General features: G+C 45.5%; 10 protein-coding genes and 1 long non-coding RNA gene across 22 annotated transcripts; 8 read left to right on the plus strand and 3 right to left on the minus strand.

Annotated features, from left to right (window-relative positions):
* Window positions 1–963: 963 nt before the first annotated feature.
* On the minus strand, window positions 964–4600 carry LOC139829245 (uncharacterized). The gene is made up of 2 exons (XR_011741655.1): window positions 3115–4600; window positions 964–2066 (listed from the first exon to the last, which is right to left on the minus strand). It is a non-coding gene; the product is annotated as an uncharacterized lncRNA (long non-coding RNA).
* A 22-nt stretch (window positions 4601–4622) lies between these two features.
* Window positions 4623–106660, plus strand: PHACTR3 (phosphatase and actin regulator 3). Of its 2 annotated transcripts, none has more exons than XM_065850230.2 (13): window positions 4623–5055; window positions 56611–56772; window positions 57657–57734; window positions 62285–62467; window positions 67090–67293; window positions 71148–71412; window positions 72405–72652; window positions 77648–77801; window positions 97449–97504; window positions 101686–101747; window positions 102600–102740; window positions 104023–104099; window positions 106066–106660. In XM_065850230.2, the coding sequence occupies exons 1-13, from the start codon at window positions 4947–4949 to the stop codon at window positions 106079–106081; spliced, it is 1755 nt and encodes a 584-aa protein (XP_065706302.2). In that variant the 5' UTR covers window positions 4623–4946; the 3' UTR covers window positions 106082–106660. The 2 variants fall into 2 exon arrangements, with proteins under 2 accessions (XP_065706302.2, XP_065706304.2); XM_065850232.2 differs by having other exon boundaries at window positions 71151–71412.
* Window positions 106661–108793: 2133 nt separating this feature from the next.
* Window positions 108794–136932, minus strand: SYCP2 (synaptonemal complex protein 2). 5 transcript variants are annotated; one of them, XM_071815779.1, is made up of 42 exons: window positions 136800–136932; window positions 134191–134287; window positions 133606–133630; window positions 132606–132691; window positions 131715–131803; window positions 131142–131176; window positions 130406–130548; window positions 130272–130324; window positions 129226–129271; window positions 128930–129025; window positions 128436–128496; window positions 127767–127915; window positions 126336–126410; window positions 125716–125868; window positions 125176–125275; window positions 123854–123972; window positions 123017–123112; window positions 122816–122888; window positions 122652–122709; window positions 122108–122229; window positions 121688–121785; window positions 121048–121166; window positions 120282–120312; window positions 119604–119668; window positions 119439–119496; window positions 118691–118746; window positions 118125–118173; window positions 117830–118004; window positions 117371–117441; window positions 116434–116655; window positions 115741–115921; window positions 115063–115307; window positions 114774–114944; window positions 113909–113999; window positions 113247–113408; window positions 112802–112929; window positions 112034–112128; window positions 111853–111952; window positions 111101–111159; window positions 110680–110758; window positions 110427–110483; window positions 108794–109397 (listed from the first exon to the last, which is right to left on the minus strand). In XM_071815779.1, the coding sequence occupies exons 2-42, from the start codon at window positions 134197–134199 to the stop codon at window positions 109323–109325; spliced, it is 3975 nt and encodes a 1324-aa protein (XP_071671880.1). In that variant the 5' UTR covers window positions 134200–134287; window positions 136800–136932; the 3' UTR covers window positions 108794–109322. The 5 variants fall into 5 exon arrangements, 4 of the variants coding, with proteins under 4 accessions (XP_071671880.1, XP_065705871.2, XP_071671878.1 ...); XM_065849799.2 differs by lacking the exon at window positions 136800–136932 and having other exon boundaries at window positions 134191–136398; XM_071815777.1 differs by lacking the exon at window positions 136800–136932 and having other exon boundaries at window positions 110427–110499; window positions 134191–136398.
* Window positions 136933–141774: 4842 nt separating this feature from the next.
* Window positions 141775–144392, minus strand: PPP1R3D (protein phosphatase 1 regulatory subunit 3D). The gene has a single exon (XM_065850225.2). It carries the CDS (start codon window positions 144388–144390, stop codon window positions 143467–143469), a length of 924 nt encoding a protein of 307 aa, XP_065706297.2. The 5' UTR covers window positions 144391–144392; the 3' UTR covers window positions 141775–143466.
* A 1013-nt stretch (window positions 144393–145405) lies between these two features.
* On the plus strand, window positions 145406–153858 carry FAM217B (family with sequence similarity 217 member B). 3 transcript variants are annotated; one of them, XM_065850173.2, is made up of 5 exons: window positions 145406–145459; window positions 146692–146896; window positions 148036–148147; window positions 148241–148326; window positions 148719–153858. In XM_065850173.2, exons 2-5 carry the CDS (start codon window positions 146802–146804, stop codon window positions 149908–149910), a joined length of 1485 nt encoding a protein of 494 aa, XP_065706245.2. In that variant the 5' UTR covers window positions 145406–145459; window positions 146692–146801; the 3' UTR covers window positions 149911–153858. The 3 variants fall into 3 exon arrangements, with proteins under 3 accessions (XP_065706245.2, XP_065706247.2, XP_071671609.1); XM_065850175.2 differs by having other exon boundaries at window positions 145441–145463; window positions 146692–146891; XM_071815508.1 differs by having other exon boundaries at window positions 145442–145463.
* Window positions 153859–179832: 25974 nt separating this feature from the next.
* Window positions 179833–191000, plus strand: LOC136108072 (centrosome-associated protein CEP250-like). Of its 4 annotated transcripts, none has more exons than XM_071815518.1 (19): window positions 179835–179996; window positions 180752–180808; window positions 181527–181609; window positions 182189–182354; window positions 182605–182711; window positions 183409–183516; window positions 184104–184200; window positions 184669–184767; window positions 184923–185101; window positions 185545–185727; window positions 186282–186426; window positions 186707–186853; window positions 187040–187270; window positions 188000–188193; window positions 188743–188870; window positions 189073–189242; window positions 190136–190291; window positions 190693–190800; window positions 190888–191000. In XM_071815518.1, the coding sequence occupies exons 1-19, from the start codon at window positions 179898–179900 to the stop codon at window positions 190927–190929; spliced, it is 2499 nt and encodes an 832-aa protein (XP_071671619.1). In that variant the 5' UTR covers window positions 179835–179897; the 3' UTR covers window positions 190930–191000. The 4 variants fall into 4 exon arrangements, with proteins under 4 accessions (XP_071671620.1, XP_071671622.1, XP_071671619.1 ...); XM_071815520.1 differs by lacking the exon at window positions 179835–179996 and adding an exon at window positions 180200–180590; XM_071815519.1 differs by lacking the exon at window positions 183409–183516 and having other exon boundaries at window positions 179833–179996.
* A 1311-nt stretch (window positions 191001–192311) lies between these two features.
* On the plus strand, window positions 192312–202487 carry LOC136108083 (matrix metalloproteinase-24-like). The gene is made up of 4 exons (XM_071815489.1): window positions 192312–192894; window positions 195467–195615; window positions 201648–201764; window positions 202337–202487. The coding sequence occupies exons 1-4, from the start codon at window positions 192796–192798 to the stop codon at window positions 202485–202487; spliced, it is 516 nt and encodes a 171-aa protein (XP_071671590.1). The 5' UTR covers window positions 192312–192795.
* An 8-nt stretch (window positions 202488–202495) lies between these two features.
* Window positions 202496–207409, plus strand: LOC139829183 (microtubule-associated protein 1 light chain 3 alpha-like). The gene is made up of 3 exons (XM_071815490.1): window positions 202496–202640; window positions 205626–205732; window positions 206217–207409. The coding sequence occupies exons 1-3, from the start codon at window positions 202638–202640 to the stop codon at window positions 206377–206379; spliced, it is 273 nt and encodes a 90-aa protein (XP_071671591.1). The 5' UTR covers window positions 202496–202637; the 3' UTR covers window positions 206380–207409.
* Window positions 207410–223348: 15939 nt separating this feature from the next.
* Window positions 223349–230809, plus strand: LOC136108418 (centrosome-associated protein CEP250-like). 2 transcript variants are annotated; one of them, XM_071815591.1, is made up of 13 exons: window positions 223349–223462; window positions 224218–224274; window positions 224993–225075; window positions 225655–225820; window positions 226071–226177; window positions 226875–226982; window positions 227573–227669; window positions 228138–228236; window positions 228393–228571; window positions 229018–229200; window positions 229755–229899; window positions 230180–230326; window positions 230513–230809. In XM_071815591.1, exons 1-13 carry the CDS (start codon window positions 223364–223366, stop codon window positions 230792–230794), a joined length of 1752 nt encoding a protein of 583 aa, XP_071671692.1. In that variant the 5' UTR covers window positions 223349–223363; the 3' UTR covers window positions 230795–230809. The 2 variants fall into 2 exon arrangements, with proteins under 2 accessions (XP_071671692.1, XP_071671693.1); XM_071815592.1 differs by lacking the exon at window positions 223349–223462 and adding an exon at window positions 223595–224056.
* Window positions 230810–230895: 86 nt separating this feature from the next.
* Window positions 230896–234464, plus strand: LOC139829189 (uncharacterized). The gene is made up of 7 exons (XM_071815530.1): window positions 230896–230964; window positions 231326–231666; window positions 232216–232343; window positions 232546–232715; window positions 233609–233764; window positions 234166–234273; window positions 234361–234464. Exons 1-7 carry the CDS (start codon window positions 230896–230898, stop codon window positions 234400–234402), a joined length of 1014 nt encoding a protein of 337 aa, XP_071671631.1. The 3' UTR covers window positions 234403–234464.
* Window positions 234465–235411: 947 nt separating this feature from the next.
* On the plus strand, window positions 235412–245700 carry LOC136108410 (uncharacterized). The gene is made up of 7 exons (XM_071815531.1): window positions 235412–235517; window positions 235824–236386; window positions 238311–238459; window positions 241011–241127; window positions 241700–242004; window positions 244990–245096; window positions 245581–245700. Exons 1-6 carry the CDS (start codon window positions 235412–235414, stop codon window positions 245007–245009), a joined length of 1260 nt encoding a protein of 419 aa, XP_071671632.1. The 3' UTR covers window positions 245010–245096; window positions 245581–245700.
* Window positions 245701–252220: the final 6520 nt, after the last annotated feature.

Here is a 252220-nt window from a genome sequence, read left to right on the forward strand (position 1 = left end):
TCTCCCATATTTCTTCTTTGCTGGACACACAAAGCGAGGAAGGTGACCAGCGAGCTGTTCACAGCGCCTTCCTGACACGTTCACTAGTACTGCCAAGCCTGGACTGCAGCCTATGGGGCAGGTTAAGGCTGTTTCAAACCCTTCACTAGCATGTGGTGGCTATTTTTAGTGTGAAGAAAAGCCCTAGATTGTTACAAAATTCAGTTAAGACAGAAATTAAATATTCATCTGTGGATTGCTGCCAAGCAAAAGACTAAACATTAAATAAAACCACTGTTTCCAGCTACTCAGAAATCATCAAGAAAGCAGCCTTCCCTCCCTGCCTTGTTAAATCAGGAGGGGAAAAAAAAAGTCTTTATACGGTTGATATGATCAAAGTATTAACTAACAATATTTATACAGTGTTACATGGGCCTAATTATATATATATTTTTTAATATAAAATGACGTTCCCGAGTTAGAGTTAAACTACAGGCTCAAGTACCTGCCAAGCTGAGATAAACCCTGGTTAAACCCGTCAGAGTTGAACACGGGCCAGGACTGGGATCCTTCCCTCAGTCTCCACCCAACGGGGCGGTGAACCCCACAGAAAGCACCAGCCCTCGGGTGGGGTGCGTTAAATCCTGGTGAAAGCTTTCAAGGGCAGGCAGGGAAGAGATCCCATTCGCCGGGTGGGTACCTCTGAAGGAGCTTCCTCTCAACACCAAACTCCGGGCAGGGTGTGAGGGAGCGCGGCTCCGAGAAGACCTTCCTCCGTGGGAAAGCGTTTTATCAGGAAATGACCCGTGTGTGGGAAAGGAGCCTGCAGGAAAGGGGATGCTGAGGGTGAAGTCAGCAGAAAATTCCCCTCCCAGGTGAGCTGGGACCGCACCTGTGAGGAGATCCCAAGTTCTGAAGATTCAGGTTGGATTACACCGATTGAAATGCAGATCAGGCACGACTGGGTGTTTTCTCACTCATAAATACGTCAAGGGACAGTTTAATGATTCAAAGTAGAATTTCCTAACACCAATGGTAAACTTTTTGTAAGATCTTACATTGCATTTTTTATGCATTGCATTTTTGTTTACATCAAACACTAATTTCTTTAAGTTATTTCTATTATCTCGAAGTCTGGAACCTCTGCAGCTTCTGTCATAAATGTAACAAGAAAAGCTTCGCTGGCTTTCCCCACATTAATTAGTAGAGCTTGCAGGGTTTCAGTTACACTGGATGTGACTTTCAGACCTTCCACATCTGCAGTTTTTCATAGGTTTGGATGTCTGAGATCGTGGAAAACTGTGAGGATAAAAGTGAGAAAAATAATGCACTTTCATGCCTTCTTAAGAACACCGCACCTATAAAAAGGAGAAAGATCTATATACAAGAATATTCATTCCCCAAAAAGTAATGCAGAAAGGAGGAAGATTGGGAGCTGCTATGGAAAAGGGGAGCAAAAAAATGGAGAGGAAAATCAGATTCACCCCTCCAGAGTTCAAATTGGCACAAACAATTCTCACATGGCACATCACCTCTAGCCTCGTGGTTTGACGGCACTGCAGGAGTCCTCCACTGTCTTCTACACACAGCCGCCTTTACAAGCTGCATAATTTGAAATAAGAGACAGAAGAGTAGATGTTCACCCTCTCATGTCATCGCACTGCTACCTAGAAGGACTCAGGTGAGCAGAGCTGTTTTCAAGGAGGCAGGTGGCTGAGCTGCCTTCTTTTACATTTTCCCTGCCTCTTCCTTTCCTGTTCCTTCACTTATAAAACGACAGAGCGAGCACTGAAGCTGTGAGAGAAAGCAAATATGGAAATCAGATGGGTGATTCCTGGACAGCTCTTGAACATCAGAGATGTTAAATGTGAATGTGTACATGAAGCCTGATGCTTATTCATTTTTTACTCTCCTTGCACAGTAGCAACTGCATCATCATGTGCTGGAAAAGACATCTTTCAAGTCTTTGTGCTTACAAAGTTGTGACTGCTGGATGATACTTATATCTCTTCTTGGTGACATGCATTTCTCTTCTTGACAAAGAAAGGCTCGAAATAGACACTATGTCCTCTTTACCAGGAAAGTATCTAAGAGAAAAAAATAGAAACGGCAAATAGAGACAAGAGCCTTTTGAGCATGGGAATGCTCATTTTTATTGTTACTGTAAGCATACTGAGCTCCAACAAGCTGGCATAAAATCTGAAAAACTAGGTTAAGACTCACAAGCAACAAAACAAATGCTTTCTGTTGCTGCATCTAAGAAAACTGCTCTGAGCAAGGCTGTTTGTCCCTTGGTCATCAAAACAATTTGAACATGAAAGCTGATATTGTCAATCCAAATGAACTCAATTTCCTTAATAACGGCACAGAAAGAAAGATGGGAGTTATGCTCAGAGATCACATGTAGATTAATGAAAATAAGGTGGTTTGATATTCTGCTGATTCGAGAAAAGCAGCGCTGGCATGACTCAACTCCTTTCTCCTCAGAGATTCATTCCTTTCTAACACAAGTCAGGATTTCTCTTTATATAACTAGACCATGAAACAGGAGTTCAGCTGTCTATCAGACAGAAAGCAAATTAATCAAATCATGCATACCATTCATAAAATTGCATTTAAAAAAATTTATCAAAGGCAGGTATATCAAATTGACATGCACTGGCTTGGTTGTGGGATAGTCATCAAGCTAAATAAATTTTATTTTCTCTTTTGTGTTCCTTGTGTGGATATTTCATTTTAAGAAGTATTTTCCTGCAATTGAATTGATGGCAGTTGCAGAAACGTCTGCCACTAAGGTAGAAAAATCTCATAATAACTTTTCATCATAAATATCAAAGGCTAGAAATCCTCCGAGAGAGAAATAAACATCAGGTCATTGTACTTGCTGGGAAAATGTTGCAAACTCATTTACCACAAGACTGCTATAGCGAGAAAATAAACTAAATAAAAGGAGAATCATGTTTCTGCTAATAGCCATTCTGATCCTGCAAGTGTTTTTGTTTGTGACATTTATAGAATTGTATCAAGTAGTAAAAAAGAACTTCAGGACAATTTTTCAGGTGCTCAGTACCCACAGCTAGAACCAGGCTTCGTTTTACTCCAATTTCAGAGGGGTTTGCAAATCAGCATACTTACAATACAAATAGTGCATGCCTCCATCACCTTCTATTGAGTTCTGTGACAATGCTCCATTCCTTTTGGCATTGATCCTGCAACAGGAAGAAAAGACTTTGCCTCACATTTATTTTCTCCTGTCCCCAGAAGGAATGCAGATCCTGCTTAAGTATGAAGAATTTTGTTATCAAGCCCTGCATTAAATGCAGGCCCACAGCCCCCCCCCTTTTTTTGTTTAAGTCAGGAAGTTGACCAAACCTGAGGGAATACATAGACCAAAGGTGACTCCCAAATGAGATGTGTGCAGGTGCTTAAGAAAAAAAGGCAAGTACACTCTTCTGTGTGATAGATGTGATAAATTTGGGTTAAAACCCTCCAAATTACTACAATGACACAAGCCCATGGAACGACTTTGTCTGCTCCTGCTTTCAGAAACAGCTAAGACACACTCGCTTAAGATATGCAAAATATTTGCTGTACATTTCGGTAAAGACAAGTATGTACACGAACCAATGACTGCATTAATGGGAAATTTTCTGACACAAAGTTTCATCTCTACTCAGTCAGCTTCACCTATAACCATTGCTCTGGAGTCAACCCAAGAAATCTACTTATAGATATGTGTATTCCTCAGTGCTGGTTCCATGCAAAGATAAAAGTAGCATTTCAGTCACGCTCATCAACACTACCCTACTGTAATGAAGGAGGAGAGAACCCCCATGGTCCCAACAAGCACTGATTGAGTGGTCTGTAGGACTTTACTAGGTGAGCGATCAAAAAGCATCTCTGGTTTTTACAGGTCACAACTCCAAGCAGATCCCACCCAGAGCTCGGGGTACACACCGAGGCAAGGCAGGGAGATAAGGAAAAGACAAGGAAAAAATCCATTAAAACTGTTATTCCCTTTAAACAGATTCTCAGACTATTTAGTCTGAGTCGAACTACCCTGTTCCTCGGGGTCACCGTGAGACACCTCCTTAGTCACGACAATAGCCCCAGCCTAAGGGGCGACACGGGCGCGTCCCCCACACCCCGGCTGGCCCAGAGAACTGGAGGGGCGCGGAGCGGACAGCCGCGACCCCACCGCATCCCGCCGGGGAGGAACCGGCGCCTTCTGACGCGAGGGGAAACGAACCCCCCCGGGACACCCTGCTCCAGCCCCGGGTGGAGACCAGCAGCGGACACCGAGCACCACGACCACGACGGGTGCCCCATGCCAGGGCGTCGCGTCGCACCTCTCCCCCCGGTAGGCGAAGCGCCCCCGTGGCCGAGCCGGGCGGGGTCCCCGCTGCGCATCTCGGAGGCGGGGCGACCCCTCCCCACGTCCTCGGGTCACGTGCTCCCGGTTGGGGCGGGACCCCGAGGCTGCGCGCACCTGCGGCGCCCCCGCCTTTGTGCGGTGCAGGTGCGGCGCCTGCCCCCCCCCGCCGTGACGTCACGCGGCCGCTCGCGGGGCACCATGGGAGAATCCCAATGTTTTCCAACGGATGCGCTCAGCAGCGCGGCGGCTTGAGGCGACTCCGGGAGCGACGCTCGGGGGGACCTCCCGGGAGGGGGCGTCCCGATAGGGGTTGGCGGCGGGGGCCTGGGCCGGTGCCCCGGCTCTTCCCCAGCACTCCAGGCAGCATGGCCCGCTCCCCTGAGGCCCCCGAAGCTGCTCCCTGAGTGCCCGGTGCCGGCGGAGCGCCCCGCCGCAGCCTGCCCACGGCGCCGGGGAAGATGCTGCCGCGGCTGGTCCTGCCCGGCTGACGTCCCGCCGCCGCCGCACCCCCGTCCCCATTGTCCCCTGGCCGCCTCCGGCTCCATGAGCGCCTCCTCCTCCCCCCGCCTCTGAGCTTCCCGCCCTCCACCTCATGGCTGCATCGGAAGAAGGGACCGGCTGCTTTCTCCCGCGAGGCAGGTCGCAGAGTGACCCCAGCATCCTCACTGACCCCGCGGGCCCCGGCGCCGGGGAGCACCCAGGTAACGGCTCCGCTCTCCCCGGCAGAGCTCGGGGGGCGGGCAGGGGCGCGCCGGGCTCATCCGCCAATTTGCAGCACGCCTGTCCACCCCGGCCGGGCAGGGAATTGGGAGCATATTTTCTGCAGTAAGTGCTGAAATGATGCAGAGGCTTAGCTCCAAACAGGATTACAGCCGAGCTCTCCCCGCGGCTTTGCCATCGCAGCGTCCGTCAGCCCAGCCAGCGGCGGGGGCGCGGCCGGCGCTGGGCGGGAGGGGTGCGCTGGGCTCCCCGGGCCGCGCTCCGCGGGGCAGCGGGTGGCGCCGCGGCCGGGGGTCCCACCGAGCTCACGGATTGCTCTGGTGGGGCGGGGGAAATCAGGTCTAATAAAGCAGGCTGTTTGCATGGGATCACCATGGAGACAAGGGGAAGCAGTCATAATTAAACGCTTTCTCCCCACAAGAAGGTAATTTTCACTTCACAGGGAGAAGCGTAATCTCTCTATGAAGTGTAGGCACAGAGGATGGTGCTGGAGGGGGAGCGGGGGGCACAGCTGAAACACAAGCATATAAATAGAATATTGTGATTAGGTTTGGTTTTTTTTTTTTGTAACAATGGCTAATGATGTGTTCAGCTTAACTTCGCTTTGAGGAACAATTCTAAATGTCTGTTAGTGGTGACTCAGTAATTTCAGATTGTCATAATCTAAGCAATGATGACCCCTTTAGCAAAAAACGAGAAACACTTTGATGTGATGGGATTGCACAGAAAGACACAATGACAAGCTGGAAGCAAAGGTTAAGAGCCAGTTCACTCTCAGTCTGTCTGAATAGATGGTCATACAAGAACTGGGAGGCTTCTTTATGAGAAAAGGACTAATGAAAACAGTGTAAGAAAATTAATGGGGTGTTGATCATCACTGCCCATTACACTGAATTCTAAACCTAGAAATGGGTTTGGACCAGGCACTGTCACCCAGGAAGAGGCAGTATCTGGATACAATTTTGGATTGAACTTTAGTTCCGGCCTTTTTCAGATTACTGAGTAAATAAAATATTCCATGCTTTTTCATACACCTGCTCTATTACTTCCTTCTGAGCCAGTGAGGATATTAAAATTTGTAACTATATTAAGATCTTCTATGTATTTTTCTTATCAAGCAATTCTGAGCACCTTGCTCTGGACTGAAATACAAATTAAACTGAGGCAAACAGTAGATGATTTATCTCTGATGCCCAACTGCTCCGATACCCTAAGTGAAGGGAACAAAGGACTCTTCTAAGATGAACTGCTCGACTCACTCCCAAAGGGGCAATCTTGGCTGAAAGAGGAATGTATGTATCTGCCATTTGATTTCTGGAAGCAGAAGTGACTAATGGAAGGAAGGCATATGCAATCTCAGTTTTAATTCCTCTATATTATTTCCTGCTAATTAATTATTTTGACCTTTGTGAAATATACAACAAAGAAAGCAGACAACATGTCTGACATAAAGACAAAGATAAAAACATTATTATGCTTTTTCTAAGGACAAAGAGCTATCCATACTAAATAGCATTTTTTTCCCCAATACAGACTTCGTCAGATAAGACAGTGTCCCATTGCACGGCAGAAGCTATACTAATATGCAAGAAAAGATACCTTTTGTAGTATTGTTTATCCATAGAATATGTGGAGAGAAACAAAAGGTGATAGAAACGTATGTTTTTAGTAGTAAAGTTAGCACATTTGGTAAGCTCTTCAGGTTTTGAGTTTGTTTATCAAAGAGTATTGAACATCTGTATGGTTCAAAATGATAATAAAGTGAACATAAAGGACTTAAATAATATTTTATCCTACAGTGTTTTAGGTAATCACTTACTATGAGCAATTTCATACAATTGGCTACTCAAAAAACTCATATACAAATTATACTATTGTAAGAATTACATATGCTAGATAACATAATTGTGATTTATCTTTACTATTCTGGTAAATAATTTTATCATTATAATACCGACATAACCATCTATGGACTCTAAGCCAAATGAAAGACTTAGGAGTGCTAAATGATACACATGAAGTTTGTGTTTACATCACAGCCCTGCTCACAGACAAACCATCTAGAGAAGTAAGTTTGAACATATAGGAACTGAAAAACTAAATTAATTTTCATTAATATTTTAGTAATGTATTTAAGTTATACAGACAAATAAACCAATAACAAAATATGGATATAATTGAAGGATCACTACAGAAACATTCCTATGTTTACATGGCATTTGTATGACACTATATTCCTACTGGAGATGCACCCTTGTTTTGCAATATTTCTTGAATGCATGATGTGGTCAAGGATTGTTCTGCACCAATTCATTTGGTTATGTCTACTATTCGGAAGCATATTGAGGTAGAAAATGTGGTAGCAGATGAAGCCAGACTATATTCTAAAGATTTTTCTGGTGTTCATGTGGGTTTGTTTAAAGACATAATTTATATTCCTCCTCTTGACCTATACAATTACAGTATTTTATTTTTAGCTGAGCTTTATACAAGATATTTCAGTGACATAGCTGAGAAAGTAGAGGTGGCAGCATGTAGCTTTTCATGTATTTACGTAAGAAAATCCTCTGATGCAATGCTTCATTTTCCTTTTTCTCTTGGAACACCGGCGTAACGGTAGCATTGATTGTACACAGCAGGGCTACCGGACTTGCTGGCTGTCTTGCACAAGTTCAGAATCTTCTATCCCTGGACTATGTGATGTCTTTTTAGCTGATACTGAGCAATGTAAACATGAGATTCAAGGAACTCGGGATGAACAGACTGTGGATGGCAAGTGCTAGTTCACCTTCCTAGTGCTTTCATTTGCAATGTTCTTGAGGTCAAATCTCAAAGAAAGTTTCCCATGTGAGAAGAAAACTGGAGTCTGGTTTTAGTGCTGTTTGGGGTTTTTTGTTTGCTTGTTTGGGGTTTTTTCGTTGTGTTGTTTTTGTGGGTTTTGTTTGTTTGTTTGTTTTTAAGAGGAGTCCCTCTTCTTCCAGCAAGAGCACGGAAACACACGTAACTGGATGGATCAAATAGCCTTAGATGTTGATTTTTGAGAACGCTGACTGATGCCAGCAGAAGCTTCAATGACTCCAAGCCTTGGACAATCAGGGCTTCATGATAAAGATTCTTATCTAGCTTTTCTTCACAAAGAATTCACTGTAGAGATGAAAAGCTATTTTATAACCTTGATTTACTAGAACAGATATAATCTTTACAAACTACAGTGAATTTTATGACATGTAAAAAACTTCAAAAATTAACACATGCCACTATGTTTTTAGTAAAATTATTGCAGTAAATAAGTAAGGTATTCAGTAGACTAGACTAGAGGCATTTATTAGCTATTTATTCTAAAACAGGGAGAGAAATTCACTGATTTAGATCCTTCACATGCAGCTTTAAACAGCAGCTTCTCAAAGTGATCACTTAAGATGTCACAGTCATGGTCTGAGAAGACAATATGGCCTTCAGTTATCTACGTAGGCTCTGCTGGCAACCAGATAATTTCCTCCAGCGTTTAAATGGTGCATATGGTTCCTATTGGTAGAGAATACTGGAAATAGTATAAGGAAGATAAGAAGGAATTAATGTTTCTTTGGTTTAATTGAATCAGTTATTTTGTCCTTTAAGATAAATTAATGCATTTAAGCCTCTGATTAAAGAGAACAATTTTGTGACCACTGAGCAATATTTGGTGAGAATTTGTATAGTATGGCATACACTGGACTTCATATTTCAGTCTTTATTTAGCACACCCACTCTGAGTGAGCAAGCGTTGAGGAGGAATACGTCCTGAGTTTGAGAAACACAAATCAAAATACTTGTCTTGCTTAACTACAGACTGTCTCTAGACTGTGCTGTCATTAAGAAAGTGAATATAATTTTTCTTATTGTGCCAAGACTTAACACCAGATTCACAGGAGAAGGATCACAATTCGCACAACTGTCATTTGGAAATCCTCATAAGAAAGAATTCTAAAACCAGTAGAATCCTTCCCTGCGTCCATTAAGGTGGCTGTTCAATGTCCCATTGTTTTTGCTGAGTTTGGGAGAAGGCCAGAATGTCTAATTGTGTCAGATTTTGTGCATAAAGACACAACTGAATTGATTGTAGATCTGGGGTTATCTCTGAGCTGAAAAATTATTGTAGAAAATATCATATCCTGCCATAACATCAAGAGGAATTTTCTGAGGCAATTAAGAAAATTTAAAAATGCTATAATACTAGTTAAATTCTAATTTGAAAAATTAAAATGTGATGGAAGTTTATTTAGATGGCAAAAGACAGTGATCACTTAAAAAAACCATAATGCGAAGAGAGATTTCATTAGTTCCAGAGATCACAGGTTTTTTTCCTTTCGCCTTTCTCTTTCCCTTCCTCCATCCTTCCAGGTAAGGATCAAGAGAGAAACAAGAGCCTAAAGGGGGCAGGGATATGAAATTCAGAACAGATTTCAACATCATCATCTATTTCAGAGACAGTTGGAGGAAACCAAAATATTGCTTTCATTAAATCCTTCCAGCAGTCACAGGGCATAGAAGAGATTGACAATCTTATTTGATTTGTAGTCATAAAAGACAGGGCTCCACAGACTGCAGAAGAGCGCACCATGTCAAAACTCTCTATTACTTGAAGAGATATAGACAACCATGACAAGGTGTGAAAATGTCACACCCCCCTTACTTTTGGGATAATCCATTTTAACTTGTGTAAGTGTACATTGGTGCCATCACGTTTTGCTCTCTATGCTACTACTTTTCCTCTCCGGCACCGTGAAATTAAGGAACGCTTTTTCGGGGTTGGCACTACTGAGTTCTTCAGTGGGCATTGCCCGTGGTCCAGCATTGCTTCCTTCTCCTCCAGTTTATTTTCTGGGATTCAAGAGAGAGCTTGGTGTAGTCACGTTTTAATGCTACTTTTGCAAGAGTTAAATGAGATCAGTTAATAAGTATGCTGTTTATCCTGAGGATTGTTTTTAGGTTTTTCCAAGGTTTTACTGTTCCCAGTGCTTGGAGACTCATATGTAGCCAAATACTAGAGTTCTGTAAATGAAATAGAGACCTTTAATGGAGGAAAAAAAATAAAGAAGTGGTCTATAGTTCTCTTCTCTCCTAAATCCCAAGTTGGCAGGTAGTTGCTGAAAAGATACTTAAAACCATTTAAACCTCTTTGCCCAAGAACTGGAAATACTGATTATACAATATCATAACCAAGACTAGATTTAAGAGAGTGAGGTCATCACATCAGAAATACCCAGTGTTGTTTTATGAACTTTTTTTTGCATCTATAGTTACTTCTGTATCCTTGAGGAATAACTGAGGATCTTGTTTTCCTGCAAGCTTTACAATAATTTTCTTCTGAGCAGAAAGACTGGACAAAATCTCACTTAGAAACACAGAAGCTTTAGAGAATGTCAGACAGTGCAAGTGTGCGCTCGGCTCCACATCAGGGAGACCCAACGTGCTGCTCTTCTGATATTCCAGATGCTTGTTGGTACTATTGTTCTCAGCACTACTAGTGAACCCCTTGGGATGTGTGAAGGGCTGGGTCTGAAGTTGAATGTCAGAGTTCAAGCAGGTGGTCTATCACATGTCAGTGGAAAGCTTTTTCATTAGTTATCTGATCTAACAGTTGCTATTATCCCTTGTTGAATCAGAATTAACTTATTAGTTCTAGAATATCTTGAATATGATATCTCTCCTAGTTCCTGGGAATCCTCTCTCATGCACCCGAAAGAACCCAGTTATGTGCACAAAAGATCTTTCTTCGCACTTAGGTTGGTTGCAGCAACTATACTCCAGCATTGAAAGCAGCAGGGGTGACATTGCACCTTTTAGTACTTCTCCTTCCTGTTTGCAATTAATTTACCTTCTAATGACCTTTTTTTGATATGAAGTAGAGGTAGTTGGGAACTTGACAGAGAAAAGTTAAATCAGAAAATATGTATTTGTCCACACCTTGCCGCCCAGCTTTGGGCAGGTGTATGTACACCAGTTTCAGTAAGGTCAGAATTTAAAGAGATCAGTAAACAAGCATCCTGCTCCTAAGTGAGGCAGAATGGGCACTTGAACAGAATGGAAATGGTTCAGTCTAGCAGATAGTCTATGGAGGACTGAAACCCTGTCTTATCTTTCTCTCTTTAGTGATACAGGCTTTGCTTTAAAACAAAAGTAAACTCCCAGTTTGATGACATATGCTAAGTACCAGTACTCAGACTTAATTTGCACACATAACTATTTGTGCACGCAATTAATTGCTTCTCTGTGCAAATAAGATAAACTCATATGTCTGTCAAATAATAAAAAAACTTCACACTTTAGCTATGAATGAAGATGGTTTTAGATTATTCAGCCAATTAGTGTTTGCACCACACTTCGAAAATGTAATGAGTTACATAATGCTAGGAGTTATGTTTATCTGGAAACTTAACTATTTACTTTAGTGAGTAGTAAAGTAGCAGTATTGATCTTCCACAGTCTTCAGTTTTGGAACTGTGTTTTGAGACTGCCTAATTTGTGTTGTAATGAATGGGCTAAACCATTTATTTATTTATAACACTATGGCATATTTAAAACCAATATTGTGGCCTTGTATTTTTAAAATTTAATATGTAGAATTAATTACCCTGGGTTCTCTAAGCAGGTCAGATCTATAAGTCCCAAAGAGTAAGTAAAGCTAAATATGATACCTTCATTTTGCTTCTTAATGTGGCTAGAGTTTGGATGCTAGTACAATGGATTCTTTGTGCCCATTAAATCCCCTGCTTTTGTTTGAAATCTAAGTTGATTTACGGTCTAATGTATACACAATTTATCCATACCCTAGAGGGCACATATAACTACTTGATGCAGGTCAATAGCTTCATGCTCGAGTCTGCATAAATATTTCAGTAAGATGATCTTAATCAAAGGGTATCTTCTTATGGCAAGGGGGTTGGAACTAAATGATCTTTAAGGTCCCCTCCAACCCAAGGCAAGCCAAGCCATGCCATTCTATGATTCTGTGATTATCTTGCTCTCTGTAGTAAGTCACATCCTGTAATCACGTCTGGTTCATGCATGCAGACCTGTGGTTATAACTCAAGAAAGACATGTCCTTATGCATAAAGCACTTAACGATTGTTGCGTAGAGATAGTTCATGTGTTAACTTCCTTATTCTGATTTTTTTCTAACATTCTCAAACTGTTCTGTTGCTGCATAACCAGCAACTGGGCATGGATCACTGCATTACATCAAAGCGGTGAAACCTTCAGCCTTTCGTGAGGGCTGCTCCATCCCTTGGGCTGTCTTCCCCAGGCCTTGCCCAAATTGATGGATTCTGAACGTCTGTCACATTGCATTCTGTTGCTCACAGAAGTCTGCATCTTACCTCTTAGCAAAACAGCCTGCATCAAGGGTTTTTGTTTGTTTGTTTGTAATCGTTACAAGAACACAAGAAATGCTCTGCTGGGTCAGAACTGTGCTCTATCCAGCCTAGGACTGTGCTCTTGACAGGCAGTAGAAGTTGCTGCTTAGGGAGAGTGTGCTTGCCCGGGCTTGAAGCCTGAGACAGGCTGGAAGTAAAGGGTGGCTGAATGAGCACGCGTGAATGCAAAATCAAATACTGAGGGTCAATCTTCTGTGTCTGAATTTAAATAACATACAAGAGTTGATGCTTTGGGCAAGTTAGCTCATCATCTAGAACCAGCCCTGCGTTCTTGGGGGAACTCAGACAAGACATGAGTAAATGGTGTCCAAAGGTTTCTTGGCTCCTGCAAATACTTTTTAATTCTTTCATCATGAGTGATACGAATTTGTGTGGAATATTTAGATAGAGTAAACATTCTCAACGAAAAGCTTAGCTAATATTCTACAGAAGGATTATACACTTTTCCCTATTTCCAGGTGTAAGAGATGTGATGAGATTGCTTTGCAAGAAGTCACTGTCTAAGCCAGAATATCTCAGCCTCCAGAGTTCAAGTGCTTTCAATTTTATGTGTGATGGGCAGAGCCAGGGAAGACAACAGCAAGTTTATGGCTGAAGCCTGGAAAGTTTCTCACACAGTATTTGGTGTCACGAGATTGTTTCAGCTGGATTTGGGAACTGTGGTGAGGAAACAGAGAAAAGAAATAGTTAAAAGATTTGTTCTCCGCCAGTACACACGATGGTCAGATTTATGATGGGCACTGCTGAACACCCACTTGAGGGCTCAGTGAATTGCTGTAAGCAGTGCAATGACTTGTTCCCTGCATTTTGAATGAGCATGGCAGGGTGAGACAAGTGGATTGAGAACCTTAAATCTTGACCATCCCAAATTGGTTCAGAAGCAGAGAGAAAATGACAGTACAAGCGAAGAACACATTGACTCAACAGTGTGCCAGTCACCTCTAATGATGGCTCAGAGCAAGGGGAGATTTCATGAACTACTGTAGAAAAGGGGAGAAAAGTTGTGCAGGCTTTCAGTGGCAGGCCCTGGAAATCAGCTGTTGAGGTTGTCTGACAAATTCAGTTCTGTTTGCTTACCTCCTCTCCAGCTGCCTAAACCGCCAGCCCCTTTTGGACTGCTCAAAATGCATGACAGTGTATATAACCCTGACTTAATTGGGTTTCTCTGAAGTTTATGCTTTGCAGACGGGACTTCTATAATTTTGTAAGCTCTGCATTTATGATAGAAGAAAAAAATTGATTTTTTTTTTTTCTTTTTTAATTATAGCAGCTATGCAGGTTGGGTAGCAGATTCCTGGGATTGCAGAGGTTTCCAGGAGAAAAGCATCCTATTTCTAGATAGACCAGTTCTGCTTAACTTCAGCTAAAATGTTTATTCCATAACAGTTGCTCATTTCACTTTGCTCTATATTACAATGCCTAGAAGCAGAGAGTAAGTATCCTATCAGAATACTAACTATGCAGAGAAAGCTCTAGAACAAAGCAAACGAAGCCTAGTCTTTCACTCATACAAATTCTCCACAGGTTCACCATGAGGTTTAAACACCTAGTTTCTTGCTTAACTCAAGAAAATTAATGGAAAAATCAGAACTGAGATAAACTACATATATCACTTCAGATTTAACGTATGAGATACCTAACTCCAGAGAACCTCGCAACTGTAATACTTCTTGCAAGTGAGCAGCGGAAGTGAACTTACTGTCACCTGGGAATCCTGCACATTTAGGAACAGAAGAGAGGTCCTGAAGAACATACTATTTTACTGTAAACTCCTGATATTAATTCAGAATTGAATGGTGTGACACAAAAAAATACATCCTCACTAAACCCTTGACTCTGCTAGATATGCAATGGGAGCAAATACCAGCCATTGCCTGAGGGCAGTTTACTCGAACCCTTACAATAGTGGTTAACAGATGATATGATCAGATGCGCATTTTCTTAAGGCAAACATAGGGTATGTGAACAACAGCTGTCAAGATAGATAGCAAATAGACTTAATATTGTAGTGTACTCTTTCTGCTGTGATTCAAACAGAAGAATAAACTGAAAGGAAACCAAATAAGAGAGATCATTTTAACAAGTGAAAGTACAAAGAAACATCCTCCAAAAATTCAGAATATAGTGCACAGATGAAAACATTTTAAAAAGGGGCCTTAACTTGCAATAGAATTGTATCCTGGATCTCTCTTCTTTAGTCCAACAATGTAACTTCGAAGACAACAGAGGCTGATTGGGAAAGCTGACATTCCTCCTGTCTCACCGAGCTGGTGCTTTCCTATATTCTCTTGTTCTCTTGTGAAAGGCCAGAGCTTGCTGCAAGTTTGGTGGTTTTGTTTTTTTCTAAGTCTGTTTCTGTACAGCTTTTTCACATTTTTGCCTTCTAGTCTGAGCCTGTTCCGTTAGCTGGCACTTCTGTTCCACCTTAGCAAATGCAGGAGCCCCCTGCTCCAGATGCCTTTCTCCCAAATTATTCTTCTGAAAATAGAATGGGGTTTACTACTGTATCAACAGAGAAGCCAACAAAGCCTGCTTTCCTATCGTTTCAGCATTTTCAGTCCTCAGTTGGATCTTAAATTGTCTAAAATCTCATTTATGACTTATGACTTCAGACTGGATCCTCAGTTGCCTAATGAAGTGTCAGTTGGACTGAAACCCATTCCCTTAGGGCACTCATAGCGTCTCTCCTGTGTGGTGGGAAAGCAAAACTGACCTCACACTGAGGCTTTTCCTACAGGTAATAAAGGTCACTAGTGTCTTATTTCATGACCTATATCCTTTGTTGAAGGTTACCACTAAGCTCCAAAATTATTGCGGGTGACATGACAAGTGATTAAATAACCCTTGTTTCTGAAAGGAGAACCTGGGAGCAAAAAATAGAATAAAGCGTTTTCAGTAACTTGCTGTTCCATTTATATTTTCCTCACTCTTGCTCTTATACGACTACTTCTAGGATGTGTTAGGCTTTATTCCAACACATCGAAGGTCTCTGGTTCTACCAACCTCTTTGAAAAAACCTGTGCTATGACCTGGGGCATTACTCATCTATCTTATTTGGGAGATGTTTTATATAATCAGCTCTCTTGGGTCCTGCACCTGCAGAAAATTCATTCCACTTCCCATCCTGGAATTTAATGTTTATATATTCCTCTATTTCTTTGTCTGTTGAGCATTTTAGACATATTTTGCAGTAGCTCATTAAAAAACAGCAAGAACAAAAAAGCCCCAATAACACCCCCAACACAAACAACAGACGTGCTGCCAAGAGCTTATTCATTTTGACATCATGGTTTGTTTGGCTGCCTCAATGAAGTGATTTTAAAAGCGTTAAGTTACTGAATGTGATCTTCACAGCTTAGAGATCACGAAAATATCAGCAGAGAAATACACCCTAAATTTTTGAATAGGTGTGGGATGATGTTTTCACTCTATCCGAAAGGACAGATCTCTCAGAAGGAGGATACACCTTTATATAGATATTTTATTTTCTTCCCTACCCCCCTCCCTTTCCCCACCACCCTCCACATCCTATTAAAAGGAAAGGAAGTCTACTTCTGGTGGGTTTGATTAATTAGTTTTTAACTCAAATTCCCTTCTCACCTTCCCTCAAGAAATTCCCCTGCAATTTGCCATCCCAGCACTGCAGAAATCTTTTTTAGATCTTGGTAACTGAAGCAAAGTTGTCCGGGAACAAAATCTACTTTTGAACGAATGAATCTAAGTGTATGCATCCAAGTAGAAAAAAAGCCGAAGTAGGTACTCTAGATCTTCAAAACCGACTTTCATTTAAAGTAGTTTCTCGAAGAAAGAGGAGAACATCAGGTATTACATCAATTACACCAATTTTTAAATAAATATCAGGAAACTTTTTTCTTCTGCTTTATGTTAATGGTCTGATTTTTAACCTGATAGTGTCTGTTAAAATGAAATCATAAAGACTTAGAAATATCTTTTCTGACAGAAAGAGATGAGTCTAAGCATATCAGAGCCAACAGGAACACAGGCAGTTTAGGGATTTTGTTGTTGTTATAGATCATAATATTCTCATAATACAAGAGAGATTAGAAAAATATGACATAGTCTTATTTTGTCTGACATTGTAAAGAAAGAAAGACTTAAAGGATTAGTCTTGGTAACTTAACTGTTCCTTTGCAACATACTGTGATATAATAGAAAATAATGCAGTGCATATCCTGAACATGAAAGAGAGCCTCTGGTCAGAATCTCGTTAATGCCAGAAATGATTTAAAGCCAGCTAGCAGTCCCAGTTTTCTGTCCCAGAAATGACAACACAAGATGGGACACCTCGTATTCTAATGCTGCATAAGAGCGTATCATGCACATGATTAAGATGTCATTGAACATGACTAATTCCTCAAGATTCACTTCTCTTCATTGTTAGAAAACTGAGGACAGCACAAGAAAGCAGGAGTAGGTTTTAGATGGAAGCTGCTACTTCGATGGGGAATGGAACTCTTAACTCCTTCATTTTCCAACGCCTGTGGGAGGGATGGGCTAAGGAGACAAAGTGAACTGGTTTTCAAGCTAAGCACCTAATTTACACATTCTTTGGACACAAAGCTTCACTCACTGTGCTAACAAATCACCATAATGAAGCGTTTGCACACCCACACACATTTATACACATGCTGTTGCTCAGCTTGCACCTGCAGCGATGGTGAATAGATGTGTAATTGCATATGTAAGTTGTTGAAAGAACAGCTACTAGGCAAGGTCTATATAGATATAGTAAGTGGCTGCTTTTTATCTGCACATTGCTGTGGTTGGCAACTTTTTGGAAGCTGTTTTGCCACATAAATCCTGTTCTTGTATTATACTACTCTCAAAGACTTTTCCAAGGAGCCTGCATCAGCTCTACAGGTGTTGGTATTGGGTCATGAAAATGTTGGGTAATGGCTCCATGAGCTCGTGGCTCCCGCAGAATCAGAGCTGTGGGTCTCCCAGCTCCTGTCTGACTCCAACAAGCTCAGAGCAAGGACAGGTGCTTGAGGGCCAAGATTCAAAAGGTTCAAGCATGCTCAGGTCTTACAGCTAAAGAAAGTTGTATAGAAGAGGTCAAAAACTGGTACTAGGAGGTTCCCCTGAGAATAATGAATACTGTGTGCTGAAATCTGCAAAAATTGTCCTGTATGTGTTGTTAATGGCAGCACTGTATTCCCCGACTTACGGCTTCCAAGTCAAATCTTATGGTCCTTTGATGCCACAAATCAATAAACCCATCCCAGATGGGCCACTAAGATGCCAAAGTTGTACCACTTCATTAAAACACCCAGATCACGTCCCAAACTTTAAAATAATGACTATTATTCTGAAATCTTTTAATTATACCTTCTCAAAACATTTTTCCCTTCATTTCCCACACAACATACATCTGTGCACAAAACAAAATTAATGGTAACTCAAATATTTTATGTCCTCCAGAAATAGCGCTGAGGTTCCTTTGTGGACATTTTACCATTGCAATGAGCCTGACTGACCCGGTGCTCCCACTCTCATCTTGTCGTTTGGAGAGCTTTCAGAAGGTCTGACTTCAAAGCAACTGTTCTGAAATAGTCTGTCTGGAGTGGTTTTAAGTAGTTGCTTTATTTCTTTGTTGTTCTACCTGTAGCACACTCTGCTTTCTGAGATGTGAAGAAGGCTTCATCTATTCCATTGCCATCTGCTAGAGGTGACAACCTTGTTATTTAGGATTATTTCTCATGACAGATGGGTTATTTTCAGCAATTGTTTTCCATAGATGTACATAGTATCATTTTCATAAATTGTCAGCAGCTCTGGGATCACAGGTATCACTGCGTATTTGTTGCACCTTATCCATTTATCTGCAAATCAGCAAATTCAAAGTGGCTCCAACATCCAATTCCAGTAACAGTGGTTTCAATAGTAGTTATATTCTTCTTTTTGGAGTTTGTCTGAAATTTAACAGTTCTGACTATATGTTTTTAACAGGCATTTCATGTCTGCATTTGATACCACTGCCCCTCTGTTTGTTTGACTGGGGATAACAGGAACTCACAGTTGCACCCCGCAGCCAGTGCATTGCTGCAAAACTATTTGCACTATTTAAATGCACGGACACTAAACTGTGATTCTCTCTCAGGTCTTGTGCTATCACATAAAACACATCAATTGAAAATTCATTTGATATTCATAATCGCTGTTTAATTATAGTATCTCCTAAGGCAGCTATTTTATATACGTGCAAATAGTAGCACAGAACAAGTATATGGTTTTCTCTAACAAGCAAGCTATTCTGATCACTCTGTCCTAATGACATAATTGCATTCTCTATGGTCTCTCCTCAGCAATAGTTCTGGTAATTACAATCTACGTGTGGTCCAGGTCCTAATGGGAGAGGATGGGGTTTGGGGTTTTGTTGATGTTGCTGCTTGAATCTGAATTTTTAAACCTACAGCTACAGCTGGGTTTTTCTGCACTGCAGCTATGGCCAAGCACTAGGACACGGGAGGGTAGCCATCAGGTTTTATTATTTTTTTAGTTTTTACCATTGTTGCTGAAAAAATAATAATTGCAGCCTTTTAGGGGGGTGAAGGGGAGCAGGTTGGGAAAAGGAGAGGTAAAGAGGGGATGGGAGCTGTAACCTGTTTACCTCTAAATTTTGATGTGTTTTTCTCTCAATATATTAGTTAGGTGGAAAGCACAACCCAAAGCGTAGCCCTGAGTAAACTTAGGAGAAGCTACCTTAGACTACCAACTTTGGCTCTAAAATCAATATAAAAGAGGTTGCTCAAACTTCAGTTATATTTAGGACTGAATTTGGGCCGATGAAGTACTACTGTCAGAACAGATTCTCTAAAAGCATTTAAAATGCAGGTGCAAGAATGAAGCCATGTGGCCATCATAAGAGGTGAGAACAAAGGTTTTAGATTCAAGAGGATTTAGCTGTGGAACAGTCTTGTAGAACTGCTTGGGCAAATCTAGTCTGATGTTCCTTCAGAAATATTACAGAACTATCCTCATGTTCCATTTTTTCCACCAAAAAGTCCATTTACAACTGTAACACTTGATTCTATTGTCAGAATATTCTTGTCCTCTCCTCCTGAAAAGGACTCCAGAAAACCCAATCCCAACCAAAGAGAAGAGAACCCAACCCCCCAAAAAAGAGAAGAGCCAGTCGATTATGTCTGTCAAGTAACGAGCTTATTGCTAATGGTCTTATGTAGAAAGTGCTAAAATACTTGAATCATAGACAGTGTAAAAAGAGTATATAAAGCTGTAACAGAACAGCCAGGGTTTGAAGGGGCCTGAATAACCCATCCTGATGGTATGACCTGGTGGGAACGACTGGAAGGACAATTTCACTGCTGTTGCGTGTGGAATTCTTGTTGTGTAAACAGCAGAACCTCAGTTCTTCTACAAATACTGTAGTCACTTCAGGAAATGATATAGTTTGCAATTTTTTAGTTAATGATATGCACTTTGTTTGTTATACAATAAGAGATTTAATGACATGGCTTGGGGATTGTAACAGAATTTTTCAGCTATTCATAATTTTGTAGCTGATTTAACCATTCACCTAGAATTGTGATGCAAAGCAAGGAATTGCACATGTTAATGGCAATTACAATAACTAACAGGCAAAATTAAATGGTTTGCATATGCACTCATGGGATTTTTGTGCATACAAATGATTTGTATATTTTGGCATCTGATATTACAAATTTTCTTCATTGTATGTAAAAGAACTCTCTTTTCTATGTTGTTGCCATGCCTGTTTCATTTTGCACAATATATTATACTAAGCATTCAAAGCATTTAAGCACACAATTACCACTGATACATATTTCAATCAAATGATTGTAATCAACTGACTACTTAACCAGATTGCATGAATAATTTTTTGTTAAATCACAGATTCTTATGTGTTTGTCTAGTTCTTTGGTAAATGACTGTCTTATTTACTAGAAATACACACATTTTAGAAACATGGTTTTGTAACTGAGCTTCGAAAAATCCCTTTGTATGTCTGTGGGGCCTTTCTTGAGAATCTACCTGTGGAAGAACAGTTTGGTACAGTAAGGGGATCCAATCCAAACAGATTGTTCTTTGTACATCTTCACTTTTAGAAAATTATGCTGAGAGTAGCCTTGGGGTATCTGCATAGCCCATTTCACCATGATATAGAAAAAAAATAAATGGGAAAGAATTCGCTAAGTTCAGAGAACCGGCTTACATAGAAGGACAATGCAGAAAGTTTTAGCTGTGTCAGTTGTATGGTTTGGCAGTTTTCTAATGCAGCTAGACTTTTTTCAGGGAGCAGAATGACTCACTGCAGAAGAGACAGAGCTAATGATGGTTAAAGGGTTCTAATGAGGCCTTTTGTGTACAAACAAAGTACAAATCCATTATATTCTGCTTTCATTTTATTAATTAGTCATTCATTACCCAGTGCACTATCAATTAAGCCTCTCTGAAGAAGTTCTTAGTATCCTCCTTTTCCTTTTATTAATAATAAATATGTCAGTGTTTGATTAAATGCATGAATTGTTAGAACAGGTTTAGAGGATACAACATAGTCTACCTCTTCGCAGGGTGACCCAATGACACAATTAAAGCGCGCTTCAGCAGACAGCCCGGGTACCATAGTGTGCATCCTCGGTGGTCTCGTCCAAACTCATGATGGTTATGGTTCAATCTAAAAACCAGTCTCCAGTAGCGTGTCAATATTATACCCTCCAGGAGTGTCTTCAATATGTGGATGTCTCAGAACACACTGACTCAACTGTGCTGGAATGAAGCATGTGGTAAACTCCAGCTACAATCCATGTCTATTAAAAATCACAGATTCTTATTCCAGAGCCTTCATAAAGAGATAGAACATTTAAATTCTCACAAGCAAGGTACCAATTTGCTGCATTTGTCTGGGAACATGCTCAAATGGTTCAATCTATTCTAAACTGGCTAATTTCTCCTAAAATTTATAGTGGTCTCTCCCATTAAAAAAAATTAGGCAACATCTGTACAAAGCAAGGTTTGAATAACCAAGCATATGTTTTGCATGCATGCAAATAAACTTAATTAAGAATTGCACAGAGTGAACTGACATAAGGTATTGGACTAGAACTGAGCAATACTGCTTGTATTTGGCTGCTGAACTCATACAATACACATTCTGAACACTGCAGAAATAATCAGGCAAGTGCAAGTTGATGTTAGTGTTGGGAAAGCTGCAATATAATCAAAGGGAATATGCAGATAGAAAGTAAAAAGGTGCAAATATATATTACTTATCAGGAATTATTTCCTTAGCTATAATGGATACCATTGAATTTTAACTAAAATGTAAGGACTGTAAATACAAATTTGGGTCACTCTAGAACCTTAATTACTAACTACTAATCTTCTTAAATTTCTTGCCTTGTGAGCCATTCAAAAAACCCCAAACTTTTACCTCCTGTTCCACAGATGACCCGTAATAACTTTCAGATTGCATTTTATTTGTCAACATTTTATGTTAACTTGAAACATCAACAAGTTATATCCTTCTAAAAAATACAGAAATAGCTAAAAATAAGAATTAGAGAGAAAGCTCTCCCTTTTATAGTCACAGTTTGAATTTCATGCATAGCAGTAGCTTTAAGGCATTGAAGCTATTAGATCGTTTTTAGTTCTACCTGTTATGTTAGCTGTTTTAGAAGGGAGAAAAACCTACTCAAATATATTTAAAGATGAAAGAAAAACATGAAACACAGCATTCTAAATGTATGCCAGCATCTGCATCAATGACATTCACGAGGCAACTGCATTCTAAAACAATCACACGGAGCCTGAATGCACAACCTGAACCGTTACAGCAAACCCTGCCAGAGTTAACGTCTGCCATGGTTTAATCTCCTTTGCAGCACTGGAAGATGGCAATCAGACCTCCCAGCCACAGAGCTTCCTCCTTAGTTCACGCCAGTTTTCACCAGTTGTAACAGACAGTTTGGTGCAAAGGGTGGCAGAAAGTTATCAGAAGGGGAAGCCACTTAGTTACATGTGGTACAACTGGTACCAAACAGGCTTGACCACCCGTGGTTCCCAGCGGGCTGGATTTTCAGCTGTGGAAAGTGGGTGTCTGCAGAGGAATCGGGAGAGTTAACTCAGGCTGAGGAACTGGCGTGTTCTCTTTTCTTATCTTTCACTTTCTCCCACATACACCTCCATTATCTTCAAAACGTTTTAAGTATTCACACTGGGCAGAGGAGAAGAAGAGAAGCAAGGTAGCGTTTTATCAGAGTAATTGCCTTATTCTCTGTTTTAATTGAGATGATAGACCTATGTACCCTCACATTTAGGAAAGCAATCTTGAATTGCTGTTGAAGAACCAGACTGGAAAAGTCATCCAAATATGTATAATGAAACATAATCTGCATGGGGTGCATAACAACCTCTAGTCTATTGCCTTTGCAGAGGGCCTTTAACCCTTGGAATACAGTTTTCAATATTGTGTCCACACCTGAGTTCGCAAGTGTTGCGATGCCTGCTGCACTTGGTGGGGGAGTCTGGGATAACAGGACATCTTCCCACAAGTAATGCTTGTGAGGACAAGCTCCTGGGCAACGGGCAATACCCACATCAAATGACAAAGTTGTGTAGCTGCTTATTTCCTTCCCATATACTAGAGGCAAATGTTTACCTAATGAAGATTTATTTTTTAGGTCTCTAACAGTACCAGTTGTGCAGATCTTTCTATTATGTGTGTGCTTCTATTTATTTCAAAGAGATTCGGGGTGCTCAGTGTTTTGCAGGGTTTCAAACACAGTGTATAAGAGGAATGTGGAATTCAGACTTTGCAAACCATTCCTGCACAGAGTCCTTTGAGATTCAATGGGAGATGGTCTTAAAAATAACCATTGCATATTAACTTTCTACTAGAATGACTGCTAGTGATCTAATCTGCTATTCAATTTTTTTCTAATGCTTTTATAACCTGTGGCTATATGGGTTGTACATATTTTATAAACACTAACTAATATATTTAGCCAAAGGTATTTTTGCTTCAAGAAGCTCCCATAGCATTTCGATTGGTCTTTTCCACTGATCTGTTACAACCTCTGCATTGACTTAATGCACTAATTATGTCTTCCTGAGATACTTCCTTTACCTAAGTCATACGTTTGGGAAAAAAGAAACTAAAATGTACAGGGACTCTAGTGAAGATCAAAAGAATCTGTATCTTAAATTTCATCTTTCATTACTGCCGTGCAAGTGAGAACAGAAAAATATTTTTGCCTGTCCTCTGCATCATGTGATTTTAGACACAAAGACCTTCATTCTGTAGATGCAGTAGAAGGACGTTAAAACGGATTTCATGTTAAAAACTACCCTTCTCTCTATTTTTTATACAAGAACATCTGTGTTTTTATGAACAGAAGTCACATGTTGCTGAAGTAAAAGCTGAAAAGATCTTTTAGTTTCCATTGAAGAAAACAGTTGAACCTCCATGTACTTCAAAGAATCCCTATATGTACCTCCTGGCCGTTTTAATGGTACTCTCTAGTAAATCTGAAGACTAGAAGATCAGTTGTCATGGGAACTGGCAACAGATGACTCAAGAAAACAAAATTAAATGTTGGCTTGATGTCAACAGCTAATCTAGTGCCCTGCCAACTGAAATCACAGTTAACACGAACCATACTTAACAAGCTGTGATTTGAACAGAGTTGCAGCCAAAGATAGAGTTTCTTGCCCCATGATCTGGAGAACATTTTAAAAATTAAAGCTAATGAAGAGACCCAACAAAGTTTGGAGCAGTGAAACTTGAAAAAAAACTCATTTCTCATTGTTGAGTTACAACCTTAAAAGCTATAGGTCAGAGTTTCTTCTTTGATCACAAATCATGATATGAAATTAATTACCATTTCAAGATCTATCTTTGCATTTTCAGACTCCACAAGATTGATTTGTGCTAGGACACAGTCCAAAAATTGTTTCAAATCGTGGTTTTACCGCATCTGTTATCTAGAAAATCCAATTCTTATGCTATAAGTTATTTTGCAAAGGAACATCCTTAAGCATATAATTTTAAGACTTGAAATTTAAATAAATACATTTTTGTCCAAAGAATCATATCTAGCTTCTTTTGTTCATCATCAGTAGACTTCAAGGCCTAAAGGGCTACATTAAGAACTATAATTCAGAGAATATGTAAAAATTGTCTTTTATGTACAGTGATGGAAAATACAGTCTCAGTTAAGAACAATCTACTAATACTTGGCTTCTCCTAGTGACTGTTAAATTAGCCCATATGGAGTGTAATAGAAAATAGAACAGCCTTGAAATAACAAGACTGTGTTTAGAGCTTGTTTACATAAACACAGACTATGAAAATCTATGCAGTTTAACTTATGAAAGTACAGTGGATTAATTAACTATTAAAATCTATGTGGACACTCATGTTGAGAATTAAAGTGAGCTCAATTTAATTTAGCTTTATTCTTCTCCGAAGTAAACGAACCCAAATTGAATTAAGTTTACTTTAATTCTGGGGGAGAGTATTCATGCAAATTTAGTGTGGTTTAATTAAGCTACTTGAAGCACACATAGTTAGATAATTTGGATTAGATTTTGTAAGCATTGCCATGTAAAAAAGTCCTTAGATTCACTTAAAGGACAAATTTTAGGCTAAAATATCTTTGTGTGCAGTATTGTATCAGTCTGGTTACTTGAGTAAACATACAGTGATTGATTTTTCTCCTTGTTTTGGGATTTTCCATATGCATTATTGCCATGTTCTCTCTAGTAATACTACATATTCCGGCCTACTGCATTGGGAACATTTTCTAACCTTACTGCAGCTTTGTTCATTTTGGGTTGTGTACCAGAATTGTCTACCACACAACACAATCTACACAGCCACTCTGAAGTCTTAGAAGTTTTATACTGTCAGTGTAGCTTTGTTATCACTGGTGGATTGCAAAGGTCTTGTGCAGAACCTATGACAATTCTTTCTCTAAAAATTAAAGCACTCTTTGGCTTGATACATAACAAAACCAGTAAGACTTCATTTGCCTTTTACACGTATAAAATACACAGAGGCTTTTTGAGTTAGCATTTCACATGCATCTAGATCAGTTTAAGGTGAGGAGCAGATCCATCTCAATCTACCCGATGTATCTCCGTGTTTCAAGTCCACACTCAGAGGAAATATAAGTCAGTTAAACCTAAACAAAAGGAATCTCTAGGTTTGTGGAAGACTACATACATCTGTTAAGGGAGTGAAAATTTATGTCTGTCTCAGTCTGCATAGGAGGGGAGCATACATGCAATCTGCTACCTTCTTTCTTCTCTGAAGATGAAGCTGAGGAGTAGACAAGGAGAAGTGGAAAGAGAAATAAGCTCTTGTTGTAACAATGCAATGCCCTGGTTAATGAGCACATCTGAGACATTGCAGACATGCTGCAGACTGTTTCTGAAAAAGTTGATTTGTGGCTGGCCTATCTTGAAGCAAAGAGGGAGTTGTGCTACAATATGTCTTCTGAGATTGTGCAATTTATGATCATTGCTCAAGACTGTGCCTAAAGGCATGATTTAGCCCATATCTGGTACACAGGCAATTCAAAGAAAAATAGTTGCAAGTGCAGTGAGCAATTCATCTGGCTTTTCTTCCACCACACATATAGGTAGCTGCATTGTGCGTTACTAATAATAAATAATGTTACAAATTGTCACATCTAACCATTGGCATTATATTCCACATAGAGTGTTCTATAAAGAATATAGTTAATGGATTAAATTTAAGGTTTAGATCGTGTGGGTTTGTTTGTTTTTGTAAAATCTTCTCTAATGGGATCACCTATTTCCAACAAATGTTTTATTAATTCCAGATTGCTCTATATTTTTCATGAGAGTTGTGACTTTTTAATGAATCGGGGTGAGTGTCCATAGGTTGTGTGGTCCTGAGCTGACCTTGGTGCTGAATATTGAGGTGGACTCCTCTGGTCCACACCGCTAGATCAGCAGTACTGCCAGTGCTGGACATGGCTGTATGTTTATGAGGCCATATGTCATGTTGGTATATCTTACTCTTATTAGCTGAATAATGTAGAGCCAATCTCACATTTTTATAGCAATTTTTGGGGCAGCCTGATGAAGAGAGGCCCAAAGTAGTAGTCCCTGAAAGTATTATTAAAGAAAAATTTAACAATTCATGAGATGCTGATTTAGATCTATGTATATGCATAAATATATTGGCCAGCTTTAGTTCTCAGAGCAATGAAAATATGGTTTCAAGGCTACGGCCTGTGCAACTCACAGTAGGCTTATATTCAGTTGTTAATGATTTATCTTGTATAGAGAGTACAGAATTCCCGGTTTTCAGAACTAACTGCAAACAAAACACATACTGTTACACAGTGTGCAAATTGCCTTCTCATTGATTATTCTCTTGGGAGATCATGGTAATTTCAAAAAACCCCTTGTGATTGCAGAAACATGTACAGCACAATTATATTTCTTTATTCTGCCAAATACCTGAAGATGAGCACTTATTCCTGTGGAAAGCAGTGTCAGTGAAATCAAAAATGCTACATTAGATCTTTTACTTCTTTTGGAGTAGTACTTGTGTGTAATCAGTTTAGAGTCACGCTATCCAACTTTCATTGATAGAGTAATGCTTTGCTGTGTAGATAATCACAAAAATGGTCAACAGAAATATGTATGACTTAGTGATGTGAGTGAGACTGGCAGAATCTGCCCTTTGCATTAATTGCACCCAATTCTCACAGTCAGAATAGCTGTATAAATTGTCACAGTACCTTATAAACTGTATCAATGAAGGCTTTACCTATTGATAATATTTCGTCCACTGTCTTCATTTACAGGATTATAATGAGTATTGATAGAAAGCTCTTGAGTTCTGACATCAGTGCAGTTGGAATACTGCATTTATCATTCTTCACCTATGCTGTTAAGACCAGGCTTAATTATTTTAATAATAGCTCAGCATTATACTGAGGGGCTTCTGTTTGAAAAACTAACCATGAAATGGAGCTAGCAATGGTTAAAATAATCATTTGAGACCTATGTAAAACAGATATGGTACCATTGGTTACACTATGAGGCTATAGGGTCTTGACTCTGCTGGGAATAAGCAGCTACCTATTCCTGACCTCTCAACACGAGGCACCGAATCTTCTCTTCCCTCTTACACTTACAGGCTAACAAAGAGAGTAGCTAAACAAAATCACACATAGAAGATATAAATATAAAGAGAAAGCATATTTAAATTCTCAGCCTTTCACCATTTTGCTGTTTCCCCCTTACAGTAGTTTCTGAGCATGGACAGGATTTTATACAATGCAGTTGCATAAACATCTTTCAATGAACCATTAAATTACTTACACATACAACAAATTTTTATGACAGATGATAAAAATAAAAAATGACAAAAGGCCTTATTGAGAAAACAAAAGGAACTAGTTGCCACATTTAAAAACCAAAAAAATCCTATTTAAAGCTGATCAAGAGACACAGGGATCATGGGATACTTTTAGGACATTTTAAAGATCCTTCCAGGAATATACTGGAATATCTGGTCTCTCTTTTTCTATTAACTATAACATTAATTCCAAATCAGAAAAGTATCCATATAGGGTTTTGTATGCCAAGTTTGTGCTACGCCAACTGCTCAAGTCATTACCCAGTAGCTTTGACAATTTAATCTATTTTTAAACAAACTTCACAATAAAATATTGCAAGATAGGATGTTGCCCAGCCTCAATGAAAGGGGCCACCATTTAGTAGCAGCAAAGAATATCTTATCTTTTAGCCTTAATCCAAAGAAGATCTGTGATCTCGTAAATAAATGTCTTCTAACACAGAAATACATTGACAGCTGAAATGTAGAATATTATGTCCAAAACTATTACCACATGCACACAGTTTTACATAAAAAAATTAGGATTCTTTACAAAATTCACATACTTGAAGAACGTTTGCTAAGAAAAGCTTAAAAAAATCCCTCTTAGTTTTCCAGTACATGGAGAACGGCAAAATATATGAAAATAATTCAGATTCTTAAAGAGATATTTTAAAAGGCATGCATTTGCTGTAGAGATCATTTATTCCTGCAGTGTAAGTTGCCAGAGGTGCTTCATGTATGGAAGTGTAAATGTGAGAGTTCTGAGTCTCATGCAAAAAAGGCAAGATTAATGTCTTGGTCCTGTTAAGGAGCAAAACTTGTATTTTATTTATGGCAATGGAAAATCTGAATCTGAAGCTAAGACATCCCAAGATTTTGGGAAATTTTGCCCATCAGCAAGAGTAGAAAACATCAGCTTTATCAATATGTTCATTCATTCGTTAGCTCAGCCCTGTATCAGAAGTTTCAGCTTGCCTTGGTCTCTGCGGTCAGGTCAGGAGCCCTCCCACACCACCCTTGGTTGACAACCAGTGCCAATGATTCATATGAACTTCCAAACGAGAAAACATCTGTTTCATTTTTCAGCAAAGCACTTACGATGCTTTTGCCAGATTTTCAAACCTGTGTGCCTAAATTTTAAGTATTTAGATGCTTAGTAAACATGGTTTTAAAACTCGAAGTAGTTTGTGCATAAGGCATCTTCTTGACAGATGAATCCTATTAACCTTGTTAAGACTATGTACGTAGTCTTAAGCACATCTGGGAACTTTGCTGGGTCAGAGTCTTTAAATTTTAATAGAGATTTTGCTTAATATTTTTGATTTACATTTGAAAGCTAGGCCTTTGGTTGTCATAGCTTCTTCCAGCACTTCAGTAAGTAGAAGGGATTAATTCTGCCTGCAGAATGGTGACATAATCATTGTCTTTATTATTTTATTTTTTTTTCTTTAATTAACTAAGGACTTCAACACAAGCAAGGAGGCACACTTTCGGGTATGAGGATGTTTGTCTTTTTCCTTGTTTGACTTTATTTTACACTTTTCCTTACTTAACCTTATTTACCTGCCCAATTTTAGCATTCCTCCATTCAGGAATCACTCAGGGAAAGGCTAGTTTTGCCAGCAATAAGGTGAAGAGACTTACGAGATGACTCAACATCTTTCTTTCCCTTATGCTACAACACAGAAAGATCATAGGACTCTGAAGCCTAAGTCTGAGAGATTAGAATAGAAAGAACTTAACTGAATAACAATTGGATTAATGGCCAGATATTGATTGATGGGCCAGGATAATGCTCACTAGCAAACTTCTGCTAAATACTAAAAAGACCTGGGACTGCAGTCTCCTTAACTTCTTACTGCATTTGCTTCTCTAAGACCTTTAATCTTTAGTCACATTACTGATGTAATTACATAAAAACAATCAGGAAATCCAGATTTATCAAAAAGAAAAGTTCTCAAATTTCTGGGCTGGCTTCCCCTCTAGAGAGTACCAGATACTTCTGAAATGCAAAAATTATAAGCAGAAAATGTAAAGAAGTCCTTAACTAGAATGTATATTTATATATCTATATATGTCTATATGTAGTATATATAAGTATACAAAATTATTGACCTAAGTTATGCCATTGACATTAATTAAAAGGTTCCTAATGAGGTTAATAGTTATTGAAACAGTACTGCATTCAACTTGTTCCTTGAAGTATCCCTCAGGGAATAAGTAACAGGCTGTCCACTGATGTCTTGTTTATGACTGAAAGTCTATGCCTCTCTTTTACAGATGTTCACTGAAATAAAAGAAATCAATTTTATATTATCCATATGATTAGTGCACTTCTTTCAGAACACACAATTTACCTGAGTCGCAATGCATCAGTCAGTCACTGACTAAACTGTTCTGGAAAATAAATGTGGGTGGTTGTAGAAGATGCATAAGAAGACTCAAAAAGAGAAAAACCTATTAGTATATATTTTGCAGGGCAAAAAGTAAAGGACTGCGTTTTAGTGTAACTTCCTAAGACTTTCTTGAAAATTCATTTAGATTTTCTGCCTGGGTTTTGGAAGTTCACCAGCCATTTTGAGAACAAGGGGTATGCTCAGTGCTCTGAAGTACAACTGTTTGCTAGAGCACTATTTCAAGAATTGCGTGACTTAGTATCTACAGAAATAGACAGTGCTTTGTTTATTTAAGAATATTTTCCTTCAGAACTGAAAAATCAGGACTTTCGGACATGGGTTTAGTGTCCAACATTTCCATCTACTAACAGATGTAAAAGTATACTGCTTGTTAGTAGGAGCAAGATATTTCTGAGCAGTCAACAAAGAGCTGAAGCAGCTGCAGAATGAGATTTCAACAAAGAACTGTGAAGTGTGATTATATCCGAGAGCTGACAAGAGTTCCTGTAGCTCTGCTTTTGGCCAGTTCTGCACATAACACCCTGCTAGCAAGGATCTTCTCAAACAAGAGCTGCTTTTCACTTTGATCTTATTTTCTGCATCATCGGCATAGAATACTGGCACGGAATAGTCATTGTGGTTTTAAGTCTGCTTTTGCCTTCATGCAAGGAAGACAGTGCTTTTAAATTTAGATGGTAATAATACGTTCCCAGTGACAAAGTAATGTACAAAACCATTCCGAGATACAGCTCGCTTGAAGCTGAGAGCAATGCAGCTGTTCACTGAGAGTCTTCTCTCATTTCTTATAAATCTAGAGCATCTGCCTTTCCAAAACACTTCAATGTTAAGTCTCCCTAATGAAGGCATTTAGGATTGAAGGAAGGAAAGACTGTTTTCCTGCTTTCTGGGAAGTACAGTTAAGACTGGGTGGGGAATAATACGGAATTTAAATATTCTAAAAAATATAGTGAGGGAAAAGCCCAAAATGGGCTTTTGCTACTGTAATTTAAGCTGGAATCTTTTCAAACAGTGCTGAAGCAGTCTGCTGACAGTGCTGTAAGACAAAATTGCTCTGGGAGGAAGGAATCACAGGTTTGATGTGGTAGCTGACTGAAGTTACAGCGGGGTTAGAGGCACTTTAACGACCAAAACATCTCCACTGTGTTTGTTTCTGGTGTTAAACCAAGTCTAGAGGTCTGCTCTAGCATTTCCAATGAAAAATCCATATTGGTTAAACAGTGACTTCCAGCTTCTTCTACAGGAGAGAAAAAGAGAAACTTTTGCAACAAAGAGAAGTTGATTTGCAGATTTTCATCTGGTTCTTCATTTAGAAAACTGAGCCCCATTCTGAGCATTATGTGGGCTTTCACAGTTGCATGCAGTATACTATTAATGATCCAGGAGCCTGTCAGTGAAGACATGATTTTCATGGTTAAAATAGGAAATGCATTCATCTGTTTTACATAATACAAACAGAACTGGATAGAGCTCAAAGGGTCCATCCTTGTATTCCTATGCAACTCAAAACTGAAAAAGTGAAGCAGTTTCAAGGGAGAACAGTAAGAGAGGGGGAAAGGAAATAACTGTTTTCTTCCTTGGATTGGGCTGCTGCATTCTGTGTGCTCCGAGCAACAGCAGCGCTCAGAGGTAAGTAGCAAGGAATAGAAGAAATGCATAAAAAACTGGATAAATATCTACTTCCTGCTACTGATGCCTTATCGTGTTAAACTCATCTCTCATACTGACTTGGAGTTTTAACAGAGGTGAGTGGACATTATGTACCCTAAAGCTTTGGGTATTTTTTTAATATTTCTGAGGTTCTATCTGGAGAGTATGCAGCTAGCTTTTAACATGAAGGAATTAGGACTTCTATGGTGTTTTGCTTGTGATCCAGTATGCAAGAATGTGCTATCTCTCTGATCCTTAGGAATATAGAAAAAAAAATCCATTGGCTATCTTTTAGCTGAAAAAGCAGGATTGTTCCTTCATACTTTGTGTTCTGAAAATCATACATTTCATAACCACAAATGTATTCCTCCAAAACTAGGAATCACTCGTGGTGCTGGCAGATTAATTGCATAACTGTTACATGTGCTTCATTTCAATAGTGATATAGGTATTTTTCAATATGGAGATGCATTTATGTCTACAGTTCTGTTGCAGAGAGGCTGCGGTGGGGAGTGAAGGGGGAGTTTTCCCCACTGCAAGTGTCAGGACGTTTTTTAGTTCAGACATGTATTGGATAGCTGGTATCTTTCCTCTTGGCACTGAGGAGAAAAAGAGCTTCTCTAAAAAAATCCAACAGTGTAAGAAAGTCTGTTTCTATGAAATCTTTAAATCTGGTCAGGTAGTCTAACAGATGTCCAGCATGCCTATGATTGCATTGTGCTGTATAGTTTGAAGATGCAGAATGGTTTTATGCTACCTATTGCTTAAAACACTAATCTATATTCTTTTTCAACCTACAATTGAAAAAGTCAGTTCAAAAGACACATATTATTTTGTAAAAGATGAAGTTTTTCAATAATGTATAAAACAACATCTAGTGAAGCATTCAGGATGAGATCTTTCTATATATTAATTTGGATGTGCATTATTATTAAAATAAAGTGCTTGGTAAAATTAAATTCACATACTTAAAAAAAAAAAGAAGTCATCAATTCCCTTCCTCTCTCACTCGTCCTACACATTATTCATCTGATATGTAAAAAGCTGTTCTGTGGCTTCTACACAAAAGCAAAGAGGAAAGAACACCAAAGATGTTTTAGTTAAATAACAGTTATTCTTCAGGACCCTTTTAAAGCACAAAACAAAATGTTCTCCAGATACTGAGAAAGCATCACATACGTAGTTTCAGATAATTACATGTTATAACCGGAAAGCCACTATGTTAAGAGTACATTTTAAAGATTTTAAAGGCAAGCACTAAAAACATAGGAAATGCCAGAATTATGGTTGCCTATGCAACCTTCCTTTGGTTCCTTGTGCATATGCATTATGATGCAGCCTTTAAGTGCATAATCACACACATTTTTCTCTAGTAATTTATGAAGGCAGAAGCATTAATATATTCAGAAGCTCTTTTGTAGTGCCTATCACTCTAGTACCTGCTCCACAAAAGCCCCAAGTAGTGTGGGGTCAGCGTGTCCACCTTATGTAGTTGAGGAGTGTGCAGAGCATCAGGGAGAGATTCCAAAATACTAATTTAGACTGCGTTAACTGGAGATGTGTATACTATGATTTTCCAGAACCATTAGATAAAGCAGCATCTTATATGCTTAGAGAATAATGTTTACTAAATTCTGTTGTGGATTCTTAGCTCCCTGAAGATTTGCATGTCAACCATCGTTTCAAGATGAACACCCTGTTTAAATGCCTTATTCTTTTCCCCCATGAATGGTCTGGCAGGGGCAGCAGAGAGAACCCAGCTCTCCAGGGCCTCTCCATCCACCTTTTCCCACAGTTCCCTGCCCATTCACAACTTCCGCATCGAAGCCATCGTACCGTTTCTCAGTGAATGACTGGAGAACAGTGCATTAAGATTACATAGCCAAGAGCATGCATGTTCGAGTTCTAGTAAAGACACTGAAATATAAAGCAGCCCCAGATCCTCTGCCCCACAGACCAACATCGCTGTTTGATCAACAGGACTTCAGCCAGTACCTCTGTGCAGAGAATAACAGAGTAACTGAGCTGAACCAACAGACAGGAATGAAGACGAAACCTTTACTAGCACCAATCAGACATTTTCCAACAGTAAAACTGGTCCGAAATCTTGGATTCCGTTTGAGGCTCTAGATGACAGCATGCCTCAAGTTTAACTTCTTTCTTTCCCTTTAAATCTCTTCAGCTCAGTTTTGTCTCTATTGAAATTTTGGCTCTGGATCTTTCTCTCTCCTATTTTTAATCCTACGATTCATCATTCCCAGGCATAATTTTTCTTCTCTTCAGTCTAAGCCTGGGACAGAGTTTTAGGACAGGTGCTTTGAAGGCAAAACCAGTTAGGTAGTTATTCTGCCTTTAATTATTTGTTTCCATTCCCACATGTAGTTCATCATCCTGCCCTTCATTTTTGCCCACTGAATGGTTTCTGCAGCAATGTTGTGACGTATAGTACTGAAATAACCCAGCTTAAGCACACCTGTTAAAAAAATAAGTTAAATTACACATTAAAGGGCTAAGGAGACTTTAAGTGGCTCTCGGAGGTAACATCTTTTTAAAATAAACCTAGATATAATATTTTAATCTCCCTTTAAATGAGCAATATGATTTTTGCCATTGGATTTATAGTGTTAGTAATAGATAGAACCTATAACATGTAATTCCTAGTAGCACCAGTCCTCATACTTGTAATAATCTGTAGTGGCTATGATTTACACATTAAATGATGTACACAAGAGCATGCTATGAATGCTATATTTTTATTATTGGTGGATGTCAAATGTGATTAACTTACGGATCTCAAATGCATGGAAATATGTAGTCCACCACCCCCCTGATTCTGATGGAAAACCAGCATTATTTTGCTATTATAAAGCAAACTCGGGTTAACAGAATATGATTTATGTCGTTTTTGGAGAACTGAAAAAAAGTTGATTCACAGTAGAGTTCATCTGGGCAGCATCGCGGTATTTCCTTCAGCTTGGTCTTGTCACAGGGACAGCTGCCCAGTTCAGCTTCAGACCCGTGTGACTGGAACGGTTTTCCTGACTCTCATTGTGGTGTTAGAGGTGAACAAATCCCAGCTGAGAGCGTGTAGAATATTTCCAATTGCCAGTATTTTCCTGTTCTGTGATTTTTGACCTAAACACTTAACAGGCTCTTGTGATAAATAGAGAATGGAGTACAAAGCTGTTTGGAGGAAGAAATCTACTAACCTGGGGAAATAGAAATGTTCTTCTTAATGAATGGACATCATCTGCAATCTGATTAAGCACATAAGTTATGAAAATCCCAAAGGCCCTTGTGGTGAACCGAATTAGATTGCTGTTTGATTTGCAGCAGTCACTTCACCTTATTATTGCAGTTTGCATTTTCTATTTCTAATACCCAAAAGCAGTGTCTATGAGAGGTACCTTTGCAATGGTATGACATTTTCCATCCTTTTTTGCACTTCAGAATAAAGAAATACTTTTCACTAAAGAGGCTGGTAAACAATCTAATAGTGAAAATACTTCAACAGAATTAGATGACTGACTGATCTGATTTAGACAACAGTTCCTACTGGGACCTGGGAAAATGTTCTCATTGTTTCCACGAACTGAAAATGAAGGTTCTATTCTAACATAAAAATTTTGAAAAATTTGGATTTTTTTATGGCACAGAAAATTCTATTTCTAATGTTTATGAACGCACTTTCACTTGAAGTGTAGTTTACAACAATAATTTTTGAATTCTAAGGGGCAAGCTGAAAAAAAATACTCCTCCTTTGGCATGATCGTAGAGCCCATCACTGTAGATAAGCCTGAGCTGTATACGAATAGGGACTGGTTTGCCATGAGTGGTGATCACACAATAATCATGTTGTGACAGAGATCTAAAACAAGAATGAAGATGTCAGAGCTACCTAGTAGCAAATGTAAATTTAATCTGAAGATAAAAGCATATCAAATATACCCAAGTGGCTTATTGCCAGAGATACTAATTAGGAAGAACTGTGTTATGCACACAGCCATTTGTTCCAAATGGCTCTTCAGGGACCAGGTTAAGGAGGCGTTTCTCCTTTGTGGTTTGTTCTGTTTACAGAGGTTGTTAATATTTGCATAACCATATCAGTGAAAAAAACCTCTCGAGTGAGTGAAGTAGGCTTCAGTGTGATCCTGGAAATTGTAGTTTTCAATGAAAAAACTTGCGTGATTTCAGGAGCTGAAATTTTAAGGAAAAGCTGTAAATTACAGACAAGTACCAATAGTAGATTGAGATTTCAACTCCCCTCATATAGCCTGGATCACTACCTCTTCAGGACAAGACGTAAGGATAAATCATTTTGGACACAGTAAATTGCTGCTTCATCAAACAGCTGATCTTGGAACCCACAAGAAAACATACCATTCTGAATTTCATATCAAGTGGTGCTCAGGACTCAGTTCAAAAGGTTTTAAGTGGGTAACAGCCAAAAGATAGCTGGGGAATAGGAGGCCCAGAGCATCCAGCCTATGGGTACTTAATTTCTAGAAAAGAGACTACATAAAAATGAGATGACTAGGGAACAAAAGGAAACTCCAAAATAGTCCAAAAAGCAAGATGCCTACAAGATGCCTTTGAATTGATAAAAACACGCTGTGTTTGAAACTCAGCTGAAATATATGCCCATCACTCAGGATAAAGCTGTCCTAAAGGACCCTGAATGGCAATGGGAAAGCTAAGGAGATACTGTAGGGGAAAGCCTGGCATTCAAAAATTAAAGTTTGCCCAGATGAGGAGAACAGGATCACCTCAGAAACTCTGTGTGCCTCTCTCATTTTCCCCTCACTAGCACTGCATGGCTCTAAAGCCATCAGATTTCTCTTTGCTGAACAGCTCCTGTCACAGGGAAGGCATCCGACTGCCAGGAATGTCCTCTCTATTAAACAGACATCCATCCATTTTCTTAAGAAGCCAATGGACACTGCAAACCGCAGTCATACCTTTCACAGTAAATTAAATAACTTGTATTCCTTTTACTCAGAGAGGATAAATGAAGCCCGGAGAGAGGAAATAGGTTGCTCAAGGCCACCTGGCAAGTCAGCACCAGGACTGCACTAAAAAAGAAAACAAAGTCTAGAGTACTGCCAGGTTGGGGATGTCCTGGCCCATGAACACAGACAGGCTTTATGAAAAGTGAGGTAGGAAATGGAAATAGTGTCTAACTTAGGGATCATTGCCTGAAAAAAACCCCACACTGAAGCACAAATACAATAAAACTTAGGATAGACTGCTGAGCTGGCAACATTGGGTATGTTAGAAGAATAATTAATCTTTCCTGATAAGGATTTACAGAAATACAAGTGAGCTGCCCCTTAGCAACATTTCTTCCTGATCTAACCACCAAAGCTGGTTCTGCTGTGAACTGATCTCAGTCCTAGCAACACCATAATTATTTTCACCAAGCATTTAGCAACTGTGTTGCCACGTGTCATTACAAGTAAATGATGTGTCTGTGAGGTAGCATGTAAGCGAAGAGTGAAGGAGGAGCTGTTAGAACCATTTCACCTGGTCAGCAGGTGACCCATCTGGGGCAAGGGCGCTGGAAGGGACTTGAGCACATGACCTATGGGGAGAGGCTGAGGGAGCTGGGCTTGTTCAGTCTGGACAAGAGGAGGCTTAGAGGTGACCTCATCGCTCTCTATAACGACCTGAAGGGAAGTTATAGTCAGGTGGGAACTGGTCTCTTCTCCCAGGCAGTCAGCAATAGGACAAGGGGACATGGGCTTAAACTCTGCCAGGGGAAGTTTAGGCTGGATATTAGGAAGAAGTTCTTTACGCAGAGAGTGATCAGGCATTGGAATGGCTGCCCAGGGCGGTGCTGGACTCACCGTCCCTGGAGGTTTTTAAACTGAGATTGGACATGGCTCTTAGTGCCATGATCTAGTAAATGGGCTGAAGTTGGACCAAGGGTTGGACTTGATGATCTCTGAGGCCTTTTCCAACGTAGCCAATTCTGTGATTCTGTGATTCTGTGAAGGTGTCACTGGGGACTGTCACCAACAGAGCAGTTGCCAGCCCAGGATTTGCTGGAAAGATAATTAACTTTGTCCGAGTGCTTTTGCTCACTTTCTTTACCCATCAAAGCTGGCTGTAGCACACTTGCTTTTGTATATCCAGCTCTAGATTTCCAGAGAAGCTGTGCAAGCAGATGCCTCAGTCTGGTTTATATGTACAGCTGTGAATCTGCCCCATGGGCACAGTTAGGACAATTATGCGTGCAAGCTGGATAATGAAAAAAACCCCCAAATATCTAATTAGACATGAATTTGCTATTATGCAGCTAGTAGAACTGTATGAGTTTATAAATAGTGTGCATAGATCTCCCTTGCTGGATGACACAGGATTACTGCTGTGCAATTTTGGAAACCTTTGAAACCTTTGCAAAATCAGGCATCATCAGGCAAGTGTAGAAAGAGATGACAAAGAGAGGAGGAGCCCAAGTAGAGGTAGTTGTGATAGAAACATGAGACTGGTCTTAGTAACAGCTGAATTTTAACTTGCAAATGCAGAACTGCAAATGGGCTCTCCCATTACTAAATACGTCGTATCACAATCCTTTCTTCAGCCACACTGCCTTCAAAGGTGTTTCAGTTTTAATCGATTGTCCGACATTTAAAAATACAAGTGTGGAGAGAGTTGCCAGTACATTTAGACTGGGAAGTTTCATTTTGGTCATCTCTGGCTTCCTCTTAAAACATTTAATAGCATCTTCATTCCTCTTGGCTTCTATGAAGTGGGGATTTTAATTTATTTATGCTGATGAGGAACTTTTCAACATCCTCTTCCCCTCTTGCCACCATTACAGAGAAGAGGGCAGGGATTTGTAAAAGGAACTGCTTTTTATCTAGAACATGCAAAATTAAAAATATACTGGAAAATGCAGTGTAATTCAGGCTCACAGAACTCTAGAGACCTAGTTAAAGAATACCTGTAATGCAATTAATTTTTCATGCTCCACATAAGTGGAGGAACATATTTCAGAGAATACGTAGGCCTACAATATAAAATCAATTTCAAAAGTGAATTTCCCCAGCCCTTCCCTGTTCTTTAATTCTTTCTACAGAAAGCTCCCTTCCTCCCCAGCAAATCCTGAGAAGTCATGTAACTTAAATTAAAACATGGGGTTTTAAGCCTTTATGACTCACTTTACCAAGCTCTTCTGAATAACCATGTAGGCCAGAAAATTAATTAATTTCTATTGTCTATTTTCAAAATCTATTAATACCATTTTTTTTTTTTTAGAAGAAATAAGCTGTCACTCACAAAGAAAAAAAACAAACTACAAGACCCTAATGTTCTTTTTGCAAAACTAAATTTTTCCCTAAAAGTAAATGTCAGTCTATTGCAAGATTATCCAGGCATGATCACCAGGCACCACACGACCCGAGCAGCACTTGGGAAGATGAACAAATATACTTGAGTATCAGAAACTTGAAGAATGCAAATTTTTGATTTTTGTTTTTGGAGAATAAGCCTTGAAAATTTGACCCACATGCATCCTAATGTTTCAAAAACCAGTCAGCCAAGGAGAACCAAGAATTTTGTCCCTTTTCCTTGCCCCTGCATGGGAGAGAGGGGAGTGCAATTTTCAAGACAATATTACAATTCAGACACTTAGCAATAATGATACAGGCCAGGGACTTTTTCTCTCCCTATGTCAGCAAGCCGAAAGTCTTCTCCCTCATTTTCAGAAAAACAGGACTGGGTGTATTTGAGCGGCACGGGCACAGTGCCCTGCGCAGACGGTACCCGGCGGGTTCCACCTGCGCTGCCGCTGGGAGTCACCTGTGAACTGCTGCTCAAAGCAGAGAAAGCCAGCAGGATCCTCTCAGCTCTCCCATTACCCCACATAACAACAACTTTTCCCATTTTATCTTATTCCTCTCAGGAAGATAGAAGGTGGGTGATAATTCCCTTTCAATACAACATTTAACAGTCATCGGGAAGGTGGTAAATGTTATACTCCAGAGAGATTAACACAGTGAAACCCAATTACAATGAATAAAATCAGAGGCCAGCCACAATGATCTGCAAATCCAGATACCCTTGGAGCAGTGTGAACGCTGACAGTTTTGAAAAAGTATTTAAAAAATTTCTATTTGAAGGAAATGTTCAGCATTTCACACTTTGATAAACTGAAGGAAGCTGAAACAAGTAGTTTCACAGCAAAAGTATTAATTAGAGGGGTTTTTTGCGATGGAGGGTAGGTGAGATGAGATAGACCACGTGTCACGTATTTCCACTGAAGACAGCAAGGCAGCACCATATTTGGCTTCAACATAAATTCCCCTATAGCTGTGCATGCTAGTAGGGCTTGATTTTATTAAATGTCATGCTAGAAACTATTACTTCGCTGTGTTTGTATAAAGTAACTACTAGTACCATCCCATCTGTGCCTCAACCCTCATTAGCCCCTTCTTGTATTTTATCCAAAGATTAATCTATTTTGAGAAAAATCGTGGCAAGAAATTATGCTTGAATAGCAAGGCCTCATTCTGCAAATTGTGAGAACTGTGAAGTTGTCCTTCTGTTTGCACTGAATCCAAGGCCACAATGTCAAAGAGACGATTGAATGAGTCTGCAAAAAGCATATAGTAACAATCATTGGTTTTGCTTGTGTAACCAAGTGGTTACACGTACATACAACTGGCCAAGAATATAGCCAGTATATGGTTCGTACATATAGCAGTGGCATCTATATATCAAATTAGGTCTAAATATGCACATACTTCATTCACAGCTGCGTCCTAAAATCACTGACAGTATTTTTCTGTGACTGTCAGTGCATTTTACACACCATTCAAGCCTGTTTAAAAAAACACAGGCATATTATCCATTTGTGGATCTTCAGCTTGCACTCACTCCAGATAATACTGACCTCACAGCTTCTGAATTCTCTCATGTTCATAGCAAGATAAGATACATCATCCCACTGGGCAACTCTGGAGCTTCCTCAGCCCATGAGTGCAGTCAGAATTTGCTGGGCTGCAGGATTTAGCTAAAGAGCTGAAAGGCAAAGTGGTGGACCAATATTCAGAGGTGAAGATTGTCTTTCCAGCACTTATTATACCTGAGACAGGTCACACTACTTTGCTCCTTTTAAAGCACTTGGGTACAGAAAAGTATTACATAAGACTCAGCTGTTATATTAACATAACAAATGGAAAACATGATACTAATACATGATACTAAGCTATTTTGTATGGAGTTTTTAATAACTTTTTAATGACCATAGAGTATCCATGTTAATTTGTAGAACAAGATATTGAGAACCACTCTACTAAAGAGTTCGGATGTTTCAAGTGGCTTTACAATTGCCCTGGTAAAATGTACTGAATGGCAAAGTGCATCATCGAGGAAGAGAGTTGTTTTGCTTCTAAAATGGTCAAAATATAAGTTAAACCTGCCTCTAGGCAGGCTAAGTGTACCCTGCAGTGACCTTGGAACATTTTCAACAAATAAGAAAAGTTTGCAATTTCAAACAGGAACATTTGGGTTTCTTTTTTTTTTTTTTTCAGCTGGTTTTGCCAGTTTGGGCTTTGTTGATACTCCCTGTCAAAGCTTTGCACTTTTAATGTTGACTAAATGCTAAGTAGCACTAAGACACTTCTAACTAGTACCTTACCTTGCTTTATTTGAAAGTCATCATACATGTGAATCGGATGAATTAGGTGTATTATTGAGAACGGGTCAGAAACAGCATGGCTGAGCTGGTCAGACTTTGCAGTGGGTTTTGCTAGGGCACGCCTGCCAGGTAGCTGAATTGGATTTACAAGATCTCTGATGCTGACTACGCCACCCTAAAATCAACCTTCCATACCTTCTCTCCCTCTGACCTATATGGGAAGTATCTATTTAACAATCAAATTCATATTACCAGCAGACTCCTTGACTTTTAGATTTTTTAATACGTAATTATGTAATATAAAGTATAATATTGCATGCATACATGTGTACTGTGTAGATACACATGTAGACACAGACACGCTAGAGAACATCTACTGAATTTGGGGAGGGTGGATCATGCCTGTATTTGTAGTGCATAATCAAAAAGCCCAAAGCCAAAACCAAAGAAAAGCAAACATAAGGAAAAGAGCGGTCTAGCTTGCTCTGCAAATGGAATTGTTTGGCATCACCCTGCTGCCTCGCTGGATGCAGCTGCACAGCACAGGCTCAAACCTTGCAAAATACTCTCCCTGCTGTTCGTGTTGCATGCAGCTGCCATTGGAAGTTGAGGTCACTGAGCAGGAGTGATCTGGAGTGAGTCTCGAGCCACCGTGTGATGTCTCGTTTTGCTTCTTGCCACCCAGACCTCTGGGCTGGGGCGGGAGGCAGAGACGTTCCGCGAGTTTCACATCAGCTTCTGGCACAGACAGGCTCTGCCATCGTGTGAGAGGCTGATGTTAACACCAGATCTGTGCATGACTGTTTTTAACAGCAGCACAGGTTTAATCCAGATCAGGCATGGGCAAACGATCATATTGCTGTCAAATCAGCCAGAGCTGTGATACAGTTTATGCCAGTTCTGTGCTTTTGTGCCAGATTGATGCCAACTGTGGGAAGACAGACAATGCTTGATACAACAAAAAGTGCAAGTGGCGCAGACAAATGATACCTGATCCAGCAAAAACCTCACAGGAATAAATTTGACTGATCAACATTTTTTGAACATATTTGAGATGGCAGAATGAATTTCTGCAGGATCTACACTTTACATCATTTGGACCGTGACAGCTTTGATCTGATGCCAAATGTCCTGAAACTAGATTTACTGGATACCAGCCCAAGACTTTGTAATCTAAGGCCTATTTGTTCATGTCTGTATCTTCCAAGGGTTTATCTACCTTGTGGAAGAAAATTTGTGTTAGGGAATCTGAGCTGCTGTACGTGATTCAGTGCCATTCATAGATCATGGAAATATAAAGGTCCTCCCACCCAGCACCCAGCTAACTGGTAGTGCCTCTTGGATCCCCATTTTAGAGCTCATTCCTGTACAAATGCTGCAGTGATATTTAAGCACCCTGGCTTGTTTGGGTTACTCAGAGATCTCTAGTACAACGCTCCACTGTACATTTTACAAATATCTCATTTCCATTTCCTTATAAAACAAAAGAAAGAACAAAATCATAAGATATTTTATATTCAGCTTTAAGTGTTCTGTTCTAGTTTTAGTGGTTTTATTGTGAATCGCATGCTTTGGGTAACATACCCGTATGTTTTTGCAAACATGAGCTCCGAGTGATCCCACCAGGAATACACAAGACACGTAACTCTCATAACTTCAGAGTGAATGGCCAGGACGGCACCTGGGCTGTGTGGTCGGTGTGTGAAAAAAATCACTGAGTGCCAGCACATGTCAAAGAAGTAAAGCCGAATGGATCAAGTGCCTAGAAGCAGGATATGAGCTACTTGGTATAAAATGTCCTCTTTAGACTCCTAGGGAGGTATTCTGTTTGCTGATTTGTTGTGACAGGTATTCTTAGTCCTGTGCCCACGCAAAATGTCACCACAGCGAGTATCAATTTCTAACCTCTGCAGGAGGATCACGGGGACAGACGAACACCTGCTCTGCTAATCATGGGCCATTTTGGTCAGGGTCAGGTTTTGCAGGTCAGCAGTGTGGGAAGTTATGCTGCTTCATTAGCTGCACCTATTTCTGTGCATGGAGAAAAATCTGTGTTTTTCAGTGCTGTTGATCCAATACCCTCACATTCTCTTCCCTCAGCGCTAAGGGACATGCTGTGTGGGCTTCCAGCGTGCATGCAGCCACCACATGCAACTGCGTGGAGAAAGGGTGTCCTGTCCATCATTCTGCCTTATTTCCAAAGAAATGTATTTCTTTCAGAGTCACTATCTGAACTCATCACCCAAAGGCTATACCAATAGGCAGATGTCAGAATCATATTTTTTTTGTTCTTTCAAGCTTTTGCCCAGTAGTTTTAAATAGAAGAATAAGTTTTCCACAGAGAAAGAATCTTCTATTAATAGCATTAGATCATTTCAGCACTTGAAAGGAAGAAATTAGTTGAGCTTTTTAATTTTTTTAATCCATTTTAAAATATCATAAGATCTTTCACTGTGCAGGCAAGAGCATCCGCCTTCCGAGTTTTAATTACTGGAGAAAAAAATTTTTGCTTTTTCTCTGAGTTCAGAAAACAAAAATAGTGAATGGGACTATGTGAAACGGCTTAAAATAAACATCTTCAAACAATCTGGTCCTCTGTGTCAGTTCTTTCTCATAGTTTGATAATTTCACCTCAGCTGTTGAAACAGACTTACACAGATTGCATCGGAGGCCTGAAGATGATTGAAAGGACTTCTGCTTATCCAGTGCAGCGAATTGCCAGGAGGAGGTGATGTTCTGAAGGGCAGTCTCAGCAGATTTCCTCACTATATTTACTCATAACGGACGAAGTTTGGCCAGTTAAACTTCTGTGATCTCACAGTCTAAGATCTCTCCTCATTCATTTAAGTAAAAGAGAGGAAAACAAGCCATAGGCTTTTCTGTGTTTTCCAAATAAACTTTGTTATCCTCTTATGTAAAACACTAAGAGGATATTCCAAGTGGCAAGGAGCTTTCTACACATCTCCACTTAAAAGCAAAAACATAAAACATGTTTTGTTCTGCAGTCGCAGAAATTTCAGTCATTTATTGTAATGAATGGGCAATGTCAAAGGAGCAGATGGTATTTTTAGCTCTGCTTCATTACCCAGTGTGGTAAACCTATCCTGAGCACTTGTAACACCTAAAAGCTTTCTCTGAGAAGAAAAGCTTTTCCTGCATAGTCTTGATTAAAGCCAGACTGTTATTGTCCAGAGGACCAGCAAACTGTACTGAGAGGGAGAGGTGGCTGCCTGCAGCTTACACAGTTAAATCTGTGCAAGTGGTGAAACGACAGCAAAAACCAGAGTTGGGTGCAAAATGTGTGTAGAGAAGAGGACGGGCAGCCCACTGAGAAAGGGAATGGTCTCTGATGTAATTTCAGTGTCACAAACGCCTTGTCTGATCTTATGTTCAGGAATTTAGGACTGAAGCTCTGTATTTGAGGCAAATAAGCTCAATCGAACATGACTGAAACAGGGCAGTATAAGGCACAATGATACATGCCTATAAATGCGATAGAGCTGACAGGCAGATTTGGTACCAATACCCTCTGCTAATGTGTTTCACAACAGATTTTTAACTGTTAGGTTTGCGGTATGAATCCATTTGACTTGCCGATGACTTTGGCTTATGCTTGACTCAGTTGGCCTTCCTTTCTTTTTCCTCTTACTGCACAAGATCCTTGACCTGGTTTGATATGCTCTGCTCAGTCTAGACATGAGCCAAAGTAGGAGGGACCTGGCTTATTCTAAAAAAAAAGTTACAGGATTTCAGAATGAAGAATGGTTTTCTGCCATGATCCTCCTCTTTTGTTTCTAAATATAATACTATAGGTAGTTTCAAACAGAGATTTAGTCTGGATATAACTTGCACTAGAGAGGAAGGAGCAGGCAATGATGAACATGTTAGCTTGGAACAGAATGGATCAGCCTAGCAAACACTGAACACCCTTGCAGTTCTCAGAAAAGCCTCTGGACTTAGGAGTTTCTGGGAACATCACAGGATCACATCCAAATTATGCCTAGACCAGTGAAATTCAATACCGTCATTACACAAAACAATCCACAAAGTCAACAGCAGTCTGAAACCTCTGCAAATACTGAATGGCATCAATTCCAAGACAGAGTGATATGGAAACGTTTAAATATCTTAGTGTTCGTTACGCTCATAAGTGATCAGTTTTGCAGCTAAGATATTGGCACTTCCGCTATTAGATCCCATGTAGGTTTCTGGCACGAAGCTTTCAGGAGATTTTTGTGGCTTTTCAGTGGTAATACCCCCAAACACACATAGGCTTCCTCAGGAGGAAGCAGTTATTATGATATTGGGGGGGTCTGGTTTCCAGCTCTCCATGACTCATGCAAGCAGCTGAGAACACAGTTATAATATGAAAGCTGAAAAGAAACTGAGAAGCGGGAATACTTATTCCACTTTTCTTTCTCTTGGAAGAACTAAAAAATACATAAATTTAGGTCAGACGGGGTAAAAATATTCCATGTTGGTTTCTCTTCCGTGCTATTTGGGCTTTGTGAGACTCATAAAAACAGGCCCAGGATATGGTTGAAACAAGCAAGACTATTATTTACTTGTTTAATAAAAACCTCATGCATTGAAATAGAAATTCAGTTCATTTTCTATGGTAGTTTTAAAACTAAATTTTTGTTACAGATCTGGTTATGCATTTTGCCTTTTTTTTTCTTTTTTTAAGACTTTTTTAAAGAATGAAACAAGGATAAAGTCCAAATATTCTTGGTGATGAAGGGCAAATGTTAGAAACACATTCATTAGATGATTCTTTCTCAAAAGTGCAACCCAAATGAAAATCAAGAGCTGGACACCAGAGAGCTCCCTGGGACTGTTAGTCTTAAAAAAACCCATGTGAATCTAAAACCTGTTGCTAGTAAAACGAACAGAACTTGTCTGTACAAAGACACAGGCTCCTGATATGCTCTTGATTTTGAAAACAGTAAATTTTGTTCTTTTGCATAAGCACTGAGCAGCAGAATACAAGTATAATCTTGTGCTCCCTAGACATGGTTCAATGTTGGTTAAAAGCAAGGCCTTTTCTCCACTGAACTCAGTGCTCTATTAACCTTAGAAAAGATCAAGTTAAAAGAAGATCTTCCATCCGTGTACTAATCTTTCTTTTTCTGTCACAACCATAGCATCATTCTAGCAAGTTTGAAGTTGTCATTGTATCTATTTTGTTAATTTATGCATAGCAATTTCATTGATGTTAAAATGTCTTGCTGAAGGGCTCTCAGAAGATCTGTATCATCCTGGACATCAGGACATATAACAGCAAAGTGTACTATATGGGCATTTCAGATAAGCTGTATGATGGGCTAAAACATGATAGAAGGGAATTGCTACTTTACCAAAAACTTAAGAGCCAAAGTCTTGATGAAAGGTGGTGACTTTTGGTACCAACAACTCATGGGAATTTGCATGAGTATTAAAGGATTTTGAATCTTGTGATTTAGTAAGAGAAATCATGATATTTATCCTTCCTCTGGAAAGAAAATACAGGAATTCTTAGTTCATTTTTAGAAAGATGGTTGTTTGGGTTGATTGGCATTTTTGTTCTGCAGAAGAATCTTGTTTGCACATTGTAAGGAAAGAGCTCGTTCTCTGTCAAGTTAGAGTCACAAGATCACACTATTTAACAAATGCACGCCAGAAGATGTTGAGTCTTCAGCACCAGCTCTTCTCGGACCCACTTCTAATGGGCTGCATTACTTGCTAACGTATACACAGCCTATATATTATATTAGCAAAAGGAACAGCAGTTACTTTCATAATTGTTCTCCCTGCTTGGCTGCTGGGTGACACAGAGACCTCATGGACAGAGGCCACTATTCTCCTGCCAAATTCTCATTTTGCTGTTGCCATGTGGGACATTGTCTCTCCATTCTTCTATTGCTTACACAGAGCAAGAATTACAACTCAGTAGTTTATTTTTCCTAGCTCCTATAATACAAGAAGAAAACAACCTGGAGTGGAAGTCATTCCAAGAGCTGCAGAGGAGACAGATTTATGTATTTTGACTAATTTCCATGTTCATTCCTTGCCCTGAAGATCCCACCACTCCCATTAGGAACAGATTGTAGTCTCGTTTCAGACAAACAGTGATAATCACTGAAGTAAATTTGTTAAGCAACTATTTCTCTTGGCCCTTGACCGGTAAAGAATTTCATTTCAGGAGACATATTGCTCTATTTGCACTTTAGATTGTTAACCAGAGCCCATCAATTTGGAAGCGGAATCTCAGTTTTCAGATTATGAAGCTCTCAGGGACTCATTAATTTTTAAAGATAATCAAATCTCTACAGTTAAGCATGTTGCAGTTTTGTTAGATCAGTGCTTTAAAGTCCTATGTGAGCCTCGAGATAGTGCCATGGGAAGGAGCAGTTCATACTAACTTTATGACAAGATTTAACAGGTGAGAAGTGCCATTGCCCACGGGGACTTGTCCTGTCCTATTCCCACCCTGTGGGTATGCACATACGCATGTGTCTGTTCAAGGATGTTGAGGACAACAGAGGGTTTGTGGTACCTTGCTGTCTTTCGAAGGCTGCTGAGTAATTAGTATAATTGCCTCTTTGGAAAACACCAGTAGACAGTGGGATAAATGGATGTTTAAAAGCAATGCTCCTCTCAAAGGATTTCCTACACGTCTCATATTTACAGAACTTTACGTGCAGCAGACCAAACCATCTCTAGAAAGCATTTAGCCTTTCATTCAGGTGATGTGACCTCCTAAGAAGGAGGTCACACATTTACAATCACAATTTACATACCAACTAAATGTAGAAATCACTGGCAGCTTTATAATGCTTTTACAAGGAGCCAAACTGGATGTGTAACCTTTACAGAAAAGTTGAATTGAGTCACTGCGCCTGTTTTCTATCTACCTTTCTCTCTAGCTGTTCCGGTTTGTGTCAGATTTTTGTTGGTTAAGTATTTCTTCTTCCAAATCTTTGTCCTGTTCTGTGTAGCAGGCCCAGAATATGAACCAGAGACAGTTCACTAATGTGTATTTGTTGCCAATAGTTGTAAGGAAATCGAAAGCGCAAAGCAGCAGAAGTGATAAGGGTAAAAAAAAAAAAGGCAGAAGGTCTTGCATTTCACAAAGCAGAGAAGAATGTTTTCTGTCTGCAGCAGTGGTAGTGAACAGTGACAGAGCACCAACAGAGCTGTGGTGCATTCCAGGGAAGAAGGAAATTATGCATTAAATTACAAGGGCGTAAAAGTGCATAGGACATGAGGATTTGATTATTTCACTAATACATAAGTTTGGGATTGATATAAAGTAAGAGCTGACTATATACTTGACAGACGGACTCCCATGAAAAGAAGCAGCTCTAAACGGGTCAATTCTGGTGCATGAATCTCAGAACAAAGCAATGCACAGTTCCCGCTTAGCAAGCATGGTGCTCTTGCACTGATGAATTCCCTGGGTGTTACCTGTCCCTCTAAGTGAAACTGCTGTCAGGGATGAGCTGCGGCGAAATGGATTTGAAGGTGCCTCTTGGAGACAGCACAGGGTGTGTTTGAGCCTGCAGACTCCCTGAGGAAGCTATAAAAAACATCCTTTCAACAGGTTTGCAGCAAGGCTACAGCTAATTAAACAACTGCAGGTGATGAAATACTGGTCCTGCAGTGCAGACAACAGCTTTAGTATTATGAGTGCCTGAAAAGCCTGATTTGAGCCATTCCTGCACCTCCTGTGCTTGGCCTCCCTCTGCTCTATAGAACAGCATCTCTCCGAGAGCCTTGGAGAAACTGCCGGGGGGGATTTTTAAGACCTGCGTGGTACAAAACCCTTTGCAGATGCAGGATGGGCTGGGCTTGGTGCACAGTCTGGCTCCTGGCCCTCTGCAGAGACACTGCTCTTTTGACTTTATTTGAATGGATTTTTGTGTGAATCTCAGGAGATGCTGCTCTGTCTGAGCAAGCTCTCAATGGTGAGAGGCAAACATCAAGTTTCTCCTTGGAAGGAGATATTCTACAGACTCAGATAACTGCATTAACTGTGATTACACAGCAATCCTTCATTAGTCTCATTTTCTTACTGTTATTTAGTTCTTCCTTATCCGGGTAAAGCATGTTGTGGGTTCCTTTATGCAAACACCAAAAAACTTATTTTGTTAATGAATTGCTAATGTCACATTGTGGATTGTAAATCACAGAAAGTGCTATTGGGACTTGACACAATGATCCAAAAGCACGAAACGCTCCTGATTAATTTCTTTGCACCTTGGCTCATATGGTGCTAATGCTGTTAGGTGATATGTCAGCTTCTCGAAGGAACATTTTCTGGAAGGAAATCACAAATCTCAAGCATATAAAGCATATTTTTATCTAAGAGATTTAGCTGGAGTTGCCACGTTCCTGCTTTCTTTCATTTGATAAGTATAATCTGTTTCTCCGTTCTTTTCAGCTAAGACTCGTTTAAAATCCAAATACTTTGAAGGGAAGCTCTGCACGGCAGAATGGAAATAAACTTCCTTGGCAAGCACAGCCCCCTTCTACCGCCCACAAATTATGTTTTCCTCCTTCAATTAAAGAAAAATGTTAAATCATAATTTCACATACTAAGGAGCAGTGGAAATTATAGAACAAGGATACAAGGCAAATGTTCAAGTACGGAGTGAAAATGGAAGCTCAGACTCTGGAAACCACATGAGGGGTAGAAAGGAAAGCACAGTAAGTGGCATTTTCATGCAGGGAAGTGTAAAAACCTAATCAGGATTCATACCACCTGGCTAAAAGAAACGTGATACGGCCCAAGAACAGCCTGTGCCAGTGGAAGCTGAACCCAGAGCTGGTTTGGGTATGGTGCTTATGGAGGACTCTATTCCCTTTTGTCATTCTGCCATTTCTCTTAGTATTTTCAACCTGCCCTTGTACATCTCCATGAGTTTGAAGTCTGTACAAATTCACTACACCAGATTTTCCCCCCAAGGTAACTCGATGAATGACGTAGTTATCATGTGGATGAACCTGGCTCACTAACCATCTGCTTCCTTATGGGATTAAAACGAGTGAGATGAAATCCAAGGCGGGGAATCACCAACATAAAGGATCACAGTTTTGAGAACAGAGAGATAAGAATTCAAGTAATTTTTACCTACACTGTTGACCATACAAAATCTAAAAATTTGGATAGATGAATGTCTGAATTTGCACTTTAATCCTGTAATTTTCCCTACTTTGCTTCAATAGTTTTCTGGTGTAACAAATACGATGTGTCAGAGCAACAATCTGTGTCATGTCAGCAGCTGCGCATCCAAAATTAGCTTATGATTACATTCAATAACATACTATAATACCTTGTTTTTTCTAAGTAACAACTGTTAGGAACTAGGTTTTCTGTTTTACAAAGGATTATGTGTGTTTTTTTCCAAACCAGCCCAAAACATTAAAACATTCATAGTTCCAAATACAAACAAAGCCTTCCAAAAAGTAAATAAATTTCAGGTGCATCAAAAGCTTTTTTTCTAATTTCTAGTTCAAAATACTATATGTTCAAAAAACTGAAATGGAAACTTTAAAGTGGAACATTCTACTGCAGTTTTCTTTCAAAGACAGTCAAGAGAGAGACCATGTCTGCAGAAATGCAGGGGATGGAAAACATCTTTAGGACAAGGAAGGGCTCCATCACAGCACACATCTAACCAGTGTGATAAAAAATCTCTTCAGTTTGAGTTCTGCTTCTCTGGAACACAGCAGAAGTGTTCAGAGGCTCCCAGACACCAGTTTACCCCTGCCCTGCGGATTCAATCATTGTGATCAGCTCTTCCTCTTTCAGGATGCTGAACTGAGGACAAGGGTGTTTGTTCCCGCTGCTGATTTTCTTTCCAAAGCTCAGCAAAGTCTTTACTCTAAAACCAAGACAACCTTTCTGCTTTCCATCCCCTGCAGGTTTCTCAGACTAGATAAAAAGCATTCTCTGTATAGAGCACCCTTTGTAGAGAAGTGCGATTTCTCGGCTAACCTCACAAAAGTCTGGCTTGCATGATTCGGGACTGACCGGTAGTAGACATGAACCCTTTAAAAGCTCAGCTCTCCCTGTGACATCCTCCTTAACGTCCTTTTTGGGGGTAGACACTAATCCTAGGCAGCACTGAAAGTCAGTAGTGGTAAAGGCACCCCTATCCTAAAAGCAATAAAGGTCATTTTGATCCCACTCACTGTCTCTGCCCTCTGTAGTGGACTACAGGGAACTTTTTTTCCTTTTATAACTCCGTATCTGAGTTGCAAAGACACATGCAATGACAATAGAGGGGAGAACATGCAGAGCTGCATTACAAGCCAGTTCATCAGAAAACAGAGCACGCCTGCCTTACAAATTTGCCTGCAGCTCTTGTCTGCTGTGTTATTTTTAAACTGCCTGCAGGTTGCAGATTTTTCAGTGGTCCTTCTACTAACAGAGTACACAGAGGATTTAGCAAGGCATAACTTCCGCTACCATGAATTTAAGTTACCAAAATTCCCAGCATATTAAAATTCAGCATCTTTCATCTTCCCGTAAACTTCTTGCTGCATTTTGTGTATGGCAAGAGGGCATCCCCTGCCTCTTACAGCCTCTCTCCACGACAAGGTCAGTGTAACTCGGCTCTGCATCCCTGATGTTCCAGCTGCTCTACACCAGCTTGCAGAGTGCAGCCTGTAGCTGCTGGAATCAGCAACCCAGGCATCAAGCTACAGACTCTTCGGCTCATCATGAAAAACACAAGAAGGTAGACCAAACTGACTGAACTTAATGCTCAAATTCACAACACTGATCACCCAGACGTGATTGTCTGAGCACCAAAACCATCTGCTGTACAAATGAAGGCTGTGTGCAGGCATGGGGCACTCTTCCATCACACATCCAGGACACAAACTTCACAGAACCCCAGGCAAACCTGCCCCACTTCTGTGAGAGGCTGGATGGGATAGTCAGGACTTAACATCTGTACATGGGAGAGCTTCTATGTGCAGAAAAACTGCGCAATCCCTGCATAATTCTCTTAGAGAAGGGACTAGCAGGAAGAGTAATCTATTTATGTCACCACAAAATTTTAAAGAAGAAAGCAATGGGGCATTTTTCAGAAACACTGATCACTGCAACTGCTGCTGATGTAAAGAGAAGCTGCGGATGCTCTGACTTTCTGAGGGGTCAGACCCTGCAGCCAAATGTAATGAATATTATGGTTTGTTTCCTTTTTCTGTGTTGCCTGGTTTATTCTGCATACCAGAGCAATACTGCAGAGCAATAGCCATCAGGTCAGAACCTCTGCTCCCATCTGATTTGGGATGTGTCCTATATCAAACCATTCACACATTTGACCCACTGTGAGGAGCTCTAGAAATTACCCCAGCCAACACTGTAAGAAGCGCTTGCCCAGCATCATCACCAGGGGCACAGCCAGATTCATTTCCACCCCTTGGACATGTGCAGAGGAGATGACAACTGAGTGATGCATGAGGAATTTGGTTTGGATCAGGAGCTCCAGTACAGAAGCCTTTGCTCTCAATGGGTTAACAGCAGGGTCTTGAAAGTAATTTGATATGAGCAGTCAACAAGCCTCAGCCAGAGCAAAATGCTCTGGCCCCACAGGGCTGATGACTATGTCCTTGTGGGACTGTGGGACCAATTGGTCTGTCTCTGAAGCGATGGCCAAGCAGAGACCAGCCTCTCTGGGTAGGGTTAGGGTGCTGTGGGTGAAGCTTGTGCTCACTTGACCCTGTATAACAACCATCCCTCATCCTTCCACATTACGTAGTTAGTTAAGCTGCTGCTCATTTCCTCATTTCTCCCTGTTGATTTCAAGAGTCTTGATTTGGCTCTTGGCTGTTTATATTTTGCAGACATCCTCTATGTAATTGCATGGCCTGGCCTCAAGCTATCAGGCTCTGGGAGAAATAACCACGTTATTCCACAGAACAGTTAGCATAATTAAAATATTGACTGCAGATTAAAAAAATGTGCTGAATATTCCACGGAGTGGTTGGAGGGTTGGCAAGTCTTGGCAGCTTGTTGGCTGCAGGAGCTGGCTGATATTTCGGCGCGCCTTCTCCTTCAGTATTCATTGCTGTACGTGGGAACCGCTTTTTGTGCTGTCAACTTCTTATCTCCCAAGCAGCCAACCCACAACCAAGAAAAAATGAACTGACTGGAAATGAGGCGCTCCAAGGGCTTTCTTGTAATTCTTATTGCCAGTAAGACCATTTCCTTGTTATTTATGACTTCAGGACATCTCTCTTACTGTGTCTCTATTTTTATTTGTGTCCATCTCTCCAAATGCGTGGTGTAGGAGCTGCATATGGTGAGAATGTGCCAGGTGATGAAACCATTTGCTTAAGAACTGTCTGTACTATATGAGAAACAATAATAAAGTTAAAAAGCCCACGAAAATCTCCACTGAAACATATAACTACTACTCCTTGATATTTGATTTCCATCTCTATTTCATTTGTAACCAAAGTTTAAGGTGTAAAATCCTTACATTTCCGCAACCGAAAGGACAGAAGGGGATGGAAGAAACCCAGTTGACAGGGCTGGTAGAAGCTACAGAAGCACTGATCACTTCCCCGCTCCCTTCCTTTGGGGAATATCTGGGATAATAAACATTGTTAAAGACACACAGGTTTGGGTTTGAATGCCTTCCTGGTTCTGTCTACACCTCTGCTACCGGGCAAAAAAAAAGGTAACATGATCTCTGCTAGTGTTAAACAAAACATGTGGATGGTGCCTAAACCACTTTGAAGACATCTACATCCTAAATGAAATGCAGTAGGATCGCTAACTTGCCAAGGCACTACTTTAAATCAGCTTCTAATTTAATTTTCACTTACATGCTGGGATGGCAGATGTTTGAGCAGCAGTGCAGTGTCACGGGCAAGGAGCAGGGCTGAGCTGGGCTGTCCTGCTCCACTGCAGCTTCCAGAGACAGAGGGCTGATTTACAGTCTGTTCTACAGCTCTTTTGAGTTGAGCTAATTTTGCGAACATTTCCATTCCCACTCAAGGGATGTCACCAGAAATGGTCAAATGCTATTTTTGAGGGTTCTATTACAGCTTTAAAGTAATCATAAGAGCAAATTAATAGCAGATCTACTCTGCCATTTTCCATTCTCACTGCCATCTCTGTAATCAAGAGCAGCTCTACTTCTTCAAAGCTTTTTTTCTGCGATACTTCTCAGTTTTGAATATGCAATTAGGAAAGGAGCATGATATCTTGGCACTCCAGCTGTGGTCTGTAGGCTACTGCCCTCCTTCTGTGCGAGGCTCATTGCTACTTTCTTCTCTCAGCTTCATATTGACCTCCAAATTGTAGATCATAAATACCACCTTGGTGGTAGACACCGTTCTTTCAAAGGCAAATATATATTCTTAGTACATTTTAAATAATTCCTAAATTAAAGCCCAAGATAAAGTCTGTGGAATGAGACAGAAGATGCTCTAATTTCAGCGTACAGAAAGAGAACTTCACTGCGCATGAACAATGTGGGGCGGTGGGAATTGTTACAGACTTTTCTCTGTCCTGACAGTTCACATGGCCAGGTTTTTCATTTGTCTCTCCTGAATGATTCATCTCTATTACCAGTATTTTCAAAATTAAATGGAAGAGGAGGAATGTGTTCATTCCCCTGCTGTGTTTAATAATCTTTCAAAATTGTTTCCTGTTTACTTGGAAATACCCACCTCCATGCTGTGATTTAAGCATTTTCACCCTGTTAACTTAAAAACAAAGCCTAGAAGATGCTGTATAGTTTTTATCTTGCAGTCATAAAACAATTTATGATAAATGTTGTTGTTCCAGAGAGAAATTACTGGAAAAGTGCACATGTTCATAGCTCCACATTGCCCGTTTAAATCGTAACTGACTGTTGAAAAAAAATACAACTTGTCATTCAGTTTTTATTCTTGTAATGTGCCATCAGTCATCAGACACATTCTCTTTTAACAGTCACTGTATTGGTGCTCAAATACAAAGCTCAGTGAAGCCATCAATAATCCCATTTATGGAACTGTGCTACTTCCATGGTACTGGCTAGCACGCAGCTGTGAATAGTCAGTATGTATTGTTTCCTGTAAGCCTTGTCTATAAGCAAAACTTGCAGTATATTTTCAAGACAGAATATTAAAAATACCTAAATTGCTTTTCCAGTTGAAGCATTATCTCCGAATTCCTGTGGCTTGGCTGGACAAAAGGGAAATAATTTTCCCTTTAACTTCCTCAAGGAATACATTTGCACAATAGTTCTAGGATTTTACTTACGTAGCACATATTCAAACGAACTGTTCTTATATAAATGATTTGCATTAGCTCACAGAAGTCAGTGTGTTCTGTGTTAGCTTATGTGAAAAGAGTTCATTTAAAAGGCAGCAATATCCTGTGGCGTGACAACAGAAATGGAAGCTGGGAATTCAGAAGCGACCTGAGCTTTCTTACACTTCCTCTCAGCTTTTCACAAAGGTCTAAATTTTTCTAGATGAATATTACATTTATGTGATTAACTGGAGGCCACGTGGGCCTGATTTACGGATGTGTTATATTTCTACTGCTCCTACTAAAGTTATTGGGAGCTCTCAGCTCTCCATGTTTCAGAAATTCCACACAGCCCTTGGGAGGGAGGGTGACACCATTGCCTTGGTGTAGGTAGGAAAGGTATAGGATAAAACATAGGCTATACAAATTCAGCACATCACTCTTTCTATGGTCCTAATAGCCCTGATGAATCCATGCGGGAAGGTGGGAGTGAAGATACTGAAATATTTGGCATCCAGACAGGTGCTGTTTGAGACCAGAGTGAGGAGAGCAGCTGGTAGGAAGCATCGGGCTGGCACAGGGAGGTTGAATGATTCTCTGGCTGGTGGCTCTCAGCCCGGCCTCCAGCTCCAGCAACGCAGAGATTTTCTTGCAAAGTCTTGCACTGCCTATCTCGGTGACCAGACTGAGTGCTCATTAGCTGGAGAGCCCCCATTTGCCTCCCCTTTTTTAAGTTCATGCTGGAGCTTTTTGTCTAACACCTGGCTTTCCTCTCTTCTACTCCCAGATGAGATGGAGCAGTCCCCTGCAATGCGTTCTGACTACTTGGTCTCAGGGATTCGAACTCCACCAGTGAGGAGGAACAGCAAACTGGCAACACTGGGCAGGATCTTCAAGCCATGGAAGTGGCGGAAAAAGAAAAACGAGAAGCTAAAGCAGACTTCTGCAGGTAGGATGAGAACAAGAGAGTGATGCTGCACAGAACAAAGCTTATCTTGAAGGAAATTTGCTTAAATAGGAAGTGTTAACAGTGAATTGATCTAACTTAATTCAGACATTACAGCACATTACAGATTAATAGCGTTTAAGGCTAGAAAGAGCCCATAAGGGCTGTTTTCCTATATCATACAAGACATTAAATTTAGAAAAAAGGTCAAAATACTAAAGTGAAGTACAAGCTTCAACACAGACTGCTTTTCACGGGCTGTCCCTTCTCCAAAATAGTCTACATTTATGGCCCCAAGTATCATCACCCCTTTTATTTGGGGTGAAGATCATATAGGTCATAGCAACATTATGAAAAGTGACAGGAGGCAGTTCCAGCACTGAAATGCCTTCCCTCAAGCAGCTGTCTGCGCAGCGAAGGAGCCCAGTGAACACACAATCTGCTCTCACTGGTCTCCAGGGATGTCCCAGGAGATCAGTAAGGAGACCAGCTTGGTTTTCTTTTCCTAAGACAGGATGGTGCAATTCCCTCCGCTTGCCCCGATATCCCATGGAGTGTCACAGTAAAGGACACTGCTTCCTGAGGCAGCTCCAACGTGCTGTATTAAACAGCATGAAGGCTCCAGTATCCCAGTGACTCTGCAGCCAGTGTGATCAGACAGTAGGTTAGATCATAAATCTCAGTTCTACATGTGGGTGGTTTTACAGCTGTTCTAATGAAGGAAAAGGAAGAAACAGGCTTACCAGTCCCAAAACAAAATCCTTGCAGTTCTTTCCAAGCACACAGTAGCTGAGAGTAGAGGGAATTTCCATACTCTATCTTTCTCAAGCCATTATATGAATACTCTGTTGTTAAGTGGTGCTGTGTTATGCTACTACTTCATGCAGTGCTGGAGAAGAAGATGACAGCACGGCAAGGTCGGGATGAACTCATTAAGAAAGGTCTTCTGGAGATGATGGAACAAGGTAAGTAAAAATTCTTCATCTTTTTTTAATCAAAGTCTTTTTCAGGATATTAGGAAACACAAAATTGCGAAAGAAGAAACCTAACAAACAAATAAATCCAAACAGGAAAATTCAATATCTGAATTAAGCACATCTTTCTTTAACTTCCTCCCTGCAGCAATCAATCCATGCAGTTTAATTTTTGATGTTTTACCATCCTGAATGCAGCTTCATCTTCACATGGTGCGAACCTGAGCTGGTACATATGTTTTATGCAATTGCTCTAAACCCAGCTAAATCCGACTACCAAGAAGTCAGTTAAAGCTGGTATAAATATAAACTGAAACTTACAGCTGCATTCAGCTAAACTGTACAATCCATGAATTCAAATTTCACAAAATGATACTAATCTGAAGATTTCAGCTGTCTTTCTGGTAAACCAAGTTTGTGACAAAACATATTAGCATTCTGCCTGCTTTACATTCACATGGAAAAGGGAAGGATCTGATAGTGTCATTTCAAAGCTTCCCTGAGTACAAACCAGGTTGAACAGAAGTAATTGAATGAAAGATGATAAAGTGTCAGAAACACACACAGAGGACTGTGGGTCTGTATATCCCCCCTCCAGAGCCCTGACAGATGCTCAGGGGAGACTGAGATCTGGATGAATATTGTGTGAGATCAAGTGAGCTCCCAATATTATGGACAACATCCCAAGTGCCATTTCCACCTAAACAGAGATTAAAAACAAAAAAGAAAAAAACAATCCACATTTATGTTTGAAAACTTGATAACAGAACATACAGTCATGAAGAAAGATTGGCATTTTGAGGGTGATCGATCTGACAGATAGAAATTATGTTATTTGAAACTAATGATTGAGTTTCTTTGTATAAAACAAATGCCATGCCTATAAATAGCCTGTGGGACAATACTCAGTGATGCTGTGCTGGAGTGCAACTGAGCAACTGAAAAGTCAGAAAAAGAGCATTTTAAACAGGATTTTTTTGTTATTGCAGTAAAACAATGTTCATATTATTTTATTCGATATTTTAATATTAGTTTTATGTTTAAGTTTAAAAAATAATCGATTAAACCATCAGCTTATTCTAAAATGGGACATTTTAGAAAGCTGATTTTCAATTCCTGTCTCTTGAACTCTTTGTACCTCATACTTCTAGATAATTAGTTGTCCTATGAGAATATTAGCACTATTGAATAGAAAAATACACCCCATTTCTGCTAGGAGTGTGGAAGTTCCCCATAATCCACGAATTTGAAGATGTGTATACCTAGAGCTTTGCAAAAGACCAGTAAAAGGAAACTTCTGTAGAGCACATTAAAAGGTAATAATAATAATGAATCAATAAACTTCTTGTATACACAAAGAACTGGTTGGGAGGAAAATAGATGATGCTAAGCTGCAAGATCATTTTAATGAAATTAAAGTACTTTAATTATATATATAGTCCAGTGAGGAGTGATGGCAAGTTGTGCTTTTAAAAAGGCAGCTGCAAACAGACTGTTTATCTGTCTGCAGTGAAGTTGCATAGAGCTCCTACAAACATTAGACAAATTTTCAGTACCACCCTAATGCCCAGAAAGGAAAGGATGGCCAACAGTCACTTGAAGGACATTGCAGCCACCTACAAGTTATTTTTCTTTAGAGAGTGTTGTGAATCTCCAGGGTTATTTTGTTATATTATTAGGAGAAGCAGCTTATTAACTGGAATAAAGAACTGACCCAAATAATTCTCAGTAAATGATTAGTGCCCTACTTGGACTGAGCTGAAGTAGCAGCAGTTTCAAGGCTAAGTCCTCATTTATGCAGTAAATTGCAATTGTCAAAGCAGCATACTATGCTAAAAGACTACAGTAAATCCTAAAATCTCACTATTTCATCAGGCTTTACTCCACTTCCAGAGACTCAATTCCCATTCACTTTCATAAATAGCCCAAACTGGGATGAAGCTCTAGTCTGAGAAATCTCCAAATCTGCTTCATGCATTTACAATAGCTGTGCCACACTCCAGTTTCGTAGCACAAGATCTGTCAAGCAGCATTTTGAATTGGACAGTTTGGCTCAGAGCAAACCACAAAGCTAGCGCAGAATCTGCATCAATCTGTGAGCAGCTCAGGGTGAAATTGCACCGTCCTCGCTTCGGTGATGAGTCATCCTAACAGCTTATGTCACCCCTTCTCCTCACACGACCCCAAAGCCCAGCTGCCCAGACACACTGCGCACACCGAGCTGCAAGGTGGAAATGGCACTTGGGATGTTGTCCATAATATTGGGAGCTCACTTGATCTCACACAATATTCATCCAGATCTCAGTCTCCCTTGAGCATCTGTCAGGGCTCTGGAGGGGGGATATACAGACCCACAGTCCTCTGTGTGTGTTTCTGACACTTTATCATCTTTCATTCAATTACTTCTGTTCAACCTGGTTTGTACTCAGGAAAGCTTTGAAATGACACTATCAGATCCTTCCCTTTTCCATGTGAATGTAAAGCAGGCAGAATGCTAATATGTTTTGTCACAAACTTGGTTTACCAGAAAGACAGCTGAAATCTTCAGATTAGTATCATTTTGTGAAATTTGAATCCATGGATTGTGAGAGCCTGGGCCTCTTCTGTCTTCTGCTCACACAGGACAAATGCCAACCTGCCCCTCGAAAACCCCTGGAGCCAAACTACAGCTTCACTCCAGGGAACCAACTTGCACCCTGTAGGAGGTTACAGGGTGCAGGGTCTGGCATATAGTAGGATTCATTCCCAACTAAATTACATCTCTACTTCTGATCACTTTGCAATACCCAAGGCTCTCTACTGCTTTTCTTACCAGTGAATCTAAGGTTTGTGCTTTCTCCTGTCCCTAGACTATCTCTAAGACACCGGGATGCACTGCCGATCAAGGCAGCACATTCACTTTGATCTAAGCGTGAGCTGACCATTTCTGACAAGGAACCTCACTGTTGTGAGTCTCAGACACTCCCTGACAGAAATTCTTCAACAGGGCTGTCCTCTGCTTGTCATTACTTCATTAGTCATTACACTTTTCCATCAGGGGGATCTGCAGGAACTCCTGTCTCTGACTGCAGTTTCACTGTGGCATGGCTGTCAGCAGCTTGCCTTCGCTGAGGATCTGAGGAACGTGCAGAACACAGTTACCTTGAAAACATTTTCGGAGCTTCTCCCAATATTTCTGCCCATTATGAGCACATACATGATCAGACGTAGCTGTACCTACAGCAGCAAGAGAAAAGGGCTGCTTGGCAAATAATGCAGGCAGCTGTTAATACACCGATGATTATGTATAGGCTGCCTTCACAATGAGCTGGAATGTAGGCAATGAACTTTTTCCCCCTCCTCTTCCCTGTATCATAGCAACTGTGCTACTGCAGGGGCTATTTTAAGAACAGTAACTTTTCACCAAACGTGATTATGAGGCAGACTGAGTGAGCTCAGCGTACAAAAATACTGCATCCCTTCCGCAGCATCTCTGGGCCAAAATGTGATACCCTTGTCCAAAAGGGTCATAAATTACTCTGCAGATTGTCCAAATAGTATTAAAAAGGGGTAGCTGTGAATGCTAGCTATTTTAAATCAATGGTCAAGAAACTTGTCATGATGTTGCAAGAAAACACAGCCCTGTCAGGAGCTTCCAGAAAGGAGAGTCTAGGGCTAAGAAATACAAGTCAGGAGGCCAGGAGCGGGCATCAGACACGTCCATCAGCAAGGAACGCTGGCTAGAGTGGGGAGTAATTGCTTTGGCTTACAACAATGATGTTGATCTTGTAAATTCTGGAAGAGTCATGAAGTAAAAGGATAATTTGTATTCCAAGGACTCCTGTCTGAACAGAATACTAGAAAAGCTTCAGTCATCAAGATGCATACAGCTGCAGGGATCACTGGCACAAAAATCTTTCAGAGTAAGCAAAGGGAGCAGTATCTAGGTCTGCATGAAGAGGCTTTTGAATTTCTGATCAGCTCAATCACACAGGACACGCTTTTCAGTGCTGAGTAACTAAAACTGCAGTGAAAACCTACAGTTTGGGAGGGAATATGAGCACCCTTGCCTTTGGTAAGGTTCGGGTATTACTACTGGGGCAGTTGGGTGGCGTGTTGTACATGGAGCCTGACACAATTCAGACACTTCAGACCAACCTGTGCATGTGCTGCACCTTGATCTCTGCTCATGTGAGGAACTGCCTCCTCCCAGAGACTTCTGCTTTCCCAGGCTTGCGCTCATCTCCCGTACAGCAGGTGCTGGCAGAGTGCACTGGCCTCCTGGACACGCACAATGGCCATTTGCCCAGACTGCTGGATGCCCACAGAGGAAGGTGCCCTGTTGAGAAAACTGAGTGGATATTAGCATCCAGATGGGCTGGTCTCCACAAGTCTTGCATTACAAATGCTCGACACTGTTAGAGATCAGGTGCTGCTCTAAGACAAATCACAATCCCCTGACCACTAGCAGCTTTGGGACTCACTCTTCTCAAGAGGATAGCGAGGAGTTTCAGCTTTCACTGCTAATGGTTTAGCTAAGATTAAATGATTTGGTGTTTTAGATACCGAAGGCAAAGGCTACACTGGTGACGATGCCACAAGAGCAATGCAGAGTGACCCTCCAGCTCCTGTGTGCCAGGCGCTTGCCTCAGAAGAGGTGCAGCAAGAGAGTACAGTAGCAGCCACAACGAACGTGACCTCGCTTGGTGAGGAGCTGCATTTGGACGAGCTGAAAGAAGATGCAGGTATTGTATGTAAAATGTTTTAAAAAACCCCTATAAAACGTTCAAAAAATATATCTGCTAAGATGCTTAATGAGGAATCAAATATGTCAGTGCATTAAAGAGCCAGAGCACCTTGTTCAGCTCAGCCCATACTAGGTTAGCAACCGGTACTGAAAAACAGTGATTTTTGAGACTGCCACCAAACTGAGGGACTACACAAAACTTGACATAATGGGATTAGCTGGATTATGAGACAATCCAGTCTTGGCATAGTGCCCCATTGGTGTTAGCAGTGACTGCTGTGAAGACGAAAAAAGCTTCTCTTAAAACATTTGTTAAACTTCTGTGCCAAGCCTGAAATTGTTTGTCCTGGCTCAGGAGAACAATGTCAATACACAGCCTACACTGTCCATATCATCACCCTGTCTACAACATGCTGCAAATACAAGCGCAGTTCAATACCAGGAGCACAGATAAGCTAACCCAAGCTCCTTTCATGCAACTGTGCTCCAACAGAGCTCATCTGTGACAGCAGTTCCTTGGGACCAGAGCAGCCAGGCACGACTGAGCAGCCGGAGGGTTTCCATTCACTCCCTGACAACCAAGAAATGCAAAGCTGCAGAGATAATGCTTTATCCTAGTTTGTGAGGAGTGCCATGTGGCGATTACAGAACTTCCTGCCCTCTGGTCAATCTTTACACCTTCTCCATCTGCCCTGGTTGCCTTTTGTTCTCCATCCCACACATTCATGCCCTGCTTTCTCTGAGGTCCCAGCCCCTGGCCACTCTCACCAAGGCCACCCCTGCCTGCGGTGATTTGCTGAGCTGTCTGTTTGTGCCCTCAACCTGCTTCAGCAGGTCAGCGTGGAAATAATTCTCTGAAGTACTTTCCATTGCTTTGGCTTATTTTTTCCCACTTTTCCTCCTGTTCTTTTCATTGCCATGACTCATGCAATTTTGTTCACTTCTGCTGTTTTGTTTTTATATAATATTGCTCTTCTGGCCCATTATATGCAGGGTGATGGCCAGAGAAGGGAAGAAGAGGGAAAAAAAGAAATATTGGTAGACGTTATGTTTGGTTAATACACAGAAAAAGAACAGCCTGGGCAGACGGAGGGCAGTTTTTCCCACCTAACCGAGCCAGTGGGCCTGGGAGCAGTCCCAAGGGGAGGATTTCCACCTAGTAGTGAGATGGAATTTGACAAGTGGCACTCCATGAATAATTAGCTACTCTGGCAAAGAGTCTGGTGCTGAGCACTTGGAGTATTTTCAGCAGCATAATATTCACTCTGCAGTATGACATCTGCTGATAGCTTTGTGTACTCAGGACTCAGGTCTGCCTTCAGATCCAGTCAAACATGTGCTGTTGTTACCAGAAACAACCACCAAAACAAAACAAAAAACCAACCAAACAGAACCAAACAAAACCACTAATAACAAAAAGCCACAACCAGAAGGAAGCATTCTTCAGCAAACAGTGCACAAGGCTAGTTTGTTTCTGTGACACCACCTGTGGAACAGGATGGAGCTCAGAAACAAAATTACCTATTTGACTGAGGCCGAGTGTGTTTCAGATTCACCTTCTCCATAGGAAAGGTCCCACCATGGCACTTCACATCACAGGGAGGTCTACTGGTTTCAGTGAAGTTACTGAAGTTGCTCTGCTCAGGGGAATGCCCTCAAATCTGACCAATTTTCTCATCAAGCTACTAACATCTACTGGAGCTCTTGACCTTTATGTAACGTAACCCACTAGTGACTTAATTTTTCTCTTCCTCTATTCCACTTTTTGTCTTCTGTGCAGTAGGTGCAAAAATACAATGTAATGTCAGCCTAGATCAAAGCATTCCCCTAGAATTATATTTAAAAGAAAATGATTTCCTTCTATAATTCAGACTTTCCTATCCAGCCAAATTTCACAAGAATTCCTGTTAACAATGCATATTTATTCTACTTTCCTGTCTTTTTTGGACCACTAATACTTATTCTTTCTCTTCTAGGCATACTCATTAATCTGTTTGTCAACAAATTAAATGCTATTATCTTGCCAATGCTATTGTTTCCAACTGCCTAAGTGCTCTGGTGCCTCCCTGTGCACTCCGAACGGGAGAATGCTGCATGTTCATTAATACAGAGAGTTTGTATTCCAAACAAGACATAAAACTGAGCCAAGAAAAGATTTGTGATGTGGCAGCTGTGGGTATCACCTACTCTGAATTTTTAGGGGAGGCCCTATAATGTTTTGAAGGGAAAGGTATTTTGTTCAGACCATCCAGGATGCTAAAAGTAGTGGGATTTGCCATTTATCAAGCGCAAGAAGTCTGGACCTCTCTCATGCTGAGGAGAGACTAAAACACTGATGTTCCTATTTAGATGAGCACTTTGCCTGCTAGGGTAGGAAAAATAACCCTCAATGGCTACTACTGAGTCTGCAGTGGCTGGAAATGCAGTTTGGAGAGAGCCTGGCTGTGGCTGGGGTTCTAGATCAGAGTCAGGCTCCAGCCTCTCCCTGGGTCCACATGGATCCCAAGGCAGAGATCAGGACATTGATCAGCGTGAAAGTCGAACAGCAAGGCGATGTGCGAGTTTAAGCATTACCAGAATCAGCTGGTACCTGAGCAGAATTCAAGGATGTTCATTTTGGACTTTGTCACGGAGGCACCCCGAGGCTGGTTTAAGGGACAACAGGGTCCAAAACAACTTTTATTAAACCGGTGAGAAACAGGGTTTTAGCACTCCAAAAGTGACTTAAATATAGGTTCGGGTATCAGTTGAGGAAAATTATTAAGGGGCAGCAACGAGTACAGCAGGAGGTCCACAGTGTGCATGCACGTGGCTTCACCCAAAACAATGCTGGAACCACCCCTGAGTCCCAGAGGAGTACACACTTGTCTGAACATGGTGTGGGATTATTCTTAAAGAGATATAGGTACTTGTAGTGAGTACGGAAAGAGTACCCTCGCGATTGTGCGAGGGTAAATTTATAATACACTCGCAATCCTGCGAGGGTTAATTTACTTACACGTGCAAATATGTACGGAATACTACACATGCTTATATGGAAGCACGGGAGGAAAATACACTCGCGATTGTGCGAGGATAAATTTATAATACACTCGCAATTGTGCGAGGAAATAAAGTTACACTCGTGATTGTGCAAGGAAATAATTTAAAGTACGCGTGCAAATGTGCACGGAACAAAGTTACACTTGCGATAGTGCGAGGAAATAATTTTATACGTGCTTGTATTAAGCACGGGAAGTTACACGTGCATATGTGCACGGAAAGGATAAATATACTCGCAATCTTGCGAGAAGTTTTACTCACACCCGTGGCGGCAAGGCAAGCGGGGTCTCCATCCCGGGGAGGGGGGCTCTCGGCAGCAGCACCTTCAGCTCGCGCTCCGAGAGACCGGCGACAATGGGCCCAGTCTCGACGAGAGAGTCCCGTTTTTATAGGCTGATCAGACCTGACTGTAGGCATTCTAGAAGCTTCTCTGCACCCCCACACCGTGTGTGGGGTGCCCCTGAAGCCTCCAAACATCCCCCACACTGGTCACACGTGCCCAGCGGCTCACTGGTGCCTTGGCAATCCCTTCTCCTAATGGCCCTGACCAGGGTGCTCTGGGCCAAACAAAAGAAGCTGTTAGCCTCACATAGAGAGAGAGGTGGATGTGCCTACTCCTTCCATGATGAAGGAGGGAGGGGGAAAAAGGGGGGTTTGCATTCTGCCACAGACTTTGTCACTGAAATTCCACCTCTGTCCTGATTCATCTTCATGCCTTTCTGGATCTGTGCTCCTATGCCCTCATCATAGCTGGGGTAATTTGATGAACTGCTCAGCGATTCAGCCTGCACTAACTTGAACAGCTAAGTGCTTTTGCTGTGTTTCAGGAGACTATCCTGAAATGAGCACTGCGTCACCATCTCAAACTAAAGCTTTGGTGATTGAAGTTTTTCTTAAGTATTTCACTGATTTTCTGTTCCCCAGTAGTTGCTGGGATCCAATGGTAAATCCTTCTATGGGAGACTTTACTTGGTTATCACTTTAACCTTAGGAAAGGCTCAACAGTTCTGGAGTCAGGTACAGCAAGAGGAGACTTCGGATGCAAGTTGAAGTCATGTATTAAATAAGATAAAAATTAAATTGTGAAAATAAACATGTAGAAGAAATGACTGGAAAGGCAGCTTTCGTGTAATGTGACAGGTTTAATGCTTTTTTTCCTTTGGCACAGAAGAGTATTCACTCGGTAACTGTGCCACTGCAGCTGCGCACTGTAAGAAAATTCATTGCAGTTCTCAACAGTTGCTTTGCCTTGCTGTCTTCATTATTAGAAAACCGACCAAACAAAAACCAACAACAACAAAAACTGGAAAGGGAATTAGGGTTTAGGGAAGTAAGGGAAGCTCAGCAGTTTTCTCAGGAACATCAAAAGTAACATTTCTTCAATATCCTCACACATTTTATTCTTTACCTGTCTTGGCTGGTTGGCTATTTCACACAATAGTTATTTCCATTATGGAAACAAAGTGCTTCTAGCTGTCTGCTGTGTGTTCTGCTTTTCTGAATGTTCTTGGCATTGTCCCCTGGCCAATCATGATTATTAACTTCATGTTCCGTTAATTTTATTTATCTTCCTACTAGCCAAGAAACCTTCAGCACCCGCGGAAGAATTAGAAGATGCCAGCCTGCCAGCATCTGAAGACAGTCCACAAGCCTTACTTGCATCTGAATCCACAGATTCCCCCCAGAAACAGGCAGAAGGAAACCCAGCACAGCTTCCCAGCCCCCCATTGCTCCCAGCTCCACCACCTAAGGCAATCTCCAAAATCACAAAGAGCTTAACAGGTCAGTCACTACCAGCCAGTAAAGACTTTCCCGTCTTTTATGTCTTGTTCATCTACACAGCACAGTACAAAATTGTTTTCCTTACATCATTTTTTTAAGCCTACTCCTGTAAACTGCTGTGAATCAGGCTAGTTACATTGAGGGAACAGAATGCTAATGATTTCCACAAACTGAGCCTGGTTGCCTGATAACAACGAGCTGATCTTTGTACTTCACACCATTATCTGGATCTCTCAGGGGATTATTTGTTGTGAGTCTATTGCACTAAACACAAATAAAACAAATAAAACCAACTGCAAACATCTACTGAATTAGATGCTCATATTGATATGCCATAAAACACAGGCAAGACTTAAATGTTTTCATTACCTAGGCTCTTGCTGGAGAACAGTACAACAGCCAAAATCAAGTTCAAGTCAATAGGTTCTGTAGAAGTTTCTGTCTGAAGCCTTTGCTCTCTAGGGCAGGTCTACACCAGAGCTATGCAATCTGGTCTCATTACACAGAACACGTGTAAGTGAGACACCTGGCTCTCACAAAGCAATCCTCTCTGCCAGGCTTCATTGAATGTTTCAAGAGCAATTTCTCTGGGCCTGATTTTCTAAGGTTTTGCCAATGTTGTTACATTTTTCAACATTCTGGCACTGCAGAAAGGGTGTTAAAGTGAATATGATTTTAGTTCGCTCCAATTTTAGGGCCCCTACATATGGTAAAAGCAGTTAAAGGGGCCTTATTGCAAATTAGAATTAACTCCTGACATCCAAATGTCAGACCTGTTGGATATTTAGACTTGTAAGTGACAACCATTATCTCAGCTCTGATTTGCATCCACACTCATCTCCTGGCACAAAGAACAGGATTTTCAAAGTCACCAGGGAACAAAGTACCAGAGGAGCATTGTGATCTGACCACTGAGTGTCATACAAAATATTGGGCTTTTCAGACTTTTTGAGGAAAATTACAAGTATCCATATTTCATCCATGCTTGAAAGCTGTAAGACCTTAAGTGGGAGCTGGATTCAAAATGGTATCATAACATTCCTTGGGAGCTGCTGTTCAGATTGCTGCAACATTCTGTGCTACCGGCTCTATCCTGCTGCACGAACAGGCACAACCAGGACTCCCCTTTGACTTTGCTCAGCTGATACTAAGGCTGTGCTCAGTGTGGGATGTAGGCTGTTTGGAAATCACAGAATCAGAGGATAATGAAGTTACAGCTCCACCAGCCACTTCACAGCATTTTGAGTCCAGGTATTTTGCTGCCTAACCAAAGTATTCCCTCTAACATCTAAGATATTCTGAGTTTTGGTATTTCACTCTCCACAAAGAACAACTCTTAGTTTTCTCAGTGACTTCAATAACTATAAACCCTTTTTCAATAGTGATACATTTGTTTATTTTTGTGTGAATGTGGAGGCAGTGGTAAGTTAAGACTAAACAAATACTGTCAATGAGGGAAAGGGAATACTAACGTATGGGGAGAGAGAAACAAAGAGCAATTATGAAAGAAAAGGAAGATGAAGAGGTTGAAAGGCTCTTTTGTGTTTAGTTTTTTTCCCCCTTAACAATGTCAGAGATGCTGCTAGCAGAGGAGTGAGGAATAAGCCAAGCGCCAATTAATCACAGCGAGAGGGGGAACAGGGCAAGGTGCCAAGACGTCACTTTGCAAGATTATTCACTGAACAGCTGTCAACGGGACAAATAAGGTGTGATCTAAAGAAACTCTCAACCCTCAATATTGGCTCAAGCTGCAGTAAGGACAAAATTGGCCCTTGACCTGTTCCAGGAACAAGCAGGTATAAAGATAAAACAAAATCTCTTCCCTTCCTGGTTTATGGTTGAGCTGAACCTGGGGTTCTTGCTCTGAGAAAACATGGACACCCTCTCCCACTGTGCAGCAACATAAAGTGATGTAAGAGATGTGTTTTTTCATCCCCTCAGGCCATGATTCAGTGGGCAACGATTGATCATAAATGTCTTCTGTGCATCTCCATAGTAGCACATATTCAAAATCCCCCTGCGTACTGAAAAAAACATCTTTGTTAGGCAGAGGTTGGTTGTCCTGTGGCCACAAAAACCATCCCAATCAGCACAGGAGGAGCTCCAGGGTGCGAGGGTGTCTCATTGCCAAGATGTTGCACGTTGAGCACATAGACACTTGCAGACGTGCCCCTGTGCTTTTAGACAAGTTCAGATTTAAATACGGCATTAATAACTTTTGGAGCAGCTTGACCCATCTCCTGGATGCATAGAGAGATTAATGAAAACTGTGGCCACTGCTTAGGGTTCTGTGTTGGAAGGAAAGAACTGTGCAAAGATGCCTTCCAAAAATTACAAAAAAAAAAAGTTAGACATTTCTTAGAATGAGAGAGAAGATTGTAATGTGTGTAACTCTCCTCATTGAAGGATATTCACCTTCTCACCCCACAAACGTGAAAAAGAACCCAGGTTTAGTGTTGTCACCCTCAAACTTCTGATATTTGGTTTTGGTTATGGCTACAGGAGCTTTCCTTCCCACTTGTGCTTTTGCTGCTGTCCTCAGCAATCCTGCCCTCCAGCCCCCGGCTGCCCAGCGCTTCCCTTGCAGGGTTGCACCGGATTTCCAGCAGTGCGCTTCAGAAAAGGCACAATGTTGGCAACCACTATGCAGGATGTTGGGTCTGAGAGGAAGTATTTACTAACTGAGGTTTATATTCAAACCTACTGTTGTCCTCTCCAGTTTTCTAGTAATTTATCCTGCTAATAGGAACCAAGCTCTTTTTACATGGGTATTTCAGGATAATCCTGGCCTGACCAGATTTTTTTCTCTGCTGTGAATAGAAGGATTTATCACAAAAGTGAAAAGAAGTTAAAATGGTCTGTGAATACAAGTTGTGTCAGTTTAAATTCCTGTTTAAAACACTAGGTGGCAACAAGAGAAAAGAAATACTTGTGCATGACGAACTTTCATTGCCTTTGTACACACAGCCTGAGCTACCGGTGTAAGCAACGCAATATGCCAGAGGTTTTGGAGAGAGATATAAGGGAAGGGGGAAGAAAACTGTAGAACAGAAAAACTTACCAGCATATTTTTCAGGACAGGTGTCCGGTTATCTTAAAAGCATAAAACTACAAAATTTACACAACCAAGGAAATGTCCACTATGTTTTGGGCTCAGGTGCTACAGAAATGTATATATCAACATTAAATTTCCAATAAAATGTTTACATGGCATAAAAAAATGTCTAAATCCGGGGCTAAAAAAATATATTAGGTTGCCTTACCCTTCTTTTTTCTTCTTAGTGCTGAATACTACATCTTTCATTTGGATTTCGTTTGCCAAGTTTTGTTATGAGAACATTATCCTCATATTATAATGGTTTTGGCATTTCCTCAACTGGCATATGAAAGACAGAGGTCTAAGCTGTGCAGCAGTCACAGAGGAGCAGATAGTAGACACCGGAACATTTTGTCCTGACTGAGAACCACAGGGCATAAATTTTAATACCGTCTGCCAGAGTCCAGCAGAGAAAGTGCTGGATTGGAAAGGCACCACAGCACAAGCCGTCAGTGGTTAGGAGTGGCAGTACTGGCAGTCAAGAATGCATTGGTGGGTTGCAAAAAATGAAGTATCTGATACTGTGGGGAAGAGGGGAAATGGAGGAAGCATCTATTACTCTAGATCAAAGATCTGGATCTGTGTAGTATGAGCCTTTTGAATTCAGACAGCTACTCAGTTTAAGCAGTTACCTCCTAGGAAGAACAAACCCACCATTTTCCTCTGTTCAACACAACAAATCAATTTCAGAGCTGACTGTCTGCAAAAGAAAAATAAGAAGCATTGCACAACCTCTTACCCTCTTGTGTCCTGACAGCAGGAAGCGAAGTAGATGACCCAGCCATGAAATCTCCTCCTTCCACCATCCTGAAGAACTATGTCATTGTTGGATCCTCCCAAATCTCAGGACAAGCTGCTCTCTTCCATCCCTCTGGCCAGAAAAGTTCAGATCCCCATGTCAGAGGACAGGTAACAACACCAACCGGTTCCCCTCACCTGGCTGCCGTCCACCTGCCTTTACCTCCCAGCAGAGTCATTGAAGAACTCCACAGGGCTCTGGCCACCAAACACCGGCAGGACAGGTACCTGCAGCCTCTTGGCTATAGGGGTGCATGAGGAAAATCATTCCACTAAACCATTCTTCTTGGTAAATGTCCCTAGCCTGTTATTAGCATTTTACCTACTCTTGCAGCTTGGGTTTGTCTTCGTCTTCCTCTTGGTGCTACTAGTTTGAACATCCATCCCTGGTTAAAACGCTTTGTTTGGCAGTTGCTTCAAAGTGTGTTCTTCCTTTATACAGAGGCTACTGTGACATGGAAATAGGTTTTCAAACAGGTAGAATAATTTGATAATCCTTGGCCTATTGCAACAGAAAATCTCCCCACAAGATGTCAAGTTAGAGTAGCTAAGCCAAATCCTGCTCTAAATATCAGTACTATACATATGAGAAAAGCTATTATTTTGGTCTATCTCTTGGCTTCTACAGGAACATAGATGGTATGCGTTTTTAATACAAATGCTTGTGTGGGAGTACATTGGGTACTTTGTCTGGTTTTCATTATAAGCACTCCTGTGTATTAGCAGAAGGAAGACAGAGATAACCTTTTCCATCTTGGAGCTTCAGAGTTAAGTCAGTAACATTTCTCAATTCCATAACAGCTATTGTCATGGGGAATAGATTCATACGATATCACTTCCAGAACCTGGTAAACTTTTGTCATGATCATAAAATATCAGAACGGTAATATTTCATGCCATGTATGTTTTACATTAGAAGGATGCGCTGTGTGGTTTTTTTAAATCAGTACAGTATAGCATGTGGCTATATATCAAAGAAATACATTAGTCACTACCCTTCCATACCTTATTTTTATGACAGAGACAGGAAAGCAGATCTGCATTAGCCATTCTCAACAGAGTCTTGAGAATGCCATCCCATGTTGTTCCATGTTGAGCTCTCTGCCCTGGCCTTCAGAAGCTACAGGACATTCTGCTCATTCTCATATAATATGTTCCTACCGTGGCAATAAAAGAGTCATTTGTAAAAACTGGGCTGTGTACCTTCCACCCACAGCTTCCATGGAAGAGAAAGCAAAGGCTCTCCAAAAAAAAGAGTGGAGGTCCGTCCATCAAGAACATCTAGCATGGAGCGCAACAAAGAAAAGGAGAACTCACTGAGTTACAGCAGTGACTCAGAAAATAAGCGGAACTCTGTTAAGGAGTCAGATGAGAACAAAGAAAACATGATCATGAACTCAGAGCTCAAGGAAGACTCTGTTTTTTATCAGGATGAGGAAGTTCTGAATGACTCCATTATTTCTGGTAAGGAAAGTCACTTATATTATAAAGATATACTATCATAGCCTAACAGAATGCACTAAGGCTGCACACAACAGAAAATACTGAACAGTGTAAATTCCTCTATTGTCACATCAACTTTTTCAAGGAATCCTGGTGAAAATCTGAAGTTAAATTTGAGTCACAGTGCTTGTGATCATGTTTGTGTTGGTAGGTACTGCATTCTGAGATGACATTTAGTGTTACATTGACTTATCAATGTATCAGCACGCTTTACCCTCCCAGTTACTTATGTACCCCTTGCACCGCTATGTACGAACAGCAGCACTTGCAGACACAACCTGCTGTCAGCAGGCAAAGCTTTCTCTATACCTGATGCCATGCTGTGTGTGTTTTGGAAGGATCGCATTTTAGGACTGTTATTCCAGTGCAGTGATGGTACAATGAAAAGTGGAAGAGACCAATTAATCTAGGAGGAATGTAGACAGGTCCTTATCTGACAGGCTGAAAACTTGAAGGTTTGTTATGAAATCAGTTATTGCGGAGATTATATACAGATTAGTATTTAACTGCAGATGTACCCTGAGGGCAAAGAGAGCAAATGAATATCATTTATCATTTTATAAAGAGGTCCCGGATTTGAAAGCAACTCCTTTTTCCATGCAAAACACTTTACAACTTCAACAAAAATTATTTTCAGGAAGAAGTTTCACTCATTTCTTTCTTTGTAGCTATGCAGGCTTCCTCCTCATAATTATTCTGTCTCACTCTTTGGCATTTGTGTGTTCTCATACCTAAACTTCAGCTTCCGCACTGAGAACCGTATTCCATACACCCTTAAAAGTTACTCAAGTGATCATAAGATATGAGCTTTTAGATCATTTTATTTTAAATGGCTGAAGATCATTGCAGACTGCCTTGTCCTTTCGTGTTTCAAATATGCATTACAAAAGACCTAATTTCTTGTACAAGCCTGGTGCTTGCTCTGCCAGTGTTCAAATCCAGGCACATTTTAGGGGTACAGCAAAAACCCAGGCCATGCAAAGTTTCAGCTGTTTGATGTCTAAGAAGGCTGCCATGGATGGGAACACAGCACTTAAACCTCTGAGGTGCTGGTGTGGGGCAGTATAACCTCAGCCCTTAGGAGACAGCAGCTTTGGGGATGTGATAGCGGGGCCCGTTTACTGACTGCAAGCCGGGACACAAGGCATTTCTGGTCTTGACACTGGGTGGCACTGCTTGTGCCAGCATTCATCCAAATGCACCCATGTACCTTTCAGAGAGGAGTGAGAGATGCAGTAGTGACAGGGATGGCACCGGAATAATTCCCTGAAAAGCTCCAGACTCTTTCTAGTTTAAAGTATCTGGGCTGGTTTGCAAATCAGTAGGTAAAACTATCCATGAATCCAAAGTTGCTTTACAATTGGTGGACTGCTTAGTACGTCACCAGTTTTGCCATTGCCACTGTGATGCAGAACAGTGCATCAGTGCAACAGCCCCATGCTTAGAGACATCCATACAGGTCACAGACAACTTTGGGAAAAGCAAGGAATTGTACCTTCCCTTCCCATTAACACCCTACTCAATAAATCATACTTTGAAACCTCTAGAAACACAAGACAAGACAGTAAATTTGTGCACAGTTTAAAAAATAATGTAACTAGCATGTAGCCTGCAACTGATAACTACTAGTGCAAGCAAGGTCTTTTACATCAGCATGCATAAGGGTTTGCCTTTTGCTTGATAGAAAGAACAGTAAACATATAGGAAATCAAATGTCACGATTCAACTGAATTAAAACAGGAACTTTTGTCAGGAACCTGCAGACCAAGCATGAAGAGGGTGTGAATTTTCAAAGCGTTTATTATCGACCTAGCTGAGCTGCCAGAAATCATGAAACAAGCCAGAGCCAAGATCCTGCCTGAGATAGCTTGGTCGTGGGGCAGACTGGTGTTGAACATACCTTATGGACCAGGAAAAATAACCCTTAGGAAGAAAATATTGAAATAAGGGTGTTTGCAGGTTCACTTTCCACTAAGATAGCCATCAGAAAGGATGGGGTGCTGGAATTGATATAGGGAAAACTCCTTTGGGAGTTTATTTCCTCTTTGTTATCTAGTTTTTTAAAATTTATTTATTAATTCTGAAACATCAGATATGAGTTTCTGCAGGAGCTGGAGTAACAGAACTGGCCATCAGTGGGCCAGTCAAGATGAAAACAGATGAATCACACAATGTTTGTCTTCCTGAATGTGGTAACACCATCTCCCTCTTTTAGCTTTGTCGTGCAGGTTTTATTTTTCAGGAAATAACCCAGTTGGTCAGGCACAGGGAACGGCTCCTTAGACAAGCAGATCAGTTTAATCCAGATCTCTGGCATTTTTATTTGGTGAAATATCCTAAAGATTAATCAGTGAACAGTACATATGGACCATGGGAGTGGCTATAGCATAAGCCTTTAGAAATCCAGACATCTGGATGAAGTGAGCAGAGCTTATCCTGAGTGGGTTATATGCTCTCCACTCCTCGAATACAACAGCAGGATTTGGGTTAAAGTTGAGATTTTTCAGACGTGATTTGTGTCTTTTATTTCACAAAGTAAATGACTTAAGTGTGCAGCAGAGCAGGAGTAGTCTAGGCCATGAACAGCAGCTCTTTTTCAAGCAAAATATTGCATTTTTCCATCTCACTTTGAAATACAAGCTTCTAAGGCATACACTGAGCTACCTTAAGCCAATGTCACACACATCAGGTTCAAAGCCTGACTGCTTGTGAGAAGGTCTAGTCTTGCATGTGCAGAGCGTTAGTTTCAACTGGCGATAGCGGAAAATGAGCCCTGACCTAGCCACTGTGTTCCCACAATCCAAAGAACAGGTCTAGTATGGTACAGCGAGTAGTTTTATAGCTGTCACATTCTGCAGACACTGGGCTTGGTGTGCGTGGGCAGTCTCTCTGCAGCAATCTCCTGATGTGACCAAATGCCTCTTACCGCCCGTTTGAAATCTTCAGGTGAAAATGAAAACATGTTCAGGGGTACCTGGGAGTTTGCCAGCCCCAAACGTGCTTCAGATTATTTCCAGAGGGAACTCTGTTGGTTCCCGTGCTGTGCGGATCGAGCCCAGCAAACACCCACTCTGCACCCACTCTCAGTGAGCTGGAGGCTTGAAAAACCTTGACGGGGTCCCATTGACTTTGTGAGCCAAATGTTTCTAGTGGAGTCTAGTGGAGTTAGCAGAAGGCTCTGTGCGGCAGCAGCCAAATCATTTAACTTCTTTACCCATCTGTTAAACACATACTGCTTCAGAGGGCTGTGTAGTGTGACTTAACTTTACAACAGACTTTGAAAGTTTTAGGAGGAAGGTGCTAAACAAGGCCACAACTCATAGACACTAAGCGGGATTTTGAGCTGATTATGGTTTCTGAAAAGTTTAATTTTCAATCACTACAACTATCAAGAGACTTGTCCCTGCTTACACAGAGAGACCATAACTGTTCTCTACCCCAGACTTCCACCATGTATGTGTGGATGTGCCACAGACTCCTCTCCGCAAAAAGAAATTCAAGATCAATTGCAACAATGATAATTTAGGCCCATAGATCCCTAGCAAATAAAACTGCAATATTTGGGAATGAGAACCTATTTAGGATTTAGCATGTTGCCAATTTCCAGAGCATCCTTTTAAAAATAGACTTGAATCCTATCTCAAATACCAAACAAAGATACCAACTAAATGTCATTTTCTTTAAAAATGAGGTGACCTTTTCTACAAAAAGGTGAAGCATTAAATTAAAAAAATAACTGAAAAAAGGCCTACAACCCAACACCTTTAAAGTATAAAGGGACCAAACCAAAATAACCTCATATTACACACTGTGCTCCCAAGATGAAGCAAATATAAAGATTTAACTGTATTTCCTGACCAGACTCTAAACCCCATCTGGGTGGTGCTAATCTGCAGTGATAATTTTCAGACTCTGCTAAAGCCCTGGACTGGATACCAGAAGAGCCGGAGGCTCTGCCCTAGAGGCGTGCAGGGAGCTGGTGTACATTTACGTGCTGACCAGCTACCTGTAACGTGATTGCTGGAATGTTGCAGCCCTACCAGTAGGACTCAGCAGCTCACTGGTTCCAATAGCACTTCCCTCTTCTTTTTGCTCCATCATAAGCCATCTGCCCCCATTAAATAAGGATATTACCTCAGACTTTGAATCTGCATTTGAAAATGAAAATGGCTTTCTGCTTTGTAAGCAGTATAAGTTTACAGCCATTTAATTGCATATCTTTACAAAAACAGGGCACAATGTTTTTATAAACTCAGGAGTCCAATTTTCATTTGTTTACCCTGCTGAAGTCTAAAGAGTTACACCAGAGATACAGAAACACCTAAGCTCGAAGTTCTCTCTAGAGTGAAAGGCTGTTTCCAATGTCATCAGAAGGGCAGCATCAAGAACTCAACACCCAGCACACTAAAGAGCAGTAAACTTCTCCTCAAAACAGTTGCTGCACATTCTCCCGTGAACACTTCTGTAATGGCAATGTTTTAGGTTGTCTGGTTTGACGGAAAACACGTTATTACATTTTTACAATAATCAAACCAGGTCATGCAATCACAGTAAGTATTTGTTTCTTATTGCCCAAATGTCCAATTAAGTTGCCAGCATTCTGCAAATCATGATAAAACCTGGCCTTTGCTTTTATTCCTTGGAATGTTTGTTCCTGCTGTCTTCAGAGGGAAAGGCCTAATGCATATACACACACGTACCAAGCAACAACTTCAATTGTTTCAGCTACCATTAGCGATTCCTGGTGACACAGGGATGAAGCTGTACATGCCCCGGCACCTCTGCATTTGTAAGCAGTTTTGTGAATGAGCCCTGCACAACTCTAGTGCTACTTATGTGTACAACTGCTCCTTGCACACTAACGTATAGGTTGCTGTCACTCTGTAGGTTTCCCACTCTTGGTATGCTCTCCAGGAGCTGTCTTTCTAATAACTTTCTTTTCAATGCATGTCCCAGGTACTTTGCCAAGAAAATGCAAGAAAGAACTGCTGGCAGTAAAACTACGAAACAGACCAAGCAAGCAGGAGCTGGAAGACAGGAATATCTTCCCAAGGAGGACAGATGAGGAAAGACAGGAAATCCGGCAGCAAATTGAAATGAAACTCTCAAAGTAAGTCTGTCTAAAACCAGGGAGGAACCTCCCTTTATGATGGAGTGTCCTCCGAGTACTGTCACCCACCCCCAAGTCCATTTCCTGCAGTGAATCATGCACAAACTAATAAAGCACATTTTCAGCTGTCAGTTGGGCATGCAAAAAAAAAAAAGAAATCTTAACTCCCTTTTTAGTCAGGATTCCCTTGATTTCAGCAGAAAAATAAAACAGAAGTCAACGTGGGAGGCAAAATTCTGCCAAATCTAGCTGCAGCTCCACTGACATAATCCAGATTTTGAGGTCCTCCAAGAAGGCTAGTGCTTTAACAAAAATAACAATTTTGCTTTGTCAGCACTAGTTGAATTTGAGGATAAAGGCAACTGTAATAGTTGCATATTTACTTGCACAGGGGAAAGCTGCTGTATGCATTGGTGGCTGTATTTCTGCTTTAAGAAAGAAGCAACATCAGCAGCATTGCCCTCACATGGGCAAGGTGTTCGTGTAAGTCCAGCTGCGGGGATGGCGCGGATGGTCTGGTTTGGATCAGTAACCAGGGCAACAGGGTAGAGCTTGGAGAGAAACAGCGTTACTGTGGCATGTAGCCTAAAGCGAAGATTTAAGTAAACTGTGAGGCTCAGACTGCACCATTTGGTTTTTGTGTGTGTTTTCTTAAAAGCTTCATTTGGATATCTGCAAACATGAATATTTTAGATGAGACAAAGTGGATTGTTAAATAATCTGTGCTGTGCCTGCCCACACTGGGACAGCAAGCACTGCTCGTCACCAAAATGCTTGAAATCAAATTGAGAAACACGAACAGAAGTTCATTTTCAAGGCTTATTAAATATTAAATATCTCAAGCCTCTCCTGAAAGAAACATTTATTGATATTTAGGCTAGCTCACTCATGTGTGTGCATTTGATTAAACTTCGCCTCAGGGGACAGGGAATGAGAAGCATGCATGCGGATCAGACCACAAGTCCTAACGGACCAGAGTTTGTGGAGGAAAACGTCGCTGCCATCACCACACTTGCCCTCAGCTCAGAAACAAGCTGCTGAATGAAAACAGATGAGATTTGGGGTGCACTTCATGATGCTTCTGCAGTATTGGAGATGAAATAATCACCTTCTTCCAGTCTCAGTGATTGCTGCTTATTGTTTGTAGCATGGTAACACTTTACACCCAAAGGAGATTAATATGTTGTGTCAGTGACTGCACAAAACCCCGTCACAAAAACCAAGTATATCCCATATAAGTAGAAAATATCACGTTACAATTTACATTAAGTTCCAAGAGTAACAGGCAGCCCAAGTCACTGATGTGCCACATCAATACCCATCTTCTTAGGGAAATTGTCATGGATCTTGACCATGGCCTTGATCATCTTGACCTTGCAAACCTTGTGCATTCATTTCAGGGAAATATTTCAAGCTGCACTCTGATATTGTTAATCCCAGTATTTTGGCCAGTCAATAGCTCATGAAATATCTTCATGGGTCAGGAGCCTAATTTTATATCTCTAAAATACAAAATATATAGTTTCCAGCTTGCTCCATCCCTAAAACCAAGTTACATCATCACAGAATATTGACCGAGTGAGAAGATTATCTCATGTCCAGCCACAGCTCATATTGCTGAAATGCCCATGTCACACCTCTTCTCAATACAGCCTGAATTCTCTTAGCATCAAAGCTCTAATGGAATTGAAGCTTCAAGTGTTATAACTACAGGCTATATCCCTTTCTTTTAATTTACCATTTAGCTTGCTTAATAATGAGTCTAAAGAATAATTTTAAAGGAGGCATACCTGAAGTGGGGTGTCAGTACAAGGACTTTAAAAGGAAACTTCTCTATTTGTGAAGAAAAGGACTGGTCATTACCAGAAGCTCAGAAATGTACTGTCTGTAGGAAAATGCAGGGAAGGAAGCCAACGTACCGTCTGCTATGGTCTTGTGGAACAATCTGTGGTGCAGGCCATTAGTCTCATTTGTAATGTCTAAAGGATGGCTAAAAGCCATCTTTGTTCCAAGTGCTGGAAGACAGACTTTCATTTAGCTCCTTCCTCCTGGAACGTGGAAGATTCAGAGCATCTCGGGGAACAGACGGTGCAGAGATTGCTGGAGTAGCCAGGAATGGCAAAACAGATTGGAAGCGATCTCCCACACAACTTCCAGCACATATGTGCACTGGCAGAGCTCAGCTCTTTACTCATCCACCAGAATAGAACATGACCATGAAACAAGCTCAGGTGGTGGATGCATGCAGAAAAATATTTACACCAGGAAAAGCAAGCCCAGGTTAAAAGAAAAAAAAGGGTACCGATAAAGGCCAAAGAGTTAAAGTCATAGAGATATCCCTCTAGAGCTTCTGACTAAGTCTCTCGTCACAAAACCCAAACTACCCCACAGTCCTCACTCCGAGCACAACCTGGCAGTAGCATGGAAATGTAACCACAGTGGACAGAGTGAAAATCTTGCATTGAAATTTTGAGGTCTTTAAATCTGTTCCTTTCACTGGTGCTTGTGCAGCAGTCTCTTTAGGACAACTTGGAAGTTTATAGCTAAGGAACACACTGTTCAGATGTGAAGCACCAGCTGGGAAATGGGATCAGATAGAAATGTCTGTTGTCTGTATGATTTTGCCACTGCCTATGCAGATAAGAGCACGTTGCTGCTGCTGTGCTAGTAGCACTTTGGTAACAGCAATGGGACTTGTTGTCTCAGTTCTGAATCTACATGTGCCTGTACTTTAGCACACAAGAATAATGTATGGGCAGATTAGTTATTTGATGGCTGTCTGCGTAAGAATGGCAATTAAACAGGCAGTTATTTTCCAGATCAACATTTTTCAGCACATTTGTAGGGATTTGAAAGTCTCTAGCTGTCTAGCAAATTGGCTCAGTCCCACAGCTAACACAACCTAGCTTCGTACTCTGGAGAGAAAGCTGTGCTGATGTGCAGAGCTTACCAAATAACAGTGTCTACGTACAAAAGAACAACATTTTCTCAAAACTACTGTATTTGTTTAAATGGTTCTGGATATAATACATTTCAACAGTAGCTGTGAGCCTGCTCAGAAAGTCAGATCTCTGCTATCATCCTAATGAGTGTTCACGCAGTCAAAATCCCTATTTTTCTTCACTTTTTCACTCAGTCTCAAAGGAGAGATTGAGAAATCCTGCTGGATCTTTTGGGCCAGATTCTACTTTTGCAGCAGTGAAGTCCACTGACTTCAGATTTATTATTGACTGACAGCAGCGTGAGTACAGATTCAAGCATTCATTTACGTGCATTGCCGCTTTTGAAAAGTGTATTTCCCGTATTTCGTGCTCCCAGCCAATTTAGTCTACCACTTGTTGCCGTGGAAACACACACGTCTCCCTCCTCCTCCATCCAAAATGGCAGTATTCCATTTTCCCCAGATTTCCCTTTCCCGCAGTGTTTTCTCTTACTAATTCATGCCTCCCCCGTGCCCCAGGCCATGGTGTGCACTTGCAATATTCTACTGTGCATTAGGCAACAGGGCTCCCAACAGGTCTTGGTTCCCATTATTATGTATTCGGAGTGCAGATAATAAGCCCTCAATGGAATTCAGTGAATTGAGAGCTCTTTGTGTCAAGAGGCAGAAAAGACATTTGTAAGTACAATTATTTGCAATAACTGCTTTCTGCCTTACAGACGCACTTTGTTCTAGTAGAGATTTAAGCTGAAACCTGGAGGAGTAAAATAGTTGCTAGACTGAAGAGCGATGCAGGAAAAGGTTGTTTAATTAAATTTGATGTCTGACTATTTAGAAAGTTAGCGTTTGAATTGCCTGGGTGGTTGGTACTTGCAAGTATGCTCTGTGTAACTACAGTTAAAGACACTCCATTATTACTCAATGTTTCAATGAAAACATGAATTCCTGGAAAAGATTATACTTGTAATTTTCACTTTATATTCTCTTTCACCTCCTTGGATATTTGCATAAGTAGACATGATGCATTAAGCAGCGCTTAAAAGATTACGGAGGCAGGAATTCAGATACAGAAGTGTGGGCATAAAAGGAGTCAGACAGGAAGAATGATGGGTTTGGGGAGACATAGCGGAACCAAAACTTGAGCACCTAAACCTGATCTTTGCTACATTGAAAATCTTGGCATGAGTAAGTGAATCATGCTGGGCAGGGTTTCTTGGCAATGTAAAGTGAAAAGGAGGTATCCTTGTTCAATACTTTACCGCATTTGGGAATCTGTGGTTCTAGTACTGCCTTAAGGTTCTTGGAAAGGCGTTTTCAAGTTGACTTGCCCAGAAACCGCAGACGTAGCTAAACGCGCACCCAAATGGGACCCTGGTTTGCACGTCAGCCTCATGTAACAGAGCATGAAGTTCACAGAGCTGCTGGAAACAGAACATTACTGAGCATACGGCACTTCAGATTTGCAGCCTGAAAGCATAGACCGTGACAGTTCAACGTAGAGCAACCACAAAGGAAGATTTTACCTACTGATAAAACAAAAGCTGTGCTCATTTCTCAAGACTGACACGTCCAGTGCCACCTCCTCCCAGGTGTAGCTCAGTGCAGCTCTGACTGGAAAGGCATCGGCCCTCCAGACTGGGAGATTCAGTGAGAGATGGGCTGAATCCACCGAACTTGGGGGCATATTTTATTTGACCGAAAGAGGGGTGGTGGCGTACACACCATTAGTAGCCCTAACGCAGAAGAGTATACAGTCCATACTCTCCCCAGTTTGTAGACTAGCTTAAATTCACCTGGAGATCATTAAGGTTTTTTGATGAAGCTGCGACTGTGCTCAAACTCCCACTTGCTGAACTAGAAATCAGGGAACTGCCCTGTTTTCAGAAAGCTAGGAAGACTTGACACAGATTTATTTTGGAGACAGAAAGGCAGGGGCAAGCACAAAGAAAAGATCATCTGTCACTGCTAATTAGCTGTGTACAATTTAATTCATTTCATTTTCATTTGGCAGGAATCATCCAGGTAACCTTGTCACTGATGCTAAAAATAAACCCAGCGAGCACAGTGTGGGCGTTTGTGAAAGCCTCAGCTCCTCGCATGAGACAAGAGCTATAAATAGAGCTACAATTTAATTCTGTGGGCATGCGCGTAAACCGAGGGAGTCTCCCGTTCTCCTTGCTCTGCACTAGACAGCGAGCTGAGATGCTGGCAGCGGGGACCGGCTTGGGAGTTGCTGTTGGAGGTTTGCATACGGCTGCAGTATTTTATTCACATCTTGCACAGTGCCCAAGTGCTTTTTAAACCTGCTGCTGTGTGAGGATTTGGGATTTTTTTCATATTTTGTCCCTTTTCCGTGGCAGCACTTAGGTTACAGAAAATAAAAATATTGTGAAGGGCGGGGTGGCGGGGAGAGAAGGACTTGAAGAATGGGGGAAGTACAAGGGATAGCTGAGATTTTCAGAGCTTCCTCCAGGATTTAGATGTCTGGATCCCATAGGCATTAATATTTCCCATGCCTTTGCTCGGTGTCAGGCGGTGACACACAATTGGAAACCCTGTTACATACCCAGTGACAGACAGCAGTGGCCTTACAGTCAAGGGGGCCGAGGTTTGGTGTCTGCTGCCAGAGTCACCCTGAGACAGTCTTCAAGGATAAAAATGAGGAGGAAAGGGAGAAAGCTTGTTTTGTTAAGGTCTCCAAGCAATGAGTCAGTTTTGCCTCCTGTTTACAGGGCTTTTCAGGTCCAAGGGAGCTGCACTGCAGCTCAAATGCATGTATTAGAAGATGTTCAAGTACATCCGTACATGCCGTACCTTGGCGACCACGTCCTTTTCTCTTCAGGACCGAAGAGTTCTTGAGAAATGTAGTCTTTGTTCCCTTTCAGGTATTACACTTGCAAAAATAGAATGAACTTCACAAATATGAATCCCTGGTCAGCAGCTAACAATCCTAACCATCATGAGTGTGTGATCATAATGGACCCTCTGGACAGAAGCTCTTTAACGAGAGGTCCTTGCTTCCTTCAGTAGTGAAGCACAGTGCATGCGCAGTCAATTATGGAGCACCCTGTCAGCTCTGGGCATGAGCCATGATCTGCAGCTGAACCAGAAAGAGCAATTTGCTGTCTCAAACCAGCCCACAGCATGTTTGGCAAGAATTTTTGAACACACTAATTCATTTATAAAGGGCTGCAACAGAGAGGAGTTAGTTCTGTGCGTTATGTTTTCATTGAAGCAACATACATGACTCAAAGCTGCTCTCATTGCAGGTTTGTATCACTAAGGATGCATCATGCACATCCTGTTGAAAATGCTGGCTATTAATACTTTATTCAAACATGGGGATGTGTCATTGCAGAGAGCAGTTACTTCTGCCTGGGGACAAGAAAAGGTTTCACATGTCCAGGGCACAGCTGATGAGAGATCGTTTTCTGCGAAGACATTGACTCCTTGCACTGCTCTGTTCTACTTCCCCAGCTCCAGTGCTTGGAATTCATAATCAAACATGTTTTCCACGGCCCAGCGAAGGCAAGGGCAGCAGGTCAGTGCACAGCAGGGAAGGGAAGAACAGAGCTGCAGGTGCAGACACGAAGAGAAATAACCAGGGCCTTTTCTGGGACACTGAGTCAATTCCTGGAATAGGTCTTCTAGGATAAGTGGAACATGTGTAACAAGAAATATTAAAAAAGAAATAAGTAAAAAATCAGAGTTCAGAAGGATGTCATGTGTCATAAGTAAGCATAATTATGTAAATAAACTTGCAGGAAAACTGCTAAAGCAAGTGTAATTAAATAAGAAAAAACATTTTAAGGAGAAAATAGTGCATTTTTTTTGCCTTGCCAAACTGCCTACAAATAGCAGCATGTGTTCAGGCTCAGATCCTACACATGCCTGAAGATCTGGGCCCCAGCCCTGTACAGTGACAAGCAGTCATGAACCAGAAAGGGAATCTGCAGAAAGGCAGTGATGCTCTGGAATGCCTCACCTTACACTGGATTACGATTCAGGTCCTTAAGCTAGTTTGGATCTGCAGCACAAGTAATTACGGAAAGAAATTACTTTAATTTAATTTGCAGAGCTTAATCGATAGGGATCAAAGTAAGCTGCTCTGGTTGTCACAGCCATTTGTGCTGCTTTATGACAAAAACCTGACCAGAACAATATGCTGTAGCAATTGTGAGCTACTGATAAACCAGGGGCTGCGCAGGGATTCAGGCATTCACCGTGGCAGCCCTCACCACTTTGGGGATGGTCACTGTGTTACTGAGATTATTTCGGATTAGTTTTTTGTTTTAAACCTGTTCAAGAAATCAAGGAAAAATGTTTTAAGCACCTGAAACCAAGCACCTACATCACTCCAGTTGAAACAGAAGACCAAATAGACAGTGTGTATCTGAAAGACTATGAAATGGTATAAGCAAAAACCTCAGCCAGAAGAGGGTTTGGCTGCGTGTTTTCTTAGCTTTAACAGAGTTTCAGACTTGCCACTTGAAAGCACATAGGAACAGAAGTGCGGAGGGGAGTAGTTCTGGTGTTGTGTTCGTTCTCCGCCCTCCACTCCTTTTAAACCTAATGGAATTTATATGCAGACTGGATATTTATAAAGGAGTCTCACCATAACTGTTGCTGTGAACTGCATGCAGAATACCAAAGCAGATAGAATTCACCTCCCCCACAAAATTCATGGTGCGGCTTTTAGTCTGGGGAAAGGAAGAGACAAAGCTTTCTTCCAGTGAGGTGTCACGTTTGCACACACCATACCTGGAGGGCAGATGGCTCCTACCGGTAGCATTTCATCACTGATTTATGAGCATGAGTCATCTGCACCTTTCTGTGAAGAATCCGAGCATGGTTTTGGACTCTTTTCCAAGAACCGGCTCACCACATGTGATCCAAGGAAAGTGCAATTAATGCAGTGCAGTTGCCAGCCCTCCACACAGTGTTAGAGTTACTACAGCTTTCTCCTCTCGTGGCTCTGAGCACAACTGCTGTAGCCTGGTTCATTCAAGATCTTAATTCCTCCCAGGAATGCTGTTTTCATACAGAAAAACTGCGTCAGACTCGCAGAGTTTCTGCCCTTTTGAAATAACCTTAGAAAAGGCAAGGGGGGTGAAAAATGAAGGTAATAAATACTTAGCAAACAGGGAGAGGGAAAGAGAGAAAACAGGTCAGAACAGAAGGTCATTGTTTTTAATCAAACACTACTGTAATAAATATTGTACAGTCATATCAATTATTAAAATGTAGTTCTAGCTAAGTCTTTTTCATTCCATTGCCTGTGCCCACCTGGCAAGCTGCAGATGTATCATCAGGTCTTGTGGGGGTTTTGCCGTTTCTTTGTGTAACTTGGGAGCTTCTTGGGTCAAACAGAGCACTGCAGGTTTTCTTCAGTATCTGTTTTTCAGGATAATTAAATCATCCAAGGAGCCAACACACTACGTTGACCTCTCCAGATTCTGGAGATTGTTTTTGTTTTTTCTGGAAGGCACTCTCATTTTCTATCTTTTGCTTTAACTGTCACATGTAACACATCAGAAGATAAAAAAGGAGACGCAGATTTTTCAATCCATACTCAGGTAATTACCTAGTGAAATGAAAAAGGAACAGATAACACCTTTGGAGGCTGAGGACCTCCTGTTGAAAGTCCACTAATGCAGAGGACCGTACCAGGGTAACTAGGAAACACACCTGCTGAAGAAGCAGCACGTTGGTAAAATCTGAACTTTAAATCCCATTAGAAAAAGGTTATTTCAATCTCGTCAGTCCATTGTTGTAAAAATGTGACAGTTGTTTGGTTTTGTTAAAACTATACAAAACACTACTCAGACCAGGCACAAACACCGGAACAAACCCACGAGTGCCTCGCTGTTGAACAAAGCCCTCAAAATCAAGACTGCAAGGCTCACAGGTGAACAGCCATCGTCATTTGCTTGAGATGGTCATATTCATTAAGAAAATTAAATTCTGAATGAATACTTCATTAATTTTTCAGAAATCATGTTAAAAAAATAAAAAGCCAGAAAACAGTCTCTCCAGACAGCAGCTGGTCTAGTGCAGAGAGATTGGCTAATCTGAGGGTGTCTGCAGAAGCCGTTTTCTGGCCAGGCTGCACTGCAGCCTTATTATTATAATTATCAGAGGGAGCAGCTACAGCACTTTCAAATACCACCCAAAGGTTAAACAAACCAGTACTAATGTGGTAAGGAAAGTCGTATTTGTAGACATAATGCAATGAAGTTTAAAGAAATCTTTTCGCAGCTTGTTTGCAGTGTAAAGGAACAAGGTAGCAGAGAAGGGCAGGTGTGTGCAAACCCCGAGCTGAGTTCTGCGAGGATGATCAGAGCAGGAAGCTCAGGGTCCTGTGGGGACTTTCTAGGGGACTCAAATGCAGCGTTGCCTGTAACTTGCTGGGCATCAGTTTCAATTAAAAAAGAAATGCTACAAAAGCCTAGAAAACCAGTGTATGATGAAGATCGTTTGCAGGGACAAGAGGCTTGTTCTAGCTCTGGTGGGGTCACTGCCTCCTCACACTGCCCTGCTCAGCCCCTCACCCCCGCAGCCGCTTTGCAGACAGAAAGCGACTCTAAGGGGACGCGTATGTGGTAAAATTGAATTCTTTCCCACGAACACAGTGACCTCACATACGTTTTCTGTTGCAGCCTTGGACTTCTACAGTAAATGACATTGTGTGTTGTACCACAACAAACTATAACAGTAATGTCAAAACTCAATGTTCGGGTCAATGGGAAATGTTACAGAATTAAACTCCTACATTTTATTCAATTGAGGAACCTGGATTTCAAAAGCTCAGAATTTTCCATCCTGACTGAAATTGGTCACCAACCTCTATTTGAATCGACACCGCCACACAGGATCCTAAACAGAACTAAAGACAGTCCCAAAAAGCTTTGGGGAGGAGTAGACAGAATGCAAGGGTGACATTTTAAAATTCAAATGCTCTCTGCGTTTTCCTGTAAGTTAGCCTGTCTGTAACACTCCATGTCACGCTTTGTGGCATCAAGTGACAAGTCATACTCCTCACACAGCCCAATTTAAAACCAAAGAAAACCAGAATCACTAAAATACCATTTGCAGTGGGAAGTGAATAAATCCCTGGAGGATCTGCCAGTCTGGTTTTCCAGACAAGACCCTTTGCCACATTTTTCTATTCTATAGAGCAGAGATAACCATGCAGATCAGCTTTGCAGAGCACTATGAGACCTGCTGGCAAAATAACTACAAAACAGATTATTGTTCCTGCTGTTGTGGCCAGGGGACTCACATTCCTACAGAGTACTTGGGCCACTTCTTCGAGCTGTTGATGGAATTTCTCATTTCATTGTACATGCTGACAGTGGGAACACTCTTTCCATTGAAAAATGAACAGATAACCTCTAGAGACATTTTGAAAAAAAGCAAAAGATTAAAATAAAATAAGTGGGGATGCAGTAAAGAAGCAGGATTCAGAGCATGCTGTGGGCAAAGGCTGAGTGGCCCTGGCCAGCCATGGTTAATGCCAGCGCGAGGACAAGCTGTTGGTCTAGCTCTGTGCTGAAAAACGCCAGGCTGACAATAGCGCGCACAAAAGAGAAAACAGCACAACAGATGGTGATACACTCTCTGAAGGCAGGGATACCCCGTCCTTTTGGAGATGCTGTGTGGGCGAGTGACAGGAGAGAACTAGAAAGTACTTGCATTGCCAGGGAACATTCCCAGAGAGATTCCCACAATTGGTAGCAGGTGTGTCATCCTACATATGGTCCCAGCAGGGACTGTCTATCCCTGGAGCATTTGCGACCTTAGGAATCACTATAATTTCATTTTTTTTCTTTAGGGATTACACAGAGCCAAGAGAGCGCTGTGTTTTCCTTGATTTACTTCAGTGATTAAGAAAGTTATCCCTTGGCATGAGTCCTGACATTACAATCAGTTTGCAAAGTGCAATGGCTTGCCCCCTCCTCTTCGGGTTTGAAGCTGCTGGGTTAGTAGGCTCACACAGCTTGACACCACCAACTCTGGGCTAAATCCTGGCTGTTGCTTTATGCAATACTTTGCAATGGCAAACATGCCTGCAGATGTTTATTTGTCATTTCACAGACTTTGTAGATTGCCAAAGGCTCCTTTATATACAAATACAGGTTACAGGGAACAGAGCAGTATACCATCTAGGTGTTCCTGTTCCAGCGAGGGGATGGGACTAGATGGTCTTTCGAGGTCCCTTCCCTGATGTTCTGTGATTCTGTGATCCTCCAGAGCTCACATTGCATGGGGAAATTCTCAGCAGCTTGTATCCAAGGGGATAATGGCCATTCTCAAATCATTTTGCATTAATTGAGGGGGCGGAGGAGAATTTACATACAGTCAGCAGGGGCAGGCTGACAAGCTATGCATACCAACATTTCTTTGTCTGTTCTCTGCAAATCCAGCTGCAGTTTCTTCCAGTGACCCAAATCCCACAGTTGCACATCGCAGTGGCATCTGTTGGTGGGGATAACTATTTATAGGTTAAGTGGACAGTATTGCAGGATCTTAACACTAGCTGTGCAACAGTGAGCACTCTAGCTGAATTCCGGACATTCTGGGACACTTCTAGCCATGAACAGTATCTCTGATGAGCTCCAGAACATAGTTACTGCTACAGCCTAGGCTGACACGGCTTTCTGCCCTCCTGTCCCTGTTAGCTCTGACTGCCGTGGCTGAAACTGCATTCCTGGCTACTCAGGATTTTGAGTCATTAGCCACAGCATTTCTACAGGGCTCAAGGGTGGCTGGTAAACCAGCCTCAGCCTCTCTGGAGCAGATCAAGCACAAGCATTGTATTAGGTGGTGTTTATACAGTGAAGTTAAGATGCAACTTCTTTTTTCTCTCTTTGTCCACAGCATTAAGTAAGCACCCATGACTATGCAGCTGTTCCACTAGGAGTTTTGGAAAGTCTCAGGAAATTGGCAGTACCCACCACAGGGCTAAGATTTGCTTCTCTGATTGACTTGCAACTCCCTAGTGTTGCTCAAGCAGTTGCTATCAGAGTTGAATTTAGTATCACTTCAGCAGTGGACAAAGAGAGAAAAAAGAAGTTGCATCTTAACTTCACTGTATAAACACCACCTAATGCAATGCTTGTGCTTGATCTGCTCCAGAGAGGCTGAGGCTGGTTTACCAGCCACCCTTGAGCCCTGTAGAAATGCTGTGTCTAATGACTCAAAATCCTGAGTAGCCAGGAATGCAGTTTCAGCCACGGCAGTCAGAGCTAACAGGGACAGGGGGGCAGAAAGCCGTGTCAGCCTAGGCTGTAGCAGTAACTATGTTCTGGAGCTCATCAGAGATACTGTTCATGGCTAGAAGTGTCCCAGAATGTCCGGAATTCACAGACTTTGTGGGAGATGTCTTCATTTAAAATAATGTAACAGTAATAAATACGTAATAGGATAGAACAAAAAATCTGGGATTTATATAACTCATTTTGTTTGCTTGTCCTGAAACATCAAACCCACAATGTTCTCAATGTGCCCAAATCTGACATATGTACATCGTGCTTTTATTTTTTTCTCCTCTCTGTTGTGGGAACACAGGGCTCCAGAGAAGCTCCTGCTTCGGAGAAAAAAACCAACACAACAGCCAATCACACAAAACCCCCCCACACAACACTACTGCTTTGCAAGGAAACATTATTCACCAATTTCAGTGACCTGCACAGTTTGACCTAGATCATAACCTGCATGGGGTTTCAGTCGGAAGACCTTCAACATACATTTTAATACACAGCCTTGATGCCTCATCAGCCTTCAGCAGAGGAGTTGCACTGGGAGTCTGCACCACTTGCAGCTACTAGAAGAGCATGTTCTTTCAGCAGTTTTTTTATTGCTGAGCTATTTTTAGCTTGACTGTATTCCCCAAACCAGTTCCTTACCCAGCTGCAAGGCAAAGCAGAAGCAAGAGCAAGTGGTAGTGCTGCCCATACTGATATTGCTACCAAAAGAAACACTCAAACTACAAACATGAGCCGTGTCTTTGTCTGAATAATCAGTTGTACTTTTGTCACCCTAATGGCTAAATATTGTAATTCTGCTACAAACAGGACAGATACACTATCTAGCAGCTCTGTAAAATCACAGAGTGGGGAACCAGGTGGAAGGGAGAGGAGCAAGCTCTTGTTTTAAGTCAATCTTAGATTTACACTGTAATGTATGCATGTTAGTTCTTGTCTGTTAACTGATAGTTCAACTGAAAATTTAAACCCCTATGTTACATTGGTCCTAGAAAGTGCCCCAACATCCTCCAAGAGTCCTTAACTCCGTGTTGGGAGAGGTATGAAAGCAAAAGCCTCCTGAAGGTGGTAGAAGGATGCTCAGCATCTTCACTGAACCTTGCAGCTGGCCTTTGAACAGAGACAGGCTCCGCTCCCCAGCTGCATCCAGCCTTCCTCACACATGGAGAAAATCACGAAACCAAAGGTCAAATGCAGTGGAGCTTTCACAAGTGGTGAAAACAGTGATTACCGTAAAGCCTTCTCCATCTGAATCCTCTCACATAATTAGATACTGCCTCTGTTGGTGTCTTTCAGCCCACAGAGTGCTTATCACTAAGTAACACTACACAATAACAACCCTGTCACAAGGATATAGGTCGTTCAGGGACAGTGGGTTATGATACAAGGGTCACACTGGGCAAGTATGTAGTTTTTATTCCAACTGAAACCTGAACTCCTCATTGCAGGGGCTGTATCATAGAAATTATAATGATAGACAACTGTAATTGCCTGGATGACAAGTGACAACATAATTAACTGAATTCTTGCTGATTTGCAGCCTTGAAAATCCAGACAGAACTGAAGGCCAAACAAATTAATCAGATATGTTATTAAGGCAACATACACAGCCTCTGCATTTATCCAGTATCTTCTACTGGACATCCAAAGGCAGTTTTCTTATTTGGAAGCGAAAAATAGTTTATGAAGGAATATAGACACAAATATGGGGCAATTTAAAAGCAGTAAAGTTTTTGAGTGTAACTCTCAAAATCTACCGTACAAACTCACCCTTTTTTTACTGCTCTTTAGTCTCTTACTATGAGAGAACAGCAGCAACTACTCTTACCCCGTGATGGGAAATGCTGGCATGTCACTCAGCTACCACTTACATGCTCCAGAATTACCTTGGGGTAAGAACAAGCTTGTGTCTCAGCGTTTGCCTTCTAATTTTGTACAGACTGTAAGAGGCAAGTCCTTCCCACCAAGGGTTTACTACTACCCGTAATTGTACCTTGCAAGTGGTACTGCACTGCCACAGTGCAGCACGTGGGTGACTCGAAGCCCTGGCACACATCCTCTTCACAAGTACTTATAGGAAGGATGAAAATAAACTTCTTGTCAAATTGAACATGATGTTCTGATAGTAGAGATGCCAATTTAAGAGACAGAGCCTCTCTCTCCTGATGGGTGGCAGACACAATCTGCTTTATCAGAAGCCAGCACAGGGTATTCCCATTTCTGCTTCCTTTGCTGGAACTGGAGCTCCCCTTCCCAATTCTGTTTGCAAAACTACCTGTCACAAGAGACAATCAATGCAGTCGCTGCTGGTTGCAGCTCACTTACTGAAGGCTGGATTGATTGCTCACTTGTCAGCCCACAGTCCACAGGCACATGCACGTGTCCAAGCCTACCCAGGCTACCCCTCCCTTTGCAGAAGGATATCAGAATCACACTGATCTAAGAAAGAGCAGAGAAAGGATTCCAGTGTCTTTTGGCTTCAGCTACAAGTCTGAAAGAAATTCAGTTTTATGACAACCATAAATACAGATACTGTGCAACAGACTCTATGCACAAACATATTTGAGAAACCAACGCATTTCAGGAACAGATAAGAAACACCACGAACCAAGAACGAGAGCTTTTTTTGCGGTGGATTCTGCTGGGGTTTGCCAGACAGCTGGGACTGCAGGCTAGTAAGAGGAGCTAGAAAAGACGGACTGTCTGAGGGCTGGGAAGTCAGCGTAGCCCCATATGCAGATAGCTGGGCTGGACCTTTTCCCAGTTTGTCTCTCGTCAGCTATTCTTTGCCCATACCTGCAAGCCCCCAGATTGCTGTGGCTTTGCTGAGATGCAGTTCCCACAACGGACAAAGCAGACACTGCTAAGGTTAACTATAAGGACAGAGAACTTGGCAGCATCTCCTGCCTGCAGGACATGTTGATGCGTTGCCCATCTGATAGCAGAGCCTGGGATCCTAGTGACATGCAAATCCTCAGACTGCTGAGGATTCAGAGTCACCTGTAACAGTCCAATACCATCAACCTTGGTGTAATGATGGTCCCAAGACATCAATTCGCTTAAATGTGAAGGAGACAATCTGACTGTGTGAAGTAAATATCGATCCATTCATCAGCAGCCACAGACAGATGTGTGAGTTGCTCATGAACATGTGACTTTGCTCCAGAGGGGACCAGCAATTAGCGGCTGTCCCCTTGAAGGCAGCTGCAGCACCTGCACTTGTGCATGTGTCAAACATGCTAGTCAGCAGGACCTCAAACAGGACCCTCGTGGCAGAGACGGACCAGCCAACAGAGACTCCCCCACCGATGGGCTGGCAGGGGCAGGACACCTTATCTCCCTGGGCAGCCTGTTTTGCTACAATTATATGCTGCACATGTACATCAACAGCCAGACATGCATGAATTTATTGACCCTCTCAGAGCCAGCGTGGAGCACCCACGAACATCACAGAACTCCCATGTGCACATTGCACAGAGAAAACCAACATCTTGAGGCCATGTGCAGACTCTCAGCACCCAAGGTACTTTGAGACCAAGAGCACACATGGCTGTACCTACAGCGTGTTCTTGTGGTGAAGCACAGGTGACTGAGCCAACCTGCAAGGAGCTGCTCCTCTCACCCTCAGAGTAACACTGCAGAGGACACAGAAGGAAGCAAAGTTTTTGGCTTCTGAAAAGTGGAAATATACCAGTTTATCCAGTTACCTTTCTGAGCCCACATTACTGGGGAAAACTTTCTAACAGTAATCTGCAAATACCCTAGAGATCTCTGCAAACTTCAAACAGCTGAAGAACACCTGGTGCTTGAAGATTTATGCTCATTTTGCACAGAACAACAATAACATGTAAACTTTGTTATCTTTCTGAACTTAAGAAACCACTGCCCATGTAGCATTGCGTGTCCATGTCTCCTTTGTCCCCCTGCAACTTATGGTCACTGCTCTAGCATGATGAGAAAATATTCAGATTTCAGTGACTATCCAGACTTTGAGAATCAATGACACACATACAGCAAACTCTATCTGAGCTATATTCAAATATCATTTACAGGGAAGCAACATTGGTGCGTCCAGTTCTGCTCCATTTCCCTGAGGCAGCTGCAGTTGCCTCAACTGAGGTTCTGCAGGTTCAGCTCCAGTTACTTTTGCTCTCAGCATCCCTTGGTTTAAGCTAATGAGGAAGCAAATTCCTGGAGTAGATACCCTCAACAGGAGACAGTTGCAATATCAATGGAATTCTATGCATTTACACCATGGGGAACCTGGACAGAGACAGAATTTGCCTGCGAGTTACTTGAGAGTTTTCAAGACAGTTTCAAGACCCTTCCAAACACAGCTGGCCCTGCTGAGGTGCTCAGAGGGAGCACTCCTGCCTCAGCATGCAATGCAAAAATACACAAACCGAGATCTTAATATCACACACATACAACAAGAGATTTGAGCATTCCCTCCTAGAGCCTTTCTCAGGACCTGCTTGGTGGCCTGCGCTCACTGACAGGGCGTGAGGAGATGCGGCCGCCATTTCCTCAGCCAGGTTTCCCTCAGGTGTGGTGGTGTTTCCGAGGCCATGGTGCTTTCTCTCCACGTGGCCTGACAGCCACCCTTGGAGGAAACACACTGAGCTCAACACACAGAGGACACTTTCTGGTTCTGTCACTGGTGGTGTTTCCTATTTTAACAGCTTTGGAGAAAAAAAAATCCTAGAAATAAATACGCAAGCCAGAGCACTTGTGGTGTAGGAGGGCGCCTGGAGCCCCACAGTGCCCAGAGAGCAGCTCAGCCAAGCAGAGGCACAAACTCGTCTGAAACAGCTTCTTTAAAGCTCCTTTCAAGAGGAACATGGGGTTTTTTTGTCAGAGGTAAATTGCAGATTCTCCAGTGCTACGCTGAGCTGCGGACCTGCCAGGAGCCCTCAGGGAGGTGTTTGTCCTGATGTGGTTCCAAGCCCGGCTGCGGGCAGGGTTTGAGGGAAGTCGGCTCAGAGGGGGGGACCGAGTCGCTTTCTGAGGGAGCGAAGTGCAGTTGGGTCCCTCAGACCCCATGTGGGTGAAGCACCTTCCTCCATCCCCCAAAGCAGCTGAGCGACTCAGGCAGGATGGGCTGTGCTCGCACGGTAAATACCCATGGCAGCAAACTGATATATGATATATATGAACATAATATAACAGACTGAAACAAAACATCCTCACACCTTGACAGCAATGTCAGCAGTGTTGCCACCTCTCGTTGTTTGATTATGACTCTTGCTGTATTGGGCGTTTTCACTCTATCTGCAGCTTCCCAAAATCTTCCTAGAATTTTATTTTGAAGAAAAGTCCACTCCTAGTTTTGTGGTTATGGCAAAAAGCTTGGAAGTACCTCTGAAAAACTCAGGAAAAAAAAAATGCAATGGCCTCTCATGTGTATATGTGTGTATGTCTGCACCTTTTCTTTCTGTCGTAGGTGAAGGTGAGGGTGTGCACAGAAATACGTTCTTGTCTCTGGGCACCGTATATTTATTAAAGCCAAAAGGGAAACAGGGTTTTAAACAATTAGCCATCATATATATTGTAACACACTCTCTCTATAGATACATATATACACAGCATTCATACACATATGCATTCTCATACCACTTTAATAATTTCTGTTAGGCTTTTAATCCCCCAGTTTAAAGCAGGCCTCTGAAATCTAATGTACAGATTCTAGGAGAATCTATAAATCTGGCATGGAAGGGCTGTAATTAAGAGTGGCTTGAGAGGGGCATGTGAGCAGCAGGATGGGTGGACTTTTCATTTGCAGATAAGCTCTGAGTCAGTCATTCTTCCCTGACTTACGTTGTAAAATGCACATTAATCTCTTTCAAACAAAACCTAGCCAAAGTTGTATCATTTCTGAGACACACAGGGAAATGAGTGAGGAAGGAGGAGTCCAAGGGTACCAGGAATTAAAAATACATGTTTAAAGCCTTTAGTAGAGCATTTCAGCATCATTCCTGTTTCAGCTGGAATCATTGCAATTTCCACTGCCAGAGTATCCAATTCATTACTGCAAAGAGAAATCCAGAGATCAGGAGAAAAACCTTAGGTGATACGAAATGTGAAGTCGGAAGAATGAGAGTAAGGCTGTGGGCGTTTCTAGTTGCAAGAACTCATCATCTGAGTTTTCTGTTAGTGTGACTCTGGTATAGTAGTTGTGATGCCTTCCTGCTGCCAAAGAAAGCTTTCCCAGTGATCGCAGGGAAATTGGTTTTAAAAGGATAAGGAGTTACATTTGTATTTTGGGCTGTTATTCTGATAACATATGAATACGGTGTTGATTTTGAAGGTAAATTTGGTAAGGCTTACAAAACAAGGAGAAATTAGAATCAAGTACATTTCCTGGTTGGTTTAGAGTCTGAAACAGTTACTTCATTTTTTCTCTCTTGTATATTTGAGAAAATTTAGATCTTGTTACAGCATCACTTTATAATCATTCCTGTATTTCCTGTGCACAGTAGAGGGATAACTACTGCAGCAGTGGTTTGCAGGGTGGTCCCTGCTCTGAGTATTTGTCTCTGTAACTTCATCTCTGGCTTGGCAACATCTGCTGGAGAGGAGACGATGAGAATCCTTAACGTTGCCAGAACGCAGGCCAGAAAGCATCGTAAACTCCTTCCGATCTGCTTGCTGGATTATTACTTGAAAGCCAGCAAATGCAGCATGTGTGTGTCTGCCTAAGGGAGGGGTTCAATTACCTGAGATCCTCTGCAGATATTAGCAGTGTCTCTTGGGGAAGTCTCATTTAGTATGCAGAATAAAATCGCTGTGGCACTGATCATATGATTTGAAGGCTCAATCCTGAAGCAGCACTACTGAAAAGGGGAGGTGAAACTGCACAAGACACTCCGTTCAGACAGCATGAGGCTGTGAGCAGCACACGAATTTTATTCAGCAGGCAGGGGGAGGATTGCTCTGATAGACGTGTAGTCGGGAAACCACAGGAAAGCTTTATTTCTGGCAAGTCTGCATTTTGCCAAGATGCACCACTGGTGTTACTAGAAAAAGGGAAGCCGCTGCTGTGTGAGATTAAAAGGTAGAGGCTGTGACAGCTACAGAAGATCACTCATTTGATAACCACCTTAAATACCCTCTCAGGAGTGAATTTAACTGTTGGAGAACGCTGGTTCCAACTGACTGCCTGGAAAGCGCGGTGAAAATGATGCACATTCTGAGGAAGCCTTTCAGTGACAGCAGAGCAAACTAGAGGAAAACTTCCACCTGCATTGCTGACATTTGGGAAAAAGAATATAAAAAAGCATTCCAGTGTGAAGCTTCCTGTATTTTTTCTTTTTCTGCTGAGTCCTGGAGCGGGGTTGTGTAGTCCCCTCCCTGAGGAAAACACCAACCAGAACTCAGAGCACTGCAGACTTCCCAAAGAACAAGCATGGTACAAAATGTGATTTTGGTGTTTTTCCGCAGGCGACTCAGCCAAAGACCTGCTGTTGAGGAGCTAGAAAGAAGAAATATACTTAAACGTGAGTATTTTTTTCCTAAAGTATTTTATATGTGTTTGTTGAAATCAGTGATTGCATTTCTAGAACATATTATTTTTAACTAGAAAAATCAATTCATTGAGATTATTTTCTGTACATAAAAGTTTTTTCTCATGCCCTGGGTTTTGAATGCTGCAGGAATCAGAACTGACGCTTTGACAAAGGCATGCAATGGAGAACAGAGAAGAATGACTTGTTCAAATTTAGGATTTTGAATCATTTTCATTCTGCTTACACTGTCATGCATGTCTGAGAGGGGAACACGATCTCAGTGGCACCCGGTGCAGTGAGAACTGCTCTGACATTTTTCGAGGTGTGGGCTGGCCCAGCAAACACCCCCGAGTGCCACGGAGCCTCAAGTGGAATGGACAAAGCACCCTTGCAGAGGGCGGTTGTCCCAGCAAGTACCTTTGTTCTTATCATTAGAGACCTTCCCAAAGACTAATCAAAGCAAGAGCACTCCGAGTTATTAGACAGACACTTCTAGGCCTGCTACAGATGTTGTCATGGGGGAATGTTCTCAACATCTCTCAAATAAACACGAGGCAGAAACTTGCAACTCTATTCCTGAAGACCGGGGCTCTGACCTGGGGATCAAACAAGTGCTGAACAGGGGAAGGCGACAGAGCTTTGAAACTGCCTCCATTATGAGTCTCAGACAAGAGCGAGAGGGAGGCATCTGCCTGAAGGAAAAGTATATTGCTTCTGTTGTTTTCATGGTCTGTTTAGTGTTGACAGACAAAAACCAGAATGATGTGACCAATAGTTTGTTTCTCATTAAACAAGCATAAAGCACAAAGCCACATAAGTTTATGTCATACAAGCAATACCCCCTAAGCTATTTAATTCTTATGAATTAGTAATTAATTTGCTAGGAAGAAGTTACCTACATTTTGTTACCTAAAATTTAATGTCTCAGAAGTTTGTTAGTAGTTCATAGAAAAAAACTTATGTTCTTGCCATTGAAGTTACGGAGGATTTCATTTCAGTTTTAACACAAAGGAATTCCATAGTCACCTCATATTTATCGGCATTTTCAGTCCTGTTCCAATACATACATCACACGTGGTAAAATTTGATGTATCTAACATGTGCATGGCTAAATGAGAAGCAGGATACATTCTTTGCAAATGTGAATGGATGGACTTGGCCTAAACTCACCTGTCATCTACCACAAGAGAAAAGAATAACCTTTAACCCAAGATTCTGAAATATGTGGGGCCAGATTTTCAAAAGTCAGTACCTAAGCTCTTGGAAAATCTGTTTCTTTGGGTTTTTTCTGGCTAAGGAAGAGCTGATCTCTACTGATAAAAATCTTTTCCTTTATGTTTACTTTTTGAAGTGTGCTGGTTACATCCTTAATCTGGGTTAAACTGACCAGCTTTAATAATAAAAAAAGTTTCAATACATTCATATAATGAGCTTAGAGAGAGATAAAGCAGAAAGAAGATAAAGCAGAATTAAAGATATTTCCTGAATGCCAGCTAAACATACTGGTCTAGATTTGTATCTCATTTAAAGAGCTCCCAGCATGGAGCAAATTCATTGACTTCAGTTGCTCAGGCTTTATACAGGTTCAGCTGAGATCAGAACCATTTCTATTTTATTCACCTTTTCCATTATATAAAAAGTGAGGTGTCTTGTAAAGAGCTGAGGTCATCACTTAGCTGGGTCAGTTGTGAAAGGCTGGACAAATGCAACAACCAGTCTCTGTTTGGAGTGAATTTAGAAATGAGGAAACTCGCCTTTTATTAATGGGGACATCGACATCCTTGTTAGGGACTTGAGAAACACCTGGATTGGGTCTGACATGCAAAGCTGTGACAGTGTAAATGCCAGTCAGTGAAATCACTACGACCTCCTCCAGGCTGTAAGCGTATGTACAGTGGAGTTTCCCAACATCTTTGATGTTCAGGACACATCCTGCTAATGGAAGCAATGCTACCCCCAAAGATGTCTTAAGGACTCATAATTCACTTCTATACGACTCCAGCACCCTGAAAAATGTATTGCAAGTACACAAGTGCAACTACTATGTTATTTTAAACCAAATCTCAGTAAGATTTAAAACAGTGACTTCTTATCTCCCTTAGGGAGATGCTTCTGAGATAAAAGTAATAATTGAAAAGCAAACTTAAAGCCAACACTTTCCTACAATTTTGTTGATTTTCTAAGTCCTGCAATTGAAATATAGAAACACTGCTGGATTAAACCACAAAGCCCGAAAAGCACGTGAACTAAAATCACAACACAGGGGTTCCCGTGTGTTCTTCTTGGATTGAACAGAAAGCTGACAGGGACATCCAAGAAAGCAGCATCTCTTCAATCACACTGTGCAATCCCCGGTTCACTCTTAACACCAGGAATTGTTTCAGTGTCACGCACAGCTAAGAATTCCCTGAATAACTCGGAAAGCAGCACAGTGAATTACAGTGCTGCACATGCCACCTCGTAATTGGGAGCATCGCTCTGCTGAGATTTATAGAGCCAGCCCCTGCTAATGAATGGATCTAAGTGTAGGCAGAGTGGTGTGATGGGAACCTCCCCTCCCCCAGTCTGTCTCTGCAATAACACTCGAGTTTTATGGTGCCCTTGCCAGCATTTCTATCAAATCCTGGTTTATTTTTCTAAAGTAACTATTTCTTGTGTTTCCCAAAGCTGGGAATAAGCACTGAACCTGAGTGAATGTCTCAAAGAAATGGGTCACGATGCATGTTTAGTATATTTGGAAAAGCTTTTTCTGATCGGAAATGTGTATTTATGGTTTCCCTTTAGGGATTCTCTCAGTGCATATCACAGTCGTATCTTGAAAGACACCATGGCCACAGAAAATTCTCTTCTTTTAAGAAAAATGTAGAGATAGGAATACAAATGGTTGAATTAAAACCAAGAGAAGCATGTTAGTAATTTATTGCAGGTACCTCTGCCTCTTGGAGTACAATATACTTTTTTAAGCCTGTTCTCTTTTTAAACATTCCAGACTTAAATAGCTGCTAATCCCTGACAGAGCACTAATTTTAGCTGTCCTATTATCTTTTAAATTTGTGTGCCTTGCCACTGAATTGTAATACAGCACATTCTAGCACTTTAGATTCACGTGATTTACATTTCTACTATAGCCAGTTGTGGCTACGCACTACTATGTTATTTTAAATATGTGTAATTGCCTTTCAGTGTAATCTAATAGGCATAAAAATAAGGGAGGAGAATACTTCACTACTAAAAATATCATTTTGGAAACTCATCTGCAGTGCTAGTGGGTTTTCTGGGGCATATTAAAAATCATGTGTGCGCTTTAACACTGGAAATACCTAATGCAAGTAGTATAATACACTTCACAGTAGTGTCTAGAGGATCCTGGAACAGTTAAACATTTTTCTCTAGGCCTTCAGCTTTGCTCAGGTCATTGGCTCACGCCTGAATATAGTAACAGATAGTGCTAGAAATAGAAACGCCATGAACTTGTTTCCCAAGGCAAAGGATATATTTCACACAGTGGTACAGCTCTCCAGTCTATTTTTAGAGCCAGTGTGTAGGAGGCATCACGGCTTGAATGTTAATAGGCACAACACACAAAGCAAGCTGGCTTAGGTTAGAGTGGAACGCTACAAAAGAAAACCCCATGAGGATAAAGAGGTTCTAATGTCAGCGGCATATCCTGAATAGCAGAGAAAAAAGCATGCAAGTCAAAGATAACTATTGTGGCAGAGTGACCATCTAAAGATGTAGCCTGAGAATACGGTTATAGAGGAAAGAACACAGTTTCCCTGGAGCTGCTGCAATAAGTCTTTTCAGCATCTACTGCCATGAATGGCTCCAGCAATGTGGAGAACAAAAAATGATGATTAACTATGGAATATTTTGATTTTTCTTCCAAAGTTTATACAATTGGAGAGGTGGTGAGGCTGCTGCTGTTTTATCTAATCTCCTTGGAACGGGAGTGTAGAGCCCAGGAAAAGGTGCCAGTGGCAGCAGGATGTTGCTCTTACAGGGAACTGTGTGTTCTAATAGAGAACCAGAGAGATGTGCTGAACCAACCAAATGTGCAACTAAGAACCAGCTACTAATTTTTCTATGTTCTAATTTTTGTTGCCTGGAACTTTGGAAACTACGGATCCTTCTCATGAGGAAAGTAACCTTTATTTAATTTATATTATCCACAGAACGAAATGATCAAACAGAACAGGAAGAAAGAAGGGAAATCAAACAGAGACTGACAAGAAAGGTAAAATCTTGCAAAACCTTCCATTAGATTTTAGAAATCTAGCAAAGCTAATGTAACATCAACCAGTCACAAACCTCCCGTAATACACACCCTCCTCAGCAGTGTCTGAGATAGTGCTATCTAGTAATATGAATTATAAAAATATTCACTTAATCTCAGCTACATGAGACTTAGTAGAATAGATAAACATTAAATCAGAAAATGGGTATTTGCTTGCAAACCACATATTTTGCAGCTACATGGCTAGAAAAGGACTGCTTAGTTCTTTGTAGCAATCAGCAGAGCTGATTCCCTGCTGAGCACCAGGTGTGCTCCCGCAATAAACTTCTCTTTGCATTTAAGGTATTTGCAGAATCAGACCTGGATCTGTTATTGTTCTGTTCCCAGGAATCCCTATGGGAATTATAAGCCAAATATGCCGATAACTTGTTAAAGCTAAACTGAAATTCTTCCAACGGGTCTGGTCCTGCACACCTTACACAGACAATGTGCCACTGACTGCAGCAGAAAACCCCTACAGCCTGTTATATTGTACATAAATCATAATAAATTCATTTTGATTCCCTTAGATACTGTAAGTGCATTTATCAATATCCAAGTTAAAATATTTTCCTCTTCTGTCCATTACAAAGCTACTGAGCTGAAGCCCCCATCTCCATTTAAACCATCATTACTCTCCGAACAATCCCCTGAAGGACTGAATATGTCCCAGGAATCTCCAAAAATTCCTTTTTTTTTTACATTTTTCCATATACATAAATACTCACTAAGCTAAGATGCAAAGCAGAAAATGTTGTGCACTGTATTGATGTGTTTAACGCCGATTTTATTTTACAAAACTATTTAATACAGCTTAACCAGAGACCTACAGTTGATGAACTAAGAGACAGAAAAATCCTGATTCGGTTCAGTGATTATGTAGAAGTGGCAAAAGCACAGGACTATGACAGGCGAGCAGATAAACCATGGACAAGACTATCAGCTGCAGATAAGGTACTGACATAATTCAAATGATGCATTACTGCTTTGTACTTGCGTTGTCTACACTGGTACACCAGATTCTGCAAAGACATTTAACCTCTGGGACATTTAATCTCTGTAAGTGTTACCCATGTATTTTATGCTGAAACCATAGCGACCAACACATACTGTCATAAAAAAATGCTATTTATAAAAATGCCTATTTAGAGCTATAAAGGCTTCTAGCCAGCCCAACAACTGACAGAACAAAACAAAGGTGGACACAATCTTTTTTCAGTGCTTTAGGGCTGCAACTCAGAAACATTTCCAGCCAATGCACCGTTAACATTTATGCTGAAATAGGAAGTTTTGTCCTAAATATGCAAATATCCTCCACCATTTTTCTAAACACACCAGTATTGCCTTTCCCATTTCCTTCAAATGCTCAAGGAGCGACCTGATCCCACGTTTTCACGCGCATAAACACGCATTTTTGTTCCGTCGCATACTTGCCACATAGCTGATTTACATCCTCATTTAACTTTCACATTTAGGTGCTCGAGTACTAAGAAAAATAGTTCGGCATGATTCCAGATGGAACTTGCTGAATAAGTTGTGAAGTTTCAGGGCTGCAGCGAGCAGGACTAAGGATGCTGAGCTGATTACTGAGTAAACTGGCAAATACAGGAACATTACTTACTGCTTTGTTCTGAGATCAAACACTTCACTCCCCATTCCAGTGTCGCCCCAGTAAAAACTGTCATAAATGCTTTTAGAGGACTCATATAGCAAAGGAACAATGGATTTCTACTACAGTAGCTGTTCTCCTGAGCTCACTAAAATGGTGAACGAGCTATTATATGTTACTCAATGGAATAATGATTTTGTATTTTGCTTGTATGTTTTGGGTATGTATTAAAATTAGACTTTTCCTTGCTTTACTGTTTTTATATTGTTAGCAGGGCAGGTTTGTAAGCTAAAAAGTGACAGAGTTCAGTTGCATATACAGGGGGCAAAGGCCAGGAATTCAGGGTCAGGATTTTGATGGAAAAACTTGTCTTTCAGAGCAGACAAATACATTATTTTCCCCATCTAGACAGAAGTGACCCTTTCCGCAATGAATGATAAGAAGTATCATATCACCAATCCATACAACCTAAATTTTCAGCATCTCTACCAGCACAGTGTGCTTTCTACTCCAAACACCTACTATTTCTACTTTAGAAAACTCCTGTTCTGCTCTGCAAGCTCAGTATTTTACAATGCTTGTAAATACAAGATTATTTGTTAACCACCTTCTATTTTCAATTCCTAGGCAGCAATTCGGAAAGAGCTAAATGAATACAAAAGTAACGAAATGGAGGTACATGCGTCAAGCAAACATTTGACAAGGTCAGTTTTCCAGCTATTTATTTCACTTACCTGCTAAAACCAGTCTGCTTGGGTCCTGAATTTGTAGTTTCTGTTCTTACATGGTGGATGTGGGAGAAGAATACGCAAAGGAAGCTCTATTTAAAAAAAAAAAAAAAAAATTGGAAGTATTTATCTCCTTGTTTGAAGCCTTTTTTGTTTTTTGGTTTTTTTTTTCTTTGATTTGCATGTACTGAGAAGCCCCCTGACCTTCTTCAAAACATCACTCAGGTTGCATTCTTTGCACCGAAGATTCAAAAGCTATGAGAAAAATTTAAATTTAGGGTGCAACATAAGAAAAAAAAAAATTAAAAAGCAGACAAACAACTTAATACACTACGAAAAGGTTTTTGAATTAAATGTACTTGAACGTGCCACCTTATCATCCTAAACATTGCAACTTTCCTCCTAAGAAATAAAACTCTACATACCATGACATCCATAATGCTCATAAGCAATGCACTGGTTCTAATTGGGGGTGTTCTGATGGATTCAGCCTGTAGGTTTCAGTATCACTTGATGTTGCCCCAGTAGCTACTGGCAGGAGCTTGACCCCCCCGCACGCTCCACAGCCGCCCAGCGGGGAGGGCAGGACAGGACCTGCGCTGGGCTCCTGTCGTTCTCCAAGCACCCTGGTCAGTCCAGTGCTTGCTCCACGTACCAGCACCAACGACACGTGCAATGTTCAAACACGCACAAAAACATCCATTTCGCTTTTCTAAGTGGGAAAAAATGTGAGAGAAGCTGATTCCACAGCCACTGTTACTTGCAAAAAGACCTTGTTAGTGAGAGAAAAATTGAAGCAGCTCTCAGTTATTTCCTACAATTTCTATTAGGTCTCTTGAGAGCAGGTACAATTACTCTTAAAACAATTTGAGGAGTTGCTGGGAGCACTGTGTACTCTTGCCGTGTCTGTAAGGGTCCTCAGGTGTGCTCGCTGTTAAAATAGGTTCCCTACCGCTGTATCACGGCACTTGGTGTGCAGGCTCACGTCCTGCAAGGATCCTGCACCTGGGCCTGAACCCACGCTTCCATGCTTATTTCTGGACTCGGAATGAACTCCAGCTTAACTGAGCTTTGGGTGTTCAATGAAAAGAACATAAATGAGCCATAAATGCAACGTATATTGATCTAAGCACTATATTTTTAGAATTATAGACTGTTCATGCAATTGTTAGGGCCCTTTTTACATTCCAGCATTCAGACTCAATGTTTATGGTGAGACATCACTGCGCTGCTAGAATGAAATTTAGGGGAAAAAAGGAATAGCTGCAGTTTAAGTCTGAAAGTGAGATATACCTTCTCTAATTGAAGCTACCTGGGGAGCTTAAGTAGATTATGATGATATATTTTTAAATGTGGTCAGGATACTAGTAAGCAGGTTGTACAGCCTAGAAACAGAATTACAATTTACAATTAGCACTAAAGCATTACAAATGATAGGGACTTTAATTATGTACCGCAGCCAAAAGAACAAGCCTACAGAGGAGGAGAATAGTTATTCCAGACAGACTCTTATAATACATTAAACCAATGGTACGTCCTCATATTTTTCGAAACATCCGCTCAATATTGCTTAACTCATGCAAAATAACGAGATCACTGCACAATAAAGATCATTTCTACCAATGACAAACTGTGGCCTAATTCCTAAAAAAAACCCCAAACCAAGATCAACTCCATACCTATATTTGCATTTGCACTCCCAAATAACTGTAAACTGGTTAGACTGGGCCCTGAGGACTCTAACTGCACTACAGTCATAGCATAGGTCTGGAAATGTGCTGGTGAAAATTACAACTAATATTCCTCAATGCTGTTACTGTACCTTCAAACAGAATGCTTTTTGAAAACAAAGGAAAACTTTTTTTTGTTAATCTCATATAGAATTTTTTAAAAATATATGTATTTATATGTAATTTGAAAAAATCTCTCTTATTTCTCCTAGATTCCACAGGCCATAGAAATTTTCTTCTGAGAAGAATCAGTCTTTACTTTTTGATATTGCTGCTGAACACACATCAGGGAATACCCAAGTCTTTCCCTACAGTTCAGTCCAGGATACTTCGATGTTTATGTGAAAGCCGGACTCTGCAGATGAAGTCTCTGCAGCACTTACGTACAGAGAGACACACCAGAGATGAACTTCGCTCTGAAGTCAGAAGAGCGATGGCCTGTGGAGTGGGACCATCTGCTGAAAAAAACTGAAGTAAAGCTACTGGAAAGAACCTACTACTCTCCTTGTTTCAAACTGTTCCACAGTCAATCTTGGAAAAGGAGATGTTGTGCATGTACAGGCTTTACCATTCCAAGGCCTCTGACATAAATGGACATGACACACTGTCATTCAGTATTATGTTGGGAAGACATTTTGAACTTACCACAATTAGTTTGTAAAACACTTAAGTTCATGTTCTGAAAACTAATTTAATGTATTATAATTTCATTCTTTTTTATATAATGTCTAACAGAATCACAGCTGCAAGCATTTTTGATTCTTGTTACTTTTGTTCTTTAATTAAACGACTAATTATTGCAGGAAATGGAAAGGTTTCCTAAAGCTCTCTTTTTCCAGGGACAGTTGGGAAGGGAACTAGAGTTATTATGCACTAGATCATAACGCTTCTTTATCACCACAGGATCTTCAAAAGGATTACTGTAACTAAGGATTTCCAGCTTGTGGGTAACTTTGAGGGTAACTTAGAGCAGCTTCTTACATTTCAAACAATACCCATGAGCTGCATTACTAATGCGACAACCACTGTGTAGTTATGCAGCAATAAGCTATGCTTCTTCCCACATTCTCAGCTCTCCCTCCAACACAAGCATCCCAGCCTTTGCTCTGCTTTGGTCTGGGAAGACACAAAGCTGTGACTGCTTCAGAGCCACACGTGATCCCCACCAGCCAACTGCTCTGAGCTCAGCGGCAGGTTAGAGGTTAGAGCAGGTTAGCTGGACACGGCCAGCACTCCCTGCACCAGGGACCACGCTCGTTTACTGCAGGAGTCACAGGTGGATCCACTGATGGCACATTCAGCTTAGGGAGCTTTTCTCCTTGTGCCGCTTTTGCGCAATTGAAAAAAGAAACAGGCCTGCAGCGCACAATTCCCATGGTTTCCTTTAGGTGTCTGCTTCGAACGAGCCCTGAGGTTTACCATCCACAAACTCAATATCCCTAAGCTGAACTTCACTTTGGCGAATAGCCCTTGTAATATGCTTCACATTTTTACATTTGTTAGATTTGGTTGTGCTTGCTCAAAGTTTTTGGAAGTTAATGGGGTGGAGTGAAAACTGACAGAAGGACGGTTAAATTTCATACCTCTGTTTTATCATGAGACCTCTCTAAAAATAGCAGTTGTATTATTTTTCCGATATGCACCGAGTGTAAGAAAGGAATTTGGGCCTTGTAGTGCACTTTGTAAAACCTTGTACAGTTAAGAGAAAAACACTGTTTCATTGACAGATAAAATTCAATTAGATTAGTAAAAAAAAGTTTAACATCTCATGAGGTCCATCTAGTGGAGAAGATAGTGAACAGAGTCTACAAGAAAAACCCAACAAAACATAAAAATCAGAGGCTCAGAAAAATTAGAAAAGCATTAAGTACAGTTACACAGATGGCATGAGCAGACCAAATTATTTACTGTCAATTTCAAGAAAATAATTTCCAGAGACAGAGTGTTGTGTTTTTAAAATTAATTCATATTTACAACTATTTCTGTTTACAAAAACCATGTCCCATCAATGAAGTCTAAGAGCACCAATTACTCTGCATTCTACTCTCAGTGCACATTGGATAGAAACCTATTATTAGGAACGCAGAAAGGAAACTGAGACAAAAGAAGAAGAGGACAGAAGGTAGAGGGTAGAGGGGACAATGGAAGGAATGACAAAGTGTGTATGATGTCAAAGACAACCAAAGGACAAAACAAGAGGTAAAATGGAATGTAAAATAAAGGATATAAAGCAATTAAGTTGTGAAGGGCTGTTACCCCAAACCGGCTAACATTCCTGTGAGACCTGCAGCAATAGTGCGGTGCTGAGCGGACACGGGCTCTGAGATGCGCCCCTGTTCATCTGAGCCGGTCCCATGGGCAAGAGGCAGCTCTGCATGTGCTCAGGCAGACAAGCTCCAGGACGTGCACATTCTATGAGTTATTCTCTACTTCTGTTACTTCTTGAGGAGCTGTAAGTTTTCAATCCTCATTTTTAAAAAGAAACTAAATGAAAAGTACTAGAGGTATTGTTCTGAGTCTGAAAAGTTTATAGTGTATGTTCAGGATTGGAAGTTCAAAGAGATTAAGAGGTTGCTAAGGAATTAAAAAATGCACGGTAGTTTTATGATTAATTTAAAAGCAAATTATGAGAAGTTGTAGCTCAGAAATCACGCATCATAAATATTCAGAAGAAACCTACTAGTTGATACCGAGCAACAAAGAAGTGTAAATTATGATGCACTGGTTGTTTTCTTGTGAAATCTGAAATGTAAGTACATGGGATAGACTATTAATATGTAGGATATATTTCTGAGCTACAAACAGCAGAGCCTCTTGCTGCCTGTTGTCTTACATGAAATACTTGCGCAGCAGTACATTTTATTTGACATACTAGTACATATTACAGACCAAAAGCAAAACAGTAATGACATGTTGTAAAAACGACAGACAAACAGTATGTATTTTTGAAATCTTTAATGCAACTATTTGCAACATAGTTCAACCACAAGTGTTTAGAGTTTTGTTTTCTCTTAGAAACTCCTATAGAAGTCTAACATCACAGACAAATAGGACTGAAATCAAAACAGGCAATTTAATCTCTGGATATTTTCTGACTGTATTCAGGATCAGACTAAAGTATCCTCTGTACACATAGCCCAAAAACATAGATTCTAAGTGAAACTCAAAGCTATTTCTCTGAAAGTTAGTTAAATAACCTATAAAAATTTTAAAGACTTCTTAAAAAACAGCATGTGCTAAAAATCAAAAAAATTTACATATTGCATTTTAGCATAGTTGGTAAAATAATTCCAAATATCTCACATATAAAAGGAGAAGTCTTATCCACAAAGTTTTTAATACTATTAAGCAAAATATGCTTTCATTACAATCGTTTTCTTGAATTAAAAAAAGAAAAAAAAAAGTCAAATTTTACATTATAAAACAGTGTTTACATTCACCTTGAATTTCAGGAAGGTATCTGGAAATGTTACTTCAGAATTCTGTCTTCTGATTGAAACAACGTCTGCAACCCTCTACGAACATTACACAGCTCCTCCTCTTGCTGCACAAAAAGTAGGACATTTATCACATAAAAAAGGAAGATGATATTGCAAGTAAGTATTGTAATTCTGGTGCATAGTACACACCACTCTTAATATAACAAATATGATACTTTTCCACATCGATATTCAACATATTAAGACTCAGAAGTAAACCAGTATTTCCACATCTACCTGCTGCTTTTTCACCCAGATAAGGTTTAAAGTAGAATGTCGGTGATACCCGGACTCTGTCTCATTTTTATTTTTTATAGGGGAATAGAAATTACAATTTCTAGTAATTCAATATACAATCAACTATACTTAATGAATAAAAATTAAGACACGATAACTTAGAGAGCAGCGTAGGGGAAAGGGACCTGGGGGTCCTGGTGGACAACAGGATGACCATGAGCCAGCACTGGGCCCTTGTGGCCAGGAAGGCCAATGGCATCCTGGGGTGGATTAGAAGCGGGGTGGTCAGTAGGTCAGAGAGGTTCTCCTGCCCCTCTACTCTGCCCTGGTGAGACCACACCTGGAATATTGTGTCCAGTTCTGGGCCTCTCAGTTGCAGAAGGACAGGGAACTGCTGGAGAGAGTCCAGTGTAGGGCAACAAAGGTGCTGAAGGGAGTAGAGAATCTCCCATGTGAGGAAAGGCTGAGGGAGCTGGGGCTCTTGAGCTTGGAGGAGACTGAGGGGTGACCTCATTAATGTTTACAGATATATAAAGGGTGAGTGTCAGGAGGATGGAGCCAGGCTCTTCTCGGTGACAACCAGTGATAGGACAAGGGGTAATGGGTTCAAGCTGGAACACAAGAGGTTCCACTTAAATTTGAGAAGAAATTTCTTCTCAGTAAGGGTAACAGAACACTGGAACAGGTTGCCCAGGGGAGTTGTGGAGTCTCCTACTCTGGAGACATTCAAAACCCGCCTGGACACCTTCCTGTGTAACCTCATCTGGGTGTTCCTGCTCCGGCGGGGGGATTGGACTGGATGAGCTTTCGAGGTCCCCTCCAATCCCTGACATTCTGGGATTCTGTGATTCATTTACCATTTCTTTAAGAAGTTTCTCTTGGAGGTTTTGTATGTCTTCTTTCATCAGATGCATCTATAAAAAGAAAAGACTGCAACACTGAATGTTGTTACGTTCAAGGATGTTTTATGACAATGAAAAACTACAAAAATACTTATTGCATTAATACATTGCTGAGGATTAAGACTTTCTTTGCAAAGAAGTCAATACTAGTATCTGTTGGCAAAACTGAAGAATTACAGAAAACAAGAAAAATAAAATTTTATCCTACCTCTGAAGTAAAAATACGCTCTGCATAGTCAACAGTATGGTAGATGTTCTTTTCAAATGAAGTTTTAAGAACCTGAATTCTAGAGAAATAAAAGACAGCTCAAACAGCTTTGCTACAAATGAACATTCCACACATATCATGAATACACCCCATTATTTGTAACCCACTTATATGTAAAAGGATGGATAAATTTTACCATCATTGTTACTATTTGAATAGTCCCTCAGGTAAGTGGAGAAATTTAGATGGAGAATAATTACACTTTTTCTGTAAAATAACATCTTAATCATAATTTCTCATCTCATCTACTATCTGTGTTTTATGGAAAAGTGAAATAGCGTAGAGAATGGTAGTTGGCCTAATTTATACCTCAAATGAACAGAACACAAATCTCATCCTGGGATTAATGAAGCCAACTAACCTCTGTTGCTCATTTTTCATGAATGTACTAAAAGTATGTGTATGTTTTTTCCAAAAGGTCTGGAAAGAAAAATATTAAGAGATTATGATCAGTAGGAACTAATATTTTCTGAACTAAAACTGACTAATATATGAATAAAATACAACCACAGACTTAGCACAGAATGGGTAGGAGTTACACAGTCACCACAAAAGTGTGAAAAATGATAAGCTGAGCTGGCAGGATGAGGCACTTCAGCAATTCTATTTTCATGGAACCAGTGTGAGCAAAAATCTGTTCTGTGTAACAGTTTAAAAACAATGAAAAAGACTATGCATACCATTTTAATCAGACGTTGCAAATAATTTAAGTCACGCCTTAGGAAAAAGCATCACAGCAAGTAGCAGACCCATAATGTTGGCTGGCTTGTTGCAGAACATACAGCAAATCAGGTTCAAATGCCTACACACTGTTCCTGAAATACAGGCCAGCTGAAAGAAGGGCTCATGAGGTGGGTAAACAGCCCGTTAAATGTAGCAGTAGTAGTTTACTCCAGGAAGAAAAAGAAAGTGGTAATCTAGAAATTCTAAGAGCATAGCATTAGTCAATCCCAACAACTCAAATTCACTATTTGAAATTTGACCCAACTTTAAGCAAAATGATAAATGCTTTTAAAATCAGAATTAATGATCTAAAGTTAAAGATTATATTAATAACCCATAGATTTCATAAGAATTTGCTCTTCTCCATGATCAAGCAATTAAAATACAAACCGAGAATTCTTTTTCCATGTTTTTCAGGGACTGGGAATCTTTTTCAAAATTCTCAAGTTCCTCAAGGATAGCAAAATGAAATCTGTCCAGCTGCCTGATCCTGCCAAAACAAAACGAGTTACTTTTAGAAGGTACTGATTGCATTTTAAGAGTATTCCGAAAGAAATCTTTCTTTACAGACCTGCATTCATGAATCTGGTAACTCATTGTTGTCAAGTGCTCATGGGCTACTCTTAGTGATTGCTTAGTAAAATGATCCACTTTCCGTGAGCGGCTCTGTGAAGATGTTTAAACAATAAATTCAGGTCATTTTCACTTTAGGAAAAAAAACCTTCTATTATGTTTAGTACCGTAATTGCATAGTATCATAGATTGTACTGAGCAAAACCAATTTTTTAATATATCTTTATCTTTCAAGGAAATGCTTTCTGTTAACAAAGTATAAATAAACATGGGTTTCTGGCCTTGTTAAAATTCTACCTAACTTAGAATATGAAAATATTAGAATATGAAAATTATATTTCCTCAATATACAGAAAGTACACATGAAATAAATCATGTGTGCTTACAGCTGTCTTAAATGAATAAACACATTATTCAGGCTCGTGTTTTCCTTTTGGCAAATAAAATTCATTCATGGGTGTGATCATTTGAAAAAATAAAAATGCAGTACAATCGCTACTCCAGATACATAAAACTTGTCTTGAAACAACAGACAGGATTAAAAAAAATAAGACAGACACGGAAAAGAAAATCATGGGAGAGTTAGGAACATAAAGGAATTCAAAAAGGCATAAAAGGAAACCTGAATTCTGTGGTTTCTTGAAGTTCTATGGATATAGCTATTTTTGTGTCCTTGTAAGCAAATTCTGTGGTGTAAGACAATCTACCATTCATATGCACATGCACCCACACACACACAACTAATATCGTATGTGAAATGACTTGCCTGGATTCTCTTTGTAAATTCTTTCTGGAGCTTCTCACATACACTTACAGTTGAACAACCAGGTTCCCAGACTTCCCCATCCAAAACAGAGATATCATTTACAGATACAGTAGATATGCTTTCAGACACTGAAGAGAAGTAAAACAGGTAACATCACAATTTAGTTTGAAAAAGTACCCTATCTGAAGTTACAACAGGGCCTACAACAGATTTTGTTACATATATATTAATTTCACCAATTAGATGAGACCAGTTTCTATTTTCATACCAATTTTCTGACTTTTTTGATGAATATAGTCTCTAAATACTTAGCATTTCTTTCTATTTCTTTAAAAAACCCAACCATGTAAAATGCTTTTTTAGGGATATTATCTTGCTAAAAATTTAATGTTACGATATTTAAAACTTTTGCACAACTATAGTCACCTTTCACTCCATTACTAACCTCTGTAACTGACAGCATCTCCTGTTTTAAATAATTTTCTAGGTTGTAAAGTCATTCTTCTGTTTCTTTTCTTTTTCTCCTCTTTCCTTGTTTCTGCTTCATCAGAATTGCTTTCTGTATCACTTTGGTACCTTCGTTTACAAAATGTCTCTATAGTTGGTCCTTTAATAAAGATGAAAACAATGTTTAAGATTATTTAGAACAATGACATAGGAGGATAAAGAAGAGTTTATTCAACCTTTGGATCCAAATTCTTGGCTTTAAAGCTTGAGGACTATATGAGCATTAATAAGCACTGAATTTATGGAGGGCACGTTCAGTAGATATGAGAACTTGATGTAAATGAACAGGATTTCATTGGAACACAAAATCACAGAATGTTAGGGATCGGAAAGGACCTCAAGAGATCATCCAGTCCAATTCCCCTGCCGGAGCATGAACACTTAGATGAGGTTACACAGGAAGGTGTCCAGGCGGGTTTTGAATGCCTCCAGAGCAGGAGACTCCACAACTTCGCTGGGCAGCCTGGTCCAGTGTTCTGTTACCCTTACTGAGAAGAAATTTCTTCTCAAACTTAAGTGGAACCTCTTGTGGTTAAGTGGAACTCTTAACCTTCACAGAGACCCACAGAAAGTCTTCTGCTTTAAGTTAAATGTTTGTACCTGACTCATGTATGGGGCCACGAGGTTCTTCACTCCAAGACTGTGCTTTACTTCCACTGGAAACAGACGACGGAGATGGTGGTACACAATCCTAAAAAGTCAAGTCATTCATTTATTAGTTTCCAAATTGAAGTACTTTTAGAAGTCTTCATCAGAAATCCACCCTTACATTGCTTTTCATTATATTAGGGACATAAACACAACTATCGTACAAAAAAAATATTACTCCGTGAATTGCTACTAGGTCTCACTAGATGAAAGAATAAACAAATTATTCACCACATTAATAATTAATGGTAACAATAAGTCAAATGACTGATAAGGTCCAACCGTTTCTTGCAACAGAACACAAACAAAATTATTTCTTAAAGGAGTCATTAGTGTTTTTTTCACCAGAAAAAGCACTTACAAGAAGTGATTTGAAGGTATTCAGCGGCTTTAGTTTATTTGCCAATGCTACAAGAGTTGTTATATTGAGAAGTACACTAATGCCAAAACTATGAGAGCGCTTCCTCACCTCTAGATTTTTTCCATGCAGATATCATAATACTTTAATCACTTATTTTTTATTGAAAGTAAAGAAGACAGTATTTACTCCATGTTATTTTTTAACACACTAACCATAACTGATCTTCTTGGGATACAATTCTTTCCTTGTAGCCATATGATAAACAATTCCTTAAGTTATCTCAAATATTTGAAAAGTAACTAGCAGCATTTCCCAAGCAGGTCACAAATAAACATTACATATAGCGTTTAGCGTTAAGAAAGATGCATTTCCCTTAAACCTCACCATCTGTAAAGCAGATAAAATAGATGAAAAGCTGCAGCTCTCTTCTGAAGAGCAAAGGATTTCGTAACATACCTCTTCTCTACTTCGGTTGATAGGCTCAGTGATATGTTGCAGTTTTCCTTTAATAGAAAGTGTGTCTGAAAAGCAATGTCTGAAACTTGAATCTTCATTATTATCACGTGTTTCAGATACAGATCCCTTTGCATGTTTTCCACTGACAGTTTTGCATGTCGTTAAGCTGAGCTACACATTAACAAAAAAAAAAGATATTGAAAGGAGATGCACAAAAGCATAGAACAGTTGGCAGCTGAATGGAACAATTTCAGTTCAAATAACTGTAGAGCAACTTCAATGTTCTTACCAAAGATGCTTCAGTTAAAACTGGTGAGAAACTTTTATTCCCAAATGTAAATTTTTTAACAGTCGTCTCAGAAGACTGATTTAGGCGTATACTTGGATTATTCTTTTTTTGTGGATGGAAATTATTGGGAGATATTTCTTTCTCAAAGTTTAACATTTCCTCTTTTTCTGGTGTTGACTCCTGAAGATTAAATGATCTTTCACTGTAAGCATGTTCTTGAGTAACATCTGATATTCTTTTGGCACCTAGAAAACAGTTAACTGTCAGCACGTGGCATGAAAGTTTAAAAAGGTAAGTTAAAGCCCCATATTGCTAACTGCTCCAACTCGAGGTATTTGCAAGTCTCAGATACGTGGAATTTTACTTTAAGTGCTGGTAGATAACTTGCCACACTTGCCCTTTTGCACCCTCCACACTATTTTAGTGGTACCAAATTCATTCTAACACTTATATATTGCACTTGTATATTCTGCCGGTGTCAAATAACTGCACCAACCTATAAAAGTGTTAGTGACATATTAATACACTTCCTTTAATTATGTGGTACACACTGAATTGGGGGATATCTCTTATTGCAAAAGCATGAAATAAATGTAAAATTGTACTACTGTTCTAATCCTCATTTAACCTCCAACTTTTGATACAGTATTGCTATAAATTAAAAGTCAAAATACCTACATCTCATTGCCTCAAGAGATGCAGGGCTCTCAGATGAAGGAATTTCAACATCCATTTTTTCTGCAGAATTCTCTGATTTTGCTTCATGTACATACTCAGCCACTCCCCTGGGCTCCACAGACACAATATTCTGGAGTTCTTTTTGCTGATAATCATCCTTGGTTTTCCCATTCATATGTTTCTATTAAAATATAAAGTTTATATAAACATTATTTGTAAACATATAGAAGCCTATACATAAGAAGGTAAAGAGCATACATACCATCGAACAAGCAGAAGGTCCAAAAATGAACATCATTAGAAGTATTTAAATTCAGAAGCATATCAGGTGTTCTAAGACCAATAAGCATTAAATTTGTTTAATTGAGCACTCAAATTTCTACTCTTATGAACTTCTTAAGGAGGCAACTACCAATGCTTCAGGATTTAATCAATAAAGTTCGCAGACCTATCCACATACATTGTTATGCTAAAATAATAAAAATGTTTTAGCACACAATGTCATTGCTTAAGTTACTAAAAAGTTTATGAATGAATCGTAAAAAGGGGCGCTACTAGATAATAAATAAAATTCATTTCAACTTGCTCATATTGGGCACTTAAAATTCAGCAGTACTAAGTACAAAGTAGACCAGAGTTGATTTCAAAAAATATGGCAGAAGTGGATTTTAAGAATAAAGTGCAACTGTATACCTGCATTTTTGATTTGTCCTCTTTCGAGGTGCAACTGTATACCCATCGTTTTGATTTCTCCTCTTTAGAGGCGCATGCTGAAGATTGCCTTTCACTCTCTGATTCTGAACTGGAAGGTTCTTTGTAATTTTTTGCTAATGCTGCTCTTCGAGGTAGTTTTTGTCTGGTGGTTTGTTCTGTTGTTTCATCAGTTATTGTATTCTGTTTTTTACTTTTGTTTATCTTTGAAAGAATAAAAAACATCTTCAGTTTATATCAGAATGATTAATAAATATATAAGAATAAACGGGAGGTAACTTCATTTAATTACTTGACCTCCATTATTTCAAAACAACCAAAAATCTTAACTATACCAAAGCTCAGCAAGTCCAATCACCAGTCTAAGCATCTTGGGAACAACATTTTCACTGTGGATAAGGCACAGCGAAGTCAGGAACGTAAGGGTCAAAAAGGTGAAGAGGCAAAATACATGCCAGCTTTGAATTACAGCAAAGCTGCAGTGGGTTTCCAAAGCTTTCTCTTGAGCTGGCTTGAAATAAAACAAAAGCCTGTATAGAGAGCAGGAACCAGTTTCCTTCATCATCACCCTGACCTGACTACCTTAACAACCAGACCAGAATCCATCTGCTTTTCTCTATGTCCCCCTTCTACATCAGAACTAGTGCCACTCTCTCTCCATAGCAGTTCATGTTCAGGAATAGAGCAAAGCATATGTAATGAGCATTCTAACTCACAGCTCGTGGTATGCCTGAAATATTAACTGAAGACAATATACAAAGAACAGAGAACCTATAAAGAACAAACTGTATTTAACAAATGATCTTGAAATAAGCACAGAGAAATGGCACATATTTATGAAAAATTATTTAAAAACAGTTTCTCTAGTGAGAAACATTTTAAGTATGTATGGCAAGCCTAGTTACAAATTTACATTTACCTTTTTCTTATTTGCACTTTTGCCTTTAGGTTTATCCACATGGCAAGCAGGTGCAGAGAATTTATCTGCTGCTACAATACATAAAGTTAGAAAAATCAGCAAAATATACAAATAGTTGGCACTTTAGGCTTTTAGCAGTCCAATCATAGAATCACTTTTATGCCTGTAAACTTACTGATTCAGTAAACAGCCTTCAGCACATTATTTGAAAAAACCAAAGGTTTTTTTGCTGACAACCTTTGCCTGTCCCATCCTCCAATGATTTTCCACGTTAAAATACAGACTTTTTGGAAATTAACATTTATAAATGACTAGAACCAACCTGAAAGCTCATTATGCTTCCATATAAGACAACAACAACATATTGTATCTGCAACACAGCACATTACGTGCTGTGCAGTTAATATCTATGGACAAACTTATAGCAGCATACTTAAGAATTTTTAAAAGAATTCTTACTTTTGTCTGTGCTTACTGGTTTCCCTAAGTTTTTATTTCTGCTGTAATCAATTAACTGGGCTTTAGGTTTTCGATTTGATTCATGTAGCCAACTAACATCTGTCTTGCTGTCATCACCTCTGTATTCTGTGTCTGTGTCACTAAAGAGATGCTTCTTGTTTTGATTGTTTCTAGTCTACAAAAAAGCAAAAAAGTTGTCAATTAATTTATTTACTTTTAATGTATCTTTCACTTTCACTATTGGTATTCAAAAGGAAGAAGACAAGATATACTGATCCACAAAAATCAGCCTTACTTTTTTTTTCCCTTTCACTTCAGTGCTAGTTTTACTGTCATCCGCATTCCTTAATTAGAAAAAGAAAGAACATCTTTAAACAATACATTTAAACATATTTGTTCTAGATATTTCTACTATTCATGTGATATGCGGATTAAGGATTCAAACAAACGTATCTTTTGTTTTCACATCCGTTTTGGAACTACCCATTTACCTTAAACCCTAAAGGATGTGCATATTTGCTAATGATCAGTAAGAACACACAGTAACAATACATCCCTTTGCAGGCTGATCATCAACAAAAAACTCCCCCCTCTATTCAGAAGCTTATATCCCTGTAGTGTTCCAAGAAGAGAACCAAATTTGTTTTCTTCATGAAACACATTCTTTCCTTTTATCAGCTTCCCAAAGGAAAACCATGAAATGGCTGAGGAGATCACAGCAGCTATGATTATTGCTTGAAAAAACAACAGTTGAGAAATATTGTCATGCATACATTCCCTGGATTTTCATGACAGAATGCTGGAGACTGCACACAGTACTATCCTTGATGGTAACCAGAAGAATAGGATGCAGTACCCTACCATTTTTTGTTCAGATTTGTACGAACACCCAGTTCAGTATCATGCGATTCTTGGATCTAAACATGTAAATAAGTAAGAAACAAGTGAAAGTTTTCATTAGTTATACAATTTAAACAAAATTAAACAAGCCACCAGACAGTAACATCTACGGCCTTTTTTGCTCAGTTCTTATATTCATCAATTAACTTACGTTGATTGATTTCTATCTTAGGAATTATTAAACAACAGAGCTGACAGTTAAAACCATCGAGAACTGACTGAAACTGTCAGTATCTCAAACTAATACCTTACTTTTCCTCCACTTGCTTCACTACCTTCACCAATTCAGTGGGCTCCTCTGAGCCATAAGAAGCAAAACCATCTTTTGTTGTCTTTTGCTTTTATCTTAGCTAGACTTTCTTTTTACTCAAACACATGGGCAAAGATGTCTTTACAATGAGGATTGGAAGGAAGGCAATAATGCTTTCAGGATAATAGGATACATTTAAAGATAACAATACTCCTAGCAAACTTTTATTCTTAATTAAGGAAAACATAGTAATAGCTTTAAGGGGCCAGAACCCTAGGACAGCATCTATCATTATACATTTGAAAGTGATGGAGGTATTTACACGGCAAACTTTTTTTCCCTCTTAGTTTAGTGATACAATTTGAATTTTTAGACATTAACTATACTCTCAGTAGACATAATTTGACTGAGGTCCTTTATATTCTATTCATAACATATCAGTTTCAGTTATATTCTTACTCCAAGCTTTATTGTAGGCTCATCAAACCCACTGATGTTAAAGTTGTAGACATCATCCCTGTCAAACAGACACAGAGATCAATTTCATGACTAAATTAATGAACATTTCACAAAGTTAGGTATGGCTAATTAGAAATCTTGTTTGAAAAGGTTTTAACTACTTACACGTTATTACCAGCAGTTATATTGAGACAAGTAGTGTTTTTTGTGTTTCTATCCTTAGTTTCGTCCTATACGTAAATAAAAAGTTAATTCGTGTCAAATTGGGACTGTGCATTCATACACACTGTCATCTCAAAATACAAGTAATTCATCACGATCATATGAAAAGACCTGGCAGCTGCTCAGGTTTCCACTTGATTAGCAACAGTACAATATGACAAAATGGGGACAAGAGCCAGTAGAAACTAAACCTTTTAGAATTTATCCCTTAAGGATATCAATAAAACCTCAGCATTTTTTTTTCGCCACAAACATTAAGACTAATTTCTGTGTCCTGGCTATATGTCATTTAAGGATTCTATAGTATCATTTACTATATTTTTATTCTACATATTTACCAAGGCCTTGTTCAAAAGGAAAAGATTCAATTACATAATATGTAAGCAGAAATTAATTTGGGTTTCACTGGCTGATAGTTGCCTGTAAAAATATTATTTGACATAAGTAAATACACAAAAAAGTATTTTAAGTATATACAGTCAATGCATAAAGAACATTAACATCTACACATATTTAACAATCGGTGATACTCGTGAACTTTGCTTTTACATCTACTAGCTACCACCACATATGTACATACAACTGATATGAAGAAAAATCCAACAAAAGCAATAATGTTACCTTAGAGACAAAGGGTTTACTTAAATGTGACCTAAAAAAATAAGGATACATTTTGTTAAATGCTAATCAGAAAATATGCATTAGAGTAATGCTTAGATAAATAAAGGCCTTATCAAACACAACAAGTTTATTCAGGCAATTACATGCAAACCCATGTGGATGAAAATAGATCAGCCCCTTTCATTTTTGTGCAGATCAGCCCCTTGCATTTCCAAGTCCCCATCCAAAAGGTTTAAAAGATGACGTAGCTCAAACTATTCCAGTCCTTTGTCATCCAGTCACAATCAAACATGCAGAGCATGTGATTACATGTCAAGTATATCTCCAAGCAGCAGTTCCAGCAAGGTACAACTGATTTTCTTATTTAAGAATTTGTTAAATTTAAACTCTAACAGTCAATTCTTTCAGGAAGATACAACTAGGAACTTTAGATAACCAAAAAATTGATGACTGAATAGAGGTTTGGACCCCAGACTAGGATGATACCCAACATGCCCATGAACTATTCCAGTTAAAACTCTCTCCACAAAATATGTCAATGAATTAGTGAAAGATGACTGAACAGAGTTCTAACTGCCCTTGTAGTTATTTCAGCTACTGAACTATTCCACGACTCGTCTCCTACTTTTCAATACCACACGTTTTACCAGAAGTGAACAAACGATTCAGGTGAAAGCAGCACGTGAAACAACTGTAGGCAAAGAAGCAGATCACAAGCAAATCCACATACACAAAGAGAATAAGCAAACAATAGTTCACATCATACCTGTTAAAACCCAAGCAGTCTCTGGCTTTGCTTTTCTCATCAGTGTTTATTTTGTATCTGTCACTGATTTTATTAATTAGTGATTTTGTTGCATCTGTAATTTCTTTAAACTTTGTTTTCTATTAAAAAAGAAAACAAGAGTTAAAGGCTCAACTTTGGACAGACTCAACAGAAGGGCAGAGCTGCAAACAGAACTACAGGTGCCCAACAATTACCTGAACTTCATTTAATGTCATCTGGATGTACTAAATCACATCCCTTTGAAGCCCCATTTTCCCTTGCATTGCCCAAACAATGAGCAATAAAACATCAGTTTAGCAGACATTTTCTTTCAAATGTTGTGGTTTTGTGTGAAATAATATTTAAAAGTGAATGAAAAGCGTATGAGAGCACAAGCTGGAGCTTATTTAAGAATTATTTTTAAAAAAAATATTATTTTCTAAAAGAAATTCAGTGTAAACCAATCTTATGTTATACTGAAAAAATAAACAGCGAAGCTGACATTATTTATTTTGTATTAGCAGAAAGTCAACTAAAAATCAGTCTGTGACTAAATGAAAGTAAAATACAAATTCTGAAAGACTGAAAATTTGACAGTTCTCTTAATTGCAAGTCAAAGAAACGAAGGTAAGAAACTCACCATCTTTGATTGGTTTGGATTTATGGTCTGTTTTCTCAAGAGAACATCAGTTCCCTCTTTTGCAAAACCAGGATGCAAAGGTGTTTCAGACACTCTAGCTGAAAGAAATGTTTTAAACGATTTTTCAGTAGTAGTTAAAATATTTTTCCCTTCTGTACTTAACAGTTTCTGTTTCAAATGATTAACACTCTGACTGTCCACTAAGTATTCTGCAGTTTTCTTCCCTCATGGTATCAATTTAGTTTTCTTGAGTTTCTTCTCAAAATATTTAACAGAAAGCTTTTTGTTTCACAGCTCTTTCCTTAACAATGGAAACTAATACAAGGGGGAAGAAAGCACGGCTCTAGGTTAAAAAGTTATCTGAAACATTTTTAACATTAACAGTTAACAAAGCGTGAACATAACCTGGATGGGACGTACATGCCAATGATGGATTTAGCTTCTGCTTGTCACCAGTTGTTATATTCTTCTGAGGAACAGAGCATGCTCTTTTTTTACATGTTTTACTTTTATCAAAAGAGCTCTCCAGAAGATCAGACAGCCTAACAAAGATAATGAAATCTTATTACCAGTGAACTGCAGAAGGCGAGTCTTAACTACAATAAATATGCATCACAAAATAGGATAATAGTGACGTCTTGTAGATCTCAACCCATTTTACACTGATACCTAAGTCTGCTACCATTGTTCAATTAACCAACACAATGTAAAATGGCAAACCTTCAGAAAAATAATGTATTTTTAAGTCAACAATATCCTATGAGCATCACTAAAGCTTGAACTCTAGTAGCTCTGTGGTGTGTCAAATCTATTTTTTACAGCACAGTTACAGAATCACAGAATGTTAGGGCTTGGAAGGGACCTCAAAAGATCATATCACCTCAAAAGAAATTCTGGCAATACTTGAAAACATTCCTTTCAAAGGGAGTGACAACAGTGACTTGGTATTCTTTTTCAGACTTACAAAGCTCTGTTGTTTCTCTCTACTGGTTGAGAATCAGCAACAATATCTAGCATTTCATCTGAATGAGACAATGAATTTGGTATCAATTATTATTGTAAAAGAAATGGGAAAAAAATAAAATAATTTTAAAAGTAAGCACTATCAACAGTTGTAGAATTACGTGCCTGAAGTTTGCTTTTGTAGGGTCTCATTTTCTGTCTCTTGTATCATTTCGAAAACTTCTTCAGCATACATGTGCTGCAGTGGGATAACACCCCAAAGAAAATATTAGCACAGGACTATAAAGAGTGTAGCCTCATAAACTTGTACTTTCCCTAATAAAATATGAAATTATTTTTTCATATCATAGAAGGAGATTCCAGTACCTTTTCAGGTAGTTTTGTCTCTTTTCTATTATTTGACTTCCTGATCTTCTGTTCTGTTTCACAGATTTCATTGTCTTGTTTACATCTTTGGCCAGTCTAAAAAGCATAAGTAGTAACACTGACAATTACAATCCATAAAGACAAAATAAGTAAAATTCCCCTAGAAAGTAATGCTTGTAATATTCTAAACTACGCATTCTATATTTTAAAGCCTTTTTCTAAAGCAAAAAGATGCTTCAGAATCCCACAGTCTGGGATTTGGTCTGAATCTGACCCAGAAAGACATTCAGTACCACAAATAAAATAGAAATGTTACTTTGAAATCTTTGTTCAACTGGAACAAAAGCAAAAATACATACACTCAAACAGCAGTTCAGTGACAAGTTATGTAGTTTTGGTTGATTTTAGTGAATGCCTAATCCCAAATACACTAAACCCAATGCTATAAATGCTATAACCTGACGACATTAACATTGGACAACTATAGCTGAACATATTTAAGAGTATTTCAAACACTGCACAATTAATTTGAGATTCACCGCATACACTGTTCTCATATTACAGACAAAGGAAGAATGGTGGTGACTTAACTCTAGGGTCAGAACTGGTGACTGAATGCAAATCTTGTCTTATTTTGTAACAGTGCAGTCTGAACTTAGACATATTAATCCTGAAATCCAGAGGACAAGATGACATTATGCAATAAAGTAAAACACACTATTTTCTAAAATGAGTTACTGACTGCAAAACCCCAGCTCTTTAAGATATGAATTAGGAACAAATTAGAAATCAATGTTATTTTTAAATAAAAGACTTAGCTACAAATGACATGCATACTCCAGTAGGTTCTTGATAGACATTCTTTGTTCTGGTCTCATTTACTGCATTATTGTTAGACCTTTCAGCAGAGCTGACCATTTCCAATGGTAATTTAAATCGCCCTTCAGATGGAGTGGCTGAAAACAAACCAGAGACCTGTTACAATTGTACTATTTCTGCTATTACAATTACTGTGCTGTTTGTGAAAAAAATATGAGGAGTCTTGCCTATGATCACATCTATTCCATAAACTGTAGGAAAGCTGACTAGTCTTTTTATCAACTCATTATGTACGTTCTATAATTCTGTTGATTTCAATTAAGTGACATGGAGGTTAACAAGCCCAGAGACTGTGGATGTCTGGAGGCAAGCAATGCTTTTTACAGCCTGGCTCTGGAGAAAATAGTTGGTCACCTATTTAAAGATTTCACTGTAATGTATTTTTGCTGGAATACACTGTGTCATTAAATTCCAAATAAAAAAGTTAGAAAAGTTTTCATCTTGTTCCATCCTAATTTGAAAATGCTTTCTTTTCTAGCCTCTGTTACTCCTGATTTCTACACCATACATGGATATACATAACTGAGGCTACTGATGAACTTGGGACAGTTAAAGTAAAAAAAAAAAATTAAGTTTGTTAGTCATGCTGTTCTGCCACTAGCTGTATCCCCACTTTCTACTCGTCATTGTCTTACAAATCTCTCCCTTGCAGAAAGTATTAAATATCTGTTATGGTAAGACTGTTAGGAGGAAAGTGATGACTCCTATTTGTAATAAAGCCTCTAAGAAGCATTTCTGATGTAAGCATCAGTAGCACTGGACCTGTGACTCCAACTTTCAAGGGATCCTGCCTTGCTCACCAGCCACCTCACCAACTTCCCCTTGAAGAAACACATGCAGGTTCTAGATGTAAAATGCAAGTGACAGACGTACACATCAGAGAAAGCTGATTTTCCACTGCAACTGCTGTAAAGGCACAAACTGCTAAGAATTCTTTAAACCAAGAGATTTAAGGAGATGATAAAACACATATGTTTTAGGTTTTCTAATCAACTGCTGACTTCTCAGCTTTCTCTAGCACAACCAGCTGACTGACGGCAGCAGTAAAACTAATACGTGGCCTTCACCTGTTTGGAAGGCACATGCAGCTACTATCCTGCATCATGTCTATGGACCAGCAGCAAGAGGCCTAGTTTAAAAATGTCAAGTTTAAAGCACCTGCTAAGGAGATGTCATGAAGTCTACTTTTCATTTCCACCTCTGCAAAGGATCACAGTTCATGCTTGTATTTAAAAGATGATTTATAACATATTTTTACCTTGAAAGTAATGTACACTTACATGTGCTAATAAATTCAAGTGGACTCCTTGTGGAAAATCTTGTGGTTCCAGGAATAAGTACGGATGCTTCAGACACTTTCCTTTTACAAGATCTAGTTTTCTTGAGGAGCAGAAAAGAGTCGACCATCACACAGAGATTTAAGAATGACAACACAAGATTTTAGAAAATTATTTTCTAGACACTTTTAACACTTTCTATAATCGGAACATCAACTGCTGCTGCTGCACACATCAATGTACTGTGATTCTTACGCAATTTCCTTTTTTAGAGAAAGTTCACTGAAATACTTGAATTACATTATACTTAAAACTACTGTTTTTAAACGGAGATCAGTGACTTGTTTTCTGAATTAAGTCAATAAAGCACAGACAAATTCTGTCCCTTGTTAACAATCAAAGTAATCAAGATGATTCCCAAGATTCTTATTAATTATATTCCAACTGCAAAATAACAGAGGTTTTATATTATAAATTATGATAAATATTTAAACTGAATTGTCTTTTTGATGTGCTCTTTTCTGTTTTGATAAACCTGCTAACCTTGGAGGAGCCATCTCTGCTTTTTTCTTGATTGTTATTTTTATTCGGAGTCCTCAAAGTTCCAGGAAGTTGGTGGGTTTTGTACTTAGGGTGTTTCTCCTCTTCAGATTTTTCTTCCAAACATGGTGACAACTGACTTTCTGGTACCAGAACCTATATAATATTTTGGATTAAAAAAAAAAAATGGAGAAATATAAAACATAATAAAATCCAAATATTTTATAAAATACACACAGAGCAACTTCTTCATCCTAAGTAACACATCTCTTGCTGTAGATTCTTATAAACTGCAGAGCTCATGTACTTTTAGTTTGAAAAGCATTCTTCCTGTTATTTTCACTAACAAGGATGGGTTACCAAATCACAATTCACAGAAAAGAACTTCCCCTGTATATATTTGTCTGAAGTATTCTATGATTTGGATATTAATACCCTTTTCTACCCAAGTATACAATACATACATGCTGTACTAGAAATCACTTAACTGGTTTTAGAGTTATCTTTACATATTGGCATTTTAAAAGTCCTTGTTTTTATGGTGAATGATCATGAACAAATAATTACCAGATTATACATAAAAAAAAAGATAACAACCACCTCAGTACACTGAAGTAAAATACCTGTGATCCGCTTTCATCAAAGACGACATGTACAGTTGTTTTGGCAACTGATGAAGACTGCTTCTTACTAAAGCCCTACAAAATGAGTAACCATCTATGTAAAATATACACTTTGCTCACTTTTTTAAAACAAGAAACAGAAAGTCAGAGATCCTAAGTGTCTGAAATTAGGTTATAAGGGAAAATAGATTCTACAAGCTTATACCAGTTCCACTCCTCATGAGTTTCTCAGTCATTCAGACTTTGGGGCAGAGCAGTTTGTTACAAGCAGTAAGGAATAAGCTACAGCTTACTAAAATTTTTTTACTAAATGAGTAAATTCATAAGAGTGGTCCATGTACAGCAAAATGGGATAGGTAATGAATCATTCTGAAAAACTTAATAATTGTAAGCATCCAGCTCTTGTATTTCTGGAAAATCACATATGCAAAACTGACATTAAGCTATCACAGAATTACAGAGTGTTAGGGATTGGAAGGGACCTCAAAAGATCATCCAGTCCAATCCCCTTCCAGAGCAGGAACACTTAGATGAGGTTACACAGGAAGGTGTCCAGGCAGGTTTTGAATGTCTCCAGAGTAGGAGACTCCACAACCCCTCTGGGCGGCGTATTCCAGTGTTCTGTTACCCTTACTGAGAAGAAGTTTCTTCTCAAATTTAAGTGGAACCTCTTGTGTTCCAGTTTGGATCCATTGCCCCTTGTCCTATCACTGGTTGTCACCGAGAAGAGCCTGGCTCCATCCTCCTGACACTCACCCTTTATATATTTGTAAAGATTAATGAGGTCACCCCTCAGTCTCCTCTTCTCCAGCTCCAGAGTGCCAGCTCCCTCAGCCTTTCCTCACACGGGAGATGCTCCACTCCCTTCAGCACCTTTGTTGCCCTGCACTGGACTCTCTTCAGCAGTTCCCTGTCCTTCTGCAACTGAGTGGCCCAGAACTGGACACAATATTCCAGGTGTGGTCTCACCAGGGCAGAGTAGAGGGGAAGGAGAACCTCTCTGACATACTAACCACCCCACTTCTAATATACCCCAGGATGCCATTGGCCTTCCTGGCCACAAGGGCCCAGTGCTGGCTCATGGTCATCCTGTTGTCCACCAGGACCCCCAGGTCCCTTTTCCCTACGCTGCTCTCTAATAGGTCATTCCCCAATGGAAGCTGGGGTTGTTCCTACCCAGATGCAAGACTCTACACTTTCCCTTGTCATATTTCATTACATTTTTTCCTGCCCAACTCTCCAGCCTGTCTTATTAGGCATCTTTCCAAAGCTTAACGTATTATGGAAGAAATGCTATTCTCTTGTGATCTTAATCAGAAACTCTTGCTGTAAATAGATACCAATAATCACAGCTATTACAGCATTTATAATGTAGTGAGACAATTATTTTGAATCAAACAAAAACTATTTGAAAATGTGTTTAAATCTTACCTTACATTTACTTAATCCATAAATCTTTCCCATTACATCTTTGATTTCCAAGATAGAATCAAAATATAAAAAAATTTTCTCTCCTTCTTGATTACCCACATTTATTGGGCTTTTTAGATCTATTGTTAATAATTTCTTCAAATCTTTTTCTGTGCAAAACCAAAATGTGAAGAGTAATTTCACTACAATTTAACAACACCTCATATAATACTTGTTAATATATGAAACTTATTTGTATTCTTCAGTTCAGCTATTAAGATATATATTTAATTCACTCTAATCTACAATAAATTTTATTAGTGAAACAATTCAAGATTCCATCTTTCAGAAATACTTCTGTATATTAGCCTGTAGAATTTCCTTTGAAGGTTCTTTACTATAGATGCAAATCATAGATATTTATGAAACTATTCGAACTAGTTTAAATGTCATTGTCTTATGCCATATTTTGCATTGAAGTAACTATAAGACGTTATTTTGAAATTATTTTAATAAAATCACACCTGCATGCCTAAAATGCAAATGTGACTGCAGGACAATTTTAGTCCTGATAAAAACAGTACCTACAGTAGTTTAAGTAGGAATTTTGCTTTGCTGAGAACTGAGTCAGCACTTAAGAATTAATCAATTTGAAAATCCAAGTTAGTGTGTAACAAAAAGTGCCGATACCTTCAAGGCTGTACAACTCTACCTCTTCTTCTGGTATAATGACTGTTTCCCACTGATGATCCTTATATGAAAAAATACAGCTTTTTTAAAAAATAGAAAAGCATCATACCTCATTTAAATGAAGTGATTTTCACCTTTTAAATCCCCTCTTTCAAGGAGTGACAAGGGACATATGCTTCATTTATAACAACAAGGGATATTTCAGAAGAGCTTTGGTAGAGAGATTAATCTGAACAACTGAGTCTCATCTACAAAATTTATAACTGGAATTTTGTAAATGGCTTCTTGTTGACCTGTGCGTACGCTAAACTGCTCACAAACAGTATTAGAAAGTTGTTACATTGAAATTATTTGATCTAAATATGTACGGCAAATCTCGATTACATTTTTTCCCCCTTCACACTATAGATGCACATATAACTTCCACAGATACACTTCAAAATTGTATCTACTGCCTCAGGATAATCTGGTATGACAGACAAAAATTAGCTTACTGCATCCTCTGCTGCCACATAGAAAGATATGCTTCTGCTACCAACATTGAAATCAATCCAAAATTCTTCAAGATTTTCATCCAATGGTACCTGTAGCTAAAAAAAAAAAGAAAATAACTGAAAGCAACAATTTATTTGTTACAGTCTGACAAACTTAGATATACACGCACAGCTGTATACTTACGAAAAAAGAAACGTCTTACTTCATCCTTATTTTTTTCTTAACCAGAAGGCAAATAAATTCTTCAGCTGCATGAATGAAAATCTGTGGATATATGATTAATCCTGCAACTTACCTCATATCTATCAAGAGCTGCTGACAAACACGGATATGTAAAAACCCTGTAATAAAAGAATACTTTGTCAAGTATCCTAAATTGAATTTTGCAAATCTGAACACAGCAACTGGATTGTGTTTTCAGCACAAAACTTGTTTCCTTTGGAGACAAAGGGATCACAGCAATCAACAGAGCAGTCACTTGACTACACTTCTTCCCCAAAGCAGATAACATGAAATTTCAGATATTCTCACAATTAAAGCAGTGGACCCAGACCTCTTGTTACTACCCTCCATACTTCCAGCTTATATGCTGGTATTTTGATATTCAAACTGAATATACACCTGACATAGACACATCAGACAATCTTTTCGCTGTCATGATGCAGAAAAGTAACACGCAGAGTATGTGACCATATTGATAAGAAAAAAGCTCTTATTTTCTCTTCTTTTTTGTGTCCCATTTCTCTAGTAGATATTCTCATTGATCATTATCTCAATGTAAATATCCTAAATCAATAAATAAAGGAACACACACCAACAGATTACTGGCTGTTGTTAGGTGGTGTTTATTGAACTAATGAAAATCTCAGGATTTTGCAACAGCGCTAAATAGAACATAAAAACTAGTTCCTTATAAACATTTATTAACGAAAGTGTAGCACATGCTTTATATTGTTCAAGAATCTTTTCAAATGAATGTTCTTTATTTAGTGAACGGTTTCTTCAAGCTGTTATCTGGTAACCTGAAACATACATTCTGTTTGTCTTTTTCCCAAATACGGCAATTACATGAAATTAACATCTTGATGAAGAAGATAGTATCAGTGATAGTGTGCCAAAAGATATGTCATTCCATTTCTTTACTATTTCAAAAAAAATCTTAACTCTGGTGTGGTGTAAAGTCAAGGAACTACTAAATTTCAGTCTTATTTGCTTGTGTTATTTTAATTCAGAGCTTCCCCAAAACAGTTTTTGTGGTACCAAGGTTAATCCCAGTGAACGGCCATAAAATCCAAAGAGGAAAATAATATTAGCTTTAAAAAGAAAAAAGAAAAGCTTTACCTTCTTTTATCTCCAAGCATTCCATTCACCTGGTTAAGAAATTTTCTGCAATCCTATTAAAACATAGAAATTTCTTAAAGAATTGTAAACCAAAAGTTTACCTCCCTGGAAATACTTTTTAACACACAACTTACTGTTTCAAACTCAGAGTCTTTAATTTCCTTAAATGCACTGGACACAAACTCCATGGAAAACCACTGGCATGCCAGTTCTCGTCTCTGTTTCTCTGATATCATTCTGCATAAAGCTTCCGTAATGGCTACTTGCAGGTCATAGTCTACAGCACAAGACATTTTACATGAACAGTAAAGATACTACTGATGTGAAAAAAAAAATTATTACGTAGGAAACTGGTATAAGCGGTGCTGTGTGTTTCATATTATTTGTCACATTATATCCAAATACAAAACCCATAAAGGATACATAAAGAACTAAGGATGACTAAACAGCTTATGTTTCAAAATGAAATTTCAACCAAACTTTCAAGGAATGTCAAAGCAACACTTGGCACACAAGCAAGAGGTAAGAAGTTTACAACTTTCACCGGTCTGAACTGGGAGAAGTTATAGCACTACTAATCGTGGTTGGAAGTTCACTGTCCTCAAAGACTGACTTCTTTATGAGCTTTTGCTATTTTAAAACATATTCTAGAGAAGAAAAGGACTGAAAACTTCAAGAAGTGAGCTACACACTGCATACATCTGCAACATTCCAGTTTGCAGATTGTTTTCATGCAGTATTTATTATTTTTCAGAGAACTGTAATCGCAAGATTCTGCAGCTTCTAAATGTATTCTCTGGATTTTTAATGGGTCTGCATATAATTTTTACGAAGCTCCACACTAAATGGTTTATTAAGTCACATGCTCACCTCCAGCATCCAAAATTCTCCTCCCCATGTCACTCCTGCCAAACAAAGCAACATTTCATCAAAATATAACAGCAACACAGAGTATAGAAGTTTCTTAAATTACAAGCTTTTAATGCATGAGATGAAACCCTGATAGCACTAAACTATTAAGACTCCAAAGGGTTAAGTCTGTTATGCTAAGGACAGATATCTGAAAGTACTACCGGGGAAGTGAATCACCTGATATATATAATTTTTATTCTATTAATTTCTTGAAATGCTGTAAAAAAATTCCCCAACGTGAATAGCTTGTACTTCAGTGACTGATTCACTGTGCTTGACAGACATAATTAAGAGTTTAATTATTTTAAGACATTGGGATGATAAGCCACCTAACCCAGATTGGGAAAGAGGTACATTTAGGCTCATAGTGGAAAATAACACACAAGAATACCTGCCCACAGCCACTACCACTGGCAACACAATAGCAAGCGCAAAAATTAGTTAAAGAGGGAGCAATCCGCACGCATTGTAAACAGCCTTAGTAAAAATTATCTTCCCAGCTATGCAAAAATGATACTAAAGATTATTTACATGACATGAGACATTTCCTTTGTAGAAAATAGCTTTTTCCTGGTGTCTCGAGGTGTGTTTTCAAGCATTAAATTAAGTTTTCTTACTACCTAAGAAGAGTGGAAAAAAGGGAGTAAGACTAAATATAAAATAAGTTGTTTAAGTTATTCTTCTTTTGGCCCCTTGTAATACATTTCACACCACTGAAGAAAATAATATGCTTAAATAATTGCAAAACAAGAAAAGACAATGAGTTCTAATCTGGCCTTAAATTATATCTCTTAAAATAACTACCTCAATTTCAATAAATTACATTAGCTTTAATGTGAACATCAGTTCTTAAAGGGTTATGTGTCTTATTTGCAGATTTAAATATATTTTAAAAGCTTTCAAAGCTAGAGCTCTGTTGCAGTTCATTGTTGAGTTAGTCTGCTTTAGATCTGCATTAAGAGCAAATTTAAGGGCTGCAGCCTTTACAAAAGATTTTTTGTAACTTTTCCTTTTTTTTAAAAAGGAAAAAAAACCTGACAACCTGAGATCACTAAAATAAATGAGAAATTTGCAGTGTACTAGAAGGTATACACATTTCCTGCAAGTATCTAAAGAATTTACAACCAACGATCTTAATCCAACTTATAGCAGTTGTAATAGAGCATATTACTCCCTACGCTTCTATACAGCTTTCTCACCAAAAATTACAGGTCAGTAATCTGAAAAACAAACATAAAAACCCCAAACCACCTCACCATATTAACAACAAACATTCCCAGAGAAACATTAAATCATCCTTCTGATACCAGAACACTACAATATTCTCTCTTCTTGCAGCATCTGCACAATAACGTTACTATCTTCACAAAGTCTATTAAAACACTAACCAGAAAACTGTTACTTAGAAAGAAGCATGTTTACCTCCTGCTGAACATAAATACTAATTCTTACATCAGCAATAAGGGTACATGTTCTCAGAACAAAGTTTTCTAGTATTTGCATTTTACCTAATGAACAGGAAAAAAAGAATTTAAAGAGTTATCAAGAGTGCCCTATCATCAGCATTTGGAAAAACATTCATTTTCATTTGGAAATAAAACACAGGATGCCTTCCTTTCCACACAGGAAATATTTAACAACTAACACCTTAAGCTTCGTGGTTAAATGCAAGACAGAATAGTTACTTCAGTTTCTAGTAAATATGGCTTTTTATGATATTTCTATTCCTGCATCACTGCAGAAGTCTTCTGGGCAGGAGATCATTATTTTTAAGATGTAATTGGATCAATTCTATAACTTAGTTACCCGACATATAATTCAGACCCCGGAATTTTATCTTCCCAGGAACAACAAAATGTATCTCTCATTTTGATCGTGGCAGTGCAATGGTCTGTAGTGAATTTCTCCCTAGTGCTATACTGAAAAGTAAGAGTAGCATGATATTCGTGACAACAAGCTCAATAAATAAGTACTGTGCTATGCTGACCTATGACAGTGGTTTAGAAACAACACACTTTTTAGGAAAAACCTTGGTTCAGCTGCCATTTCTGAGAAGGCTATTCTGCTTTTTTACTACTGACATCAGCAAGTTACAAGGAAATCTATCAGTAGGGAAATCTCAAATTATACAATCAAAGTTACAGATGACACTCAAGCCTTTTTCACACGAATGAGAAACGCGGCTGTTTGTGTGCAGAACAGCCCTCTTGAGGATAAAGCCCTTTTCTGAAGGGTTCTGAAGCATGTAGATCTGGTGGCACATTTACATTAGATCAAGAAACTTTGTATCGCCTTCATTACATCTTCTCAGAACTACATTGCCTCAAGATGGTTCCACAAGTACTAAGAGTCATTTTAACACTTCAGCATCTCTCCGAACACTTGAACTATCATATTTAGTGTACGCTTTATTTAAGCTCACCTTCTGGTCTGCTATCGCACACAGCCTAAAAGAAAATCCAAAAGAAAACACATAATTTTGATACTAAATGTTACAACATAAAAATCAAGTAAAATGTACCTAAAGCAAGTAATCAAAATACATTCAGCATTTTAAAATTATTTCATTCTTCATGCAGAACATAAGAGTCTATTCTAATATCAAGTGTGGTTTTATAAAATTATATTTCAGTTAAATTTATGGAAAATATTTCCTCAATGACAACAAATCTGATTAACAGAAAACTTACAGATCTTATAAACTTGGGGTCCTGGGATCAGCATACCAAAAATTTATGTAAGCAACATTGGATCAAGATGAGATTTTTTTTGTTCATTGAACACTTACATTGTCTTTTCTAAAAAATTTCATTTCATGAAGAGAAAACAAGTATGAATACAGGTAAACTATTTATCTGAAAACCTAATAATCTATTTCAGAAACATTGTAACATTCATTTTATAAGGTTATTAAATAGAAACACATTTTAAAGTTTGTGTGTTGCTAGACTAGTAATAATTATTTTCACAAATACACACTATGTATTTTATTATCAGTATATTTTACCAGCAACATGTTGAAGAAATCTTCAGCCAGACTTGTAAGCACTTCATTCTTTCCACTTCCTCCAAGGACCAAAATTCCTTTCACCTTCTCAAACCAACTAACCATGTAAAGGGAAAATAAATCTATTTTAATAGCATGAAAAAGGACTATAGTTTGTGCTATACTTAAGTAAAAATATACAAAGAGTTGTCCAGCAATGACCTCAGACAGCTCCCTCAGCACCCACAGGTGCATCCCATCTGGACCCATGGATTTATGGATGTCCAGATTGCCTAACTGCTCTCTAACCCAGTCCTCATCAACCAAGGCAAACTCCTCCATTTCCCTGGCTTCCTCTGGGGCCTCAGCAGGATGGGGCTCCTCAGGACCGCCTCTGGCAGAGCAGACAGAGAAAAAGAAGGCATTCAGTAACTCTCCCTTCTCTGTATCTTCTGCCACCAGGGCACCCACCTTGTTCATCAGTGGGCCTACATTGCCTCTGCTGTTATTTTTATCTGCCACGTATTTGAAAAAGCTCTTCCTGTTGTCCCTGACCCCTCTCACCAGGTTTAATTCTAAGGAGGCCTTAGCTTTCCTAGTTGCCTCCCTACACCCTCTGACAACAGCCTTATATTCTTCCCAAGTGGCCAGCCCCTCCTTCCATGATCTATACACTCTCCTCTTCCACTTAAGCTTACCCAGGAGCTCCCTGTTTAACCAAGCAGGTCTTCTCGCTCCCTTCCTTGACTTCCTATGTGTCGGGATGCTCTGATCTTGCACCTGGTAGAAGCAGTCCCTGAACACTAGCCAACTATCTTGGGCCCCTTTACCTTCAAGCAGCCTTGCCCATGGGATTTCCCCTAGCAATTGCTTGAAAAGGCCAAAGTTTGCCCTGCTGAAGTCCAGGGTTGCAATTCTGCTTGCTATTCTGTTCCTGCCACACAAGACCCTGAACTCCACCATTTCATAGTCGCTGCAACCAAGGCAGCCCTCAACCTTTACCGCTTCAATGAGACCCTCCTTGTTAGTGAGGATGAGGTCCAGCAGTGTACCTCTTCTAGTCAGCTCCTCCACCCTCTGTATCAGAAAGTTATCGTCAAGGCACTGGAGGAACCTCCTAGACTGTGGCTGGCTGGCCAAGAAGTCCTTCCAGCAAACATCAGGGAAGTTAAAATCCCCCACAACAACCAGAGCCTCTGACTCTGATGCTGCTCTCAGCTGTCTGTAGAAGGCCTCATCAACTTCTTCAGCCTGATGTGGTAGCCTATAATAGACATCCACAACAGTATCTCCCCTGCCAGCCTGCCCCTTAATTCTCACCTATAGACTCTCAACTTGCCCGTCATCCGTGCTTGGACAATACTCAATACATTGTACTTGCTCTCTCACGTAAAGAGCAACTCCGCCACCACGCCTGGCTGGCCTGTCTTTCCTGAAAAGGACATAGCCACCCATGACCACATTCCAGTCATGTGTGCTGTCCCACCATGTCTCCATAATTGCCACCAGGTCATAATCTCCTGCCCGAACACAGGTTTCTAACTCCTCCTGCTGATTTCCCATGCTGTGCGCATTGGTGTACAGGCATCTCAGAGAACAAGCCGAGCACACCGATTTCACCCGAGGTGTATGGAAGGCCTCCCAGCCTTCATCAACTCTAGAGTGCTGCCCCACTGATGCAAGCCCAGCTACAACCCCATCCCTCTTCGAGTTACAAAGAGCAAAACAAGAGCAGCAAAGTTACCAGTCTGCTGAGCATACTTTAGCCCCAGCCTGAAATTCTTCACTCATACTGAACAAATGGAGGCAATTTCAAACTAATGTAAGTAATTTCTGCAGCTGACTTTCTAACACAAAAATTAGGGACCTACTTTTCAACTGCCATCACAGATAAAAGAGCTGTTCAAAGAACAGGTACAATGTTGCTGTTGCGACTATGAACAAAAAGTAATTTAATTGCACCAGCAAATTCCAATTCCTGAGTCAAAAGCAGTATAGCAAGCTCACAAGAGACATCATACTGTTATAATTGCTGTAAGCCTATCTAAATTAATTACATATTGCATAATTTGCAAAACCTTGTCCAAGAACATTTAAATCTGAATGATGTTTGTTCAAAAGTTTTTAGGAATTCCTAACTGAGAAACAATCGAGGAACAAAGTGAACACTAAGCTGTTCAGCACTGAAGCATTACTTATGCATGCTTCATTAGTTTTTAATTTTTTTTTCAGAAGTTCACATATGCTTTATAGTTTTACTTATCCTTTCAATAAGACCGTATTTCATCATTGCTGGGAGCCCATCTTCTCCTGCTATGCTGATTTTTTCCCCATATTTCTGAATAGAATTTAGTAAAGTGGAAATGCTTTTGACTTCGCGTTTGTCAAATTCCTGAAATTGAAATTGTAACACAAGCATTAGTTCAAGAAGAACCTGTATTCAATTAACCAGATGTCTTTTTGTTCTCGAAAGCCACTTAATTGCAGCTTCAACAGAGATTTCATTCTTAGACTTCATTTCAGTTTTTCAGATCAACTGCTGCTATTAACCAAGCCAAACGGAAAAACCCCAACTTTTTCAGACTATTACAGTGACAGTAAAGATGATTCTGACGTAATCATTACCTTACCCGACTCAGAAGTTTGTCTAATTTGTTGACAAACTGTTTGCTGCATTTGTGAGAGACACTTTCAGTGTCTTCTGTTGCCAGAAATTGTTCTAATAATTGGAAATCCTTTTTTTTTGCAACTTCATCAATTAACTTTTCAAACTGTTGACAAGAAAATAGAGCAACTGTATTACTGTGTGCAACACCGATAGTTATTTAAGAAGAATTAACATAGATTTTACACAATCATCTGTTGCATTCTAAGCAAATATTCTGAATCACAAAATCATTAAATGTAAAACCTGAAGTACAGAACACTATATCTAATACATTAATCATGCAAATACTTATTCACTGCATTTTAAATGATTTGCTAGGTTTCCTTAGCTGGATGTTTTTTCTTTCCTCAGAAATAAATGCTTACTCAAGTGCTTATTGCCTTAATATCCCTCCTTCAGTACATTTAATATTTTCCATTTCTACGTTATCCATTAGTGAGTTTAAAAGATATTAACATATTGGGTGACTACTGCCTTCCTCAATTGTTTTGCCACTTTATTCTTTCTAGATCAATTATAACCAGATTTCAACATCTTGATCTTCAGTATTACCCCAATGATACAATGCACATGATTTATTTTCATCAGTAACAATTCCTCTTGCTTTCTATCCAGGTACTTAGTACCAACCTATGTCAAAGGAAAATTTCTTCCTATCACATTCTTTGCTAAGCTACAAACTTCACTTCTAATGAAAGATCAGCAGAAATGCTTTAAGCTAGTAATTAAAACAATCAATACTGGTACTCTGGTCTATAAACACATACCTGCATCTCATTCCTGGCTGCCATTTTTGCAATTCATCTATTCAGCTGCATAAGAACAAAACAATCATCACTTGACCAAAACACAATTCACTGACATAGGCTTCAAACAGGTTTTGCAAACATGTCAGTAATTACTCAACATACAAGTTCCAAAGTTTGTTGTATAAATACTATTCAAGAAATTAAACTAACTGGGAATATAATACAACTTCCCTAAATGGATAAACAATTGTTTAAATTAGGAGTGGAAGAAATTATCGTGTTTGGCAATGGAGGAACAGCAAGTCCTGCAGCGGCCTCTCAGTGTTTCTCACCAAGAGCATGAAGATGGCCAGTTATATGGTCAACACTGGGTTATTCGAAATAGGTAAACAATAGAATCATAGAATAGTTTGGGTTGGAAGGGACTTTTAAAGGAATGGTAGAACTCCAGAAGAGCCTTTTTATAAAAAGGCAGATTAAATTGTTCAAAAAGAATGTGATAAACACATGCAGGGGGAAAAGCCTTCTTAATGATACATACAGTGATGGGCTGAGATTAGTATTAGCTCCAAAAAGCAAGAGCTCAAAAGTTATTGTTTTCTGAAAACATTGCCTTAATACTCAAGAGCAGATGCAAGTATTTTTCTTTGAGAGTTCACATGGAAACAAACAGCAAACTTTTGTATGCTTGGCATAAACCAATCTACATCAACCCACCCACCATGTGCAGTTTTGGTCTCCCTATCCCAGAAATTACCTAGAATTAAACAAAGCAAAGGGAAACAATGATTGAAAATAGGGAACAACTGCTGTAGAACAAGCAACCACAAACACACGAGTCACCTCTGTACTTCTAAATAATATCAATATAACAAATACAATACAGGGTGCGGGTGGGTTTTGGTTGGCTTGTTGTCTGTCCGTCCATCTGTCCCCTCTTCCCCCCCCAATACAAGGATGCAACAGCCTAATTTGAAGTCTTCACTATCACCTCACAGATCTCTGGTCTCCTGCCTGGCCAGACAAGCCAAAGAATATAAACCCCTTCCAGCTGCCTCCTTATCGACACGGGACTGAGACCTCTGCCCTCCAAACACACGGAACCACTGCCATTTCCCCCAATAACTTTGTTACTGACAAGAAAATACCCCGTAGTGCCTCCTGCCCCCTCAGCAGCGGGATCCGCTTGGCCGAGAGATCACCACACCGCCAAGCGGCAGCAAAGCCTCACAACATGGCGTCCCTCACCTCACCGCCGCAGCAGGAATAAGCGCCACTTCCCGCCGGCCAATCACTCCCAGCGCCGGTAGTTTCTAGCCAATCACTGCCCGCCAGGGTGTCACGCGGGCCAATGAGTTTGCCGGCGCCGCTAGCTCCCGCCCCGGCTCGTCCGTCGTGCTGGCGCGCACGGAGGCGTTCCCGAGTGTTTCTCCAGCGGGAACCGCTGCGGTCACGGCATTAAGGGGACGTAAGAACAGGAGGAGAAGCACAAATTCCAGTGCATAGTGTAGACGAGTTACTGGGCGTAAGTTTGCTAAACCAGTGTAATTCATTTCTATGTGTAATTCAGAAACAGTTTTGCTACCAGCAAGTGTCCAAGTAGGTAGAACAGATAAAGAAACTTGGATACAAACCCATTGTTGATAAAGGGCTTCTGCAGACGTTTGTGATCTTTATATACAGGGGGAACTGGGTAATGTGTTTAAATGAAATCCCACAGTTCCCAAGTGGGGTTTACCCCACTGCGTATCTACCACCTGTATCACACATACAGGTGATAATATTTATCATGAATCTCACATATTCCAGTGGAGTATCAGGAAGCATCTCTGTTCATACCTAGAATAAACAGCAATAGCGGAGCATCTAGAAGAGTCACCTTTCACAGCAGATACACCTGCAGCAATTGTAAATAACACCGATGACCTAAAATAAGAAAGAAAACAATACTACAAAAGGAAAAGCTGTGCAGAAAGTATTTAAAATGCCACCAGATGTCACTATAATTCAAGAAAATGACAAGGAGTATGACAATTGGAGTTATTTCCACTAAGGAGCTGATGCCGAAGGAGCGAGAAGTGCCGAGCATTTTGCGGGAGGCGCGTTCGGCTGCCCGCACTCACCACAGGACCCGCTGCTGTCACGTCCGTTCGTCAGGAGGCGGTGGGTGATCTGAAGCAGATCTGCACAAGTGCAGCTTTACTGAGAAACTACCAGGGACAAAACTTGGTGTGAGAAACTTGAAGCGTTAGAAGTTTTGTATAAAAACTGAATTCTGCTTTCATCGTATGAAGCAGAAGTAATAAAAGCTAATTTGCATTTGATGCATTCCCTTACCAGTCACATTAGCATACATGGAGGCTTACACTACCCGCAGATTTTCAAATCTTGTAAAGAAAACAGCCTCATTCTATAGCAAAAGAAAAGCGAGCCATAAAGTACGTGAGAAGTGGATCATACACTTTCCTTTCTGCAGTTGGTACACTACAGTAACTAGGAGGCTACTGCGTATTCAGTTCTCATTCTCTAATGTCTATTTTGTTTGGTTTAGCAGAAGGGAGGTCAACAGAAAGCAGAATTTTCCTCAAGCTATGCATTAACAGTCTGGAAAAAGCAGTGAAATTTTTTTTGGCCACACATATGGCAACTATACTGAAAAAAATGAGAGAAAATGGAAGCAAAACTGTCTTTAAGGTAGAGTAGCACTATGCACAGGGACCCTACAGTAGCAGAAATACTTACCTTCATTTCAGGTGCTGGAAAACATTGTGCTGGTCAATATAACCAGTCTTTGGCACAGCTGCAGTTGTATGTAGAACTGAGAAGGGTCAGAAGCATTGATGCCAAAAGTTTTAATATCAAGTGTCAGCTGAAATAGTTGCAGATCTGAGATCACAAGGAGAAAGCCAAATCAGGACAGAAGTCAGTACTAACATTAGACTCATGTTGACAAATGACTAATCATTTAGACTTGCTGTTCTGTGTCTTTACCTAGCAATGTTGTAAAGTACGTATAACATTGTATTGAGCACTGCTGATACACTAATTTAAGTGTAGTTACAATTGACTGTTAGCATGTTACTAATACTACAAACTGGAATTTAATTTTTCTATTTAAGATAAATACAAAAAAAAAAAAAGAGATGAATTTGAAATTAAATCTAAAAATAAAACCTGTATTAGAAATAAAACTAACTACCTGTACAATAGAGCTGATGGTTGGATGTTCACAGCAAAAGCCAGTCCTGCTCTTAAATACCCTTACACACCACCCCAAACACCGCCCTGCTCTCTAGGCTAAAACCAATTCACATTGTTTCCAAGTGATCTGTTAAAATCAAAGACCACCGTCGTTATCCTTTGCTGCTTTCCTGCTTAGTCTACACCATGTTTGCCATTTTTATTTCCAGGTGATACTTAATGCTCTATTTTAGTGGGTAAAGTTACGACAATTAAGGTGATACTGATAGTTCTTATTCAGATCAGTAGTATAAGAAAATGGAAAACCAAGAGTCATAAAGACAAGATACTATGATACCATGCTCTCTTATTAATGCATGTACATGCATATAACATATAATCTGTATACTTCGTAATAAAAAGTGACATTGACATTCTTAAACAATTTAGCATAATATAGACATTCCTATGTATTTAAACCATGATTTGCAATAAGCAACTCTGACAATGCAGTGTTGAAGTTATTAACACCGATTAAAAAGTAACTTGTAAAATGTCTTTTTTTAATTATGTCTTCTAGCAAAATGTCTAGCAGCAATGAAAACTGCAACAAATGGAAGAAAGAATAACACAACTGTGAGGCTCAGAAATTATCGTGTTTAAGTAGAGTCTGGTACAGTTTCTGGAAGTGCTGTTAGAAGAAAACCCCTTTCTCTTGCATTAGAGCCAAGTGGCAGTGTGCCCTTTGCCAGCATCACATCTTAATCCCGCAGGTGCTGCATTGCATACAACTCTGAGGTGAAATGACAGCACATTCCTAGTAAAAAGTAGCAGCCTGGTGATTTTTACAGCTATATAGACTAATCACTGTATTTTTACCAAGTGCTCTTCATTTTTTAGCATCTCAACCCCACCTTTCCTGAGTATGTTGCTCTGTGACAACTCAGCACCAAGTTGCCTCATGACTTTTCTTAGCTGTTAACAGGTACACCATTGACAAAAACAACATTAAATTGTGAAAAGCTTTTATTACAATATTTTGTATTATAATAGGCATAGGTTTATTATTGTTTTAAAAATTAATTTAGCACTTTGCAATTGTACAACTTTCCACTAAAACAAAATTATCTTTTGTCTAACATAAGTGCTTTATTGACATACTGTGTAATATACTTCATTCTGGACGAGACATTTAACCAGGAAAGACAACTCCTTTTCATTTACATGGACTCCATATGTTTTTTTTTTTAAAAACACACTTGAAAGAGCCTTGAAATGGTAGATTACGAGACATTAATTTATTGTATGATTATAATAAATATAGGTTTTTAAAAGTGCAATATATGGCAACAACCCTTGTGAAGAATTCACTTCTACAAAATGCTCATTAGAAGGGAAGTGTTCAACACAGTGCAAAGCAGTCAAGTCGTCCTGAGAATTGGTATGGGTGATCATAAATTTACTTTCACAACAGATATGTATTACCACTACTTAATGGCATAATCCCTTTTTTGTCAACTAGAATCCTTTTCATGTTCACTACTGAATGGGACAGGAAAACATCAGTGCAAATTTCATCTTTCATGTGACAGGTGCCAGTAATCGCGTGAAAGTTTAACAGCTTAATCCAGAGATCCTCTCGGTTCTGTTACAGGTCTCAAGTCACAGTCAGCAATGCCAGACAACTGGTTTACTAAGAGCTACTGTCAATTCTTCTCCAGCAGTGCAAGACAAGCAAAGAGGCAAAAGGCAAACTTGGAATACTACTTTAGTATTCAAGATTTTGCACATGCAAATACCCTGAGAGTTTGCAGAAGGAAGACAATACAGGCTGAGACATTAATTTCTCAGCTCTTTCTTGTACCACAGTACACACGACACTAACCTTTAATGTGACACGCCCAGCTGTATGTAATTTGTCCCTGCCTGCACTAACACTCAGATTTGACATTTGCTGGCACACCAGAGTCTCTCCCAGAAGATGGCAATGGCATCTTTCTGCCTGTAAGCCAAGTACTGCATTGGGCTCCAGCAACATCCATTGTAAACTGGTGTCAAATACCAGTCTCGTAAGAGAGGGGTTTTTAACGGTGTGCTGAGAAGTAATTCAGTGGTTTTGCTGATGGAAGAAAATGTCCCAAATTTCCCACGCAAATATTAATGGAAATATTTAACATGGTTAGGGCCTTAATAATATATAAAAATAAATACAAGTACTTCCCTACAGTGTCTGCCATCCAAATTATGCATAAATGGAATAGTGCCCAGACTTGGTGAGATAAACAAAATTAGAACCAAAACCAGAAAAGCCACACTGCCCATTTAGAAAACAAGACAGTAAAAAATGGTAAAATAGATCAGATAGAAACGTCCTAGAATAACCTAGAATATTACTAGCAACATGAAGTGTCTTTTTTTCACTCTCCGATAGTCTGACAGCATCCCCCTAAAACCATCCTGCACCGACTCACACACAAGAAATCACTTGGGCTTCCAATGAATGTAACTCAATACACATTTTGGCCCTTTTTACTCTCTTGGGAGGTTTAGAACAGTTTGTACGGGTCATTGGCTACTTCCCTGCCCTGGAACACTTTGCCAGGTTTCAAAAAGGAGACTGTTGCTATAGGAGCAGAGAGCCATGCCAAGGAAGAGTGTCACCCAGGCTACGGACAGGCTGCTCTCCATCCACTTCCTTGCTCAGATGAAGTGGATCCAGCTCTCCTCACATTCTCTTGGCATCTTCAGGGGGTGAGTCCGGCAAGTAAGGCTGTAGTTTTTGCCTTTGTTGTTATCCCAATACTCCTGGCCGTTGACTTGGTACCTTGCTGCAAACTGGACTACAGAGCACAGCTGAAGGAGGAAAGGAGGCACGGGGAGAAAAAAAGTGAAAACATCAACCTGATCCTGCCCATTTTTCTCAGAAATGCTCCTGTGCCAATGAGCACACACTTCATGGAGGCTTTTCCACTGGTTGAAGGTGTATCGCACAGACACCCGCTTCTCAAAAGCAACATTGCGAACGTGGATGGTGCCACTGAGCCCCAGATCTGAGCTGGTCACTCGTTCAAGACACACCTGCTGCTCCTGAAGTCGAGAGGAGAAATCCATACAGTCCGCAGGCTGCTGGAAGTCAGGGACCAAGCACTGCATGGTAAACTCCAAGTCTGAGCCGCTGTACCAGAGGTCTGAGTTTATGGAGAGCCTGGAAAGGACATGCAAGGGGATCGATGGATCCTCCCCAGTCTGGAAGACTTTCACTTCAGTGAGGTCCAAGCCCAAAGCATCAGCAAATCTCACTCTGTTCATGCGACTCTGGCATCCAGGAACTTGACACTGCACTGCTGCCCGCTTCCTTCTTTCGGGTGATGTAGGCAAAGATCTTGCTCGGCGGCGTATGATAGGCCGTAACGCTGGATCACAGCTGGAGGATGTGCTACTCTGAAGGTTATTTGGCTGGGGTACCCCCTTGGCTGGGGAACTGCTCCGAAGAGCCATGCAGCTGCTGGTACGCGCTGCTGGGGGCTGCTGCTGCTGTTGTCCCGGTGCTTCTCCAGCCCGTAACATGTTCTGATAGAGATCAGAGAGGTAACTGGGATTCCTCCGAGGACCACGCACCTCCATTCTTAACTGACGACAAAAAAATCAGCGTTAACAATGCAGGTAATAACGAGCGCTGCCTCTTTGGAGCACGTAACTTGGGAAATGCAGCCACAGACAGTGAGTATTTGAGGCTATTGCAGTGGATGCAGCAAGAATCAACTGGAACAACGCAGCCTGCTGAATGAAGGGCAGAAGCCTGGATGCTCTCGCAGCAGCTGGAAGTGAACCAGAGGCTAGAGCATTGTGTGGGAGATGAAGGCAGCCTCACTGGCTGGTAAACTCAAGGCCGCTGTGCTGGCTGGTGGACCCGCTGCTCAGGCTGGAAAGGGATTCAAGGCTGTCACCCTCGATGCTGGAGGAGCTGAAACTCTCACACAGGCTGGAGAGCGACTGGAGGCTGTCGTGCTGGACACCGAAGGACTCCAGGCTGTCGGAGAGGTCGCTGTGTGTTTGGGGGTTGCTGTGGTGCGCCCCGAAGCACCGCCGGCCGTTACCAAGGGCGAGAGGGGCCTGCAGGCTGTCCGGGCAGCCGCTGCCCGACCCCGCGCTCCCGCAGCAGCAGCAGGGACACTCCAGGCTGTCACACTGGATGCTGGGCGACTCGAGAGGGCTGCCGAGGCCGGGGAAGGCTTGCAGGCTGTCGGGCGGGAGGGAGCCGGAGCCGAGGCCGGGGCTGCTGCACAGGCTGGAGGGAGCGCGGGGGCTGTCCCGGCGAAGGCTGTCGGGCGGGGCTGTGAGGGCAGGCTCGGTCCTGTGGCTGGAAGGGGAGGGACCCGCGCTTGGCGACTCTACAGCCCACATCAGCTGCAGGGCCCTCCCTCCGCCCCGCGGCGAGGCCAGGCGATGCCCAGCCCGCCCCGGCGCCCGCCGCAGCAGCGCTGCCGCGACAGCCCCCAGGCCGGCCGCCCGCAGCACGGACCGCCGCCAACTTCCCCCTTTCCCGGAGTGCGCATGCGTGGATTGCTCCGCCCACCCCATGCCAATCCAACCGAGCGGCCTGTGCGCGCCGTCGCCGCGCGCCTGCGCACTGTCCGCCTGACGCCGCTGCCCTTCGGCCTGCCCTTAGTTGCCGGTACCGGTTGAGGCACAGGCAGGTACCGGGCAGGGGACCGGCGGGGCTGGGAGGCGGCGGTGAGGGAGCCGGCGGTGAGGGAGCCGGGACCAGCGGGGCTGGAGTGGGTGGAAAAGCAGAAGACCTGTGGAGACGGTCCGTTAATTAACGAGCTGTTGTCACGGAGCGCGGTGGCAGCGACCAGCGGGGATCGCTGGTGCATCCCGGGAGGGAGCGGAGCGGGGCCCGGCGGGCGCGGGCGGAGGCGGCCATGGCGGGCTCGGAGCGGCGGGACCAGCCCGCGGCCGCTGTGCCTCACTCGGGCTCTCCCGAGGCGGCGAGGTGACCCTTCAGCCCCGGCCGTGGGGCCTGGGGACAGACAACCCCCTGCCCTCCTTCCTCGGCCGGGGAGGGGAGAAGCGTTTGAAATCATGACAGCATCAAATGTAAATAGATACAGATCTATAGCTATAAATATAGAAATAGCACTGTAACAGAGCTAGAGGTGAGTGAAGAGAGGTATTTTGGTGCTAGTCATCTGTCATCCTTTGCAAATCGAATCTGTGCGTCCCTGGTATGGGAATGCAGTTTCTGGAAAATAAAGGAACGTTACAAATCCTGCTCGGAGTATTTTTAGTAGGAGCTTATGAGTACTGAGAGATCTGTTTTGGAAAAAAGAGAAAAAAGTTAAGTATTTGATACAAAATTTGCCCATATGAATATAGGAACAGTGCATTTTCTGACACAGAAAGGACAACTCAACATGCACAGAATGCGGGTGGTTGATCATCTGTTCTCATTAAATTAAAAGCAGAAACACCCACCACCACTTGAATGTGATACTTGGCTCCAGTCAACACATGTGACACTGCGCAGGAGGAACAAAATGATGATGAGCACATCACACAATGGAAAGTCGCTCTTTTAACACCGATATTTTTCCTATATTTTACCAACAATCCTTCAGGGACGGGCTGGTAAACCCCATGGCAAGAGCCCGGTGGTTGCTGTGCCGAGGCTGGCGAAGGGGCTGTTCCTGTCCCCTCTGGTGACCAACCCTCGCCGCTCGGCTCCGTCCTCAGTGCCTGGGCGGTGACAGCCCGCGTGGAACCGCAATAGCGAGGCCAGTGATGCTGGTTCCCATTAAGCAAGCTCTTGGGGAGGGGACAGTGTTTTCCTGTACAGTTTTGCTGATTATGCTCTTATTATACCACTTCAAAAATAAATCAGGTTGGGAAGAATCTCATGGTGTTTGTTTACTGCATCTCTAGGATGTGGTGATGTCTGCATTTGATACCTGTGTCTTACGAACCCAAAAGACTGAAGTCAGCTGGAGATTATGTAAAAATCAAGGTGCAGATGCACTTTAAAAAGAGTTATAATGGGACCAGGCATTCAAGAATATCCCTTACTACTGCACAGAGAGACACAGAAAAAGGAAAGCCAAATCAATGAAAACCACAAAGGAATGGTAAAGTAAGGAAATTATTTTCCCTCTTTCTAGTTAGAGAAATCCCTAAATACTGCAGATTAGTTAATAAGTGCATGGCTGTACTGTTCAGACTTTTACCCTTTCCTCTGAAATGATTGTGCAGTATGATTTTGCAGGTCACAGAGTGACCGAGTTGCCCACATCAATGCTGGAGGCACGAGACTTATTTTCATTCTTTTATAAGCTCTTGAATTGGTGAAATCAGATTTTTTAAAGTAAAATCTGACTATACTGACAGAAAAACTGAACAAGATATACGGCCTGACAAATTAACTGAACTGCAGTCAAACTACATTAGACTGGGAGGGCACAGTTTGCTTGTTCTTGTTCTAAAATAATATTTTATAGCTTTTCTTTTTAAAGCTGGTAATATTGCTTGTTTGTAGAATAAACACTGTTTTCTGATTCTTACAGAATACAGTGATTTAATATTCTGTGTGGTTAGATAGAAATGTATTGGATTTAAGTGAGGAAGTATGAATTTTAGGCTGTCCAGATCAGTAATCCCATTCCTTTTGCTTGCATATTAGTTTTTCTCCTACTAATATTTCCACAAACCCAGTATAACATGAAATAATGAATTTTATTTGTGCCTTTGTTGTGAAATAGTTTGTTTTAGTATCAAAATAGACTGTATGCTCCCTGCTCACTTCTGCTCCTTAACTTCACTGGAACAATCCTTCAGATTTTGTTGAGAGTAAGCAAGTGAGAAAGGCAAGCAAGATTTGGCTTGCAGTAGCCCTCATATTGTATTTTATAATTAATTTTGTTAAATTGCAGTAGGACTACATACCAGGTACTATCGAAATTAGTAGTTTAAAATGTAGTCTCTAACATTTAGTATTTATTATCCCCAAAGTAACTTTCAGATCCTCTGAAAGAGGATCCTGCATAAGGGCTAAGTTCTATTATTTCTTCTGATTGAATTATTCACTTTTGCATTAGTAGTATTAAAAATACAGTGACCATGGTGTAGTTCTGATGAACTTCAAGTCCAAGAGTAATTGTAATGAACGCTCTCACTTTTTTAAACTGAATTGCATTCTAAACTTTTATTGTATTTCTATACTGATGGTTGTATACACTGCTATTTATATGTGATATTCTGTTCAATTCTTGCTAGTTATAGTAATGGAAAAAGCCATCCAAGCACCAAAGGACTAAATAAACCAATTTCTCATGTGAAATCTTCTCCTGGAAGATTAGGCAAAAATGTATCAAGTGCCACTGAAAAGGTAAATTATTATTTTGTCGTTGTTGTTTACCGAAAAAGGGTACTTAATTTATGTCAGCTCTTAATAACATCACATGCTTTCATATCTTTTCAGACTTCGCATGACACTCAAGATGGAAATCAACCAAGTATTTTTAAGAAGGGAAGAAACCAGCTGGATGACAATACTCAGTCAAAAAGGTAACTTCATGTTAAGATTTTCAGAATAATTTGTATACATTTCAAATTGGTATATCAAATGCTTGGGATGAAATCATGGCTTCCCTGCCTTGCCTTTGGCTTCACTGGTCCCAGAATTCAGCATTTATGAGGACAACAAATTTAAGTAATCAATATGGAAACTCAGTGAGTTCTCAGGCAAAATCAGAATAAAATAAAACAACAACAAAAAAGTAGTAGACAGTGTTGTCTCTGCCAGCAAATATTTATTTCACATCATTACAAAGTTTCCTTGTCAGTTTACCTTCATTTGTGTAGATCCATGTCTCTGAAGGAGGTAGCAAAACCTTTGTAAGCTGTTGTTCCACAGATGTTAATGATTCTAACAGGATTTGATCATTCTTTTTGTTTAGGATCGCGAGTGTTTGCACATCACTGCACAAAGTACAAGGACCAAAGAGGAGTCTCCCAGAAAGAAGACAGAATGAATTCCTTATGCAGAGGATTCCTCCTAGCATAAAGAGTAGCACACAAGGTAGTTTCTGTAGCGTTAGAGATGTCCCAGTGCCACATATTTATTGCAGTAAAAACGATCAGTTGGAAAGAAATTATGAAGAATTTGTTGCTGAAGCTGGTCCATGCTCTTCTAACTGGCAAGAAGCATCTCTAAATGAAATGTTTCTTGATTTTCAATCGGTACAAATTATTAAAGAAGATGCTGAAGATGATAGTGCCAGTGATCTCTCTGATTCAGAAAGGATTCCCCTTCCCCCATCTCCATGCACACCGCCAGAACTCATTCTCAGAGCTGAAGAAATTGATCCAGTTTGTTTGGAACATGTCTCTGATATGGGTTTTAAAGAATCAGAATATTACTATCCAGACTTCCTCCCACCCCCTTTCAACTCCTGGGACTTGAAGCAACTGACCGTCTTTGTTAACGTAGAGGGTAAAACTGAACTTCGACCAAAGCCAACAGGATTTCTTGAGAAATACATTGATCGCCTTTTGCAGCTGGAATGGCTGCAAATGCAGACTGTGCAGAACGAGAAAGGCAAGGCAGCCAAAGCCAGGCCTCAGACCGCTCCCGGCCCCATCCACACCCTGAAGAGCCCTGGCAAAGGCAAAGCGTTGCTCAACCCTTTGCCTAAAAAGCAAGCGGTTCCCCAAGAAAGTGTTACAAAGCTGCCCAGAAGCTACTCAGGTCACAGGGGAGATTCATACTGTGAAGAAAGTCGCCAGTTATATTCTCATCCGGGTCGCTTGAAACTTTCTGAGGGAATGGGATGTGCAGTGTCTTCTCACAGACAATCTGGTGAGGTCAGGAGTGAACTGAAAAAAAAGACGACTGCAAAGCAACAGCTTTTCAATGTGCAGCCCTCTGAGAACAGTTCCAAAATTCAAAGTGTCGGTAATATCAGACCCCTTAAGCAAACCCCAGTATTTAATGGTTCAGCTGCTCCCATCAAAAGCTTAAAAACATACTCATGTACAAATCCAAAGAAGAATGGCAATGCCAACAATTGTGTTCCTTCTAAAAAACCAACAGGGGACAGGAAAATAAAACCAAATGGCACGAAGCAAACATCACGCAAATTTAACTGAAGAAAAATTCATTAGTATATGTCGATGCTTCTTGACTGCTAGAAAGCATTTAGCCAGTGCAGAAGGGTCATGTTTTCTTCAGAGGAAGATCCTGAGAAAATATGTTCTTGCTGCATGGTTCTAAATCACCACTGCTCATTTCAATACATTTGATCTTTAGCCAGCAAGGCCAGCAGGAAATCTTTTCCCTGAAGGCAAGTGTCTTCCGCTGGTCTGTCCTCAAAAATATTTACAATTGCTCAATGAAGGTAACAATAGTAGAGTATAAAAGTTTAGAGAAATATACAATGATAACATGCCCTCCTGTTTGCACCAGGTGAAATCCACTGAAGTCTGTGGTGTTTCTCATGCTTAATTGGTGTATTTGAGAGAATAGGATCCATGCTTTTGTTTGTGAACAGATGTGCTGTTTTGCGGGACAGGTTGATGGTGTTTTCTGATGGAAAAGGGCTCAACTGTTTTTTATAAAGTAATGGAGCATGCTTATCTATGCAAAGAAAAACTGTAATTCTTCACAGAAAATGGAGATGATGAATTGGATATTTTTGATGAATTAGATTTTTTGTATAAGAAGAATGGAGAAAATGTTTTGAAATATTTTAATGCAGAAAGTATTCTTTTTAAGACAAAAAATTATTAATATTGGGGAGCAGACAGCTTCAATAGTGACAGATTAAGAAAATGGAATGTGTATTTTTATACCCAGAAATCCTCACTGTGTTTACAGACAACTTTCCTTGAAGTTCATTTTGTAAGCCTTGGTGATTTTTGTAATTTAAAGGAAATGGCCAAATTTCAAATTGCACATGGATATATATGACTAATGCAAAATAAGGGTGTTAATAGAGACTCTGTGGTCTAATTTGCAGAACTGGGGGGTGAATTTAAAGGCTATTCTAAGTTCAAGTAAAGATATATTTTGATATAAAAGATTCCTATTTTCAATCACCCGAGATGACTGTTGGTTATCCCATGGCCCAGTCTACTTCAGTTTGTTTGGCTTCTTGTTTCAAGGTTTAGGGCAGTGATGTGGGGAAATACCTGACAGAAAGAAATGGTACAACCCTGTCCTTGGACCCTCTCCTTTCTCCTGTGCTTGTGAGATACATGAGAATATGAAGAATGGTTCAGTGAGTGTTCGAGTGTCAGTTCATCTGTTATAATTTCAAATTAATCAATCACAGCAGCTGGGGACACAATCTCATTAAAGATGAAATTCTAGAGGATGCTTTGTATTTTCATTTTAAAATTAAATACTGAGCAGCATTAACTTCATCCTCAGCCACCACAGTGAATTGTTTATGAAAAGGGAGCTGAGGTCTGATGGACCAGATTTTACAAGTGGATCCTTCACATTGTGATAGAAAATGGAAAAGTAGCAAATACTACAGAGTACATTATGTATATAGCTAAATTGCACTTGTTGATCTCATCTTGGTTTTAAGATGCTTAGCTGTTTCTGCTCTTTCATTGTGCCTATCAGATCTACAGCTTTGTAAAATTTCAAAGCATGGATTTATCTATAGTTTAAAATGTGAGAATATTAATAAATGTAGTAATAAACTAGAGTATTTTACAGTACATTGCTCAGGAATAGTCTAAGAAATATTTTTAGTGTTTTTTTTCCTAGTCTGCTGGAGACCAAATGTGAAATTTTAAATTGACAAAAGAAACACATGTAATACAGAGTATTATATTTCCATATTCAGTATTTGTGAAGATACAATTGAAATGGATTGTAGTCGCATGTGCATTCAGCTCTATGCAATTAAAGTGAAACTTAATCTGACCTGCTCGAAGATCAAATAAATGGGCTGTGTCAGAAGTGTGGTGAAACTTAAAGGAGGGCGTTCAACACCAGCAACCGTGGAGGACCAGCACGTTCCATTCTTGCTATTTCATCCTTTTGTTTTGTTCCAGACTCATCGGGTATTTCGGCTTTTTTTACATGGAAAGGTTCTTGCATCCAGTGCTACAATTTGAAGCTCTGGCCAAACTCTGCAAACCTTTATTAGTCAAGTTTTCCTGATTCACGTTAACAGTAGCACAAGTTAGTAGGACTGCTGTTGCCAATAAGCGCTACTTTAGTGCATGACTTTAGTACTCTGGTTTAGGGCACTGTTAGAAGCACCAAACGCAAGGTGAGCAGCATCGAGTCAATAATCTGAATAGCATTTGTTTAAACAAGTTCTGTTAGATGCAGTAATTAAGTTAGCATGTTATTATAGCACTGAATATTAGTGTATGCTAAGTTTTTCTCTGAAATGTTACTCTATATTGATTCTTTCCTAGGTTATAAGGAGGGCATGTAGATACAGGCACATTTTGCATGATCACTTCTTAAAGAATAAATAAATAGTGTTTCAGTCGGCTTTGATTAGCACTGAATAAAGTTTTTTGTCACAGGCCTAGGAAAGGTTTGTTTGAAGGTAGCGCTTGTGATCTGACGGACATCAGTCTGTTTTTGGAGACTGAAAAGTTAAGCAGGCAGAGATGGTGATGCCACTTGAAATGAGTCTGAGTACGTGTTCATCATTAAGCTTTGGCTGTGATCTGGCCAAGTGAGTTTGTCTCACATGATAATCACACAAGTCTCACTTTTGTTCATTGATTTGATATTTCTTACACAGTCTTCTTTGTTCACGTACAGAAATAGATTATATAGATTATGTAATTTTGCCTCAAAAAGCAGCTCTTAGCATGAGCAGACCTGCAAGGGTTGGAGTTGATCCTGTAGCACTTTTGCTTCCATTTTGTCTGGGCCTATAGATAAAAAGAGCTCCTTTTATGAAGAGGACTATGGTTTATGTTTCCTTCATTTTGTATTGATATTGTCTTTAGAAGCACTTCTAAGTATAGTTTATTCCATCAAATACATTCAGTTTGAAATTAAAATACTTCCAGAGCACAGTGTTTGTGTGACTATGTATATTTTTCCCACCATGTTTAGCAATATGATCATACGTGTGTCTAAGCTGAGCACTGAGGATGCTTCTTGAAGAATAAGTTTACTGTGATGTGAGATATTGAAACAGAGTGATTTATTTTTTCCTGGATAATTTGAAAATGTCGTGTTCTGCAGTAATACCTACAGAACGGATACACTCAGGTTGCATTTTAAATAAATAGCGAGATTCTACTTCAGTTACACTAGCATAAGCTTTAAACAACTCTCTTGTTTTCAGTGAAGTTACCCTGTTATAAGGATGTTAAGAAACAGAATTGTATTCCAATAGGTATAAACTGTTTCCCTTGGTAATGCTAAGCTGTATTTTTAATGCATAACATGAATTTTTTAAAAAATGTTGTTTTTCTCTTGACATGTTCCTTTTTTTCTCTACATTACTTGTATCTCTGCAGTGAAATACTGTGGTCAGATAAAGTTTTGCGTCCCCCGCAGCCCCTCACACCGTGTGATACCTTTCAGTTATATACAGCAGGTCAGAAATTAGGGTGGTTATATTTATTTTCTTATTTCATTGGTCTTGTTTCATTGGTGTTGTTTCACTCCACGATGCTCCATTATGCCATAATCCCATTATTGCTTGTGTCCTTTCTGTGTTTCATTTGTCGCTTGAGGTAACTTTTATCTTGTATTTGCTATTTAAAGGATCTTGTTAGAAATATGAGAGTATTTTGACAGATATTACAGCTGAAATTTCTACAGTATGAAATTACCTGTAATGCACTGTTTTTTGCCTTATTTTAAAGGTATTGAGCCTTTGTTGCTCCCATTGGTACTAGTGGGTTTTCTTCTGAAAAACACTTAAACAGACCACTCTACCTGTAAAGACTGGAACTCTATTAACTGAGAATTTGCAGCTGAGCTTTTGATGTTGGTAATCATGTGTTCTATTTATTTGAACATTTTGGTGGATATTTTTGCTAGTAGTTTCATTGGAAAGTGATCTTGTAATTCAAAGTTACTGTATATTTATGATAATAAAAATGAGATACTACCTATTTTGTTACTTGTATTTTTTTTCATCGTCCACAAGGTGGCACCTCTGGATTTTTCTTTCAGAGAACTTGTTTACGGAGTGCAGAATATCTCGGCTCTCTGGCTGCTGCTGGCCACGCTCTGGGTAGTTAAAGCTTTATGGTTATTTCTACTCCAAATGGCAGTCACTTCCGCAATGGCTGTGTTACTTCATCAGATTCATACCTTTTTTAAAAACACACTAATCAATGAGTTTCATATTCTCTTTTATAATCTCCAGGACATTTAAAATGTGATCCAAAGACAGCACAGACGTGTGGGTAGATGCTTGCAGAAAACCACATTGCCATGTTGCTAGTATACGTGGATAAGTATGTGTAACTTAATTTCACATGCAGCATGTTCATATGTTCAGCTGAAACTAATCAAGAGGAAAATCTGCATTTGAAAGCATCACAGTATGTTTGCACTATGAGGAACTTGCCTTTTGTTCTTCCTGCCTACACTGTTCACGTGTCCACGGCTGAGAATGTGACATGTCTGGAAGGTCCATCCTGCTCTGAATAGATGATGGATTTTGGCATATTCTGTGCAGACTTACACAAATAGAAGATCTGGTATTAATGATCCTCAGTTTAGTATGCAAAGGAAAACAAACAAACAACAACAAGAAACTGAAACAACAGATCTATTAGGCTAGAAATTCCAGTCAAAGTTCCATATGGAAAAAAGCCAGTTTTGAGCAGAGAAGGTGATGACCAGCTAGGCGAGTGATACAGCCCTTTCTCCAGTAAGTGGTCTCTTTAAATCCAAGATTAACTTCAGTACAGTGCCATGTGAACCTGCCTCAATGATCAGATCTTTTATTTCTATATGACGTTGAAACATCTAAAAGAAAGTGCACTTCTACTCTTCGCATGACTGTGACTGCATAATGACTTGAGAGGTCTGCACCACCCTGCCTTTTAGCATGAAACAGGCACTTATTTAGTGCCTGCGTGCTTATGCTGGCATCTGGTGGCTATTAGTATTATTACACAATTGTAAATAATACTGTAAATGCTAAGAAATTGTTGACAGAGGACAAGGTATGGTTATTCTTTTCATTCAAATAACTATCTTCGCTAAATTAGTTGAAGAAATCCATGGGTTTCCTCAAGCACGTTTGATAAACCAGGTGAAATGATAAAGCAGGGATTGTATCAAATTTCCCTAAATAGAAACCACAGATGTGTTACTTTCAAATTTCGTGGTTTGTACATATCTGAATGTGTGCAATTGGCCTATGCTCAGCTATAGCACGATGACTATTGGTGTTAAAATACACAAATGAGGAACGAACAGCTCAGAAGATAGTATTCTGCCATCAAGTAAGTTATATAGGCAATAAAACGTGGAATTAGTCACAAATCTTACTTTTGTTTTATTACAATTCTGTGCTAAAAGAAAAATGCTTTGCCTAAGGCAAGCACTAAGTCTGGTATCTAAGGCACTGTTCTCCTGTTTTGAAGTTTACTTAAGCTATAAATTTTGCTTTTGCTCTGATGTTATTAACTAATAATTCAAGGCTGGAAACCTTAGTCAATTGTGATAAAAGAATTTGGCTGAGTGGCAGGCAGATAAGTTTTCCTGAATGCCGTCAGCAGGATCTATTTGCACAATAAATCACTACTCTGCTAATCTGTCCTTAATTTATAATTCCAGATGGAACATTTCCAATCAGGTCAGTGATTTAGCAGCACTGCTAATAACCAAGATGACTTTTTTATTGCAAACTATAACCATAATGGTCACATTAGAATTATGCCGTGTTTTGCCATATTTTCTGAAAAATATGCAAGAATAATAATGAAAGTATTCTGTGTGTTTACTGTTTGTGTAAGCTTGTGTTGGGTCTACAACACATCATGCTGACAATCACCGAAACACTACACGGAAATAGCCATTGCTGAGGGGACAATGGCAGGGCTGGGGTCAGGAGTGCTGTCTGTGCAAACACAAGCACGGGTGATCGATGGCCTCAGCTTCTGCTTTGCTTGTACATGACGGCAGAAGGAGCATGTGAAGCCTCTGTTTTGTTCAGGGTCTGCTTTAAACTAATTACCTTTATCGATGATTCTGGGGGTACCCCAGGGGAACATCGAGGCGGGGGGGTCTCAGGGTGACACTGGTAAATGCTGGTGATGGGCTATGGTGTTTCAATTACCTGTTCACAGTGAGAGGTCTAATCTGGATGCCTGTGAATCCCCATCACTTCTGGCCCCTGCTGTGCCCAAGTCAGTGGGAGTCTGTCCTGGTTTTGTTAAAAAACAAGTTTCTCTTTTAGTGAATTTTTGCCTGTCAGCTAAAGCCTTCATATTAGCTGCATTTTCCTGGAGAACCCGACACATGTTTTGGTTAAACCTAGCAATGGAATGCAAACTTATTGATAAGCACGGATGGACATCTCGCGAGAGGGGCAACGAGAAACTGGTGACCGAGAGACTGACCAACGGTGTATAACATTCCATTCACGTGAATACTTCATATAAAAGTGGGAGATCACGAGGATCTCGTCCCCTTTGCCTTTTTTCCTTTTTTTTTTCCTCATGGCTGACATTAGGAGAGGACCTTGCTGGTCGTCCCTGCGAACTGAGGCCTAGTGAGAGACTGAATCCAGCTCCGGTTGGCTACAGAGTCTAATCCAGGACTTTGGGTGCTGGCTCTGCAGTTGCTGAGACTTACAAGATTGGTTTTGTATATTTTGTATTATTTTCTCTATTCTTATTAGTAGCATTAGTAAAACATCTTTAACTTTTCCAACTCTCTTCTCTCTGTCCTTCTTTCCCTCCCGATCGCCTGTCCTGAGTGGGAAGGGGGGAGAGGGAGGGGCAAAAGGGGGAAGTGGGGGGGGGAGAGGAGGTTAACAATACATCTGCCAGGGTTTGATTGTCACCCCGCAATCTTAACCCTCGACAGATAATTGGCGCCCAACGTGGGGCGAAGAGAACGGGGTAAATTTGGAGATTTTTGGCTTTTCTACTGCTCTGACGTACCTTTCAATTTTCTTGGCACGGTGCCAACTCATAGAGTTGTGATACTCGCGCGTCTGTTTGCTTCAGATATTATTTAGTGGTATTAAGGCAAAGTGAATTACACTGACTTAAAGATGTTGTGGCATAAGTTGTATCAGTTATTTTCTACATTGTGCTCGCTGATCCCATACCTGTGTTGGTGTTTCTTTCTGAATCGAAGTATTCATTATATAACAACAAGAAACTGGACAGCGGTCATGATGATTCTGTGTGGTTTGGCACTGGTTTATTTCATTATTCTGCAGCCGCTAATGAATTTCTACTCGCTTCTGCTTTACCTTGAAAAACCTCCAGGAGAGATTAAAGAGCAGAATGGCTCTATATTTGCTAATTGGTCAAGCGAATCTTTAGAAAGGCTGACTAACAATACTTTTGTGATTTCGCTGGGACAGTTTGCAAATGTGTTAGAGAACTTTGAATATCCTTGGAGCTTTGATAGAACTGTGATGGTGTTATCTGGTTTGCTGAATGTATGTCAGTTTGTGTTACTGTTAAGAGAAATGAGGTTCAATAGGAAGTTTGCGTCTCTTTTTAGTCCTGAGATTTGCAGTGCGTCTTCAGAAGCTTTAGCAAAAAGCACTCCTAGCCGCTCGAGAAAAGGCAAAACAGCCAAAGCTGCTGCTGCAGCCACTGCCCCCCCAACCGCGGCTTCACAGGCTGAAGCTACAGCTCCTCCGCAGAGCTCCTCTGCCAAGGTCGCTGCAGATAACATTACCTCTCCAGCCTCAAAGGCTAACAAGGCAGCCCCCCCGCCTTCACACACTGGGCACTGTTGCTGCTGTAACCACAGCAATCACTGTGACAGTCATTCAGACTCTGAAAATGAATCAAATGATGGTGAACCCATATCAGCATCAGTTGCTGGTTGTAAGAAAGTCACTAGAAAGACTACCCGTGCAGCAGGTGATGGCACAGGGCCAACATCAACCCAAGACGCATCATCAGGACAGGGTGGAGATGAAGTGACCACCACTCGGTCCTTTTCTCCAGGTGAGCTGAGAGATCTGCGAAAAGACTTTAGTCGTCGTGAAGGCGAGAATATTTTAACCTGGCTGCTGCGATGCTGGGACAATGGGGCAGAAACAATTGAATTAGAAGGTGGTGAAGCCAGGCAGCTGGGATCTCTGTCAAAAGATTCCACCATTGATAGGGCAATTTCAAGAGAGTCTAATGCCGCTACTCTCTGGACCCGACTCCTGGCAGCTATGAAAGTCAGATTTCCCTACAAGGAAGATTGTATATCCAAGTTAGGGAAATGGAATACTATGGAGAGAGGTATCCAGTTCCTGAGAGAATTAGCTGTGCGAGAGATCATCTATCTAGGACCAAACAGCCAAGAGGGGACAGACCCAGATAGAATCAATTGTACAAAATCTATGTGGCGCAGATTTGTACAAAGTGCACCACCTGCATATGCTAAGTCATTGGCAGGGATGGTCTGGTCGGCTAGAGGTGTACAAGAAATTAATGAAGTGATTGAGCAGCTCCGGTACTTTGAGGACAGCCTTGCTGGTTCTCTACGGGCTTGTGTCTCCGCTGTGGAGAAACTGTGTGAAAAATCTGATGACCGGTTTGAAAAGCTGTTGCAAGAAATCAAAGAGCTCAGAGAAGACTCGTACCGTTCACGACCTGCACAAACCTATGTTTCAGCTGTTAGGAGAAGGCGTTTCCAATCTCGAGAGAGAGGGCAGAGACAGCCCACAAAAAGAGGTTCACTGTGGTTCTTCCTACATGAGCAGGGAGAAAACATGAATAAGTGGCATGGAAGGCCTACCTCAGAACTTCAAGAACGAGTACGTGAGATAAAAGGAAAAACTCCTAGGAAGGTGGCTGCTCCAGTTTACAAAAGGAGCAGAAGAGATTCTGATGCTCTTGAAGGAACCTCTAATTCACACCCAGAGACTGTGCAAAACAGGAATTAGAGGTGCCCTGCCTCCAACCAGGTGGAGGAAAGGGATAACAGAGTCTATTGGACTGTACAAATACTATGGCCTGGTACAACACAACCCCAGGAGTATAAAGCTTTAGTGGACACTGGTGCTCAGTGCACAATAATTCCTTCTAATTATAAAGGAATGCAATCCATCAATATTGTTGGAGTGACTGGGGGATCCCAGGAGCTGACTGTTGTAGAGGCTGAAATGAGCCTAACTGGAAAAAACTGGCAAAAGCATCCCATTGTGACTGGTCCAGATGCTCCGTGCATCCTTGGTATAGACTACCTCAGGAGAGGGTATTTTAAGGACCCAAAAGGGTATAGGTGGGCATTTGGTATAGCAGCTGTGGACACTGAGAAAATTGAACAGCTGTCTGATTTGCCTGGTCTTTCAGATGACCCTTCTGTTGTAGGACTGCTGAGGGTTGACGATCAGCAGGTGCCAACTGCTACCACGACGGTGCATCGCCGGCAATATCGCACCAATCGAGACTCTTTGATTCCTATCCAGAAGCTGATCCGTCAATTGGAAAGCCAGGGTGTGATCAGTAAGACTCGCTCACCTTTTAACAGCCCAATCTGGCCAGTGCGTAAGTCTAGTGATGAGTGGAGACTAACTGTAGACTATCGTGGCCTGAATGAAGTTACACCACCACTGAGTGCTGCTGTGCCTGACATGCTAGAACTGCAATTTGAACTGGAGTCAAAGGCAGCCAAGTGGTATGCTACAATTGACATTGCTAATGCATTTTTCTCTATTCCTGTAGCAGCAGAGTGCAGGCCGCAGTTTGCTTTCACCTGGAGGGGCATCCAGTATACATGGAATCGCTTGCCCCAGGGGTGGAAACACAGTCCTACCATCTGCCATGGACTGATCCAGACCACGCTGGAGCAAGGTGAAGCTCCAGAACACTTGCAATATATTGATGACATCATTGTATGGGGCGACACAGCGAAAGAAGTCTTCGAGAAGGGTGAGAGAATAATTCATATTCTTTTGGATGCTGGTTTTGCCATAAAACGAAGCAAGGTCAAGGGACCTGCACGAGAGATCCAGTTTTTAGGAATAAAATGGCAAGATGGCCGTCGTCAGATCCCAATGGATGTGATCAACAAAATTGCAGCAATGTCTCCACCTACTAATAAGAAGGAGACACAGACTTTCTTGGGCGTTGTAGGTTTTTGGAGAATGCATATTCCTGACTACAGCCACATTGTGAGCCCTCTCTATCGAGTGACTCGTAAAAAGAACCAATTTGAGTGGGGTCCTGAACAACGACAAGCCTTTGAACAAATTAAGCGTGAGATAACTCATGCGGTGGCCCTTGGACCAGTCCGAACTGGACTAGATGTTAAAAATGTGCTCTACACCGCAGCCGGAGATAATGGACTTACCTGGAGCCTCTGGCAGAAAGCACCAGGAGAAACCCGAGGTCGACCCTTAGGTTTTTGGAGTCGAGGATACAAAGGATCTGAGGCCAACTATACTCCAACTGAAAAGGAGATACTAGCAGCATATGAAGGAGTTCGAGCTGCTTCAGAAGTGATCGGCACTGAAGCACAGCTCCTCCTGGCACCTCGACTGCCGGTGCTGAACTGGATGTTCAAAGGGACGGTTCCCTCTCCACATCATGCAACCGAAGTTACATGGAGTAAATGGATTGCACTGATCACGCAACGAGCTCGAATTGGAAGTCCCAACCGTCCAGGGATATTAGAAGTTATTACAGACTGGCCAGAAAGCAAAGACTTTGGGATGTCTCCAGATGAGGAGGAAGTAAAACGTGCTGAAGAAGCACCACCATATAATACGCTTTCAGAGACTGATAAGCAGTATGCACTGTTCACAGATGGATCCTGTCGTCTTGTAGGAAAACATCGAAGGTGGAAAGCTGCTGTGTGGAGTCCCACACGACAAGTTACAGAAGCCACTGAAGGACAAGGTGAATCCAGTCAGTTTGCAGAAGTGAAAGCCATCCAGCTGGCTTTGGACATTGCTGAACGAGAGAAGTGGCCAATACTTTACCTCTATACTGACTCATGGATGGTAGCAAATGCCTTGTGGGGGTGGCTACAGCAATGGAAGAAAAGCAACTGGCAACGCAGAGGTAAACCCATTTGGGCTGCCACACTGTGGCAAGACATTGCTGCTCGGCTAGAGAGCCTGCCTGTGAAAGTTCGTCATGTAGATGCTCACGTGCCTAAAAGTCGAGCCACCGAGGAACATCTAAACAACCAACAAGCGGATCAAGCTGCTAAGATCAAAGTAGCTGAGGTGGACTTGGATTGGCAACATAAAGGTGAACTTTTCCTAGCTCGGTGGGCCCATGATGCTTCAGGGCATCAAGGTAGAGATGCAACATACAAATGGGCTCGTGATCGAGGGGTGGATTTAACTATGGACACTATTTCACAGGTTATTCATGAATGTGAAACTTGCGCCGAAATCAAACAAGCAAAACGGTTAAAACCTGTATGGTATGGGGGGCGATGGTTAAAGTATAAGTATGGAGAAGCTTGGCAGATTGATTATATTACACTTCCACAAACACGTCAAGGTAAGCGTTATGTACTTACAATGGTGGAAGCAACCACTGGATGGTTGGAAACATATGCCGTACCTCATGCTACAGCCCGAAATACTATCTTGGGCCTTGAGAAGCAAGTCCTTTGGCGGCACGGTACGCCAGAAAGAATTGAATCAGACAATGGTACTCATTTCAGAAACAGTATTATAGACAATTGGGCCAAAGAACACGGTATTGAGTGGGTATATCATATTCCATATCATGCACCAGCCTCTGGGAAAATTGAAAGGTACAATGGTTTGTTAAAAACTACACTAAAGGCACTTGGTGGCGGAACCTTTAAAAACTGGGATTCACATTTAGCAAAAGCCACTTGGTTGGTCAACACTAGGGGATCAACCAATCGAGCCGGGCCTGCCCAATCAGAAATTCTATGGACTGTAGAAGGAGATAAAGTCCCTGTAGTACACATGAAAAATATCTTAGGAAAGGCAGTCTGGGTTACTCCTGCCTCAGGCAAAGGCAAACCTATTCGTGGGATTGTTTTTGCCCAGGGACCTGGCAGCACCTGGTGGGTGATGCTTAAGGATGGAGAAGTTCGGTGTGTACCTCAAGGGGATTTGATTTTAGGTGAAAATATGCAATGCTGAACTGTATGATGTGAATTGCCGCACTAACAATGTTTAATAAGTGTCTTTCAGATCAAGACAATGGTGATGAAACTAGAGCTAGCTTCTTCGAGTGGCGCCCAACACCTTCTTCGAAGTTGGTGTCCTTAACCCACAAACAGTGGTCATGAGATGCACTTGTATCATTTTTCCTGCCCTGGGAGACTGTTGTGACAAAATGAACTTAATGAACTTTTCAAAGGATGGTCCACTGATTAATTACTCCTGTGTATATATGTACATATGTATATATATATAGTAGTAGTGATTAATTAGATTGTATTGATAGATTGTATTGATAAGGTTTAAGTATTCAGTGAATGTCATATTATAAGGGGTGGAATGTCCTGGTTTTGTTAAAAAACAAGTTTCTCTTTTAGTGAATTTTTGCCTGTCAGCTAAAGCCTTCATATTAGCTGCATTTTCCTGGAGAACCCGACACATGTTTTGGTTAAACCTAGCAATGGAATGCAAACTTATTGATAAGCACGGATGGACATCTCGCGAGAGGGGCAACGAGAAACTGGTGACCGAGAGACTGACCAACGGTGTATAACATTCCATTCACGTGAATACTTCATATAAAAGTGGGAGATCACGAGGATCTCGTCCCCTTTGCCTTTTTTCCTTTTTTTTTTCCTCATGGCTGACATTAGGAGAGGACCTTGCTGGTCGTCCCTGCGAACTGAGGCCTAGTGAGAGACTGAATCCAGCTCCGGTTGGCTACAGAGTCTAATCCAGGACTTTGGGTGCTGGCTCTGCAGTTGCTGAGACTTACAAGATTGGTTTTGTATATTTTGTATTATTTTCTCTATTCTTATTAGTAGCATTAGTAAAACATCTTTAACTTTTCCAACTCTTCTCTCTCTGTCCTTCTTTCCCTCCCGATCGCCTGTCCTGAGTGGGAAGGGGGGAGAGGGAGGGGCAAAAGGGGGAAGTGGGGGGGGGAGAGGAGGTTAACAATACATCTGCCAGGGTTTGATTGTCACCCCGCAATCTTAACCCTCGACAGAGTCCCAGCAGCACAAGTGTTTATCTCCGGACAAGCTTCATCTCTGTCTTTGTTTTGCCTCGTTTATAAAAATCTTACGTAAAAGTAAATGGCACACAATCAGTAAAGGGGAAAATAATCACAGTGGAACCAAACTTCTGACACTGAGTTTTAAAGGATACAAGAGAGACTGATCACAGGATGGTCCTACAGAGAGTGGATGGCAGCATGGCAGCAATAAAATCTTTTGGTCTCAGGCAGAAAGCATTTTCCCTGCCTGCTCTTCTCTCTGCTCTGTTGAGCAATGGCAGATCCCCCGGGATCTTCAGGCTGCCACAGAAGGAGGATAAGTTTTAATCAGATCTTTCTGCGCCAGTTTGGGGCCATTTTCTCTCTTCTGAAGGATCCATTTGTCCTGATTAAGGTATTACAAGAAGTCATTTAAAGGACAAATAAATGACAAGAGATTTTATAAGTGAAGGGCAAAGCATGTGCTGAGTGTGCTATAATTAGTTCTTTCTATTAATGCTCTAGGTGTTGTATTTCACAGTCCTAATAATTAAACACTTAGTAACAAAGTGTTGGATTAGTGTTTTAAAAAATCCCATAGGCCAAGCTGGGGACTTCTCTCAAATTTTCTGAGAGCAAGTAGGGAACCGACATTGTAGCTCTTGTGGTGATGACAAAGTTTCTCAACTCAGTTCAAAAGCCACCATCACCTTCAAAGAAACTGAAAATGGCCTTTTTCTTTCTTAACATATGCTGGTACTGAAGACTGAGAATAATGAGAGAATCAGGCTGTTCTGATGTGGCTTTCCATCTTAGCCTGTAATTGCACTTGGATGGGAAGGCTGGCGATCGGGGAAAAGCGAGGGAAGAGACGCGGAGCCAGCGCTTCCCTGGGCGGCGTTCTCTGTGCCGCCCCTGCTCTCCGCGCTCTTCAAAAGTGATGAGAAGCTTTCAAAACGGAAACCTCGACTCTCCTGTGCTAACCCTGTTAGTGAGACACAGCATATTGACCTGGATCTGACCAGGACACTTTCTTGATGTCTACAATAACACAATTCACCATGTCTACTGTCATTAATCAATTCAATCCTGAATGCACTTTACTTATGCACTGATATATTTCTCAAGAAACAGAAGGCACTTAAAAAACCTGAATATTTAATATTTCAGATGCCCACTTTGTTTCACTTAACACGTGTGGTAGGAGTCTGCTATTTCCAGTTGCGCTGTGAGGTGTGAACTGAAACTCAAACTCACAAAACATTGTTCACTCAGAAGGATAAATCTCCACATTTCTTCTGCTCTGCCTGTGCCACCTCTCTACTGCTTTGGAAGCTGCAGTAGAACCCAGTTTGCAAGATAACCATTCTATACTATGGAAAATGAAATACAACGAGGCTACAGAAGACTTTTTCCCTGCCTTCTAAGACAGATGTAATTACCTGATGTGAGATTTGGCAAGAGTGATTAAATGAATAAACATAATAGCAAAGCTGAAATTTCCAGAAGCTCAGACAACATCAACTGCTCTTTGCAGATTCTTCTACCACTTGGATCAGAACGGTAACCGAGTGTCACACAGCACACGTATTATGCAACATGATTAACATCTGTTCCTTCTACGTGATTATCCCCAAGAGATGAAAAGCCAGTCTTTGAGAAAATGGGGCTCTCATTAGTAAAGTATCAGCATAAAAGGTAGTTTTTTGTAAAACCTAACTTCACTATCATTATTGTTGGGACCACGCTTACAAAGACCTTTTTTGTCCAATCTTCTGGTTATTCATAATAGCTGAATATGATACGTTATTAATAATTCAGTAACTTTTGGCTTGCTCTAAATTCTATAAAACAAGAAAGAAAATTACTTCAGGGATTCAATTAGCAAATTATTTCAAGGCAATGATAATTATTAATGCTTCTTGATGGAGGCTTTTCCTGTGATAAAAGGCAGTTCTGTAAGTATCCAGAAGATGGCGTAAGTAGGCCAGTGAGCAACCCTCCAGTCCCGAGAAGGAAAACTAAGGAAGGCTTCCTAATACCCTATTTCAAAACAAATCTGATTATAAAAATGCGTTTTCATATGGTCAGTGGGGATGTTTTTTTTCTTAAGACATAGCCCTTTCCTCATCAGCATCACGCAAGGAAACTACCACTTAATAACTGTACAACAGTATGGAGAAAAAGGAATGTGAGGAGGCTAATGTGAAAATCTTCAGCAGAAATACGTGATTTATTTTTTCGCTAGACTATGTCCATTACATAGAAATCTTTCTGTTTGCCTGCTGTTTTTTTCAATGAAGAGACAGCAATAAGGACTGACAAGAAAGATACCTGTGTATTTTTGTATCTCTAGTGTACTCTGTCTTGTTAATTTCATTCTCTTTGCTTTTCCAAAGGGTTTGATTCAAATAATTTCTAAAAGCATAGGGCATATGGGAGAATCCATTTCCATCAGCAAATGAACACTTCCAAGCACAAAAAGGAGAACTAGCCTTCAATATGTCACTTCCCACATGATCAATTTACATATTCCAATATACATTTTAATCATTCAAACTTATCAATCCCATAAACAGAAAATACGTGCTGCACACGGTGGCGATTGATCTTCAAAGAAGAAACAAAAATTGAGGGAGATCACTTTCCCTCTCTTCATTCAGTGACAATAAAATTGTATTTGGGATGAGTATGAAATTTGCTAACTGGAAATCTGTTTGTCACATTAATTGTCCAGAAGTGAAACCACGGACAAATGCAATTAAACGAGCAACACTTCTTGGACGTTGGGGCAAATCCTGATAACACAGCTGCTGAAACTGATCTTCATAGACTCTGCATTAATATCTTTTTTTTCTAGGCATTTGCAAAGTGCCACAGAATGTCATAGTTGAATCCTCCCCTTCTGGAAGGCCAAGAGCTGAGTTAGTGGAGCTGTTGCAAATCAGCTCTGAGATGCAATAGCTGGGTTATGCAGGGAGGTTTGTAAACAGCTGGCAAGGCAAGTGTCACATTGCTAAGTTCTGAATGAATTCCCAGGAACTGATAAAGGTAAAATGTCTAGGACTAGAAGACATGAATATACTAATAGAGAAGAAAAAGTATTAAACTTACATATTTCTTTCAGAAGGGTAGACTATCACTTCACCATCCTTCCTGATCTCCATCAAACATCAATGAATCTCGGTCTACGTATTGTATGGGCAGGCATCATCTTTTATTCCTTGGCTGAGCCTGAAACAAGATATTTTAGTCCCTAATTAGGGCTGCAAGACGCTTCTGCAATACAAGTACTAACAGTCAGACACAGAACTATTATTTGTGCTTTTGAATTTTTTTCTAACACATTTTGTAGGATATCTGTGAAAGGGTATTCTTCCTTCTGCAATTTTTGCCTCCTGCCCCAAATAACTTCTACATAACCAGAGACAGGAATCTCACATTTAAGAAAACCCATGTTTTTGTTTTCAAACATTTAGTTTAAGAAACATCAGCTGTGGCCAGGACTATCATAAAACCACAAAAACTCAGCCCAGTTCAGCTTGTCATATTGCCAAGAATTCTGCTTAGAATAATGCAAACACCATCAACCTATTTAACTGAATTGTATTTAAAAGAGATATGGAAAAAATAGGAGGTGATTGTGGAAGCTGTGGCAACAAATCTTCCAAGGAATACGCTACAGATTCTTCTATGAAAAAAGGAATAACAAATGCATTACAAGGCACTAGCACTCAGAGTGCCAAAAAGGCAACATAAAGAAATGGCTTTTAGTGCAGAAACTGGAGTGTGTTCTGGATCCTGAAAAGCTGCTGACACAGGCTGTAACTGATGGAAAACCAACAGAACCTGTCATCTCCGTGTTATATTGCTGACAGTATAAAAGGTATTTTCATTTAGAAATACATTTGAAAGCAGCAGTGACATGTGAGTTCCTATTTCTACCTATGGTAGAAAGAATTTCTCACTTCAGTGCCTGATCTTTCTTTCCATTATGCCGGGGCAAATCCAGAATGATACTAGTAAAACCAATGTGGTCAAATGAAGCAAATGGAGAAGATGGAGCCCCATGCATGTCTTGGTCAGAGTGTCCATGACTGTGACCAGAACACTCTGCTTACACATGGCAGCATCACACAGAGGAACCTTCTGCCTGTTTGAAGAGAGGGAATTCTGGAGAGGAGATACACTTGTGGAAACTGGAAACACAAGCTAACCTTTCCCAATGATGTTAGAAACCAAGAAAGGTTGGACTGTGGAATCTGGGCAACTTCTTATTCTGGCATTCCTAGAAATCACAGTATAAAACGGAATCTCTTCGAATCTGAACTGAATGAACAAGAATAAAGGATTCTGGAGTGACTCAACACTGAAGCTAAAAAGGCTTAATATGGCAAAGCACTGTGCTAGGAAGAGTGCAACTCAAACCTGGACATAATTATGCTAGAGAGGTGCTGTGTCTGGAGCAACTGCACACATGGAGGAGTACTCAGGCTGCAAAATCCCTCTCCAGACACAAGAAAATCCGGGCCTCTGGTGGAGGAGATAGTTCGTGTTTGCATCTTGTTCCAGCAGAACAGTAAAAAGCAACCGGAGCATGTATCCGTCGTAGGAGCTGGGAAGCGCTGCCAAGGCCAACAATTGAGACATAATCTAAGTTTTCTTGCTTGAAGATCCAGGTGACTTACTCCAAAACAGAGCCGGGGAGCAAGCTATTGCTATGGATAGACAATGGCAAGTTTTGGCTCAAGTTTGAGCTGAAAACCTAAGCTAATACTGCTGTATGCACCTAGTCACGATAGTCTAAATAATGTATCCTCAGCATGAGAAGAAAATTGGGAAGCCAGGTGTCCCAACAGGGTGATCTGCAACTCTGAAAATCATGCTTCATGAGATTCCTTTGTGACCTTGGGTCACTTAGTTGTCGTCAGATTTTAACGAATTATTCAACATCTGCCTCCACTGGAATCAGTGGAAATTAGATGTCATAAATCTCTCCAGCTGTGAAATGGGAACGGTCCTTCCTGTCTCAAATAAATACTTCCAAAGATTATGAAGTATTTTAACAGGACAGCAATAGGAAGCACATAAGTATCCTAAACAGAAATATGAAGTTTTCCTAAACTGATGCTGTGCTGATGTGCTGAAAAAATATTGTCTTTAGGTTTTTTGCAATATTCAGGTTTATGAGCCAAATTAAAGCAAAGCATGGATGATATTTTTAATGTGCCGAATAAATATTCATCAGGATATGCATTTTTAAGTTAAAGATCCAATATTATTAATAGTCTGTGCTTTCATGTAGAGAAGTTAGTTATATCAGAAATGAGGAGGAAAACTGACACCCTGCTATGAAGTTGCTGGATATTTACCAGCAAGACCATGATGAAGGTGAAACAATCACGTGCTTGACTTGAACGGAAAGTGTGGGAGTTCAACACCTCTGAAAAACTGAGATTTATTTCACTGCCTTATTGAACTTCAATGGTTAACTTTGGGCGTTCAAATAGTTCATGTAAGATACTTGCCAAATATTAGATAGTGAGAGATTGACAGAAACAGGCAAAAAACTCAAACAAACACATCTACTGATTTAAAATCCCAGCATCTTTCAATGTAGGTGGTTTTAACATGGCAGAGAAACATAATTATTGGGAATTTTGTCTAATGCTGAAGGTGTAGACTACTTTCTTTGCACTTTCCAGATTACTGGGAGAAGAGAAGGTATCTTTAACAGGAGTTTAAGTGTTTCCTCTGTTTCACTAGATGGAGGCAATCCCTACAATCAACAAGTGGCAATTCACAACAAAAGGACCAGCAGAGTTTCCAGTTTTCCTCTTCAGCTGTCATTTGGTTCATGGAAAATTTTTAGAACCATATGCTGGGAATTAAGTATCTAGTCCCTTACTAATAGTGAAATACTTAGAAAGACCTCAGAAAATGTACTTCCAGCTTTTAATTTCAGTTTATCAGGAAGCCTTATGTAAAGCCAATAGCAACAGCGTCTCTCATTTCCCCATGACTACTCAGAGACTGCTCTCAAAGTCGATGCTATTGTATACATCCCATCATCCTGTGCCTCTAAAAATGAAAAATGGGTCAAGAAATTGCAAGGTGAATGAGTTAATACGTAAACCATTATCATATTCAAGTGCTGTACAACTGAATATCTCCTATTTAATTATGAGGCAGTAGAGTCAGTACAGTGTGGTGACATTAATCATTACAATACTGAAATTTTGTTACCATGGTGTGATTTTTTTAAGAGGAAACTCTTTTAAGATGTAAATTAACTTTGTCTTACAATTTCCCTCCTCATACCCTCAGTCCTATAAGCAGTAATGACTGTTTATAGGCGTTGTGTTAGGCTACACTGAGCTGCAAGAGCAACTTGGAGACCTTACTAAGTGCTCCCATAGTAGGAACCACCATCCTGATTTTGGCCCTATTGCAAAGCCATTCAGTTTCCTCTCTGTCTCTTTGCACTTTTTAGCAGATATTAGAGTAGTTAAGGAATGTTATGTAATGACAGCTATATTGAATATCCTTTATTTCACATGAAAAATCATAAAACAGGCATTTGTCCCTGCCTTTGGCCAGCCCAACTATCTGGACAGCAGAATGTGTCTCTAAACCCTGTTTGCTCCTTCCTCCAGACCTTACGCTGAGTGTAGCTCAGCTGCAGAGGGAGAGTCTCTTTTGTGCACATGCAGATATTTGTTATAATTTGCTCCTGCAAAGTCGATCTATAGAGACCACAAGACAAACTGAAGCTTTACCCAACACTCCAGATCCATCTCCATCGCTTGTTTTTATGTCCTAACATGTCTTTTATACTCTCAGAGCCAGACATCAGCAGTGAGATGATGGACTGGGGTGATTTGTGGAGTCAGACTAATTCCTGGGGAAAGGGAGGTGGGAATGAAGTCTGTGAGGCCTTGGATCAGGCCCAGAGAGAGTCCAGCGCAGCCACCAAGATGCTGAAGGGAGTGGAGCATCTCCCGTGTGAGGAAAGGCTGAGGGAGCTGGGGCTCTGGAGTTGGAGAAGAGGAGACTGAGGGGGGACTCATTCATGGGGATCAATATGGAAAGGGGCAGTGTCAGGAGGATGGAGCCAGGCTCTTCTGGGTGACAACCAGTGACAGGACAAGGGGCAATGGGTGCAAACTGGAACATAGGAGCTTCCACTTAAATATGAGAAGAAACTTCTTGATGATGAGGGTGGCAGAGCCTGGCCCAGGCTGCCCAGGGAGGTTGTGGAGTCTCCTTCTCTGCAGACATTCAAACCCGCCTGGACCCCTTCCTGTGGAACCTCAGCTGGGTGTTCCTGCTCCATGGGGGGATTGCACTGGATGAGCTTTCCAGGTCCCTTCCAGTCCCTGACAGTCTGGGATTCTGTGTTTTCTCTGGAGAATAGGAAAGGTCTGACAAATGTCAGGCTGTTGTGTCTGGAAAACCCAGAGGAGTTTCTGTGCTTGAATACTGAGGTGATGAGAAGGTGGGAGTTACAAACTGAGAAGAATCCACTCGTGCTTCCTGTGTCAGGCGTGCTTGTGAGTCTCCCATGTTCAGACAGGAGGACTTGGGGGCTCATTACTTTAGCTTCTGCCTTTCCTTTTCTGTAGAAACAAGAGGACAACAGTCTTCCAAATCCTGGAGCGTGTCAAACCGTGGTTAGCACCAGTGTATCAGTCTGTGGTGAAAAGTAACAAGGTAATGTAAATTCTAAGAGCTGAGTTTCAAATTAGTGTGGAGCTTTTCTAGCATAATAATTTCCTTGGATCAGGGGAGCGGAGCTTCCCAACCGTGTGTCTCAGTGAACTGGGGACAGACTCCTGAAGAAGAAGGGCAGTCGCTAGGGTTCATGTGGATTATTGGCCTGTGGAGAGGGCTCAGGACTGGCAAAGACAGTTTCAGTTCTTTGTTTGGGATTTCGAAACGTGGTTTATGTGGCACATGAGGCACTGAAATTTGTCTTGAGCAGAAACTTAGTGTGGACTATACTTGACTTGTGTCGAGATGTTTGCAAATGTAAAAGCTGGAGATGTTCTAAAATGAAAATTATACAACTGCTGGAAGCGGTGTTACTGAAGGCTGTAGTTGTATTCCTAGCTACTCATTTTGTATCCAAGGTTAAAAACTAATTGAAATTAACAAACCTGTTTAATTTGCATTTTCATAATCTCAGATCACCTTCAGAAATCTTTGTCGTGGTTTAACCAGGACAGTCCTCCGGTGCTTCTGCTTGCAGCTCATAGTTCACATTGATCATACATGGCAGGATCTGAAGTGTTTTCCATTGGAAAACAGAAGTGTAGGGGTACCTTTAGATTTCAGAGGCTTTATTACATACAACATGTATTTTGGTTCCTTAAAGATATACTAGGAAATGTTCTTAAAAATGCTTCTAGGACAGTATTCTTGAACATTACTGTGTTGCATGCTCAAGCTAGATGTTAGAGCCAAGTAGTAACATATAGGTACTGGTCTTGATGCATCTCAGTGATCTCATTTTAAAGTGAATGTGGTTTGGGGGGAGTAATAACATTCTGCATTGTTTTTCTCAGGGAATTCTCAGTATTCTGGCCAGATGAGGTCAGCTGTTAAGCAAAGCGGTTGTAATACGGTCCTGATGTGCAGTGCAGTGCCTATCCAATTAGTTCTTTCCCTCTTCAGTCCCCGTCAGTTAGTTTCAGCTCTTAGTTTAGTTTTAGATCCTGTCTATCTGTAGTCCTTCTGGTTTCAGGTCTGGCATGATGCTCCATTGTTCTTGCCTTGCTGTTGTCCTCATATCACTGAATATTTCCTTTCTTCTTTTTTTCTGCCAGTGCACAACGTATTCCCCTAGCATCATATTGGACAAATACCAAAGTGCATCTTCAAGCACAATGTTGACATCTGTTCTTTCCTCTAACATCTCTTGAGTCTTCCTGGTCAGTTAACGGTGTCATAGTCAGTCTTCACTTTTGCTTATTTCCCTTTAGGACACCAGATGTGACTCTCACCTATTGTCTCTGTCCTGGTTTCATCTATGTCGCTTCAACCTGCTTCTAACACTGTGGGTGATGTGCTGCCGCACCCTTAGCCCTGGTCTTTCAACAGGCAGAAGAGCAAACGTGTTTTAGGTATTCTTCTAACACTTTCGTTCTTCTTTTTTCCTCTGCCTGAAAGTTTCCTTTATTTATGTCTGCTCTGAGAGTCATTGTGGGCTTGGGGCCTGGAAAATACAGACAGACTGTTAAGAAAATGGTGTTTTATCTGTAGGAGGCAAATCAGTTCGGTTTTGCTTTGCTTTTCACGTTCTCCTTCACCTTTACTGCTTCAGAGACACAGATGGCAGAACGCAAGAAGAACTCTCTAGAAGCTGCCTTGCAGGAAGAGGCTGCTGCTCTAAAGGAGGCGGCTGTGACCCTACATCAAGAGGTGGCATCTCTGGAAAGGAAACTCGAGAGCACTGAGAAGCAAAGAACGGATGTCCTGGTGAGGCTGGCAGATGCTGTAAAGGGTCATTTCTTACATATTTTTTGGTCTTCTGTTAATAAGCCTAAGGAGCAGCTTTTTCCAGTGGAGAGCTTGTTTTGGGTGGTCGTGTACAGGTTCTGTCCAAATCTTAGAAGCTACAGAGTACTCAGATGCTGACCAAGTTTCCTCCGTTGTCCCCTTCCTTCCACTCATCATTCCTGGTTTCCCAGACTGTTGCTTTCCTGCCAGGCCCTGGAGCTGAGCTAGCAGGGTCATCACCTTGGGAAAGAAAACAGTCATAAAGGAGAGGTCATGAAGATGACCAGTGTCACAGACTGTGTGGAGACACCACAGACCGTGAAAAGGGCAGAAGAATATAGTTTATACCAGTGGTTGTTTTTTGGTTTCGCTTTTCCAATTGTGTTCTTCTGAAGAAGTGGAAAAAGATGCCCTAGTCATAAAAACTCAGTTATGATTCAGGGTGTTTATTTTCCTCAGTTCTGAAGATTTCTGCCCTTAAAGCTTAAGTCCAAGTAATTTTCAAACTTGTCTCTCTTTACCAAGGTTCAAGGTGAGCAAAGAGAACTAGAGGAAAGAAGAGCTCTTCGGGAAGAACTCCAGCATGTTCGTGACGAGCTCGAGCACCAGAGAGACAGGGTCAGGTATTTAGAGGAGACTCGGAAAGGGAGGGAAGAAGAGCTTAGGATGCAGAGTGACCTCCTGAAACAATTAACATCAGCTCTGCGATGGAAAGACGATGGGGAGACCCTGAAGAAACAAATCCATAGACTCCAAAAGTGGGAGGAAGAGGAGGCAGAGAAGAGGCAAGTTGTCCAGGAGAGAGACGGTCTCTTGAGAAGGCAGAACGAGCTGACCCAACAGCTGGAAGAGGAGAGGAAAGCAAAGGGGGAAGAACTGGAGCGTGTGGCTGCTCTTTTGAAGCAGACGGAAAGCAGAGAACTGGAATGGCAGGAGAAGGCGCGAGCACTGACTCTCGCCCTCAGCAGGAGTGAAATGGTCACTGGGACTCTGAGGGCAGAGGCAGCCGTCCTGCAGAATATGGTTTCAGAGAGGGACGCGGACCTGTTTCGTCATCAGGTAGGCACTTGAGGGACCACCAGCCAACTGAAATGTCTCTCAAGGATTCTAAAGATGGTTCCCATAAAGACGTGGGAATATATATTCCTGTCAAAACTCAGGTGGAAGAACGATGTTTGTGTGATGTGTAAAAAGGAACAGACCACCTGGGAGGAATATAAGGTGGCCTTTAGAATAGGCAGGGATGTGGCGAGGAAGGCCAAGCTCCACTTGGAATTAAATCCGTCCAGGGATGTCAAAGACAACAGGAAGGGCTTCTTCCAGTACACCAGCAGCAAAAGGACAGTTAGGGAAAACCTAGGTGCGCTGCTGAATGAGGAGGGTGTCTCGGTGACAGATAGCACAGAGAAGGCAGAGTTACTGAATGCCATCTTTGCTTCCATCTTTAATGCTTTAATGCTAAAAAAGGCCCTCAGGAATCCCAGACCCTAGAGATAGGTGAGAAAGTCTGGTAGAAGGAAGACTTTTGCTTGGCTGAGGAGGATCAGGTTAGGGATAGTTTAGACAATCTGGACATCCACAAATCCATGGGCCCCGATGGGATGCACCCACGAGTGCTGAGAGTTGGCAGATGTTATTGCAAAGCCACTCTCCATCATTGAAAGGTCTTGGAGAACAGGAGAGGTACTTGAGGACTGGGGGAAAGCCAGTGACACTCCAGCCTTCAAAAAGGGAAAGAAGGATGACCTATATAGAATAGAGTAGATTAGTAGAATAGACTTTTTGGTATCAAGGAGTGTGCCCTGTCTTTCTTCCCGGTTGCTGAGGATGCTGCTTTGCTTCACAGCATCACAGGAGAGTTGAGGTGAGAAGGGGGCTGTGGAGATGACCCCTCCAAGCCGGGCCAGGAAGGACAGGGGCCACAGGCCGGTCCAAATGGGCCTCCAGACGGGCCCCCAGCACGGGCCGGTGGGCAGCAGCAGGGCAGCGTCATGGAAACCAGTGATGTGACAATGCGACAACGCCGTGATGCCACAATGGCGAGTGCTCTATAAAGCCGCTCGCCGGGAGAGCGGCCGTGGCATCTGCTGCCGGGTGCCTCTGGAGCGACAGGAGCCAGCGCAGGACGCAGCTCTAGGAGAGCTCTTGGAAGGAGCCGTGGAGCGGAGTCTGACTGCTGGAGTCCTAAAGGCAGACACAGTGCTGAGTGCAGGAGCTGTGCAGCGCAGTCTCACCGCTGCTGTCCCAAAGGCAGACGCGGTGCTGAGTGCAGGAGCTGTGCAGCGCAGTCTCACCGCTGCTGTCCCAAAGGCAGACGCGGTGCTGAGTGCAGGAGCTGTGCAGCGCAGTCTCACCGCTGCTGTCCCAAAGGCAGACGCGGTGCTGAGTGCAGGAGCTGTGCAGCGCAGTCTCACCGCTGCTGTCCCAAAGGCAGACGCGGTGCTCAGTGCACTGTCAAACAGGCAGAGGTGAGCAGCGGGGCGATGGAGAGGGCTCAGCCGGGGAGCCTGGGACACGGCGGGGCTGCTCGGGGGCATTGGGACGGGCCCTTTCTTGCAGCCGCTGGGCAGGAGGCTCATTGAGCTGTGCCTGAGGGTCTCTGTCTTCCTAGCTCGGACACAGGAGACAACACCTGGGAGAAGTAGCTACTGGCCCAATGGACCCTGAGCTGCTGGACCTCACCCTCGGTGTCAAGATCCCCGTGACACCCGGCTCCAAGCCTGTGTTCAGCAGGGGAAAGCTGGGGGAAAAGGTAAAGGCAGAAGAAAGGGGTGGGAGGGCCAGGAATCAGTCTGGACCTCGCAGGTTTGGAAATGCCGGCCTGCGTGCCTGAGGAGCTGGGAGGTGCGTTCGTCCCTGCTGCTCCTTCCTGCCCCGTTCACACTCTGGAACATCTCTCACAGCTTCACCGGCCCTCGGGCTCGTTTGACCTTGGGGATCCCCTGGGCCGCCGGATGAGCAACGAGTACAACAGCCTGCATGACCCGCATCTGAAGGCCTACCACCAACGCAAGGTCAACGTGCAGTGGCTGAAGAGACAGGGTTTCGTCACCAGCGATGGCAACGTAGGTTTGGATGAGATGGGGCTGATCAAAACGGTTCCCTCCCAGCGGGGTTCCCGAGCGCAGAGCAGGGTGTGCAGGGAGCAGCTCCCCTCCCGCCGGGGCGGCTGTTTCGGGAAGGCAGTCTGCGCAGCCGGCTTCACAGCGCTTGGGGGATTTCTGCCCCCGGCTCTCCGCAGGTGGTTTGCTCGCTGAAGGAGTTCAACCAGTACAGGCAGTACCGGACCATGCTCAAGCTGGAGGCCCAGAAAGCGTTCATCCGAGAGCAGGTCAGCAAAGCGGGGTGTTCCCAGACACGCAGAGTCCCGAGGGAAGCCCTTCCCTTCCGCCCTCGTCGCGGGGCTGGAGCAGAGCCCTGTCCTGGGCCCGCGGGACGCCTCAGCACGCAGGGCCGGGAGCGCTTGTCCAGCCCACAGCCAGACACAACCTGCTGTCACCTTGCAGGAGAAGCTTCGGGAACACCTGCCCAAGTTAGAGCATGCTCCCAAACTGCGGGGGAACATCAACACTTCTTCTCTGGGACAGCGGCTCCTGCTGCCTCAGATACCATCTGGTCTGGGACAACAGCTGCTGCAGCCTCACAAACCATCGTGCCCACCTCCACCCAAAGGAGCAAGCAACTCCCTGAAATGGGGGCGACGCTTAAGAGCGGATGCAGCTTTGGGCAAGGGCCAAAGCCCCTCCCAACCTGAGCCGGGACACGAAGGTGCAGCCGGTGCGCTCAGAGCTGCAGAGCCTCCGGAGATCTCTTCTCTGCGCCATCGGCAGCAAATCGGACTGGCGGCCGAGCAGCTTACAGCGACCGTGTCGGAGAGCCTGGGGAAGCACTTTGCATCCGGCACACCTGAGCCAGGGCCTGTTGCCGGAGGAACCACCGAAGCGGGCAACTCCGAGGAAGAGAAATCGGGGCAAGCGGAAAGAGCAGCTTCCGACAGAGCAACTTCAGGGGCTTCGCTTGACCGTCTGGCCACAGAAGTTGTCAACGTTGTCTGCAGCACCTTGGAAGCCATCGGAGCCTCTCAGGCTGAAGGAGGCTGTAGCTGCCCATGCTCTGGACTGCTGGAGCTTTTCAGGGGAGCTGTCTCCAACAGACGGCCGCAGCCACCCCGGGCGCCTTTCTCAAGCCCAGGCGTGGAGGAAGGACAAGGATTCCCCGGCGCACCTCAAGAGCAGAGCCTGGAAGCCGGCGAGGGAGCAAAGTCGCCCGGACCTCCAGGCGGAGAGGAGAGCCGTCCCGCTGAGGACACCCGCCCCTCCACGGGCCCACAGCTCTGCAGACAGCCCGTCCCTCCGGCAGCTCCGAGGGCCCCTGCCCAGACAGCAGCACGACGCAGAGCAGCGCGCGGCCAGCTGGTGGGAGGCGAGCCCCAGCAGCCGCGGCAGCAGCGAGGCCGTTAGCTGGGAGGCTTGCGGGCCATGTCCTGGGCAGGGCTGCGGCAAGAGACGCGTAGAGCCCTGGGCAGCTCCGCCAAGTACAGCCCCGTGCTTCCAATAAAGAGTTTGTTGCCAAGTGCTGGCTTGTGCCTGCCTTCCTTCCAGCCAGGCCAGACTGTGTCTGGCATTTGCCTTGCAGTCATCCGTCCCCGTCCCTCCTGCAGTCTCTGTCATGCTAAGACCCCATTTTACAGGGAATCTCATGCAGGGAGGCGAAAAGTGACCAGCATTTTCATCTCGTTTCACAAGTTTTGCTACCGGGCTAGCGGAGGGATGGGTCCAGTTGCAGGAAGCCTGGTTCTCACAGCGTGTGGAGGAAAATGCTGGTCTTTGCTCGAGGTCCTTTTTCCAGGGCCCTTTCTCCTGAGAGCCATCTCCCCCAGCAGCTCTGCAGGAACAGAGTTGGCTGGGGCTGGGGACTCGAGGGAAGCTCCTGGCTCCCCAGTGTGGAGACAAAAAGGAGGACTTGTCCGTTTTCTGGACTCTGGCTCCAGTTGCTGATGGGTCTGGTGGAACATTCAGATCTTGCAGCACTCCGGTTTATCTCAAAGCATCGCCACAGGCCTGGTGTGACGCAAAGGTTCACCCAAGTCTGTTGCACAGCAGCACAGCAGCAGTGTGTTTGGCCTAGAGATCAACAGACTGACATTAGGGCTGTGGCAGGTGCACTTGCCCCCCAACCCCTCCTCAAAACACCCAGAAACTTCTGGACTGATGGACCCCGAGACTGTGGTCAGGTAGACACCCCTAGGCCTGATCCTTTTTCCAGGGCCCTTTCTCCTGAGAGCCATCTCTGCCAGCAGCTCTGCAGGAACAGAGTCAGCCAGGGCTGGGGACTCCAGGGAAGCTCCTGGCTCCCCAGTGTGGAGACAAAAAGGAGGACTTGTCCGTTTTCTGGACCGGTTTCTGGCACTGTGCAAGGGTGCGGCTGGGGCCCTTTAGGAACGCACACGTGTCCTCCTCCTGCAGCCTGCGGTGCGTTTTTCCCAAGGCAGAGGCTTCCTGGAGGCAGAGTTAGTTGAGACAGCCCTTGGGCCGGCCTAACCCCGAGCAGACTGCATGCAGTGCGTTGTCCATTTGGTGCCTTTGAACTGCAGGGCTTGAATTTGTCAGTGTGAAGGTTCATTGCTGTTGTGGCAAGGTCTGCAGTTCTTCCTGGTGCCCTCAGATGCCTGTTTTGGTGGTGGGGTTTGTCTTCTGGCCCCCAACCCAGCCCAGCCCAGCCCTGCAGCGTGGCTTCAGGAGGATGGAGAAGAGTGCTGGTCCTCAGACCGCCTTTTCACAAGTCCAGCTTTTCCCCTCTTTGCTGCTGCTCCTTCCTGCCCCGTTCACACTCTCACAGCTTCACCGGTCCTCGTGCTTGTTTGACCTTGGGGATCCCGTCTGCCACCTGCTGAGCACCGAGTACAACAGCCTGCATGACCCGCATCTGCAGGCCTATCACCAATGCAAGGACAGCGTGCGGAGGCTGAAGAGGGAGGGTTTCATCACCAGCAATGGCAACGTAGGTTTGGATGTCGGGTTGGTCAAAACAGCCCTCGTCAGGCGGGTTCCCCAGGTGCTGGCTCAGCCGCCTGTTGCTGTCGGGGGCACAGGGCTGTGGGGCTGGTTTCCCCGGGAGCAGAGGCACCACGCCCAGGGCCCTCGCTGGGCCTTTCGCTGTCCCACCAAGGGACCGGCCTTCGGCTTGTCATCTTTCCCAGGGACTCCTCCTCTCGTCTCCTCAAGCCGTCTCTGTTTGCCTTTCCATGTCCCCAGGGATGGGCTTTTTGGGGCAACCAAGGGGCCACCAAACAGCATTTTGGTGCCTCCCAAGGGCCTCCGTTTCTCTTCCTGTGCTTCCTGGGGCCCTCCGTTTGCCCTTTGGTGTGGCCCAGAGCCCCGCGTGTGCCCCTGGGTGTCCAGCCTGAGCCCTTTGCTGCCTCTGGGTACCCCCATGGCCCTGCGCGTGCCCGCGGGTGCCACCCTTGTGAAGCACGGATTAAGCGTGAGGGGTTCTAAGTCAGGAAAGCTCCCGACCCGAGGGGTGAATAAGCGAATTCGTGCAACAGACCAGTCTGGCCAAGGGGACTGAGCCCCGTGTGTCATCTTTGGTTCTTGCATTTCTTCATGAGGTGATGAAGTGTAGTTCAGAGAGCACGTGGTGCTGTGACTTGTCCGTTTTCTCTGGCACCCAGGCTCTTCTCTACCTGCTTGCAGTCTGTCCCGTTCATGCTGCAAAACAGGGAGGAAAAGGTTCCCAAGTGCCACCCGTGTGCGTTTGGTTTGCGCCCCAGCCTGGAACTCCTGCGCCAGGGCCAGTCCCGGGCTCAAGTGTGAGCTTTAGCAGAAAGCTCCGGCTGCTCCGTCGGCTCCCCTGGCCCACGGAGCCTTTGCGCTGTCCCTGCGCTGCCCCCTCCCTGCCCCAGTGTCCCCACACCCCACGCTCTGCTCTCGGGACCGTTTCCTCGCTCCTTCTCTCCCGGGCTCCCGCGGCAGCGCGTGCTGCCCGCACCGTTCTCCGGGGCCGTTACCGGTCCCTGCGCAGGGCTCGGTGGAGCAAAGCGCTGCCCAGAGCAGCACCGCAGCCCGGCGGGCCCGGCCAGGAGCGAGCAGAGAGAACCGAGAGCCGAGGAGAGAGGAGACAGAAGCGAGAAGAGCAGCGGGGAGCGAAGCGCTGCCCCAGAGCGGCCCCGAGCCAGCCCGGCTCTCCCGCCCCGCGGCTCCCGGTCGCACCCGGCGGGCAGGGGGAGCCGCTCCGCCCGCCCCGGAGGCGCCAGCCCGCGGCCCGGGGCCGCCTGAGCGCGGTCCGCCGGGCAGGGCGCGGAGCAGCCCCCGCCGCGGGGCCCGGCAGGGAGCGGGGCCATGGCGGCGCCGAGCCAGGGCTCCCTGCGGCGCCGGCTGCAGAGCTCGCAGGAGGCGCAGCACCGGCAAGCGCTGGTGGTGCGGAAGCTGCAGGCGAAGGTGAGGAGCGGGGGCGCCTGCCCGGGGGGAGCTGCCCGGGGCCGGGCCGCGGTGCTGGGGCCGGGGTGTCCGGGCCGCCCAGAGAGGGCGCTGGGCCGCGGCGATGCCGGGGGCGAACGCGCGGCCCCAGCGGGTTCCTTCCCGGAGCTGCCGCGGGCGGGACGGTGCCCAGCGCGGAGCTCGGGGGAGGCGCCGGGAGCCGCCCCGCTCCGCCCGGCCCGCCCAGGCGTGCTGGGCGCTGCTTCCCCCGCCGGCAGCCCCGAGCCGCTCGGCAGCCCTTGGCCGCCTTCGCTGCCGCTGCCCGGCCGGCGAACGGGCCCGGGCGGCTCTTGTGCAGCTGCACAGAAACCGCGTTGTGCAGCGGCTGAGCGGGGCTGGGGCAGAGCTGACCTGCTCGGCGGAGCTTGAGAAGCGACGTGGAAACTCCCTCCTTGCCCCCCCTTCAGGGCCCGGGGGACCTTTCCCCCGTGGGAATCTCGAGTTGGGGTCCGGGTGCCCATGGGGCAGGTGCTGCTGGCCAGCGCTGCCTTAGCATGAGCAGACAGTGCTGTGTGGGACAGAAACCCTGGCTGGCTGGCCTGAAGATCAGAGGAGGTGAAGCTTCCCCGTGTGGTCACGACTTCTCGTTGCTGTATCAGCAGCGCCGTGAAATGTTCCGTGCTTGGGCTGCAAAGACTGAGAGAAAAGGGGATGCGGGAGGAGCCGCGTCTGGGAGAAGCTGCATTCGCTCATCTGCCTTCTCTGTATCCACCCAGGTCCTGCAGTACCGGACTCGGTGCCGAGAGCTGGAGCAGCAAGTGGAGGCAGCAGGGGTGAGTGTGCAGGCTGCTGACTACAGACAGTGCACACAGCATTCGTTAACACCGGCAAAAAACACCTCTCCAGAGTGACAGTGACAGGAAAACAGGCTTTTGCTACCGGAGGGTTTCGGGAAGCGCTGTAATTCTGCCCGTCAGTGTGTGTGCAGTTGCCGTTCTTGGAGCAGCCAGTAGTCCCAGAAATGCCAGTCCAGAAATCCCCACCAAGAAGGATTTTAGTTTTGTGAGAGAGCGCTTTCCTGCTGGGGTAACGCGCTGTCCTCGGTCTCAGGAGAGGGCCGTACTGCCTGTTACGTTGTGGGGCCGTCTCTGAAAGAGAACCGGCTGGAACACGGCATTTCGGCAGGCGGGAATGCTGGCGTTCAGCACACAGAGCTGGCTCTTCTGTGCTTTTCTTTCTGCTTCGCGGCTAAAGTAAACCCCGGAGAGGAAGAGTAGGAGAGCAGGAGAGCATTCCTGGGCTTCAAGTGCAAGTGAGCGCTTGTGGTGCTGAGCGGAGGATCGCGGGCTGTGAGAGTGCAACAGTGGGAGACTGAGCAGAGCTGTCCCCTGCAGTGACACCCTTCCCCTTCCTCTCTGCTGTCACGACACTGTTATGCCTGGAAGAAGCCACGAGCTGCAGAGATACCAGCAAATGGAGGGGAGAGCGATGGATGCTGACAGTAGTGAAGGGAACACAAGAATTTGACTAATCTTTTCCTTTCTGCCTTAGGGATCCCTCCCCGGCAGGCGGGAAGCCACAGAAGACCAGAGCCTGGAGAAAGCACTGCTGCGGCTGGAAGAGGAGCAGCAAAGGTACAAGGAAGAAGCGTTCCCTCATAGCCGGTACCCTGGATGCTCATGGAGGGGAGGGAAAACCTGCCAGTGCCACCTGCTCTCCCCAAGGGAAGCGGCTGGACGAGCCGCTGTGACAGGAGAAAGGTCCACGATGTGTTTTCTGTGGTGCAGTGACAGTGTTGTGTGCCGAATGGCTCTGTTCTGAGCGGGGGGTTGTTCCGGGTGAGCTGCAAAGGTCCCTTTCCAGCCTCAGGTGCTCCAGGGTTCAGTAGGTGAGGGCTCAGGACAGTGGTAGAGAAAGGTGATGGATGATGCAGTGATCAGACAGCACGGCGGGGAGGCAAGACGTTCACCGTGGGCATCATCAGAGTTGAGAGGAAGGGAGAACCGAACCTGTGGATGGCAATGGAAGGCTTAAAGCCAGGAGAAGCAGCTGAGCTGGCCATCCCAGAGAGATCTTGGTTAATGCCAGGAAGCGCTTTTGCTGCCTCTGAGTCTGACAACAAAGCCAGTGTTGAGGGAGCTGGGAAATCCCGGGGCTGCTGCTTGTGGGCAGCAGTTGTTGAGCGACCTCTCTGCTGTTTCTCCCTCTCCCAGGTGTGAGAATCTGGCAGAAGTGAACGCTCTCCTGCGGGAGCAGCTCGATGAAGCCGGTGAGGTTAATTCAGCCCTCAAAGAAGATGTTGCAAAACTGACGGCGGATTGGATGAGGGCCCGGGAGGAGCTGGGGTTGAAGGAGAGTGAACGGCGCCGTGAGCGCGAGGTAAGGAAAGGCTGCGGGCTCGTCAGCCGTGATGCCAGAGCGGCGTGAGAATGGATTTGATTTCTGGCCGAGAGGTCTTGCTGTGTGGCAGCGGTGGCTCTGCTGAGCTGTGCTGGTGCTGAGGAGCAGGAGACAGGGCTGGGAGATGGAAGAGACCTGGTGCTGGGGGTTGCGCTCTCTCCTCTCTGAAAGACTCGAGCAGTGTTGGCGAAGGCTGGACTGGCATTTCTTTTTGTCTTGGCACGTTTAGGTGTATGACAGCTACGTCAGGGGTGAACACCAGCGTCTCCTCAGCCTGTGGTGCCAGGTGGTGACCTTCCGCCGTCAGTTCCTGGAGATGAAGACTGCCACTGACCGGTGAGTACGAGGGAAGGCCAGAGCTCTTGCAGGAAAGCTGTAGCTTCCTTCACACCTGCTGGGTGAGCCTCCGTGTTACAGTAATTGTGGCTCAAGCCATGATTTCTCCTTTGAGAGTCTGAAGCAATGAAGCCATGAAGCTGTTTAGCTGTCTTTGGAATGATTTGGTTTGATGCAGGTTTTCAAACCAGACTGAGGGGCTCGGGCTGTGGGCAATGCCGAGGCCCTGAGCGATGAACTTGCCTGTGGTGATGTTTGGGCACATTAACTCAGGCACGGGCACACATGGACATGCTGGAAGAGACTCCCCACAGCTGTGCGTGCAGCACGTAGAGCAGTCCGTTTAATAGAACGGTGGAAATCTGCCGTACATCTCACTGAATGAGAGTATGTTAATAAGCTAGAGCAGCAGCAACAGTCAGTAAGAGTCAGTGGAGGTCCTTGAGGCCTTCTGGCCGTCCCACACATTTCTTCTCATCTCTGAGGAGAAAACAGACTCATCCTCGACGATCACGCAGACTCATTGCTCAACTGTCCAGATGCGTCCTGGTCCCAAAGTGCCAGATGAGCGGCTCGTCCCAGCCAAGGCGTCACCTTTCCTGCCAGCTGGGACTGGTGCACAATGATGCGCTTCAGAAGCGAGTGAGCTGATAGAGATGGTGCTGTGAACACGGTCTCTTTCTTGATTCCTCTTCAGAGATTTGTCTGAGCTGAAGGCAGAGCACATGAGGCTTTCTGGAGCTGTGCTTGTGAGCTGCTCCCGTCCAACCTCTGGCGACCTGGAGAAGAAGGAGCTTCAGGACAGGTGAAGCTGTTTTAAACTTTGCAGTTACCAACATGATCTTTTGTGGCTGCTGCTGTGATTCGTAGATGAGCTGTGTTCACGTTTTAAACACACCCATTCTGCACAGCCCTGTTTCTGTGCCTGGTCAGACTGTTGCCTTCAACAGGATGGACAGAAAAACCGTCAGACTGACAGAAGCTGTTCTGAGTAAGATCAGACTGGCAAAGAGATTGCATAGCACAGTGTTTTTGCTGTTAGCTGACTCTTGGTGAGAAATGGAGAGCAGCATAAAGAGAACTCTGTCTCTGTACAGCCCTTTTCCTCCCCAGGGCTGCATTAAAGCAGTTGGGAGGAATGTGAACAGGAGCATCATAAGCAGTGTAGCTCCTCTGTGCTGACGGTTCCTTGCAAGACTGAGTGCAGAAGACCTTTGTGGCAAGAAGGGCCATTTGGCACCCTCAAGCTCATTACCCCGTAGAGCTGGATGCTGCCTTTGCTGTATTTTCTGGCTTGAACTTTCTCTGCTGTGCCTCTGGGAGCTGCTCAGCTCTTTCCCAGGCGATGGTGTGCTGTGCTTTTGGAGTGGCACGTGGACCTTCTCTTCTCAGGGTGCTGGAGCTCTCGGCCTTGCTTGTACCCTCCCAGAAGAAGAATGAGGAGAAGGAGAAGCCCATGGAAACACCTGACGACACCGTGGAGATTCTGGTGTGTTTTCCCGTGATCTGGGGGACAGCCCAGTGTTTGCTCCCCAGCCGTAGCACACAGAGGTGCGGTTTCCTCAGCAGAAGGAGGGGTAGAGATGCCACCTGCAGGGGAACATCAGGGACATTGCCAGAATGTTCCTTGTGTGTTTGGCACAGGTGCAGTCAGTCCGGGTGCAGCAGCGGCAGGGGAGCTGCAGACAGCTCCGGTGTCTTCCTCAGGGGTTGCACCAAGGCTGTTGTGCCTGGGGTCAAAGTTCCTTGGCACTGGCAGCTTCCTGGCAGTCTATGGAAACGAGCTGTCGGTCTTTCCCTTCTTAGTTTTAGCGAGGATGAAGTGGAATAGATGTGGGAAGGAATGCACTGGAATGCCGAGGGCTGAGGCTTCTGGGCACGGCAGTGCCGCTGAGGATGGGAACGCTGCAGAGGGAGCAGCTCTGCCCTGCCCACCCTTTCCTCCTTCTGTTCTCAGGAAGCCGGTCGGTTAGAGAAAGAACGTGAAGTTCTGTGGAGTAAAAGTGCCAAAGAGGAGAACCTGTCCCTGCAAAAGCTGATAAAAGATATAACTGAGGTGTGTGCAGAGCTGGGACCTTGATCTCCAACCCCCTCCCAGCTTTTGCCTCCAGCGGAGCCGTCTCTCTGCTCACTGCTTCTCCCGGCTGTCTGGAGCCGCCTTGGCCGCTCCTCACTGCTTCTTTGTGCTCTTTCCCTGCCCGTTGCTTGCAGGCCCTACAAGAAGAGCTTTCTGCCAGGCAGGACTCCATCGATTCCCTGCTGCAGCAGCACAGGCAGCAGGAAGAGAAGTGCAGGACGCTGCAGCAGAGGCTTGAGCAGCTGCAGGAGGAATGCGCCACGTCCAGCAGCCAGCGGCAGCACCTCCAGTCTCTGGTGGAAGCGCTCAGAAGGTGAGCGTTTCCTCCTTCTCCTGCGGTCCAGAGGCAATCTGCTTCCAGTTCGGGAGCCCAGAGCTGTTCTGGGCAGAGAACTTGCCTGCCCTGCCTCGCGCGTGCCTCTGGCACCACAGCATCCTCCTGTCGCTGCTTTTCCTGCTCGGCTGTGCCTCCCAAGGCTGTCTGGGCGATTCAGAGCGATGCTGGCATACAAGGCGCCTCTCCCTCGACATGCTGCGTCTGCTTCTGCTCTTTGGGTGCCCTTTCCCGGGCACCGCTTCTCGCTGGCTGAAGGCAGCAGCCTGCCCGCCTTTCTGCTTCCCTCTTCAGTTACCCTGGGAGGGGAAGAGCAAGTTCTTCCTCCCCGTGCTCCCCACAGCTCCATCCTGGGATGAGGAAAACGGGATCTGTGACTCTCCTGGCCTCTTCATTCTTGTAACGGAGCCTTGTCTCTGCAGTGACTGTGCCAACCTGGAGAGAACCAGGGACGAGCTACAGCAGCAGCTGGAAGTAACGGAGCAAGAAGCCTCGTGTCTGCGTCAAAGGAACACGGAGCTGCAGCTGAAGAAAGACTCAGCCCAGGGGGACAAGGTGGAGCAGCAAGAGGCGATGGAGAGAGCACGTCGTGAGCAGGAGCTGCTGTGAGCGTTCGAGCTTTCTCGGGGCAGGGGTGGGCATGGCTGGACCTTAGGGGCCCAGCGCACAAGGCTGAGTTGTGCCTGCTCGTCATTTGCAGCACAGAAGGGCGAAGGGAGCCCGCGGGCAGGGCTGGCTGCCTGCTGCCATCCAGCAGAGCCGCCTCCGTGTGCTTTGTGCGTGAGCTTCACAGAAATCATTCCCAGCCTGAGCAGAGTCTGTCGTACCTGAAGGAGAAATTTGGCAAGTCTTGGATCCAATGGATCCAAGAGGAGGGAGAGAACTAACAGGCAGGAACCCGTTGAGAGTACCTGAGCCACTTGGAAAGGTTCTGTGATTTCTGGAAGCTTGTTTTACTTTCTCAGTGACAAATGTTTCACCCACATCAATGGCAAAGAGTGATGTGGCTCTAGGCAGGAAGTTCCAGCGTTCCTCAGGTGTAAATAGAAAGCTGTTGGAAAACCCTCCAACTGCCATATCTGGACATAGTAGGTACTCTTGGTTTGGAGATGACAATGCTTTTAGGTTAAGAACTTGTTTGTCTTTCCCCGTCTCCCAGGCTGAAGGACTTTGCTGCGCTCGAAGGAAAACATTCATTATTGCAGAGTGAGCTGGTAGTGGCGAGAGAGACGCTGGAGGAGTCGCAGCTTCAGAGGGATCTGCTGGAGCGAGAGAAACACGAGCTGACCATGGCCCTGGAGAAGGTACGGTCACCTTATTCCTAGGGAGCACCTGTGGGAGAGGGAGCTGTGACAGCAGGACCAGCACCGGTGCTGTTCCTGGCAGGAGAAGACAGGGAAACCGTTGCTGTCCTTCTTGGGAAATGGGGATCGGAGCACACAGGCTCTTTGGGTGTTCAGTCCCCACGTGCTCATTGGGAGCGTGAACTGGGAGCGTGTCGGAGACACCCAGGGGATGGGAGTTGCTGCTGGGAGTCAGGCATTTTCCTGCCCTTGTTGTCACGTTGTTCTTTTGTCTCTGCAGGCCGAGCAGTCGGTGGCAGAGTTGACCAGGACTCAGAAGCAGCTGAGTGTAGAAATAGCTGATCTCCGTGCTGCAGCAGCCAACATGAGCAGTATCAATGAAGCTCTTGAAGTGGAGAAAGTGCAGCTGAACCACCTTGTGCTGCAGGTGAGCAGAGTTGCCAAAGCTCTTGCCAGCTGTTTGTCTCCAGCTGCTGCTGCTTCTCAGCCTTCTTGCCTTCCAGCAGTAGGACTGGCTGGCTGTGCAAATGTTGTTCCTTGTCCTGTCCAAGCCAAAGCTCCTTCCTAGGAAATGTTCCTGTCTTTGATGTGCTCTCTGCTTCTGTGATTGTAGCTGGAGCAAGAGAATGAGGTTGTGTCAGAGAAAGTGGCCGGGCTGGAGAGAGCAAGAGTCTGTGAGCAGGAGCGGCTGAGCTGGTGTGAAAGAACCAAGGCAGAGCTCTGTGCAGAGAAAGCCCAGCTGGAGCAGCTGCTGCAGGAAGCAGAGGAGCAGCAGGAGGGGCTGCGGGTGCAGCTGAGGAGACTGGCAGAGGAGAAGGAAGAAACCCGAGAGCAGCTCAGTGAGGTGAGACCAAAAAGCTGGTGCTTGTGGGTGGGCGTTTGGCTGCTTGGCTGAGTGAAGCTGTGTCTGCTGGCTGCTGCAGGCTTTGTGTCAAGGAGACACTCGGTAGCCCTGCAGGGCAGGGGGTTTGTTCCCTTCTTTTTGGCACCACGTTGATGGCTTGCGGAGCAGCTCTGCAGTTCTCTGCGCTGTCCTCTGCTTCTCTGGGTTCTTCTAATCCACCGGTCCGTGTTGGCCTCTTCCGTGGCTTTTGCTGAGCTGCAAAGCGGTGATCGTGTTGTCCATGGATCAGAGCGGGGCGACTCCTGTCACCTGTGGCAAAAGAAACAAACCGTGTAGCTCTGAATCCTTTTTCTGAGGCAGAATCCGGTCGGCAGCGGCTGAACATGAGCCGGCGTGTGCCCAGGTGTCCCAGAAGGCCAAGAGCAGCCTGGCTTGTCCCAGCACTGGTGTGGCCAGCAGGAGCAGGGCAGTGACCGTCCCCTGCACTGGGCACTGGGGAGGCCACAGCTGGTCCCAGGCAGCCCAGGCTGGCCTTGCACATCACTTGCCGGTGAGCGGGGCCAGCGCCTTTTGGCAGCCCAGGCTCTCGGTGCGGGACCAGCAGCTGCTCTCACACTTGGAGCCCCCGGGACAGGAGCTCTTTCTCCTCCCGCCCCCTGGCCAGCGGCGCTGGCTGCTCTGCACACAGCTGCACAGAAAGGGCTCCAGCTGCGGTTTGTCCCGTTCCAGGTGTCCCGGCAGCAAGAGTCGGCCAGCACTGGTCTGGAGCAGTTGCGCCAGGAGTCCTCTCGCCAAGGGCTCGCCCTGGCCAAGGTGTCCGAAGAGAAGGAGGTGCTGGTGCAGGAGAAGGCTGCCCTGGAGCTGCGCCTGGCAGCCGTGGAGCGGGACAGACAAGGCCTTTCCGAGCAGCTGGCAGAGGCCAGGTAAAGGGCGAGGAACCCTGGGCAGGACATGACTCGCTGTCGGGAATTACAGAGCTGGTCAGCATTGCACGGGGCTTTCTTGCGTCCCCTGTGCTTTGCGGATGTTCTCACCTTCCAGGGACAGAACAGGGAAGAATCTTGAGGGGAAAAAAACCTGCTTATTGTGTCCCCCTGCAGAGCAATTGGAAGTGCTGATGGGATGCACCTGTGAGCAGAGGTTGGGCTTTTGCTGGCTGGCACAGACGTTGTCAGGAAAACTGCTACCTGTGTGCCATCCACCAGGCAGCACCCATTTCAGATTTGGCTGTCGAGATGAAATTCGGCTGGGCTTGCTGTGTTACGCTGGGTCCTAAGGAAAGCCTGGGCGTTCCCTCAGAGGGGCCTGCATTGCTAATTTAAATGGCAGAAATATGTTTGCTGTACATGGGTGTCCATGCAGCCCCTTTTCCGTTCTCAGGGGCAGGGATCTTGAAGCACTTGTCACTGGGATCCCTCCCTGTGGGTGTCAGGAGCAAGAAGCTCATTTCTCTCCGTGTCCACAACCCGCAGGCCGGTGAAGGAGACCCTGGCGCGCAGCCTGTTTGAGGCTCAGCAGCGCGTATCTCAGCTGGAGATCGCCCGGAGTCACCTGGAGATGCGGCTTCACACCGTCACGCAGGCCAAGGACGTGATACAAGGTGAGGCCGCATGTGCTTTGTTTCTGGTGATGCCCTGCCTAGACAAGATGGTATAAAACCAGCTCTCTGTCCGCAGTGCTTGTGAGGAGTGAAGGAGCTGGAACAGACCCCTCCAGCACTGAAACTCCAAGGGCTGAAGGTCAGTAAGGCCAGAAGCAGGGTCTGGGTAGACTCTGACTCTTGCCACTTGTGGGGTTTGCAGGGGAAGTGAAGTGTCTTCAACGTGAGCTGGAAGCAGAGAGATCTCTCCTGAGGCAGGAGCGGGAGAACGCGGCACAACAGCTCTTGCGGAGAGAACGGCAGCATGACGATGCCCTCAGACTTCGGCAGAGCGACCACGAAGCAGAAACACAGAGGCTTCTGCAAGACCTGGTAGGAAACAAGAGGTGTTGAATTCCTCAAGCACGCTCGGTGGGCTGGCTTTAGCAGAGGAACGGCCCGAGGTGTGAAATGGCAGCAACCGCATGTCGCAGGCCGCACGTTGCCGGGCCAGCAGCAGAGCCGATGGCTCGTACTCGAAGGCACGTGGAGCCCACAGGACTGTGCTGGGACAGGAAATGCAGCCACAGATGGAGCGTGGGCGTGAGATGAGTCCAAGGGCAGGTTGGGGGCCCCACCCAGAGCGTGGCAGCACAGGGGGGCTCTTACCAGCCTCCCGTCTCCCATGGGGCAGAGTCCTGACCCTCCTGCCAGCTGCAGTCACGGGAGCTTTGTTCCTTTCTTGCTGCCCTTTCTCGGTGGACAGAGGGGTTTTCTTTGGGCCTGAACCCCAAAGGAGGGTGAAGCTTCCCATGTTCTGAGGAGCTTGGCTGGGGCTCCATCCTGAAGCGTTTTCCTCCCGTTGACCACACTAATGTAGGGAACTCGATAGAGTTTTATACCGATGGCTGAACAGCAGCGACACCGATGGTGCTTAGAGGATGCTTTCAGAGATGGAGATCTCTGGGCAACAGCATTTCCGCTGTATTAAAATAATGGAATTGGTACTGTTGCGTGATCCGGTTAAAGGCTTCATTGCCATTCCGCATGTACTTGTGCCACAGCCCCAAAAGCAGGAAGGCAAATGAGTGTGGATTTCTCCCAGGTGATCTGCAGGGGGCCCCTGGGAAGAGAGTTTGGGGCTGTTTTGGGCTGTGGCCCAGGGGGAGAAGAAGGCACTTGGCCCTGTCCAGTCCTGAGCGCGCTCACTCTCCCCGGCTTGTTCATTCTGGCCCTTGTAACCTGCGTGTGGCACCAGCTCCACCATCTCCTCTCTGAATCCCCAGCAGGCTGCTGCAGAAGGGGAGCAGCTCTCCTGGCTCTCAGAGAAGAGACGCCTGTCGCAGCGGCTGGAATGTCTGCAGGGAGCAGTTGCAAGGCTGGAACTGGAGAAGACGGAGCTGAAGCAGTACAACGCTGAGCTCAGGAGGACCCTGGAGCAGGTGAAACAGGCTTTCCCTGCCTCTGCAAAGCCTCCCGGTGCTCTGGAACACCACACGTTTCCCAGACAGCGCTTTGGAGCCCTCTGCTGCTTTCCTACCCTCTCCCCGTCCCCCTGTGCACACTCGCTGTCTGTTTTCTCTCCCTTCTGGCACCCGTTGCCTTCCCAAATGCACATTCACTGGGGTACCACCCTTCCTGCCCCAGTGTCCCCATCCACACACACTGGACTCTCTCTTGCCCTTTCTCCTCCATATTCTGCTTCGAGTGCGTTTTGCCCCAACGTTCTCAGGTGCAAGTGACAGTCTCTGAGCAGAAATCTCCTTGCCCTGATGTGCAGGGGTCCTTCTGCTCCTCGTTTGGTGGCCCGAGTCTGTGACCCTTTCTCCTTCCCAACGTGCAGGTGGAACGTGAACGGAGGAGGCTGAAGAGATGTTGCCGTGGTCGGTCGCTGCCAGATGCGTGCGCATTGTCTCTCTCTGACCAGCGGAAGGTGCCGGCTTCCAGACAGGTGAGAACAGGATCGCACTGGGTGGCAGGAGGGTCTGGCCATAGGGAGGAACGATGGCAAATCCCAGTGGTCTTTTGCCTCTTTCAGGTGGCCCTCCTGGAGACACAGCTGGTGCAAGAACCAAAATAGAAGCAAGGACTCCAGGGGCAGTCACACCCTTGGAGATGAAGGAAGGGAATTTTAACCACCAGCTACTGGGGGGGTTAGAGGGGGGTGGGTGGGGAGATGGGGAGCAGGCGGATCGGAAAGGTTGTACCCTCCGAGTACCTCAGCCCATGGGGAAAGGAGGAGGGATCATTGCGGCCGGGAGCTAGGGCTGGGGAACTGGGGTCAATGGGGGCTGCGTTCCCCTCGTTTTGGAAGAGACCCCACAGGGAGATGCCCGGTGGACTCTTCCTTTTAGTTGGATAAAGTTTTTCTTTTGGTTTGACTCCTCTGTCTCTTTTTCTGAACACGGAGCTCTAGCGAAGTGAATTTCTGTGCAGCTGCCTCTGGGTACCCAGCATGGCGCTCCCTGTGCTCTGGGTGCCGGGCTCTGCGTTTCTCTGCCCCGGGAGCTCCTTTTCTCTTTTCTGTCTCAGGCCAAGGGTGATGGTTTTAAACAAAAAGAAGGGAGAACTAGACTAGATACAAGGAAGGAATTTTTTTAGAATGAGGGTGGTAAAATACTGGCAAAGGGTTTCCCAGAAAGGTGGTAGATGCCCCATCCCTGGAAACATTCAAGGTGAGATTTCATGGTGCTCGAAGCAACCTTATCTATATAGAATGGAGTAGAATAGAATCATGAAGGCTGGAAAAAAGATGTTTAAGATCACCAAGTCCAACTGTTAACCCAACACTGCCAAGTCCACCACTAAACCATGTCCCTAAGCACCACATCTCCACGTTCATCGAACCCCTCCAGGGATGGTGACTCCAGCACTGCCCTGGGCAGCCTGTTCCAATGCCCCACAGCCCTTTGGGGAAGAAATTGTTGAAACCAAAAGACGGAATGCAAGACAAGCCGGGGGGAGGGAATCTCAAACCCATCAGCACTCCAGGGACCTTGAGCAACAGCCGGTTCCACGGAGCATCGGGGCCATTATCAGCACATGGCCACAGCAGTGGGGCAGGCCCAGCCCTACTCACAGGGAGCCTGCACTCCAAACAATGGCTTGGCAGGGGCTCCCTCCAGGAAAAATAACCATTCACCAAGGACTGGTGAGGGCTCTCAGTCCCGGGAAGTCTCCTCAGGCAGCGTCCCTGCCCGAGGCGGGGATCCCACCTTCCCCATGGCAGCCAGACGGTCACTGCACGGGGGGGAGCGGGGTCCTGTTTTACACCCCAGTCATTTATGGACATGGTCTAGAAGCTTCTCTGGGCTGGGGCACCTCGTTGGCTGAGGACCCCGTCTGTGACCGGGGTCCCGCCCCTCTGCTCCCCCAGCCCAGGGCTGGGAGGGACCGGGCTCCCGGGGGCGGGATGGACAGGGGGCACAAAAGGTGCCAATGAGCCACCAGCTGCCCAAAGCAGTGTAGCTGGGCTCCTGCACACACGTGTGATGATCCCCTAGCTGCTCCAGCCCCCGCCACGCAGCCTTGGCGGGAGCTTTGGGAGCACGAAACGAGCCAGAGGAGAGAGAGAGGCGAGGAGAGGAGAGGAGAGGCGAGGCGAGGCCGGCAGGGAAAGGCCTCGGCCCTCCTGCTCTGTGCTGCCGCGGGCCGGGGCCATTGCCGGCCCCTCTGCCTTTCCCCTGCCTGCAGTCAGAGGCGGGGAAATGGAACAAGCCCCGAGGGACGCGGCCCGGGGCTGCTGGGCCCGGCTGTCAGCTCGTCCCGCGGGGGAAGTCCGCCCGGGTGCAGCTCCCCGGTGCCGGGACCCTCGCTAGAGCAGCGGGGCCCGCAGCGCCCGGCGGAGGAAGAGGCGGCGCGGGGGCTCCTTCCGCTTCCGGTTGCCGCACGCAGCCGCAGCCCGCGCCGCTGGGCCGGAGCGCTGCCCGGAGCCCCGAGCGCTGCCATGGCGCCGAGGCGGCGCCGGGGCCTGGCCGCGGCGGGCTCGCTGCTGCCGCTGCTCTGCGCGCTGCTCCGCGCCGCCGCCGCCACCAGCCCCGGCCGGGTAGGTCTGCGAGCGGGGCTGGGGCCGGCCCGGGCGGCTCTGTGGGGTGGGGAGGCCGCTGGTGCCGGAGCTGGGACCGGGGCCCGGGAAGCCCGGGGCCGGGCTGTGCGTTGCGTTGGCCCGGGGGCGGGCTGGGAAGAGGGGAGGGCAGCGGCTCCCCGGCCCCTCCGCGCCCGGGCTCTGCCTCCCGCCAGGAGCCCTCGGGCACCCCCCGTAGGGCCTCGAAGCGCTGCCGGAGCGGCCGGGCTCGGTTTCCGCTGCCGGGCTCGGCTGAGGGTGCGCGGCCGCTGTCGCTGGCAGCTCCCCGGCCTGTGCCGGGGCAGGCGGGACCCCCGTGTGCTGGGAGCACCGGCCTCCCGGGGGGAGCCGCTCGCGGTGTCTGTGCGGACGTGGCCCGGCCTCCCCGTCCCGTGGCCCGGCCTCCCCGTCCCGTGGCCCGGCCTCCCCGTCCCTTGGCCCGGCCTCCCCGTCCCTTGGCCCGGCCTCCCCGTCCCTTGGCCCGGCCTCCCCGTCCCTTGGCCCGGCCTCCCCGTCCCTTGGCCCGGCCTCCCCGTCCCTTGGCCCGGCCTCCCCGTCCCTTGGCCCGGCCTCCCCGTCCCTTGGCCCGGCCTCCCCGTCCCTTGGCCCGGCCTCCCCGTCCCTTGGCCCGGCCTCCCCGTCCCTTGGCCCGGCCTCCCCGTCCCTTGGCCCGGCCTCCCCGTCCCTTGGCCCGGCCTCCCCGTCCCTTGGCCCGGCCTCCCCGTCCCTTGGCCCGGCCTCCCCGTCCCTTGGCCCGGCCTCCCCGTCCCTTGGCCCGGCCTCCCCGTCCCTTGGCCCGGCCTCCCCGTCCCTTGGCCCGGCCTCCCCGTCCCTTGGCCCGGCCTCCCCGTCCCTTGGCCCGGCCTCCCCGTCCCTTGGCCCGGCCTCCCCGTCCCTTGGCCCGGCCTCCCCGTCCCTTGGCCCGGCCTCCCCGTCCCTTGGCCCGGCCTCCCCGTCCCTTGGCCCGGCCTCCCCGTCCCTTGGCCGCTGCCGTGTCCGAGTCTGGCTGGGAGGAACAGCGGTAGTTGGTGCCAGTCCCTCTCAGAGCTGTTTTGGTTACTGAGCTCTGCCCTTGCTGCTCAGAGACAGCATCCTTTGGTCAGACGGGAGGTTCAGGTGTTCCAGCGCGCTGTGCTCGTCAGAGGCCAACGCGAGGTGCCAAGGCAGCGGTAACAAATGTCCAGTCTCCAAGCCGGTTTGCAGCTTGGCTTTGCCTTGAGCCGTTGCTGACGTCCATGTTGAATAGCGCCGTGTGTGAACTTTAGCATGCCTGGCCCAGGTACTGTCTTATGCCTTTGTTCTCTTGCTGCGGAAGCAAGACCTTTCTCTCTTCCCAATGGATTCCGGTATCTTCTTGTTGCCCTGAAGAAATGGGGATTGTTCTCCCTCTTGTGCTCCCCTGACCTGAGCCCCTTTCCCGCTGCCCTGTTGGGCTAAGGGGCCGTGTTCGTCTCCTCTCCCTCTGAGCAACCAGGTGATTCGGCAGCGCTTGTGTGCTGAGGACTCTGTCCCGTGGGTCAGATGGGATTGTCCTCATGGCTGGAAAAAGCTTATGGGATATCTGTTGATCTCATAGTAACCCTTGGTCTAAGTGCTGAATCGGAGGGCTGGGGTAGTGGCCAGAAGGAACACTGAGGGGGGTGTGTGTGAAAGGATTTGGTGGAAAGCTTCTGAAAGCAAGCCTTCTTTCAAGTTTTATTGGCGATCGCACTTGATGGTGAATTAATGTTCCTTTTTCTTCTGGTATCAAAGTGAGAAGGGGAAAGAAAAAACCCCTGAATTGATGGGTGTTTTTGGAAATGCTTTCCTTAACATTTGGACAAGTTTGACGTGTTTTTTTCTAAGGCTGCATTTTGGGGGGGAGGTGGGGAAAAGGGACAAAGCTCCTTGAGGAGAGTTGGCTCTTTTCCTGTTCTGACAATTTGCTAGATATCTGCTGTTAGTAGAGAAAAAAAAATGCGCCTGACCAGAGTCCCTGCAAACTTTCCGAGTGTGGTTTTTGGTGGTGCTTTTTTTAATATATTTTTTTAAAGAAATACTCCTGTGCTCAGTGCAAGTGTAAAGCTGAACCTCTGTTTGCAGGGACCGCCCGGGTTAAGCCGTTTGCTTGGGGTGATGGATCAGAGCAGCAGCAGGCGGTGGGTGGGCAGTGGGTTCTGGGGAACGTGATGCTGTGGGGGCTGAGGGGTCTGGTGACAGCAAGGTGACAGGGTGCGCAGGGGACAGGGTGCGCAGGGGGTCTCTGGAACAAGGACAGAGCTCCCTGGGCATCTCTGGTGCTCCAGAGACCTAAGCCTGCCCCAGTTACTCAGGAGGGATGATGACTGTTTTGAATTGGCAGGCCTGCTTTGTCCTGTCAGGACAAGGTGATATTAAGCTGGGACTTCAACCCTCCCTGGGGATCAGATGATATTACCAAACCTAATCAAAAAAAGAGAGAGGTAGATGAATTTTTGGGGGGCTAGTTAGTCACTTTTTCTTTTGAGGAAATGTTCTGATCTGTTAAGTTGGAAACTTACTGTGGCATCTCACCATCTGTGTCTCTGTGTTACAGGTTTGGTTAAAAACGTACGGCTGCTTACTTCCATCTGACAGCCAGACGTCCGCCTTGCGGTCGGGAAAAGCCGTGCAGTCCGCAGTTGCCACTATGCAGCAGTTTTATGGGATCCCAGTAACAGGAGTTTTGGACCAGACAACTATTGAGTAAGAGTAACGTAGGCTAATTTTGTCTTTCCCTTTCTTAACACATTGTCACATTACCTGAGTTATTATTCCAGCTATAAGAAGTCCTCAAAAGGGATATATTTGACTGAGTCAGCCAGAGAAGTCTTGGTTACAGAAAGGTGCCCCTAACAAAAACATTGGGACAACCCCACCTTTTCTTTTTGCCAATAGTACTGTTTGCAAGCATGAGGAGAAGCTCCTGCTAAATGTTGTTTTTTGTATGTGGATCCCTGCTGATCGTGCACAGCAAAGTGTGAATCCTGTGAGTGTCTGAAAGCAGAGAACATGGAGCGTTTCCTTTATTTCCATGTCTGTCTGGATTTAGGTGAAGGTCTGGCTTCAGAAATGGCTTCTAGTGTATTTAGTAATCAACTGGAATCGTGGGTCTCCATAGATGCCATTTGTGGAGATCTACAGTTCCAATTTGAAGTGAGTCGTACTCTGATGACGATAGCCAAGACTAGTTAGCTGTCAGTAGTTGCCGTTTGTTGGACATCAGATGTTCTCTGCTGTACGCTGACCATGTGTTATCTGTTGTTTGCGATCAGTGTCTCGACAGCACGGAAGCGTCGATCTAAATCACCTGGGCTGGAGCGGCTTCGTTCTTTGAAGGCTGTTGCCTTTAGCCTGCTCTTCAGCGTGTGCTGCGGTGGTTTAGGTGGGAACCCTGTTGTGCCGGGGGTGGGAGCAGTCTGTTGCTGCTGGTCCCCATCATCCGCTTGACTGGATGTTGTGTATTGACTGAATCTGCTGCTGGTCTGGGCTAGGGCAGCATCCGTTGACTAAAGCAGAACGCAGAGAAGGTCTTACTAATTCTGGGGGAAAGAAGCATCTCGTGGTGGGCAGCAAAAGAAAGCACAAATAATAGGACTTGTTTAGGCGCTGCCTGAGAGTTTTCCCTTGACCTTTTCTTATTGCATCAACAGATCCTTTTAGAGTGTGCTCTGCCGAGTTCGTCTGTCCTGTTGTAGCACTCTGCTGGCAAAAGGGACACAGTAGCACTAAAGAATGGGGCACCAAGTAACCAAGTAGTGGGCTGAACAAAGGGGTTTGGTTGTGTGCCTTCCAGACTACAAGAAGAGGGAGAAACAGAAGAAATGAGTGAATTAGGCAGGAGAGGATCATCCTGGACTGGGAGCGCCTCTCCCACACTCATTTAGCTCACAGGACAAGCCCCTTGCTCTCCATTGAGGGACAGAGAAAATCCTGTTTGTTTGCTTTCCAAATGAGTTGCAAATGAAATGCTTTTTAAAGGAGGGGATTTTCCATCTGGGATCTCTTTGCCCTTAGCAGCACGGTTTGTAAGTGAATGCTGAAGCAAAACCAGAGAGCAAGGTTGTGTATGTGTGGTTGTGTGCAGAAGCTTGCAGGTGGGATGCGTGTGAGTTGGAAGGGGCTGGGGGAAGAAGGGGCCATGGCACTGGGGGGCCAGTTTGGAAGCTGGGGCCTGCTGCCCTGTGGGCGATGGGAGCAAACTGCATTTGGGAGTCCCTGCTTTAGTAAGTAAAAGGATTTTCCTGGTGGAAATGAAGGTGTTGCCCACATTTTACTGAGTTTATGTAAGGGCAGGGCTTGATTGGTGTGTGACCACCCAAAGGCAGGTGGGTGAAAGACCTGGATGGTACCTCTTCGGAAACTCCACTCTCCAAAGGCTTGGAACCTCAGCTGCAACCCAGCGCGGGTGTGCTGTGCTCTACCTCCCTCTGTCCTGAATCAGGAGCTCCCTGTGTTGTATGGCAGGAGTACCTACCCAGAAATTCCGTGAAAGGAAAAACAGGCCCTAAATGCTGTTAGCAGCGAGCCTGTGTTTTGAGTTGAGGGGCACGTGTTTTGAGATGGCCCAGCCCTGGTTGTGGAAGCTGAGCAAAAGGAGCAGAGCTGGCAGGCAGGCTGGCTCTGAGAGCTCGGGAGCGGATTACTCAGGCGTTTGCTAAGCTGTTAAATCAGTCTGTGGTACGAGTTTTGAGATGGCAATTATGAATTTTTCCGTTGCTTCTGTCAGTGTCGTAACCTCTGTCCCTGTAAGGTGACTTTAGAATCAGTCAGAGTGCGAAGTTACTGTTTTCTGTGGTTTCTTTGTTAGGCAACAAATTGTGCATATTCTGTTCCCACTTATTATAGAAGCCTGAAGTTTTTCATCTCCTTCCCCATGTGTCCCCAATCCCCGAGAGTGTGAAAGCCACCCTGCAGGGGCTGCCAGTGGGAGTGGGGAATGGGAAGGAACAACACCGTTGGTATTGCTTACTGGGACCTGTGGGGTGGGAATGTGTTCAGCAGAGAGGCCGCCCTGAGGTAGCGGCTTGTAAGGAGAGCAGGGGAGAATTTGTAGAACAGCCTCCTGGTGTCCTGCAGCTGCCAGTGCCTCGGCAAACTTGGTGCCTGCTCGCAGCTGGCGGGTGGAGTTGTAATTTTGCTTGGCAGCTGGGCAAGGCGATGGTCCTGGGAGCGTGCTGGAGAGAAGGGACACTGATGTCTAGCAAAAGCGATGACTGCTGTGTTTGTTGTAATCAATCACATGGCCCTGGACGGAGCTGAGAAATAGTCTTAGTGGTGTTGGGAGTGTCTCGTGTGTCTTGTGCTGTGTTTTTAGTCTGTTGAAAAGATTACTGACCTTGGGATGCACGACACTGTTTGGAGATACCACTCCCACCAGCGCAGGAGTAGGTGACTGAATGACACCTTCCCTGATTTAACAGAGCCTTGTGGAGGGATCGGAAGGGACCTCGAAAGCTCATCCAGTCCCAGTGCAATCCTCCCACCGGAGCAGGAACACCCAGCTGAGGTTCCACAGGAAGGTGTCCAGGCGGGTTTGAATGTCTGCAGAGAAGGAGACTCCACAACCTCCCTGGGCAGCCTGGGCCAGGCTCTGCCACCCTCACCATCAAGAAGTTTCTTCTCATATTTTAGTGGAACCTCCTCTGTTCCAGTTTGTACCCATTACCCGTTGTCCTGTCATTGGTTGTCACCAAGAAGAGCCTGGCTCCATCCTCCTGACACTGCCCCTTTCCATATTGATCCCCATGAATGAGTCACCCCTCAGTCTCCTCCAGCTCCAGAGCCCCAGCTCCCTCAGCCTTTCCTCACACGGGAGATGCTCCACTCCCTTCAGCATCTTGGTGGCTGCGCTGGACTCTCTGCAGCAGTTCCCTGTCCTTCTGGAACTGAGGGGCCACAACTGGACACAATATTCCAGGTGTGGTCTCCCCAGGGCAGAGCAGTGGGGCAGGAGAACCTCTCTGACCTACTGACCACCCCCTTCTAACCCACCCCAGGTCCCATTGGCCTTCCTGGCCACAAGGGCCCAGTGCTGGCTCATGGTCCTCCTGCTAACGCCAAGTATAAACTTGTGTTATTTGCGTGCTAATTCAAAAAAAAGGCTGCGGGGTGGGGAAAGGAAACCATACGTATCTGAATTGTGCGTCGAGTAATGGTCTTTTGTGGTTGTTTGTGATGTGATGTGTTTTTATAAATCCCCTGGAGCACAGAAGGGGTTATCCAAAGTGCTCAGTAGAGAATGGCTGTCCGAAAGCTCAGCTGAAGAAGATCAACAGCAGCAAGTTACAGCTTTGTGATTCTTTTGCCATAGATCTGCCCTGCTGAGAAAGTAAGAGATGGCTGGTCTTGTACCTGCCCATGAGGTTAGACTGGGTTCCCTATGTCTGGGAAGTACGTTGAATCAGGGAACTGATACAGGGAAACATTCCCAGCCTTACTTGAGCTCAGGAGCACAACTCGGGTACTGGCTCTACCCAGGTAGTTGGGCTTTATTGCTGGGTCTGTTTTGGAATGTGTGTAACTGAGCTCTGGAGCAAACTGTGGTAGAATATGGGGGTTCAGACAGGCCCAGGTGTTATGGGGTTGAAAGAGGAGTTAGGCAGCTGTGCATAGCATGAACCTGTCAGCAGCTCTGCAAACACCGATACCTTGGCAGCTTTGGCTGAAGAAGCCCCCGAAGGCCAGGGTGCAGGTGTTGCAGCTTCGCCATGGGACGGGGCCGGCGTGGGCAGGGAACTTGGCTGTCTTTGAGGGAATGAACTCTTGGCTGGGTCTCTGTGCAGTTCTGGTTGGCTCCGACAGCCCCTGTGGGGCTGATCTCCCGCAGCCCGCTGGGCGTGGGGCAGCCGGTGTCCGTCCCTCAAGCGGGCCTGGGGGGTGAGGGGCTCGAGGGTGTGTTGCTGGTGTCTCAGCAGAGCTGGCACTGCCCGGGAAAGTCCTGCTGTCCCGTCCCACACATCCACCATGGCTTGGTAGCACTCTCCTCTTACTTTTTGCCTTCTAGATGATAACCAGTAAAGGTAGAACAGAAGGTGATTTTCTGACTGTGATCAGGGCCTGATGGTGTTCAGAGTACTTGAGCTCTCACGTAGCTCAGGAGATGAAAACCTCATTTACACTGTGGTTTGTATCATGTTATGCTATGAAAACTCGGTGCCGTATCACGTGACTGGAATTTTTTTAACAATACTCAGGAAATATCTAGGCTGCGTTAAGCCGAACATCTCTCTAGCAGAGTGGCAGAAGCAATGCGAAAGAACACAAATAAAGGACACTTGGAAAAACACAGTGTATTGGGGTTGAGTTAATATGGCTTTTCTGAAAGCAAACCTCAGATGTGCTGCTTCTCTTTGAAGGTGGTAGCAGTTGTGTGGGCAAGACAATTCCTTACGTTTCTGAAAGACGTACCGTACCGATAACTGCAAGGGGATGTAAGAGGGGAAGATGTGTGCTGGCTTTATGTACCCAGCTTGGGTTCCTGTTATGTTCGGTACTATATGTGTAGCAAGTCTCATTTGCTCCGTTCGTGGTGGGGAGCAGATGACAGGTGAGTGCACTGTGTAAGCCCGCGTAGGTTTTAGGTGTAGGAAGTGGCCTAAGGAAGGGTCGGCAGCTCCGCTTCCCGAATGGTGTGTGCTGTGAAAGAAGGTCCTTGTGAGGCTGGATGAGGCAAAGTGTCTGTCTGGTTTTTATTTAAAAGGTGTTCTGAAAAGAAGTCTTGAAAACCGTCTCCTGCGGGTGGGAAGAGGCTCCCATCCTGAAGGTGTGGGGCTGATATTTCTGGTAGATGAGATGTATCTTGCTTAGGCTCGAGCATGTGAGCACATATGGACTGCTCATCACTGGCTGGCTGCAGCTGATGGGGGAATGTCTGCATTGGGAGGCCAAAACTTGTCCCTAGGTGGCTGGGGATGTGGGGAAGCCCTGCTGAGGAGAGGGGAGAGAATTGGGTAGTCAAGTGGTGGGCTATGGAGATGATTAGGGGCCTAGAGCACCTTTCTTATGAGGAGAGAGCTGTGTCTGTTCAGCTGGAGAAGAGAAGCTGAGAGGGGATCTCATCAGTGTTTATAAATATCTCAGGGTGGGTGTCAGAGGACGGACCAGACTGCTTTCAGTGGGTCCTGTGCAAGGGACAGCAGCCTTTGCTCTTCCAGGTCACCTGGCCATAGAGAGAAGAGGTTCCTACGTGACGAGGGACATGAAAAGAGTCAAGGCTTATGGGGAGGACCCAACAGAACTTGGTGACTGTGACCCACGGATTGGAGTGGTCTGTTCTGGTTATTACAGGTGTAAGCCTTTGTTGCTACCTGGGAGGGTCGTGGTTGCTCATTTTCGGGCTTATCTAGCAAGTTACAAATTGGAGGTTGTTTTGCTGGCACAGGAGCACTTGAACAATGGAGAGTGGATAGAGCAGGTGATGGCAGAGTTTGATCCATCCCACTGCACACGCGCGTGCGGTTTTGATCTGGGCCTCTCTTGTGGCATTGTTGTCACTGAGCTCTTGACGAGCGTGAGGGCTACATGATCTGGTGCCTGTGTTTCCACAAAGAAAAATGAATGATTTGGGGTGTGCTGGGGCGTGGATTGTCAGCAGAGGTGGGTGTGCAGCTCTGTGCGTAGAGGGTGAACCCAGGAGAGGTTCCCTCAGAGGCCATCCATCCACCCCTGAGCTCTTTTGAATCTCTTTTCCAAACTCTTTGTTAGCTTGCTCTTTCTTCCCTTCCCTTCCCTTCCAGGTGGATGAAGAAGCCTCGATGTGGAGTTCCAGATCATCCCCACCTGCGCCATAGCCGGAGGAAAAAGCGGTATGCACTAACTGGACAGAAGTGGAGGCAGAAGCATATAACCTACAGGTATAGAGCCCTCCATGCACCTTTTTTTTTGTGGGGAAAAAAGGTTCTGTATTTGTCTGGTAACCAAATGTTGTAAGTACTTTTGAAAACGGGATTTTTGCTCCGCTGGCTGCGTGAGCCTTTAGATGCTCAGAACATGCTGGGGGGAAACACTTTGAGAGCACTGGAGTAACTGAAGAGTCTGTTCTCAATGGGAAAATGAATGATGAGTGAAGATGTGTGCTGGGTTCCATTTTAGCACAATGATTTCAGACAAAACCCAAAGTGATTTACATTTTTAAACTACCTTGTTTAGCTGTGTACACCAGGACTGAAAGGTTCTCAGGTTTTAAGGCAGGGATGCAAGATTAACCAAAGCGTTGGGAAGATTCTTGTTAGTAAATGCAAAACGTAGTTTTGTTTGTAACTTTATTTGTAACGGCAAAACTTTGCATGCACAAAGTAGTAGGTGCAAAAAAGAAAGACCCTTTGGAAATGGAAACCGTGTAGATGTGGCTGTGTACTGGAATTATAATAAGAAATCTTCAATGTGTTCTGCAAGTTTAAAGGACGCTTCTTTCTCACCCGCACAGCGTACACAACTATACCCCCAAGGCTGGAGAGGTCGGTACGAGGAGAGCCATCCGACAGGCGTTTGACGTTTGGCAGAGGGTGACGCCGCTGACCTTTGAAGAGGTCCCCACCACGAAATTAAAAAGGACAGAAAGGAGGCAGATATTATGATATTTTTTGCTTCTGGTTTCCATGGAGACAGTTCTCCGTTTGATGGAGAAGGTGGATTCCTAGCTCACGCTTACTTTCCTGGACCAGGAATAGGAGGAGCTACTCACTTTGATTCCGATAAGCCCTGGACCCTGGGAAATTCTAATCACGATGGTAAGAGCGCAGGTCATTTTTCAGAACAAGGATGAGTTCAATGTAGACGCATTGACAGGCTTTCACCTAGAAAATGTTTGGGTGGTGGAGCTTTCACCTCCCATACAGTGGTTCAAATGTTTTCTCAAACGTGGATTATATCTTCAATGGGTCAATAATTTTGTCAGTAGGTTTGTGACTCCGCACGCCTCTGTGCACGGGTGTGAATGTTGAGGTGTGGGCACAAGTGTGTGTCTGCTGGCTTTTTCCTTCTCTCAAGATTTGCACCATAGTTGCTACAGAAACCACAGCTCTGGGGGGCAAGGGTGAGCAAGAGAGAGTTGAGAAGTGAGCCCTGGATCTCCTGGAATGCTTACCAAGGGCCAATGGAGTTGTAACGGCGAACAGGGAGTTGAGAGAGTGAAGACCTTTGAACGTCAAGTTGTTTGGATCAATATTTGTCTTCCCACAGTCTGAGTGTGGTCCCAGTTCCTCCCGTCAGACACTGGGACTGGCTGATTTGTTAGGGAGGACTAATGTTTTTGTGATATTAAGCAGTTTCGGTGTCTTTCTAGCTTTATCTTGCTCTCTAATGGCAATGAGCACTTTCTCATCTATTTTCAAATCTTTGCTTGAGAATAGTGATGACTTGTGAACAGTTTAAGTTGGAAAACTAGAATTTTACAGCGGCCTTGTAAGGTACCACTCAAATTTCCTCTAACCCTAGTGGTTTAGGAGGCGCAACGTGTCTTTAAACTTTTGAGGATTCAAAATCAGGTTTTGAAACATTTTCTAAGGATTGAAAGTTTATTTTGGATGTAGATATGGCTTGATTTTTTTCAAGTATCTAGAAACACAGGAGCATTGCTGTGGCCGCGATGTCTAAGGACGCATGCAGAGGTGATGTCTGTCATTAGAGCGCACGGTCTGAAAAGTAGAAAAGCTTTCAGGCATGCAAGCCACCTTCAGGCCTGAGCTAAAAGTGCCAGCTTGCTTTCCGAATGGCATGGAAATGAGAAAATCCCTGGGAGTTTTGAGTCTGTATCCATCAGGTCCTATTTGAAAGGAAATGGAGCTGGCAAGTTCAGCATGGGAATGCTGATTTGTAGGGCAACAGGAATGATGTGATACTTGTCTTCTCAGGGGAAGAGAAGTGCTGTTTCCTGGCATGGTTAAATGCCCGGATGAGCTGTAGGCAGAGAAAGAGAGAGGTGACAGCCCGTGGGGTGTGGGGTTGTGGTGTGGCAGAGCAGCACAGTTGCTGTCTGGAAGTGTCACAGATTTTTCTTTCTCGGTTTGTGGCTGGAGGGCAGTTTGTGGGTTTCCCTGAGGATCGGGGTTGACAATGGGACTGAGCGCCGACCTTGCCAGAGCTGCCTCTGCAGCAGTTCGGTGTGTTTGCCCTTCGCTAGCGATCTGTGCGGGCTCAGTCTGCTCTCGGGAGTTATTTCCTCCCATCTCTGGGGTGTGAGGGTCGTTCATGCACAGGATGTGACTTCCCAGGTGTGAGACCTGCGAGTGCTGGCTCTGGGACAGAAGGTCCTTACGGGAAGGTGGAAGGGGAGGGTTTGACAACATGTGCTTGGTTTTCCCTCTGTTTTCCTCACAAAAAGCTTCCTCTGATGACAAGCTTCAGCAAGATTGGGAGACAGCTTAAAGACTGGCAGGGATGACTCTGGGGAAAATTCTCCACTGGCCAGGATGTTCTGACATATATTATCACTTTTTTTTAATAGTTTTTAGGATGGTGTTTGAGAGCAGTGTATACAATGAATAGAGCATCTCTTACTTTATAAAAGCACTTTGCATGTGGTTCTTTCAGAAACACAACGTGTTTCTCTGGTGTGCTGAGTGTCATGAGTAGTGTCCTCCAAGCGCATGTAATTGGTATTTGAGGAGCCGATGTGTGTGAAAATTGATAGAAGAGTTGGGATTTCCATTCCAGAGGATAAATGTCGTTTGTGTATTTGTTTTCAAAGAACCAGCTGGCACGCTCGTTTGAAAACTCTTCTAAAAAAGTCTCCAATGAGGATGTTGGGAGTGGCAGGGTCATATTTGTCCCCTCCACCTGCGGGAAGCACTGATGTTGGAAAGGGGATTTCGGGTGTTGAGGATGAGGGGGTAACCTGGAGTCAGAGCATTATCCATGTGAGTGTTAAATGTGAGGAATTTGGTTTTGCCCGTGTTCTTAGCCTTGGTTTGCGGATGTGAAGATGTCCTGTTCCCTCGCTGGGTGATCCAGGCCTTTTTAGGATGGATTTTCCTTCTGTGTCACCAGATCCAGATTCTCACCTCTACCAGGTCTTAAAGAGTTTCTTCTTGGTCAGAAGTTTCCTGCACTGCTGGTTTTCATTGGCAAGAAGATGTTAGCAAGGGCAATACTGTCTTTTTAACAGGAGGTATTTCTTCAAATATGGTCTTTGCGTGTCCTTATGACGTGTGTTTTGGGGCAATGGGATTGTTCCGTCTGGAACTGAAGAAGTGTCTGAATGAAAGAACAAAAATACCCTACCAGTAGATCAATAACAAAACTCGCCTTTATTCAGATGCAAAAAGGAACTGTTCTGGCCGTTCGGCATCCATTCCGTGACTGTGTAAGTCTTAAAATAGCCATGAAGTAACAATAGTATCCTTATATCAACCCACAGAATATCAGCGTGTAAAACGTTCCCCTCCTGACAAGAACGTGTATTGGTTGGAGGGAAAATTTGAAGAGTCTGCCTCAAAGCTCTCTTAGCCTTGCAGTGATTGTGAAGATAAATGCTCTCCATCACGTGGCTCAGACAGACAGGTGACTCTTTGCCGACTCTTTGCCGAAGAGCTGTCTGCAGCCAACCTGGTGGTCACTGCTCATGTCCTTTTTTTCTGTTTTCCCGTGAGGGTGAAGCCAAGTGGGGCCTTACCTCAACTTTTTAACTTGTACTTGTTTGATTTGGGTTTGACCTTGAGGCCAGTGCCTGGGACATGCTGAACTCAGGCCAACCCTACCGTTGACTTTCTCCGCAGGTCATCATCGAACGCTCTAAAGGGGAGAAACAGCTCCCAGTGCTGGGCAAGACCAAGTTCCTTGTCCCAGACCACGTCAACATGAGTGAATTGGTGAAAATAATCCGGTGAGTGGGGTGGCCCCAGCTGGCATGCCGAGAACCTGGGCACAGAGTGGTGGGCGAGGGTGAGGCAGAGACAGCTGCTGAGGGTGGGGATGGGGACATGACAACCACAGCATCCTTGTGTTGTGGTACAGGGGGCTGGAGGGGGCAGGTTCTTCACATCTGGTGAAGGACTGTGACCTCTCCCTGCCAGGGACACTCCATGAGCCGATGGGGGGACCCCAGTGCCCTTCTCTCGTGCGTCAGCTCAGATGGAAGAGGCTCCTTGGCTTTGCCCTTGCCCGCCAGTACTTGGAGAAAGGGGCTTTGCAGAGTCCCAGTTCAGGGGGCCACAGAACCCCGAGCAGCTCAGCTGGGCTCATAGACACCATGTCCTGGCTGTGCAGGCCTGGCCCCGCGTGAACAGTGTTGCTGGGGGAGGCAGAACTTGTTGTCGCGGTGCCTGCGCGGTGGGCTGACCCCAGCCCTCCTGCCCTTGTCCCCACAGGTGTCGCCTGCAGCTGAATCCCACCCAGGCGTTCTTCCTGCTGGTGAACCAGCACAGCATGGTGAGCGTGTCCACCCCCATCTCGGAGATCTACGAGCAGGAGAAGGATGAGGATGGCTTCCTCTACATGGTCTGTGCGTCCCAGGAGACCTTTGGCTACTGAGGCCTGCTGAGAGGTGGCGTGTGGAGACAGATGAACTGTGGCACACGGGCCCCGGCTTTGGAAGACGACACAGCCAGAGGCTCACGAGACGGGGGCTGTGCTGACCCCCCTTCCCTCCCTCCCCTTCCCATCACCAAAGAGGCTCGTGGCGTGTGGTGGACCAGCACAGCCCTTCAGCTCTGTGTGCATTAGTCCCGCTCCCTCCACACACACGCACCCACGTGCAGACACCCAAGCGCGCACGTGGGGCCTCAGCTCCCTGTCCCGTCCCCTCCGTGTCACCCCCTGCTGCTCTCGCTGTGCTCCGCGGCTTTGTAACCCAGTGCCAAGACGGCCCGGCCGTGACGGCGAGGGGACAGGACACTGTCGCCTTCGCTGGCAGCGCAGGGAGAGCCGCCTCTCCTCCGACCCACTCACAACGGGCAGGAGGTCTGCAAAAGCAGCAAACAGATGTTACCGTTGCTCCCGACTTTTAATTGATTTTAATTACACCCATATCAGATTTTTGGTGCTACTGAGTAGATGTAGGCGTCTCTATAGTGCTGTGGATAGTGTATATCCTTTAGATTTATTTTATTGGGTTTTGGTTGGTTGTTTGGGTTGGTTTTTTTAGGGATAGATTGGAATGGGGAGAGGGGGTAATCTTTCCTGTATCTGTAGGTAAATAAATCAGGCTTCATTGCACTTTAAAGCACAGTAGATGTCAGAGTGGAACTTCATTTTAGTTTATACAGGTCGCCATATAAAGTGCTGCTCCTCTGTTGACAGTTGTACCTAGATTGTCTTATTTTTGGGGGTTTTTTAGTAAAATTGGTTTCCTTTCTGTCTCCCCATTGCATGCAACTTTACAGTCTCAGTGTGGCAAAGAGTTCGCTCAAGGAACGTACTGGTTTATACTTGCTATGTTCCCTTTCCTGTTTCTCGTGTATTGTACCAAAACAATGTATATGATAAAACCCCACCCAGTTTAATCTATACAAAGGTATATATATCTATAAATATATATATAAAATAAACATAAATTCAAGTCGTGGTTGGTCCCAGCTGTGGCAAAGGCGACTGGCTGGGGTTGAGGGGCTGCGGCAAAGGTGGAAGCCCAGTTTAGAGGACAGATCATTGGACAGTGATGCGGGAAACGTGGTTACCATTGCCCTACCCGTGACACAGGTAAGTCTCTTGTCCCACGACCAAGTTGCCTCACCTGGGAAAAAAGCCAAACCCTGCGGTGGGGGGCATTTGCAAAGTCTCTGCTTTTAAAGGAAACTTTGAGCAGTGCAGGAAACCTCCCCGAGCGCTCAGTCAAAACTGTTTTCCAACCAAAGGCAGGGGCCGATGGCCATTTAGCATCTCAGTGTGTTTTGCTGCCCCTCGGCTCAGGCCCTTTGCACTGCCCAGCAGAGGGGGGGTTAGATACCGTTTGCCTGAGTTGCAGCTGACCGTTGTGTTCATGTCCTACGCCTGCAGGGAATCATGGAATCATAGAACACCAGGTTGGAAGGGACCATGAGGATCATCTGGTCCAACCTTTCCTGGCAAAGCACAGTCTAGACAAGGTGGCCCAGCACCCTGTCCAGCTGAATCTTCTGTCCAGGGCAGGAGCTGCGGGTGTAAGGGACAGGGCCAGCAGAGCGCACACGGGTGGTAAGTGCTGAAGAAAGATGGTGGCAAGCCAGCTGGAAGCTCAGCATGCAGCAGCGGGTAGGTGAGAACAGTTGCCTCACTGGTCCTGGCATCTGGAGCAGCAATGCGGGTTGACCCTTGTTAAGCACCAGCCTCACGGTATTTAAACTCTGGTCCCTGAGCTCGGGACCTCTCTGAACCGCCTCCTTGCGGCATGGGTGATGGGCCTGTGCCTGCTGCACTGACCCCACAGCAGTGTCAGCCCTGCTGGGGCTTCTCCCTGTGGGAGCTGGCAAAGGAGCAGCAGATGTGCTAAACACAGCGAGCTGGAGCCTCTGATGGGCTGTGGTGGTGGAGCCGAGGTGTCCTGTTGTCAGCACCGTGAACACAATCACTGGAGATGTGCTGATTGCCTTCACCACTGTAGCTCTCTGCTCCATGTGACCTCAGCCAGCAAAAGGATGCTTTCAAAAGGCAGAGCTACGGGAGAGGCAAACCAGGGCTGCCTGCGTTGGCGAATCTTCACAGAATAGTTTGGGCCTGAACCTTTGAAGATCATCTACTCCAAGTCCCCGAAATGAGCAGGGACACCTTCAGGATTTTAGAGCACAAGTCTTACGAGGAACAGCTGAGGCAACTGGAGTTGTTTGTGTGTGTGTGTTTGTTACCTATGGAAGAGCAGTAAGGGCAGACCAGCAGTCTGAGAGCCGTACCAAGGTCGGAAGTTTCATGGCAATGTCCTTGACCCCGGCCCCAGGGAGGCAGCAGACTTCTCTACGGGGAAGGTCTGTCTGGCATTTTGGACCTTCTGTTCCTGACAGAAGCGAGTCACCTACAACTGTAACCCGTTTTTTCCTTCCTCGTGTAGCTGGTCTTGATACAGCAGGTATGCTTCCTGCCCCTGTCAACACCTCTGGTGTGGATGGGCCTTCGTCCTCACGATCCATTGACTGGTCTTCCACATCCAGAGCCTCATAGCTGTTGTACAGAGGCACCTGGGAGGGCGAGGCGGGCAAGGAGGGGTTTCACCTGCTGCCCCAAGTGTGGACTTGCTTCCATTCACTCCTTTCCCTTGAGCTACGGCCTCCAGCCCGGCAGGGTGAGGGTAAAGGGCCCCCTTGATCTTGGTGGGTTTGGTTGGGTTTTTTTTGGTGGCTGTTCCTGTCCCAGGGAAGCCAGAGCATAGTCCCACCAGTCTCCTCAGACTCCCTGATGCCTCTTAACCTTTCTGCTTCCTCTCTTAGCTCTGCCACCAGGCTGAGCAGATGGACGCCCGGTCACCCCTCCCACAGCTCTGGTCTCTACTGCCATCCCAGCCCAGGAAAGGCTCTGGCACTGCCGGCAGCCCCAGGCCTGCAGGGCTGCATGTTTCCCTGGCAGCTCTGCCTGGGTTGCTGCAGGACCTTCCTGGCAAGTGCCGAGGACACAACTTTCTGCTGGGTGGATACCATGGCCAAGCTCCTCCTAGGAGGGTGACAACCACCAGCTGAGCTCGGCTCTTGAGCCGGTGGGGTGACGGCGCCCTCCCCGCACGCACGGGCCGTGCCACACGCTGCGGGCTGGCGCTGCTGCTGACAGGTGGGGGCGAGAGCGGCGGTCAGCGTGGCTCCGGCCAGGCCCAGCTCTCCTCGGCGCCTCTGGCCAGAGCTGCCGGCTCCGGGCGGCCTCTCTCGGCATTTCCCGCCCCAGGAAACCCCTCAGCGTGGCAAGGTCTGCCGCTCCGCCGCCCGTGGGGTGCAGGAGCAGCTCCCTCAGCGAAGAAGGCAGGCACAAGCCAGCACTTGGCAACAAACTCTTTATGGGAAGCACGCGGCTGTACTTGGCGGAGCTGCCCAGGGCTCTACGCGTCTCTTGCCGCAGCCCTGCCCAGGACATGGCCCGCAAGCCTCCCAGCTAACGGCCTCGCTGCTGCCGCGGCTGCTGGGGCTCGCCTCCCACCAGCTGGCCGCGCGCTGCTCTGCGTCGTGCTGCTGTCTGGGCAGGGGCCCTCGGAGCTGCCGGAGGGACGGGCTGTCTGCAGAGCTGTGGGCCCGTGGAGGGGCGGGTGTCCTCAGCGGGACGGCTCTCCTCTCCGCCTGGAGGTCCGGGCGACTTTGCTCCCTCGCCGGCTTCCAGGCTCTGCTCTTGAGGTGCGCCGGGGAATCCTTGTCCTTCCTCCACGCCTGGGCTTGAGAAAGGCGCCCGGGGTGGCTGCGGCCGTCTGTTGGAGACAGCTCCCCTGAAAAGCTCCAGCAGTCCAGAGCATGGGCAGCTACAGCCTCCTTCAGCCTGAGAGGCTCCGATGGCTTCCAAGGTGCTGCAGACAACGTTGACAACTTCTGTGGCCAGACGGTCAAGCGAAGCCCCTGAAGTTGCTCTGTCGGAAGCTGCTCTTTCCACTTGCCCCGATTTCTCTTCCTCAAATTTGCCCGCTTCGGTGGTTCCTCCGGCAACAGGCCCTGGCTCAGGTGTGCCGGATGCAAAGTGCTTCCCCAGGCTCTCCGACACGGTCGCTGTAAGCTGCTCGGCCGCCAGTCCGATTTGCTGCCGATGGCGCAGAGAAGAGATCTCCGGAGGCTCTGCAGCTCTGAGCGCACCGGCTGCACCTTCGTGTCCCGGCTCGGGTTGGGAGGGGCTTTGGCCCTTGCCCAAAGCTGCATCCGCTCTTAAGCGTCGCCCCCATTTCATGGAGTTGCTTGCTCCTTTGGGTGGAGGTGGGCACGATGGTTTGTGAGGCAGCAGCAGCTGTTGTCCCAGACCAGATGGTATCTGAGGCAGCAGGAGCCGCTGTCCCAGAGAAGAAGTGTTGATGTTCCCCCGCAGTTTGGGAGCATGCTCTAACTTGGGCAGGTGTTCCCGAAGCTTCTCCTGCAAGGTGACAGCAGGTTGTGTCTGGCTGTGGGCTGGACAAGCGCTCCCGGCCCTGCGTGCTGAGGCGTCCCGCGGGCCCAGGACAGGGCTCTGCTCCAGCCCCGCGACGAGGGCGGAAGGGAAGGGCTTCCCTCGGGACTCTGCGTGTCTGGGAACACCCCGCTTTGCTGACCTGCTCTCGGATGAACGCTTTCTGGGCCTCCAGCTTGAGCATGGTCCGGTACTGCCTGTACTGGTTGAACTCCTTCAGCGAGCAAACCACCTGTGGAGAGCCGGGGGCAGAAATCCCCCAAGCGCTGTGAAGCCGGCTGCGCAGACTGCCTTCCCGAAACAGCCGCCCCGGCGGGAGGGGAGCTGCTCCCTGCACACCCTGCTCTGCGCTCGGGAACCCCGCTGGGAGGGAACCGTTTTGATCAGCCCCATCTCATCCAAACCTACGTTGCCATCGCTGGTGACGAAACCCTGTCTCTTCAGCCACTGCACGTTGACCTTGCGTTGGTGGTAGGCCTTCAGATGCGGGTCATGCAGGCTGTTGTACTCGTTGCTCATGCGGCGGCCCAGGGGATCCCCAAGGTCAAACGAGCCCGAGGGCCGGTGAAGCTGTGAGAGATGTTCCAGAGTGTGAACGGGGCAGGAAGGAGCAGCAGGGACGAACGCACCTCCCAGCTCCTCAGGCACACAGGCCGGCATTTCCAAACCTGCGAGGTCCAGACTGATTCCTGGCCCTCCCACCCCTTTCTTCTGCCTTTACCTTTTCCCCCAGCTTTCCCCTGCTGAACACAGGCTTGGAGCCGGGTGTCACGGGGATCTTGACACCGAGGGTGAGGTCCAGCAGCTCAGGGTCCATTGGGCCAGTAGCTACTTCTCCCAGGTGTTGTCTCCTGTGTCCAAGCTAGGAAGACAGAGACCCTCAGGCACAGCTCAATGAGCCTCCTGCCCAGCGGCTGCAAGAAAGGGCCCGTCCCAATGCCCCCGAGCAGCCCCGCCGTGTCCCAGGCTCCCCGGCTGAGCCCTCTCCATCGCCCCGCTGCTCACCTCTGCCTGTTTGACAGTGCACTGAGCACCGCGTCTGCCTTTGGGACAGCAGCGGTGAGACTGCGCTGCACAGCTCCTGCACTCAGCACCGCGTCTGCCTTTGGGACAGCAGCGGTGAGACTGCGCTGCACAGCTCCTGCACTCAGCACCGCGTCTGCCTTTGGGACAGCAGCGGTGAGACTGCGCTGCACAGCTCCTGCACTCAGCACTGTGTCTGCCTTTAGGACTCCAGCAGTCAGACTCCGCTCCACGGCTTCTTCCAAGAGCTCTCCTAGAGCTGCGTCCTGCGCTGGCTCCTGTCGCTCCAGAGGCACCCGGCAGCAGATGCCACGGCCGCTCTCCCGGCGAGCGGCTTTATAGAGTACTCGCCATTGTGGCATCACGGCGTTGCCGCATTGTCACATCACTGGTTTCCATGACGCTGCCCTGCTGCTGCCCACCGGCCCGTGCTGGGGGCCCGTCTGGAGGCCCATTTGGACCGGCCTGTGGCCCCCGCCCTTCCTGGCCCTGCTTGGAGGGGTCATCTCCACAGCCCCCTTCTCACCTCAGCTCTCCTGTGATGCTGTGAAGCAAAGCAGCATCCTCAGCAACCGGGAAGAAAGACAAAGAACTGCCACACCAAAGACACTGGGTCTCGGCTTGAGTTTGCTCCCTTTTCCTGTTCAGAGCTCTTCCCTGCCATGGACCAAGCAGCCTCAACTTGGGGAACTGCACTCAACTGGATTTTTGGCCCCTCGCTGTCAACATCTAATTCTGGGTTTGCATCACATGAAACATAGAAGACAAACCAGGGCTGAGGGACTGTCATGCTCCATTTGGGGATGGACTCATGACGGTTCGTTTATCTAGATCTCAAAGTGCAAAACTGAGGCAACCAAATGCTAAGGGATTATAATTCAATCAAACAGTGTTACTTTATTATTTTCCCCGTAAAGTGGCACGCGATAGGAAGAGTAGAGAAAAAGGGAAGGAGAAAGAAAAGGGGGAAAGAGGGTTGGTTACCACCACGGGTCCCAAGGCGGCCCTATGGTCCCAGGTCCCGAACAGCGTCCTGCTGGTCCTCTGTCGTCATCCGAGATCCCTTGGTGGGGAGATCTCAACGATGTCCAGTCAGGAGTCATCTTTTATTCTTCTTCACCCCCATCGCTCCCATTGTTCGAGGCCAATCTCTGCCTTTGTTTCACAACCCAGGCTTAACTGCGCAGGCTGAAAGGGTCCTCGCCTCTCTTGCCAGCACTTGTCTGCGCTTGCATGTCCAGCATTCTGGGGTCTCTCTCTGGTCCATTGGGTGACCATTGGCGAGCTTCTGGGCATGCCCTTGTGCTTGACCTTTGTTCGAGAGAGCAGGTGGGGGACACGTGTAGCTGAGGCTGCAGGTGAGAATCCATCTTCCGACAGCAGCTGTTGTCCCTGGGGCGGAGAGACCCTCGTAACAATCGCTTTTAGGAGGCGAGGGCCAGCTTGGCTCAGGCAGCAGGCGAAGTCCATACAGCCGCCATTGTTAGCAGTAGCCCTCCGGGTTGGAGAGACCTGTGCAACACAATTCTTCTCCTCAGGCCTCTCTCCAAGTCATTGTCCATCTGTTCTTTCTGTCAGGGCCTCAGTTCTCTCAGTTCCTGATGACTGTGTTTCAGGCACATCCTGCTCCGTCTTCAGACCGACTCTTACAGGAACACCCCTCTCCTCCCCTTCCTCAGGGTCCCCTTCGGCCCAAACACCTCTCTGCCCATTCCCAGTCTCTGTGGCAGATTTGAGTGATTTTCTTGAAGTTAATGGACATTGTATGGAACTGAACTGAACAGGCCTCTGAGGCCTATGTATTCAGCAAGAGAGCAAGAGTCGAGCAGCCTACGTGTCTTACGTGACTCTATACAACCTGAGGTAAAACAAAAGAAAGACTGTCTAGTGAAGAAAAGAGTCAGCAAGCCAGCTATAATGGAGATACATTTTGTTTAATCTTAGAGTTTGTGCAGAATTGTAGAATCCAATCACCTGTTGGTTTGCGGCGCGTGAACAGTAGCTATTGACCAGTTACAAACAGCCTTCTGATGCGTGGACAGCGCGTGGACAGGTCAAAAAGATATTTAAGGAGAGTTATAACAAGTAATAAACGGCTTTGCTTAAATTCACATTGGATTGTGTGGAGTCCATGATTCTTCGCCCTCGCAAGTCTCCCCTGCCCTGGCTTCTGCTCCGGTTACCCAGCGCTTTTTGGCTGGATTTGGTGAGGTCTCCGACAGCCCGTTCCCCAGCTGGTGTAGGTCCTGCCGAATGGCAGCCCCACCATGGAGCACAGAGAGCGCAGGGCGCAGTTTGGGGTCTGCAGGGCAACAGCTTTTCCGCTGTATTGAAATAATGGAATTGGTACTGTTGCGTGATCCGGTTAAAGGCTCCATTGCCATTCCGCATGTACTTGTGCCACAGCCCCAAAAACAGGAAGGCAAATGAGTGTGGGTTTCTCCCAGGTGATCTGCAGGGGGCCCTTGGGAAGAGAGTTTGGGGCTGTTTTGGGCTGTGGCCCAGGGGGAGAAGAAGGCACTTGGCCCTGTCCAGTCCTGAGCCCGCTCACTCTCCCCGGCTTGTTCATTCTGGCCCTTGTAACCTGCGTGTGGCACCAGCTCCACCATCTCCTCTCTGAATCCCCAGCAGGCTGCTGCAGAAGGGGAGCAGCTCTCCTGGCTCTCAGAGAAGAGACGCCTGTCGCAGCGGCTGGAATGTCTGCAGGGAGCAGTTGCAAGGCTGGAACTGGAGAAGACGGAGCTGAAGCAGTACAACGCTGAGCTCAGGAGGACCCTGGAGCAGGTGAAACAGGCTTTCCCTGCCTCTGCAAAGCCTCCCGGTGCTCTGGAACACCACACGTTTCCCAGACAGCACTTTGGAGCCCTCTGCTGCTTTCCTGCCCTCTCCCCGTCCCCCTGTGCACACTCGCTGTCTATTTTCTCTCCCTTCTGGCACCCGTTGCCTTCCCAAATGCACATTCACTGGGGTACCACCCTTCCTGCCCCAGTGTCCCCATCCACACACACTGGACTCTCTCTTGCCCTTTCTCCTCCATATTCTGCTTCGAGTGCGTTTTGCCCCAACGTTCTCAGGTGCAAGTGACAGTCTCTGAGCAGAAATCTCCTTGCCCTGGTGTGCAGGGGTCCTTCTGCAACTCGTTTGGTGGCCCGAGCCTGTGACCCTTTCTCCTTCCCAACGTGCAGGTGGAACGTGAACGGAGGAGGCTGAAGAGATGTTGCCGTGGTCGCTCGCTGCCAGATGCGTGCGCATTGTCTCTCTCTGACAAGCGGAAGGTGCCGGCTTCCAGACAGGTGAGAACAGGATCGCACTGGGTGGCAGGAGGAGAATGTTATAAGGGTGATCCCCTCGAGTCTTCCTCATGGTGTTGACTCTTCCTGTTTTCCTGTGGCTCAATCAGCAGCGTATCTGCATCGTGCCAGAGCTCCAGGGATCCGAGGCAGTGCCAGAGCTTAGAGCCTTCAGGGACTCGTTAGTCTCGTATTGCTCTTCTGTGCTGATCGTGATCCCAACATGGGGCTGAGCCAGAGAGCTGAGCACCCGAGGTGCTCAGGGGCAAACGCGTGTGAGATTTCTGTCAGTCGGGTACGTGATGTTTGGCTCTGGCAAAGGAGCCGAGAATCCTGCTGAACTGTCAGGGTCTGTCTGCAGGATGTTTTCAGCAGGGCGCCTCAGTGGCTGAAGCTCTCTTGGCACAGATACCGAACTGAGCCCCCTTCCCCTCGTGCCTGTTGTGTCTGCCTGCCCTGGGCACCTCCTTCAGCAAAATGGGGGTGCTCTGCTCCAAGCCGAGTCCTCAGCTGCCAGTTAGGGCCCTGCTCTGGGGCTGGGACAGAGTGGGACTGGAACTTGCCGTGAAGTCCCTTGGACGTCTCATTTTCCATGTGTGCTACTGGCTTCCAGTTGAGCCCTGCGCATTGCCCTTCTGGAGCTGCTGCCTGAGTTTCACATCTGGTCTGCTCTAGAGGCTTAGCAGATTAGGGTCCCAGTTTTACTGGGTTTGGCTGTTTTACGTTGACTGAGCTTGGTGTTGTGCTTGAAAAGTAGCAGGTTCCACAAGCCATAAGACTCCTTTAGGAATTGCTTCTGTTATTTGAGTTCACCGCCCAAGAAAATATTCCTCTGTTCCAATTTGAGGTTGGGGATTGCAAAGCACTTGTCACTCTGGGAACAGAGGAAAACCTTTCGCCTGGGCTGTTTTCCGCAAACAGCAAAGCCCGGAGCGCTGCTCCCAGCGCTGCCGTCTGCTCCGCTCCACAGGGGCAGAGGAACATCCCAGAGCTGCTGTGGCTGCGCTGCAAACGGTCCAGGAGCTGAGAGCAGCTGGGGCTCTGCTCCAACAAGCCCAGCAGGCACAGCCCGTGCTGCCAGGAGAGAACAGGCTCTGAGGATGTACCGGCCTCAGCAGTCTTTAAGGCTCATTTCCCCCTGGGCTTTGTTCAGCAAATGATGCTCTGCTCATTTGTGAAATGCTCCAGAGCCAGGAAAGGGGAGAGTTTGGTCCCTTTTCGAGTGCCAGCTGTTGAGTTTGGGAACTCGATCATAACAGAACAGTTCTTCGCTGCCTCGTGTAACCAGTAGTCCTGCTGAGGAAAAAGTGTGTGGAACTAAGGTGGCAGTAGCCCAGATCTCTCTTTGAAACAAAGAGTTGGGTTACTAAATCCTGTAGGATTGAGTAGGTGAGGGCTCAGGACAGTGGTAGAGAAAGGTGATGGATGATGCAGTGATCAGACAGCACGGCGGGGAGGCAAGACGTTCACTGTGGGCATCATCAGAGTTGAGAGGAAGGGAGAACCGAACCTGTGGATGGCAATGGAAGGCTTAAAGCCAGGAGAAGCAGCTGAGCTGGCCATCCCAGAGAGATCTTGGTTAATGCCAGGGAGCACTTTTGCTGCCTCTGAGTCTCACAACAAAGTCAGTGTTGAGGGAGCTGGGAAATCCCGGGGCTGCTGCTTGTGGGCAGCAGTTGTTGAGCGACCTCTCTGCTGTTTCTCCCTTGCCCAGGGGGCAATCACACCCTTGGAGATGAGGGAAGTGAATTTTAACCACGAGCTACGGGGGGGGTTCAGGGGTGGTGTTGGGGAGACATTGGGGGGTGGGTGGGGAGATGGGGAGCAGGCGGATCGGAAAGGTTGTACCCTCCGAGTACCTCAGCCCATGGGGAAAGGAGGAGGGATCATTGCGGCCGGGAGCTAGGGCTGGGGAACTGGGGTCAATGGGGGCTGCGTTCCCCGCGTTTTGGAAGAGACCCCACAGGGAGATGCCCGGTGGACTCTTCCCTTTAGTTGAATAAAGTTTTTCTTTTGGTTTGACTCCTCTGTCTCTTTTTCTGAACACGGAGCTCTAGCGAAGTGAATTTCTGTGCAGCTGCCTCTGGGTACCCAGCACGGCGCTCCCTGTGCCCTGGGTGCCGGGCTCTGCGTTTCTCTGCCCCGGGAGCTCCTTTTCTCCTCTTTTCTGTCTCAGGGTGTTGAGGGTTAGGATTGCGGGGTGACAATCAAACCCTGGCAGATGTGTTGTTCACCTCCTCTCCCCCACACTTCCCCCATTTGCCCCTCTCTCTCCCCACTTCCCACCAAGGACAGGCGATTGGGAGGGAAAGAAGGACAGAGAGAAGAGAGTTGGAAAAGTTAAAGATGTTTTACTAATGCTACTGATAAGAATAGAGAAAATAATACAAAATACACAAAACCAATCTTGAAAGTCTCAGCAACTGCAGAGCCAGCACCTAAAGTCCTGGATTGGACTCTGCAGCCAACCGGAGCTGGACTCAGTCTCTCACTAGGCCTCCGTTCACAGGGACGACCAGCAAGGTCCTCTCCTAATGTCAGCCATGAGGAAAAAGGGAAGGAAAAGGGGATGAGATCCTCGTGATCTCCCACTTTTATATGAAGTATTCACGTGAATGGAATGTTATTCACCGTTGCTCAGTCTCTCGGTCACCAGTTTCTCGTTGCCCCTCTCACGAGATGTCCATCCGTGCTTATCAATAAGTTTGCATTCCATTGCGAGGTTTGCCAAAACATGTGTCTGGTTCTCCAGGAAAATGCAGCTGATATGAAGCTTTAGCTGAGAGGCAAAATTCACTAAAAGAGAAACTTGTTTTTTAACAAAACCAGGACACAGGGCAAGGGGTGATGGTTTTAAACCAAAGAGGGGAGATCTAGACTAGATACAAGGGAGGAATTTTTTTACAATGAGAGTGGTAAAATGCTGGCATGTGTTGCCCAGAGAGGTGGTAGATGCCTCATCCCTGGTAACATTCAAGGTGAGATTTCATGGTGCTGGAGGCAATCTGACCAATATAGAATAGAGTAGATTAGCAGAATAGACTTTTTGGTATCAAGGGGTGTGCCCTGCCGGTGGGCAGCAGCAGGGCAGCGTCATGGAAACCAGTGATGTGACAATGCGGCAACGCCGTGATGCCACAATGGCGAGTGCTCTATAAAGCCGCTTGCCGGGAGAGCGGCCGTGGCATCTGCTGCCGGGTGCCTCTGGAGCGACAGGAGCCAGCGCAGGACGCAGCTGTAGGAGAGCTCTTGGAAGGAGCCGTGGAGCGGAGTCTGACTGCTGGAGTCCTAAAGGCAGACACAGTGCTGAGTGCAGGAGCTGTGCAGCGCAGTCTCACCGCTGCTGTCCCAAAGGCAGACACAGTGCTGAGTGCAGGAGCTGTGCAGTGCAGTCTCACCGCTGCTGTCCCAAAGGCAGACGCGGTGCTCAGTGCAGGAGCTGTGCAGCGCAGTCTCACCGCTGCTGTCCCAAAGGCAGACGCGGTGCTGAGTGCAGGAGCTGTGCAGCGCAGTCTCACCGCTGCTGTCCCAAAGGCAGACGCGGTGCTCAGTGCACTGTCAAACAGGCAGAGGTGAGCAGCGGGGCGATGGAGAGGGCTCAGCCGGGGAGCCTGGGACACGGCGGGGCTGCTCGGGGGCATTGGGACGGGCCCTTTCTTGCAGCCGCTGGGCAGGAGGCTCATTGAGCTGTGCCTGAGGGTCTCTGTCTTCCTAGCTCGGACACAGGAGACAACACCTGGGAGAAGTAGCTACTGGCCCAATGGACCCTGAGCTGCTGGACCTCACCCTCGGTGTCAAGATCCCCGTGACACCCGGCTCCAAGCCTGTGTTCAGCAGGGGAAAGCTGGGGGAAAAGGTAAAGGCAGAAGAAAGGGGTGGGAGGGCCAGGAATCAGTCTGGACCTCGCAGGTTTGGAAATGCCGGCCTGCGTGCCTGAGGAGCTGGGAGGTGCGTTCGTCCCTGCTGCTCCTTCCTGCCCCGTTCACACTCTGGAACATCTCTCACAGCTTCACCGGCCCTCGGGCTCGTTTGACCTTGGGGATCCCCTGGGCCGCCGGATGAGCAACGAGTACAACAGCCTGCATGACCCGCATCTGAAGGCCTACCACCAACGCAAGGTCAACGTGCAGTGGCTGAAGAGACAGGGTTTCGTCACCAGCGATGGCAACGTAGGTTTGGATGAGATGGGGCTGATCAAAACGGTTCCCTCCCAGCGGGGTTCCCGAGCGCAGAGCAGGGTGTGCAGGGAGCAGCTCCCCTCCCGCCGGGGCGGCTGTTTCGGGAAGGCAGTCTGCGCAGCCGGCTTCACAGCGCTTGGGGGATTTCTGCCCCCGGCTCTCCACAGGTGGTTTGCTCGCTGAAGGAGTTCAACCAGTACAGGCAGTACCGGACCATGCTCAAGCTGGAGGCCCAGAAAGCGTTCATCCGAGAGCAGGTCAGCAAAGCGGGGTGTTCCCAGACACGCAGAGTCCCGAGGGAAGCCCTTCCCTTCCGCCCTCGTCGCGGGGCTGGAGCAGAGCCCTGTCCTGGGCCCGCGGGACGCCTCAGCACGCAGGGCCGGGAGCGCTTGTCCAGCCCACAGCCAGACACAACCTGCTGTCACCTTGCAGGAGAAGCTTCGGGAACACCTGCCCAAGTTAGAGCATGCTCCCAAACTGCGGGGGAACATCAACACTTCTTCTCTGGGACAGCGGCTCCTGCTGCCTCAGATACCATCTGGTCTGGGCCAACAGCTGCTGCAGCCTCACAAACCATCGTGCCCACCTCCACCCAAAGGAGCAAGCAGCTCCCTGAAATGGGGGCGACGCTTAAGAGCGGATGCAGCTTTGGGCAAGGGCCAAAGCCCCTCCCAACCCGAGCCCGGACACGAAGGTGCAGCCGGTGCGCTCAGAGCTGCAGAGCCTCCGGAGATCTCTTCTCTGCGCCATCGGCAGCAAATCGGACTGGCGGCCGAGCAGCTTACAGCGACCGTGTCGGAGAGCCTGGGGAAGCACTTTGCATCCGGCACACCAGAGCCAGGGGCTGTTGCCGGAGGAACCACCGAAGCGGGCAAATCCAAGGAAGAGAAATCGGGGCAAGCGGAAAGAGCAGCTTCCGACAGAGCAACTTCAGGGGCTTCGCTTGACCGTCTGGCCACAGAAGTTGTCAACGTTGTCTGCAGCACCTTGGAAGCCATCGGAGCCTCTCAGGCTGAAGGAGGCTGTAGCTGCCCATGCTCTGGACTGCTGGAGCTTTTCAGGGGAGCTCTCTCCAACAGACGGCCGCAGCCACCCCGGGCGCCTTTCTCAAGCCCAGGCGTGGAGGAAGGACAAGGATTCCCCGGCGCACCTCAAGAGCAGAGCCTGGAAGCCGGCGAGGGAGCAAAGTCGCCCGGACCTCCAGGCGGAGAGGAGAGCCGTCCCGCTGAGGACACCCGCCCCTCCACGGGCCCACAGCTCTGCAGACAGCCCGTCCCTCCGGCAGCTCCGAGGGCCCCTGCCCAGACAGCAGCACGACGCAGAGCAGCGCGCGGCCAGCTGGTGGGAGGCGAGCCCCAGCAGCCGCGGCAGCAGCGAGGCCGTTAGCTGGGAGGCTTGCGGGCCATGTCCTGGGCAGGGCTGCGGCAAGAGACGCGTAGAGCCCTGGGCAGCTCCGCCAAGTACAGCCCCGTGCTTCCAATAAAGAGTTTGTTGCAAGTGCTGGCTTGTGCCTGCCTTCCTTCCAGCCAGGCCAGACTGTGTCTGGCATTTGCCTTGCAGTCATCCGTCCCCGTCCCTCCTGCAGTCTCTGTCATGCTATGACCCCATTTTACAGGGAATCTCATGTAGGGAGGTGAGAAGCAACCAGCATTTTCATCACACCTGTGCTCCAGCCCCTCACCAGCTCTGTTCCCTTCTCTGAACTCACTCCAGCACCTCAAGGACTCCTGTTGTGAGGGGCCCTAAACTGACCCAAGGATTCAAGGTTTGGCCTCCCCAGTGCCCAGGACAGTGGCACAATCACTTCTCTAGTCCTGCTGGCCACACTATTCCTGGTACAAGCCAGGATGCTGGAGGCCTTTTTGGCCACCTGGGCGCACTCTGGCTCATGTTCAGCCGCTGTCACCAACAGCCCCAGCTCCTTTTCCAGCCGCTCTTCCCCAGCCTGCAGCGTTCATGGGGTTGTTGTGACCCAAGTGCAGGACCCGGCCCTTGCCCTTGTTGAACCTCAGGCAATTGCCCTCGGCCCATGGATCCAGCATGATGAGACATACGTCGCTATTCCTCCAGTCGTTCTCCAGCACTTTCTATGCTAGAGTTCTCTGAGACAGCAACTCATTAAGCTTCGGGAACACCTGGCCAAATTAGAGGATGCTCCCAAACTGCAGGGGATGATCGACACTTCTCGCCTGTGAGAGTGGCTGCTGCAGGAGCAGAGCAAGAGTTTGCCAGGCGGAGAGAGGAAGACGAGGCAGAAGTAAGAAAAGGCCAAGTGGCGCTTGCTCTAGAAGGGGCCTGTGCTCCAGCCGCATGTTCCGGGAAACAAACCAGGACCAGTGGTGGAAGGAGCTGGAGCCACCGCTGCAGAACACTGCGGATGTCACTGGTGTGTCGTGCGCTTGCTAAGAAGAGCAGCCAAACGGCCACAGATGTTGTTCCCAAGGCCTTGCTCGTGCCTGCAGCGATTCACGCCAGGCCCTGCTGTGTCTGGGCATTTCCCTGCAATGTTTTCCTGCCTCTTCCTCCCTCCTACAGCCTCGCTCAGGCTAAGACCCAGTTCTACAGGGAATCTTAAGTGGGGAAGAGAAAAGCAGCCCAGGCTTTTGCCTTGTTTGGAAAGCCTTGCGGCCGGGCTGTTGGAGGGGCAGGTCCAGCTCTGTAAAGCCGTGCTCGTGCCCTAGGACAGTCCCACATGGCGGTGCTGTTGAAGGCTGCGCCTTGTTCTGGCCATTGATTCTCTCGGCCCCTCAAGGCTCCTGATGGCCCTTTGGGTTCCCACCCAGGGCCCTCGCTGGGCCTTTCGCTGTCCCACCAAGGGACCGGCCTTCGGCTTGTCATCTTTCCCAGGGACTCCTCCTCTCGTCTCCTCAAGCCGTCTCTGTTTGCCTTTCCATGTCCCCAGGGATGGGCTTTTTGGGGCAACCAAGGGGCCACCAAACAGCCTTTTGGTGCCTCCCAAGGGCCTCCGTTTCTCTTCCTGTGCTTCCTGGGGCCCTCCGTTTGCCCTTTGGTGTGGCCCAGAGCCCTGCGTGTGCCCCTGGGTGTCCAGCCTGAGCCCTTTGCTGCCTCTGGGTACCCCCATGGCCCTGCGCGTGCCCGCGGGTGCCACCCTTGTGAAGCACGGATTAAGCGTGAGGGGTTCTAAGTCAGGAAAGCTCCCGACCCGAGGGGTGAATAAGTGAATTCGTGCAGCAGACCAGTCTGGCCAAGGGGACTGAGCCCCGTGTGTCATCTTTGGTTCTTGTATTTCTTCATGAGGTGATGAAGTGAAGTGTAGTTCAGAGAGCACGTGGTGCTGTGACTTGTCCGTTTTCTCTGCCACCCAGGCTCTTCTCTACCTGCTTGCAGTCTGTCCCGTTCATGCTGCAAAACAGGGAGGAAAAGGTTCCCAAGTGCCACCCGTGTGCGTTTGGTTTGCGCCCCAGCCTGGAACTCCTGCGCCAGGGCCAGTCCCGGGCTCAAGTGTGAGCTTTAGCAGAAAGCTCCGGCTGCTCCGTCGGCTCCCCTGGCCCACGGAGCTTTTGCGCTGTCCCTGCGCTGCCCCCTCCCTGCCCCAGTGTCCCCACACCCCACGCTCTGCTCTCGGGACCGTTTCCTCGCTCCTTCTCTCCCGGGCTCCCGCGGCAGCGCGTGCTGCCCGCACCGTTCTCCGGGGCCGTTACCGGTCCCTGCGCAGGGCTCGGTGGAGCAAAGCGCTGCCCAGAGCAGCACCGCAGCCCGGCGGGCCCGGCCAGGAGCGAGCAGAGAGAACCGAGAGCCGAGGAGAGAGGAGACAGAAGCGAGAAGAGCAGCGGGGAGCGAAGCGCTGCCCCAGAGCGGCCCCGAGCCAGCCCGGCTCTCCCGCCCCGCGGCTCCCGGTCGCGCCCGGCGGGCAGGGGGAGCCGCTCCGCCCGCCCCGGAGGCGCCAGCCCGCGGCCCGGGGCCGCCTGAGCGCGGTCCGCCGGGCAGGGCGCGGAGCAGCCCCCGCCGCGGGGCCCGGCAGGGAGCGGGGCCATGGCGACGCCGAGCCAGGGCTCCCTGCGGCGCCGGCTGCAGAGCTCGCAGGAGGCGCAGCACCGGCAAGCGCTGGTGGTGCGGAAGCTGCAGGCGAAGGTGAGGAGCGGGGGCGCCTGCCCGGGGGGAGCTGCCCGGGGCCGGGCCGCGGTGCTGGGGCCGGGGTGTCCGGGCCGCCCAGAGAGGGCGCTGGGCCGCGGCGATGCCGGGGGCGAACGCGCGGCCCCAGCGGGTTCCTTCCCGGAGCTGCCGCGGGCGGGACGGTGCCCAGCGCGGAGCTCGGGGGAGGCGCCGGGAGCCGCCCCGCTCCGCCCGGCCCGCCCAGGCGTGCTGGGCGCTGCTTCCCCCGCCGGCAGCCCCGAGCCGCTCGGCAGCCCTTGGCCGCCTTCGCTGCCGCTGCCCGGCCGGCGAACGGGCCCGGGCGGCTCTTGTGCAGCTGCACAGAAACCGCGTTGTGCAGCGGCTGAGCGGGGCTGGGGCAGAGCTGACCTGCTCGGCGGAGCTTGAGAAGCGACGTGGAAACTCCCTCCTTGCCCTCCCTTCAGGGCCCGGGGGACCTTTCCCCCGTGGGAATCTCGAGTTGGGGTCCGGGTGCCCATGGGGCAGGTGCTGCTGGCCAGCGCTGCCTTAGCATGAGCAGACAGTGCTGTGTGCGACAGAAACCCTGGCTGGCTGGCCTGAAGATCAGAGGAGGTGAAGCTTCCCCGTATGGTCACGACTTCTCGTTGCTGTATCAGCAGCGCCGTGGAATGTTCCGTGCTTGGGCTGCAAAGACTGAGAGAAAAGGGGATGCGGGAGGAGCCGCGTCTGGGAGAAGCTGCATTCGCTCATCTTCCTTCTCTGTATCCTCCCAGGTCCTGCAGTACCGGACTCGGTGCCGAGAGCTGGAGCAGCAAGTGGAGGCAGCAGGGGTGAGTGTGCAGGCTGCTGACTACAGACAGTGCACACAGCATTCGTTAACACCGGCAAAAAACACCTCTCCAGAGTGACAGTGACAGGAAAACAGGCTTTTGCTACCGGAGGGTTTCGGGAAGCGCTGTAATTCTGCCCGTCAGTGTGTGTGCAGTTGCCGTTCTTGGAGCAGCCAGTAGTCCCAGAAATGCCAGTCCAGAAATCCCCACCAAGAAGGATTTTAGTTTTGTGAGAGAGCGCTTTCCTGCTGGGGTAACGCGCTGTCCTCGGTCTCAGGAGAGGGCCGTACTGCCTGTTACGTTGTGGGGCCGTCTCTGAAAGAGAACCGGCTGGAACACGGCATTTCGGCAGGCGGGAATGCTGGCGTTCAGCACACAGAGCTGGCTCTTCTGTGCTTTTCTTTCTGCTTCGCGGCTAAAGTAAACCCGGGAGAGGAAGAGTAGGAGAGCAGGAGAGCATTCCTGGGCTTCAAGTGCAAGTGAGCGCTTGTGGTGCTGAGCGGAGGATCCCGGGCTGTGAGAGTGCAACAGTGGGAGACTGAGCAGAGCTGTCCCCTGCAGTGACACCCTTCCCCTTCCTCTCTGCTGTCACGACACTGTTATGCCTGGAAGAAGCCACGAGCTGCAGAGATACCAGCAAATGGAGGGGAGAGCGATGGATGCTGACAGTAGTGAAGGGAACACAAGAATTTGACTAATCTTTTCCTTTCTGCCTTAGGGATCCCTCCCCGGCAGGCGGGAAGCCACAGAAGACCAGAGCCTGGAGAAAGCACTGCTGCGGCTGGAAGAGGAGCAGCAAAGGTACAAGGAAGAAGCGTTCCCTCATAGCCGGTACCCTGGATGCTCACGGAGGGGAGGGAAAACCTGCCAGTGCCGCCTGCTCTCCCCAAGGGAAGCGGCTGGACGAGCCGCTGTGACAGGAGAAAGGTCCACGATGTGTTTTCTGTGGTGCAGTGACAGTGTTGTGTGCCGAATGGCTCTGTTCTGAGCGGGGGGTTGTTCCGGGTGAGCTGCAAAGGTCCCTTTCCAGCCTCAGGTGCTCCAGGGTTCAGTAGGTGAGGGCTCAGGACAGTGGTAGAGAAAGGTGATGGATGATGCAGTGATCAGACAGCACGGCGGGGAGGCAAGACGTTCACTGTGGGCATCATCAGAGTTGAGAGGAAGGGAGAACCGAACCTGTGGATGGCAATGGAAGGCTTAAAGCCAGGAGAAGCAGCTGAGCTGGCCATCCCAGAGAGATCTTGGTTAATGCCAGGAAGCGCTTTTGCTGCCTCTGAGTCTGACAACAAAGCCAGTGTTGAGGGAGCTGGGAAATCCCGGGGCTGCTGCTTGTGGGCAGCAGTTGTTGAGCGACCTCTCTGCTGTTTCTCCCTCTCCCAGGTGTGAGAATCTGGCAGAAGTGAACGCTCTCCTGCGGGAGCAGCTCGATAAAGCCGGTGAGGTTAATTCAGCCCTCAAAGAAGATGTTGCAAAACTGACGGCGGATTGGATGAGGGCCCGGGAGGAGCTGGGGTTGAAGGAGAGTGAACGGCGCCGTGAGCGCGAGGTAAGGAAAGGCTACGGGCTCGTCAGCCGTGATGCCAGAGCGGCGTGAGAATGGATTTGATTTCTGGCCGAGAGGTCTTGCTGTGTGGCAGCGGTGGCTCTGCTGAGCTGTGCTGGTGCTGAGGAGCAGGAGACAGGGCTGGGAGATGGAAGAGACCTGGTGCTGGGGGTTGCGCTCTCTCCTCTCTGAAAGACTCGAGCAGTGTTGGCGAAGGCTGGACTGGCATTTCTTTTTGTCTTGGCACGTTTAGGTGTATGACAGCTACGTCAGGGGTGAACACCAGCGTCTCCTCAGCCTGTGGTGCCAGGTGGTGACCTTCCGCCGTCAGTTCCTGGAGATGAAGACTGCCACTGACCGGTGAGTACGAGGGAAGGCCAGAGCTCTTGCAGGAAAGCTGTAGCTTCCTTCACACCTGCTGGGTGAGCCTCCATGTTACAGTAAGTGTGGCTCAAGCCATGATTTCTCCTTTGAGAGTCTGAAGCAATGAAGCCATGAAGCTGTTTAGCTGTCTTTGGAATGATTTGGTTTGATGCAGGTTTTCAAACCAGACTGAGGGGCTCGGGCTTTGGGCAATGCCGAGGCCCTGAGCGATGAACTTTCCTGTGGTGATGTTTGGGCACATTAACTCGGGCACGGGCACACATGGACATGCTGGAAGAGACTCCCCACAGCTGTGCGTGCAGCACGTAGAGCAGTCCGTTTCATAGAACGGTGGAAATCTGCCGTACATCTCACTGAATGAGAGTATGTTAATAAGCTAGAGCAGCAGCAACAGTCAGTAAGAGTCACTGGAGGTCCTTGAGGCCTTCTGGCCGTCCCACACATTTCTTCTCATCTCTGAGGAGAAAACAGACTCATCCTCGACGATCACGCAGACTCATTGCTCAACTGTCCAGATGCGTCCTGGTCCCAAAGTGCCAGATGAGCGGCTCGTCCCAGCCAAGGCGTCACCTTTCCTGCCAGCTGGGACTGGTGCACAATGATGCGCTTCAGAAGCGAGTGAGCTGATAGAGATGGTGCTGTGAACACGGTCTCTTTCTTGATTCCTCTTCAGAGATTTGTCTGAGCTGAAGGCAGAGCACATGAGGCTTTCTGGAGCTGTGCTTGTGAGCTGCTCCCGTCCAACCTCTGGCGACCTGGAGAAGAAGGAGCTTCAGGACAGGTGAAGCTGTTTTAAACTTTGCAGTTACCAACATGATCTTTTGTGGCTGCTGCTGTGATTCGTAGATGAGCTGTGTTCATGTTTTAAACACATGAACAGCCCTGCACAGACCTGTTTCTGTGCCTGGTCAGACTGTTGCCTTCAACAGGAGGGACAGAAAAACCGTCAGACTGACAGAAGCTGTTCTGAGTAAGACCAGACTGGCAAAGAGATTGCATAGCACAGTGTTTTTGCTGTTAGCTGACTCTTGGTGAGAAATGGAGAGCAGCATAAAGAGAACTCTGTCTCTGTACAGCCCTTTTCCTCCCCAGGGCTGCATTAAAGCAGTTGGGAGGAATGTGAACAGGAGCATCATAAGCAGTGTAGCTCCTCTGTGCTGACGGTTCCTTGCAAGACTGAGTGCAGAAGACCTTTGGGGCAAGAAGGGCCATTTGGCACCCTCAAGCTCATTACCCCGTAGAGCTGGATGCTGCCTTTGCTGTATTTTCTGGCTTGAACTTTCTCTGCTGTGCCTCTGGGAGCTGCTCAGCTCTTTCCCAGGCGATGGTGTGCTGTGCTTTTGGAGTGGCACGTGGACCTTCTCTTCTCAGGGTGCTGGAGCTCTCGGCCTTGCTTGTACCCTCCCAGAAGAAGAATGAGGAGAAGGAGAAACCCATGGAAACACCTGATGACACCGTGGAGATTCTGGTGTGTTTTCCCTTGATCTGGGGGACAGCCCAGTGTTTGCTCCCCAGCCGTAGCACACAGAGGTGCGGTTTCCTCAGCAGAAGGAGGGGTAGAGATGCCACCTGCAGGGGAACATCAGGGACATTGCCAGAATGTTCCTTGTGTGTTTGGCACAGGTGCAGTCAGTCCGGGTGCAGCAGCGGCAGGGGAGCTGCAGACAGCTCCGGTGTCTTCCTCAGGGGTTGCACCAAGGCTGTTGTGCCTGGGGTCAAAGTTCCTTGGCACTGGCAGTTTCCTGGCAGTCTATGGAAACGAGCTGTCGGTCTTTCCCTTCTTAGTTTTAGCGAGGATGAAGTGGAATAGATGTGGGAAGGAATGCACTGGAATGCCGAGGGCTGAGGCTTCTGGGCATGGCAGTGCCGCTGAGGATGGGAACGCTGCAGAGGGAGCAGCTCTGCCCTGCCCACCCTTTCCTCCTTCTGTTCTCAGGAAGCCGGTCGGTTAGAGAAAGAACGTGAAGTTCTGTGGAGTAAAAGTGCCAAAGAGGAGAACCTGTCCCTGCAAAAGCTGATAAAAGATATAACTGAGGTGTGTGCAGAGCTGGGACCTTGATCTCCACCCCCCCTCCCAGCTTTTGCCTCCAGCGGAGCCGTCTCTCTGCTCACTGCTTCTCCCGGCTGTCTGGAGCCGCCTTGGCCGCTCCTCACTGCTTCTTTGTGCTCTTTCCCTGCCCGTTGCTTGCAGGCCCTACAAGAAGAGCTTTCTGCCAGGCAGGACTCCATCGATTCCCTGCTGCAGCAGCACAGGCAGCAGGAAGAGAAGTGCAGGACGCTGCAGCAGAGGCTTGAGCAGCTGCAGGAGGAATGCGCCACGTCCAGCAGCCAGCGGCAGCACCTCCAGTCTCTGGTGGAAGCGCTCAGAAGGTGAGCGTTTCCTCCTTCTCCTGCGGTCCAGAGGCAATCTGCTTCCAGTTCGGGAGCCCAGAGCTGTTCTGGGCAGAGAACTTGCCTGCCCTGCCTCGCGCGTGCCTCTGTTTGGCACCACAGCATCCTCCTGTCACTGCTTTTCCTGGTCGGCTGTGCCTCCCAAGGCTGTCTGGGCGATTCAGAGCGATGCTGGCATACAAGGCGCCTCTCCCTCGACATGCTGCGTCTGCTTCTGCTCTTTGGGTGCCCTTTCCCAGGCACCGCTTCTCGCTGGCTGAAGGCAGCAGCCTGCCCGCCTTTCTGCTTCCCTCTTCAGTTACCCTGGGAGGGGAAGAGCAAGTTCTTCCTCCCCGTGCTCCCACAGCTCCATCCTGGGATGAGGAAAACGGGATCTGTGACTCTCCCGGCCTTTTCGTTCTTGTAACGGAGCCTTGTCTCTGCAGTGACTGTGCCAACCTGGAGAGAACCAGGGACGAGCTACAGCAGCAGCTGGAAGTAACGGAGCAAGAAGCCTCGCGTCTGCGTCAAAGGAACACGGAGCTGCAGCTGAAGGAAGACTCAGCCCAGGGGGACAAGGTGGAGCAGCAAAAGGCGATGGAGAGAGCGCGTCGTGAGCAGGAGCTGCTGTGAGCGTTTGAGCTTTCTCGGGGCAGGGGTGGGCATGGCTGGACCTTAGGGGCCCAGCGCACAAGGCTGAGTTGTGCCTGCTCGTCATTTGCAGCACAGAAGGGCGAAGGGAGCCCGCGGGCAGGGCTGGCTGCCTGCTGCCATCCAGCAGAGCCGCCTCCGTGTGCTTTGTGCGTGAGCTTCACAGAAATCATTCCCAGCCTGAGCAGAGTCTGTCGTACCTGAAGGAGAAATTTGGCAAGTGTTGGATCCGATGGATCCAAGAGGAGGGAGAGAACTAACAGGCAGGAACCCGTTGAGAGTACCTGAGCCACTTGGAAAGGTTCTGTGATTTCTGGAAGCTTGTTTTACTTTCTCAGTGACAAATGTTTCACCCACATCAATGGCAAAGAGTGATGTGGCTCTAGGCAGGAAATTCCAGCGTTCCTCAGGTGTAAATAGAAAGCTGTTGGAAATCCCTCCAACTGCCATATCTGGACATAGTAGGTACTCTTGGTTTGGAGATGACAATGCTTTTAGGTTAAGAACTTGTTTGTCTTTCCCCGTCTCCCAGGCTGAAGGACTTTGCTGCGCTCGAAGGAAAACATTCATTATTGCAGAGTGAGCTGGTAGTGGCGAGAGAGACGCTGGAGGAGTCGCGGCTTCAGAGGGATCTGCTGGAGCGAGAGAAACACGAGCTGACCATGGCCCTGGAGAAGGTACGGTCACCTTATTCCTAGGGAGCACCTGTGGGAGAGGGAGCTGTGACAGCAGGACCAGCACCGGTGCTGTTCCTGGCAGGAGAAGACAGGGAAACCGTTGCTGTCCTTCTTGGGAAATGGGGATCAGAGCACACAGGCTCTTTGGGTGTTCAGTCCCCACGTGCTCATTGGGAGCGTGAACTGGGAGCGTGTCGGAGACACCCAGGGGATGGGAGTTGCTGCTGGGAGTCAGGCATTTTCCTGCCCTTGTTGTCACGTTGTTCTTTTGTCTCTGCAGGCCGAGCAGTCGGTGGCAGAGTTGAGCAGGACTCAGAAGCAGCTGAGTGTAGAAATAGCTGATCTCCGTGCTGCAGCAGCCAACATGAGCAGTATCAATGAAGCTCTTGCAGTGGAGAAAGTGCAGCTGAACCACCTTGTGCTGCAGGTGAGCAGAGTTGCCAAAGCTCTTGCCAGCTGTTTGTCTCCAGCTGCTGCTGCTTCTCAGCCTTCTTGCCTTCCAGCAGTAGGACTGGCTGGCTGTGCAAATGTTGTTCCTTGTCCTGTCCAAGCCAAAGCTCCTTCCTAGGAAATGTTCCTGTCTTTGATGTGCTCCCTGCTTCTGTGATTGTAGCTGGAGCAAGAGAATGAGGTTGTGTCAGAGAAAGTGGCCGGGCTGGAGAGAGCAAGAGTCTGTGAGCAGGAGCGGCTGAGCTGGTGTGAAAGAACCAAGGCAGAGCTCTGTGCAGAGAAATCCCAGCTGGAGCAGCTGCTGCAGGAAGCAGAGGAGCAGCAGGAGGGGCTGCGGGTGCAGCTGAGGAGACTGGCAGAGGAGAAGGAAGAAACCCGAGAGCAGCTCAGTGAGGTGAGACCAAAAAGCTGGTGCTTGTGGGTGGGCGTTTGGCTGCTTGGCTGAGTGAAGCTGTGTCTGCTGGCTGCTGCAGGCTTTGTGTCAAGGAGACACTCGGTAGCCCTGCAGGGCAGGGGGTTTGTTCCCTTCTTTTTGGCACCACGTTGATGGCTTGCGGAGCAGCTCTGCAGTTCTCTGCGCTGTCCTCTGCTTCTCTGGGTTCTTCTAATCCACCGGTCCGTGTTGGCCTCTTCCGTGGCTTTTGCTGAGCTGCAAAGCGGTGTTCGTGTTGTCCATGGATCAGAGCGGGGCGACTCCTGTCACCTGTGGCAAAAGAAACAAACTGTGTAGCTCTGAATCCTTTTTCTGAGGCAGAATCCGGTCGGCAGCGGCTGAACATGAGCCGGCGTGTGCCCAGGTGTCCCAGAAGGCCAAGAGCAGCCTGGCTTGTCCCAGCACTGGTGTGGCCAGCAGGAGCAGGGCAGTGACCGTCCCCTGCACTGGGCACTGGGGAGGCCACAGCTGGTCCCAGGCAGCCCAGGCTGGCCTTGCACATCACTTGCCGGTGGGCGGGGCCAGCGCCTTTTGGCAGCCCAGGCTCTCGGTGCGGGACCAGCAGCTGCTCTCACACTTGGAGCCCCCGGGACAGGAGCTCTTTCTCCTCCCGCCCCCTGGCCAGCGGCGCTGGCTGCTCTGCACACAGCTGCACAGAAAGGGCTCCAGCTGCGGTTTGTCCCGTTCCAGGTGTCCCGGCAGCAAGAGTCGGCCAGCACTGGTCTGGAGCAGTTGCGCCAGGAGTCCTCTCGCCAAGGGCTCGCCCTGGCCAAGGTGTCCGAAGAGAAGGAGGTGCTGGTGCAGGAGAAGGCTGCCCTGGAGCTGCGCCTGGCAGCCGTGGAGCGGGACAGACAAGGCCTTTCCGAGCAGCTGGCAGAGGCCAGGTAAAGGGCGAGGAACCCTGGGCAGGACATGACTCGCTGTCGGGAATTACAGAGCTGGTCAGCATTGCACGGGGCTTTCTTGCGTCCCCTGTGCTTTGCGGATGTTCTCACCTTCCAGGGACAGAACAGGGAAGAATCTTGAGGGGAAAAAAACCTGCTTATTGTGTCCCCCTGCAGAGCAATTGGAAGTGGTGATGGGATGCACCTGTGAGCAGAGGTTGGGCTTTTGCTGGCTGGCACAGACGTTGTCAGGAAAACTGCTACCTGTGTGCCATCCAGCAGGCAGCAGCCATTTCAGATTTGGCTGTCGAGATGAAATTCGGCTGGGCTTGCTGTGTTACGCTGGGTCCTAAGGAAAGCCTGGGCGTTCCCTCAGAGGGGCCTGCATTGCTAATTTAAATGGCAGAAATATGTTTGCTGTACACGGGTGTCCATGCAGCCCCTTTTCCGTTCTCAGGGGCAGGGATCTTGAAGCACTTGTCACTGGGATCCCTCCCTGTGGGTGTCAGGAGCAAGAAGCTCATTTCTCTCCGTGTCCACAACCCGCAGGCCGGTGAAGGAGACCCTGGCGCGCAGCCTGTTTGAGGCTCAGCAGCGCGTATCTCAGCTGGAGATCGCCCGGAGTCACCTGGAGATGCGGCTTCACACCGTCACGCAGGCCAAGGACGTGATACAAGGTGAGGCCCCATGTGCTTTGTTTCTGGTGATGCCCTGCCTAGACAAGATGGTATAAAACCAGCTCTCTGTCCGCAGTGCTTGTGAGGAGTGAAGGAGCTGGAACAGACCCCTCCAGCACTGAAACTGCAAGGGCTGAAGGTCAGTAAGGCCAGAAGCAGGGTCTGGGTAGACTCTGACTCTTGCCACTTGTGGGGTTTGCAGGGGAAGTGAAGTGTCTTCAACGTGAGCTGGAAGCAGAGAGATCTCTCCTGAGGCAGGAGCGGGAGAACGCGGCACAACAGCTCTTGCGGAGAGAACGGCAGCATGACGATGCCCTCAGACTTCGGCAGAGCGACCACGAAGCAGAAACACAGAGGCTCCTGCAAGACCTGGTAGGAAACAAGAGGTGTTGAATTCCTCAAGCACGCTCGGTGGGCTGGCTTTAGCAGAGGAACGGCCCGAGGTGTGAAATGGCAGCAACCGCGTGTCGCAGGCCGCACGTTGCCGGGCCAGCAGCAGAGCCGATGGCTCGTACTCGAAGGCACGTGGAGCCCACAGGACTGTGCTGGGACAGGAAATGCAGCCACAGATGGAGCGTGGGCGTGAGATGAGTTCAAGGGCAGGTTGGGGGCCCCACCCAGAGCGTGGCAGCACAGGGGGGCTCTTACCAGCCTCCCGTCTCCCATGGGGCAGAGTCCTGACCCTCCTGCCAGCTGCAGTCACGGGAGCTTTGTTCCTTTCTTGCTGCCCTTTCTCAGTGGACAGAGGGGTTTTCTTTGGGCCTGAACCCCAAAGGAGGGTGAAGCTTCCCATGTTCTGAGGAGCTTGGCTGGGGCTCCATCCTGAAGCGTTTTCCTCCCGTTGACCACACTAATGTAGGGAACTCGGTAGAGTTTTATACCGATGGCTGAACAGCAGCGACACCGATGGTGCTTAGAGGATGCTTTCAGAGATGGAGATCTCTGGGCAACAGCATTTCCGTTGTATTCAAATAATGGAATTGGTACTGTTGCGTGATCCGTTTAAAGGCTTCATTGCCATTCCGCATGTACTTGTGCCACAGCCCCAAAAGCAGGAAGGCAAATGAGTGTGGATTTCTCCCAGGTGATCTGCAGGGGGCCCCTGGGAAGAGAGTTTGGGGCTGGTTTGGGCTGTGGCCCAGGGGGAGAAGAAGGCACTTGGCCCTGTCCAGTCCTGAGCCCGCTCACTCTCCCCGGCTTGTTCATTCTGGCCCTTGTAACCTGCGTGTGGCACCAGCTCCACCATCTCCTCTCTGAATCCCCAGCAGGCTGCTGCAGAAGGGGAGCAGCTCTCCTGGCTCTCAGAGAAGAGACGCCTGTCGCAGCGGCTGGAATGTCTGCAGGGAGCAGTTGCAAGGCTGGAACTGGAGAAGACGGAGCTGAAGCAGTACAACGCTGAGCTCAGGAGGACCCTGGAGCAGGTGAAACAGGCTTTCCCTGCCTCTGCAAAGCCTCCCGGTGCCCTGGAACACCACACGTTTCCCAGACAGCACTTTGGAGCCCTCTGCTGCTTTCCTGCCCTCTCCCCGTCCCCCTGTGCACACTCGCTGTCTGTTTTCTCTCCCTCCTGGCACCCGTTGCCTTCCCAAATGCACATTCACTGGGGTACCACCCTTCCTGCCCCAGTGTCCCCATCCACACACACTGGACTCTCTCTTGCCCTTTCTCCTCCATATTCTGCTTCGAGTGCGTTTTGCCCCAACGTTCTCAGGTGCAAGTGACAGTCTCTGAGCAGAAATCTCCTTGCCCTGATGTGCAGGGGTCCTTCTGCAACTCGTTTGGTGGCCCGAGTCTGTGACCCTTTCTCCTTCCCAACGTGCAGGTGGAACGTGAACGGAGGAGGCTGAAGAGATGTTGCCGTGGTCGGTCGCTGCCAGATGCGTGCGCATTGTCTCTCTCTGACCAGCGGAAGGTGCCGGCTTCCAGACAGGTGAGAACAGGATCGCACTGGGTGGCAGGAGGGTCTGGCCATAGGGAGGAACGATGGCAAATCCCAGTGGTCTTTTGCCTCTTTCAGGTGGCCCTCCTGGAGACACAGCTGGTGCAAGAACCAAAATAGAAGCAAGGACTCCAGGGGGCAGATGAAGGAAGCGAATTTTAACCACCAGCTACTGGGGGGGTTTGAGGGGGGTGGGTGGGGAGATGGGGAGCAGGCGGATCGGAAAGGTTGTACCCTCCGAGTACCTCAGCCCATGGGGAAAGGAGGAGGGATCATTGCGGCCGGGAGCTAGGGCTGGGGAACTGGGGTCAATGGGGGCTGCGTTCCCCGCGTTTTGGAAGAGACCCCACAGGGAGATGCCCGGTGGACTCTTCCCTTTAGTTGAATAAAGTTTTTCTTTTGGTTTGACTCCTCTGTCTCTTTTTCTGAACACGGAGCTCTAGCGAAGTGAATTTCTGTGCAGCTGCCTCTGGGTACCCAGCACGGCGCTCCCTGTGCCCTGGGTGCCGGGCTCTGCGTTTCTCTGCCCCGGGAGCTCCTTTTCTCCTCTTTTTGTCTCAGGGCAAGGGTGATGGTTTTAAACAAAAAGAGGGGAGAACTAGACTAGATACAAGGAAGGAATTTTTTTAGAATGAGGGTGGTAAAATACTGGCAAAGGGTTTCCCAAAGAGGTGGTAGATGCCCCATCCCTGGAAACATTCAAGGTGAGATTTCATGGTGCTCGAAGCAGCCTTATCTATATAGAATGGAGTAGAATAGAATCATGAAGGCTGGAAAAAAGATGTTTAAGATCACCAAGTCCAACTGTTTACCCAACACTGCCAAGTCCACCACTAAACCACGTCCCTAAGCGCCACATCTCCACGTTCATCGAACCCCTCCAGGGATGGTGACTCCAGCACTGCCCTGGGCAGCCTGTTCCAATGCCCCACAGCCCTTTGGGGAAGAAATTGTTGAAACCAAATGACAGAATGCAAGACAAGCCGGGGGGAGGGAATCTCAAACCCATCTGCACTCCAGGGACCTTGAGCAACAGCCGGTTCCACAGCGCATCGGGGCCATTATCAGCACATGGCCACAGCAGCGGGGCAGGCCCAGCCCTACTCACAGGGAGCCTGCACTCCAAACAATGGCTTGTCAGGGGCTCCCTCCAGGAAAAATAACCATTCACCAAGGACTGGTGAGGGCTCTCAGTCCCGGGAAGTCTCCTCAGGCAGCGTCCCTGCCCGAGGCGGGTATCCCACATTCCCCACGGCAGCCAGACGGTCACTGCACGGGGGGGAGCGGGGTCCTGTTTTACACCCCAGTCATTTGTGGACATGGTCTAGAAGCTTCTCTGGGGTGGGGCACCTCGTTGGCTGAGGACCCCGTCTGTGACCGGGGTCCCGCCCCTCTGCTCCCCCAGCCCAGGGCTGTGAGGGACCGGGCTCCCGGGGGCGGGATGGACAGGGGGCACAAAAGGTGCCAATGAGCCACCAGCTGCCCAAAGCAGTGTAGCTGGGCTCCTGCACACACGTGTGATGATCCCCTGGCTGCTCCAGCCCCGCCACGCAGCCTTGGCGGGAGCTTTGGGAGCACGAAACGAGCCGGAGAGGAGAGGAGAGGAGAGGAGAGGAGAGGAGAGGAGAGGAGAGGAGAGGAGAGGAGAGGAGAGGAGAGGAGAGGCCGGCAGGGAAAGGCCTCGGCCCTCCTGCTCTGTGCTGCCGCGGGCCGGGGCCATTGCCGGCCCCTCTGCCTCTCCCCTGCCCGCAGTCAGAGGCGGGGAAATGGAACAAGCCCCGAGGGACGCGGCCCGGGGCTGCTGGGCCCGGCTGTCAGCTCGTCCCGCGGGGGAAGTCCGCCCGGGTGCAGCTCCCCGGTGCCGGGACCCTCGCTAGAGCAGCGGGACCCACAGCGCCCGGCGGAGGAAGAGGCGGCGCGGGGGCTCCTTCCGCTTCCGGCTGCCGCACGCAGCCGCAGCACGCGCCGCTGCGCCGGAGCGCTGCCCGGAGCCCCGAGCGCTGCCATGGCGCCGAGGCGGCGCCGGGGCCTGGCCGCGGCGGGCTCGCTGCTTCCGCTGCTCTGCGCGCTGCTCCGCGCCGCCGCCGCCACCAGCCCCGGCCGGGTAGGTCTGCGAGCGGGGCTGGGGCCGGCCCGGGCGGCTCTGTGGGGTGGGGAGGCCGCTGGTGCCGGAGCTGGGACCGGGGCCCGGGAAGCCCGGGGCCGGGCTGTGCGTTGCGTTGGCCCGGGGGCGGGCTGGGAAGCGGGGAGGGCAGCGGCTCCCCGGCCCCTCCGCGCCCGGGCTCTGCCGCCCGCCAGGAGCCCTCGGGCACCCCCCGTGGGGCCTCGAAGCGCTGGCAGCTCCCCGGCCTGTGCCGGGGCAGGCGGGATCACCGTGTGCTGGGAGCACCGGCCTCCCGGAGGAGCCGCTCGCGGTGCCTGTGCGGACGTGGCCCGGCCTCCCCGTCCCGTGGCCCGGCCTCCCCGTCCTTTGCCCGCTGCTGTGTCCGAGTCTGGCCGGGAGGAACAGCGGTAGTTGGTGCCAGTCCCTCTCAGAGCTGTTTTGGTTACTGAGCTCTGCCCTTGCTGCTCAGAGACAGCATCCTTTGGTCAGACGGGAGGTTCAGGTGTTCCAGCGCGCTGTGCTCGTCAGAGGCCAACGCGAGGTGCCAAGGCAGCGGTAACAAATGTGCAGTCTCCAAGCCGGTTTGCAGCTTGGCTTTGCCTTGAGCCATTGCTGACGTCCATGTTGAATAGAGCCGTGTGTGAGCTTTAGCATGCCTGGCCCAGGTACTGTCTTATGCCTTTGTTCTCTTGCTGCGTAAGCAAGACCTTTCTCTCTTCCCAATGGATTCCGGTATCTTCTTGTTGCCCTGAAGAAATGGGGATTGTTCTCCCTCTTGTGCTCCCCTGACCTGAGCCCCTTTCCCGCTGCCCTGTTGGGCTAAGGGGCCGTGTTCGTCTCCTCTCCCTCTGAGCAACCAGGTGATTCGGCAGCGCTTGTGTGCTGAGGACTCTGTCCCATGGGTCAGATGGGATTGTCCTCGTGGCTGGAAGAAGCTTATGGGATATCTGTTGATCTCATAGTAACCCTTGGTCTAAGTGCTGAATCGGAGGGCTGGGGTAGTGGCCAGAAGGAACACTGAGGGGGGTGTGTGTGAAAGGATTTGGTGGAAAGCTTCTGAAAGCAAGCCTTCTTTCAAGTTTTATTGGCGATCGCACTTGATGGTGAATTAATATTCCTTTTTCTTCTGGTATCAAAGTGAGAAGGGGAAAGAAAAAAACCCTGAATTGATGGGTGTTTTTGGAAATGCTGTCCTTAACATTTGGACAAGTTTGACGTGTTTTTTTCTAAGGCTGCATTTTGGGGGGGAGGTGGGGAAAAGGGACAAAGCTCCTTGAGGAGAGTTGGCTCTTTTCCTGTTCTGACAATTTGCTAGATATCTGCTGTTAGTAGAGAAAAAAAAATGCGCCTGACCAGAGTCCCTGCAAACTTTCCGAGTGTGGTTTTTGGTGGTGCTTTTTTTAATATATTTTTTTAAAGAAATACTCCTGTGCTCAGTGCAAGTGTAAAGCTGAACCTGTGTTTGCAGGGACCGCCCGGGTTAAGCCGTTTGCTTGGGGTGATGGTTCAGAGCAGCAGCAGGCGGTGGGTGGGCAGTGGGTTCTGGGGAACGTGATGCTGTGGGGGCTGAGGGGTCTGGTGACAGCAAGGTGACAGGGTGCGCAGGGGGTCTCTGGAACAAGGACAGAGCTCCCTGGGCATCTCTGGTGCTCCAGAGACCTAAGCCTGCCCCAGTTACTCAGGAGGGATGATGACTGTTTTGAATTGGCAGGCCTGCTTTGTCCTGTCAGGACAAGGTGATATTAAGCTGGGACTTCAACCCTCCCTGGGGATCAGATGATATTACCAAACCTAATCAAAAAAAGAGAGAGGTAGATGAATTTTTGGGGGGCTAGTTAGTCACTTTTTCTTTTGAGGAAATGTTCTGATCTGTTAAGTTGGAAACTTACTGTGGCATCTCACCATCTGTGTCTCTGTGTTACAGGTTTGGTTAAAAACGTACGGCTGCTTACTTCCATCTGACAGCCAGACGTCCGCCTTGCGGTCGGGAAAAGCCGTGCAGTCCGCAGTTGCCACTATGCAGCAGTTTTATGGGATCCCAGTAACAGGAGTTTTGGACCAGACAACTATTGAGTAAGAGTAACGTAGGCTAATTTTGTCTTTCCCTTTCTTAACACATTGTCACATCACCTGAGTTATTATTCCAGCTATAAGAAGTCCTCAAAAGGGATATATTTGACTGAGTCAGCCAGAGAAGTCTTGGTTACAGAAAGGTGCCCCTAACAAAAACATTGGGACAACCCCACCTTTTCTTTTTGCCAATAGTACTGTTTGCAAGCATGAGGAGAAGCTCCTGCTAAATGTTGTTTTTTGTACGTGGATCCCTGCTGTTTGAAAGCAAACCTCAGATGTGCTGCTTCTCTTTGAAGGTGGCAGCAGTTGTGTGGGCAAGACATTTCCTTACGTTTCTGAAAGACGTACCGTACCGATAACTGCAAGGGGATGTAAGAGGGGAAGATGTGTACTGGCTTTATGTACCCAGCTTGGGTTCCTGTTATGTTCGGTACTATATGTGTAGCAAGTCTCATTTGCTCCGTTCGTGGTGGGGAGCAGATGACAGGTGAGTGCACTTTGTAAGCCCGCGTAGGTTTTAGGTGTAGGAAGTGACCTAAGGAAGGGTCGGCAGCTCCGCTTCCCGAACGGTGTGTGCTGTGAAAGAAGGTCCTTGTGAGGCTGGATGAGGCAAAGTGTCTGTCTGGTTTTTATTTAAAAGGTGTTCTGAAAAGAAGTCTTGAAAACCGTCTCCTGCGGGTGGGAAGAGGCTCCCATCCTGAAGGTGTGGGGCTGATATTTCTGGTAGATGAGATGTATCTTGCTTAGGCTCAAGCATGTGGGCACATATGGGCTGCTCATCACTGGCTGGCTGCAGCTGATGGGGGAATGTCTGCATTGGGAGGCCAAAACTTGTCCCTAGGTGGCTGGGGATGTGGGGAAGCCCTGCTGAGGAGAGGGGAGAGAATTGGGTAGTCAAGTGGTGGGCTATGGAGATGATTAGGGGCCTAGAGCACCTTTCTTATGAGGAGAGAGCTGTGTCTGTTCAGCTGGAGAAGAGAAGCTGAGAGGGGATCTCATCAGTGTTTATAAATATCTCAGGGTGGGTGTCAGAGGACGGACCAGACTGCTTTCAGTGGGGCCCAGTGACAGAGGAGGGGTGACAGAGCACTGGAAGAGGCTGCCCAGAGAGGTTGTGGAGTCTCCTCCTATGGCTGGACTAGATGATCTCCAGAGGTCCCTTCCAACCCCAACCATTCTGTGACTCTGTGAAATCTGCCAGGATTGGCTACGATGCTCTTCTTGTGTGTGCCCAGGCAGTGGCCTGTTCCGTATCTCATGTCCCGCAGTGTGTCCTCAAGGCCTTGTGTCACAGTGGACACTTGCCCTTGCTGTCAGACCAAACGTGCAAAACCCCTGACGAATGCCAGGGCCACATCCCCAGCAGCAGCCCAAGCTGGGCCGAGGGCCACTGTGCTGGGGAGGCTGTGGCCAGACACCACGTGCATTATTCCTGGGTGCTGGTCTCCTGTCCTGGGCTGCACTGCAAAATCCTGAAGAATGTGGCTGGGGCAGAAATCTGCTGTGCTGGGACCTTTGGAGAGCAGTACCTGTAGTTCCTGTGTTCCTGTCATTGTCTCCTCTCTCCCCCACTGCCACATGGGCAGATTCCTTGCTCCATAAGCTGCTTCTGACTTCTCTGGAGTGTGCCAGCACCAGCGAGTGGGATAGTATTCTGGGGTACAGTCGATTTTTCCTTGTCAGATAATGATTTCTATTGGAAAGGGACTTCTTGAGACCATCTACTGCAACCTCCTCCTCAAACAGGGACAGCTGGAGCAGGTTGCCCAGGACCACGTCCAGTTGGGTTTGGGATACCTCCAAGGATGGAGACTCTACCTGTGCCAGTGCTTGAGCACCTTCAGCCTGGTGCAAGAAACAGGCAAAGATCTGTTGAGACTGGAGAAGAAGGAGGCTGGGGAGGAGACCTGTCTTCTCTGATGGTCGGAGCTGGGTCCTGTGCAAGGGACAGCAGCCTTTGCTCTTCCAGGTCACCTGGCCATAGAGAGAAGAGGTTCCTACGTGACGAGGGACATGAAAAGAGTCAAGGCTTATGGGGAGGACCTAACAGAACTTGGTGACTGTGACCCACAGATTGGAGTGGTCTGTTCTGGTTATTACAGGTGTAAGCCTTTGTTGCTACCTGGGAGGGTCATGGTTGCTCATTTTCGGTCTTATCTAGCAAGTTACAAATTGGAGGTTGTTTTGCTGGCACAGGAGCACTTGAACAATGGAGAGTGGATAGAGCAGGTGATGGCAGAGTTTGATCCATCCCACTGCACACGCGCGTGCGGTTTTGATCTGGGCCTCTCTTGTGGCATTGTTGTCACTGAGCTCTTGACAAGCGTGAGGGCTACATGATCTGGTGCTTGTGTTTCCACAAAGAAGAATGAATGATTTGGGGTGTGCTGGGGTGTGGATTGTCAGCAGAGGTGGGTGTGCAGCTCTGTGCATAGAGGGTGAACCCAGGAGAGGTTCCCTCAGAGGCCATCCATCCACCCCTGAGCTCTTTTGAATCTCTTTTCCAAACTCTTTGTTAGCTTGCTCTTTCTTTCCTTCCCTTCCCTTCCAGGTGGATGAAGAAGCCTCGATGTGGAGTTCCAGATCATCCCCACCTACGCCATAGCCGGAGGAAAAAGCGGTATGCACTAACTGGACAGAAGTGGAGGCAGAAGCATATAACCTACAGGTATAGAGCCCTCCATGCGCCTTTTTTTTTGTGGGGAAAAAAGGTTCTGTATTTGTCTGGTAAGCAAATGTTGTATGTACTTTTGAAAACGGGATTTTTGCTCCGCTGGCTGTGTGAGCCTTTAGATGCTCAGAACATGCTGGGGGGAAACACTTTGAGAGCACTGGAGTAACTGAAGAGTCTGTTCTCAATGGGAAAATGAATGATGAGTGAAGATGTGTGCTGGGTTCCATTTTAGCACAATGATTTCAGACAAAACCCAAAGTGATTTACATTTTTAAACTACCTTGTTTAGCTGTGTACACCAGGACTGAAAGGTTCTCAGGTTTTTAGGCAGGGATGCAAGATTAACCAAAGCGTTGGGAAGATTCTTGTTAGTAAATGCAAAACGTAGTTTTGTTTGTAACTTTATTTGTAACGGCAAAACTTTGCATGCACAAAGTAGTAGGTGCAAAAAAGAAAGACCCTTTGGAAATGGAAACCGTGTAGATGTGGCTGTGTACTGGAATTATAATAAGAAATCTTCAATGTGTTCTGCAAGTTTAAAGGACGCTTCTTTCTCACCCGCACAGCGTACACAACTATACCCCCAAGGCTGGAGAGGTCGGTACGAGGAGAGCCATCCGACAGGCGTTTGACGTTTGGCAGAGGGTGACACCGCTGACCTTTGAAGAGGTCCCCTACCACGAAATTAAAAAGGACAGAAAGGAGGCAGATATTATGATATTTTTTGCTTCTGGTTTCCATGGAGACAGTTCTCCGTTTGATGGAGAAGGTGGATTCCTAGCTCACGCTTACTTTCCTGGACCAGGAATAGGAGGAGCTACTCACTTTGATTCCGATGAGCCCTGGACCCTGGGAAATTCTAATCACGATGGTAAGAGCGCAGGTCATTTTTCAGAACAAGGATGAGTTCAATGTAGACGCATTGACAGGCTTTCACCTAGAAAATATGTGGGTGGTGGAGCTTTCACCTCCCATACAGTGGTTCAAATGTTTTCTCAAACGTGGATTATATCTTCAATGGGTCAATAATTTTGTCAGTAGGTTTGTGACTCCGCACGCCTCTGTGCACGGGTGTGAATGTTGAGGTGTGGGCACAAGTGTGTGTCTGCTGGCTTTTTCCTTCTCTCAAGATTTGCACCATAGTTGCTACAGAAACCACAGCTCTGGGGGGCAAGGGTGAGCAAGAGAGAGTTGAGAAGTGAGCCCTGGATCTCCTGGAACGCTTACCAAGGGCCAATGGAGTTGTAACGGCGAACAGGGAGTTGAGAGAGTGAAGACCTTTGAACGTCAAGTTGTTTGGATCAATATTTGTTTTCCCACAGTCTGAGTGTGGTCCCAGTTCCTCCCGTCAGACACTGGGACTGGCTGATTTGTTAGGGAGGACTAATGTTTTTGTGATATTAAGCGGTTTTGGTGTCTTTCTAGCTTGATCTTGCTCTCTAATGGCAATGAGCACTTTCTCATCTATTTTCAAATCTTTGCTTGAGAATAGTGATGACTTGTGAACAGTTTAAGTTGGAAAACTAGAATTTTACAGCGGCCTTGTAAGGTACCACTCAAATTTCCTCTAACCCTAGTGGTTTAGGAGGCGCAACGTGTCTATTAACTTTTGAGGATTCAAAATCAGGTTTTGAAACATTTTCTAAGGATTGGAAGTTTATTTTGGATGTAGATATGGCTTGATTTTTTTCAAGTATCCAGAAACACAGGAGCATTGCTGTGGCCGCGATGTCTAAGGACGCATGCAGAGGTGATGTCTGTCATTAGAGCGCACGGTCTGAAAAGTAGAAAAGCTTTCAGGCATGCAAGCCACCTTCAGGCCTGAGCTAAAAGTGCCAGCTTGCTTTCCGAATGGCATGGAAATGAGAAAATCCCTGGGAGTTTTGAGTCTGTATCCATCAGGTCCTATTTGAAAGGAGATGGAGCTGGCAAGTTCAGCATGGGAATGCTGATTTGTAGGGCAACAGGAATGATGTGATACTTGTCTTCTCAGGGGAAGAGAAGTGCTGTTTCCTGGCATGGTTAAATGCCCGGATGAGCTGTAGGCAGAGAAAGAGAGAGGTGACAGCCCGTGGGGTGTGGGGTTGCGGTGTGGCAGAGCAGCACAGTTGCTGTCTGCAAGTGTCACGGATTTTTCTTTCTCGGTTTGTGGCTGGAGGGCAGTTTGTGGGTTTCCCTGAGGATCGGGGTTGACAATGGGACTGAGCGCCGACCTTGCCAGAGCTGCCTCTGCAGCAGTTCGGTGTGTTTGCCCTTCGCTAGCGATCTGTGCGGGCTCAGTCTGCTCTCGGGAGTTATTTCCTCCCATCTCTGGGGTGTGAGGGTCGTTCTTGCACAGGATGTGACTTCCCAGGTGTGAGACCTGCGAGTGCTGGCTCTGGGACAGAAGGTCCTTACGGGAAGGTGGAAGGGGAGGGTTTGACAACATGTGCTTGGTTTTTCCTCTGTTTTCCTCACAAAAAGCTTCCTCTGATGACAAGCTTCAGCAAGATTGGGAGACAGCTTAAAGACTGGCAGGGATGACTCTGGGGAAAATTCTCCAATGGCCAGGATGTTCTAACATATATTATCACTTTTTTTTAATAGTTTTTAGGATGGTGTTTGAGAGCAGTGTATACAGTGAATAGAGCATCTCTTACTTTATAAAAGCACTTTGCATGTGGTTCTTTCAGAAACATAACGTGTTTCTCTGGTGTGCTGAGTGTCATGAGTAGTGTCCTCCAAGCGCATGTAATTGGTATTTCAGGAGCCGATGTGTGTGAAAATTGATAGAAGAGTTGGGATTTCCATTCCAGAGGATAAATGTCGTTTGTGTATTTGTTTTCAAAGAACCAGCTGGCACGCTCGTTTGAAAACTCTTCTAAAAAAGTCGCCAACGAGGATGTTGGGAGTGGCAGGGTCATATTTGTCCCCTCCACCTGCGGGAAGCACTGATGTTGGAAAGGGGATTTCGGGTGTTGAGGATGAGGGGGTAACCTGGAGTCAGAGCATTATCCATGTGAGTGTTAAATGTGAGGAATTTGGTTTTGCCCGTGTTCTTAGCCTTGGTTTGCGGATGTGAAGATGTCCTGTTCCCTCGCTGGGTGATCCAGGCCTTTTTAGGATGGATTTTCCTTCTGTGTCACCAGATCCAGATTCTCACCTCTACCAGGTCTTAAAGAGTTTCTTCTTGGTCAGAAGTTTCCTGCACTGTTGGTTTTCATTGGCAAGAAGATGTTAGCAAGGGCAATACTGTCTTTTTAACAGGAGGTATTTCTTCAAATATGGTCTTTGCGTGTCCTTATGACGTGTGTTTTGGGGCAATGGGATTGTTCCGTCTGGAACTGAAGAAGTGTCTGAATGAAAGAACAAAAATACCCTACCAGTAGATCAATAACAAAACTCGCCTTTATTCAGATGCAAAAAGGAACTGTTCTGGCCGTTCGGCATCCATTCCGTGACTGTGTAAGTCTTAAAATAGCCATGAAGTAACAATAGTATCCTTATATCAACCCACAGAATATCAGCGTGTAAAACGTTCCCCTCCTGACAAGAACGTGTATTGGTTGGAGGGAAAATTTGAAGAGTCTGCCTCAAAGCTCTCTTAGCCTTGCAGTGATTGTGAAGATAAATGCTCTCCATCACGTGGCTCAGACAGACAGGTGACTCTTTGCCGACTCTTTGCCGAAGAGCTGTCTGCAGCCAACCTGGTGGTCACTGCTCATGTCCTTTTTTTTTGTTTTCCCGTGAGGGTGAAGCCAAGTGGGGCCTTACCTCAACTTTTTAACTTGTACTAGTTTGATTTGGGTTTGACCTTGAGGCCAGTGCCTGGGACACGCTGAACTCAGGCCAACCCTACCGTTGACTTTCTCCGCAGGTCATCATCGAACGCTCTAAAGGGGAGAAACAGCTCCCAGTGCTGGGCAAGACCAAGTTCCTTGTCCCAGACCACGTCAACATGAGTGAATTGGTGAAAATAATTCGGTGAGTGGGGTGGCCCCAGCTGGCATGCCGAGAACCTGGGCACAGAGTGGTGGGCGAGGGTGAGGCAGAGACAGCTGCTGAGGGTGGGGATGGGGACATGACAACCACAGCATCCTTGTGTTGTGGTACAGGGGGCTGGAGGGGGCAGGTTCTTCACATCTGGTGAAGGACTGTGACCTCTCCCTGCCAGGGACACTCCATGAGCCGATGGGGGGACCCCAGTGCCCTTCTCTCGTGCGTCAGCTCAGATGGAACAGGCTCCTTGGCTTTGCCCTTGCCCGCCAGTACTTGGAGAAAGGGGCTTTGCAGAGTCCCAGTTCAGGGGGCCACAGAACCCCGAGCAGCTCAGCTGGGCTCATAGACACCATGTCCTGGCTGTGCAGGCCTGGCCCCACGTGAACAGTGTTGCTGGGGGAGGCAGAACTTGTTGTCGCGGTGCCTGCGCGGTGGGCTGACCCCAGCCCTCCTGCCCTTGTCCCCACAGGCGTCGCCTGCAGCTGAATCCCACCCAGGCGTTCTTCCTGCTGGTGAACCAGCACAGCATGGTGAGCGTGTCCACCCCCATCTCGGAGATCTACGAGCAGGAGAAGGATGAGGATGGCTTCCTCTGCATGGTCTATGCGTCCCAGGAGACCTTTGGCTACTGAGGCCTGCTGAGAGGTGGCGTGTGGAGACAGATGAACTGTGGCACACGGGCCCCGGCTTTGGAAGACGACACAGCCAGAGGCTCACGAGACGGGGGCTGTGCTGACCCCCCTTCCCTCCCTCCCCTTCCCATCACCAAGAGGCTCGTGGTGTGTGGTGGACCAGCACAGCCCTTCAGCTCTGTGTGCATTAGTCGCGCTCCCTCCACACACATGCACCCACGTGCAGACACCCAAGCGCGCACATGGGGCCTCAGCTCCCTGTCCCGTCCCCTCCGTGTCACCCCCTGCTGCTCTCGCTGTGCTCCGCGGCTTTGTAACCCAGTGCCAAGACGGCCCGGCCGTGACGGCGAGGGGACAGGACACTGTCGCCTTCGCTGGCAGCGCAGGGAGAGCCGCCTCTCCTCCAACCCACTCACAACGGGCAGGAGGTCTGCAAAAGCAGCAAACAGATGTTACCGTTGCTCCCGACTTTTAATTGATTTGAATTACACCCATATCAGATTCTTGGTGCTACTGAGTAGATGTAGGCGTCTCTATAGTGCTGTGGATAGTGTATATCCTTTAGATTTATTTTATTGGGTTTTGGTTGGTTGTTTGGGTTGGTTTTTTTAGGGATAGATTGGAATGGGGAGAGGGGGTAATCTTTCCTGTATCTGTAGGTAAATAAATCAGGCTTCATTGCACTTTAAAGCACAGTAGATGTCAGAGTGGAACTTCATTTTAATTTATACAGGTCGCCATATAAAGTGCTGCTCCTCTGTTGACAGTTGTACCTAGATTGTCTTATTTTTGGGGGTTTTTTTAGTAAAATTGGTTTCCTTTCTGTCTCCCCATTGCATGCAACTTTACAGTCTCAGTGTGGCAAAGAGTTCGCTCAAGGAACGTACTGGTTTATACTTGCCATGTTCCCTTTCCTGTTTCTCATGTATTGTACCAAAACAATGTATATGATAAAACCCCACCCAGTTTAATCTATACAAAGGTATATATATCTATAAATATATATATAAAATAAACATAAATTCAAGTCGTGGTTGGTCCCAGCTGTGGCAAAGGCGACTGGCTGGGGTTGAGGGGCTGCGGCAAAGGTGGAAGCCCAGTTTAGAAGACAGATCATTGGACAGTGATGCGGGAAACGTGGTTACCATTGCCCTACCCGTGACACAGGCAAGTCTCTTGTCCCACGACCAAGTTGCCTCACCTGGGAAAAAAGCCAAACCCTGCGGTGGGGGGCATTTGCAAAGTCTCTGCTTTTAAAGGAAACTTTGAGCAGTGCAGGAAACCTCCCCGAGCGCTCAGTCAAAACTGTTTTCCAACCAAAGGCAGGGGCCGATGGCCATTTAGCATCTCAGTGTGTTTTGCTGCCCCTCGGCTCAGGCCCTTTGCACTGCCCAGCAGAGGGGGGGTTAGATACCGTTTGCCTGAGTTGCAGCTGACCGTTGTGTTCATGTCCTACGCCTGCAGGGAATCATGGAATCATAGAACACCAGGTTGGAAGGGACCATGAGGATCATCTGGTCCAACCTTTCCTGGCAAAGCACAGTCTAGACAAGGTGGCCCAGCACCCTGTCCAGCTGAATCTTCTGTCCAGGGCAGGAGCTGCGGGTGTAAGGGACAGGGCCAGCAGAGCGCACACGGGTGGGTAAGTGCTGAAGAAAGAGGGTGGGAAGCCAGCTGGAAGCTCAGCATGCAGCAGCGGGTAGGTGAGAACAGTTGCCTCACTGGTCCTGGCATCTGGAGCAGCAATGCGGGTTGACCCTTGTTAAGCACCAGCCTCACGGTATTTAAACTGTGGTCCCTGAGCTCGGGACCTCTCTGAACCGCCTCCTTGCGGCATGGGTGATGGGCCTGTGCCTGCTGCACTGACCCCACAGCAGTGTCAGCCCTGCTGGGGCTTCTCCCTGTGGGAGCTGGCAAAGGAGCAGCAGATGTGCTCAGACACAGCGAGCTGGAGCCTCTGATGGGCTGTGGTGGTGGAGCCGAGGTGTCCTGTTGTCAGCACCGTGAGCACAATCACTGGAGATGTGCTGATTGCCTTCACCACTGTAGCTCTCTGCTCCATGTGACCTCAGCCAGCAAAAGGATGCTTTCAAAAGGCAGAGCTACGGGAGAGGCAAACCAGGGCTGCCTGCGTTGGTGAATCTTCACAGAATAGTTTGGGCTGGAACCTTTGAAGATCATCTACTCCAAGCCCCCGAAATGAGCAGGGACACCTTCAGCATTTTAGAGCACAAGTCTTACGAGGAACAGCTGAGGGAACTGGAGTTGTTTGTGTGTGTGTGTTTGTTACCTATGGAAGAGCAGTAAGGGCAGACCAGCAGTCTGAGGGCTGTACCAAGGTCGGAAGTTTCATGGCAATGTCCTTGACCCCGGCCCCAGGGAGGCAGCAGACTTCTCTACGGGGAAGGTCTGTCTGGCATTTTGGACCTTCTGTTCCTGACAGAAGCGAGTCACCTACAACTGTAACCCATTTTTTCCTTCCTCGTGTAGCTGGTCTTGATACAGCAGGTATGCTTCCTGCCCCTGTCAACACCTCTGGTGTGGATGGGCCTTCGTCCTCATGATCCATTGACTGGTCTTCCACAGCCAGAGCCTCATAGCTGTTGTACAGAGGCACCTGGGAGGGCGAGGTGGGCAAGGAGGGGTTTCACCTGCTGCCCCAAGTGTGGACTTGCTTCCATTCACTCCTTTCCCTTGAGCTACGGCCTCCAGCCCGGCAGGGTGAGGCTAAAGGGCCCCCTTGATCTTGGTGGGTTTGGTTGGGTTTTTTTTGGTGGCTGTTCCTGTCCCAGGGAAGCCAGAGCATAGTCCCACCAGTCTCCTCAGACTCCCTGATGCCTCTTAACCTTTCTGCTTCCTCTCTTAGCTCTGCCACCAGGCTGAGCAGATGGACGCCCGGTCACCCCTCCCACAGCTCTGGTCTCTACTGCCATCCCAGCCCAGGAAAGGCTCTGGCACTGCCGGCAGCCCCAGGCCTGCAGGGCTGCATGTTTCCCTGGCAGCTCTGCCTGGGTTGCTGCAGGACCTTCCTGGCAAGTGCCGAGGACACAACTTTCTGCTGGGTGGATACCATGGCCAAGCTCCTCCTAGGAGGGTGACAACCACCAGCTGAGCTCGGCTCTTGAGCCAGTGGGGTGACGGCGCCCTCCCCACACGCATGGGCCGTGCCACACGCTGCGGGCTGGCGCTGCTGCTGACAGGTGGGGGCGAGAGCGGCGGTCAGCGTGGCTCCGGCCAGGCCCAGCTCTCCTCGGCGCCTCTGGCCAGAGCTGCCGGCTCCGGGCGGCCTCTCTCGGCATTTCCCGCCCCAGGAAACCCCTCAGCGTGGCAAGGTCTGCCGCTCCGCCGCCCGTCGGGTGCAGGAGCAGCTCCCTCAGCGAAGAAGGCAGGCACAAGCCAGCACTTGGCAACAAACTCTTTATGGGAAGCACGCGGCTGTACTTGGCGGAGCTGCCCAGGGCTCTACGCGTCTCTTGCCGCAGCCCTGCCCAGGACATGGCCCGCAAGCCTCCCAGCTAACGGCCTCGCTGCTGCCGCGGCTGCTGGGGCTCGCCTCCCACCAGCTGGCCGCGCGCTGCTCTGCGTCGTGCTGCTGTCTGGGCAGGGGCCCTCGGAGCTGCCGGAGGGACGGGCTGTCTGCAGAGCTGTGGGCCCGTGGAGGGGCGGGTGTCCTCAGCGGGACGGCTCTCCTCTCCGCCTGGAGGTCCGGGCGACTTTGCTCCCTCGCCGGCTTCCAGGCTCTGCTCTTGAGGTGCGCCGGGGAATCCTTGTCCTTCCTCCACGCCTGGGCTTGAGAAAGGCGCCCGGGGTGGCTGCGGCCGTCTGTTGGAGAGAGCTCCCCTGAAAAGCTCCAGCAGTCCAGAGCATGGGCAGCTACAGCCTCCTTCAGCCTGAGAGGCTCCGATGGCTTCCAAGGTGGTGCAAACAACGTTGACAACTTCTGTGGCCAGACGGTCAAGCGAAGCCCCTGAAGTTGCTCTGTCGGAAGCTGCTCTTTCCACTTGCCCCGATTTCTCTTCCTTGGATTTGCCCGCTTCGGTGGTTCCTCCGGCAACAGGCCCTGGCTCAGGTGTGCCGGATGCAAAGTGCTTCCCCAGGCTCTCCGACACGGTCGCTGTAAGCTGCTCGGCCGCCAGTCCGATTTGCTGCCGATGGCGCAGAGAAGAGATCTCCGGAGGCTCTGCAGCTCTGAGCGCACCGGCTGCACCTTCGTGTCCCGGCTCGGGTTGGGAGGGGCTTTGGCCCTTGCCCAAAGCTGCATCCGCTCTTAAGCGTCGCCCCCATTTCAGGGAGTTGCTTGCTCCTTTGGGTGGAGGTGGGCACGATGGTTTGTGAGGCAGCAGCAGCTGTTGTCCCAGACCAGATGGTATCTGAGGCAGCAGGAGCCGCTGTCCCAGACAAGAAGTGTTGATGTTCCCCCGCAGTTTGGGAGCATGCTCTAACTTGGGCAGGTGTTCCCGAAGCTTCTCCTGCAAGGTGACAGCAGGTTGTGTCTGGCTGTGGGCTGGACAAGCGCTCCCGGCCCTGCGTGCTGAGGCGTCCCGCGGGCCCAGGACAGGGCTCTGCTCCAGCCCCGCGACGAGGGCGGAAGGGAAGGGCTTCCCTCGGGACTCTGCGTGTCTGGGAACACCCCGCTTTGCTGACCTGCTCTCGGATGAACGCTTTCTGGGCCTCCAGCTTGAGCATGGTCCGGTACTGCCTGTACTGGTTGAACTCCTTCAGCGAGCAAACCACCTGTGGAGAGCCGGGGGCAGAAATCCCCCAAGCGCTGTGAAGCCGGCTGCGCAGACTGCCTTCCCGAAACAGCCGCCCCGGCGGGAGGGGAGCTGCTCCCTGCACACCCTGCTCTGCGCTCGGGAACCCCGCTGGGAGGGAACCGTTTTGATCAGCCCCATCTCATCCAAACCTACGTTGCCATCGCTGGTGACGAAACCCTGTCTCTTCAGCCACTGCACGTTGACCTTGCGTTGGTGGTAGGCCTTCAGATGCGGGTCATGCAGGCTGTTGTACTCGTTGCTCATGCGGCGGCCCAGGGGATCCCCAAGGTCAAACGAGCCCGAGGGCCGGTGAAGCTGTGAGAGATGTTCCAGAGTGTGAACGGGGCAGGAAGGAGCAGCAGGGACGAACGCACCTCCCAGCTCCTCAGGCACACAGGCCGGCATTTCCAAACCTGCGAGGTCCAGACTGATTCCTGGCCCTCCCACCCCTTTCTTCTGCCTTTACCTTTTCCCCCAGCTTTCCCCTGCTGAACACAGGCTTGGAGCCGGGTGTCACGGGGATCTTGACACCGAGGGTGAGGTCCAGCAGCTCAGGGTCCATTGGGCCAGTAGCTACTTCTCCCAGGTGTTGTCTCCTGTGTCCGAGCTAGGAAGACAGAGACCCTCAGGCACAGCTCAATGAGCCTCCTGCCCAGCGGCTGCAAGAAAGGGCCCGTCCCAATGCCCCCGAGCAGCCCCGCCGTGTCCCAGGCTCCCCGGCTGAGCCCTCTCCATCGCCCCGCTGCTCACCTCTGCCTGTTTGACAGTGCACTGAGCACCGCGTCTGCCTTTGGGACAGCAGCGGTGAGACTGCGCTGCACAGCTCCTGCACTCAGCACCGCGTCTGCCTTTGGGACAGCAGCGGTGAGACTGCGCTGCACAGCTCCTGCACTCAGCACTGTGTCTGCCTTTAGGACTCCAGCAGTCAGACTCCGCTCCACGGCTCCTTCCAAGAGCTCTCCTAGAGCTGCGTCCTGCGCTGGCTCCTGTCGCTCCAGAGGCACCCGGCAGCAGATGCCACGGCCGCTCTCCCGGCGAGCGGCTTTATAGAGCACTCGCCATTGTGGCATCACGGCGTTGCCGCATTGTCACATCACTGGTTTCCATGACGCTGCCCTGCTGCTGCCCACCGGCCCGTGCTGGGGGCCCGTCTGGAGGCCCATTTGGACCGGCCTGTGGCCCCCGCCCTTCCTGGCCCTGCTTGGAGGGGTCATCTCCACAGCCCCCTTCTCACCTCAGCTCTCCTGTGATGCTGTGAAGCAAAGCAGCATCCTCAGCAACCAGGAAGAAAGACAAAGAACTGCCACACCAAAGACACTGGGTCTCGGCTTGAGTTTGCTCCCTTTTCCTGTTCAGAGCTCTTCCCTGCCATGGACCAAGCAGCCTCAACTTGGGGAATTGCACTCAACTGGATTTTTGGCCCCTCGCTGTCAACATCTAATTCTGGGTTTGCATCACATGAAACATAGAAGACAAACCAGGGCTGAGGGACTGTCATGCTCCATTTGGGGATGGACTCATGACGGTTCGTTTATCTAGATCTCAAAGTGCAAAACTGAGGCAACCAAATGCTAAGGGATTATAATTCAATCAAACAGTGTTACTTTATTATTTTCCCCGTAAAGTGGCACGCGATAGGAAGAGTAGAGAAAAAGGGAAGGAGAAAGAAAAGGGGGAAAGAGGGTTGGTTACCACCACGGGTCCCAAGGCGGCCCTATGG

The sequence above is a fragment of the Patagioenas fasciata genome, chromosome 16 (genome assembly GCF_037038585.1).
Source record: "Patagioenas fasciata isolate bPatFas1 chromosome 16, bPatFas1.hap1, whole genome shotgun sequence".
Classification (NCBI taxonomy): Eukaryota; Metazoa; Chordata; class Aves; order Columbiformes; family Columbidae; genus Patagioenas; species Patagioenas fasciata.

What these genes read in the sequence shown, in the direction of transcription:
- LOC136108410 (XM_071815531.1), top strand. Translation starts at nt 235,412, where the DNA reads ATGGCTTGTCAGGGGCTCCCTCCAGGAAAAATAACCATTCACCAAGGA. An exon ending in CCGCCACCAGCCCCGGCCGG is followed by an intron (nt 236,387 to 238,310) that starts GTAGGTCTGCGA and finishes TCTGTGTTACAG; the next exon opens with GTTTGGTTAAAAACGTACGG. An exon ending in TTGGACCAGACAACTATTGA is followed by an intron (nt 238,460 to 241,010) that starts GTAAGAGTAACG and finishes CTTCCCTTCCAG; the next exon opens with GTGGATGAAGAAGCCTCGAT.
- PPP1R3D (XM_065850225.2), bottom strand. Translation starts at nt 144,390, where the DNA reads ATGGAGGTGCGTGGTCCTCGGAGGAATCCCAGTTACCTCTCTGATCTC.
- LOC139829183 (XM_071815490.1), top strand. An exon ending in GAATTGGTGAAAATAATCCG is followed by an intron (nt 205,733 to 206,216) that starts GTGAGTGGGGTG and finishes TTGTCCCCACAG; the next exon opens with GTGTCGCCTGCAGCTGAATC.
- LOC139829189 (XM_071815530.1), top strand. Translation starts at nt 230,896, where the DNA reads ATGGCTTGCGGAGCAGCTCTGCAGTTCTCTGCGCTGTCCTCTGCTTCT. An exon ending in TGGGTTCTTCTAATCCACCG is followed by an intron (nt 230,965 to 231,325) that starts GTCCGTGTTGGC and finishes TTGGCAGCCCAG; the next exon opens with GCTCTCGGTGCGGGACCAGC. An exon ending in GGCCAAGGACGTGATACAAG is followed by an intron (nt 232,344 to 232,545) that starts GTGAGGCCCCAT and finishes TGGGGTTTGCAG; the next exon opens with GGGAAGTGAAGTGTCTTCAA.
- FAM217B (XM_065850173.2), top strand. Translation starts at nt 146,802, where the DNA reads ATGGGACCAGGCATTCAAGAATATCCCTTACTACTGCACAGAGAGACA. An exon ending in TATCAAGTGCCACTGAAAAG is followed by an intron (nt 148,148 to 148,240) that starts GTAAATTATTAT and finishes ATATCTTTTCAG; the next exon opens with ACTTCGCATGACACTCAAGA. An exon ending in GACAATACTCAGTCAAAAAG is followed by an intron (nt 148,327 to 148,718) that starts GTAACTTCATGT and finishes CTTTTTGTTTAG; the next exon opens with GATCGCGAGTGTTTGCACAT.
- LOC136108072 (XM_071815518.1), top strand. Translation starts at nt 179,898, where the DNA reads ATGGCGGCGCCGAGCCAGGGCTCCCTGCGGCGCCGGCTGCAGAGCTCG. An exon ending in ACGACACCGTGGAGATTCTG is followed by an intron (nt 184,201 to 184,668) that starts GTGTGTTTTCCC and finishes TTCTGTTCTCAG; the next exon opens with GAAGCCGGTCGGTTAGAGAA. An exon ending in CGTCGTGAGCAGGAGCTGCT is followed by an intron (nt 185,728 to 186,281) that starts GTGAGCGTTCGA and finishes CCCGTCTCCCAG; the next exon opens with GCTGAAGGACTTTGCTGCGC.
- LOC136108083 (XM_071815489.1), top strand. Translation starts at nt 192,796, where the DNA reads ATGGCGCCGAGGCGGCGCCGGGGCCTGGCCGCGGCGGGCTCGCTGCTG. An exon ending in CCGCCACCAGCCCCGGCCGG is followed by an intron (nt 192,895 to 195,466) that starts GTAGGTCTGCGA and finishes TCTGTGTTACAG; the next exon opens with GTTTGGTTAAAAACGTACGG. An exon ending in CAGAAGCATATAACCTACAG is followed by an intron (nt 201,765 to 202,336) that starts GTATAGAGCCCT and finishes TCACCCGCACAG; the next exon opens with CGTACACAACTATACCCCCA.
- SYCP2 (XM_065849799.2), bottom strand. Translation starts at nt 135,132, where the DNA reads ATGGTGGAGTTCAGGGTCTTGTGTGGCAGGAACAGAATAGCAAGCAGA. An exon ending in ACTTGAATTTATTAGCACAT is followed by an intron (nt 123,973 to 125,175) that starts GTAAGTGTACAT and finishes GTTTGTTTTCAG; the next exon opens with CCACTCCATCTGAAGGGCGA. An exon ending in CCTACAAAAGCAAACTTCAG is followed by an intron (nt 122,710 to 122,815) that starts GCACGTAATTCT and finishes TGTCTCATTCAG; the next exon opens with ATGAAATGCTAGATATTGTT.
- PHACTR3 (XM_065850230.2), top strand. Translation starts at nt 4,947, where the DNA reads ATGGCTGCATCGGAAGAAGGGACCGGCTGCTTTCTCCCGCGAGGCAGG. An exon ending in GCTAAAGCAGACTTCTGCAG is followed by an intron (nt 56,773 to 57,656) that starts GTAGGATGAGAA and finishes TACTTCATGCAG; the next exon opens with TGCTGGAGAAGAAGATGACA. An exon ending in GAATGACTCCATTATTTCTG is followed by an intron (nt 72,653 to 77,647) that starts GTAAGGAAAGTC and finishes TGCATGTCCCAG; the next exon opens with GTACTTTGCCAAGAAAATGC.
- LOC136108418 (XM_071815591.1), top strand. Translation starts at nt 223,364, where the DNA reads ATGGCGACGCCGAGCCAGGGCTCCCTGCGGCGCCGGCTGCAGAGCTCG. An exon ending in AACGGCGCCGTGAGCGCGAG is followed by an intron (nt 225,821 to 226,070) that starts GTAAGGAAAGGC and finishes TGGCACGTTTAG; the next exon opens with GTGTATGACAGCTACGTCAG. An exon ending in AAGAAGGAGCTTCAGGACAG is followed by an intron (nt 226,983 to 227,572) that starts GTGAAGCTGTTT and finishes TTCTCTTCTCAG; the next exon opens with GGTGCTGGAGCTCTCGGCCT.